The 205000-nt window shown below is 42.8% G+C and overlaps 9 protein-coding genes, 1 long non-coding RNA gene and 2 pseudogenes across 15 annotated transcripts in view; 9 read left to right on the forward strand and 3 right to left on the reverse strand.

Annotated features, from left to right (window-relative positions):
• Window positions 1–7084: 7084 nt before the first annotated feature.
• LOC306920233 (homeobox protein EMX1-like) lies at window positions 7085–17628 on the reverse strand (the record flags this gene model as incomplete). Its single annotated transcript, XM_079496920.1, has 3 exons — window positions 7085–7252; window positions 11104–11288; window positions 17205–17628. 3 exons carry the CDS (start codon window positions 17626–17628, stop codon window positions 7085–7087), a joined length of 777 nt encoding a protein of 258 aa, XP_079353046.1.
• Window positions 17629–22571: 4943 nt separating this feature from the next.
• Window positions 22572–24860, reverse strand: LOC306928964. The gene is made up of 2 exons (XR_013790731.1): window positions 24753–24860; window positions 22572–22953 (listed from the first exon to the last, which is right to left on the reverse strand). It is a non-coding gene; the product is annotated as an uncharacterized lncRNA (long non-coding RNA).
• Window positions 24861–25366: 506 nt separating this feature from the next.
• On the forward strand, window positions 25367–32069 carry LOC306928955 (annotated as a pseudogene). Its single transcript, XR_013792492.1, has 8 exons — window positions 25367–25477; window positions 25747–25794; window positions 25934–26044; window positions 27041–27170; window positions 27897–28009; window positions 29064–29150; window positions 29380–29426; window positions 30555–32069. The product of XR_013792492.1 is annotated as an uncharacterized misc_RNA (transcript).
• Window positions 32070–32444: 375 nt separating this feature from the next.
• On the forward strand, window positions 32445–57741 carry nsd1a (nuclear receptor binding SET domain protein 1a; the record flags this gene model as incomplete). The annotated part of the gene is made up of 26 exons (XM_079496933.1): window positions 32445–32528; window positions 33561–33740; window positions 34337–34592; window positions 34680–35247; window positions 37030–37171; window positions 39267–39439; window positions 39526–41758; window positions 41933–42054; window positions 44519–44783; window positions 45260–45357; window positions 45480–45542; window positions 46649–46855; window positions 47542–47631; window positions 48025–48148; window positions 48951–49151; window positions 50304–50483; window positions 51371–51527; window positions 51886–52091; window positions 53589–53701; window positions 53797–54069; window positions 54208–54324; window positions 54775–54916; window positions 55780–55886; window positions 56210–56408; window positions 56767–57376; window positions 57702–57741. Exons 3-26 carry the CDS (start codon window positions 34354–34356, stop codon window positions 57739–57741), a joined length of 6669 nt encoding a protein of 2222 aa, XP_079353059.1. The 5' UTR covers window positions 32445–32528; window positions 33561–33740; window positions 34337–34353.
• Window positions 57742–62021: 4280 nt separating this feature from the next.
• On the reverse strand, window positions 62022–63870 carry LOC306920250 (V-type proton ATPase subunit H-like; annotated as a pseudogene). The gene is made up of 2 exons: window positions 63495–63870; window positions 62022–63121 (listed from the first exon to the last, which is right to left on the reverse strand). The product of its transcript is annotated as a V-type proton ATPase subunit H-like (transcript).
• A 1379-nt stretch (window positions 63871–65249) lies between these two features.
• Window positions 65250–66245, forward strand: LOC306920257 (serine/threonine-protein kinase 35-like; the record flags this gene model as incomplete). The annotated part of the gene is made up of 1 exon (XM_079496956.1): window positions 65250–66245. The coding sequence occupies one exon, from the start codon at window positions 65250–65252 to the stop codon at window positions 66243–66245; it is 996 nt and encodes a 331-aa protein (XP_079353082.1).
• Window positions 66246–72868: 6623 nt separating this feature from the next.
• Window positions 72869–73897, forward strand: LOC306920936 (serine/threonine-protein kinase 35-like; the record flags this gene model as incomplete). Its single annotated transcript, XM_079497932.1, has 1 exon — window positions 72869–73897. The coding sequence occupies one exon, from the start codon at window positions 72869–72871 to the stop codon at window positions 73895–73897; it is 1029 nt and encodes a 342-aa protein (XP_079354058.1).
• A 1992-nt stretch (window positions 73898–75889) lies between these two features.
• LOC306922534 (E3 ubiquitin-protein ligase RNF4-like) lies at window positions 75890–83253 on the forward strand. Of its 2 annotated transcripts, XM_079500208.1 has the most exons (8): window positions 75914–76030; window positions 76756–76787; window positions 77127–77289; window positions 78853–78932; window positions 79727–79739; window positions 80054–80138; window positions 81075–81126; window positions 81870–83253. In XM_079500208.1, exons 2-8 carry the CDS (start codon window positions 76779–76781, stop codon window positions 82017–82019), a joined length of 552 nt encoding a protein of 183 aa, XP_079356334.1. In that variant the 5' UTR covers window positions 75914–76030; window positions 76756–76778; the 3' UTR covers window positions 82020–83253. The 2 variants fall into 2 exon arrangements, with proteins under 2 accessions (XP_079356335.1, XP_079356334.1); XM_079500209.1 differs by lacking the exon at window positions 76756–76787 and having other exon boundaries at window positions 75890–76030.
• A 1904-nt stretch (window positions 83254–85157) lies between these two features.
• On the forward strand, window positions 85158–100784 carry ccdc69 (coiled-coil domain containing 69). Of its 2 annotated transcripts, none has more exons than XM_079499984.1 (9): window positions 85158–85321; window positions 89802–89862; window positions 91995–92137; window positions 95308–95395; window positions 97198–97238; window positions 98012–98113; window positions 98282–98401; window positions 98938–99035; window positions 99379–100784. In XM_079499984.1, exons 1-9 carry the CDS (start codon window positions 85301–85303, stop codon window positions 99545–99547), a joined length of 843 nt encoding a protein of 280 aa, XP_079356110.1. In that variant the 5' UTR covers window positions 85158–85300; the 3' UTR covers window positions 99548–100784. The 2 variants fall into 2 exon arrangements, with proteins under 2 accessions (XP_079356110.1, XP_079356109.1); XM_079499983.1 differs by having other exon boundaries at window positions 85159–85321; window positions 89799–89862.
• A 2153-nt stretch (window positions 100785–102937) lies between these two features.
• xiap (X-linked inhibitor of apoptosis) lies at window positions 102938–112703 on the forward strand. 2 transcript variants are annotated; one of them, XR_013790052.1, is made up of 9 exons: window positions 102938–103183; window positions 107814–108102; window positions 108204–108762; window positions 108991–109090; window positions 109173–109251; window positions 109647–109686; window positions 109787–109960; window positions 111513–111904; window positions 112033–112703. XR_013790052.1 is itself a non-coding variant. In XM_079501428.1 (8 exons), exons 2-8 carry the CDS (start codon window positions 107860–107862, stop codon window positions 111704–111706), a joined length of 1389 nt encoding a protein of 462 aa, XP_079357554.1. In that variant the 5' UTR covers window positions 102938–103183; window positions 107814–107859; the 3' UTR covers window positions 111707–112703. The 2 variants fall into 2 exon arrangements, 1 of the variants encoding a protein (XP_079357554.1); XM_079501428.1 differs by having other exon boundaries at window positions 111513–112703.
• A 1208-nt stretch (window positions 112704–113911) lies between these two features.
• On the forward strand, window positions 113912–146934 carry stag2b (STAG2 cohesin complex component b). The gene is made up of 34 exons (XM_079508462.1): window positions 113912–114088; window positions 116708–116828; window positions 116920–117001; window positions 117276–117419; window positions 117530–117626; window positions 118373–118449; window positions 119007–119211; window positions 119495–119646; window positions 121833–121906; window positions 122276–122399; window positions 122686–122784; window positions 124247–124326; window positions 124894–125001; window positions 127678–127789; window positions 128037–128154; window positions 128684–128787; window positions 129327–129419; window positions 130248–130337; window positions 130996–131199; window positions 131683–131753; window positions 132028–132115; window positions 132522–132602; window positions 132703–132795; window positions 135194–135368; window positions 135819–135958; window positions 136430–136531; window positions 136621–136769; window positions 137152–137280; window positions 137795–138021; window positions 141287–141515; window positions 142307–142414; window positions 143254–143380; window positions 143689–143766; window positions 144903–146934. Exons 2-34 carry the CDS (start codon window positions 116785–116787, stop codon window positions 144924–144926), a joined length of 3828 nt encoding a protein of 1275 aa, XP_079364588.1. The 5' UTR covers window positions 113912–114088; window positions 116708–116784; the 3' UTR covers window positions 144927–146934.
• An 18742-nt stretch (window positions 146935–165676) lies between these two features.
• The window catches only part of efnb1 (ephrin-B1), a 79237-nt gene continuing 39913 nt past the window's right edge, over window positions 165677–205000 (forward strand). Inside the window, 2 exon segments of the mRNA XM_079502224.1 lie at window positions 165677–166791; window positions 200059–200336. Coding sequence (XP_079358350.1) covers window positions 166676–166791; window positions 200059–200336 — 394 coding nt within the window. The 5' untranslated portion in view covers window positions 165677–166675.

Genomic DNA, 205000 nt, shown 5'->3' on the forward strand with positions numbered 1-205000 from the left:
GAGCTCAACGGATCTGTGACCGGAGTTAACCACTGTTTTTAAACTTGGAGGTGTTTCTTATTGGAGTGAGTAATCTTCCTTACAATTACAATTTAAACATTTAGACACTCTTATCCAGAGCAAATTGCAATAAGCAAGGTAATCACATACATAGAATGTAAACAATATACTGTCAAAATGATATGTATTTTGAATTAAAATTTAATAAAAAAGTAAATGAAAAAAAAAAAAAAAAAAAAAAAAAGATTTTGCTTATAATTATAGTTTCTGTTGCACAGAGTTTGGGTAAAGAGGTTAACATTTCAAGAAAAGGATCCTGATTCCTCCTGAGTAAAACTGAATTATCACTGAAGATTTTACTGTGTTATTATGAAAGAGAATAAGCTACACAGAATACATTTCAGACATCTGTTATCTTGTTTGTAACTTACAACGTGAAACATTTCCATGGTAACAGTGAAGCAGGTAGAATGAGCATGAAGAGAAATTTAGGTTTTTCCAAATTTACAGTATAATAAATGTAAATGTAAACTAATTACATGCTTGTGTGATTGCTTACACACTTGTGGAAGTTGGCTCATTGTATAAAAAATACATTGGCAATTCTTGTAGATAAACATCTACTTTCCAAGTCAAAATGCAAACGTGGCATTATTTTAAAAAAAATGCATTTTTCTATTAAATAATCCATTTTAATTACTCTTTTTATGCAGCAACAATACACTGTTTTGCTTTATGCAGGGCAAAAACAATAACATTGTAAGCATTGTTTATGCTTAAGAAGGTCCTAACTGAGAGCTACTTTCAAAATGACAAGCTCAACAAGATCTACCCACCCAAAAAAAGAAAAGAAAATTCAATTGCTGAAAATAGTTAAACAATATACCTGAGGGGGCTTTGTAATAGTGGCGATGGCATTGCATAAGACAAACAATAAGACAAACGCACATGGAATTGGAAATACATGGGATAATTTGTTTTATTTGTAGGGTTTTCTTGTATATAGAGGGTATGTGCGTGACATCATCATCATACCCAGAAGTTATGCGGGAATGCCTGAGTGGCCAAAAACTACTTTCTGGCCTTGACAGTCCATACATCCAAACAGAAAAGTCCTATCTGATTGCATTAAACAACGTTAAACGACATTAAACTCACTTTGCCACCTGATTTGCCACTCACTTTATGCATGCGCATACGCTCTATAACTTTATAACGCGACTGACGTTTGTGATACAATACTTGAAAACAAAGTACTGCATTGTGGGTTTGAGCTGACAGGCCCTTTTTATGTCAATCAATCAATCAATCAATCAATCAATCAATCAATCATCTTAATACAGGGTTTTAAATTGATGATTGATGACATAGTCCACCACGGTGACCTATTAAGTGTCTAGTGCCTGTTGTTCTTGCCCTTATCCGCCTCTTGCTCTTGCTGCATCCATGTTTACAAAACCCTCACAAAAGATGATCTTACCTGAGGCCTATTTGTACTGCTATGTACTGTAGTACAAATCATCCTCCTTTGATGGATGCAAAGTGAGAAAGAAAGAAAGGTAGAATTTAAGGCATTTTTTGTTTTTTCTCGTTTCTGTAAAAGGTTAGCTGGACAGAGTTCTTTCAGACATACAGTATATAAGACCCCACCTTTTCCTTTCAGGAAACTGGGAGCAAGGGCAAGGACTGCCAGACACAGAGATCCGGTTGTCCAGAGCCACACATCCGACCGATATGCCATATGATCATATGCGGTGTGTGCGGTGCCCGTCATCAAGTACTTTGGACTATACAGGTACAGTTGTCCAGAACCACAGATCCAACACATTTGCCCATATATGGGCATATAATGATGACATCAAGTATCTTTGAACAGTACGCTATATTGTTAACAATATATTTACCCAGTTTAAATTTTTAAAAAGAGCATTCATTTTAATTGAAAAACATAAAATAGCAGATAGAAACAAGTTCTGGGTTTGTAGATTGACTATTTTTGCTATGAATACAGGTGTGTTTTGAGATTTTGACCTGACCATCTTGGCACAAAAAGTCACTGGCGAAACAAACAGGAAAATGGTACCCTCTGAATGAAGACTGCTAATGAAAACATCAGCAGCACCAATTACAGTAGCTCTCTCCATCTACTCCTCTTCACAGTTTGTGTGCGCATGAATGCGTGTGTGTGGATATTAATGAGGCATTCTATTGTAAAATGAAAAAAGGTGAGTAGGATCCAACACCTCGTAACAGCCCAGGGCCTAGGGTATTAACAGGTGTAAAATATCCAGGATGGTGACACCAATTAATTTACCCACTCTGACTGGATGGGCGAAAAGTGTTTTGATACAAATGACAAATACTGGGTCAAAAAAAACGTAACACAATACAAATACAAAATACTGGTCTGAGCAGATACAAGATACAAAGAAAATATATTTTATGAAAACTGCAAATTACTAATCAATTACGCTACACCTGGCCAATGGAGCCAGGTGTAGCGCTCCCGCATTCTACTATTGGTTGAGAACCCCTGCAGCTGAGGCTGCTCGAGTGCTTCCATCAACGTTGTCTGCGCTCTATCTTTGGCACTTGGCAGGACCACATTACCAACATGGAAGTCCTTGAGAGAGCTCAGTTACCATGCAGCATAGAATCCACACTGCTGGATGTGTCTCACGCATGGAGGACACCAGGCTGCCAAAAGCACTTACACTGAGCTGTGTCAGGGTAAGCGGGACAGAAGTGGACCTTGTAAATGCTTCAAAGACCAGCTCAAATACCAACGTACTGTAGCAGGCTTTCAGACTAAAACGTGGGAGTCCATTGCCGCTGATAAAAAAAACTCTTGGCACTCTGCAGTAAACGAAGCTGATGTGAAGCTCAGCATCAAGCAAACAGCTGCAATGAACAAACGTGCTTGTCGAAAGGGTGACAAACCCACCCAGACCTCTACCGCAGCCGCATCAGGACAGGAGTTCAAGTGAGTTGCCAGAAAATCTGTGGGCCAAGGATTGGTTTATATCAACGTACTTCGTACTTCACAAGCGAAGAACCAGCCATTGCACGCACAGCTGTGTAGTGTAAAAACAAATCTAAGAGAGCCAATCACAGTGCAAGGTCAGAACTATGTCAGTACTGTGACATCACTGTCAATATGAGAGAGGGTATGTTCAAGCAATCAGTGCAGTTTGCAGTGTTGGTTGCAGAGAACAAAGTAGTAAGGATCTAAGTTAACTGTATACAGATCACAACTCAAATTCCGCAAACATGCAGATTTTTGTGAAGACCCTCACTGGCAAGACCATCACCCTAGAAGTGGAGCCAAGTGACAACATTGAGAATGTGAAAGCCAAGATCCAAGACAAGGAAGGCATTCCCCCTGATCAGCAGAGGCTCATCTTTGCTGGCAAGCAACTGGAAGATGGACGCACCCTTTCGGACTACAACATCCAGAAGGAATCCACCCTCCATCTTGTCCTGCGTCTAAGGGGAGGGCAGTAAATTATTCCGTAATCTTAGGATTTTTATTTTACCTGGCTACATAGGTTACATATTATAAAATGAGGGTTTACGTAATGCACGTTATAGGGGCCCATAATGTCAGGACCAACCTGATAATCAATTTCACTAACTAAAGAAAATAAAAAAATATTGGCAAATTGGCAATATATTCAGAAAAGCACCTATTAAAAATAAAGCGTGGTGTCTCACCGAGTAAGAGTGCATATACCATGGATCAGTCCCAATGTGTCTACTCTTCTGAGGTTCTGGCACACAAATGCTTAACCTTTGAGTTTTCAAGCTAAGAGGCTGAACTGCATGGCCAATGCCATTGGCTACTGGTGTGAAGACAACACGTGCATATACTTTCCTCTCGGATGCACGGTTCAACTCGATAGTAAATATTACTCCTCGTATCAAAACCCCGGTTTTAGGAAAAGTCACCTATAATAAAGCCACAACTATTAAACACATTTTGTGCCCAAAACGTCTGTGGACGTCCTGGGTATTACCGCACGTGCATAGCCCAAGACGTCTGTGGACGTCTTCCAAAAAAAAATATATATATATATATTTCTTTTTTTTTCTTTTTCTTTTTCTTTTTTTATTAAAAAAAATCAGAAAAATCAAAACACTTTTTTTTTTTTTTTTTTACACGTGGTGCCAAAGTTTGTGTTTTCGCCATTGAGAATGCATTTGGCGTTTAAATTAAATAACTCAGAAACTATAAAACATTTCAAAGTAAAAAGTTCCATCATGTGTCTCCACAGTCAGCTGAATTATAAAAAATGTGAATGGATTTTCTAGGTGAAAGTGATTTTGGGCAGTTTTGCGTGGGCTCTCAATGTGTTAACTAATGTAGTTAGCCTATTTTATTTGCAGTCTCAGTCGGTATGTGTGCACACATGCACAAGCATTTGCTCAATGTGTGTATGTTATCGTGCAGGATTCAAAACACTTTACTATACTACTCCTACATATTTTGTCTAAAACTCACACAAATCGGTACGCAATATCTCTGGGGTCATTGACCAAGATGTATCCGGAGTTCACAATATGAAATCAGATGTATTTTATTATTATTTTTAAGTTAAAAATTAACACCAACATGAGGAAAAACTGTTTATTTTTCAAATAAAAACACAAATTAGGACATTTCCTTTTCAAGCGTAAAATGACACATAGTGCATTATAACCCGAATGTCTTTAAAAGCAATGAAAAAATAGATTTCACTAAGAAGTGCTACATGTACATACTGTATGGAGACGTTTTATCAGGAATGTATGCTGTAAATTATATTTGCATGAGGTAATTCTTATTTTTCTTGTAGAAACATTCCAGAAAGACAGACTATTAAAGGAATGAAAGACAGGTTGGGGTTGAGGAGGGTGGCACAAGAAACCAACACATTATATTCATCAGATGCATAGAATATTTTTGAAATCATTTACATAAATACCTACATTTAAGGGAAGAAAGATTTGAAAGTACTGTGTAGATGTAAGAGAGGCAAGTTTTAGGTTTTTAGATTTGCCCTAAAAACAAACAAGTGTCTCTTCAGTGTCCTACAAAGACAAACAGCAACGTCTGTCTTACAGAGACAAACCGTCAGTATCAACTGTCCCACTTAATGTTCAGTTAAAGCTGCAATCTAGAGGTTTAATGTCCTGCCCGAGTCTCGTATGGAAGACCAAACATAAACATGCACTGCCAAGACAGAATCTTCACTTGGCCAAAGGAGATATTGCGTTCATGATCTTCAGGAAGTACTACTTGTCAACCAGTAGGTGTGTCCTACGTAACATCAGGGTCTATTTCTCAATGGAAGAGTAGGGAGACCACCTCCAACCACTGCAGATGTACGTTATACTATATTAACATACTGTAACTGTACCATATACAGGTTTAAGTGTTTGCTGTGGTTTGTCTCTGTAAGATGACCAATGAATTCCAGCTCAAATCAAACCACGTTTATGTTTATTTCCATCTTCTTATAAACAAACCGTTTGTGATTTCACAAAACGCAGCAGGCACTCCATGAAAGTCCTTTTGTTCCGTTGAGCAACGGAAATGGTTGTTAGCTACCCGTGTCTCTAAGAAGACTTTCCAGTGTATCAACACATTCAACAGTGCGAGTTGTAGAACCGTTTCAACAACAGTCTCTGAAAGTCGGCCAATCAGTCAAAACATTTAGTGATAGCTGGCATAACTCTGTTCAGCCACCAGTCACTTCAACTCACAGACCATCGTTTCCTCCAAACGTGTCTTCAGTCTTTTCATTATTTCATGTGCTTTTATACATTTACTGATGTCCTACTGCTCCTTTGCTTTCCCTGATTAACGTCTGTTAAACCTGCATGTGTGTGTGTGCGTGTGTGCGTGCGTGCGTGCAAGAGCCCTAATTATTTGACTTTTTTGTCTTGGTGAAAATGTTCAATAGTTTTCAAAATAATAAAGAAATTGCCCATCTACAAGCCGACAACAAGTTGCAATGCAATATGTTTTGATCGGTAACAGGTACGGTCGCCCCTTTTCCATCTCGCCCCACTACTCTACCTAGCTGTAAATAACAAACATAATTCATGTTGGTGATTATATAAAAGGTATTATCATATTCATTTATCATTGTTAAGTTCACTCTGTATATCCACAGGCATAATAGCATGATGATGCCATTACAAAACATGGGCTACATGGAAGAAATGTGTTTGGTTTAACTGCTAGAAGGTCCTAAATTAACTTAATTAAGCAGTCAACGTCTCTGTGTCATGTTATTCTTTCTTAATTTTAGTATAGATATCGACTACTATACAATCAAATAAATCTCTATACAAGAAATTTTCCGATTTCAGAGAGGGAGGGAAATACTAAATTAACTGTTAACTACATTAAAACACTTTAATCGCTCAGGGTTATTTAATCCATTACATTATAGCGCCCAGTCGATGTATAAACACGGACCCCTTTTCCGGACGTTCCGGAAGTTGTTGATGTGTGTGTAGCAGCTAACAATAGCCACACCACTCTAGAGTCGATCGACAACAACGGAAGGTAAGAATAAATCTATCGCGACTAGCGACTGGACCGCGGAGCGCCGTCTAACACAGGATCTTTTTTCATAATTAGACGAGATGATTTAGATCGCGAGTTATGAACGTTTTAAGATTTTAGTTTTCATCAGCTAAACAGGGGAGGGAGTTTTTCGATGACGTCTCACTCTTGCGGGTCACCGAGGATTGCCCAACAGGTGCTCCCAGGCTGTGGAGCCATGCGATCCGTTCTCATATCAATAAACTTCGTCTTTTGGACAAGACTTCGCCCTGGGCGTCGGGCGTTACTAACAGAAAGGACAAAGAACTTCGTCCTGGGCGATGGGAGTGTTAACACATTTCGCGGGGGCGAGTTGGTAAAGGGGCGAGTCGTCTGGTATTCGTTATGATCTATTTATAAATAAATTCTAGTTACAAGTTCGCAAAATAGAAACTTAGCAAATATAAGTTTTACAATCTTTAGGACTCTCCAAACCGGGAGAGGCTTGGGCGTGCGTGTGTGTGGGTGCGTGCTTGCGTGCGTGCGCCTCTAGTCTTCGGACATAATGTCTATCTGCTCAGGGCTGTTGCTCTGTTGTGTAGCGACTCTCCAGCGATTCATGTGCTGACTTCCTTTTCTCTTGTTGTTTTCGGGGGTCTCCTCTTCCAACTTCTGACGTTTATGTTTAGTCCTGCGGTTCTGGAACCAGACCTTCACCTAAAGGCACAGGATGGAGGACATAAAGTTAATATAATAGAAACAACCACCTTTACTCATACAGCAGCTATGTGAAGGTTTATAGTACAGTATAAACAAGAACTACAGCAGTGGTTCCCAAAGTGGGGTTCGGGGACCCCCAGGGGTCCTTGATGGAGTTCCAGGGGGTCCCCAGCTAAATGATAGTTTGGAACCAAATGGACCCTTATGGGTCTGTAACTCTGAGAGTGTACAAATGGAACCACAAATGGTCCATTTGGTTCCATTTGTAAAATTAACATTGATTTTACAATATAAATTGTGGGTCCCAGAGATAGGAATGCCATTAAATGGGGGTCCATAGACTAATTCATGTCAAACTGGGGGTCCTTGAAATGAAATGGGTTGAGAATCACTGCTAGAGCCATAACAAAATCTTCTCTTATGGGGGTCCTTGGTATATCTTTTCAAATGGGGTCTGTGGGCTAATTAGTGTCAATTTGGGGGCCCTTGACATGAAAATGTTTGGGAACCACTGAACTACAGCACTGGTTCTCGACGTTGGGTCTGCGGACCACCAGGGCTCCAAAAGGACCGACCGTTATGGTACGTTCACACGAGCAGATGCAAAGATACACAGCATATTTGTAGCTTTGTATCTGTGTTGTTCAACACGATCGTTGACGTCATCAAGCTTGCGGACGTGTGTCAGAATCATGGTAAAGCACACCCTCGAGTGTAATATTGCGATTATACAACAGTTACCCTTAAAAAACCCACCTCAACTCAATTTCATTGTTCATTGTTAGATATTCGATAGAAATTTTAAAATTAAAATGTTTTAATGCCCGATTTAAGTACTACGACCACAAATGTCCCATGCAAACTGCTAGCCACGCTGCTGGCTCTGCTCTGCGAGTTGAATCACAAAAAAACGAATCAATTTGATCGTTTCTCGCTTCGCTTCATTGTGTCATTGCAGCTACAGTTGTATATTTGCATCTGGAAGTTGAACCCAGCTCAACTTCAATTTGTAGCTTGATATCTTTTGCAGCAGCTACACACATCGGATGCCGGATTTGCTTTGTTGCTTCACGTCGCTGGCTTCCATTTTGAAAATGAATGGTAGACTGTGCCTATGCATCTGCCTGTCTGAACGCCAGCTCTGTAACTCTGAGCAAATGGAAACAATGAACCGTAACGTTGAGGATTTCACCAAACAGATTAGGGTCACAGAGATGAAACAATGGAAATGGATGTTTTTTCAAAATTAAAATGGGTTGAGAATCACTACAGTATGCTACCTCTGAGACTATATGTCACTTTACTGGTCAATTTATTTTGTTCTTTCTACTAACATGCAGTACATGCTAAACTAACCAATAGAACATCACAATGATGAATCATAAATAAATACAAATACATGTCCTGAGCTGAGCGTGTGGCACGCATGCACGCACGCACGCACGCACGCACGCACGCACGCACGCACACACACACACACACACACACACACACACACACACACACACACACACACACACACACACACACACACACACACACACACCTACTGTAACACTAACCTTTTGCGATTTCAACATTTCACACATTTTTGCCACAAAATTATTGACGTCACTTTAAAACGGTTGAACATTGGAAACATTTTCCTTTAACCTTAAGTATACAGATACTTTACAGTCAAATCAAACTGGAAACACTAATGTTGTCCCCATTTGGTCGTGTCTCCCAATTGACTGGTTTGATGTCTGTCTGTCTGTCTGTCTGTCTGTCTGTCTGTCTGTCTGTCTGTCTGTCTGTCTGTCTGTCTGTTGTATCTATCTATCTATCTATCTAATCTATCTATCTATCTATCTATCTATCTATCTATCTATCTATCTATCTATCTATCTATCTATCTATCTATCTATCTATCTATCTATCTATCTATCTATCTATCTATCTATCTATCTATCTATCTATCTATCTAATCTATCTAATCTATCTATCTATCTACACATCGATACAGACAGGTTAGGGCAGGTCTCCACAGTAGTTGTACATGGAATGTTTCTTTAAGATTCAAGAGATTCTAGAGATTCATGTAATCACTTTTTGTCTGTTAATCATCTTGAAACCGTCTGAGATGACTGCGTTGCTCGAGGTAATGATTTACTGCGGCCTGCCTGACGTCTTCACTACAGATCACATTTCCTTTTCAGGTTGTTAAAAACCAGTGTAACTCTGACAGCCATTGTACCTCGACAGTGGCTGTCAAGCAGTGGTGGAAGAAGTAGGCTACGATTTCGGACTTAACCCGTGATGTGAAGCTTATCTGCATTTGAAATTGTACTTATTTACTTGAATAAATGTACTTAGTTACTTTACACCACTGGTCTCAAGTCGATCAGAAGAGCAGAGAATAGAAGAGAAGAGACTAGAACGTTCACTCAGAACAGAAAAGCATAAAAGAGAACATCTGAGTCATATTATCTTGAGTGTCTGATTCGTTGATTAATTGGTTGGTTAGTTGGTTCATTGATTGTGAAATTAGCTCATAAAAATAATCGTCACCAATTGCATCATTGCTTTACATTGGCATGTACGTTATTGTGACAACCAGATGATAAACAGCAGGTTTGACTCAGTCATCCATCTATCATCCATCTCTCTATAATAACATGATACAACATGCCACATAAGATTATTGCTCTTTCTTTCTTTCTTTCTTTCTGTCTTTCTTTCTTTCTTTCTTTCTTTCTTAGACAGCACTGCCTGTCTATGTATGTGTTTCATGTGTGTCTTACTTGTGTTTCAGTGAGACAGGTGTGTGTGTGTCTTATTTGTATTTCAGTGAGACAGGTGTGTGTGTGTGTCTTACTTGTGTTTCAGTGAGACAGGTGTGTGTGTGTCTTATTTGTATTTCAGTGAGACAGGTGTGTGTGTGTCTTATTTGTATTTCAGTGAGACAGGTGTGTGTGTGTGTCTTACTTGTATTTCAGTGAGACAGGTGTGTGTGTGTCATATTTGTATTTCAGTGAGACAGGTTTGTGTGTGTCTTATTTGTATTTCAGTGAGACAGGTGTGTGTGTGTGTGTGTCTTATTTGTATTTCAGTGAGACAGGTGTGTGTGTGTCTTATTTGTATTTCAGTGAGACAGGTGTGTGTGTGTGTGTGTCTTATTTGTATTTCAGTGAGACAGGTTTGTGTGTGTCTTATTTGTGTTTCAGTGAGACAGGTGTGTGTGTGTGTGTGTGTGTGTGTGTCTTATTTGTATTTCAGTGAGACAGGTGTGTGTGTGTCTTATTTGTATTTAGTGAGACAGGTGTGTGTGTGTCTTACTTGTGTTTCAGTGAGACAGGTGTGTGTGTGTGTGTCTTACTTGTGTTTCAGTGAGACAGGTGTGTGTGTGTCTTATTTGTATTTCAGTGAGACAGGTGTGTGTGTGTGTCTTACTTGTGTTTCAGTGAGACAGGTGTGTGTGTGTCTTATTTGTATTTCAGTGAGACAGGTGTGTGTGTGTGTCTTACTTGTGTTTCAGTGAGACAGGTGTGTGTGTGTGTCTTACTTGTATTTCAGTGAGACAGGTGTGTGTGTGTGTCTTACTTGTATTTCAGTGAGACAGGTGTGTGTGTGTGTCTTACTTGTATTTCAGTGAGACAGGTGTGTGTGTGTCTTACTTGTATTTCAGTGAGACAGGTGTGTGTGTGTGTGTGTGTGTGTGTGTGTGTGTGTGTGTGTGTGTGTGTGTGTGTGTGTCTTACTTGTGTTTCAGTGAGACAGGTGTGTGTGTGTCTTACTTGTGTTTCAGTGAGACAGGTGTGTGTGTGTCTTACTTGTATTTCAGTGAGACAGGTGTGTGTGTGTCTTACTTGTGTTTCCGTGAGACAGAGAGTGGAGGCCAGTTGTTTTCTTTCTGTTCCCACAACATAATGGTTTTTCTCAAAGGCTCGTTCCAGTCGGAGCAGCTGAGAAGGAGAGAACGCTGTTCTGATCCGCTTTGGTTTCCTGCAAAATGGACCATGAAGTAACAGGTTCTCTGGACTACTGTCATCTCCTGGAGGAGGGGGAGAGAGAGAGGGTAGGGGTCATGAAGTAACAGGTTCTCTAGTCTGGACTACTGTCATCTCCTGGAGGAGGGGGAGAGAGAGAGGGTAGGGGTGATAAATCCCGTATTTATTCCTGTTTTAGGTACGTCTTAAGTGAATTAAGTGAATGAAAACGTAACATACTGTCATTGGAAGCATGCTGTGTGTGTGTGTGTGTGTGTGTGTGTGTGTGTGTGTGTGTGTGTGTGTGTGTGTGTGTGTGTGTGTGTGTGTGTGTGTGTGTGTGTGTGTGTGTGTGTGTGTGTGTGTGTGTGTGTGTGTGTGTGTGTGTGTGTGTGTGTGTGTGCGCGTGCGTGTGTGTGTGTGTGCGCGCGTGCATGTGCGCGTGCATGTGCGGGCGGGCGTGCGTGTGCGTGTGAGAGAGATATGGAAGGAGAGAGAGAGAGAGAGAGAGAGAGAGGGAGGGAGAGGGAGAGGGAGTAGTAGTAGGCCTACATTTTATTTCTGTCCATTTAAAAGAGCAGATATCCACTAATGTTAGTAGGACCGAAAAGGTGTAGTCTGAACCTGAGGCTTATTTTGCCACACATTTTCAAACATTGGTTTTACGAAACTGAAAACATCAGACAAATTGAAAAGAAAAATCTAAGCAAAGGCTTATAGTTTGCCTATACACTAATACGTAGTAAGTAATTAAGTAAGTAAAATGTTTGTTTAAAATAACAAACTTTGGTTTAACAAAACTGATAACATTGGATGAATTAAAATTATCTAAGCAAGAGACTGTCCAAGAACAGAGAGCAGAAGAAAAAGAGAGAACATTCAAGCATATTATATTTGCAGACAGTATCATTAGCTGTGGGTCTTCAAACTCAGCCAAGTGACTTAATTTGCAAATGTATTGCTAAAAACAGCAATAATGGTAAACATTTGTATGCAGATTAATTTATCTCTGCACAGGACCTTGTCATGATGTAATCCTCACATCAGGATTACATCCCCTGATTAACAAACTACAACAATCTTAACCACTGCAGTTCAAACCTCTACTACAATACAACACTCAACTACAACATTGTTAACTAACGGCTCAAAGCACAGGCTCTGCTCTGCTTGAATTTTTGCAGATGATCTGGTTCTCCATTTTGAAAATGGATTTCAGGACAGCCAGAATGTAAATCCAGTCAGACAAGGGCGTTGGCAGTATACATTTGTAAAGAAACCATTCAACTTTGTAGATCATATAAATACTTGAGGGGGTTCCAGGGAGTCTCAAAACTGTTATTTTTCAGGATCTAAATCAGAGAATATATGCATAAGAACCTACAGACATCTATAGAATTTTGTATACTCAATCTAAGTATCGATTACGTTTTCCCCCTTTCTTTGCACTCAATAACACCGTAGAACTACATCAAACAGCATTTATTTCAAAAGTGCAAAAACAAACCATCTAATTGGACAATAATCTAAAGCCAAGTAGCCTGCCATTAGGAAGAGCATCAATGACAAGTCTTCTATGTTCCTCTCTAAGATGTTCCAAGGTCTGCTCACTATAACCACTGACCACCTAAAAGCATCACAGCACTACACAATGAATTAGGACTAAAACAAATGTATCATTCCCTTCCATGTGACATATAAGGAGCCTCATTTGGATATCAATTTGGAAATATACATTTAAATGTAAATACGAGTCCATCAGTTAACGACCATCACAGATAAATGCGTCACGCTTGACAAAATGCAAAGTCCATTTGTTTGTCAGGTGAATTGATGTGCAATTAAACAAATCCAATCTCATAGATGCCTCGGATTTTATTCAAACCCAGACAATAGTGCAACGAAGTTTACTCTCTGCTCTCATTGTGTTCGTGACCGTCTCAAAGCCACACGATGACAACATCTGGGACCCTGCCACCGCCTTTTTGACGGTTTATTAAAATTGCACGTAAAGTTACAAAAATATTTTACATAAGCAAATAGATCTAGGAATTATTTTGAACCGCCTTATGGAAAGTTGCGAGGCAGTTTTGAAAAGAGATGGAGAAAACGGCCCACCGCAGACACGCACACGCAAAGAAGCCTGGTTCAGCCCTGAACCGTGTGGTCTGGTCTGGTCTGGCTGTAGGACGCCTGACTGATGAACTGTTGTACAGGATCTGTATTCACATGCAAAAGGTTCAGTCGATACAGAACGGCTCCCATCTCGTTAGATTGACCTATTGGTCATGGGGTTCTCAAACATATTTGGCTCAGGTCACCCCTGTAAATAACTTTTTCATCCACCGATCCCTGAATTGCATTGTTACTTTACAGCATCAAATGTCATGTTATATAAATATAAATCTTTTGCTCTAAGATACAGTATGTCATGAGGAAAACTTGAGAGAATATCAGTTTCCATTATACCAGTTCAGAAACACTGGGGGGGATTATGAATTATTAATGCCTTCTATCTTCCCTTGTGGTGCCATTGAGTAAGGCATCAGTTGCCAACACTCACCTGCTTCATTAAAACTGCTCAATGAACAACAGTAGAATACTGTGGTTGTACTGCATGGTCAACTCTCAATGACCAAAACACTGTGGTTGTACTGGGCAGCGCAGCACCCAGATATATTGGGCTGCAGCTTGCATGTCTCAAATGTTCCTTAAAAATTAAGACTGAAAAATGAAAATACTGAAAGAAAGAAAGAAAGAAAGAAAGAAAGAATAATGAACAAAGATGAGAAATACTTTGTAATATGTCAAGTTGGCAATTATCCTAGTTTGTGACGTTGCAGACTGTCCTCAGCAGTGAAAAGCATAACAGAACACTGCAACTGTTCAAATGAAGTCAACATTGACTTTACATACAGGTGATAACAGAAACAGATAATGCTTAGTATACTACACATGTGTCTGTGTGTGGTCGTACTCTACAGCTCCCAGTGACCAACAACAGTATAGATGCTTAGCACAAATTATAGTAGGCCTGCAGACAGTATGCAAAAGTGTTAGCATCAGCATGGGCAGTGGCACTATGAAGGCCCATAGCATAGTTATTTTATTATCTCACCACCACAAATGATTGATTCATTTCCCATATGACTGCCGTTTTCTCACTTTGCTTGTGCAACAGAATGTAAACCAGCTGATGAATCAGTGTTACTCATAGGAAGGAAGCTGGTTGGCTGATGTGTCAGAACGCTGTGTGAAGTGAAGCAGTTTGTCATTTTCTTTTCCCCCATGAGGGATTCTGTATTATCCTTCCCTGTTTCAGTCTAATGTAAAAAGGAACAGGGTTCTCTATCCTTAATTCCCTGTGTAAAAATGAACTGTGTTCTCTTTTCCAAACAGTGGGTCATAGACCTATTAGGCTATTTTTATGGGTCACAACTCGAGTAAAAATCTTTTTTCCACTAGAAATTCCATAAATGAAAATAATAATAATTAGGTCGTGAAAATAGTGTATACAAGCTTGCAACGCGAGTATCCAATGCAATTTTCAATAGTTTGGGTCCCGTAATCCCGGGCAAATGTTAAATCTCTCTTTTGGGTCTCAACCTGAAAGGTTTGGGAACCACTGCTCTATCCAACCCATTCCAGATTAATGTAAAATGAACTGCGGGTTCTGAATCCACGATTCCAACCCCATTTCAGTCTAAAGTAAAAATGAGCTGGATTCTTATATCCTGTTTCAGTTGAATGTAAAAGTGAACTGTTCTGTATCTAACAATGTTTCGGTCTATCTAACAATAAACGAGGTATACATTCACAAGGATTTATAGCAGCCTATGTAGCAAAGGCTAAAGGCAAAACTTAACCTGGGCTGAACGTATAAACCTGACAATATCTTTATATCTATATGTCCTAATGTGCCTTGTCTCATGGACAGTTGATATGGAAGGGGAGGGAGAGGAGAGGAGATAAGGAGAGAGGAGAGGAGAGAGGAGAGACAAATACAGATACTGGGTCTAGACTAGAGATATAGATAAAACATGTTTTAACCATTTTTTTAAACATGTTAAAACTAATATTGCATTAGGCTATTAAATAACTCATTTATTTGGTTTTTATACAACTGTAAATATTAGTAATATTAAACATTGTTATATTCATCATATATAGCAATTATATATTGTAAAATTCTATTATTATTATAAATGAAATGCACCAAATATCAATATCATAAACTTTCTGTTTTTGACTATTATCATCAATTAGCACATTTTAATCTGGTCTTTTTGTCTAAAATAAAATAAAACATCTAAAACTTCAACGAAATCCAATATGACAAAAAGAGAACAGTCATCAATAATTTGATTATTACCAGGAGGTAAGCAATGAATGATAATTAAACAAAATACAGCAGCGGTGTAGGCTATAGTCAAAAACAACAAACTTGTTATCTTACTTAATACGTATGACAACTATTCCCTTGTTTCAAGTCCTTTAATGTCCGTGTTTTATTGGTTTAGGTCGGGTTTCGCAAACCGTAGTAGCAATAGGCTAGTAGTTGGCCTACAACTTGACTACGGAGAATAGGGCCTACGAAATGAATTGTTTCTTTGACGTCTCAGGGGGATTTATATATGTCCTCTGACTGTAGCCTATTTTTATTATGTTTTCTATTCTGTTTATTTCACTGTATTTCACTGACCCTTGTTTAATTGAATGTTTCTGAATCCCCGTGAACTGAAATGTCTTATTATGGAACGGTTGTTTCTCACAACTCACTTTGGGACAAATAACTTACTAAATTATATAATATCTATTTTTTTGTCTACTTTCTAATTTTCTATTTCACATGCGTGGTTGTTTGTTATAATATAGTTAATGACTATTATATCCATCTGATTCTTTTGTCTGTTTATCCATAGATATTTTCTATAATAAGCCTATCAAATTATATTTTCAGATAAAGGTAGGTCAACCAAACATATATAGGCTAAACTGTAACTTTACTTTTTTATATATCTTTTGCACAAAATAAAGCCGTTATTTCTTTGCAGTTAATCCGTGTTAAGAATATAGGCTATTCTGCAGTGAAACTCGCTTTTTGTGCGTTTGTTTCTTTCCCAAAAAAATAGAATTCATTACAAACGAGGAAATCTGAAATTGTCTTTGTTTTCATTATTCTATGATGAAATCATACAGTTTAAGTATGAATAATTTACGATTGTTTTTATGTTCATTTTACGGTGAATATGTATGGATTTGGTTAGGCCTATACATGTTTCATGATGGAATAAATGCTGCGTGCCAACGAATATACGTTTTACGATAATGTCCTTCAAAGTGTTTTTACAAGATTGAGAATCATAACCTAAATTCAATCAGAAAATATCAAAATCAACGTGGTTCAACACACCTATAGATAACCTATCGTAGGCATATTGTATATTATGCTATATTATAGGCCTACTATGCGCTGCTCGGACAGTTGCAGTATGCCTAAAATCTATAGATCAATGACATCAATCTCCTCTAAGTATAGCCTATATCCATGAAAATGTAATGTATAGTTGAGAGAGACTGTAACAAATGTAAACAAATCATGGACCCCTTGGTTTATTATAGCCTAGGCTACAAATCACATCTCGTTTAAGTTCAGATAACAGACTAAAAATATAAGATAAGGGGCCATGCAGCCTTTTCCATTTCAAGGACCCCCGGTTTCTTTTACACGAAAGCGCCCCTATTTTACACGTTTTTTTAATCCCAACATACACTGTAAAGTGTAAAATCCTCATTTAACTCAGAGAATGTAGCCTACAAATCTGCTACGAAAGGGTTCATTATTTGGTTCCTCGTTATAAAGGGTTCATTATTGGTTATAGGCCCACAAGGGTCCATTCGGACCCCCCTGGCTGCATGGTGGTCCCCGAACCCAACATTGAGAAACAACAACAATCAACGGATCGATAAGTGTCTCTCACCCTGGAAGCGGTGTCCGTGCAGGTATCGGTTCCGCAGCACCCAGGGGTAGAAACTAAACGCGTCTCTTTGGTTGGCGGCGGAGGTGAAGAAGGCGTGCGCCGGGATGTGGACCTGATGATGATGATGATGATGTGCGCCGGGCGGCTCTCGGTGGTAGGCTGCCGGGGTGATGATGTGCTCCAGCCCGGCTGCGGCCCCCGGCGGCCCGTACAGAGACCTGCCGGTGCCGCTGGTGGTCGTGGTGGTCCCGAAGCAAGAGCCCAGCTCCCCGAACCGCAGGGCAGTGGGTCTGATGGGGTCGTCTCCTCCTCCTCCGGCTGGGCCGGTGCAGCAGGCTGTGGCCGGGTTCGAAGACCCGATGCTGGGCTCTTTACCCACCAGAGACTCGATGGTGAAACACTTGTTGTTTCCCTGTCGGAACATTCTGATGATTGATGGTGATGGTGGTGGTGGTGGTGGTGGTGGTGATAATGGTGGTGATGAGGCTACTCAAATCCAGTCTGTCCGTCAAAAAAGTCTCTACAAGTACAATCTCTGATTCTTTAATAATTTCCCAGGTGAAAAATCCATATTAACTCCAAGTTCCACCTAGCCTAATTGTGCCGTAGTTATTATTACTCTAATAACTAATGTCAGTCTCGTAATAAATCAATGAATGTCGTAGCTAACCCTGGTTCTCACAATAGTAGCGGCCGGTTATTTTTGTAATTATTATTTTTGTATCATTACATTTCCTCAAGAACTCCGCAAAGCATGAACCTAATTAGAAGGCTCCTCTTCTATTTCATCAGCCTAGTTTCATCCTCCAGTTTTCATAAAAAGCTAATTAGTAGTTAATTAGTTTTGAAGTCACTAAATGCTCGCGACCAGCCAGTGCAGGCATTGATGTGAGGATCAGTAGCCTTCTCTGACAGCAGACAGCTCGAGCGACTCAACACCTGCCCCGAGCCCCGCCCACCCACAATAACAAAAGAGTGCTATAGTGAGCATGCGCAGACGCATTTTAAAGATTTTAATAACTTGTATAAAGAAAGAAAGAAAAAAAAACAGTTTAATTTCTCTCTCTCATTGAACCATACACACATGCGCGTTTGTGTGTGTGTGTGTGTGTGTGTGTGTGTGTGTGTGTGTGTGTGTGTGTGTGTGTGTGTGTGTGTGTGTGTGTGTGTGTGTGTGTGTGTGTGTGTGTGTGTGTGTGTGTGTGTGTGTGTGTGTGTGTGTGTGTTATTATATTCTTCTTTAGTTTATTGATGTTAGCATTGATGGGAAATGGGAATTGTTGGGAGGAAATGTTCATGTCACGGGAACGGTTCACACTTGACTTGTCCTCTTCTGTCCTCGTGTGGTCATTGTGGGGAATTACAACAGTCACGTACCTATACATAGAAATTAGCCCTAAACTTGAATGCAATCTGGGAACCCATTGGCCAAAAAAAGGAAAAACAACGCCCTTGTGAGCAGTCGAGAGACTACCACCATGGTGAGTGTGATGGTCTAGTTCAGAGGTCTGCAACGTTTTTTAAGCGAAGGAACCCAACTGTGTAAGAGACATGGGATGGGACTCCCACTACTTCTATTGTATTAGTATTATTATTAAACTTGTTTATAATTGTATTATTCCATGCTCATGAAGGTTTTCAAAGCTAACTCACCCTGTTGATGACAGAGATTTGAGACTATAGTTTGGAAGTAGTCCACTGGCTTTTCTTCTAATTAAATGACTATGGGTTGCCTACAAGTGAGGCAACCCTATAGTCTTTGATGGCTTCATAGATTTATTTGACAGCACTGTCATCATTGTTGTGTAAATTCTACTCTAGACCAGTGGTCCTCAAAGTGTGTGGGGTCTGGGGACCCCCAGGGGTTCCAGAGTGTCCATAGCAAAAATAGTTTAACATACCATAAACATCACATCCCTATACATCAATTACTTGAGCATATCTAAAAGCTCACAAAGTATGTTTTACAGTCTATGACAAAGTATCACAATGTGCATGCATGCCACCTTGTGAGCTTGTAGATTTAAAAAAAATGTCTTGTTTATTTTGATTTATAAAAAATGCACTACATCAATCTTGTATGGGTGCCTGGGTCCCTCACATTGTGAGCTTTCAGATTGGCTATTTTCACATAAAATAGGGGCACAAGGTTGATAATAAAAAAATCACCCCCTTGTGAAGTGAGGGGCCCTCTAATCATCGTACATCATCCAGAAGGGTGGTCCCTTATTGGCCAAGGGTTCCCACCGACATTCTCTGTTCATTGTCAATGGCATTTTTAATGTTTGTTCAGACAACACAAACATTAACGCTGTATATAGGAGGGATAGAACCCCTCAAAAATAGTTAAACGGAACAATAACTGTGTTTGACGTGTGAATCATTGACTTTATTTGGTTAATTAAAATACAATACACAGACATGCATAGTAGGCTACCTAAATATCTATCAGGATATGCAATATATGAAACATATTTCCATTGTGGTCCTGTAGTTGGCTGGAAGACAAGCATGATTATGGTGTAGTATGTAACTACTCATAGCACATTATAAAATCAACAAATATTCCACAGATTATACATTATGAAAGCAAATGTATGCATTCCTCTGATATTTTTCTGGCAGCCATGTAATCCACAAAGCATGATTAATTCCTTGATTATGTTTGTGTCACCAGTCAATGCTTGCTTTTTTAAATGGATTTTCTCAGCCCCACAAAAAACTTTGTAAAAGAAAACTATATACAAATGTTACATCATCAACTAATCTACAAAATGTAAAGAAAATAGTGTCTGGCTGTGTGTATCAACATGGAACATTGTGAATACTGCATATAGAACAGGAGGTATCAGGTACAGTCACCCCTAAACCATCTCGCCCCTCGATTTTTCCGCCGACCTCACGCCGACCGCTCTTTTCTTTATTTTGTTTTATTGAGAATAAGGTTAGAAATAAGTTTAGGGTTAGGCATAGTTTCACTGGGGTTATGTTTAGGTATAGGGTTAGGTTCAGGCATAGTTTTACTGAGGTTAAGGTTAGGCTTAACCGTTAGCATAATTTACTTAGGTTACTTTAGGAATATCAGGCCGGGCAGTTCCACCGGCTTTACACCCGGGGCGAGTTGGTAAAGGGGCGAGTTGTTTGGTATTCGAACAGGATAGTTATCCACTGTAAATAGAACATAGAGTATCAGTGGCACATACTATAGCCATCTACTGTACATAACAAAGCATAGCAGACAGTAGGTGTTATCTACTGTCTAAACATTACAAGTAATAGCACCAAATTCAATTATCAAATAAAGACTTGAAGTTATACAAAGGTATCCTCTACACAGAGCCACGTCATAAAACTTTTAAAGGTTAGGGGAAAGATGGAGTCCTGAATAACCCAGTTAAGGTTGGGAAAGGCCTAATATATTTTAGACTATAACGGACAGACGAGACTAGATAGAACATATTGGCCATGTCTCAAATCAATCAGATGGAAAATGCAAATACTCAAACTAAGGCAGGAAAGGGACAGGACATAATAATAATAGCTCAAATTTATATAGCGCTTTTCTAAATACCCAAAGCGCTTCACATAGGAACACTAGGAACAGACTTTATTAAGAAAAAACAAAGCAAAACATAACAGATACAACAACAGTACAGGGTTAAAAAGATAAAAGGATAAACGAGAGAAAGGGGGGAGGGGACATCCTAACCAAAACCTCAGCTGGGGAAAACTATCCTGAAGAGGTGGGTTTTGAGTGAGGTTTTGAATGAGAGGAGAGAGGGAGCAGCTCTGAGATGGTTGGGGAGTTCATTCCAGAGTCTGGGGGCCGAAACATAGAAGGCCCTGTCCCCCCAGGTGCGGTACTTGGCCTTGCGAACCTTCAGGAGGTTGGCTTCACTGGACCTGAGGGAGCGGAGGGGGACATATGGTTCGAGAAGATCGGAGAGGTAGGGGGGAGCCAGGTTATTGAGAGCTTTGTAGGTGGTGAGCAGGATTTTGCACGTGTTGTAGTTTGTTGAGGACTTTGGAGGTGGTGCCATTGAGTATACTGTTGCAGTAGTCAATCCGGGATGTGATGAATGCGTGGATGAGGGTTTCGGCAGCAGGGAAGGATAGAGAGGGCCGGAGGCGGGCGATATTCCTGAGGTGGAAGAAGGCGTTTTTTGTGATCTGGTTTATGTGGGGGAGAAATGAGAGGGTGGAGTCGAATGTGACACCAAGGTTACGGATGTGGGGGGAGGTTGTAACAGTGGAGCCATCGATGTTGATGGTGAAGTTCTGGGTGGAGCTGGTGAGAGAGTTATGGCCGATGACAAGGATTTCTGGTTTGTTGCAGTTGAGTTTTAAAAAGTTCTGTTGCATCCATATTTTAATATCAGTGAGGCAGGTGGTGAGGGTGGAGTGGGTGGCAACAGTGATGACATCCCTATCAGAGGAGCTTAAATGCTGCCTGGTGAGGTGCCTTCTTTTGGATGATTCATTTTTTTCGTTTTATCCCACGATTTTGTAACCCATTTTTCACCCGTGTCAATTATCTAATGTGATCCTGGGCTCTACACACCCTCCGCCAACCCGGGGAGAGCAACGGACTTGAATTGTGTGGCAGCGGTGGCCGAACGGATTGCGGAGCGGTCTTGATACCGGAAGGTCGCCAGTTCGAATCAGCGGTCCGACACGTTAAAATTACCACCGCTGAAGTGCCCTTGAACAAGGCATTGAACCACTACGATGAAATGTGTTCTATGAGCAGGGCCTGGCTGGAAACAAGTTCTTGAGCTTAGCCCAGATACCCTGGGTAAATATAGTAATCATTTCATTTCATTTCAACTCATGCTTCCTTCATGCATGAGTGTCCAAGTTGCTCCTTTTTTTTCCTGAAAGCAGCATTAAACCCTTACCACACCAAAGGGTCAAGACGGTTTTAGCGTTGTCCCTGCGGTGTGATGACTTGTTGCACGTTGACCCACGTTGACCCTAGTGATTCAACTCATGGAATTCAATGGCCCAAACCACACCAAAGGGTCGAGACGGTTTTAACGTTAACTCCTTTCAACCGTTTGGACCCAAGGAGTTGCATGGTGACCCTTTGGTGTGGTTAGGGCTTAAGAGTATCGTTCTCAGGACATCCAACAATTCTGTGGGGAGTAATAACATCACTTGCTGTAATATTTTAAAGATGGGAGTTGAAAAGCTCAGAAATTATTGGAGTGTATTTGACTTTAGTACTAGTCAGTGACAATATGTATTTAATGAAAACTAGCCAACAGTTCCTATTAGATCAAATATTACATTTGGACTTCAACCTTACGGTCTATGACTTCAACGTATAGGTTCCATCTTTGTCAAGACAATTTTGGGCACTTCCCCCCCCCAGTGTGCTCTGTCCTGTGCATTGTTTTGTGTTCCTTGCGCTTGGTCACATGTTTCTATGTATGGTTCTAGAGACTGCTCCATGGCTTGCGCCTCTAAATGTTGTTTCACGGCCTTCGCTCTGCGCTTCGCGACGTGTTGTCTCTGCAACTCTCGGCGTTGCTGCTTGTCCTCTTCCGTTTCTTGCGCTCTTCGCTGTGCCACGGCTTGTCTGTGTGCAGCTCGTCGATGGTTTGCAGCTTCTGTCGTTTCTTCCATGCGAGCTTGACGCTTTCTATCTCTTTCTTTTATTCTGCGCGTTTCAGGATTTGATTTGCGGCGAGGAGCCATAGTGACAGTAAAGGAAGTGCCTCTTCAGCTAAATTGTTGTTCCTGTGGTCTGGGTACAATGAGAGTAGATACAAGACATACATTAGGCAAAGTGGGTAATGGTATACAGGCCTATATAGTATAGGGGAAATTCAGGCAGTACAGGAACACAGGACAGATGCCGAAAAACATACATCTGATCTTAACCAATACAACTGCTGCTACTTCTATCAATAATAATAATAATAAGGCAAGGGGATCTGAAAAATATAATAAAGAGTACCAGAGGCCAGGAGATAGATGGCACAGGGTGATGCCATGGCAACTTGCCAAACATATTGTTTAATTTAAGTGTACGTGTTAAGCGTCAAATGGGGAAGGCTCTGAGAATGAAGACTAGTATAGCCCCTCTCGGAACCCCCGTAAAGGTTTCTGACATTTGGATGTTTATGTCTTTACGGAGGGTCCCTCTCCAGTTCGTAAGCCCACAATAGGACGCAGCTGTACATAACCTCCGTTGCGGCCGTGCTGCGCTTTTTTGATGGGGGTTAGATCATTAGATGTTTCAAAACAAGCATATAGGAGCTATAGGAGACAACGGAAACCGTTTTGGCAGCTCTGAAATTCTCTCTTCCTTCCTTCCTTGACTTCCTTATTGACATCCCATTGTACCGCCTCCAGCACCGACACTGGCTACCTGCAACAGAGCGACCAGAGGCAGGAACGTAGGGACGCGCAGGTAGCCAGTGTCGGTGCTGGAGGCGGTACAATGGGATGTCAATAGTCAAGGAAGGAAGGGAGAGAGAATTTCAGAGCTGCCAAAACGGTCAAACAAAGTATACTTAACAGCTTCTGCGCCAAAGGAAAATTCTCTGACGTTTCCGTTGTCTCCTATAGCTCCTATATGCTTCTTTTGAAACATCTAACCCCCATCAAAAAAGCGCAGCACGGCCATTTCCGAAGCTATGTACGTCTGTATTCCATTTAGCGTGGGAGAGATGGGGAGGGACCCTCCGTAAAGACATAAACATCCAAATGTCAGAAACCTTTACGGGGGTCCCGAGAGGGGCTAAGACTAGTAATACCTCAGACAAGTCACCAAATGATAATAAAGAGAAGAAAGTAACTGCATAATGAGTCTGACCAGCCTGTCACAACTTTTCCTATCTCTGGAGACTAAAACTAAGAACTTGGCACTGGCAGTCTGGCACTACACTGCTGAGAGTTTCTAGACTCAAATGTCAAGGATCCTCACATTGATATGATTATTTGAATGAACTTGAATAATGACATCCCCTAGCTCTGGTCCATAGCCTGCATTGCAGGGCAGAATCAAAGCAGTAAGGCTATGGACCAGAGCTAGACATCCCCCAACATTGATAAAGCCTAACTGTGATTTAGCCGTCTTATATGAATGATTGATCGATTGAAGTATTTATTAACAGTTTGCGGAATTACAGTACATTTCAATTTAACTGTGACTGAGTGGACGACACGACACCATAAATTGTGGCAGCGGTGGCCGAACGGATTGCGGAGCGGTCTTGATACCGGAAGGTCGCCAGTTCGAATCAGCGGTCCGACACGTTAAAATTACCACCGCTGAAGTGCCCTTGAACAAGGCATTGAACCACTACGATGAAATGTTCTATGAGCAGGGCCTGGCTGGAAACAAGTTCTTGAGCTTAGCCCAGATACCCTGGGTAAATATAGTAATCATTTCATTTAATTTCAAGCATTACACTTGTTTACAAGAGGGTCCAGCTTGTTCAATTAATTAACCATAATCCTGTCCGGGTGGTTTACCGGCTTTTATGATACAATTATGACGAATAGATGGCCTATTGGGTTCAAACTTGGTTGACTTACCACCGTTCGTGACTGAGTGCGTGCGATTGTTCAGTGTTACTGAAGCCCGGATAACTGAAACAATATCCTGACTGGGTTTATCTTGACAAATTTTGCTTCGTTGTCTACAGGCCTCAATCTGAACGACTAACGCATTTATGGGCAATTTTCTTTGTCAACATATTGATTTCAGTTGTGTTGTGATCATAGGTTGTGATCAATCAATTCACTATGCTGCAGCCGTCGCGCGCTTGGATGATGTCATCCAAAATAGCCACCCATGAAAAATGTATGGCTTCTAAGTTCTAATGCCCTCTTGTGGCCCATTAATGTAATTAACGTTGCTTACATCGTTGAAGTTTGACCTTTTTTGTACGTCCGTTGTCCATCCACCTTGTAGTCGGTGAAAAATGAAAACATTTAATCTCCATTGTTATTTATATCATATATGTGCTATTCTTTCAGGGGCAACACGTACTGGGTAGACATATGATTATAACGTAAAATTAGCGTAACGCCCTAGCTGCCCTACACAAGATGATCAGAATCTGGTCTAGATTTGACCTGCGGTGGAAACTGAAAGCCTGACGTTGACGTTGACCCGTAAAAAAAATAAAAAATACATTGCCCATAACAGGATACGCCTATTCTACTCGCCGGCGTGCCGCACATGCGCATTAAGTTCGTCAGTTCGACCCCGCAGACAGCTGTAGGAGAAAATGGCAGCACACATGCTAGGACAGCAGGTAAGATATTCAATGATTTTTGTCAATTATTTGTGTAAAATGACCCCTACTCATCAATGCCAACGGCAAATATTGCTTTTGTTGTAGAACGCACTTTGCATATCTGGATACGATGCTAAATATTAAGATCATGTCTACGGGGCCTTGCGCTTGAATGTCAGCTAATGTGCTTAGCTAACCAGCTAGCTGTTGCAGACTGGGTGTATGAATCTGCTCTAGTTCTAGGTCATATTTAAGCACTTGAATCACACACATATGTTGTCTTCCAGATCCGTCAGTTCAGCTCGTCTGCGATCAGACATGCCGCTCTGGTTAGAGTAAGTATTAAACCTAGTAAAAATATATATACTGCCAACTTCCAGGCCTAGACCAAAAATAATGTATTGTTTTTGTCAGTGTAAAATGGATGGGACAACTCTTTTCTCCATGCTTGACTTTACAAATGTCTCCCTTTAGCCTCCTATCCAGGTTTATGGAGTGGAGGGCCGCTATGCCACTGCTCTGTACTCTGCTGCCAGCAAGCAGAACAAACTGGATCAGGTGGAGCAAGAAATGGTCACAGTTTCTGTAAGTCATGGCTTAGGAGAAACAACTGTACAATATGTTAGAAAAATATCATCACATTACTTTAGATTTAAATCATGGGTTGCATAATATTGTATGAAAATGAATATAGATTCAGATTCTATGATTATTGTATATATTTGGTTAATTTTGTATAATTGCTACTTTCGTTGTATTGTTTTGTTACCTTTTTTTGTTTCTACAATGCTGAGCGTTGTACATACTACATGCTACCCCCCAATGTATGTTTTACCTGATAGACGACCATCAAATGGTAGTCTGTTTTTAGTTTTTTTTTGCACACACAATAGGTGCATGTTATACAGTAACTCAATGAAGTGCACTGTTCACAACAAAGCCAGGTGCAGAACACCCTAAAAATGAATTTAAAACTGCACCGCAGAAGTTTTACAAAGACAATAAGCTCATGTATGCATAGACATTAATTGCATAGTGGCATTGTTAAATAAAGCCATTTTGCCTGGAATTATTAACAGCCTTGCATTCCCGTGTGTGTTGCTATCATGAAATGTCTTATGGTACTGTAACTTTGCACATGCATTACAGCTAGATGTGTCAGCCTCTTCTGCATCGTCACATTTTGAAATAAATACTGGCTGTCACAGCCAGGGTGGTACGGAGTCACATTCAATTAACATCACAACGTTCTTGAACAGCACCCTCATTTGTGGATGCAATGCTGGCAGAAATCTGGTAACCTGATTGGCAAAGTTAAATGTGTTCATTTAAGTCCTATGTTGATCTGTTTATGGAGGTGAATCTCATTCAGTGGCAAAACAACTAGATTCACAGGGATAATTTTGTTTGGCAGTTGGTTATCTTGTCTGGAGTGTGTGTGGAAATTACTGGATACAGAAGGCGGACTCAACTGTTTAAAATGGATGTCTCCACTGTGCATCTCTTTGTTTCATTCTTTTGCGTTACATGGGCATCTAAAGTATTATTCAGACCTTGATTCCACTTGGCTTGTTCCCTCAGACCCTCATCAAGGACCCCAAGATTTCCAGCATTGTCATGGACCCCCTTGTGAAACGTAACGTCAAACGGCAGGCATTCGGTGATGCTCTTACCAAGGCTAAGGTCTCAACCATCACCGTCAACCTCATCGGTAAGTTAAATTAGTTGGCCTAGCCCTAGATGGGTGCAGTTTTGTGGCCTTTGCAAACTGAGGCACTTGACCTGCAACATTATCTTAACGCTTCTTAAATATGTCCCTGCCCTTTATCAAAATGTATTCAACCATTGTTCTCATTTAGTCCAGAACTTAACCACCACTTAAGCCAAAAATATCCAATATAGGCTACAGCTTGTAGATATTTTTGAAAATAATTAAACATTTCATCTATGACATTCCCAAAATGGGTATGGTAGGTTTAAAGTGGTTATTCCAGGTAACTAGGAAAATCATCAGATGACCAAACATTTCATTCAGATTTTGCATCTCTATTGAAATCTCCACCACCTGTTGGGTTGGGGATCATAATTGTTATTATATTGATGCTATTATTGATGATACTTAAGTCACCATTGATGCTTTTCTATTTGGTTTAAAGATGAGAACAATAAATGAACAGAGCTGTATTGCATTTAATTTCTAGTTGTCAAATGTTAAGCATATGTTGGCCTATCATAAACTACTAAAAATAAACTTTTGTTTGTCCCATGGAGGGAGTGCCCTTTTTATTGAAGAGCAAGTAAAGCATTCAGAATGTATAATGCATTCATACATTTGTTGCTAACCAAAAGGCTCAAAAGTGTATCAGAAATGTATTACTGACAATGCAATTCTGGAAAAAAAAATTCGAATTGATAAAGAAACTTGATTGTTGTCCAGGTGTTTTGGCTGACAATGGCAGACTGCCAATAACTGGGGCTGTGATCACTGCCTTTGGGAAGATGATGAGTGCTCACCGTGGAGAGGTCCTCTGTTCTGTCACCACCGCTCATGTAAGAACCACTCAACATGCATGTGCACGCACACACCCTCATTTTCATGCTGCTCAACTGATAGGCTATATCGTTGCTGTCAGACAGAAACCTTGTATCTTTTTTTTTTACTAAAGTTGTGGACCACCAAGTGTCACTGTTGCGCAGCCTTACACACACACACACACACACACTGTATATATGATGATTTCAGGTGTGACAGTACAGTAGAGGGACCCCATGGGGACCCCCACATGGTAACTCTGTCATTTCTCAACCATTTCGGACGTGGGGCGGCTCGCCGGAACCGGGCCGCCCCCCTGGGCGCGTTCCTGGGGGTCTGGATGTTCTGGGGACCCCCACACAGTAACTTAACAGTTTGGCACATACAAGATTTTATATAAATGTTTTTATTGAACATGTAAGCTGCTTTAACCCTATTTTTTTATGTTTTTTTTTTTTTTACCAGCCAAGGTGCCTGGACCACTGAGCCATGGCCCAGGCTGCTTTAACCCTTGTGTCCCTTATTGGACATATCATTATAGACGGAAATGGTCAAACTGTGAAAATAGCAGATCTACATTTGATGATTCCCACTTCAACGTATATATAATATTTTGCCATTTTTACAATTTGCAGCATTTAACTCCCATTTCATTTTATATGGTTATAATGTGGTTATATTCATGTAGAAAACAGAAAGAAGAAATGATTATAACTAAAGCTAGCAAAATAAACTAGAATAAACAGTACAGTAGTGCATCCCGTGGATGCAGAGGTCTTTGTTTTTATTGCGTCCCTTAACTATAAACTGTTTTCAAAATGCACCCTATTTTAATCTCTGAGTAAGTAGTATAGAAGCTGCTTTAGTTTAGTTATCCATCAACTGTTTCTCAATGTCATGTAATACTCACAAAGTTATAAAGCACTTTGTGTAATGTGTCTGCCTTTTCACATTTCACACACTCCTGTGGTCCTACCATGATGTTTAAAAAGGCGTTTGTTTGCACATCTGTTGCAATGTTATTCACCACCAGAAACGTTGACTTTAGTGAAACATTTGCTTCCATTTCAGCCTTTGGATGAAGCCAACCTTGCTGACCTGAAAGTTGCCCTCAAGGGTTTCATTAAGAAGAGTGAAACTATTACGCTGGAAACAAAGGTAGACATTTTGTCCAGAGAGATTTTCTTTAGAGAGTCTGACTTAATAATAGTAATTGGTCAAATTTGATTGTATGAATTGGCAGAAAATGTATGTTATTGTATGTGGACGTTTTTTGTTTTGTTCTCAATTATACAAAGCATTTTTTGCTACATTCTATGAAAGGTGCTGTAAATTGTAATGTACTTTATAATTATTATTATTGAATATTTATCTTCCCTCCTTACAGTCTGACCCCTCCATTCTTGGTGGAATGATCGTCAGTATTGGAGACAAGTATGTGGACATGTCCACCAAAACGAAGATTCATAAACTGACCAAGCTCATCAAGGAAACCTAAGTCCTGTGGACTGAACCGTGGACCGCCTGGAAAGCGAACATGGGGGAAATGCTTATAAATTGTACATTGCTACCTGTTCCAACACTGCTATTTCTACAAAGCCAGTGTCTATTGTCGAGTTCTTAATGTAATAAAAACTTCTAAAAGCGGTACACTGTTTTGTGTTTGACAGCAATTTCATTGACACAATATTTGTATTATAATATCAAGATTCAATTTACAATGTAGGCATTTATGATCCTATATTTACTCTTAGTGTCTACTAGGTTAAATATCTTGGGAGCCCAACATTTTTGACTGTTCTTTGTTATCACATTGATGTATTGCTTTGTTAGAACACAGAAAAGCTTAGTATTTGTCACCGTATTGACAGTAACACGTGGATTGAATGGAAACATTTTCCAGAGCAAGCAGAAGAGTTGTAGCACTTCTACAACGCCATGGGGCGCATGCGCGAGCTGTACATCTATTTTATTACTTTTTTTTTTTTCCTCAAACAAAATGGCTGCCTCTATCATCTCAACCTCTGCTCAAAAGAAATAAAAAAGCATGAAATAACCATCGCAAGTCACAATCCTGATGCAAGACGGCATTCATGGACACTGGGGCGTAGGTTTGCATGCATCCTTTTACAGATGTTATGGCTGTCAAACGCCAAAAATGTATCTGATCCGAATTTAACCCTTTCAATTCCATGTTCCGCCTACAAATGAGGTACGTGCTTATAATTTGCATTGTTTAAATATTTGAACATTGTGTATTTATAACAACCGAGAATATGTATATATTTCCAATAGTAATAATTCTGTGTACGGGTAACGAACGCGTCTCTGCATCCTTTTGTCTTGGCAATGCATTTTGTCTCTTCAGCGGAGATGCTCAGCTTTACCAAATCAAAAGTAGACTTAAAAAACTGAAGGTTTTATTCTGTTTGCGTCTCCATTTAAATATAGATAGTAGATCTACATGTAATGTTCACTATTGCTCCCCCCCCCCCCACACACACCACCACCACACCAACAACTATTTACGTTTGTATTTGTCTTTCTCCTTTGTACCAACAGAAAATGATGCACCAAGTGACCAGTGGCGGTAATGACTATTGCATGAGCGGACTGTCAGAAGATTGTCAGCACTCTGCCAGTCACTTTGACTTATGTACCACGCAGGGCAACAAATTCTACCCTTCACCAAGCCCTGCTTTACAGCTGTCCCTTTCAAACTTGCACCCTTTGCCACAGGGCTTACACAAACCCGTGGCATGTCAAATGCAGGACACCCCAAATGATTTCCAGCCCCAAACGGTGAGAAATAGAAGCACCGAGGCACCAGCTGGATCTGATGGCTCCAAGAAGAAGAAAGGTATTGTGAAATCAGGCAGACGAGGGAGACCAGCGGGGACCACAAAGTTAGCTGGGTACCGTACGAGTACTGGACGTCCATTGGGGACCACTAAGGCTGCAGGGTTCAAAACTAGTCCAGGAAGGCCGCTTGGCACCACCAAAGCAGCAGGGTATAAGGTCAGTCCCGGGAGGCCACCTGGCAGCATAAAAAGCCTTGCTCGGCTTAAGAAGCTGCAGCAGTATGGCAGCTGTGAGGGTACCAAGAAACTGGACTTCAGCAATCCAACTGTCTTGAATTGCAGTGGTTCCAAGAAACTGGACTACACTATCTGTGATGTTACACCACCCTTCCCTTACACCATGATGCAGAAAAGAGACCTATGTGAGCCCAGTAACAAAGTAGAAGGCAACAATGAGTAGCTTAGCAGCTTGCTCACTTTCCACTGCTTTAAACACATCTGTCAAGAGTTTGTTCAGTGGAACACTTCTCTCTGAAGGCGTGAGAGGAAAAACTTCATGACTTAAGTAGTCCGTGAATGACTTACCGTTGTACAGTGTGGACATTCTCCTCGTCTTATCGTTTTACAATAATCACTCCTCTGAAGTATGTTATCCTGTTTAACAGAGATGCATGCATAATAGCCTAGGCATACAATCAGATCAGTATAGGGATTAGTATGTATTCATCATAGTTTGTTGTCCAATACTCACTGGAGAAAGGATGCTTTTCTTAATATTTTTGTTTTGGGATTTGAGTCATTATATTTGTTATTGTGCTTTATTAATACTATACACTATACTCTGTTGTCTTGTTCTCATATTTTCTACTTTCATAAAGAAAACAAAACAAAAAAAAATACATTTTAGTAGGAACATTTGCAAAACTATTCAGCTATTTCTTCAAAGTATGTGGAGTTCTTGTTTGTGTTGTCTTGTGTGATATGTTTCCCTTTTCTTTCTACAATACAGTATCATAAAGGAATCGGATTTATTCACTTGAATTTAAAAACTCAACACATAATGGGTATCCATTTGAATTCTACACTTTGTGAATATGGTTTTGGACTGTATGTGGCCTCTTTGTTCCATCCAGCTATCACTTGATAATCAATGCAGATTAAAATGTATGTTGTTATGCTGTTAAGTAATAACAAGCCAACACAAATGCTTCGTTGGACTATGTATTAAAAGCTAATGTGATGTGTGTCAAACCAAAATAAAGGAAATAAATTGTGATGATTTACTATACTATAAGGAGTATAAGGACATATAGGCTAGTCCTTACTTCTGGTGGATTTGATTAATGTAGCCTACTGTAAGTACATGTCATTAGCACGAAGCATGCAATTCTTGAAGTAGACACAAGAGGTCTCATGTCCCCAGACAATAGTAATACCTTCATTTTTTTAATCGTATAAATGATGTATTGTGTGAGTGTACGTTACGTTTTGACATTATATAATGGACCTATATTGTGTTTTGAAAAAGTAGAGGAAAAAGGGTAAAGTGAACACACCAAGCAAATGATCCTTTATGTAGGCCTATGTATGGGGGGGGGGGGGGGGGTTAAGTATCTGTTCATGGTTACTCCGTCAGTCTCATGCGGTCAGCCTGCCAGAAAGCTTAGGAAAAATCTGTAGGCTAACCACCGTATCAAAAATGTACCCGAGCAGTTCAGTTCTGTAGCACAGAAAGGTAAGTATTCGATGGGATCAATGCCCCTGGCCGGGCTTTGTGTGATGATCCACCGGCCGGGGACTGGCCCACTGCAGGAGGCAGCGTGTCTTATTGTATGTCGTGGCGACATGCGCGTTTTGGGGATAAATCAGTTTTCAGTCATAATACCCATATTATACACTCATAGAACCCAGCACGAGAACATAATAGGCCCGGGTCATTATTTGAAAGTAGTAGAATTCGCAACACTGACACGTTTATTGCCGAGGTCTCTTTTTTCCTTTTCCTGTAGAGCACCTAGCGGCCTAGATTTCCTCATGTCAAGAATCTTCTCCAGACAGAGCAGAGGCAACAACATGGCGCACGAAGTTTCATTACACAGCACACAGGCCGTGTTTCCCCCTACGCGCCCAGGCCTCATGTAGCCTATATACTGCGCCGCGCGAAGGTGTCGCTCGCCGAAAGAAAAATAACAGATCATCAAAGTTAACATGTCGCATCCACGACGCGTTGTTAATCTTAATCTGTTCCTTTTCAGCAAGCGACACAATGAAACACACACCAGATCCCGAGCCAATTTCGAGAATCCGCGGCCTTTAATTATAAACTGACTGGCAGGCAGCACGAATGGTTTACAAACCAACAGAGCGATTATTATGCGCTATAGTTTATTCTTATTCCATGAGTTTACATATATAAAATAAACGTACATATCTAAATTAAAGCAGCGTGCGCGTGTGAATGTCAGTGTAACTGTGTGCGTGTATGTGTGACTGAGTGTGTGTGGTGCTACGGCCCTGTGCACAGTCAGACGGGGGGTTGGGTATCTGAGCCGATTGGTCGCTGCTCCGCTCACCAACACACAGCCAGTGAGTCTGGGCTTGTTTTAACACAACCAGGGGCACTTCTTCGACAGCATGTAGCAAATATATATAAGCTTATATTATTGTGATCGCTGCGGGACCAACCATGGCACACTGACATTCCGCTGCAGTTGTGTGTTACAGCGTCAATGGAAAGGTTATTTCATTGAGATTTTTGGTCTTTTAGGGTCTGATGAGGAGGAGATGAGGTGGAGAGAATGAGAGCTCTCTCCCCCTGCCTTTGGCCTGCTAGTGCTGCTGCAGCTGGGATTGAGCAGATCTGCTTTCACAAATCGAGAAAAACACTCGCTTTATGCCCATTTCTGAAACATCCGCTGTTGGTTTCACGGCAGCCGACCTCCAAATGGTAAGTTTGTCGCGTCTGATCCCACGTGTTTGTAGTTTTTTAACTTACTTCGTCCAGTCCCCTTTTGTAAGGTAAGCTTCCTATGTTATTTGTGTGGGGTTGCGTGTGTGTGACTGTGTGTTTATGTGTGAGTGTGTATGTGGGAGAGGGAGAGATGGCTAGTGTCACCACCTCTAGTCTGCGCTCCTTGGATTTGATACAATCAGCGATCATCAGTCAAAGCGATAGTATTTTACAGTAGTATACTTTGTGGATTCATTTATGGACGGAGCAACACTAGAGGTTGTATCCTGTTTTGTCTTATGCCGTCCGGCGGCCTTTAGAATGGAGGCCAGCAGCAATGTCGGCATATTAGTGTGTGCTGTGCAGGCTATGTGTGTGGCTGGCTGTGCCTGCTATCCTACTACTGTCGCACCGGGTGCCATTGTCGCTCTGTTTTCAGCGGTGTTTGGAGATTGCATTATGTTATCATCAGATCCTTTGTTACACTGCCCGGTGCATGAATGACAATGTTGATCACCCGACCAACTAATCAACATTTTTTGAAAAACCCTCATGCAGCACTGACCTAACAGGCACCATTTGGATTTTTACAGGAAAGAGCCATGAAAACATGAGTCAGTCATACAGACGGGCTGTTAGGGGAGGCTCAGTATTTGGCTCAGGCCAGCCAGAACTGAGGCCCCCCAATGGCCTGACCAACACTTCCTATGGAAACCAATGCAGCAGTGCTAAGCGTGTCTCAAAGAAAACGTCAGCCATGCAACTGCCATCTTCTACACTCAAACAGGCACCTGTCCAGGGCTACAGCCAGCCAGAGAGATCCCGCCGCTACAGCCCACAGAGGAAGTGGTAAGTATCCCATTGCATTGCTTGTGCTGCATGTAAAATACTGCACACTTTCACAAATAAACTATAAACCTGAACTCTGGTTGACAGGTCTGACCTAGGGAGCCGCCGTGCCAGAAACCACATCCACTCACCGTCCCCAAGCCCAATCAGCGATGAGGATGATGAGTTTGAGGCTCCGTTAGTCCGTCTGCCACCCTCTCCAGATGAGGATGAGATGGAGCCCTTCAAAAATGGATTTTCCCCTCACAGTTCTGACAGCTTGGAGCATTGTTCCCCCATTCCCAATGGTTACCTGCATTTTGAGTCCACGCTGTTTGACAGCGGAGAAGTTAAGGGGGAGGAGGTGGAGGAGAACAGTGATGGAGAGCTGACACCTTTTCCTCGCTCCCCAAAACGGAACCGGGGCAGAACTGTAACCGACCGTAAGACCACAACTTCCAGCTCAGGGGCAGACAATCATAGCTCATACAAACCTGCTGTCTTTAATCTTATGGCTAAGACTATATCTGAACTCAACCCCACACTAAGCCCCAGCGCGTTGCCTGACATCACCATGGGAGATGGGTGGAGCATGGGTGAAGACTCGGACAGCGACAATGAACTCGTCTCTACTCCTGACCGGGGTCTAATGTCACCGGCCAGCACCAACTCTAATGTGAGTCTGAAGTGCCTGCGATACTGCCTCAATCTTCTGTTTAGTTTGTTTAGTTTACTTATTTGACCAATTACATTTTCCACATTCAACTCATCTTAACTATTTGCAGCATGTCCCTAACATGCATGTGTTTTGCCAAAAGACATGCAAGGCTTTTGGTGTGAGATGAAACCCACATGGAACACAGCCCTCAATATATGCAAACTTCAGTAAGGCCCCATTGAGCCATAGTCGTATTCAAACCCAGGACCGTCCTTTTTGCTGTGAGGTAACCATGTTAACTACTGAGCCATGCCCACAGTGTACTTGTATTGAAACCGGATTACCCAATGCTGTTATATTGATTGTCATTTTATTGAGGAAGACTCCTGGTTTAACCAAGCATCGCTTGATTCGTTACTTTTTCATGTGCAAAGATGGCTGATCCATAAGCGTCGCATCGTGTTGTAAGCTTGTAGATCTGCTATTTTTTTTAAATTATTCGAAAGTGAAAGTGGTCCACCTTAAGTTCAATATTAAATTACCCACGTTTTTACCAATGAAAAGTATTAACAAGAGCTTGTGACTAAATAACTACACTGGATCTGAACACAAGTTGTTTTTTTTCCATTTCCTGAAAAGTAACAGTATTCTCTCTGTCTACCGAGCAATCTTCGTTCCTACTCTCACCTATGGCCATGAAGTGTGGGTCATGACCGAAAGAATAAGGTTGTGAATACAAGCGGCCGAAATTAGTTTTCTTCAACGGGAGATAGAGATAGTGTGAGAAGTTCAGTCACACGAGAGAGACTCGGAGTAGAGTCGCTGCTTCTTCGCCTGGAAAGGAGCCAACTTAGGTGGTTCGGGCATCTGGTTAGGATGCCTCTCAGGCGTCTCTGTAGGGAGGTCCTCGAGGCACATCACACTGGGAGGAGACCCCGGGGCAGACCAAGGCGCAGTTGAAGGAATCACATCGACTCACTGGCCTTGGAACGTCTCGGGATCCCCCAGGAGGAAGTCACTAATGTTGCTCTGGAGAGTGAAGTCTGGAACACTGGTGGAGCTGTTGCCCCCGCGACCCGACTACGGATAAGCGGTTGAAGATGCATGGATAACAGTATTAGACATAAAACGGCAGTAGGGATTTATTTTAACGGCCTGGATCTGTAATTATGTATTCTCATAGATCCGTGGTTTTCACCAAGTACCACCTCAGAAAATATTTTGCTCTCTGGGTACCACCATTATGACTTAAATTAAAATTCAGTAGTGTACACTTAACTATCCCATCATATTCACACAGGAGGGACATTTATTCTAATAAAATATAAGAAGAATATATTTTTACAACCGTGAGAGGGAGACTTTCACTCTCTCACACACATACACACAAGCACGCGTGCGTGCGTACACACACTAGTGAGACGTTTTACTTACGATTTAGAAAAATGCAATAGTGGTGTAGGTCCGTCTGACTTCGAGACGTCCACCACTGCAGTTTTTACGTGCAGCTGCTGCTGGTCAAAATATTCTCCTAGTCTTCCACACTTTTATAGTTCCATTTTAAGCTTCGTTTTGTTTGTTGTCATCTGTGAACGTATCAAAGCCAACAACAAACAAGACTAGTTTCTTATTCCTTGACTTAATTGAAATTCATAATTTAACTTATACATTTTATTTAGAACATCAGGTCTGTGGCAGAAAAGTATAATCTACCAGTAGCTGCATGTACGGCAACACAGTTGTGAATATTTTGCCTGTGTTCTGCATAATATACTAACAAGTTTACTTTGTCCTGTGTAGCCCAACAGCCCAAAGAAGAAGCCCCTCCCAACAGCACAGTACATGGACGGGGACCTGGTGTGGGCAAAGTTCAACAGAAGACCATGGTGGCCATGTCAGATCACCTCTGACCCCAAGGCGGGGAACCACACAAAGATGAAAGGTGAGACTGAAGTTGTGTGACTGATGGACATTGTCACTGAAGTGTCTCCAATGAGGAGTGCTTTGTGAAAACGACTACAATTTAACCTTCAGCACTTGAATTCGAACGTGCAAAGAAATATGGATCAAATACACAAAAGAGTCTGTATCAGATATTTCATTGATTACTAATATATTAACGTGATGGAAGTCTGCCTCTTCTTATGGAGGGACTCTTTTCACCTGTACATACTTCTACATGCATTGTTTGCAAAGTCATGTATTATTTATATTGATTATGTAACTAAAAACACAAACCGTTTAAAATGTTCCAAAATGGTAGATGTACAAGCTCGCAGCGAGCATATTCAAAAATAGCCAACACAAACGTCTAAAATGACACTGATGCTTTCCCAGTTTTGGGATAATGGAGCAGAGTGCTGAAACTGTCATGTTTGGGATGGGGTGTGACAGATTTATACATTTGTCAAAGAGAGAAGAATGTCAGACCCCGGAATCCCTTTTCATTTTTAAATTCAATTCACAGCAAATGCCGAGTTGAAATATTTGTTTTAAGCCATTACCCAAACCAGGAACGCATCTGTCATTTTAGATTGTTGCATTGGCTATTCAAAAATAGCAGATGCACAAGCTCACATTTAGAAAAATCTTGAAAGTGTGAGAACTACTTGAGATTTAGAAGGCATTTGTAGAATCGGCTTAATGGGTTAAAGGAGCATTCAGTGATTTGGGTGATTTGGAAAAAACCCCGGTCCGCCCGATAGCCAGACGTGCACATGCACACGCTCTACAGTGAGGGGAAGTGCAACAGGCCAACAGCACGCACACCAAGGCCGGCCTCTGCTCGATCATGATTGGCGGAAGGCCCCTCTCATCCTGATTGGATGAAGACTTGGCCACCTAGCCAAAAACTAAAGCTACGTTTTTTTTTTACCCCAGGGGCTCACTGGGGACAGGGAGGAACTCCTTATATGGCACACTCTATAGTAGGGAGGATTATCACAACAAAACAAAAACAATAAGTGATATTTGAATTAAGTGAAATCACTGAATATACCTTTTAAGCACATAAAAATTGACGACCACTGTAGTAAAGTTTTGCACAAGGTCACAAGAATTTGTACGAGCGTATCAATTTTCGAGTGATGGAGTATGATTAGGCCTATTTAATACTATATAACCCCTTTTGGACAGAATTCATTTCTAAAATCTTTGTGTTTCTGCCATCAATCAGATGCTATATTAAGATGAGATACTCAATTTGAATTTAGCACAAACGATAGATATAAGTGTAGCTATGTGCCAAATCTAGGGCAGTAGGCTATTACAGTTATTACACTAGTACACTTATTACACTATTGCAGTTATTACACTATTACTTAGCACTCAGACAATAAGTGAGGTCAAATGTTATCTACTTCAATATATTTCTTGTTGAGTCATCGAGTTAGCTGGTGTGTATTTTTATTTTAGCACAACTTATCTCAGAATTGGGCAGTAAGTCACACACTGGCAGCCTAGATCCATGTGCTGTCGTCTCCACTTCCTGCTTTTTCAAATTAATGTCATTTATTCTCCAAACCACTTGATGGCACCCAAGTGCTTCCAGTCCTATCTTGGCATGTGCCAAAACTGACCCAATAGGCCTTGACAGCCTTCCTTTTCCACCTCAATTCAATTCAATTAGCCTTTATTGTCTCCGAGGAGAAATTTGTCTTGGGCACCAAGAGACAGCGTTATACATTACATGCATGCATGCATGCATGCATACATGCATACATGCATACAGTACGTACGTACGTACATACATACATACATAGTACAAAAAATTATTATCCTACCCACACTGTGCAAATATATCAAGAGATTCAAGTATTACAGTATTGCACTCTCCCATCTCGCCTATATTTGGCCATTAACTGGTATGTGCCAAATTTGACCCGGTCCGAGTTAAGGGGTTACAAATAAAATAAAAAAATAGCCGAAAATAGCTTGTAGATTGGATATTTATATTTGATGACATACCCAAAATAGTGTTGCCAGGTTGAAACTAGTAAATTCTTGAATGCATCAATAAAGTTGTTTTGTCCTTGCAGTGCCCAGTCCACGTCCGTGCCGTTTGTATTTTCTGGCAACGATCGGGGAGGTCGTAGAGTCTTCCTGGGTTCAGGGGAAAGCCATTCTCCCATTTGAGGGTGGTCATCAATTTGACAATCTCCCAGTGCTTCGACGGCGAGGGAAGCAGAAGGAGATGAGCTACAAGTATACAGTAAGTTTACATGGAATGAATTTAGAAAATATTCAGAACCTTTGTTTGTAAATGTCAGTTCTTGAACATTACTCTGTCCTTCGCAGATACCCAAGAGTTTATTGACTGCATGGAAAGTCAGTGTGGCGGAAGCAGAGTATCTGCTCTCGGGTCGACAGCGTGGTGCAGAGAGCCCGTTGACCACGTCTGTCAATGGAGGCGAAAGGGTACCCACTCCACTTCCTCCTGAAAGTCCACAGGAGATCCCCTCTGTTTCAACAGACCCCGATATATCCCTCCCATCCGGCTCTTCGGCCAATGGAAATCTACACCCTCCTGTCACGAACTCTACCCCGAATCCAAATCCCCCAGGTACACTTAGGGCTTTTAAGAAGAAAAAGAAATGCCTGTCTGACATATTTGGACATATAATTGGGGGAGTGAAGGAGGAGCCGGCTGCTCTTGCAGCGATCAACCAGACTCGCAGTACAGTAGATCCAATTAAAGAAGAGCCCAAGGACTCACCGTACGCGGATCTGGATTCAGTACCTATGCTCCAGCGCCCGAAACGAACAGAAATACCTTTAACGCAGGACCCAGAGACACTGGTCAGTAAAGAACAGGGTCCTAAAAAGCCACAAGGCAAGTCCGATTTGAAAGAACAGAGTCCCAAAAAGGTCCAAGGCAAGTCTGATGAGAAAGAACACGCTCCTAAAAAGCCAGAATGCAAGTCTGCTGAGAAAGAAGAGGGTCCTAAAAAGGTACAAGGGCGGTCCAATGAGAGGGAACAGAGTCCTAAAAAGCTACAAGGCCGGTCCAATGAGAGAGAGCAGGGCCCTAAGAAACTACAAGGCAGGTCCAATGAGAAAGAGCAGGTTCCTAAGAAACCACAAGTCAAGTCCAATGAGAAAGAGCAGGGTCCTAAGAAACTACAAGGCAGGTCAGATAAGAAAGAGCAGGGTCCTAAGAAACTACAAGGCAAGTCCATTGAGAAAGAAATCACTCCTAAGAACGCTGAGTCTGGCGTTGTCCCTAGCGTTTCCCCCCCAAAACAGATTCCTGACGATACAGAAAAAAATGAAACAAAGTCTGAACAGGGTTTGGAGAGCTCTAAAGAATCGCTAGAGGGCTCTGTTAACGAGCACTCTACGCTTCTTCCTGCCAGCAGTCGTCTTATGACTCGGGCCTTGAAAGCAGAGGAAGAGACAGAAGTCAATGATACATCAACCTCTTGCCAACACTCAACAGATGATAGCATTGATGATGAGCATGATAAAGTTTTTATTGGTAATGATCAGATCAAGACTGACCTGTCCCCTAGCAGTGTATTGTCCCCTAAACGACGAGCCAGAAAACCTGATAAAAAGCTAATTCGTAACGGCTCATTGATAAAGACCAAGTCTCCATCTCTAGGCCCCGGGCAACCCGTTGTGCAGCCAGTCAAGATTAAAACAGAGAATATTGTCTCTGATATATCGTCCTGTTCCTCCCCTCCATCCTCTCTCTCACCCATGGACGCGTTCCAAGATGTCAAGGAACTAACATTTAAGTCCCTTGTCAAGGAGGAGTGTGATGATCCTGATTTATCTACGTTTCACCCTGATGCCAACTACAAATTCAGTACCTTCCTGATGTTGCTGAAGGACATGCATGATACCAGAGCAAAAGAGGGCCGACCTCTGACTGTCCCTCCAACACCAGTGGTGATCAAAGAGGAGCCTATGGTTATCCCGAGCTCCTCAGGGAATGACCCACTCTCGGGGGGTGGTGGAACCTGGAAATCAGCGATCAAAACGGAGAACAACCGGTTGAACCGGCCAATGAAACCATCAACATCCAAAAGCACAGCAGTCAAAGCCAAGAACAGGACTAAAGCTATCATGAAAAATGACACCTACAAATGTGAAGGGATGCCTCTTCTCACTCAGGGGCCGAGCTCGGACAAACAACGTAGAAAGCAGCGACTGCCCGCCAAACTAAAGGTCAGCATACCTGGCCTATCTCCTGAACTAGCTGACCTGGCTTATGGCAGAGAGTTTGTTAGCGGCCACGCTGACCTTGCAGAACCCGGATTTAGCTCTGCTGTCACAGCCACCGAACCCACAGTTAGCTACCTCGATAAGAACTCTGATCCCAAAGTGGCTCCAAAGAAGCGCTGGCAGATGGCTGGGGGGGTTCCTGAGAGGGCAGCCGAGGTGCGGGGCGTCGTTGGGGTGACCATGGAGGTGAACGGGGTTTCCGGAGGCGTGGCAACGGCAAAGCCACTCCTTGCCCTGTCTCCTGATGTGAACTTCGGTACTGAGAAGAACCTGCACATCCTGGAGAAGAGCGAAACGGCTGGTAAGTCCGAGATCACATCTATAAAGCCTAACCCCTTTATTGTTTGTTTATTCATTGTACGACCATGTCACTCACGGAAAACAGATGTGTAAAATGCTTTCATTTTAACCATCTTTGAGCCAACTGACGACGACCAAAAAGCTGATCGTATATGTTCCATGTTTCCTTCCACAGCGCAGTCAGAATCCAAGCGGCTCCGGAAACCAAGCAAAAGGCTGTTGGAGTCGACAGAAGAGTATGAACAAATATTTGCCCCAAAGAAGAAATTTAAGAAAAATACAGAGCTTTCCAAGACGGTAACATTTTATTCATCTTTATATGGCTTGGAAATTTCAGTGTAAAACAACTATTATGTAAGATTCATATAACAAAAACAAGGATCACTGGATTCACTTTTGGTTTGCTTTACTGAATTATAACTGTATAATGCACACAGTAAAATCTTCAGAAAGTATACATATTTACCTGTAAGTTGCTTTTCAGAGATAAATGAACACAGATGATGGCTGCAACAGTGAACCGTGTTTTGACGCTATGGTCTTCCTGTGTGTGTGTGTGTGTGTGTGTGTGTGTGTGTGTGTGTGTGTGTGTGTGTGTGTGTGTGTGTGTGTGTGTGTGTGTGTGTGTGTGTGTGTGTGTGTGTGTGTGTGTGTGTGTGTGTGTGTGTGTGTGTGTGTGTGTGTGTGTGTGTGTGTGTGTGTGTGTGTGTGTGTGTGTGTGTGTGTGTGTGTGTGTGTGTGTGTATATATATATATACTGTATGTGTACTGTGTATTATACAGGAGAGTGACACATTCAGCATAAAATGCTATGATGAAGCAGAAGTACTATCCGATCATGCTCGGTGGCAGTAAAAATGCTGAGCAGAATCAGCTGACCTTGATTTTGGATCAAGATTAACAAGAGAGACTATTAAAGAGGGTTTGTTATTGGAGTTCAGTCACAAACTAAACTGGCTAGTGTCAGAAATTATAATATGAAGCGCACACACACTCTGACCATCATGCTTGTACATGATTGTGATATGTAAGGAAAAACTAATTCTCAGGTGGCTGAGAATGTCACTTGAGACATTCTCCATCTATAGCGTGTGAAAACGTGTACGTCACCAAGAGGGGGCGGCGTCTGAAAAGCTAGGGACGGCCCTCTCATGGGCATTAAATTCTAGCCCACATCACTCAGAATAGAGTGACGGTGGTATGTTTTTGTAAATATTGAGCTTGTTCTTGGTGACAACATAGTGAACCAACACCAGGATGGATATAAGAACGTCGGGCCCAAATACATTACAAGGACAAGGAAAATGTTGTGAACAAACACGGCTGTGCTTAGATACTACGTTGAACGTTATGTCTCTGCGCCGTACAGCCGAGATCCAAGCCATTCTACGTCTTTTTGTAAACTCGTCAATCTGGGTTCCTTGATGCTGTCTCCATGCTGGAAATCTAATTCCTTTTTCTGGCTCATTCCCTCGACGTGACCTGCTGTGGCACTTATTTACTGAGCAAGTCTGCACCATTGTGAGGTCAGTTTAAAAAAAGAACGTATACAAGCACACGGATAGTCGCTCAATGTAAACAAACCAGACAAGCCAACAAGTATGGCGGCCGCTACCACGTGACACATATGTTGACGCCCCCTCCAGGAGATTTTGGTACACACTATAGACGGAGAGGCCGCCTGGGAAACAGAAGGTCTCAGGGTTGATTCCCGGCCCTACCAATGTGTTGGAATTGTCCCTGAGCAAGACATTTATCCCCTAACTGCACTTCCCTCTGCTCTCAAGTCTGACCTGAAAACTGTCAATTCAGGAGATCATTATACAGTGTCAGAGGGATGTTATATATAGTAGGGTTGTAGTGCATAAACACCTCATTACAAAGACTAAAGGCACATTTGCGAATACAGTGGTGCAAAAAACAGTCCATAGGCACTGTTCTACAGAGATGTAGAAACAAGCGATATGGTCCGATGAGTCATCCGTCTTCACAAGTGGGCGAGTGCATGTGTGGTGTACACCAAGAGCCTGAATGCTTGACCTGCCAATGATGAGGTCTGGTGGCTCTGTCATGCTGTGGGCGAGGCATTATCATGGCATGCTTTCAGTCCACTTAGGGAGGGGCCCTGCAAATGAATAAAAAAAAACAACAACATACAGAGTAACCACATAAATGCATTGCAGTGCACATGATATAAGACTACTTTATACTTTGATGTATTTTGTGTCGTGCCCCGAAGATAGCTCTTCTATAAACTCACAACGCAATGCATTGTGAGCTTGTAGATCTGACAGCATAAATAAAGCACAAGTATTTTCATATTCCCACTCACTTACTCGCCACGAATAAGCGACACCTTCATGAAATAACCCAACACTTTATATTGGTTTGTCACTTATCTGTATATACAGTATGTATATCGTCACTGTTGGGTGGAAGCTTTCTATCTCCATATTTCACATTTTTATGTTATGTAAATTAATGCCCTATGTTGTCATTTTTTTTAAATATTTTAAAGTCGATAAAGCTTAATAGCCTAGGCTGCAATGCCAACCTGACGGTGTGTCGTGGTTTCGAATCACAATCCAGACATCCTTTGCTGCGTATCATTTCCCACCCGAAAATTTACAATTTTGGACATGCAAGGTTTACGCCCGGCAGAGACAATATTCTGAAAAAATGTGTGCGTGTGAATTCAGACCATTGTATTACATTGATGTCCACATTATTCAGCGGAATTGTTTTTGTTTGCATCCCACAGGGTACTAGTCCAGTCGGTGATAAAGTTAGACAGCAGACAGCAGGGTTGCCGTCGCCCCTCCATCTCAGCTCCACACCAGGTGCTGTCACCTCCAGCTCCCCATCCCCCTCCCCCTCCCCCACCCCCTCTGCTGGGCTTTCTGTGCAGCCACTGGAAGATAGCCTATCCCAGGATGAGGCCCCTGCTGTGGCACACCCAGTGACCCCAACGCAGCCCTGTCTCTCCACAGAGGCAGCAGACAACACTCATCTACCTCTGGACGCTGGTAAATTGTGTGTGTGTGTGTGTGTGTGTGTGTGTGTGTGTGTGTGTGTGTGTGTGTGTGTGTGTGTGTGTGTGTGTGTGTGTGTGTGTGTGTGTGTGTGTTTTACATTTTGTTCACATTATCATCAACCCCTCTGTTCTGTAGTTTTTTTAATGTGCGGAATGACATCAGATATCGATATTTGGTTCATATTAATTCAATTAGCCAATGTAACTCTGTTTTGACAGAAACTTCCTAATAAATTCATATAGCTTAAGCTTACTCTATCGCAACTCTTGTTGGCAAACAACACGTCATATATTAGTATTACAAGTATGCGTTAGATTTGAAAAGGAAGCAATTATATTATTATATATTGGTATGATGTAGAATATACTGATGCTGTAGGCCAAGTTTAAAATGTCTTTTCTTGAGAAATCCTTCAAATGTAAGAACGGTTGTATAGGTAGTAAAAAATAAGTTTTTGTATCCCATAGCTCCTGTAAACCAAGAGAGGAAGAGGCCGAGGAAGTCTTCGCACAAGGTCCTGGAATGCACCATCGAAGAAGTTTCTGTTGATCCTTCAAAGGAGAAGGTATAGTATACCTTCAGTCCAAATAGACATTACCCAACAACTACAGTATGTCCTATGATCCATGGGTTGTTGTTGCAGTACTCTTGGGAACATATTGTTTTGGTTCTCTCCTTGTCATCCAGGAGGAGGCAAAGAGACACAGTGGAGTTACCTCAAAGAGCAAGCCAGAAGTCACAGCCACTCAGGTATCACCAGAACTCTTAACCGCTTCAACTCTAGTGGGTCTTAATGACATAATAGTCAAACATTCAGGGGGAAAAAAACAGATGTGCAAGCTCATATGTTTTTCTATGGTTTAATTGTTTAGTTTTAGTTTAGTTTAGTTTATTCGCACAATAAAAACAGTACAAAAAAGGGTAACATCAATAAAAGAGAAATATGTGCAGGTGAGAAAAGAAACCCATGGAGGGCTTATATGTGGTTCTCACCAAAGATAATATACAAATAGTAAGTAGACAAAGTAATCACACATAGGTATGAAAAATAACAAACAAATAACAACAAATACATTATTTACACTTGTGATGTGTGTGTGTGTTTATGTGATGAGTGCGTGTGCGCCCATGCACGCACGTGCAAGCCTGAATGTGCCTAAGTGAACATGCATGTCTGTCTGTGTCTGAGTATGCACAATAAAGCTAGAAGAATCACTGTCAGTCCATAGCACTGACGAGGGTCTTAGGACCGAAGCGTTTGCTTTTTAATTGCACTTTGAGCACGGAGCACATGCAAGTCAAAGATATTGGGCTGGTGGGTTGATAACTAATGGGAGCTAGTCAGTCACCTGTGCATGATTAAGCTAGCTGCATACTACACCTGAGAAACCAAAGTCAGTTTGGTTCGGGAGGGCTCCCAGATGAAAAAACATCTGACGGACAATTGTATTTCATATTGTCACCTGTGGCTTCCAGCGAGTCACAGCGAGTCGCTCAAGCAGTGTGTACACTAGACAGGAGCACTGGGACCGATGGTTAAATTAATTAATATTGCGGCCGCAAGGAGCTGTGGGGAATTTGTGACAAGTATGGAGGACAGGTTTTGCCCTTTCCTAGTGATGGGTTGTATTTATGAATGGTCGAGGTCGATGGAGAGAGATTTCAGAGGGATGTCTCTTCCAAACTACCAAATTTAGTTCTGGTCCCGCCCACCCGAACCTCTGAGTGACGTCATATTGTAGTATGTAGCGTTTGATGTACCCTATGTACCCGTTTTGTACTATATCATCTTGTATGTCTTGCTGCAAAACCAATTTCCCTCAGAGGACAAATAAAGTTGAAGGTGTTTTGCACAGGTTGAATCTGTGCAGAAGGAAGTGCCTGCACCCAGCACGTCGGCTGACACCATCACTGCTGTCCAACATGTCCTCGCCACCTCTATAGTCTCTGGGCCTCCAAGCCCACCGGGATTGAAAACGCCCAAACAGGAAATAGACATGGAGTGCTCCAGCCTTGGGGAGAGACAAGGCCCAGCCAATGGAGCGCTAACTCCCAAACCTGAGGTAACCTGTTATGTAACTCTCAAGTCAATTCAGTTTGTAAATTCTTGCATGGTCACGATGACCCCATCTGTAAGAGCTGAATACTTGGTCCTTGTGCCAGTAGAACAAAGGTGTGCCTGAGTAACTGTAACAGGCTCAATTGTAAGAGGAGGGACAACTGCAGGTTTTCCTTAAAAGTTGTCTTCATTTCTGTACGGCAACAGAAACTCATAGTCCGCTCCTTGCCTGTAGTTGTCACCACATTGGATTAAGGTCCAAACAATAGCAGATTAAACAACCTGTCATAACAGAATATAAACTCTTCTTGTCACAAGTGTAAAAAAGAAAAAAACGGTTAAATTCTTGAGAGCTAGAAAGAGATAGAGAAGGAAACATTTCAGATATTGTAAATATGGCAGTGTGAGATATATACTGTACACGAGGTGCATGGAAAATATCAATAAAATGTGGCAGTTAAGTAGCATGGTCATTGCAGATGTCTGCTGGAAAGGAATATGTAGCTTAAACTAAAACTAAACTTAGGTAGAGTACTTGCCACGATGTAACTCCAACTATTAGAGGTACAGTATCTTCAGTGGTTGCTCCGTAACTGCACAAACCAGATCTCTACCAAAGTGTCGAAGTTTGCTTTAATTCCGTTGTCACCCAAAGTTACATTATTCCTTATTATTTCTCTCTTTCGACAGGTGTCCTGTCCCAGCCTGAATGATAGCTTCTTCTCCCAGATGGAGTTGAAAGGGAAGACAGGAGCAACCTTGAAGGAGAATGTCTGTCAGGTAAGATGGTTGCCCAGACCTGATGTTTTTCTTTGTTTAATTTTTAATTTATTTATGTGTTTGTTTATTTGATAGGGATGTTGCTATTTAACATATTTACAGTTCAACAGTCAATACATGGAACTGATGTGATGTGAACTGATGAGCATATAGTGTAGCTACTGCTAATTTCCATCACTGTAAACCATAGCCTCTTGGGGTTTCTTGCTTTACAAAATAGATTTTTTTTCAACTTGTCGTGTCTCTGTAAGAGGCCTCCCGCTGTTTTTGTCGTGTATGAAGTTTTTCTGCAGGACTTAGTCTGACACACCCTTTGGCCTTATTGTGTTAAAAGTTGTAGCAACTTGTGGTCAAGTAGCCAGTTTCAGTGTGTGGTTTTGTGTCGTTCTGCAGGTGTGTGAGAGGACGGGGGAACTTCTGGTGTGTGAAGGCCAGTGCTTTGGAGCCTTTCACCCACAGTGTATTGGCCTTTCAGCGTCTCCTAGAGGGAAATTCCTCTGTCATGAATGCACTACTGGTGGGTGCATGTTATTCTTTTTTTTCACCCAGTGTCACTGTCAATTATCTAATCATGTAATCCTGGGCACTTCCTCTGCCAGGGGGGGGCAGTGGATTGACCTCATGCTTACTTCTATGCATGAGGAGTCCAAGCTGCTTCTTTTCAACTGACAGGGGGGAGTTTCCCCGGTTGGACGTAGCGCGTGGAAGGAACACGTTATTCCGACCAGTTCCTTTCCCCTCCATCCGGCGCCCCAGCTGGCCAGGGGGAGGTAGTTTAGAGACCAGGATTACTTCATGTTTTTGTGAGGGTACCTACCCTAGGGGACACGGGGAGACCATGCAAACTCCACACAGAAAGGCCCTTTCACCAACCCCGTCTCGGGTATGGGCACTGATGACGCGAAGGAGAGAACATGCCCCCACCACCCACAGCATCCCCAGCGGGAATCGAACCCAGGACCTTCTAGCTGTGAGCCGACAGCACTACTGACTGTGCCACGGTGCCCCCAGTCTTGTGTCGGTCTTGTGACCAGTCATGTGGTGTTCAAGAAAGTGTATTTTAAAATATCTTCAAAATATTCTTTCTTGCCAGATAGGATTTGACTAATTTGGTTTCCAGTAAGAGTTAATTTTGCGACAGCACAGGCTAAACAGAAGTTGGAGGAGATTCTGAAGAAATGGTACATACTATTAGACGGGAACATTTGAAAATTGTGGGAGACAACACGTCTAGAGACACGAGAGAGACTACCGATCTGGAAACAACCTTTGTTTTTTGTTGTGTTTTGTTTTTCATTAGTTTTGCTTCTTGTCCTCAGGTGTTCACACATGCTTTGTGTGTAAGAAGTCAGGTAATCGGGTGAAGCGCTGTATGATCCCTCTGTGTGGGAAGTTCTACCATGAAGACTGTATACTGCCTAACTCGGTCACACAACCACAGAATAAAGGCTTCCGCTGCCCGCTGCACGTCTGTCTGGCCTGCCACATCACAAACCCGCTTAACCTCTGCACCTCCAAAGGTAAGCTCTTAAGCCACAAAAGAAACACGATCTATCTATAAATTCCAAGAATCTGTTTCTTTTGCATATATCGAGAACCGTTCATCCGATCGACTTCACACTTGGTGGGGGTACTGCTAAGGAATGGAAGTACAGCGTTGAGTGTGAGTGAAGTCATTCAGATGAGTGGAGATCTTCATAACTGGCCTGCTCCAAACGGCAGACATGCCAAACCAAACGGGCATTGCACCAATAATACAAAATTATAGTAATGTTTTTATGACTTACCCTATATTTGACTTTAGATTTGAATGAAATGTTTATTTAATTTATACCCCGGAAGGAGGGCATCAAGATAACGTTTTGGAATTATGATAACTATGGTTCTCCAGTTGTGTGGTTTGCATTTACAAATTTACCAAAACATTAACCAACTAAGTGATGATTAGGTCAACAAACACAACTTGAACTAGAAAAGTGTGCTCCATGGAGCATGGTGATGACCCATGGGAACAAATATTTTGATTGTATGACCTACCATTCAAGAGTTATAGGCCAAAACGTGCCTGTTATAGCACCACCATGAGGCCGATTTGAAAAATGTAGGGTGGCTATTCTTCCTTGGCTTAGCCCTAGTGGGAATGTGCATGCAAAGTTTCACAGCGTTCATGATTTGAGGAATTTCATTCAAAAAGGGCCACTCCTGCAAACTTCATCAGGATAGAATTATGAAAAATTGGACAGATCCGTCTTGATCACATGACTATAGGAAAACGTGTACCGATGTTTGGGTTAGGGTTAGTAAAAATACAAAAAACTCAATTATCAATAAATAAATCGACCACCTGGTGGTGCTAGGCTGATATGAAAAAGTACGGTGAAAAAACAATGAAAATGTATCTAATGCTCATCAGCCTGAGTATTTTTTGTTTTGAGAAGAATCTTGTTTGAGGCGGTATTTTACAAATATCACAGTGGCTGTGTTACTTTGAGATGGCAACAGCGCCCACATGTGTTATTGGTTTTTGTACAACATCTTGAACATCTGGTCCAAGCAAGATATTTGAGTATATCTGCTAAATACACTATCAGCGAGACTTGCAGATCACAGATCCACCAGGGAACACTCGCATGTACTTGAATATCGAACCTCCTTTGTGTCCTATGGTGTAGGTCGACTGGCTCGCTGTGTACGCTGCCCTGTGGCCTACCATGCTAATGACAACTGCATGGCTGCAGGCAGCTTGGTGCTGGCTAACAACAGCTTCCTCTGTCCAAATCACTTCACCCCTCGCAAGGGCTGCAAGAACCACGAACACATAAATGTCAGCTGGTGCTTTGTCTGCTCTGAAGGTAAGACTTTTCTTCTGTAATTATATTACATTTATTTTTTTATTGGGGTGTCCGGGTGGTGCATGGGGTAAAGTTCATGCTCGCCACCATGGTAACTGGGGGTACAATTCCTATACCAGGGTTTCTGGCTTGGCCAGGCGCTCCAATGAACATACTTGGTCATTGCACTGGCCACTCCTGCAGGTTGGTCAGGGTGCCTGTTCAGCAGGGAGTGGACCTGCGAGGGATTAACTATGCATCATCATAATAATAAGGAATGGCATTTTTATAGCACTTTTCCAAATGCTCAAAGCGCTATATAATGGCTCATTCATTCATACATTGGAAGGTGAAGCGGCGAACAGTCGACACCAGCGTCCTCACTTCCCTTATTCACACACCAATGGTAGCAACCACTGGAGGCAATGTGGGATTCAGTGTCTTGCCCAAGGACACTTCGACATGTGGACAGGAGGAGCCGGGATTCGAACCGTCGACCCATGGATCATTGGACGACTTCTGAGCCTCAGCCGTCCTGCATGCCTTACACCTTCTTTGTGAAACTAGTGCTCACCATCAGGTGAAAAGATGTCTGGTGACATCACATGTATCAGAGACATTGATTCCTCCCCACACACATTTCTGTGAGGAGCCCCCACCAGGAGTCCTTCGTTCTACACCTCCTGCCCAACATTCCCTGCTGAAAGGTGCCCGTCAACAGCCCGACTTCCCCCCTCAGAACACAGGCCAATCGTGTTTGTGTAGAACCCACAACCTCTGCGGTGGTGGGAAGGCACTTTACCACTGTGCCACCCGAGCGCCTTGGTGTATGGTGCTGTAACCGTATACTGTGGTTTTACAAGGGGCATTGAGGTATGGTACTGTAACGTTGTACTGTGGTGTTACAGGGGGCAGTCTGCTGTGCTGCGAGTCCTGTCCTGCTGCTTTCCATCAGGAATGTCTGAGTATTGAGATGCCTCACGGCAGCTGGTTCTGTAACGACTGCAAAGCTGGGAAGAGGCCGCGCATCAAGGACATCCTGTGGGTCAAATGGGCTCGTTACAGGTGAGGACAGGGATCATGGATCTCTTCAGTATTGACAGATGAACCTGGTTATCTAGGCAACGTCATGTGTCCAAAACTTTTCAGGAAAGAACCGGTGGATCCAATGTAGTTATTCTTTTGTCACATGCTCTTGTTAATACTTTTAATTGGTTAAATATTTATCTCACTTTCACATACAAAATAGCAGATCTACAAGCTAAAGCATTGAATTGTGGCATGTTGTGATCTCTCAGCTTGCAGATTTATCTACTTTTGTGTGACACTGTAGACAAAGTAGGGCATTAGATGCCAAAAAAGTTCAAATATAGACATACAAGGTTTCTGCCCGACAGCAACATAACACCTGATCTGTGTTTAGGTGGTGGCCTGCTGAAGTTTGTCTCGCCAAAGATGTTCCAAACAACATCCTGAGGATGAAACACGAAGTGGGCGAGTTTCCGGTACAATTCTTTGGCTCCAAAGATTTTGTGTGGACATACCAGGCCCGGGTCTTCCCATACATGGAGGGTGACACACACAACATAGAGAAGATGGGAAAGGGCGCTGATGCCATCTACAAGACAGGTAAATTGTACTGGTTGCACAATGTAAATATGCTGACATATTACACTGGATTGGACACTAGGGGCTCCATTTTTGTCTCATCTTCCTAAAGCCACTATTTGGGGATTTAGGAGTGGGGAAAGGGTGTTCCCCCACTAAAGTTGGTATTTTGGTTACCTGTCTAAATCCCTTAAACACCTCCGTTAGCCGTTATATTATGCATAGGTGTGGTTTGGGCGTTACACAATTAGACCAATCACCAGTCCACGTCCCATTGCCTTTAATAGATCCCTTATGCGTTGCCCGTTAGTGCTATATTGCTTCATAGCCTCACCCCTTTGCTTTCTCACTTGTGCTGCACCCCCCGCCCCCCTTGTCGTTCTTTTTTTCCCCACACGCAAAGAGCCAAGAACACTCGTCTTTTCATTGAGTCACAACTTGCTCAAATTTCAAAGTTTCAAAATCAAATTTCAAAGTTCTATGTAAACTACGAAATTAGGGCTTTCATTTGTTATATAGATTGTGCATGTAGATCGTCTCTACGGAACGGTATGAAGTGAAAAGGAAAGTTCGGCAAGTCGGATAAAACCATTTTCTGCGCTGGTGATGAACTGAAGAATCGTGCATGCGGCACAAGCCGCACAGTGGCTGGCAGGCAGGCTGGCACAAATAACTTCTTTGACTATACAATTATATAAACACAATGGACACAAGGAAGTGGCAGGCACTCACTTCAGCTGATTATAGGAAAATAACAAACGCAACAAACAGATGCAATATGAATATTGGAGAGATGAGGCAGCCTGACTAGTCTGTGCCTGGACATCTCCATTGAAGCGCGCGGTGGCCGCTCTTTACCAAACTAATTTGGTACGGCTTACGGGTGCTTTTAAATGCCACTATCGCTTTCCCAAATGTATGTGACCAAAATAGCAATTTAGGGGAAAGCGTGCCAACACGCCCATGACCACACCTCTAGGCGCAAATACCGGTGTCGGACAAAAAGATAGCGGGTGATGCTGGACGAAAATACCATTAAGGGACAGAGAACGCTCCTATATTCGTAATTTTCGGGCAGCGGCTGAATTGCGGGCCGCACTGCGGGTAAAGTCAGAGACAAAATTGGAGCCCTAGGGGCCCTATGTTGCCTTACCGCTTATCCCTAAACTTTGTTGCCATTTCTTACTATTTTGAAAAACATTTTAAAATAGTTCAAATAGCCGATGTACAAGCTCACAACGTGTCGATGTAGATCGGCTAGTTGAATTATTATAAAATGTTTTTCAAAATAGTAAAATATGGCTAATAAGTTTAGGCATAAGGGCATAAAGGCATTGTTGCAATTACCTCTCCATCACGAGAGGGAGATGGCAAACTTACATTAACGCTTAGCTTTAAGCAATTTTAAGATGCACCTTAACAACTAGGCCAGCGGCGCCCAAGACAAATTCGTTATGAAAAATCGATATAATTAGTTGCAGCCCTAGTTGATGTCTCAATCATGTATTGTGTTCTTAGCACTGACTGAAGCAGCTGAAAGGTTCAGGGAACTACAGACAGAGAGGGAAATGAGGCAACTACAAGAGGACCGAAAGAACGACAAGAAACCTCCTCCATACAAACACATCAAGGTATCGTTTCGAAACCAACATACACATCTGTCTGTTACTCTGTTTTATCACCCACTCGAGGAGGTTCAACAAAACTGTGCTGTGCCTTTACTCAGGTGAACCGACCAATAGGAAAGGTGCAGATCATCACGGCTGACTTGTCGGACATCCCACGGTGCAACTGCAAGGCATCGGATGAACACCCGTGTGGCCCAGATTCCGAGTGCATCAATCGCATGCTGATGTACGAGTGCCACCCTCAGGTGTGTGCGGCTGGAGATCGCTGTGAGAACCAGACCTTCACCAAACGTCAATACACCGTCGTGGAGATCTTCAGGACGCTGTCCCGGGGCTGGGGGCTGCGCGCCACCGCCACCGACATCAAGAAGGTCCGTGGTTGAGGAGAAATCAGCGGGAGGGTTGTTTTTCTTAACCTTGTAAATGTAAATTAAAATGACATGTCATCTCATTCTTTTCTCCTCCTCTCTATTCTTTTTCTTGTCGTTATCACGTTCACTCGTGCACAGGGGGCGTTTGTGAATGAGTACGTGGGAGAGGTGATCGATGAGGAAGAATGTCGAGCCAGGATCAGACATGCTCAGGAGAACGACATCTGTAACTTCTACATGCTTACACTGGACAAGGTGAGGCGGTGCTAGGGATTGAAACTATGATTGATAATCTATGAATTGTAGTATTTCTATTTATGTGCCGTGTAATGCACTTAAACTAAAGTGTAATCATTTTTTAGAAAAGAAAAGTAAGTAAGACTTGCCAAGCCATATAGGGCAGGAGCCTATCTCCTGTTTCTGTGCAGTGAGGCAGCATAATGTGCAAGCACACCCCCTGGACATGATGCTAGAACGTTGCAGGGATTTGCCCCAATCCAACCCTTGATGCGGAGTGCCAAGCAGGGATGCATGGGGTCCCATTTTTAGTCCTTGGTGTGATCCGGCTGGACACTAATCGCAAGGCCACTGAGCGGTCTCTCTTTTTCTTTTTCTTTTTAGAAAGGTGCTACACCAATAAATATCTTGTTGCAATCAAAAGCTATCACTTATATTAACCCAGGATGTGTATTGTTGTGACACCAGGACCGGATCATTGATGCCGGGCCCAAGGGCAACCAGGCTCGCTTCATGAACCACTGCTGCCAGCCCAACTGTGAGACCCAGAAGTGGACAGTGAATGGAGACACCCGGGTGGGCCTATTTGCTCTACAGGACATCCCAAAAGGTCTGCAAATGTAATTTCTATTGAGTTTGCCTACACACTTGTTTTCTATTGAGTTGGCCTTGATTGTTGACGGTGTCCATGGCCCCTTCTGCACTGGCAGCCAAATCCAGCCTGAATCAGATCTGTGGCACATCCAGATTGGATTCAGATTTGTCAAAACACAAACAAGTCACATGGAATTCGCGACTTGAGACACATTAAGAGGTGGTTCCAAATCAGATTTCAGGAGATCCGTCTCAGTCTGAACGCAGACTGATCTAACCTGATCTAACCATCCACGTTGCACATCTCTGCTGTTGGGTAGAAACCACTTAATTCAGGAAAATAAAAATTTCAGGAAATAAAGAAAACCTTATATTTTGAAAACAAAGCAATACTGCCTCATCAAAGTTGGTTTTGTAACTTTATGTATTGTCAATTACTTCCATGAGAGGTGGTGGAGTTACCTGTTTTAGTTTGAGGGTCCAATGGAGTTAATAGGTTTTATCCCAAGCGCTTTTTGCTACTTTTCGTTGGTTCAATATGTTCTAAACAACACACAGACGTAAAGGGTGTTCAATAGAACTGATTCATGCAAAAAACCTAAAAAATGGAGTTAGGTGGTTTCCTCCCGACAGCAAACTGTCCAAAACGTCACTTGAAGCGTCAAGGCGCCTACGTCGTTACCATGGTAACCAAAGCAGAACACTCACAGATTTGTGACAGATCCGATCTGGTCACTTGCAAATGCAGTGTGAACAGTGAGTCGGGCCAAAAGATGGGATTTGAGAAATGGATTTGGCTGCAGTCTAAAGGATGCAGGTAATTTGTTGAAATCCATCATCTGTGGCTAAATGCCATGCTAATGCACTTCATCCAAACAGGTGTGGAGTTGACGTTCAACTACAACCTGGAGTGTTTAGGCAACGGGAAAACTGTCTGTAAATGCGGAGCTCCTAACTGCAGTGGATTCTTGGGTGTCCGGCCAAAGGTAAATACATCATCTTTATTTAGGTAAAAATACATTTTAATTTCATGATAAAATAAAATGCTTGGTACAGTAAATTCAAATCCAAATTAAATTATTATAAATACCAATGAGAACGATAATATTTTTTACGTCTCCTCGGGGTGGCTTGCCCATGTTTGAGGTCACCAGCCTAGTAGGTTCTGCTCAAGGTGTTACATTTGTCACATTGTCCATCAAAATAATATATATTTGAGAGATCTCTCTCAGCCCGATGTACCATGTCTGAGATTGGCAAAGTGCTGCAGAACAATCTTGTAGTAATCCAGTGTCTCAATGTCTCTCAGAACAAGCCGCCAGCAGAGACACCGAAAGAAGGGAAAAGGAAAGTTCCTGTGAAGAAGAAGAGCAAGCCGGAACTGACGAAGGAGCGTGAGGATGAGTGTTTTAGCTGTGGCGACGGAGGACAGATTGTGTCCTGTAAGAAACCTGGCTGCCCAAAGGTCTACCACGCCGACTGCCTCAACCTGTCAAAGAGACCTGCAGGCAAGTGATCTGAAAGCCATTTGCTTCCTGGTTTGAGACATTCTTTTTATTATTTAAATTTGAAGCCTTTATTCTGAAACATAACAATTACATCTGAAGGACACTTTAGAACAGTGTGACTGGAACGTAGAACAAATCATGAATTAATTAGTAAGAAATACACAAAACGGGAGTGTTTGAGTAGAATTCGAAATGACGAATATAAAAGAAAATATATGGTGCAAAATTCTTTAGAATTTCTAATTCATTAATTCCTCAATTCATCAGCAAATGTCATTGTTAAAATGTTCCAAAATAAAAGCACATCTAACATAGGAGACGTTTTAGACTGTACTGACTGTGATTGTGTGCCCCCTAGGGCGATGGGAGTGTCCATGGCACCAGTGTGACGTGTGTGGCAAGGAGGCGGCCTCCTACTGTGAGATGTGTCCCAACTCGTACTGCAAGGAACACCGCGAGGGCATGCTCTTCATCTCCAAGCTGGATGGGAAGCTCTCCTGCAGCGAACACGACCCCTGTGGCCCCGACCCGCTGGAACCGGGGGAGATCCGTGAATATGCGCCCAACGCCGCCCGCATGACACCCGGAGGGACCACCCCCTCGTCGTCGGGTCCTGGCTCCTTGGTCTCGGATCAGAGACCGCCGCCTCCTGCTGCCTCCCTCCCCTCGCCCCCCGCCGCTGCTATGTCCACGCCGGTCAAACCGGAACCTGCTCCTCGACTTTACATCAACGCCAGAACTGCTACCACCAGGTTCATCCCCCCCACCACCTCCTGCTTCGCAGACGGCGCATGCAGAAAAACGTTCCGTTCTCTCTTTCACCCAACTCCCGAATCCTACAAGGACGAGAAAGAGGAGGATGTGGTGGTGGTGAAGGAGGAGGAGGAGGAGGAGGAGGATGAGGATGAGGAGGAGGATGGCGAGGAGGTGGGAGAGGACGGAGGGCTGGAGGAAGGAGAGGTGGACGAGTTGGAGGTGGAAGGGGATGATGAAGATGAGGAGGAGGAGGAGGAGGAGGAGCAGGGGGACGACGACGAGGAGGAGGAGATGGAGATAGTGGAGGACGAGGGAGAGGAGGGTCAGTATGGAGAAGTAGAAGAGGAGGCGGAGGAGGGCGGGGACGTGTATGACACCTGGGGCGGGTATGTAGAGGAGGAGGAGGAGGAAGAGGAAGAGGTGGAGGACGATGATGATGAGGAGTGGTGGAGGGTGGAGGGCGATGAGAACAATGACAAGTGAGCTGTCTCTCTCTCTGGAGCGTGTCCATCCATTCCTAAACAAACGACTCTGCAGAGACGTTCTCATAGAGACATCGGAGGACTTCGAGGCCTGAGAGAGTTTAGTTCTGTCTGTGTGGTACCTGTTTGAACTAAAGTCCTGGTACTGAGTTGCCTTCCACATCTCCTGGCCCGGTTGGACAAACAGTGGGGAGGGGGATGCAAACTGGTGCTAAGGCTCAAGGACCGAGCCACTCCGTCTGTCATGTGTTCTGTTGATATTTCTTTTTTTATTATTTGTGTCTGGTGCTGATTATTATGTTCTTTCTTTTTTCTTCCATTTCCTCTCTTGACATTGTTTACATTTCCATCTCTCTTTTTATTTTATTTTTGGAATACAAAAGAAAAAAGGATGAGAACACACCCCCTCCACCCCCGACCACTGACTGCTGAGCATATGGGCGTGCTATCATGTTGACACCGTCATTGTAGTAACCATGTCTTATTGGTTTACGAGTGTGATCAAAATGTATGTTCTCACTGATCAATGTCATAAAAAATAGAAAACGATAAATGCCAAACTGGTTGATGCCTCTAGATGGCAGAAATAGACCTTTTTCAGTCATCCCAGATTCTCACAAAAGACAAGAAAAGTAGCACTACATTGGGTTTCCAATGTAATATAAAAAGAAACGGTGAAAACATTTACATATTTCCCCGAGTTTAAACGGAAGCCAAGTCTAAAAACTACAACTAGGTTTTTTTTTGTGAATTTATAACCTATCTCGTACTTCAAGGCCAGTCTTGAGCCATGTGGAACTCCATATTGGGACAAGACATCCCCTGCCAATGTCACATTCTCCCTCTTACACAGCCCTGGGTAGGTCACCCGGCCTGGTGGAGATAAGTCCTTCACTGAGCACCCTCTTACTAGTTTCTATATATTATTGAGACTGGGTGCCATTTTTATACCTGCCTTTTTTTTTATTTGCTTGGTGTTCACACACAAGAAATGGGGCAAACAACTGGATATTTCCCTAATAGTAGTCATTGATTTATCTAAAAAGTCTAAGTTTGTCCTTCTCTAAACAGAAATGTCAGAGCATAGATCAAGTTACAGAGCTGTTGCTCTGGGGCTGAGAGAGCCAATGTCTTTCTCAAGGATAGGATGGATATGTTGAATTAGGGCCGGGGGATTTTAACCTGAAACCTTGGGGTTATGAATTTGTTTGAACTAGCCAATTAGTATAAAATACATTCAAGGCCGTGATATATTGTGATTATACCACAGCTTCTGGCGTTTTAAACACCGTAGCCTTGGTATAGTCACATAGCCTTGTGTGTTATATTATTGCTTAATTTTAAACACAATAACATTCCATGACTTTAGTATGTGGCCCAGCATTTACTAACACACCGTCTCTGTGCCGCACCACATGCTGAATTAGAATAAAGACAAACTACTAAAGTACTTTGATGCAGCGTTTTGTTTTGTCATAGTTCACATCTCCCCGACAACACCCTTGCACCACCTGGTCAAATTTGAGTGATATCTTTATCGTTATGTTGAATGGTCACATTCGGTGTGTTTCAATGTACATATCTGGTAAATAATCAAGCAATACAGGTCACATTTTGACTTATGGCATAAGTCCTCTAGAGTTTTATGAAGTAGAGTTTTATACTTATGAATTTGAGTGTTGTGCTGTATTCCTTTAGACCCCAGACAGCTCTGTCTGAGATGACCATTTGCTCACATCTCTTATGTTTAATGTTAGTTACTGGAATGAACACAAGCCAAGTATTATACACAGTGAAGTCCTCGGAGTGAACCACATTCAACCTGGCGTCACTATTTGGGGCCTGTCATTAAAAGCGAAGGTATTCAAATATATTTTCCAAAAGGGATCTATCTGTCGACGTGTCATCTGAGTTTGTAGATCAGCTATTTTAGTCTTGTGACACTGGTGTGCAACAAAGTATAAATAGTTAAATTAACCGAGAGAGTGTAGATATATGTAACCAAATGGTTACATTTGTACACTCAAGATTTACAAATGGTTAAATGAACACTGAAGATTTTACTGTGTAATAATAATAATGTTGTTTGGTTAGGCAGCTTCTGGATCAGTGGCTGGTTCTCACACTCAGACTGTGAACATGCCAGGGTGTTTCAGAATTCAGTTACCTTCTGTTCTGTTGACATCATGACTCGTACTGAATATTTCTTTGTGGTTTGGGTTTTCTTTTTTCTTTTTCTTTTTTCTTTTCTTTTTTTTTTTTTACTTAAGTGGCATTTTTCTGGCATTTAAAATTTCACTGTGCTTTTGGCAAACGGTTTGACATTTTAAACTCGGATGGCAAAGCTGATGTTTTGTGGTGTCCTTTTTCATTAAAGTGTCTGGCGAGAAAGTCATTTAAAATTTGGAATTCAGCTGTAATCAGGACATTATTTTCCTACTCACTGTTCACACTATCTGTTTCTTTGTTTTTAATTGAAATGTACATGGTTTTATAGAAACAATGAAAGAATGTCATTTATCAAATGGTCAAATTGTTGATACTGTAGGTAATGTCCTTTAAAATTCAGACAGGTGAGACAGATTTGCTCAGTTGTTTCTGTAATTAGCCACAGTTTTGGGACGGAACATTTATTTTTATTTCTTGGCAAAATGAACAGTATCGTTAGTAAACAGACTGCCATGAGAAGAATGTACTGCCTTTTTGGATAGATTTGGGGAAAACGTCTTTTGTGTGTGCCCATTTTTATATATATTAGGTTATACAATTGCTGTGAAAAAGGCGTCTCGGTCCCTTATAGCAAACACTTTCAAGCACTACCATTTTACATTATATTATTGCTTGCTTGACATTGTTTTTGACATATGAGGAGATAGATGTAGCTTCTGTTGCATAGTTTTTGTATTAATCAATCATGTCTTTCATATTGCTATGTTTTGTGTTTGTGATGATAATGCCAATAGGTCTCATGACTTCTGACCCCCTGTCCTTAAGAGATGAAACAGATCTAATGATGCTCTTAAACTGAACAGAACTGTACTGTACTCCTTTATGTATTATAAGTAAAGTTTTACAATAGGCACGTCCTTTTCCTAGTCTATTGCCCATTTACTGACTTGTTACTTGTTGGAGGACTGCGGACGGCGAACCTCTGACCACGCTCATGTCACCATGACTCAATCATAACTATATAGAGGGTATTCCTGTCCACGCCCCCTATTTCCACTCTGAGGTATTTTCTCAGAGCGTCTGTCTGAGTGTTCCGGTTGTCATCTTTTTTTAGTGATTCTTGTTGTACTTGATCAGATGCATTTGTTTTACTGTGTCGTCAATCTCGTCATGGCATCAGCCACATACAAATAAGTCAGCTCCATATATGGGCACAAAAGGGGGCGTGCCCATATACTGATGACAACAGGGATCTCCTCCATATATGGGCATAAAAGGGACAAGGACTGACAGAGATCTCCATATGGGCATATCAGTCGGATCGGCGGTGTGAGGGCCGCCCCCACCTCTAGTGAAACCCTGGGCTACCAATTTTGGGCATGTGATCGTGATTACAGATTAACATAAAAACCATTAAATGTCTATTTTTAATAGCAAATCAAGCTCACAATGAGCACACGGTTGTGACCATAGGCTATTTTCAATATAATTTTGGAAGGTTTTGATTGTGATAGTGGTTTTCAGTGAAGCAATTATGCATGGTGTGTTCACATGCAGGTGGTATGAACAGCTCAATCAGTTAGACATAGGATCCCAAATGAAACTGGTACAAAAAAAGTGCAACAGTGACGAGTGAATAGTCTCAAGTCTCAACTCATTAGAAATTCATTTATTCAGTTATCCAAACCGCCAAACCACCTCAGACTTTCCCTTTCCCTTACAACGTTACCCTGGGATTGTCACCTGGGATCCCAAGGTAATCACAGGCCTGCCTGGAGATATACCGGTAATCCCACCGGCCTCTTCCCAGCTGGGCGTGCCTGGAAATCTCCCAAGGGAGGCATCTAGAAACCTGAAAACTGGCTCCTTATATTCAAACTGGGACATAGTCTGAATACTTCATGGATGTATTGAGCAGCGTCTTACCTCATCTATAAGGGAGATGCCAGCCCAGCCACACTGTGAGAAAGCCTGTTTCCTGCTTGTATTATCTGCGATCTTGTTCTTCTGTCATGTCACATTTCATGACTACTAGCCCAATGACTGTTGAGAATGATGCCTGTTGGACGCATGCCCCTCTGGTAAGCAATACCCATTGTATCCATCCCACTGTCAGAGAACTTAGCGCAGTAACCATAATCACACACACACACACACACACGTACAGTTTTATCATTAAAACAGCAATATGAATGATGCACATTGATTATCCACACATTGACACATCATACACAAGAGTTAAGTGTCTGGATACCACGGCCTGGGGTTGTTGCTGCTGATCAGTAGACCAGTTTTCCCAGATATTCCCAGTTGTGGAATCATGAGTTTCTGCACAGCCAGCAGGGCATTGTAGCGGACCAGCTGATCCTCATGGTACATGTGGTTCATCAGCAGTTGCTTTCCGCCCAGCTGCTCAATCATTCGTTTGCCACGTGGATAGTGTCGCACGTACTCTCCAATGTCGTGGGCTGCCACTGCGATGACCTGTGGGTCATCCGACACCTCTAACAACCTGGTTAAGACCTTGAGGAGCTCATAGTTGTTCTTGTTCAGACGGACGGCATTCTCACTCCAGAACTTCTCAGATTTGTGCACGGGGCTCCATTTCAGGCAGCTAGACTTGAGCTCAAAGCTGTACTCATCAAAGGAGGTGAGGTCTTGCATGCTCTGTTCAAGACGCTCCAGCAGGAACTTGATGTTGTCTCTGATGTCTTTGTCATCGTACTTCTGCTGGTTGATGATCTCCAACTGCTTCAGCACGTTGCGCTGGACCATGGCCAGGGCATACTCCTGGCACGTCTCCTTCTCTGCAGACATCTCCAGGAGGTTGCGGAAGGTGGCCAGAGTGATGCGAGTGACCTTCTCCTTAACAGGGTCCTGGAATATGCCGGACAAGGCAGGCACAACGTTGTAGAGTCGCAGCTGCTCACAGATTTGGGGGCTGAAGGCCAGGAGCCAAATGCAGAAGATCAGCTGGTACTGAAGCTGGAAGTCACACTTGTTGCTTAGAACAGTAGTAAGGCAGATTAAGCCATCAGCCTCCACCCAGACAAAGCGATACTCGTTAACCCTGAGCATCAGCTGGAGGCACCCGGCCACACAGTGGATATACTGAGAGCTTTCACTGGGGGAAACAGTCCCTGTTCCAGTGCTCATTTCTTGGCGTGTACCATGTAGGTTTTGTGAGCTGAGTTGAGTCTTGATCCAATTGAAGTAGTAGTTGAGGTCACTTCCTTCCATCAGGTTGCTTCCCCAGGTGGCCAGTTTGGCTGTGATCCTTGCGGCCATGTGACAAGTGAATAGGTCCTGGCTGTGATCCTTGCGGCCATGTGGACAGTGAATAGGTCCTGGCTGTGATCCTTGCGGCCATGTGGACAGTGAATAGGTCCTGGCTGTGATCCTTGCGGCCATGTGGACAGTGAATAGGTCCATGTGGACAGTGAATAGGTCCATGTGGACAGTGAATAGGTCCATGTGGACAGTGAATAGGTCCTGGCTGTGATCCTTGCGGCCATGTGGACAGTGAATAGGTCCATGTGGACAGTGAATAGGTCCATGTGGACAGTGAATAGGTCCATGTGGACAGTGAATAGGTCCTGGCTGTGATCCTTGCGGCCATGTGGACAGTGAATAGGTCCATGTGGACAGTGAATAGGTCCATGTGGACAGTGAATAGGTCCTGGCGACTCAGCATTGGAAGAAAGTAGGACCATGCAGTGTTCTTAGTCTTCTTGGCATAGTCAATAAAGATGTTCACCCTCAGTTTCTTCTCCTGCTGCAAAGTGTCATCAATCAGAGTCAGGATGTACTGGACCGTGTGCTCCTTGGAGATTTGAACCATCAGGTTCAGAAACGTCTTTGCATACTGATGTCCTTATTGGTCAGAATGGCCTGTTTCTCCTCAGAGTGAGCCCCCACAAACTTCTTAACAAACTCACAGTCCTCTGAACCTGGAGGTAGGATTGCCAGTTGACCTGATTGGCTTGAACCTCAGCTGTCTTAGCAGCAATGATGTTCGTGGGAACTGCAGCATTCACAGACCCACAGATATCCATCTTTGAATGTGTGAACTAACTGATAGGTCACACCACCCACCTCCCAGTCATTGGACCGGAACGTTCACAGTTACTTTTATTGTCCTTAGGGAAATGTATTGGTGTTCCACAGCTCCCTAATTGGGAAAGACTGCGCGTATCGTTCCTAGCATTGCCCAAGTTAATGTGCAGTAGGTTGAGGACAGTTGATGATGTCAGTCATCTATGATGCAGCTCTGTGATGTCATTACTGTGATGTCAGGCATGTCCATATATGGACATATGCTCAGTAGTTCAAGGCGAGTTTATGATGTCAGTCACCTGATGTCAGCACTGCGATGGCTGTACTGTGACTTCAGTACCACTAGAGCGGTGCCCGTGTTGTGATGTCAGAACAGGCCAGATCCATATATGGAGATATAGGGGTGATCAGGTCCAGAGCCCGGGCAGAGGGTTTTGTGCTGGTTCTGGACAACCGGAAATGCATGCCTCAACCAGTTATTATTAATGTGTCCCTTTTATGCCCATATATGGAGTTCTTTGTCAAGCATGCCAAATGAGGCGTTTGTGCTGGTTCTGGACAACCGGAAATGCAGAATACCTGTTCCACCCACCTTTTATGCCCATATATGGAGATTTCTGTATGTTTCTCTCCTACAGCTTTTCCCCACAAAATGTCCGCAACACAAACATTAAATGCCGAAAATTTACGTCATCTTGTCCCCACAAATGTCCGCCAAATATGACGTAGATTTGTGGCAACAGGCATTCTGATTGGCCGGTGTGAGATGATGATGTACGATGATAAGAGCGCCTCTCACTTCACCCGGGTATGATTTTTCCTATGGAGTTCTGTGTCAGGTATGTCCAAATATGGAGTGGTGTGATGTCAGAACAGGCCAGCTTATGGAGTTCTGTGTCAGGCATGCCCAAATATGGAGTGTTGTGATGTCAGAACAGGCCAGCTCCATACAGTATATGGACAACTATGGGCATAATAATTACCATGGCAACATTGCATGCACATCCACCTCACCAGGGTTGACACCTATTTGATGTCACTCTACATGATATAAAGCTGAATGACTTGTTATGTTAATATTCTGATCGTGTGGCAGGTTTGGTATTTTGGCACAATTCAAAAGATAGTCTAACATACAGAATATATTTTCAAGGTTGGCCAATTACCCTCACCTTATTTTTTTAAGAATTTTGAAATCACAGCGAGATACCTCACGTTCACTACAAACTAAACTTTGAAGTCAGCAAGTTCAAACAAACTAGTTTCAGTAATGGATATTTGCAATGGGAGGAGGCCGAGAAAGATGAGAAGCTTTCTCGGCCCCTATCCTATTCGATCCAAAAGGGACATAATTCGCCTCAGGAGGCGGGACGTGGACATGCCGCGTTTGCTGTGTGAAGTTGGCAGGGGAAACTATGGGGTTGTTTACGAAGCCATCACCCGAAGAACCAGGGTAGCAGTTAAAAAGGTCCAGTGCAACACCCCTGAAAATATCAAGATGGCCCTGGCCGAGTTCTGCGTCATGGCGAGCCTGGGAAAGAAACACAAAAATGTGGTCCAGCTTAAGGAATGTGTGTTACAAAAGAATGACATGGCCGAGAAGATGAGTCATGGGAATAAAACTACCAAGCTTTACCAAACTGTACTCAACAGTGAGACATGCCACCTATGGTTTGTCATGGAGTTCTGTGAGGGCGGGAACCTCAACCAGTATATCTTGTCACAGCGGCCAAATACCCGCACCAACAAAAGCTTAATGCGCCAACTGACGAGCGCTGTGGCTTTCCTACACAAGAACAACATTGTCCATCGTGACCTCAAGCCAGACAACATCCTAATTTCACAGAAGTCCGGCTCACCGATCCTCAAGGTAGCTGACTTTGGCCTCAGCAAAATCTGCACAGGTCTCAGTTCAGGCTGCAGAGACGGCAACAAGTGCACAGTGCCAGGTGGCAAAAGAGTTGCAGTCAACAACAAGAATGCTGTTGATGTCAACAACTACTGGCTGTCGTCTGTCTGTGGCTCAAACTTCTACATGGCACCCGAGGTGTGGAAGGGCCACTACACAGCAAAGGCCGACATCTTTTCCCTGGGCATCATCATCTGGGCTATGATTGACCGCACCACATTCATTGACCCAGAGTCCAACCGTGAACTCCTTGGCACCTACATACGGCAAGGCACTGAAATTGTGCCCGTCGGGAAGGCACTGTTTGAGAACCCCAATAGAGTTATTCATATCCCTCAGAAGACCAGGAGCATGTCACAGGGACTGCGGAAGCTTCTTCAGGACATGCTGGCTGTCAACCCCCAGGAAAGGCCTGATGCCTTCCAGCTGAAGGTGCGGATGGACGAGGTAACTTGTGAACTATAATGACCACCAAGCTCCACCCCTCCCCTCTTCCCGTCCAGTCAGGCCCGGATTAACAATGGAAACAATGGAAATAAAGGGCCACTTCACCCCTTTTGCAACCAGATCTTATTTTAAAACACTAGCTGGGGTTCCTGTGGTGTGTTACATTGAAATTGGTGACCTATGAATACGGTTTAGACGGAAGCAACAGCTGTATCATTTTAAATAGTCTCACACAGGGCCTTGCAAGATGCGGGCTGTGGCGCTTAAAGGGCCACTTCACCCCTTTTGCAACCAGATCTTATTTAAATGTTGTTTGGGAGACAAGAAACACTTTCCTGGGGTTTTTATGTGAGTAATATGTGTTTTTAGATATTTCAGAATTTCAAAGTGTCCATGGGCTCCATGATGTCATGGACACCGCTCACTTATTTCCTGGACTACATGTTGTCTCAGTAAGACAGCCCTCCCCCTACCACAAGGAGCAGTGGACCAAAGCATTATGGGAATTGTAGTCCAGGAAGGAAGTGAGCCCAGTGTCCATGACATCATGGAGCCCATGGACACTGAAATACTCAAATATCTAAAAACACATATTACCCACATAAAAACCCCAGGAAAGTGTTGCAAGATGGCTCTCAGAAGCCATTTTGTCTCCCAAACATCATTAAAATAACATCTGGTTGCAAAAGGGGTGAAGTGGCCCTTTAAGCGCCACAGCCTGCATCTTGCAAGGCCCTGTGTGAAACTATTTAAAATTATACAGCTGTTGCTTCCGTCTAAACCGTATTCATAGGTCACCAACTTCAATGTAACACACCACAGGAACCCCAGCTAGTGTTTTTGGTCGTCCAACAGTTTCTCAACCACTCGGTGGGAGCAGAGCCATCTAATAGAAGAGTTACGATATAGAGAGGGCAGAAACAGAGTGCTCGAGTGCTGTTCATGCAGCCTGAACTGAGCCAAGCTAGTTGGAAATACATTGTTTTCAACGAGGGCGGCGCAAACAAGAGCTATTTTAACCATGTGTGCAACATGACAACTGTTTTAAAGTATTGTACAGTAACAACTAAAGTCTCTTTAATGTTTATGTTGTACTATTACTACAAAACAATTTAAAATAAGGGATTTAAGATCATTAAAGCTGGGCTGTTGCCTGAGTCCAATGCATTTATGCCTACTTCCGGTCCAGGACTTGGCCCAGTTGGTTGTCCCCACGCTCAATGCGTAGTCTATGTAGGAGAGCCGCCATTGGACTGGCCCCATGAAGTGAACGCAGTTTGCGGAACTCTGTCTATATCTAAGGCTCTGGGTGGGAGGAGACTCAAACATAGCAGATCCAGTTGGGAGCAGCAGCGATTGTGCTGGTGGTGGCCTTGTACACGGCCGTGCGCTGAACGCACGTGCGTTCATTATAAAGTGTCGTTCTTGATTGTGTTACACAGGCGCGAATCACATGCATATACGTGGGCCCTTTTCATTTGGTGTAGTGCCACGGCCCTATAGGAGGGGTTGATCCGTCACTGCGTCCAGTACAGCATTTTGGTTTAGTTTACACTACAGTGACAGTGACTTTGAGGAGCTATGCCGAGCTTTCCTGGTTTGTGTGATTACAAACATTGGCTTGTGATTGGCTGATCACCCCATAGCGATTGGCTGAGCAGATTTACATATTGAAGATAAAAGTGAGGGTGGAGGAAAAGTGAAGACAGAAAAGGGAGGACACAAATTGTGATTGGCCGAATGACATTTGTGATGAATTGATTGTCTGAGCACGGAATGTGATGTATGATGATGATGTATGATATAGAAAAGAAAAAGAAATGTGCACTCCTCTGAATGCAGATCTCCACCAGGCTGGGTTGCCTACCCAGGGCCGCGTCAGATGCCTTCGTAACATATAGGCCCCGGACACAATTTTGTGAATCTAATTACAGGCAAACGATGGAGTATGAAAACCTTGTTTGACCGTCATTGTCACATGACATGACACACAAGAGCATTTGTGCCTGCATTTGGGAAACATCATGTGTGTGCAACAGTCATTTGTGGTGCCCTCTATCTCTATGTGTGTAAGTAGAATTGTGGTTGGCTCTGTGTTTAGATGCCCCAGCTCTGTGTTTAGATGCCCCAGCTCATTGGCTCTGTGTTTAGATGCCCCAGCTCAATCTGTGCAAAGGATTTGGGGCAGATCGCAAACTTTGGGAGTCAGTAGTCAAATCTGACTGATGGGCCTATGTTTTAATCATATGACTCCAGGGATAAGACAAAATCTTTAGGGCTAGTAAAATGTGTGTTTTGAAGAAAATGCAGTCAGGCACAAATGATATATGACATGTGGAGTTGCATCATGGTCCAAGGAATCCAGGGCAAAACGAAATGTATTACCTACACGGTTCAAGAGTTATAAGTGGGTTGTTATAGCTCCAACATGACTTTGACTTTTCTCAAAATTCATTGCACTCCCCCCCAAAATGTTTGTGGTTTGCCTTTTTCCCCCTAATGGTTGTTGTGCAACAGTTTGATTACTCTAGTCTTCATTTTGGTGTAATGACGTTGAAAATTAGATTTTTCCATCCAAACTCCCACCATGTTATTGAATTTGTAGTGGTGTGTTGTGTTTCATACAGTGGTTCACTTGAAGGAACCCCAAATAGCCATGACCTTTGGCTGCGAATAAAAACAAAATAGTGAAAATAGCCGATCAAGATCACAATTCACAACACATCACTATGGTGTGAGCCTGGAGATATACAAGATAAAAATCACACCTGTGTGAAGTGAGGGGCGCTCTTATCATCGTACATCATCATGTAAATTAGACACTTTGCCTATTTGCTCACACTATACGGTATGTAAAATTGTCCTTTCATTGTCAATGGGAATTGTGTATGACAGAAATAGCCGATTTGCTCAGACACATCTAATCTAACTATAATTCACTCAATGTCTGAATGAATGAATGTCTGAAACACTGTCGTAGCTCCTCACTGGTTGCACCAATTGCTCCGACTTTTCACACCATAATATTACGGAGGTCTTAACGAAGCCCTTGTTTCAATTTAACTAATTATTGATTAATAATTAATTTATTAGTGAATTAAAATTTCCCATCGACGATGGGAAAATGAGAAAACTCACATTAAGTCATTTTCTCTCAGAAGCCATCTGAGCTACAGTTACAACACTTGGAGGGGAGGTTAGAGTAATGTAATCAATTATTACATCAGTCGGCCTCATGGTGGCGCTATACATTTCTCCTTATAACTCGGTCTTAAAATAAAAAAATCTCTTTCCCTGGATTCCTTGGGTCATGACGCATCTCCCCATATAGGCCCCGCCTATAGAATAGATTTTCCGCCATTTTGACTTTTCTTCAAAACACGTTTTGCTCACACACCTACAGCTTTTGTGCAAATGTCACAAAGTAAATATGATCTCTCGACCTATCCGATTAAAACACCATAGGCAGGATTTTGATAGTCCATATCGTTCGGCCGTAATCGGCTTTCGAAGTTAGTGGGATGTTTTACAAAAAATGCCACAAATCACAAACAGAATGTAAGTAAAAAAAAACATGGTAATACATCAAAACATAAAAATAGTCATCGTGAATCCTACGTAAGCTTAACGGGTCTTGCAGGTCCATGTGTTTGGTTATACATACCAACAGTCCTACAGTCATGAGTCCAATACCCTATACCCGACTGTGGCTCAAGAGGGGCGACTGTGGCTCAAGAGGTAGAGCAGGTCGTCCAATGATCCATGGGTCGGCGGTTCGAATCCCGGCTCCTCCTGGCTACATGTCGAAGTGTCCTTGGGCAAGACACTGAACCCCAAATTGCTCCCGATGTGCTGGTTGGTACCTTGCATGGCTTCCGCCGCAATCAGTGTATGAATGTGTGTGTGAATGGGTGAATGTAATGCACAATCTATGTAAAGCGCCTTGGATAAAGGCGCTATATAAATGCACCATTTACCCAAAACCCTAACCTTAACCCTAACCACACGCTGACGGCAAAGTGATATTTAACCCGCCACGGGTTAGTTTTAACCCGCAGCACATGTCGGGAGCCACGGGTGATTTTAAACCCGCAGCATAGGTTAGTTTAACCCGCAACACATGTCGGGAGCCACGGGTGATTTTAAACCCGCAGCATAGGTTAGTTTTAACCCGCAACACATGTCGGGAGCCACGGGTGATTTTAAAACCCGCAGCACGGGTTACTTTGTAGGACTGTTGGTATGTCTAACCAACACCCCACGGGCAAGTGCCTCTGACAGCAGACTGATTACACCTCAAAATACATAGGCCTGCAGTATATCAATAATAGGATCTATTACATCGCTGTACCCACACTGTACACAATTTGGTGTTCATATATTTGAATGGGTAAGGACTACTGACATAAATTCTCCATTCATTGTCAATGGGAATTCAATCTTTGTGTATGCCAAAAATACCGATTTGCTCAGACATATATGACGTAAATTGTGTAAGACGAACATCTACACTAATAGCTGAATATAGGAGGGGCTAGCGCCCCTCAATAAATATAAGTTTAGTTTATCACGGTAAAACAGGCAGACATGTATACACATTTATTTTGCCATTGACTTCAATGCCACATGACGCCACAGGGTGGACACTGGACATACCTACACACAAAGCCACATGTTGGGCCGGTTAGCACTGCTCAAAAATAAGAAAATTATAGAAAGATGATAGATGATAGAAACAAAATGTAAGTACGGGTAGAACACTGTTCTACCTTTTGTTGTGGCAGTCCGATGTCATGAACCCTCACAGTAGTAGAGGAGTCACCACCCTTTCTAAAAACGTTTTAAGTTGACCTGATTAAACCAAATATCCAGTGCATGCAAACGTATTGGATCTATTATCTTCACTAGCTTAGAATGCAAAGAATCTCTGAATGATGTCATAGATTGGCCATAAAGTATAATGTACTAAGTAGTCTGACTAATTTGCACAATAGTTTTTCTTATAGCACTTAATTATTACTTAATTACATTACAATTTAGGCATTTGGCAGACGCTCTTAATCGAGAGCAATTGACAATAAGCAAGGTAAACATGAGGTAATGCATCAAATGCATATATAAGTTATAGAATCATAGGTAAACCAAGAAAAAAATCACACTCATGTGAAGTAAGGGGGGGCACTCTTATCATCATACATCATCACAATCTGTGCATGGTCAGCCAATCAAATCATCACACTCCGTGGTACAAATGCATAAAACTGTGCATAGGGGCCCCTCAAAAAAATAAATCACACCCAGTGTGAAGTCAGCGGTGCCTACCTAGGTGTTGAAGGCGGTGGTGCAGGACAGGTATGGCCTATATAGGAGCAGTTCTGAGAACAAATGTCATCTTGGATGTCATTATGGACCTATTTCGTACTGAAATAGACTAATAGACACAGACTCGTGCTGCTACACACACATGCATACTCAAGTGTTAGAGCAGCTTAGCCTCACATATCCAGCCTTCATCTGCGTTCGCAATGCATATTGCCCAAGGCAGATTAAGTCTGGCCACTATATCAATTGTGGGAGGACTTCACGGCCGAAGTGGTGACGAGCCAACCAGATTCGTCTGGAGCCAGGCTATAACCAACCAGGGCCCAGTATGTGAATATGGGGCGGGACATTGAGATTGAAAAAAATCTATTGCTGAGAGGGACGAGACTATATCCACGCAGTGATATTAGTATCGCTATGCGAGGCTAGGAGCAGCTAGCACTGCTCAAAAATCTATCTACCTCAATCTATCTAAATTAAATCTGAACTTTAAAGTTGCATAAGCCTGCAGCAACACAAACGTGATTCAAAGCTTGCATGGCCAATCCATGAAGCCGATGGGTAGGCCAATCAGGTAAGGTGATGACTACAGTACATCCCCTCCCCCCTACACACAGAGAGAGAGAGAGAGAGAGAGAGACCGACAGATACAGACATTCATGGATTGTTGGTTCTGCACACTGGTTGTCCGACAGAATTCTCACTCGGCACAACACATCCCAAGCGGTCATCGGTGACAAACATAACACACATGACATAGATCCCGTGACCTAATATATTTAAAGATGTATATTACCCCCATGACTAGCGTTGACATATTTGGGCGAGGCCGATGGCGTCACGCTACACCACAAATGATATAGGCTCACAAACCTCTCCATTTCTTATTGTGCGACAGGTACGACAGAATTGTATTCTGCAGGCTATGCAGTGAACATGCACTTTTTTCAAACATTTGACCAACACGGTGGAGAGATCTCATGTTCAGGAAGGGCAAACTAAACACCAGGAGTTCAAACTATTCCGTTAGAATGAAAGTAGTTAAAGCTAAGAAAAACACCTCAACACACAAAAATGACAAAAAAGACATGAACACTTGCAATCGGAGGAGACGAAAGATGGGAAGGGTGCTATTGAAAGTCAATGAAGTCTTATCCTATCCTATCCGATCGATTATTCATGCCAATAGGTTGAACAAGCTAAACTCGGAGGCCGAATTGAAGCAGGCGGTGGAAAACGGCAGTGCGGATGTCCCCATGAAAGAAGACCCTGTCACCATTACGTTCCTTAAAAACAAACTGTTGGAACACACCATTGTTATGGCGCCACGTTACAATTTGTTACGCGAATTTGGCAGGGGAAACTATGGGGTTGTTTACGAAGCTATCACCCGACAAACCGGGGCACGGGTAGCTGTTAAAAAGGTCCAGTGTGACACTCCCGAAAAGGTCGAGCTGGCCCTAGCTGAGTTCTGGGCGATGGCGAGTCTGCGCCAAAAACACGAAAATGTGGTCCAACTTGAGGAATGTGTGTTACAAAGGAATGACATGGCCGAGAAGATGAGTCATGGGAATAAAAATTCCAAACTGTACCGGCGGCTGGTGGAGACCTCACTCAAAGGTGAGCGCATCCTGGGTTACCTGGAGGAGCCATGCTACCTGTGGTTCGTCATGGAGTTCTGTGAGGGCGGGGACCTCAACCAGTATATCTTGTCACGGCAGCCCAGTCCCCACACCAACAAAAGCTTCATGCGTCAACTGGCGAGTGCCGTGGCTTTCTTACACAAGAACAACATAGTTCACCGTGACCTCAAACCAGACAACATCCTCATTTCACAGAGGTCTGGCTCACCGGTCCTCAAGCTAGCCGACTTTGGCCTCAGTAAGGTCTGCAAAAATAACATGTGTGCAGTGACAGGCGGAGGACAGGTTAGAGCCAATAACAGGAGGACTACTGTTGACGTCAGCAACTTTTGGCTGTCGTCGGCCTGTGGCTCAGACTCCTACATGGCACCCGAGGTGTGGGGGGGCCACTACACGGCAAAGGCCGACATCTTTGCCCTGGGCATCATCATCTGGGCTATGCTTGAGCGGATCACATTCATTGATCCAGACTCCAAGCGTGAACTTCTTGGCACGCACATACAGCAGGGTATGGAAATTGTGCCGGTTGGCAAGGCATTACTGGAGAACCCCAAGATGGTTCTCCGCATCCCTCAGAAGAGCGGGAGCTCCATGTCGGAGGGAGTGCGGAAGCTTCTCCAGGACATGCTGGCTGTCAACCCTGAGAAGCGTCCAGACGCCTTCCTGCTGGAGTTGCGGATAGACATAGTGACATGTGATGCATGATGACCATCTTCCCCTTTCAAACCACCCCATCAGAGAAGGGACTTTTGTGTTTGCAAAATAATCATCAATATGACGCCAGAAGCACACCGTTAGTAGACCCCTTGTTTGTGTTTGTTTATTGATTTGTTAAAACTTTGATTTGATTTAGTTCCTCTTGCTCAGTCTTTACATTAGACTCAGAGCGTTCCCATGTGCCTATATGCTGAATTCTAACAGGACAGGCAGGGGCTGTCAGAATTCAGCAAATAGTATTTTCGTTCTTTCTTGATCCAAAGAGTTGCAGCATATTCATGATGGCAGCAAAGAGCAGAGAGAACAAGGAAAGTTTCTTCTGAATTGGAAGTTGCAAATCTGTGGCCACAGGGATATGGTTTTGCAACTGTGATCAAAATGTAAGCCTACTTTATTTATTCTATATGTGTTTTTACGTTCATGTTTTGTGTGCTTTTTTTCTTTTTTTTGCCCAGCGAGGCATCTAGGGGGCTAACCATCTTGTATGTGTGTCTGTTCCGGCTAATCTCGCAGGCCAGTGAAGTCGAGAGTGGACTAATCATGATCAGCATCACGTATATAGAGGGTATGCGCATGCTTATAAAGTGAATGGCACATCGAGTGGCAAAGCAACAGGCAAAGTGAGTTTAATATTGTATGGGCTGTCAAGGCCAGAAAGTAGCTTTTTGCCACTCGGTAGGCGTTCCTGCATAACTTCCAGTTTTGATGATGATGTCACGCGCATACCCTCTATTGTGTCTGGTGCCAGACTGCCAGTTGCCAGTAGGCCAAGGAAGTAATCTCTAGATATTTTTCATATAATCTCAGATCCATGTGTGTAGGACTATGTGTGTAGCGTTAGTCCGCTATATTAGCCCCCTGTGACATCATGTGGGATCAGACATCATCATCAAATACTTAAAAAGGGAGTGCCACAATTTTTGTATTTTTCCAGTTTTTCATGTGTCTGTGGTATATTAACTTTGTATTTAGGGTTTCTTCCTGGAGGCTGAACCCTTGACAGTCAAACGGGCCAATGAAATAAACAGTAATATAGTGACACCACACTATCAGCCCCTCCCCTAACCCCTCACCCTTTATCATACATACAACTACAGCTGTGGGTGCGGCTTCAGTTCAGGTGGATCATCACCACCCACCAGGCAAACCAGGCATACTTAATGAACTGGTGGGCATGCCCACATAAAAACAACATTTTAACAAATACTGTAATACTGTTTTGAAAAAATTATACCTCCTTATATAACAATGAGACCTGATGATCATGTTTTAGGGTGGAAAAAAATCACGGCACTCCATCTTTAATAGTGAGGCACTGCTCATTTCACACTGGGGTAATTATTGAGCGGTGCTATAACTGCTCCAATGTGTGCCTTTGTGTGTAGGTCCCCTGTTACGTCATGTTTTTGACATCATTGGACATCATCATCATGATAAAAGGCACCACTCACTTCACACAAGTGTGATTTTTATTTTCATCTGAAATTTGCCTTTTTTTGAGGGGCGCTAGCCCCTCCTATAGCCTATTAATGTTTGTTTTTAGTTCAATGTTTGTTTTGTAAACGCCACCATTGACAATGAAGGGAAAATTTACGTCATAATGTGCCTCATTACGTCATATTGTCTCTTTATTGTTAATGGCGTGGTGTTAGTTCTATCAGAAGAAACCAAAGAAAAACACTTATCATTCCTGAAATGAAAATGCCCTTGAACAAGGCATCAACCACTACGACAGGGCCTGGCTGGAAACAAGTTCTTGAGCTTAGCCCAGATACCCTGGGTAAATATAGATTTAATTTCATTTCATTTCATTTCCGTTATAATATAATTCAAATCTCTTATCTCAGTCTCTATTGCATTATTTTGGGGCCCACTCGAGAACCACTGGTGTAAGACAGTCTGTCAAAAATGCTTGTTGTAAGTTCACATAACTCACATCCACAAGAGTTTAATTTTGATGTTTGTCCACCTGCTGCCTTGCCGGTTGCCGCAAAAAAAGAAAGAAGCTCGCGGGAAGAACAGCAGCCGGAAGTACACACGGACAGTCAGACACCATAGAAGAAGTGTGTGTGTGCGTGCGCTGCTTTAGTCTACCTCAAGCTCAAACACAATCTGACGGCGGTAGGTTATGTTTTCATTTGAATTTATTTGAAAAGGTTAATATCTATACGTTGTATAAATATGTATATTTGTTGTATTTCTTCTCGTGGAATGAACGCCAACTGGTGTTGATTCAATGTATTAATGTGGGAAACAGAACTACTTCTAATCCTGGCCAGAATGGCCACCGTTTAGCATGTTGTGTTATGTTAATATTTTAACTATCATTTGTTAGATATTTGTGTTGAGGGAGGAAACTCTGTGTTTAATTGTTAGCTGCTGCTCGGTGTGTTTAATTGTTACCTGCTGTTCATGTTTGTCAAAGGACCTAAACTAAGCTAAGCTAACGACCGGTGACCCGGTCATGCTTAGCAATAAGTGCTAGTTGGTTAGCATTAACTAAATATAACATTTTTTAGAATTTTGTCTAGAGTGACTTGGAACTGTGTGAGATCGGAATAAACAGAGTACGCATGAACTCTGGTAAACAAACTACAATAAGGTAACAGTCGCATGAGTAGAGTTGCGGAGAAAACAAGCTAGGATACCAGATAAAAAAATTAACGCCTCAATTCAACATGCTATCTAAAATACAATTTAAGTGATTCATGAGAAAAATAAAATGTTAGAACAATAATACACTGGCATGCTGCATATACACAACAAGGAAGTAATCCACAGTTTTACTAATATGAAATATCAGACTAGACTTTATTTTATTTTGTTTTCTCTCGTCTCTATCCAAGCTGTCGAGCAACAGGACGGAACCATGAGCAGTGTAAGTTAATTAGTTTGAATACTTTAATAACAGTTTGCAAAAAAGAACACGAGTACAGTTTAATACAAATGCAATGCTAAAAGGATTGAACCCAAGAAAGCACCTTATGGCATTGGGGTCCTGTTTATTCAATTCATTGAAACATTTAATGACAGACAAATATACAATTTATACAAATGCATAATATAGAGCAGTATCATTAGGCTATGCTAGATGTGCGTGTGTGTGTGTGTTTGCACATGTGATACCAATTTCAGCCTGTGTGTGTGCGCCGTGTGTGTGTGTGTGTGTGTGTGTGTGTGTGTGTGTGTGTTTTGTTTTGTTTTCTTTTTACTTCAGGGTCTGAGGAAGAGAAAGACCACGACTCAATCCAAGGGAAACAAGAAGACAAGCAGGATGGATGATGCTAGCTCTGCTAGTAGTGACGCTAGCCCCACTAACTCCAACACAGACGCATCAGAAGCCAACGATGCTGCAGACGTGTTGGACAGCAGCATGAACAGTAAGTGTTTGTTATAGGGCCATACAGTATTAAGTGAGTGACAATGCAGGGCGAGCTGTCCATAGCACATTAAGATTTTAAGACTTATTACCTGAGTACGATTCTAAAAACAATATTTTTAACGGTTTTCTGGAAAAAAACCTATTTCACAAAACCACAAACCCCCATCTGAACGGGTTTTGCTCCAGAGACCTCCATAAGCAAATATTTCATTAAAGGAACTACAACATGCATTTTTAAACTTTTTTTTTTTTTTTAACTTTGTTTTTATTTCAGTTTAGGCAACTTCACAGAATTAAAAGCATACATTTTTCTTACAACTGCTTTTTTTTCTTTTTTTACACAACCTCAGCTGTTTCATACCTTCACAAAATATATATATATATTATACACTCATACACACAAACAACTTCACATACATTTACAAGTATTCACCATAAAACAAGGAAATAAGTAGCGAGACAAAAACAACAGAGCGTCGACCACAATGGGAAGTGAACAAAACCGAGAACGGACATGACTGGAGACAGAGGAAAGAGTATGAGCACATCAGAAGGTCTGGGGAGAAGTGTATTCAGTGAGTCGTTACTCGGGATTCCGAAACCTGCTACCTCATTAGTAGAGGCAGTACAGGACTCCATCTTTTACTAAATATGTTTGGTTGAAGCCTCAGGGCATAAGTAATTTGTTCCATCTGGTAAATGTCCCATACTTTTTCCACCCACATACTGTATGTTGGTGGGGCTGGTTTTAGCCATTTAATTGTAATGCATTTGATGGCCGCTGTAAGCAGCACATGCAATAAATATATTTTGGCTCTACCCTCCAGACCTTCCGGCAACATTCCTAACAACATTACTATGGGATCCTCTGGAATGTTTTGACCGAAAACTTTTAATGCTTCAGATACCTCTCTCCAGAATGGTCTCAATTTGGGGCATGTCCAGAATATATGAGCATGATTCCCAATATGTGCTCCACAGTCCCTCCAGCATCTATTCGAGTGATTTGGACCCATTTTGGCCACTATTTGAGGCGTCCTGAAAAATCTAGATATTACTTTCCATTTAAATTCTCTCCATGTATTCGAGTTGGTTACCAGGTGTTTAAACTGTTTTTAATATTAAAAACAGTTTTATTGTTTATGTCCCTCAAACGTATTTCTAATGGTTTTCTAAAGGCTTAAATCACCACTCTAATAACCATTCCATGAGATTTCTCTCTGGCTTCTGAAGCCGTTTTAGATGCAGTACCACAATGTCCTGAAGTGGTGGGGTGGCATAGCTCTTCAAGGATTTACACAAAATATTCAAGATTTTTCAGAAATAGCAGATATTCAAGCTCTAGTGGGCTATGTATGAGCTTGTATATCTGCTATTTTCCAATAGCCAAAGAAAAAAAAATTACACAGATGCTTTCAATAATGGATGAGTTGGACATGACTCTACTGCTGTTCCTGCTGCTATTGGTATTACTAGTACTATTGGCATTACTACTACGGCTATTAGTATTACTACTACTGCCATCTGTATTACTACTAAAATGATCAATGCACGTGTGTAGGTGTCGGCGATGTAGTAGATTTGACCTGCGAGGGATCTGACCCAGCTGTTGTTGACCTGACCAACAATGACTCTATAGTGGTGAGATACACAACACACACACTCACTCTGTCTCTCTTGACGCACCATGGACATGCACAAAGTGCTGACCCACCCTATACGTGAACAACGCGGCCGCTTAGGGAGTTGCCAGGGCCCCCCGCAGACTGCCGTCCAAACTAATACATGTATCTGTTTACTGTTATTTTTACCAGCTGCTTCGTAGAAGTTGCAGGTTAGTGTTTACCTGGGAAACTTGCGACCGGTAGACGGACACCGCTAGTCTTTCTGCTGAGTGTTGCCAAGTCTGCTTATTTCCAGCCTAATGTGGATTAATTCACAGTTGTTTGCTTGGTTTGGTTTTTGGAGGCTGCTTAGCTTATTTCTGTCACGACAGTTGCCACCACTGGCAACAACCCATAACATCCCATCGTCTGCACGGCATGGCTAGTCGAGCAGTTCTGATTGGCTGCCACGTCTCCCGCCATGTTTCCTCAGAATTGTTTAGGGTCACTCATTTGAGCATAACAGCGGAGCGCAGCTAAAAAGTGGCATAACGTCAGCAGCAGACCCACAGATAATAATAATGCAGCTGGTAATTAATTGATTTAATCAATTTGGGCTTGTTTTCTACTGAATTGAACTGATAGGCGACAAGCGAGCACTATCATCAGTTGCTTTGGGAGCCAGTGAAGAATGTTGTCATTTGTTTGTGTCGGGGAAATTCTTATTAAAGAATTCAGTCTTAATTATATTTGAATGTTACAGGTTTTAAAAGTAACCTTTCTGGAAAACCGCTTTTCTGACTTGATGTCTTTCTCTCTCTGTCTGTCCAGGTGGTTGATGAACGTAAGTGTTATTTTTATTCAACTGCATTCTAGATTTCTACTAATTTCAGATCCTAGAATAGATCAACAATATTATAATCAACCAACCAGAGTTATGGAGTACAAGGACCAGGTCCTAGATCAGTGTTATTAATACAGCCTAGTAAATGAGTACAATGATCTCAGATTTCAGTTCATATTCTAAAAGCAACTCAGATGAGGTAGCATCTGAAGAATAGGAGGAGAAGAGGAATTTATATATTTTTATGGTCCTTTATTTTCTCTTCCATCTTACTTAACCTCTCTCTCTTCCTATCTCCTCATGTTCTCTGTCAGGTTCTCTCAACAAGAGTCCGGAGAGTTACGTGGTCAGCAGTGATGAAGATGACAGAACAAATGAAGAACAAAACAGTAGAACCAGGTATTGGACAGTCCTAAAGGTTGAACGGGCTACTGGAAGAGTGGGAACCTTAATATTAAATCGGCTACTTTTTCCAAAATATATAAAAATAGTAAAAAAAAGATAATAATAAAGGAATACCGGTTCGGGACTCAAACACGCATTGGAGCCTAGGTGCTCTGACCACTAGGGCCAGTGGTCCGGGCCACAATTATAGAGTGCCGAAGTCCTGATGTCACTCGCTAATCCTTTGGTTCCAAGGGGTTCGCAGACGTTTTTCTCTATGTACAATAACATGGGGTCATCTTAAAATCGTCTCATGTAAGCATTGTAGTACAAAAATAAACAAACCGTCTTGGCGATATTGTCAGGGACGTATGTGTATCATTTACGACAGTGAGTCATATTTGATAGTCTGTTTCTAGCGAAAATGGTACTGCTCCTGATTTAGTAACATTAGCGTTTTCATATCCATATGAGTGAAATGGACGGGATGATTTGTTTATTTTTCAAACGGTTATATGAACCGATCTAAAACCCCCTTATGGGGATTACAATGCAAATAAAAAAGTGCATGAACCCGTGGACTTTGCGCCCTCTACCGACTTCGGTGCTCTATTGGGGACCAATTGTACAAAAAAGTTATCAGGGATGTGCTGCTTTTAATAGACATACATTGTTCAGGTTAATTTGGCGGTATAATTAGTTAATAGACATGGCAAGTGTAAGCTATAATCAGAATTAATTTACTGGTTGATCTCTGTTAATGCAATTTAATTCAAAAGGTAACATCTGAAATGGAAAAGGACATTATGAATAGTAAGGATGACAGTGGACTGATCGTGGAGGGAGGAAGTGTTGCAGCCAATGAATTTCTGTCATTCAAACAGAGAAATTCATTGGCTAAACATTTCCTCCCTCCCTTACACATTCTTATGTTTTATGTTCTGTTTCCAGGGCGACGCCTGGAACCGTCAGCTGTCCTGTGTGTATGGATGCCTACGCAGAGGTAGAAACCAATTTTATAATTTTATTTAAATTGCTTGTCAATATTTAGATATTTTATATTCATGTGTGTCTCCTATATAAACCCTTGAACTTCCAACTCCATAATTGTACAATATTTATTTTACTGTTTATTTGTTGGACATGTTAGAGTTAGACAAACTTCACTGGCAGAATCTCCTTTTGCTTGAGTGTTAAAGTGATAAAAGTGTGACTTTGAGACATGTTTCACCATGCAAAACATGTATGTATAATATATGAAACAAGTGTGTCCTGTCAGACCACCACAATGTGGCCATATGTTGTGTTAACCAAATTATGCCAGACCCACGATTTCTCGGGATTCGTGCTTGCAACCTCCTTTGCCAAAGCGATCTGAAGCATTTTAGGGCTCAGAAAGGACCATGTTTAGAGCCTGATAATACATTCATTTGAGGTCATGCTATGCATAATAGTTAATCACTTCCGGGTTGGCCGGATGAGTGCTCTTCTTTGCTTATGTTGCGCATTTCTCTGGCACTAGCCTCACGTTACCGCCTATGGTAACGGGAGGGAATGTGTCAATATGAATATTTCTGTTTGATTGTAGATAGCGGTAGGTTAGTCGTGTCTACTTGCTGTCGTCTAATATTGTGTATTAATATGAATAATTCTATTTACCAGATTATAAAGGGTGGTAACTAAGCTAGTATTGTCTACTCGGTGTCATCCTATAGTCTGTATTAATATGAATTCTTTCATTTACAGATCGTAGACAGCGGTAGGCTAGTGGTTTCTACTCGCTGTGGTCATGTGTTCTGCAGTCAGTGTCTCAGGGATGCGCTGCATCACTCTCACAGCTGTCCTACCTGCCGCAAGAAACTCACACCTCGACAATACCACCCCATTTACATCTGAGCACTACACGGTGTGTGTGTGTGTGTGTGCACGCATGCATACGTGCCTGTTTGTGTTAGATTTTAAAGGACATTTGAGAGGGGCGTCTGTTGGCGCAGGGGTCGAGTTTCTGCCCACCACTGTGTAGATGGGGTTTGAATCCTCGACGATGAAGCTGGCTTGGCTTTCCAATGATTCATTTTCCCATAGATTTGTTTGATTGTCTCTGAACGAATTTGAACCGGAAATTCTCACGTTTCCGGTTCGAATCTGTTGCAGAGCCAATCAAACGAAGCTATGGGAAAATGTACCAGAACCGATAATGTCACCTTCTGGAACCCCGGGACAGCAGTTATGCACAGAGGATATTGGCTGTATTCATGGGTGGGTGGGGAGGGCAATCTCTATTGTTGCATTAGCGACTCCTACAGGTTGGTCACTGGATCACATCTTCAACAGGGACTGGAACTGGGAAGGATGGCGTGTTCGTCTGCATGCGTTACATCCTCCCGGTGAAATAACTGTCCTGTGAAAATAATTTTGGCTGCTGGTGTCACATGTATCAGCCAAGATGCATGTGGTCGATCACACCATCTGCAAGACCAAACTGTAGGGTTCGATGGAGACGGGGACTATATGGGGGAATAATGGCATGTTAAATGACCAAATTGGGAGAAAATAAAAAATGCTAAACTAACTTAGTCAATTTCATCTGTGGCTGGTAAATCTGTACTTGCCACTTTGGACTGCTGTTAGATTAGAGAATGTTATACATGACTGATATTGTATTTATATTTAATTTATTGTATCCGCAGCTATTTTATTTCCACTCTTTTTGTTTTGTTTTTCTAATTGGTTTTATTCTCCTACCAGTCTACTGGATGTCTTTTTTTTATTAACCACTTTAACCCTTAAGTAAACTGGACCGAGCTCTACGTTTTTCCCATTAACGCCAAATTTCTTCAGCAAAAATAGCCAATCTACAACCTCACAAGGTGTGGGCTTGTAGATCGGCTATTTTTGGCTAACGTCTCCCCCCCCCCCCCCCCCTCCTGAATTTGGATGCTTAGTGGAGATCCCCCCCCTCCCCCGAATATGGATGCTTGAGTTCAAGTGGTTAAAATAATTGTACTTGTTTTAGAGTAAATTTAATAAAGATTGTGTATCTTGAACTTTAGTCATTTACCTTGCGTTTTTAAGCTCACCAGATTGTTGGTTGAAACCTGAATAAACTGTTGACCATGGGAGCAAGTTATTTTACTCTTTGTGATTTTCTTTATAACATCCTTGATCTGTTAGATTGTTTGTTAGATATCGGTGTAAAGATTTGCCAAGTTCTGAAGCTGTCTTAAGTACTGTACTTAAAATGTACCTCAAAATTGTACTTTTTGCAAACTTCTGCTACATCTCAGAAGCAAATATTTTACTCCCATTCCAACATTTTCCATCAGTCACATCACGTGACATCATCAGGGATGGAGTGGAGATCCCTGATGTCATCAATATTAAGCCCATAATGGAGATCCCTGATGTCAATATTGGCCAGCAACTCTACATCTGACCTCAAACCCTTAGATCTCCATATATGGAGCTGACCTGTTCTGACATTCCATATGTTGATCTGACCTCATCAAACCCTGTACACTCAAGACACGCTCCATATATGGCCAGTACAGAATTCATTCCATTATGTTGATCTCCCCCCCCCCCCCCCCCCCCCCCCATGCCAAAGAGCCAGCGCTTGCCCAGCAGTCTGCTGCTACCCAGGCGGATGTGTGGTACTTTGTGTGTATTACTACACTGTGTAGTAATAATGTGTATGTCATGCTTGCAGACATGTGACACTGTTTTATTGGTGTTACTGAAGGTCTGCTGACTTGTGAACAGTATAGGCTTGCTAGCTGCTGTTTTTGAATGCAACCCCATTCCTCCTGTTCAATGTCTGGCGAGAACATTCCTTCCATTAATAACTGTTGCAGAGAGACGGGATGAGAAAGCATGAGAGGGAGATTACCAGGCAAGGTTAAATGCCTACATTCTGATAGAAACATGACAATATTGGCCAAGTATTATTCTCTACCCAAAAGCCCCTTTCTCCGACGGGTGGCTGGCATCTCCCTTAAAGAGAGGGTGAGAAGTTCAGTCACACGAGAGAGACTCAGAGTAGAGTCACTGCTGCTTCGCCTGGAAAGGAGCCAGCTTAGGTGGTTCGGGCATCTGGTTAGTATGCCTCTCGAGCATCTCCCTAGGGAGGTCCTCGATGCACGTCCCACTGGTAGGGTAGGAGACCCTAGGGCAGACCAAGGTGCAGATGGAGGGATTACATCGACTCACTGGCCTTGGAACGCCTCGGCCCGGATACCCCAGTAGGAAGTTACTAATGTTGTCTGGTGGAGCTGTTGCCCCTGTGCTCTAACTACGGATAAATAAGCGGTTGAAGATGGATGGATAGATGGAAAAAGCCCCATAAGAGAGAAACCCACTCAGATGTTTATCTTAATGTGCAACATTGTTTTCTCACTCAATATGTATCTGTGGAACAGAGTCAAACTAAATGTTATACCTCAGCTCCTACAATTCCTATTGCTTGTTATTTTTTTTATCTAGCTCTGATATAGCTTAAACATTATTCTACTACTGTTGGAAAAGTGAATGTTGAACTTGAATTACCAAAACTATATGTCAGTTTTTTAAATTTTGTCCCAAATGAATGATCCACAGAAAATGTGCTAGCAAACCAACATAATATGGTCTGAGAGATGTCAACATGTGTTTTTTTCTAAAAATTCAAGATTATTATTACTTATAGCTGATCTACAAGCTCACAACGGGTTGTGATTGTGAGCTTAGATCAGCTAAAGTGGTTAAACACCCAGACACCCAGAATGATACCTTTTCTTTAAAGGGCAGAAGAAGAATCCTAACGGATACAATAGAGTGGGACTGCATAATTGACTACTTGTAAAACAAATTAAACCAGTTATTTTTGTCCAAAGGTTTTCAGGTCAATTGCATAATAACTTCATTTTTGTCTGAACATTGCGGATCTTGTTGGAGTATTACGGTAACCGTTTTAAATCACACAAGCTACCAATGGGCACGCCGCTGCGCGGTGACGCAGATCTACGGGCATTCAACTTTCCCAAACTCAACGGTAAGCAGTCTGACGAATGGTTTGTAGATCTGCTCTCTGCTGCGCACACAGTTTGTTTCAGGGCGGAGAGGGGTCAGTTGTGTGTTTGGGAAAGTTTGATCATAACGGAGAGAGAAAGAAGAAGGTCAGAGAGTAAAGAAGAGGAGCGATGGGCTGCAACCATAGCACGGTATGTGCTTCAAAGTTGACAGTAGACATATTTAACAGATATATTGTAATTTGTATTTAGTTTTAGTGCCACATAGAGGAGGTTCAATAACAGACTGTCACCGCATGGCCCTGTATTTAGAGGAAACGTGCATAGAATGTTTGTTACAAAATTACCTTCGTCAAACATTACTTTTTTGTTTGTGGTTTAGTGTGTGTATGTGTGTTTGTGTGTGTCTAATTTGAGCACCACAACGACGGCATAATCGGTTATTTTATTTTATGTTAAAACGAAACAAGAAGAAACAAAAACAGACAATTGTCTGATGTTTAACAACTTAACTTGTTAAACATCTGTTTCCAATCTCACCCTCTTCATTTATTTTTCTACGCTGGTTTCAAACAAAAGTAGGCTATTGTTGTGAAATCTGACAACTCTACAAGTTATATCCTACAAAACAAACTACATTAACAAATAATAAAGGAATCTGCAACTGTTGGTTTGTTTGTCAGATTGAACCGGTTTATTTTATTGTAGGCTATTTGTATTGCTTTGAGCAGAGGACATGTACAGACGAGTGACATATCAATGATATGATATCATGAACACCACATAGTACTAGATATATTTAAATAACACAACAATGTACCTCCTCCACTGAGCTTATACGATTTCCAATCACATTTTCATTTAAACATTAGACTTTAAATGCAATTCTCTTATGATTACCTATAGTATACATAGGCTATCTCAATGAAATATTGAGTGTTTATTGGGGGGGGGAATATATTTTTATCAGAAACCTGGTTACTTTATGTTCGTTTTTTCTTTTATTTTAGATTTACTACAGTAAATCTGTATTCTACTAGTCTGGTCATGCAGCAGTCTACACTATAGTCAGTATTTAATACTGCAATTCATATCTCTTACTTACATATTTAATAGTACAATCAGTATTTAATTCAACAGTCCCATTAGACAGTTTGGCTAATGTCTTACGTTCTGTTTATGACTATCAGACTGCCGATTAAACTTCCCATTGACTGACAGCTGCTGTCTAGAACCTTTTTGTGTTGTAGCAGGACCTGTCATTCATTCATCCATACATAGTACATCCACACTCTTTACACAGGTCAGTTCCATTTTAGATTTAACAGCTGTGTGATATATTTGACACATTGAAGGAAAACGGACACAGTTTGCTGTCAGTTCACCTTACAATTCTTTCTTCGAAGTGTGTGTGTGTGGGTGGGTGGGGGGGCATGTGTGACTGAATGATTCACACTTGCTTTTGGCAAGGTAATGTATGTTTCCCACGACAATAAAGCCCCATTGAAGAAAGAGAGCGAGAGAAGAGAGAGACAGACAGACAGACAGATAGACACGAGAGAGAGAGAGAATAGTAAGTGGACAAGTCAGCTTGTTAACACTGGGGCCTCTTTAATGTACAGTACAGCTTTGGACATGGGAGTAAGTTGTACAGAGAGCATGGACAGGAACACACACGCACGCCCCATTGTATAAACACTAAAAACTGAATTCCTCCTTTCTTTAAACAGAGAGTAGTAAAGGCTAATGAAAGCAGCAGTCTGTGTATTTTACTTGTGTGGGCTGGGAGGCACAGAGCAGGACTTTACATACTTTTCCTCTTAAAACGTTTTTTTCTTATATTGAAGTAAAGTACATTTTCTAATGAATATTTGGGAATTGAATGAGTCAAATTGCGGTTGGAGATGTTTCTGGACACTATCTTATAGATGGGTAGTTTACTCATGATGATCTCAACTGTTTAACTGGTCCTTAAGATCCTCCTCTTGTACTGTACTGCTGCTGGTTTCTCTACTAGTACCAAGACACCAGTATAGGGCATAGCAGTGGACATGGTTTTCTGGTTCCACTGAAAAATCGTCCATTAATCTTTCCCATAGAGATTTACACAAATATTTATATCAATTATTTTAAGCCTAGCCATCCAGGATCCTGGTGGTTCATACTCATAAAACCTTTGATTCTGTAAAAAAAAAATATAATAATAATGTCTATTACATTTTATGATATACTACATTTCACTTATATCCTGATTCCTGGGACCATGCAGCGCTGCACCTCTGACAGTGACTTCAGTAGAATAGGTGGTCCTCAAACATCAGTGAAATACCTGGGTTGTATTTTGGAGGGTAACTTAGACGGCCGAAGTATGGCCAGCAAGGTGCTAAACAAGGTCTCCGGAACTGACTAAGTTTCTAGCTCGAACAGCAAGATACATGGATAGGGAGACAAAATGAGTGGTGGCCAACTCCCTTATCCTGTGCCACTTTTGCGTGTACATCGTGGTTCGAGGGCTTGATTAAGTCTTTTAAAACAAAGATACAGTCAGCTCAAAATAGACTGATCAGGGTTATACTAGGGATGGAACCCAGAACCCATATAGGAAGGAACCAGTTCAGAGAGCTGAACTGGCTCCCAGTCGAAGCCAAGGTTACAATGGCTAGACTAAACATGGTCCATAAAATTAAAAATGGAGAGGTCCCAACAGTTTTAAGAACATGTTTCAGGCAGGTAAACGAGGTACACGACCATTTCACCAGAGCCAGTATTGCAGATGTGGTGCTTTTAAAAGTAAAGTGGGGAAAGGCTCATTCATTTACATAGGAGCCACACAGTGGAACAGCCTGGAAACCAGTGTTAAACTGACCTCCAATTTGAGGACATTTAAATAGAAGACTAAACAATGGCTACTGGAAAAGGTTCCCCTATAAAGGGTCATCTTAGAGGGATGGATAGGGACGTACTTGTTGTGTTGTGTATGTAATGTATATGTACTGTTATGTATTTGTGTGATGTATTTTAAAGTATTTTTCCGTTCAGTGTGAGAGGACCTCAGTGGAAATACGTTTTTGGACTTTCCTGTGTAATCCTTGAATCGCTGATTATAATGTTGTATTATGATTGCTTTTCTAAATAACTCAAAAACAAAACAAAACAAAAAACCACATAACATATTGAGCATGGTTCACCAGGATCCTGGATGGCTTGATTTTAATGGATTGTGTGGCCTTGGTCTTGCCCTAATGGGACTGATCGAGGGTAGCTACTGGGACATCACCCCGGCTGCGTCACCTCCTGAGTGAGGGGTATGATGTTCGAGAGACCCGAAACCCAGATGAGCTTGAGGATGGATACATCCCAGGTGCATCCATGTGATGTTTTTTAGTTATACTGTAGTTCTTCTATTTATGGTGACTCATAGGAATAGACTGTGTACCTGGCAGAGTAGTTCTGGAGCAACGGTTTGTGTGGCCTTGGTCTTGCCCTAATGGGACTATGATGTTCGAGAGACCCGAAACCCCGATGACCTTGGGATACATCACTGAGGATACGGCCCAGGTGCATCCATGTGATTAAGGTCCACCGAATGAGAGGTCTGCTCTGCCGGAAATATTGCGAGGAAAAAAAAGTTATGGCCATTTTTGTATAACCCTCCATAGACAACCAATATAAGGCAAAATTCATCATACTTTAAGTAGCATGTGACATGTCAAACTAGGGGGTTTTCATGATTCTGAATCCATTCCAAGCATTAGTTTTGCACGAAAAACACTCCTTGGCCTAAAAGGTCAGCATTCTCATTCTGTGGACCTTAATGACCAAGTGAATAGAAAAAACACAAATAAAATGTATGTCATGACATCACAGGTTAATCCTTAACCGTTGAGCTTTTGGGCCTGTGGCTCCCCGGGCCCGGCTATTGTTTTTTAGTTATAGGCTTAAAATAATTTATGTAAATATTTTAGTAAATCTCTATGGGAAAAAATGAATGGCCGGTTTTCAGGGGAACCAGAAAACCACACCCACTGCTATTTGCTACTCTCTAATCAGAACCATTAGTACTGCCTGTTTTCTGTGCTACCAAGATCTTCAGTTGTGCTGTTGATTTCTATCCTACAAGCCTAATACCGCTGGTTTTCTGTCCTACCAAGACCTTCAAAAGTCTAGCTGTCTATTGAAGCTAGTATTCTACCAGGACCCCTAGTACAGCTGGTTTACTATTCTACCAAGACCTCAAGTAGGCACCAGGTGAAAAATGGGTTACAAAAGTCGAAAGTGGGATAAAAAGTCGATAACGCGGTATGCCTTACACAACTCTAGTATTGTGGTTATTGCGCCCAGCCCTAACCTCTAGTATAGAGAGCATGCGTGTGACATCATCATCAAACCGGGAAGTTATGCAGGAATGCCTACTGAGTGGCAAAAAACTACTTTCTGGCCTTGACAGCCCATGCATCCAAACAGAAAAGTCCTATCTGATTTCATTAAACAACATTAAACGATGTTAAACTCACTATGCCTGTTGCTTTGCCACTCGATGTGCCATTCACTTTAAGCATGCGCATACCCTCTATTGCTGGTTTTCTGTCCTACCAGTATTAAATACACTTGAGTCATTTAAAAAAATCTACAATGATTTAATGTTCTTCTTCCCTCTTCTCTTCATCAGAAGAAAAGCAAAGGGAAGAAGGGAGAGAAGACACAGAGAGGTGTCAAACATCAGGATGGTGGAGGTGAGGCATGTGTGTGCATGTGTGCGCTGGGAGGTATATTTTGTTTTAGTTATATAGGTTTGAAATTAATTCACTTAAAGGTCTCTAATGAATTGTTTTTTTAACCACCAAATTATAGAAATTTTATTTCTACCTGAATAATTGATTTATTAATTGTATGAAGTGAATTAAGTGTCTAGAATAAAAAAATATCGCAATACGATGGATATTATCATATCGTCACAAAATCGATGTCAAGTTATGTGGTATCACAAACATGTTTGATACATTTTGTCCATATCACCCAGTGCTAGTGAAGTCAGTGGTGAATCCACACTTTACAGGCTGGCTGGTCATGTGGACTTGTGTTGATGGACTACCCCAGGGGTCGCCATTTGATAATGTTCCCTCCCTAGCTGGTAGCCTGCAGACTTCAGTAGCCTACTATTCAGAAACAAAATGTAGTCAAGGCACTGACAACCGTAGTACTTTGTTTGGGATGTTCAGCAATAAATATTAAAGGCATTCTTTGCATGCATGTGATAGTGGGTGACATTGACTCTGAAATCCACCCACGGTTCAGCAGATCTTGAAGATAATCCTTCAGTTCTTGGTGCAGAGGTTTTGTCACTGAAATATTGGTAGTGTCATACAGTCTGACGTGCATATTTAAGGTGGGAATGCATCCGATGTCCTTGTCTGTCAAGGCACAACACTCCTATATTCTATAATGACAGTTTCATTGCATTAAACTTGGTCAGGTTGATATGAGCACTTACAGAAAATGAATTATGTGCATGGCCTGATTAATAACAAAAAAAAATGTGAATCACAAAACAATTCATTGTGTGAAACGATACAATTATGCACACAGTCTATAGGCCCCTCTATAGTTCACAGATTTTTACCAATGAATTTCCAAAACTTTTCTATAATATTTAACCCAATTTCCAGGCCTATATAACAATCATTCAGCACAATAATGAGTCTCTTACTCCTATGTGCAATGCCCAAAGACAGGCAGTGTAGCAACAATGAAGCATAGAATATAGAATGCTATAATTCTATTCAAAAATGTTTTCCAAATATTTTGCTACACCACCTATCCTAGGGTAGCCTGACACTCAGTCTGAATTGTGGCTAGCGATTCAGGGCTGGAGCCAGGCTAATCCTATGTGAGCTTGTAGATCTGTTATTTTTGTCACGTACTACTAACTGGACTGATACACATTAAGCTACAATCATGCTGCCCGTTTGGCAAATAACGACTTATGTTACATATTTTGTGTAATGTTATACTGTACACGTTTTGGAAAAGGTTTTTATTAACTAAATCAATAGACAATAACAATGCATAGCCAACTATATTTCCAGGACCCTTGATACATTCCAAACCTTTTCCAGGACTGGAAAAAGATTTTTCTCATTTCAAAATATTTCAAAAATGTGTGAGAAGCCTGTGTATAGCTGGTATATGTAGTGTTTTTAACACACACACACACACACACACACACACACACTGAGCGTGAGCACATAAACGTGCAAAGAAGCGACAGCTTAGAGCAGGCATCTCTTCCTGGTTTTTAAACAGCTGGTGGATGGAAATTACTCTCACACACAGCTTTTCATTTTTTTGCCGATGCCCGGAAGAGACACCTGGACGACGCGTTTTGTGCGGCGAAGGTGTAGTTGTGCCCACACACACAAAGAACCTGCATCACAACTTTGATAATTTAATATAAATGTGGCCGCATATAAATGAGGCCAACATGAAAAAATATAATCATTCTCCTTACAATTAGTTGATTATAATGTTTGATCTAGGATCTGGAAAACGGAGGTAATGGATCGCACACAGTGGATCTAGGATCTGAACAGGAGAAGAAAACAGAAATGACTGTAACGCCACCATGTGCCGTTAAACAAACTGGCTGGCTGAAAGTTGTTGCCACACATTTTTATGTGGTTTAGTGTTTAAATATGGTTTAATGTGTATTTTATACAGTATGTTTTAATGTTCTTATATGGTTTAATAATGTGGTTTTATATGGCTTTATTCATGTTAGAATCACGTGACCAAGGCAGCATGATATGAGGGAGCATTATAAAGATGGATTTATTGCCTACTGTATGTCTGCCCTTCTGTCCATTAGGTAACGTAGAAAAGCAGTATGATTGGCAGGTGAGGGTGCTGAAGGAAGTGTTGTTGGCCAACGGAACACAGGATAGGGCAGAGCTACTGAAGGGTCACGCCCACGGAGAGCTGTGCTCATTGGTCCAAAGTATTCTTGACAAGGTGAGGTCCCAGTACAACCAGTACTACGCCACTGTATGAGCTGCTCAGGCCCATACCACTGCAGAGCTTGTAGATTATCTATTTTAGTCTATTCATTGTTTTACGTTTAAAGAGTATTTGAAGTGGTCAAACTAGCAATAGAATACATGTTCAGAAGCATCTTCTATTAAACCCTAAAGGTTTGGAATATTGCAAATAATGCAAAGGTTAAAGCCTCAATCTGTCTGATTTCTTCAACTGGTTGGCTGTACAGTATGTAGAACAGCAAGAACATAGGTTTAGATTTAAAACAATGTTACTAAAACATCAGAAGTTTACATAAATTATTGTGCTAATAATCTATGTAAAAACATAAATAAATACCACATTTGATAGAAAAAAGATAGTGATTGAGACACCTATCGTGCAGCACTAGTTGGATTTCCTTTTTTTTTTTAATATATTTTCAAGGGAAAAAATGTAATCGTGCAAGAATTGTGATCTCAATTCTTGTGGAGGAAAATCGAGATTCACATTTGAGCAAGAATCGTGTAGCACTACTGGGCAAAAATCGAGATTCACATTTGAGCAAGAATCGTGTAGCACTACTGGGCATTTTACTAAAATCGTTAACGAAGCATCAACTGAAGGTGGAAAAAGTACAAATTAATAAAGAGTAAGAATGTAAAATCTCCGCCTACATATTAACTATACAATTCCCAGGCTTAGAAATTACCTAACGACTACATTGCACACGCAGCCACCACCCAGCGGCAACACGTTGTGTCCATTGCAACACATTGTGTTGCATTGGATTTATTTATTTTCTGTAGGAGAGTAGCCTGGTCAGTTTTTAAATTGTTTCATAAAACAAGCTAAATACTGATAAGGCATGTGATGGAATCTGAGGAATCTCTGCAATGTTTTTGACAGAGCGTGACATTCTCCAGGACACTGATTTCAACCCTGGTTACATTTTTACTTCTGTGTACCGCACCAGAATTAAAGGACAACTTTAGTTTTTTTTCAACCAAGGTTCATGTTTTAGGTTGTTATTAGAGAAAGTAAAATATTTTCATTTGCTGCTTTCTTTCGGTTTAGGGATTTTAGCTGTTTTTGACAGGGGGGGGCGGGGGAATTCGAGCATGGGCTAAACATGTATTTTTTATTTTTTTTACAATTTTGTTTTATAGCGATTTCTTTTTTTATTATTTACTATAGTCCTACTAGACCCCAAGAAATTACATCTGGCTACAAAAGATCACGGGATCCACTGAATGTGGCAAACTGACATATTGAGCTATGACACACAGTGTGGCTTCCCCCCAGTAGGCTACCTTCACATTCAGTAGATCCTGTGATCTTTTGTGGCCAGATGTAATTTCTTGGGGTCTAGTAGGACTATAGTAAATAATAAATCGCTATAAAATATACATATTTAGCCCCATGCTCGAATGCCCCGCCCCCTGTCAATTACTGTACTGATTAATGAACATCTGACTGTACATATTACTATACATAAATTATGTTTCTGAACAGATTTCTGAATATATGTAGGTTACTTTACAGTTTACTGGTTATATATATATATATATATATATATATATATATATATATATATAATGTGTAGGAGAGTATATATATATATATATATATATATATTACTGAGCATATGACTAACAAGGTTGATACAGACGGCACCTAGATCACGCCACATAGACAAAGTACAGTTCTGTAGTACTCAAGCTCACGAGTCGACATGTTATGATTAGGGTTGGATTTGTTAGGATTTTAACGGTTCCGGATCCTTACCGGATCCCTCTAACGGTTCCCTTAACGGTTCCTAATATTATTTTTCCCCCTTTTTTCTGACATATATTATGCTTATATTATTATGCTATAATACCTAACCAAGTACTTAATAAACACAAATTCAATTATTGTATTTGCACTTTACAATTATGAGGTGGCACTATTATTTAAACTTCACCACCACCAGCTAGCCACCACGACAATATCATTGTTGCAATTTGTACTGTTTATTAATGTTAAAGTACAATTTGCAATAATGATATTGTTGTGGTGACAAATGTTGTGTCTTTAATGTTCAGATTAATTTAATATGAAGGACCCCAGTTACCCTAATGGAAACAAGCCATAGTGCTTTCTTGGGTTATTAAATCCTCTTAGCAGACCTTGTATTGAACTGTAGGCTACGTCCCTGTGCTTTTCTCTGCAAACTGTTTATAAAGTAATCAATGTATGGAGGTATATATGCACCTAAAGGCTGGGCTCTCAACAGTTGCGCGATTAATTTAGAGCCAAATCAAAAGCAGTTGAGTTGCTTATAAATTGTAAAAATAAGTGCAGACAAATTGATTTTTATTTAATTCATGGCTCTATAGTTGATTGATTTTGAGATGTTTCCTCAATGTGGACGTGGTGCAACTGGTGCAAGTTGCAACAACCTTTGCAGGAAACTATGGCATCGTATTTATTGCACTTTGCGTGCTCAGCCTCAGAGTCATTTCCCGCTCTGTTAACCACACTCGCTCCGCGGCGGTGACCGCTCGCTGAATGCACAGAACAGTGGTATCCGCCCCACTCACTCACTCACTCATCGCAAAGTGCAATAAATGCGATGCCATAGTTTCCTGCAAAGGTTGTTGCACCAGTTGCACGTCCACATTGAGGAAACATCTCAAAATCAATACGCCTACACGAGTCACACGATTAATCTACTCATGTCAAGTAGTAGACGTCACCCCAGTAATTTGGCTCTGCATGCATGCACAGACACAGCGGAGCTAAATGACGACTGATGAGAACCGTTTGGGGAACCGTTAATAAAAAAACGATGGAACCGGCTCCGGATCCGCAATGTCGGAACCGGGTCTGAAATGGACCCGGTTCCGAATCCCAACCCTAGTTATGATCTGCTATTTTCAGTATTATTTATATTTTTGAACATTTCTGGAAAGGCATTAAAAATTGTGACAATGTCTACATACATTTCAATACAGCAGCCATTGATATTCAAATGAAAATGTAATTTGTATATTTGAATACTTTTTAACTTTTACTTAAGACATGTACATTGAGGAGGAGTATCTATACTTTGACTCTATTACTGAGGTTGAATACTTTGTCCACCACTGCTGATTGATCATATGAATGTAATCTCATCTCAGATAAAGACAGAGACAGCTGCTGAGCTCCATGTTGTGCAAGAGCAGAGGAACCAGAAAACGGCACAGGAGCACCACAGGAACATAGAAGGTAAACAACAAAACAACAAAGTTGCTATGACAACAGCCTTCAGAGTAAAATGAGGTCATGGAGGAGTTTCTGCTTTTTTTTCTCTATTCAGTTGAGGATTCTTTCTCCTCAAGGCCTTCAAAATGTAGGAAAACAAGCATGGATGGATGGATATCTAGAGAGTGAGACAGATAGATATTTGAGAAGAAATAACACTACTAGTCTCACACACATTCTAAACGGCATGTGTGTGTTAAGCCCAGTCCACACCAATGATTCGCAACGCAACTCGTTGCAACCAGCAACCAGTTGCAGAGGTCTGAATTGACCCATTGTAGGTCGCTGCAGAGCATGCAAGTCTCATCACTGTCAGTGCTTTGAGATCACTGCTGGTGATCAGAATCCCAACAAAAATACACACTTGTCAGTGTAAATTAAGGTCCAGTCCATGTACATTAATGCAACTGCTTGCAACTCCTTGCAACTGAAACTACTCTCAACCATTATGTCCAAATGGCAGTCCACACCGCTGGTCTCTACATTTTTGTTTTTGCAACGAGTTTCATTGTTGTGGACTGGCAAACTACAAAAAAGTAGAGTTGATAAATAAAAAATAAACTCATTTGGAAAAGGTCTTTCAATTTTAATTTGGTTGGCTAGATACTGAAATATATGTTTACTTATTCTCAATATTATAATTGAAGTGTTGTGTAAAGTTAGTCACCATCAGGCAAAAAAAAGAATAGTACAGCTGTGAGTAAGCCAGACTGCTAACATCACATTAACTTGATAACACGTTGGCACAATCTGTTGCAGACTCAGACTTTGATATCTGTTCCCGATAAGTCAGTTCATGACTCTCGGGGACTGTCCCTCTGTATAATCGGCTCTGTCACAGCCTTTTTGATGTGCACATTCAGACTTTAGGCAGTTGCCCACAATTCATGCCACTGTGATGCTAAAACCAGGGGTGATGACAGGCGAGGCCCAGAAGCATCCAAACATACATAAATATATAAATTATACATGGAAGTAGCTGACAGGAAAAGGTTCACATGCAAGTATGAACATGACTCACTGTTGATTCATCGTAGACACTAGTGTGTAGTTGTTTGTCCTATGATGGCAATCATGGCATGATGATTATATACAGGGAGCAAACCTCAAAAACGTAATCACAAATCACAGCCCCAGGGGGTCGTGGTTTTTCCATTACTTTTTTTCATTTATTTTTCATATATTTTAATGTTTATTTATTATTTATTTATTTTATTAAATATTCCTTTAAATTACGTATGGAATATGGGCCTTACAAACATTAAGAAGAAAGGGAGTTCTACCACGCCATAATAACCACTTAAACCCCGTATTGTGGGGAGGTTTTTCACAGAAAATGGCGGATCAACAAGCTCGCAACGCGTCGCAGCGTTGCGAGCTTGTCGATCGGCTATTTTCAGCAGAGGCTTTCCCCACAATAACAGAATAGAAAATATTATTATAGAGCCCTGAGGTACTCCAGTCAACCATATAGGTTTTAAGTGGTTAAGCCAGGTTCAGGACCAGCTTCATGACACTCTCTGACTCGCGTACATTTGACACGAGCATCTCCACATAAACCACGTACATGAACACTTGTTACCAAAAAGGCATACAGCCATACACGCTGACATCATCAAGCCTGACATCATTTCCGGGTGACCCGGAACTATGTAAGGCAGGGGTGTTCAGCTCCCTGAGGCTTTATACGAGCCCACAGGGTTAATATTAATGTTATATTATTTCTCCTGCTATTTATAATAATTAAAGTTGTTTGTTACCCGCAGAGCTCCAGAAACTACATGATGAGGAGAGTGGTGTCCTGAAGGTCTGTCTGTCTGTCTGCCTACCTGTCTGTCTACCTGTCTGTCTGTCTCTCTGCTATTTACACCAGAGGTAAAATATACACTATGTCTGATCAGGTTTTTTTCAGGATCCTTTTTTTTTAATGATAATTGATGAGGATTCAATTAAAGAAGTAAAGATTGTTAATTGTCTGACCTTGTATTGTCCAGACAATGGATATGCTAACCTCGGTTAGAGTTAGTGTGTGTTGTGTTGTGTACTGTATGCGTTGTTGTACAAGTTCATACTATTTCATTCCTCTTGTATTTTTAATGCCTTATAGAAATCACATGAGTTGCATTTGGGTATGAAACGTGCAATGCAAGTACATCTTCTGTTTGAGTGTCAACCGCCAGTGGATCATTTAATATTAAAGGGAAACGTTGCTGATTTTGAACCTAAATCCCATTGGTCTGATTTGAGGAGATGTACGTGTGGTGAAGATTCTGAAGAATGCCCTACTATAGGTATGTCTTCAGTGTATTTTGTTGTCTGTCATCTGTCTACACCCGATGACATGTCTGATGTCCACGTTTCATGACATTAACGGACACAGAAGCATAGGGTATTTTGTCACACTATATCTCCTTACAACCGAACAATGGGAATTAGATTTGAAATAAGGTAAGTTTCCCTTTAAGACACGTTTTATTCATATTTTCAATTATTGTAAGGTCAGGAGAGTTTTCTGTCAAATGAGTTTGTTGACCTTGTGTGTTTGTTGTGTGTGTGTATATGTCATGCGTGTGTGTTTAGGAGCAGGTAGATGTGTTGAGTTGTGAGTTGAAGGAGTTTCAACAGCTGAAGAAACGAGTTCAGCAATCATCTTTTACAAAAGACCTTCAAAGAAACATCCCGGTATGTGGGGTGGGTGTGTGTGTGTGTGTGTGTGTGTGTGTGTGACTGTGTGTGTGACTGTGTGTGTGTGTGTGTGTGTGTGTGTGTGTGTGTGTGTGTGACTGACTGTGTGTGTGTGTGTGTGTGTTCATTTAACCTTCTACTGTAAATGTTTACTCTATCTTTCAGGCACATGGCAACCGAGGTGAATTCTGGGAAAAGCAGTTTGAATCCTTGTTGTTTGTGATAGAGATGAAGTCTGAACTCGTGCGAGAGCAAGAAATCAAACTTCAACACATGGCAGCACTGGTGGGTGGCCCCAACAACTCTGTAACTAGCAGCCTGCATCTTAACTACCATAGACAGACAGGAGATATTCGGTAGGCCTATCAGAGGCAATGCAAACGTTTGTTTTCTCATGCCAATACATCTTCTTTTAATTGAATTGATAAGTCCCGGAGAAGACGCACTGTGACTGGCCACTATGAACAGCATTTGGTTTCCTCTATGGCAATGTTATACCGTACCTTGAAACCCAATCAAATGCTTTTGTGTATCAATGTCATAAAGCACTTGACTTTGTAGTTATGTTTACATTAATTACAGTAACAAACTGAAACTGCACTTTAACTATTAACTTATGGCTTAAATGACAAATTAGTGTTACACATTGAATAATTAACTACACCTTTACAAAAATACTTTTCTTTCATTTGTATCTGTATCTCAAATTGCTGTGCCTTCGCTGGTGATTGCCCCGCAGGATCAATATAGGTCTATCAGTAATAAAGGTCTCTCATTTAGTCTTTTCTTCTATTTTCATGTGTGTGTGTGTCGTTTTCCAGAAGGAGGACAATCAGGCTCTGCGGGATCAGATCGATAATGTTCTTAAGCAGAATGAAGATCTAACGGTTCAAAAAAACAAGAACCAAACTCTCATCAAGTATGTAAATAAATCTAGATTATAGCCATATCAAATATATAATTTACTGTAACAATAGGTTTACAATTTATATCATATTTATATTCTTATAAATAATTGTCACTGCAATTTCAATTAGAGCAGCAACTTATACAAAATTCTGAATCTCCAGTCCCTAGCTGTCCTGCACAGTTTTAACACATTATGCTGTTGGACAAGCTGTAGCCTACAATAGAATAAAGTACATCTCTGAGTACAATAGAATAAAGTACATATCTGTACAACAGAATAGAGTATAGTATATATCTCTCTAGAATTTTTGTCTGTGTAATATCTTAAAAGTCGTTTTTCTTCCGTTTCTCAGGCAGCAGATAACAGAGCAACAGGCCCTGCAGGTGGCGCTGGAAAGGCACACTGCTGTCAATCAGAACTTGTGTCAGGAGAAAGAGGAACTGCTGTTCAGACTGAGACACAAGGACCCCTGCCAGGACCTGCAGCGCCCTCTGGTGGTCACTGATGTTACATCACGGTGATGCTTTAGTGTTCTCCAAACCTGGACATTGCATACTGGAGCTAATGGTATACTGCTAGTTTTCTATTATACCATTGATACTGCTGGTTAGACACCCAGCAGTACTGGGGCACCCCCAGTGGCTCATCTGGTAGGAGCACATACCATACTGGTGGGGCTGTGGTGGCCCTTCGCGCCGCTGTCCCGTGTTCGAGTCCGACCCGAGGCTCTTTTTTGCATGTCGTCCTCTCCTGCCTTTCCTGACCCTCTCTCTCCCTGTCACTATCACATTTGTGTTGTTTGAGAAACAAAAACGGTTTTAAAAAAAGTCTAGAAAAACTAAAAACGGATTAAATAAAGAAAGGAAACCCAGTGCTACTAGGGGCCCAGGTACAAAAAGACCACTACTGTTCAGAAAAGTGGGTTTACATTGAAAATGTTCAGGTGTTTATGACTTCCAGCTTGATGTGCATACTGTACATGGGAGCTCAAGACACTTCAAACAGGGCAATGGAATCAAACCTGTGACCTTTTGGTTGCAGACGCTCTCTCGGAACCACTAGACCACTGAGACTGCTGCCTGGTTCTATGGCTGAACTGTCCACTGTCAGGATGTCCACTCCATACATGTATATAGATACTACTGCACTCGACTGAATGTCCCCCATGCCCCCCCCTTCTGTACTGTAGTATGGCTTGTTTATGTACGGAAAGACGGATTTATTTTTATTTTATGAAAATGTATGTTTGACAAAAACTGCCGTGCCTTTCATAGAACCACTCAAAGCACTGGAAACTGACCAGTAACCAACGTTTGTACTAATACTGTGAGTGATTGGTGATTTCATCTCTCAAGGGAAGGCAGGGGAATAGGTCAGGGTTCTTCTGAGAGCCAGTGTTCTTTGATGGGTAAAACATCCCTCAATATTTTTTTATATAGGTTAAATAAAGACGGTTTATTTTTTAAGAGGTTTCTCTGTTTTAAGAACCTTACCCAACCCAGCTAATGTGCTTGTGGTCAAATATTTTGCCATATGTTACCATTTTGGTAGTTAAAGTATTTTTTTGTTTTGTTTATTTGTTGCAGAACATTGGATTGTTTTTCAGTGTTTGGAGGTTTGTCTCTCCTGATGCACGAGCACTTTTGACTGTAGTTTACGTTTACCTGGCTGTAGGTTTACAGTACCTGCTCTGAGATTCTCCCTCCTGTCTTCATGCTTCATGTTTTGTTTTTTTGTGAATTAAAAATGTTGTGAAATCTACGGTAGTCTGTTTAATTTGACACCCATCGACTTTATTGTCACATTTATGTTTTTACAATTTGTGAGATTTTTATTTTCAAATACGTCACTGTAATAATATTGGAAACAAAAAGGCTGGTCAACGAAGCTTCTGCATTATTAAAGTCTAAACTTCATTCCGTTTCACCTACTGAGGCAATTATACATAATATAAATGTATTATAATACATAATACATTTAAATTGTTCAAAAGGAGACTGATATCGCTTTTACCGCTCACAGTTGTCACCGGAAGATCAAAACCTCCAAGATTAATTCCAAATGGGAAGATGATGATGGAATGAACTTGGATCTGTAAACAACTCCTATAAAATAGCCAATCTGAAGGCTCACAATGTGAGAGACCCATAGGGACCCATACAAGATTTAGGTTGTTAAAATTATTCAAAATAAGACATTTGTTAAATAGACTAGCATCAACAAGCTCACAAGGTGCCACAATGTGAAACTTTGTGAGCTTGTAGATATGCTGTTCAGTAATGTATGTATGTTGTACTATTACTACAAAACAATCTAAAATAAAGGGATTTCATGATGCATCGTCAAATGCCATTCGCCCATTTTTGGGTGTACGGTGATAAATGAGGGCCATGCCCATACCCCATAGTTACTTAAATTAAAAGAAAAGCTAGTGGAATACTTCCAGAGCTGTTTCAAATTTCTGTCATCACTCAACATGGTGAGTTAGCTTTGAAAAACCTTCATGAGCATGGAAAAGGTTTAATAATACGAATGTAATGTATGATTAGAAGTAGTGGAGTCCCATGCTTTGTCATACAGCTGGGGTCCTTGGCTTGAAAAACGTCGCAGACCCCTGAACTAGCTTTACTATCACAGTCACCATGGTTGGTTTCACAGCACGACAGGAAGTCCATAGGTCCAAAAATTAAATAAATGCCTAAACTTTAATAATAAATACCACAATGAAATAAACTAGAGCGATGCCCGTGGGGCCTCAATCTACAGCGGTGCCCGTTGGGCACTGGCCTACTTGGAATGATGCAAGTTGGAAATGCATGCCCCACCCAGATATTATGTCTGTGTCCCTTTTATGCCAATATATGGAGTTTTTCGGCAGGGGCCCTGTCCAGAGCCCAGCCATGATAGCCTGGCTTATAAGCCAGACTAATATATTAGTCTGGGCTGGCTCCACTTGGATTTCATTTCCCGGGGGGCGGGTTCAAACATTTTCTCTTCGACGCAATTGGTCAGAGCTACTGTCAGTCAAAGGTCTCAAGCATTGAACGTCACTGTACCAAAGCCTGCCCATATTGCATACCGTGTCCCGATTGGCCCGACCTGTTCTCGGTTGTAGGAAAGAGGCGTGCTACTGAGCCTCGCCAGACCTAGCCTCGGTCCCAGGCTCACTTATCTGCGAAAAGAAGAGCCTGGTCACAACGTAAGGCAAAGAAGCTATCGGCGGACGTATCCTCCGGAACATCCATCAGATGTATTTCCCCCGGATACGATATTTTCCCGACCAATCACAACACTTGTTTCATTCGCGGAGAATGTGAACTGATTTGTAAAGCATCAACGTCATTTCCTTGTTTCGGTGGGGACTAGTAAACACAGCCGCACCGCGTGACGTAGTTATCTTACACGCAACACTTCCGCCACTTCCGCTGATAGTCTTTTCAGCGTAGGTCTTGCCCAGGGTGCGCCAGACCCTAATCCGCTGGCAGGCAATTTTTTTTTTGCCAACGGCTGATTCGGTCTGGTTTATTAACCAGGCTACAGCCATGAGGCCTTGGGGCGGTTCTAGACAACCGTGGGTCCGACCGACTTGACACCGGGCACTGCACCCCCTGTGGTGGTGTGGCACCTTAGAGTATATTGTGGCACGCGTGTGTCGAATTTGAAGTCGGTGGGGCGAACAGTTCTCGAGTTACGTGGTGGATTACACACAGACAGAGCTAGACATGGTGCATTTATAGATAGATAAATAAAATGCAAATAAATAAACAATGCAATTAAATTAATACATGTATTTATTTACTTATATTATTATTTACTTTTATTATTTATTATTATTATTTTTTATTTTTTATTTACTCCCCGCTATTGGTAGACTTTCCCCATTTCATTCATGCGTGTGGTTGTGGCATGGGGGTTGTGCATACTCTATGGGGTTGTGGTCAGCTGGGATGCGCAAAAGCGCTGCGCACTTCTGCACTGTGCACACAACAACTGCGTCGCTGACTTCCTGGTAGCAGAGACGACGACGAGGTCACATAAAGCAGCTATCTGCTAAAATAAACTGCTTTAAACTGTGGTTTAAAAAGGACATACTTCTCAAACACGGTGACAAGGGACTACACACAGTGGCAGGGAGGCACGCTTTACAACTGGCCGCAGTGAGTTGTGTGGAAAAAAACCCAAAACATAGCGCTTTACCCATACCGTCATTATGTAGCTATTAACGCCAGGATGTGTCTATAACGTGTCTTTAACTTTAGTTAAACTGAAAGTGAAGTGCCATTGGTCCTTGTTTTAGTTCAGGTATAAAAAAATACTACTTCTGACGTATTTATATATGGTAGCGTTGACTGCCTGTATCCAACTATCCACGCCTTCTCTTCTCATCATTAATGCAGCTCAGCTGCACCGATCAAAGGACAAATTAAATACCGTCCGTGCCCAAGTTAACGTATATGCTAATAGTACACTAGTAAGTAGTAACTAGTACTAGTTGCTGTCTAGTTGGTTTATTTTTGTAACCACGGTTAGGTTACATGCCGATAAGTCGTCACTGGTCATGCATGCGTTGCGTTGCCACATTCCATTCCAGCTGTCAAACACAAACCAAAACAGAAGACCACCGTGTGGGTGGTTTGTTGTCTGGCTCATTGTGTTGGATCAAAGCCTTGTGATGTTTCCAGAGTGTACGTGTGGCCAGTCAATACAGTGTGACTTAAAATCACATGGCTATGAATGCATCCTCTCAACCATATCTTCTTCAACTTTGTGCACACATTTGACTGGGCTAGGTGGAATCGGATGCATTAACTCGTGTTAGATCAATAGTTCTGACTGTCTCTATGGGCTCAGGCATTTGTAAATATTTTATTTTATAAAGGTACAACACCCATATAGGTTCATACCTGCAATCAATCATAGTAGTGTGACACTTTCCTGGTGGTTTCTTAAAGAATACTTGTGCCTAATGATATCATTGACTGCTCAAAGTCCAAACTATATCCTGTGAAGATTGGACCTCAATTTTATCAAGAGACAATTGATGCTGATTGATCATGTGATTGCATCAAAGTCATCCATGACTCTTACTCATCTCCCCACTGACTCCCCTTCCTTAGTTAGGATATGGAAATGTTGCTTCATGCTTTGGGAATTGGGTAAGGACATTTTCTAATAAGCCTGGCTGGTCTCAAGTCTCAATTGTGAGAAGGTAATCTCTGTGTTCTTCATATACATAATATGTTGGATGGTTGAAGTCGGTGGACACTACAACCTCAACATTATCGACTCTTCATCACATGGATCTCTATATATGAGCGGACCAATACCGACATCATTGGCTGAATCTCCATAATAATAGAGCTGACTACACATTTGTCTGACATCACAATCATCAACTGGATGGAACTGATGACACATCACTCTGACAGCAGGATAACCTGAATAGTATAAAGGATGCCAACCAACGCACTCGGTATCTCCAAAAATCTTAAATCTACAGGACCCAGGACCCAGGCAATACACAGGACACAGACCTCTTCAAGACCTTTGACCATCAGAAGAGGATCAGGATCAAGAACACCTCAACTCATATGATCCAAAGTATCTGGCCTTACAACCCAGACACCTTCGTACCGACTACACTCAGAGGAAAAGCCTGAAACCAATTACCGGTAATTGTATTGGCATTTTGGTGGCAAACAGTCGAATAGCAGCTACTTATCATTAAATGACAACCATGGTCAGTGAGCTGTGGTGGTATTACAGTGCCGTACATGAGGATATTGTGAATTATTGTGTCATCCTATATCAGAAAGCTTGGGTACAGTCAAATCCCCATTAGAGATACCTCTAGTATTGATATAATAACAATGTTGTGGATATGAGACTTTATCGTCCTCATTTATTTACTTTGGATGGATATATCATGTCTTAAGTTGCTTTACATAAGTAAAGTGATACAACTTTATGAACTTATTAGACTTCTAGCTAATAGTAAGTAAGCTCTGAAATTACCTACAATAATCCTCAAAATATGATTTGTCACATTATTGATAGCGATGTAATTTTGGTTAAATACATATTGTGATATTTAATTTAGTAAATATCTGCCAGATCAATGATCAATCAACATTAATCAAATGTCAGACATGGTTGTTTCTCATCAGAACATGAAATACCCACAGAGAACACTTGTATTTCTCTCACTCTGACAAATTGCATTTGCCGCAGCGGCAGGATGTACTTGTAAGTAACTGTAAAATAGCTCGAACCAGTGCTGATTATTTCATTAGGACCCGCTACAGTGGTGTTCGATACGAACTTAACCGGGATGTGGAAACCTCTACTTCAATGCTCTACGAGTTGCTTAGCCATTAGCCAGTTATTCTGTCTCATCTAGAAGACCCAAGGTAATACAAGCCATTCAAGGTATATGGGTTGTAAAGCCAGATACCTTGATTCGTATATGTTGACCTGTTGGAGATACCGCGTACGTTGCCTGGAATCCGGTTTAGAAGCCATGGGAGCCGCCGTTTATGCTGGGCAAGTCTAGTGTTACGATGATGTCACCACTGTGTATATCCATCTTTGGAGTTTCTACATTAATCTGATGTCAGCGCTGGATATCGCTGTTGTCTCCATATATGGGACTATGGGTTATCCCATATATGGAACTCTAAGTGAAAGCCTTCGCAACAGTAACTGTCTACAGTGAGACATGGCCCTATAGGATGTTAACAAAGTCCCACATTAAGCTCTTTGTTCCCTTATGGGTCACAGCATATCCCAGAGCAGTGCCTATGAATGGGTCCAACTGTCTTGCATCTGGAAAAGTGAAATAACATAAAAATCACACCCGTGTGAACTGAGTGGTGCAAATCCCCCCCCCCCCCCCCCCCCCTCTCTCTCATTAGCAGGCAACAGTGCAGCACTATCTCTCTCTCTCTCTCTGTTTCTGGCACAACAGCGCTACTTTTGGTACTCATTGGTACTGGTGCTCATAGTCGCACAAACATGAACACACGGTTGAACACACGGTTGACACGGACATTGCTGTTCCTTGGAGTGGTTGCACCACTCAAAAGGTGTTACGTTTCGAATCACAAAAATATCACAAATACCAGTAAGACGCAAGGCGAGGTTGCGTGCATGGCTGCACGCATCCGTCTGGGGACGGCAGACTGCTGGGCGAGTGCTGGTGCTTTGGCATGGGGTAAGATCAACATATGGAATGAATGGCCATATATGGAGCATGTCTTGAGTGTACAGTGTTTGATGAAGTCAGATCATCATATGGAATGTCAGAACAGGAAGGACGGGTAGGGAAGGATCAACATATGGAATGTCGGAACAGGTCAGCTCCATATATGGAGATCTAAGGGTTTGAGGTCGGATGTAGAGTTGCTGGCCGGCTCCAGTATGCAGATCTAGGTGATGATCCAGTCTTCATGTATGGTTATCCAGGGTTAGATGAGGTCAGTGTTGTGATCTTCATATATGTAGATGGCCATATATGGTGCCGTGACGTGTCACAAGTCATGACCATATATGGAGGTGTGATGTCACAAGGTGTGACCATATATGGAGGTGTGATGTCACGAGGCGTGACCATATATAGAGGCGCAACTAACTGGTGGAAGATTCAGGTTTTCATAGAAAATGCGACCTATGGTTGCAATCATATGTTGTCTGGATATTTGGCATGTTTTCTATAGACTTCATATATACACCATGTATTTCCATATGTTTTATTCGCTGACATCAAACTTCTGAATAACACAGGTTAAAGAGGTAGCGCAATGAAGAGCTTCTTTTCCTTTACGATGTTGAAACACATATTTCGATATTGTACTTAACAGTACAACCACCTACAACTTAAGGTAACAAAAACTAAAAGAAAAAAGAGTAACAAAATAATTATTAATTTTGGCTAACAACCATCGTTCTACAGAAGTATAAATTAAGGTATAGAACTGCAAGTCATGAGTTGATATTATGCGGTAGTTGGCACTCTGTGTGCCGTGTGTTCCTGACTGTGCGGTGCGTGTGTAGGGGTGTGTGTACTAGTGCTGCACGGGGTGCAGTACTGAGAGCCAATCCAACTCCTCCTCCCTCACATGGAACAGCCAACGCCTTCATGTGACCACAGCCTGACTGCTGCTTTTAAAGGCACAGTGGCCAGCCAACAAATTCCTTTTCAGTGCACCCTTGTTTGACGAACTTTGACTTTGATTATTTCCCGCTGATTTCCCGCTGATAGTACACACACCCCTACACACGCACCGCACAGTCAGGAACACACGGCACACAGAGTGCCAACTACCACATAATATCAACTCATGACTTGCAGTTCTATACCTTAATTTATACTTCTGTAGAACGATGGTTGTTAGCCAAAATTAATAATTATTTTGTTTTTTCAGTGCACCCTTGTTTGACGAACTTTGACTTTGATTATTTCCCGCTGATTGTTAAAATGTTAGTGTGGCGTGTTCTGCAAGACGTCAATACAAACAAAATACGATTAATAGAGCTTATACTGGATTGTAATGAAACAAAAAAAGATTTAAAGATTAACGTATACAGGCAGGACATGCATTCTAACCTATAAAAGAAAGCGGCAATAATGGGAGATGTGCAAAAATGGCGTAATTTAAAATAATGTTGTAGAAAGTATGATAATGAACATCTATATAATGTATAGATATTCGTTTATACATTTGAGCTAAAAAAGAACCTGCCTAATATACCTACGTATAATATAATACTCTTGTCTTTTGTCTTCAGGTCTTCTGTCGTCTCTGTTCATCTCAGCGGAACCCTGGGCTCTAAAATGTCTTACGTCACACAAGACAGTGACTTGGAGGCAGATCATGCTGCTACTGACTGGTCTTTGATGAACAGTCGTCTAGCATCGTTCCGAGGTTCCAGCCTTGCCCAGCAGCTGTCAGCAGAGAGGCTGGCCCGTGCAGGCTTCTATTTCACTGGCCACGCTGACCGTGTTCGCTGCTTCAGCTGCCAGAAGACCGTGGAAAACTGGTGTGGGGAAGACATGCCTGTAGAACGACACAAAGAGGTGAAAATAAAATACAGTAAAACTAAAACTAATTTGAATTTTTATTTCTGGTTCCTACCAAATACTACAACCCCCTAACTCTTATTTTCATTGCACTCCAGGTTTCCCCATCATGCAAGTTTCTCAGGTGCACACACCGGTCCAATGCCAACCCAGATTCACTGACTAATGGTTCCGCCTACAATGAGGAAATGGAAGACATGGAGTTTCGTCTGAGGACGGGGGAGGTGGTCGATCAGACCCCCTACCCCAAAGCCCCCCACATGATCAGTGAGGACTCCCGGCTGGCGACCTTTACTTCGTGGCCTTCCACTGCCCCTGTGAGGCCCCGGGATCTGGCAGAAGCAGGTCTCTACTACCTGGGTGATGGGGACAAGGTCCAGTGTTTCTGTTGTGGAAACATGCTGGCAGGATGGGAAACAGGCGACACAGCCTGGGGAGAACATTCCAAACACTTCCCTCACTGCTTCTTCATCCTAGGGCACGACGTGGGCAACATCCCTTCCCTTAGAGGTATGGAGGTGGAGGAGGGAGGGATCAGCCAACGCACAAGCCCTGCTGTTCCTATGAGCAGCTATGAAGACAGGCTTATGAGTTTTGAAGGTGTCCAACACCTCATTCACCACGATAGACTGGCCGCGGCTGGCTTCTACAGCAGAGGTTCGTATAATATGTGATAGTTCTGGCCTTGGAGAAATCTCAAGCATTTTCTAGTGTTGATCTAAAAATGAAAATATTTTGAGGGTATGCAGAGGTTGCTGGTACCAAAATCAATAAATGCACTTATGTTATGTTGGCTATACAATTTGGGATGACATCTTAGCAAGCTAAATGGAACAGTTGGTAATTTCCAAGATTTACAGTAAACTTTGTATTTCTGTGTTGTAGGAGTACGGGACATGGTGGTGTGTTTCTGCTGTGGTGGAGGTCTGAAAGGCTGGCAACCTGAGGAAGACCCGTGGGAGGAACATGCCAAACACTATCCTGGGTAAGTCCTCTCCTCTCCTCTCCTCTCCTCTCCTCTCCTCTCCTCTCCCCACATTCTGACTCTTTTTGTTTTCTTTAACCAGGTGCAGTTTCCTGCTGACAGAAAAGGGACAGGAGTTTGTCAACAGTGTTCAGCTACAACATCCTCGACGAAACGGAGCTGTAAGCAAATTTATTTTTAATTTTTAATGGGTCCCGACCGAGTCAAGTGTTAGACTACCGGTCTAATGAGTGCCAGTAGCTCACAATACCAGCATTCCTTTACTTTACCTGCCACCTTGCAATGACTGCCGCTAGCTGTTGGTGTCAAAGTATTTTATTTTTCTCAGTTATATATTATACAAAAAAACATTGTATAAACACAATAATACACCCATCATTGTGCTATGCCATTCGATACCGATATGCACCACTCTGACCACATTAGTGTCAAAATATTGTGGTATAGCACTCCCTGCATTATTGCTTAATTACATTGACTGCTGGTGTTAGCGGAGGTCAAGCTTTGCTTTATTAATTCCGGTAATGATAATGAAATAAACATCTTTCCTCTACAGACACCAGGTCATCAGAATGGATTTTCAAGTCATCAAAATGGTAAACATTTAATTTTAGACTATTTTCTTTTTAATCATGTGTTTATTTACTTATTGATCCATGGTTATCTTGTAACAAATATCTCTGTGTTTTTGTCCAGATGTGCTGCAGTCAGAAATGGCTCAGAAGGCTCTTGAGATGGGCCTGGACCCCATTGTGATAGAGAGAACTATCCAGGAGAAGATGAGCCGAACTGGTTCAGGCTACCCCAACCTGGAGGCTTTTATCCATGACTGTCTCAACCCCAACCCAGAGAGTAATACCCAGTCACAAGGTACTTTCTCTTGCTTTTATTCTGTCTGTCTCCATCTGACTGCCTTTGTTTTATATCTGTTTGGGATGGCCTACCTTTTGTTTTTAAAGCTGCAATGCCTTCCCGCGGGATTCAAACACCATTTCTACCAATGAGCTAAGAAGGAATGCCTACTTGAGCAGGGGAAATGTTGTTTTGTGCTTCAGGCAATACCACTTATCACCCAGTAGGTGTCCTACCTGAACATATGCCTGTGTCTACATTTCTCTTATAATTATATTGTATTAACATGTTCTACCATACACTTTGGTCAAAATAACTTTATCTATGCACACAGACAAAAAAGTTCTGGATTGCAGCTTTAAATCAAACGTCACGGTCTTGACCAAACCTTTGTTGTTATTGATGATGATGATTATGTTGTTGGTATTTGCTACAGTGTGTAGACTACTTATATTTGCACACAATACAGTATTTTCTACACATATACAATTAAATTTGTCCTCTGTATTTTAGAAATAAAGGTAATAGTGTACACACACTGATGAAGGCTGGATAGCCCAATCGTCTGTCATTCCATCATGCAAGAATAATAACTGAAACGCAGTCTTGGTGTGTGTGACCCATTACCTTTATTTCTACAATATGATTTGAATGGGTAACGCACCATAAATCACAGCTCTGTATTTTATCCATCTGTTAGAGAGGGAAATGACTGTCATGATTGTTATTATTCCCGTTGGTATTATATCTATCCTCCAATAATAGTTAGGGCTAGTTTAGTCTTGCGTAGCCAGAAAACTAAACAAAAATCCATGCAAGGAAGCTGCCATTTCAGTTCACGAAAATATATTTTAAAATATCTTTACATTTCATTTTTCTATTTCCATTTCTGCTAAGCAGTAAGCTATATATATATGCTTAGATGATTTTGATTTATATTAGGATAAATTTGTGTGACTGTAAAGACAAAGCGAAAGTGGGGAGGAGGCTGCACTTACATTTTATCGCATGATCAGAGCTTCCGTACTGACGGAAGCATTTGAAATTGCGAGAGGCAACTGTCTGCAAGACTAGTCCTAGTTAAATTAACATTTGTCATGTGAAGTTTCAACTTCAGTTTTTATGTAGATTGATTTCTGCAGATTGTAGGCTTGTGATGTGACAATAAAGTAGTATGTATTGATTTAAAACAAAACAAAAAACTGGAGATTTGTATAGTACGTCACCCCAATTGACTTGTTACAGTTGCTTGAAGACGTAAATAAAATTAATACAAAAGGCTTTAAAGTGGAATAATAAATTGTCACAAAGTAAACCAGGAAACGAGTAGTAATAGGTGATTAGCACAGTCTTGTATCTCACATACTAACAGTAATGATTATAAAAACAAAAAAGGTTTTTGTCTCTGGTACAATGCATGGCCTGCTCTCACCAATATGGCGACAGCGCTGACATCCACATTCATTTGTATATTTCCTTTAAACATACATGCCATCTGCATATATTTCTCTACAGTATGGTTAATCACCTGAAAAATGTCCCTCAAAGTACTTATAATTCTGCCTTTCAGATGAGGATCCATTGGAGAAACTACGGGAGCTGCAGAGGGAAAAACAATGCAAAATATGTATGGACCGAGACATCTGTATTGTCTTCATCCCTTGCGGTCACTTGGTCACCTGCAAGGAGTGTGCCGAGACCCTCAACAAGTGTCCCATCTGCTGCGGTGCCATAACACAGAAGATCAAGACGTATATTGCTTAACCACATGAACCCTACAGTCCCTATTCTGGGCATTTCATAATAGGCGACCATTGGGTAAAAGTGGGTGAACATTAGATTCGTTGTGAGCTTATAGATCAGCTATTTTCAGCGAAGAGATTTGGCGTAGACTAGAGGGGGAAAAAATAGGTTACCAATGTTATAGACCCCTGGGGGACCCTGGTCAACAAAGTACTTTGGGTTGAAGTGGTTATGGCTAATTTATACTTCCTTGAAATATACTTTGTTGTAGGCTACTTGAAAAGTGATTCATGCCAAGAACATTTTTCATTTCAAAATACAATACGGTCATTCAAAGTATAAATAAGCCTTTAACCAGGGCCTGGAATGACAACTAATTTATGCTGCTTTGTCAACTGATTATTATTTTTATAACACACTCTCCTAAAATCTAATGTATATAGAGTTATTATAATAATGTATTATAATAATAAAATAAATAGCATTCTGTACACATGTATACAAATGTAAATACGATAAAGGGAAAAGGGCACAAGATGGCTACATTGTCACAATATGATAATAAACCTTTCTTGTTGGTATTGTGCATGACACAGATTCATAAAAGGTAGTTGGTGAGCATCTCACTGCATAAGTAGACACTAAAGGACACAGTGATTACCACTGACACATTTTGTTTTGCTTGCCAGAGGTGCCTTTTTTCCAAGTTAGTGCTCAACATGTGTAATTTTATTATTTAATTTTGACGTTTTATCCGGATTTGATGGTGGTCACATGTAAGGTCCTTTTATGTATATGTCACTCTTAATATTGTTTTTGCTGAGTATGCTTTCAGTTTTAGAATTTTAGGGTTTTCTTTTTCTCAGAGTTTCTTGCTGCTGTTGACATCTGTAGTAGACTTGAGTCCGTTTCTACTACTTTTTTGTCTGTCAGTCATCTGTCACTCTGGGTCACATCTGCCTTTCCATTCCGTCATGCAGCTTTGCATTTACGTGTGAAATAAATTTAAAGTACTTGACTTAAAATGTGTTCTTTGTTTATTGTGTGAACAATGTGTAACAGTGTAAGAACTTAAAAGTATTATGTCATTCATATATTGTCCTTTAAACATAGCATGTTGTACTTAATCAAATGGTTTACTGAGTTAAGTTAGGAAATATAAACTAGAGAGAAGGGAATATATAATCCATAATAAAGAGTGAATGCATGAAGGCTAACTCAGAAACCAATCAGCTGGAGGTTGTTCCAAAAAACTCCATGTGGTTTTCAATGTTTTCAGGCCGCGACCCCTCAAAATATTTGAACTGGGGACCCCCACCCTGACAATACAGGCATTACATTTTTGTTTGACTTGCTGCCACAAATATTGTGAAAATAGCCAATCTACAAGGGTGAGGCGTTGTGAGCTTGTAGATTTGATATTTTCAAAATGTTTGCCTCTTTCTTGACAATTTACAATTTAATACATTTAGGTATTAAAAAGGTCCTGAAAATTGTTACTTCAATCAATGTCATCTAGGGGACCCCCCAAAATCGTGTGGACCCCCCTGGGAGTCCCGAGTCCGACCCACAGGTTGAGAACTGATCTAGATTAGAACATCGTTAATGTGTCTGCATATGCCTCCCACATTTTGTCAATTAAATTGACATCAATATGAAATCAATTCATGGGTTCCACTGGTAGTTTCCGTGTCATGGGTATATACTCTAAGGTACTGACACGGAAACTACAGTGTTAGCTAATAGAGCTACTCTTTGTTTCTAAATACACCAATACATATAAAGTAAAGTATGAAAGGCAATCCATTTACCGATAACAAGCCTCTCAGTCTCCGACCTAATAATTAACCAGTAAATCCTGAAAATCCCATAAGTGTAACTAGCAAACTGTAATGTAACTCAAAAGTGTGTTACATAATATAAGGTAAAATATGAGGATGGTTAATACATTTTTCCAAGCCCCGAATTTGGCAGGATTTATCTATGATTATCAAGTTCGAGAAAACGACATTACATCTAATACCAGTCGAGACAATCTACACAAATTATAACCAGTGCCACTGAGAGTTTTGAAGGCTCTCATAATGTCAAGATACTGATATTATAGCTCGCCTTTCTCCATGATGACAGCTGTACTTCGAGTCATTCGCCACTAGATGTCAGCCGATTCACGGTTTATTGGGGACAGTACCGAATGTGACCGCTAGGTGGCAGCTGTGCTCCAGTTTCCCCCCCTTCCTCAGGTCGTCGAAACAACAAACTGAAGTACGGAGCAGCGTCCGAAAACCGCCTCTGACCGCCACTTTCAAACTCTTTTTACACATTTGTGTCGTAATGGAGACCACGTCCTCGTAAGCACAGCGAAAGTCGGGATTCTATCGGAAGTAAAGTCTTACACGCACGGTAAGTTAGCCGTAAAATGGCGGATAGGAGCAGAGGAGCAATCTGGAAGTTAAGTTGGTTTGTATTTTGCTAGCTAGCTTCGCACAGCTAGCCGCGGCTAGTGTTAGCCGCTGTTAGCAGCTACTTCGATTGTTTGCTAGGCTAACTAGCTACGTTCCTGCCCCCCCTCGCCTCGCAAAATGCTGTTCATTCTCAACTTAAAAGACACAATCGTGCGTTTAGAGTCGCTCGTCTGTTTTAATTGGCGTTTGATTCGTAAACAAAGTGTTTGTGTTGCAGCTTATGCAAGAACACACACACACAGCCTGGAAGTCCCGATGCAAGATGGAGGACGAGAGGACGGGATGTTTTTTTTTCTTTTTAAGTATTCGTTTATACTTAGTCGCGCGACCCCTCTCGCCTCGACCAAAATGAAATAGGAAATAAAAATGACGCATTTTCGACCGAAAAAAGTGCCGATGCGACGCGCGTCGACACTTTTTTCGGTCGAAAATGACGTCAATTTTATTGAGCGGAAGGAAAGAGAGGCTCGTGCGACGCGATGTGTGTTATAGCGGCGCTACTAGCAGCAAAACACCGCTAATGTTTAGAGGTCTAGCATGCATGTTTTCCTTGTTTTGGTTGTTTGTTTTCGCCTTGTTGGTATTTGTGATGTTTATCTGGTTCAAAATAAACACCAGGACTGTTGCTAACCAGCTAACTTTAGCCTCTGCTCGAAACGTTACAGTTGTTTTGTTATGAGCTCAATGTTACGTTTATTCATCTCAGATGGACGTCGGTGGGTCCTCATTGTTAGTAAATAACAAGACATCTCGTGGTTGTTGCCACACTTTTTGCTTCGTACGTGCGGTTTTTACATTGTATTCTTTGTTGATTTCTATTCGTTATCAAAATATTGACTGCGGGACGTAAAGAGACTCACTCGGCTAGTTAGCCTTCTAGCAACCCCCGTCCACCCGCACCGGTGTCAATTTTGACATGCGCCGTCGTAGAGCGCAACCTAGTCGGCCTGCTTGGTGGCAACAGATCGGTGAATTGTGGCGTCTTCGTCGCACACACAGCCTCGTTATGAAGCCGTTGTGTTTCATCTGTTTTGCAGTGTTGTCTGGGTTCGCTGATCCCGGGTTTATGACTTATAACTTAGCCGGGTTTGGCGCCACTTTTTCAGTCAACACCCCTTGAATCCCGCAGAACATAAATGCCGCTCTGGAAAGTAAACATGTTATTAACGGTAGTAACACGCGTTATTACGATGAATGATATATTAATACACCGCGGTCACACGTTGCAAGATTGCATGTGTAGTGACATGGTGGTGATGAGTTGCTTATGCTCATGTGCTGCCTTGATGAGACCTTTCATCTTAAGGCCATGTGGATCATCTTTTTTTCTGGGGGGAGGTGATGTTTTGATCACCACCATCAATTGCTTATAATTACTTAGAGATCAGGTCATGTATTGTATGCACAGAGCTACAGTGGGCATTTTTCTTTCTGAACTAGTTTTCCAGTGCTTGTGATGGAAATGTTACAGTTAATCTCTGAATGACACACTTTGCGTGTCACTCACTACTGTATGTTACTACAGGAAGACACACCCAGATCAAGGCCCTCGCTACAGTGGGGAGGAGTTATGTTTGCCATCTCTAGTGATTACATCTATGGAATACATTTTCATATTCTATTCACTTAATGTTTTGTTATTGTTATTTCATACCCATACATGTTCCGTTTATGATAGCACACAGTGATAATCTGTGTTTTATTGTCACATTCTGAGATTTGCTCTGGTAAATGTCACATCACAACACTGCAGTTGTTCATCTGGAGCCCACTGTGCGTCCTTGTTGATGTTGATGCTGTGTAGGGATTGGCTGAACAGTGCATGGGGCGGATAGGGCACTGCCATATTTGGCCATTGAGGAAGAGCCCGATGCCTGTGATATGGAGGGAGAGGAGAAAGAGAGGGAGCCAATGAGCATGCAGCTGTGCGTGACAAGAGGATCTGTAGCCTAGCCACCCCCTGTTACCATGTGAAGCAGTTTTTTTCTCTCTCTGTGAAACGGCATCAAAGAAACATTGGCTTTACTACGGAGCATGTGTTATCTGAGGAACTCGTTGGCTACATGCTCAGCTCTTGCTTTCAATGCTGTTTACAAAAATATTTTGTGCCGGAATGTGAAAGGTGTGAATGGTGTACATTTATTTTTAAAAGACAATATAGGACAATACCAGTCTAATTTGAATTTCTTGCCATTAGCAGACAGTGTCCCTGACTCCAAGTGATGTGTTCTACAAGTGTAGTGTATTTCTGAGAGCATTTTGGCTTACATTAAAGATAATAATTGGGACTTCCATGTTGTATGTCCTGAAAGGCTGTGTCTGGAAAATGGTTTGCTTAAGTGTTGCATTTCAAATTTCAGCTTAAGGAGGGCTTTTTATGATACAGTGAGTTTGAACTAACATTGACTAAAATGCCTGGTATGTTCTGTAACCTTTATTGAATATGGACAAATTTGTAGGAAATGGTAGAGGTTTATGTAGACAATGTGGCCAGTGTTGAAAATTGACAATGACAGTAGTAACACTGTCCTTTTAAAATTTCCCTTCTGTATTGCAGGTCACATGCGACCCCCTCCTGTCCTTTGGGATCTCAAGTCAATCATAAGTTGAGTTTGTCCGGAAGATGTTACAGAAATGATAGCGGCACCAGAAATACCGTCGGAGTTCCCCTTCCCTCAGTAAGTGTCTCAATGCTTCACCGGTGTATTCATTTGAATATGTGTTGGTGTGAACTGGTGTCCAACATCTGTTTTTCTGACCTCCCACCAGGGATACAGACACACGTTTCTCTTCAGACACAGACTTCTCTGAAGATCCAGATGGAAGAAGTACAGTATCAGCCAAAGGAAAGGTAGAACACATAGCTTTTTGTGCTATTATTTTTGCTGGACAAAAAAAACGACAAACATAAACAGGAAGATAGGGCTGAAACACAGAATTGAAACAGCCAAGCCTAGTTTCAACGTTTCAACTTTAACAATCATTGGATGTCTTCTAAGTTCATTCTACATTCTCCTAGCTAATTGATTGGTTTTAGCCAAGCTAATAAAACTGTGTGTACGTAACCTTTTTAAATGACACTTGAACGCTCACCTGTTCTCGTTTACCTGTTCTTATGTTTGTAGGGTGGAAAGAAGGGGAAGAAAGCAGTGGGGGAGAAGGGGAAAGGAGGCAAAGGAGCAGGCCGGTTAAATGGCCACCACCAGGAGAATGGCATGGAGAACATGATGCTGTTTGAGGTGGTTAGGCTGGGGAGAAGTGCAATGCAGGTACAGTATGACAGCTTTCCTTGTTCCCTGGAAATGAATCGCTGTGTTGCTTTTGTTTTAGCCCTTTACTTTTAGAGAATGAGAATATTTGTGTCTGTTCTGATTCTTAGTCTGTTGTTGATGACTGGATTGAATCCTACAAACATGACAGAGATGTTGCTCTCCTAGACCTAATCAATTTCTTCATCCAGTGCTCGGGATGTAAAGGTGTGTATCTCCATTGTTTTTATTTTTTAAGCTCAGTCTTTTTGTGTGTGTAAGATGTATAGCATTGAAGTAAATTGTATGGATAAAGCAACACTAGGTAAACTGTATGTGCTTCACAAAAAGAATGATGAAAAAAGTGTTTATACAGACAGCATACTATACTAACCACCCACACACAAAATAAAGCATTAAAAAAAACATCCACACATTTCCGTGATACAGCATTTGAGTGCTTCCTACACAGCTCACGCTTAACACCCCTGTGAGAAACTGCAATGACATACACACATACACAAACAGAATAGGTACTGTAGATCTTAAGTCTACTTTTAAAAGATGACACAGTTTTTACAGATCTCAGGTCATCGGGCAGTTTGTTCCTGAGAGTAGGACCATAGTGACTAAATGCACCATCACCAGATTTAGGTTTTTTCTAGTTTTATTACAAACGCATACATGCAGTCACACAGAGTCTTAAGGTGTGGTAAAGAATAGAATTCAGTGCCATTACCACTCACACTTAGCCTTACATTGGAGGGCCGTTGTGCCCTCCAATTCCATCTACGTCATTTAATACTGTGCTGCTTGGTTCTGTTGCCCTGAATGTCTGTCCAACAGACAGACATTCTGTCTGTTGGACAGAATGTCCAAGGCCTAAGCCTCTATTTGGCTTAGGCCTACATTGAATGTCATTTGTTGAGCTGGTCTTCTTTGACAATAAATAACCTCCCGTGTGTTTGTGTCAGGCGTGGTCACTGGAGAAATGTTCCGTAACATGCAGAACTCTGAAATCATCAGACGGATGACAGAGGAGTTTGATGAGGTAATTCATATTAGCAGTCCTTTTGACTCACACTAGAACCCATTCATTCCCAAGTCTGTGTAGGATTGTACAGCAAGTGAAACTCTGTATCTTAAACTTTTTTTCTCTAATTGCCAGACCTTAAATGCAGTTTAATTTAATGTTAAAGCTTGCCAATGTCTACTTTCTTAGTAACCGTTGCTAACGTGCCTATTGGACAAAGATGGGTTTGGGAGGGACTTGGCGAAGGGCTAATTGTATTCTCATTTTCAATGCATGTTATTTTTTTCTTTTCTTTTTCGTTGGTGAAATTTTTCTCATGTTTCATTCTAACCAGTATTAAAATGTTCTGGGACAGTCCTACAACAAACATAGAGCTATGTTACACTACATGGTAACTGTGTTACTAATAATAGCAATAATAATAATCATAATAATAAAACAATTTATATAACACTCAAGACAGTTATAAACTGCTTTTGGAAAGGGTAAAAAAAAAACAACAGGCAGATATAGTTGAAGAAAAGAAGAAGAAAAAAATAATTTAAATGTGATATTTTCATTTCTGTCCCCTACAGGACAGTGGAGACTACCCTCTAACTATAGCAGGGCCACAGTGGAAGAAATTCAAGTCGAGTTTCTGTGAGTTTATCGCAGTGCTGGTGCGCCAGTGCCAGTACAGCATCATCTACGACGAGTACATGATGGACACAGTCATATCACTCCTCACCGGCCTGTCGGACTCGCAGGTCCGAGCATTTAGACACACCTCAACACTGGCAGGTAAGGGTGTGTGAGAGAGAGAGTTTGTGTTCTTGTTTTGTTGTGTGACCTTGTGTGTCATTATCATCAACATGTAAAAGTTACATATTTTTCGAACCATGGGATTACATTGCTTTTTTCACAACCCTAATGAATTACATGGCAACACAGGACTGGAATTGAAACTGCAACGACTGGAAAATGCACTGACCATGTAACCATATTACGTGATCAGTGCATTTTCCAGTCAGCCACTGGCTGTTTGAGGATGTTCTGTTAAATTTTGTCTTTTTCTTTCTGGCAGCCATGAAGCTGATGACAGCCCTGGTGAATGTAGCTCTGAACCTGAGCATTAACATGGACAATACCCAGAGACAGTACGAAGCAGAGAGAAACAAGATTGTGGCGAAGCGGGCGAATGACAGACTTGAGCTACTATTGCAGAAACGTAAAGAGGTGAAGTTGGTCTCACTTGTGGAGACATGAACCATTAGCTTTCTGCTGTGTTTGATTCTTGTCTGTTTCATCTGACTTGAGTTTCCGTCAGCCTGGTGTCGGGTCAGACACCTATCGCTGCTTGTGTTTTAGTTTGGGATGGTACTTTCTATCCCTCAGTGGTGTATAGAAGGCAGTTTTAGACCTTGTACACTGAATGAAGTTGAAAGTTTTAACATTGACAAGCGGCCTCCATGCTGTTGCCTTTTAATTTAAATTTATTTTTTGCAGAATGAAAGTGTTCTGCAACAATTTACTGCACTGTAAAGGTTGAAATTGATATTTCTGCTTTCATTGATTGGATTGCATTATCATTATTAGATTAATGGATCGTTACGCACTGTTAGACCCTCTTTTGTACGGTATATAAATCTAGTAAACGTGTCAGCATTTCTTCTCGAGCTTAAATAAGAAATTAGTGCTTTAACTTTTTCTCTGCTATCTACGATTATAATCGTAGCCCTAGGCTGAGTTACTAAAGGTGCTAACTACGTACATGTTCGTAGACAACCGTATACTCATTGCTCCGGTTGCTATGGAGAGCCTCCGTCCTCACCAGCTATGGGATTTTTAAATCCAGCTCCATTGAGCCTCCATTATAACAGGATTTTCAAAGCCTTGTATCTCTAAAGCTTCGAGCGCTGTCCATGGTGAGTTTGTATCGCATCGCTGTGCACATGTAACGAGAGATAAGGGGTATGAGCTTACGGCTAACGATCAATGTCCTCACAACAACAGTCCCCACCTCACTGAATAACCCGGAAACTAAACGAGGATCGTAGAGTGAGAGCGGACGGGGGGCACAGGTTAGGTGTGCTTATGCTACCACCTAGTGGCAATAATGGAGTTAATATCAATTTGTAATTTCATAATTGTGCTACTTAATGACTTGGAACAGTGACTCACATTCTTATAGTCCGTATTGTCTGTTGTTGGCTACTGGAAATATGTGTGCTGGCATCATCCAGTTTAGACAGTGAACTAGTAGAAACATGGGCCATAACAAATAGTTTCTGTTTTGTTGCATTTCCTGTCTGCTGTCAGAACAAATCCACTCCGCTTATAGCACAGGCAACACCTCCATAGGTGTGTGCCCGGTGTGGAGCGCACTGCACTGCAGAGTGTAATTTGGCTACCATTGGCAGTTTATTATGTTGCGTATTAACAGCAGGTCCCACTGGGCGTCCATCTGCTGGTTCACCGTTGAGCAGACACACTGCATGGTGGTATAGATGGTCTTCACACACTGTCCGCTTACATTAACAAATAACAATGCCTGCTTGGCATTCCTTCGTTACCTTAAACTCAATTACTGCCAGAGTAAATACATAAATAAATAAAAACTACCTTTTTAACAAAGCATTTTCTTAATTTTTATTTTACCTAGTTTTAACTTGACCCTTTTGTTTAGCCTAGCTGGGTCCCATGACATTGTTTATTGCCTATGCTGTTTTTATGTCGTGCTTTTAAACCCTGTAGCACTTTTGAGATTCTAAAGAATGTAAAATTGTGCTTTATAAATAATAGCGATTATAGCGACAGCGATTTTCCTTTTTAAGCTTCCGCTTCATTTTGACCATCCGTTCCCCAGTTATCATCAGTTGAAATTTGAAAATAGCAAGTCTCGCCAAAAAGGCAGAGGAAAACAAAGGAGGCGAGATACAGGCGTTTCCGCAAGTAGAATAAACAGGAAGATAAACGGTGGATATCTTGCGGTCACATGTTCTCCTGGATCTCTGTGTAATGTAGAGTGAAATGGTTACTCATATGTTGGCGAAGAACGCCATCTAGCGTAGAACTAATAAGACACGTCAAAACACCTGATTGGCGGTGTGGGCTTTGGAGGAAAAAAAATATGCCTAAACGCATAGTTGGCAGTGAATGAGTTTGGCCGTATTTAAAGGAAGCTTCATGATTTTTTTTTTTTTAAGATTTGCGTGGGCTTTTTTACACCTTTATTTATAGGACAGTAGACTAGCAGGAAATGGGGAGTGACACGCAGCTACGGCCATCTGGATCGGGATTCGAACCATTTGCAGCCTAGATGCCTGGACAGCTAGCCGGCTACACCAGAGTCCTGGGCCAGAAGCTTCATGTTTTAACCAAACCAGTGTGTTCACATATGTTCTTGTGCTTTTTTTCTTTAGCTCCAAGAAAATCAGGACGAGATTGAAAACATGATGAATGCGATATTCAAAGGAGTGTTTGTTCACCGTTATCGGTAGGCCTGCACATCTGTCTGAAATCATTTAACACCTGACGATGCCATCCATTATTAAATGCTAATGTGTGCTATTTACATGTGCATGCTTGCTTGCTGTTCTAGTTTAGAAAATTAAAGTTATGTTTTAGTCGGCTGGGTATTGCGTAATATTAAGACATTTCAAGATGCACATGTTTGTGTTCAAATAATCTTACAAGCAATTACCATAATTTTGCGTTATGTTTCTGTCATTTTGTGGTCAAAATTTATAATCAGATTTTCGAATAATCTCCCCCAAAAATGTACGCATTAATCAATTAGAAAAAAGATCGTTATAACCCTAACAGACTGTATTAACGCTTTTGCCGTTATCTGTCATATTGTCAGTGATTCGATAGCAGAGATCAGAGCCATCTGTATAGAAGAGATTGGAGTGTGGATGAAACTCTACAGCGATGCCTTCCTCAATGACAGCTATTTGAAATATGTGGGATGGACCATGCACGATAAGGTGGGTCACACTTGGCTTTAGATTTGGTTTGGAGTTAGGGACCCGATGCCACTTATTAGCCGGTTACGGACCTCACATCTGAAAATATTTTGTACCCGGATTTGTTCTTAGTGTTTCACAAATCAATTTCAGTTTCTTTCAAGATTTTGTGGTTGTTGAAAATAGCAGACCTTTATTGTAGTCTCTCCTGTTGTTAACAACACTTTGCTAGTGATGCTGCTAAGCTACCATCTAGTTTGAGCCGTTCATAAATTATAACCTTTGTGTGTGTTTTTTTCTTTCCCAGCAAGGTGAGGTGCGCTTGAAATGTTTGACGGCTCTACAGGGTCTCTACTACAACAGGGAACTCAACACCAGACTAGAGCTCTTCACCAGTCGATTTAAGGTCAGTGCTACTTACACAAACACAATATCTCACCACTTCAACTTAAAGGGATAGTTCACAATTTTTTTACTTAAGTTGTATGAAATACTTGCCATTAATATAGTGGTTGCAACTGTATTATTTGATTGCCCGAGTCCTGTGGTGGGAGTTCTGCTCTGGTTTTGGTGAATATTAAGTAGTTCCGGTCATTTTGAGGGGGGCACTGGGGCCACGCATTAACTCATTTATTGCGTCTAACTGTTAGCATAAACCCCACTTCCAGGGGCCACCATACACGTTCACTTTAAAAGACGGAGTTTGCTTGCCCCCCACACACACGCTACACACACTCAAGTATTACAAGCACACACTGTTTACCTTTTTTTTATAGAAGCTTTTACATGGCGAGCGTCGCGGTACAAAGGCACAAATTAAAAAGGATAAGGCAAAAAGGGTGATGTGTCCCTTCAAACGCTGCTGTGGGACTCAACCATTATATAGATGGAGTATACGTTGGGGTACGTATATATACGGACCTGGGATATGACGCCCCCTAGCGTCGGGGTACGTATATATACACACATGGGAAAGAAAGAATTAAAAGTAAATTATTTCAAAAAAATTACGTAATTTGACCTATTTCTAAAATATTAGCGCAACCTTCGTTCAACTTTGACCCCTCTATCACATAGAACTATTTTTTGGGCGTAGTGATATGGAGACAAAAAACATAGTTCTGTGTGATAGAGGGGTAAAAAATGAACGAAAGTTGCACTATATGGTAGAAATACCGTAGGTCAACAATACAAATGACGCTAGTTTAGTGAAATAATGAACTTTTAATGCGTGGCCCCTGTGCCCCCCACAAAATGACCGGAACTACTTAATATTTCACCAAAACCAGAGCAGAACTCCCACTCAGGCAATCAATTAATACAGTTTGAACCACTATATTAATGGTATTTCATACAACTTAAGTAAAAAAAAATCTGAATTATCCCTTTAATGCTTGACATTTTGTTGTGGGCTCCGCTCAAGTTTTTATATATATATATATATATATATATATATATATATATATATATATATATATATATATAAACTTAAAGAAAGGGATATTTCACTTTCAAACATTTTTGGCTCATTTCAAGGTCTACTCTGGCTTTTGTGAACACCCCAAACAATTTGGGGTGTTCAAGTTGCTTGATTCAAATATTTAGAGTATTTCCAGTATTTCTGCCGTCATTAGTCAGTATGCCACACACGTTGCCAAGTCTGCTTATTTTTGGCCTTGTTTTCTTAGACCTGGTTGCTTGTTTCTCTCGGAACATCTGGCAACACTGCTCACCGTGTGAAGTGAAGACAGTTTGATACCGTAAACCTGGACCTCTAATAAAGAGATGGTGGTTGATTAAAGGAAATGAAAAGCCATATCAGTATGAAATGAGTCTTTATTTTATTTTTTTCCCTCTTCCGTTCACAGGATCGTATTGTTTCTATGACCCTAGACAAGGAATATGATGTTGCAGTACAAGCAATAAAACTGCTCACTCTAGTCTTGCAGTAAGTATCTGGTTTGTTTTATTTTTTATCTGATAACCAGCTGTTGTAATAAAACCAGCAGGCTTGTTTTCCTCCCACTTAAGTTCAATGGGATGTTGTTGTTGCAGCACACAGATTGTCAGGATGCTTGTACAGGCTGTATCAGAAGTGTCTCTCTCTCTCTCTCTACGGGCTTATTCTCCCCCCACTTAAATTCAATGGGTGGTTGTTGAAGCACACAGATTTTCAGGTTGCTTGTACAGGTGATATCAGATGTGCGTCTAATATCTCTGCAGCTACCTGCAGATAGTGTCTGCATGTCCTGCTTTTAATTCCTATGCTATGCATGCTTAGTGCCTTTGTAATGTTATGTTTGTTTCATTATTTATCTTTTTTTTTTCATGAAAGTTTTTCAAATGAAAACAAAAAATTGACAATGAACATAAAATCAAAGTGTACCTGCAGTGCAATGTAATGCTCATGCTCAATCGGGCAGACACCAGCATGTACTCTCTAACCTTGGTGACTGACCTCTCTCTCTCTCTCTCTCTCTCTCTCTGTCTGTCCTGTGCCCATGCAACTCCACAGTAGTACAGATGAGGTGCTGAGCCCCGAGGACTGTGAGAGCGTTTATCACCTGGTTTACTCCGCCCACCGGCCGGTCGCCGTAGCGGCCGGGGAATTCCTCTACAAGAAGTATGTCACAGTGATTCTTAATGTCCATGCACACAGATGGATAGTGTACCTAAACTACTGGGATTAAATGTATTTTACCGTGTACTTTGTAAGTCACTCTATAAGGGCGTCTGTCTAATTGTCTCCACCAGGCCGAAGCCATGGGGAGAGAGTATGTTTTGCACTCCGTCCGTGTGTCCGTCCATCTGTGAACAGCTAATCTCTGGCACCGTTAACCCGGTCGATGCCAAATTTTGCACACACACTCCCTGGATGCCAACGTTGAAACTCTGCCCCAAAATTTCCAGAATGGCCTGTTATAGCGCCACCAGGAGGCTGCTTTGTGGAAAAACAAGTTTTTGGACTAAACATTTTGCCAAAAATCTAGTTGGAGGTTAAAGCATCCATGTGTATACGTAGGTAGAATAATGGAAAGAAAATAAGACATCCACAGAGCTTTGGGATTCTTGGGTCGTTGACCGCCACTCTTTCCTACCCAGTGTCAGAGTCCAAATGCTCTGCAGTGTTGCTAACTCACGCTGCAGTGTGTCTACGTAGGTGGTGCACCTCTTTCCCCTCCTAGCTGTGCCTTGGGTTGAGTTGGGTTGACTACTTTTACCCTAAATATATTCTTATGAACTATATTGATCCACAGAAAGCACTTTTTGACTGGAGGAGCGGTTTGGATATCATGTCCAGAGCGTATTTTGACGCCAGCAATGTTCAAACCTGTCAACCGTTGCTGTGCTAAAACGTAATGTCATTATTAGCAGGATGTCAGACACAGCCAGGAGGATCAAACTGTTGTTTGTTGATCATCCACATTGTGGAAAGGAAGAGGCATTGGATGAGAGTTTTCATTTAGTCCTGCCTCTCCTCTGTTGTGATTTGGTCGGTCTTGAAAAGTGACATTGATGACTTATGAGTGGGTTGAACTATTTTCTACTTAAAGCGCCCAGGGTGCTCCACCCTAAAAAAAAAACGCTGGACTCGGCACGTGTTGAAATGCGATGCTCGGTACTGGCAGCTCAAAAGCACTTTCTGTGGACATGGCCCCTTATAGATGTGACTGGGGAACGGTGAACCATGTGCAACAGAGGTATTGTAAAAGTACGACATCTAGTGGCTGCATATTGTCTTATTGGCCCTTTAATGACAGTCAATGTTAACCCAGTTAAATTTGATCACTGACTGCTGGTATGGTCCTTTAAAATATTGCATATATTATGTTGCATGTCTTGAAGGCATACTGTGTAAATTTGCTTTTTAACTTTTTTGGGGAAAGCGTCAAAACTGTGATTGCCAGTGTTTGGGAGAGACTATTTTATTTAGAAAAGTGTTCACACAACACATTTGTGTAAGCTAGTGGAAAAAATATTTCCAATATAACTGTTTTGAAATGTAAAACGCTATGACCTGAACTTGCTTTACAACATACTGTCACCCTGCCTGATAACATCTGTTCTAGCTGTTGCACAGTGTGCATATTGAGGACCTGCTGTCACATGATGGTGTGATTTTTCTCTTGAACAGTAGAGGCAGGTTAGGAACGGAGGAGGGAGCACAGGGGAGAATGGGGAAAGAGCAGAGGGAACTAGAAAAAGTGCCCGCCCCCTCGGGGCACAGGTCTCCACCAGGTCGGTTCGGGTTGTGGCCTCCTGGTGGCGCTATAATAGGCCAATGTGAAAAGGGTGCCATTTGTTCTTATGCCTTTGATGGCAATTGGATGATTTTTGTTCCAAAAATGTGTATTGCAAAAATCCACCTGTTGGTGGCACTATAACAGGCCAATGTGAAAAGGGTGGGATATATTTCTCAGCCTAGTAGGAAAGTGCGTGAAGGATTTCTCGTAAATTGCACGCTGTGTTCATGATTTGAGGCTTTTTGTTCAAAACGGGCCAATCCTGCAAACTTTGAAAGCCAATGTTAGCCAATTAGGATGGAATTTAAAATATCGGACAGATCCGTCTTGAGCACATGACTATAGAGATACTGTGTAACGATTTGCGGGATCTTTGGATAAAATCTGGAGGAGTAATATCAAAAAATGTGTTTATAAAAGTTGGCCTCCTGGTGGCGCTATAACATGCCATTCTGGAATACGTGGGGCAGAGGTTCATTGTTGGCATCCAGGGAGTGTGTGTGCAAAGTTTAGCATTGACCAGGTTAACGGTGCCGGAGATTAGCTGGTAACGGACGGACGGACAGACACGCGGATGGACGGAGTGCAAAACATACTCTCTGTCTCTCTCGCCATGCCTTCGGTCTGGTGGAGACATAGTCTCCCCCCAAGCCTTTGGCCTGGTGGAGACAATAAGAAAAGTGGAGAGAGTGCAGGGAAGAGGCAAGGAGCAGAGATCAGGTGTAGTTTATATTAGAAATGTGTAGACTCCACTACTTACTACTTATGGGTAATAGAGGGGAAGTTGTGAAATTTTAAAACTGCTGACCTAGAAATGTGAAACATGGATTCTTAAGCCTTTATTTTGTATGTCAGCAGAAGTCCACAAAGTTAGTTTTTACATTCCATTATTGTCAATACAAAAAAAAGAAGTGTGAATGACTTTCTGCACTTGACTTGGCTTTCATTTAAATAGTCTGTTAGTGTTGACAGCCACAGTCTGTTATCTTTGAGGACTTCTTATGAGAGAGAGAGAGGGATACATTGCTTAACTGTGGAGCACATCTCCACCACAGGTTGTTCAGTCAGAGGGAACCAGAAGAGGAGGGCGCCCCCAAGAGGAGAGGGAGACATAGTGTCAATGCCAATCTCATCAAAACCACCGTGTTCTTCTTCCTGGAGAGTGAGGTACACGAAAGAACATGACCATGTTGTTTATTAACTCAAAGAGCGTACAAATGGAACCCAAATGCACCTTTGTGGTTAAATTAACAGTATGGGTTTTACTGTGCAAGCATTCATAATTGCATTTTATGGATCATTAAATCAGTTTGTGAAGGAATGTTGATTCTAGTTCTAGCTGTATATACACAACATGCAGCGGTATAAATGGATAGTGATTTATTTACTGGATAATCATGCATTGTCTTTTCAGCTCCATGAACATGCAGCCTACCTGGTAGACTCTCTATGGGACTGTGGTCCAGAGGTGTTGAAAGACTGGGATTGTATGAGCAGTTTACTGCTGGACGATCCACTGCCAGGAGAAGAAGGTAAAGAGCTCAACCGCCCTGCACAGACATTTAATTTGTATTTGGAAAATATGTGGAATTGTTTTCTTTCAAATATATTTTACTTGGCTAGACTGGACAGGACCATTTTCACGGTTGACACTCAAGTCTAGGTCAGACCTGGTGCATGCCACATAGTGGCAGTTTTGAGAATGCGAAAATACCTATGTAAAATCTGCTCCTTTTGTTCCAATGTAGTTAATGTATTGTTGACTGTTGTCCTGCAGCTCTGACAGACCGACAGGAGACGGCTCTGATAGAGAATGTAGTTAATGTATTGTTGACTGTTGTCCTGCAGCTCTGACAGACCGACAGGAGACTGCTCTGATAGAGAATGTAGTTAATGTATTGTTGACTGTTGTCCTGCAGCTCTGACAGACCGACAGGAGACGGCTCTGATAGAGAATGTAGTTAATGTATTGTTGACTGTTGTCCTGCAGCTCTGACAGACCGACAGGAGACGGCTCTGATAGAGAATGTAGTTAATGTATTGTTGCCTGTTGTCCTGCAGCTCTGACAGACCGACAGGAGACGGCTCTGATAGAGATCATGCTCTGTACGGTACGACAGGCCGCTGAATGTCATCCGCCTGTTGGAAGAGGAACAGGGAAAAGGGTGAGATTCATAACGTATTATTATTCCCTTTCTTGTGCCTGTGGTTCATGGTCGGAAGGGTTATTTTGAAATTAGGGATGCTCAACCGAACGTAATCAGAAATTGTAATTTTACGGTTCACAGTTGTGTAATTGTGGAAATTGGCAATTAATTCAAAGTTCTTATTTGGTCAGCTGTTGCACCATGACCTCCGTTAACTAAGTCCACAAGGGCCAAAACATTTCAACCCATCTCCACGTCCATCAAGCTCACAGCACAATAAGGCCACATAGGCCATTACATATTTTGCCCATAACATCATCCTTTCCCACCAAAAATAATTTAAATCAATGATTATGATTAATAATGATGATTACGGTATTCAGCAAATAAAATAATCAAGATTGTAATTTTAGTCATAATTGTGCTACCCTATCTAAACTCCTATCAACGCTTGCTGCTTTGCCTAATGATTTTAAATTATGTTCATAATTTAGCTCATAGAGAGAGACTTTTGGGGAGTTTTCTAGTTCAATATTAATTATGGCTTGCATGATCAGGTGATGACAGCCAAGGAGAAGAAGACACAGTTGGATGACAGAACCAGGATGACAGAGCTATTTGCTGTGACACTGCCCCCTCTGCTGGCCAAAGTATGACTCTCACACACACACACACACACACACACACACAGACGTCCTTACATGACCGCTGTTGCTCTCACTGTGAGAACCTGTAGTTCTCTATGAAAACATCTAGTTTGTGTATGCCTCAAGGGTTGGATCGTACTTATCTCTGGTCCATAGCTCTAATGCCGTTGCATTTAGAGCTATGTTAGAGGCTGGTCTGCATTTATGCGAGCCCCGGAAGTCATCGGTAGCATAGCTCTAATTGCAACGGCATTAGAGCTATGGACCAGAGCTAGATCGTAGTCATCATTCAGAATGTTTAAGGAAACTGTTTAAAGAAAGCATATTTGCATACTCTTATTTGCTTAAGATATTGTTTTCCAGAGCGCCACACATGCACCGAGCAAAAGACCTGCTCAATGATCGTGGGTGTCTATCCAGCCCTCCGCACAGGAAAGTGACATTGATGAGTGGTGCTCCTCTCCCCAAATTGTATCAATTTTGTGCTTGGCGTCCAGAGCGCTCTAGCTGAAATGTGATGCTCGGTGGTAGGATGAGGAGCGCTCCAAAAGATGCTTTCTGTGGACATGGGCCCCTAATTGCGTAGTGGTTGGTGAATATTGCAAGTCAGTTATCTAAATTGATCTCCCTGTGTGTGTGTGTGTGTGTGTGTGTGTGTGTGTGTGTGTGTGTGTGTGTGTGTGTGTGTGTGTGTGTGTGTGTGTGTGTGTGTGTGTGTGTGTGTGTGTGTGTGTGTGTGTGTGTGTGTGTGTGTGTGTGTGTGTGTGTGTGTGTGTGTGTGTGTGTGTGTGTGTGTGTGTGTGTGTGTGTGTGTGTGTGTGTGATATGCAGTATAATGTGGATGCAGAGAAGGTGACCAACCTGCTGCAGCTTCCCCAGTACTTTGACCTGGAGATCTATACCACAGGACGTCTGGAGAAGGTAACGCATAGTTTATTTTTTTTAGTACGAATTTGAAGGTTTTTAGGAAACTTTAGGTTAGGTTTTAGGAGGCGTTTTTAGAATCGGCCTCAGGTCTAAATGGGTTAAAGTGACCGCTGTGTCAATTTAACTTGCTGAAGTGTGTGTGTGTGGAGATAATCAAATGGTCTTGCTCATGGTATCACACATGGTATCACGCTTATCGTCTGGCTACGTGAGGCTAGTGAATGTTACTGTTGTAGCATGTTGATGCTACTGTTGTAGCATGTTGATGCTACTGTTGTAGGCATTAAACAATGTTACCGTGTTTAATAAGCACATGTTTACTCTGGAACAACATATTGTCAGATGGGGGTCGACGGCCAAATACATACATTTTTTGGGGTCCTTGACATGAAAATGTATGAGAACGACTGACATAGAAACATGGATTTTTAAAGAAAAGGATTTAGAAGACATTTGTAGAATCGTCGTCAGGTCAAAATGGGTTAAAGGAATGTTAGTTGTGCTGCCCTCAAATGCTGTGCAGCAACAAAATAAAAGGAAAAAAAATCGATTGACGCGTCAATTTGCGGCCTCGATTTATCGATTTGCCAAATGAATCGTTTCACATCCCTATATCACACATTGATACCTTCTCTCTCATCATCTTCCTCAGCACTTGGAGTCGTTACTCCGTCAGATCCGAGAGATCGTAGAGAAACACACAGACATTGAGGTTCTGGAGGCCTGCTCTAGAACCTACCATGCCCTCTGCAACGAGGAGTACACCATCTACAACAGGGTGGACATCGCCCGCTCGCAGCTACTAGACGAACTGGTGGACAAGTTCAACAGACTACTGGAGGACTTCCTGCAAGAGGTAACGATAATAGTAATAACAAAGACTATTTTGGGATTAAGTAAAATGTGGTTGCCGTTTAATACAGTGTTCCTGTTGGGACGGTACAGTCATAACAGAGTTCTGGCTCAATGCCCAAGCAAACTTTCTCACTGGCAGACTATGAACAATATCTCCAACCACAGCAAGTGTGCTTGTTTAAAATGTTTGTATTATACTCCCACCATATTGGCTAAAATAACACCGTGATCTTTTTCTCTGAATTGATTATGCCAAGTACATTAGTACTGTAGCCCTCGCTGCTGCCCTCTACTGGTTGGTTAATTTAATGAGGGCGTAGGTAGGTGAACATGTGCATCTTCTGATGCATGTGATTCTGGGATTGATCTGAGGTTGTGTAGCTGATACTGGGTAATTAATATGGTGCCAGTCGGGCACAAGTCTGACCTCGTTTCAGGCATATTGTATCTCTAAAGGTCGTTCTCTATCATTGTCTTTCTCCAGGGTGAAGAAGCAGATGAAGACGATGCTTACCAGGTTCTGTCCACACTGAAGAGGATTACAGCTTTCCACAAGTATGGGACATTACTTTATTTTACTACCATCGTGTGGTCTAAATGAAAATCCTTCAACCTGGCATCTCTATTTTGGGCATGTCATTTTAGCAGACGATTAATTTATGTTCCAGATCTATAAGCTCACAATGCATTGTGACCGTGTACAACTACTTATGAAATGAGACTATTGGCAAATGAATTGACAAATTATTGGCAAATGAATCCATTATTAAAATAATAAAAGAGTTAAGATTTCTCGTGTGTGAAACTGACACACTCCATCTCACTCCAGTGCTCATGATCTCTCGGGGTGGGACCTGTTCACCAGCAACTTCAAGCTGCTCAACACGGGCATCGAGAACGGAGACATGCCCGAGCAGGTTGGTATTCACCAGACTTATTCACCAGACTTAGTTTTTAAATATTATATTTGTATTTTTATTACATTTTTCAGTTTGCCGTTTGTTTTCAGTTTAGTCTTAATTTTACGAGTGCATACATTTTGGAATTAATTTCCTGTTTTAGTTTAGTTTTTATTTAATTATAGGTTTTTCAGGTATTATTACGAAAGCCTTGATTTATAGAGAAGTTGAATGAAAGAATGCGGATGTATTACATACAATTCTATTTAATTTTAGTTTGTTAGTTCTTATTTACTTAACTTTTTTTTTGTCTCACTTAACAAAATTATTTAAATCTGGGCTTTAGTTAAATTATAACAGCCCTGGTACACTGTTAAAGTAAGTGTGTGTGTGTGTGTGTGTGTGTGTGTGTGTGTGTGAGCAGATAGTGATCCACTCTCTGCAGTGTACCCACTATGTAATTCAGTGGCAACTGGCGAAGCTGTCTGAAGGAAGCTCCAGAAAGGTGAGTTGCATTCTGTTCTCCATGGATTGTAAAGCACTGAGCTGTGTGCGAGTGCTAATATGATATTAATGATGTTTGTTTTGCTTATCTTGTAAATCAGGACGATATGGTGACGTTGAGGAAACAGATGAGGGCGTTCTGTATGATGTGTCAACGCTACCTCACTAATGTCAACACAGCTGTCAAAGAACAGGTAACGTGCACTTGGCTTAAACCTATCCCATGTGTTTGGTTTTTGGGGTTTCGATGTGCACGCAAAGACGTGTGTGTGTGTGTGTGTGTGTGTGTGTGTGTGTGTGTGTGTGTGTGTGTGTGTGTGTGTGTGTGTGTGTGTGTGTGTGTGTGTGTGTGTGTGTGTGTGTGTGTGTGTGTGTGTGTGTGTGTGTGTGTGTGTGTGTGTGTGTGTGTGTGTGTGTGTGCAATGTGTGTAGTGTGTACACACAGGCCTTGTTAAGTAGTCCGGGGGAGTGGGGAATTTATTATATACTGTAGTTTTTTTTTATTGGCCTAAAATATTGTCTATATACCTACATTCATGAATACCACTTGCACAAAAACCCAACTCCCATTGAGGGCTTATTTTAGTGGAAATAGCCAATAATGCACTTTTTGTAAGTCCTCTTGTAGCTACTGTACATTTGCAGACTTTATATTTCAGTGTGGCTTAGAGGATAGTGCTCCTGCTTTGCAGTTGAGCAGAGCTAGATCAATGCTTAGTCATGAGCGCTGTAATTATTATTTATGGTTTTATTGCCAAAAATAAACGGAGCATTTCTAATCTGTTAATTTAACACAGAGACAGACTTCAGATATTTATAGGATAGGTTAGTTTGCCACACAGGAGTTTGAATGCAGGTCTCCTCCACATTGTGCTTTCCTATGTTGCGTTTGTGTACAATTGTATCAGTTGAGTCATGAAGTATTATTTTAATGACTGTATTGCACTGTCCGCAATACAATATCAAATCACAAGGCCATGAAACGTCATGTAACTCAATTCTCTCAATGATGTGAAGGACACTGCATTTTCACACATACTTTGCAGATGATTTGTTTCTAATGAACACAATGTTGTCTATTGCTGCTGTAGCCACCTGTGCGTGCACACCCAATTCATGTTACATTTGTCTTTCGAGTTAATGTCTTCTGGTGTTTTAGCCGAGCCTGTGGGCATCTTCGTTATTGTCATGTGGTGCAAACTACAGTAGCTCTGGCCTTTTTATGTAACAAAGTAATGCAAAATAATATACAAACATGAAATTAAGAATAACAGTTTAATGTGGTTCATCTTCCAAATAATCATAACTCGTCTAGCATCTCCCAAGAGGCAAGAAGCAATGTTTTGACAATTCATTTAATGAAAGTAAATATTGTTCTAATAAAACAAATGTGTGTCATGCAACATCATTAATTTAATTACTTTTGATTGCAGGGACACTAACTCAGTAGCTAACCAGCCTACATTAGTCTTATTCTCCAGACATTGTTCTAAATTCAAATATAGCCTCGCTCTCTGGTTTTATAAGCCCTTTTAGTCTGAATCTCACACCTGTGCGGTAGGCACAGGTGACACAATGGCACAATGATTACCATATGGTTGAAACTACAGTTTATTATGAAAGGTTAATAATATTCCTCCCTCTGTGTTCATAATAAGTTATTTTAAATATTTTGACATGGATAAAATTATTGCATATTATAACTATACAAACAGGTCAAGCTGCTTTTGCGATTGGTCTCCAGTCTTAAAACTGACATTGAGGAGTGGTGCTAATCTCTGTAAAAATTGAACATAATTTAACTTTGGACACCGTCCAAGACGGAGACCAACTGGCTGTATTCCATCAGAAAAAACACAAAAAGCGGCAGCATTGCTATACATTTCAAAAATAGAGATGCGACACAATGTTTGATATGCATCTGGTACATGTTTGTACGATTCAAAACTGCCAAGGATTTCTCACTGAGGTCAAACATGCAATAACGCATCTTCTATTCAATTCTACTGCCAAGTGCCAACTTCCAAGTTATACACCCATTTAATAGTTTTATTTCAATTAAAGCTTTTAAATGTTTTGAATACATTTTTTTTAATGGCCAATTATTTTATTTGTAAGGGACCATGAAGTGTTCAAAAATATATATTTTGATTGATGTGCCATAGTTGGCTTTTAAATATTTTTCATGTGGTAATCAAACTAACCTTACATTTAGTCTGGCATTTGTTTAAATTTTTTGCTAACACTGTTGCAAATATTTTGTGCTACTAACATTTCCGGGCTCTCTCTCTCTCGCTCTCTCTCTCTCTCTCTCTCTCTCTATATATATATATATATATATATATATATATATATATATATATCCCATTTGAAAACGAATGTACTTAGCTTTGACCACAAAATATTGCTTTGCTTTAAATGTGAAATCCAATGGCTTTAACCTGTGTGACATGTTATTTCTGTTGTTACCAGAGGGAACAATATCTATCATTTCACAAGTCTAGAGGTTTAAGTGGATAAATGTAAGATGCCGTCCTAATTTCTCTTTCTCTGTGTCTCTCTCCCCCACTCTCCTCCCTCTACCTCCTCCAGGCATTCACCATCCTGTGTGACGTTCTGTTAATCTTCAGCCATCAGATGGTTTCAGGAGGCAGAGATTATCTGGAACCTTTGGTTTACTCTCCAGACGATACTCTCCAGGCTGAACTCCTCTCCTTCATCCTCACCCACGTCTTCATTGACCAGGACGATGAGACGAACAGCACAGGTACAATAGTCCTGTCACAATTATTACATTATCATCTGATATTTGAGATAATGCCCATTATTGTTGCATAATCGTTTCTTTGTTGGAAAAAGTTTTCGAATATTACAATATATATATATATATATATATATATATATATATATATATATATATATATTGTACTGGTAATTTCTGTGTATATTATTAGTCATGTCGTGCCTTGTGCATTTTTTGTTCACAAAACCTAAAAACCACAAAGAAGGGTAATTCATTTCTCTTAAATGTTCCAAATTAATAAATATATACAATTAAATCATTTATCACAATTATTTGTATTACAATTGTAAAGTTTAGGGTTCAAGGTTTCTCCGCAATGGCGACGACATAAATTAGATTTTGCCGCGAAGTCCATGATAGATACCATTGTGTTTTTTGAGTGGCTGATATGGACTGTGTCCGTGTGTCCATCAGATGGACAGCAGGATGATGAGGCACAAAAGATTGAAGCTCTCCACAAGAGGAGGAATCTTCTGGCGGCGTACTGTAAACTGATCATCTACTGTGTGGTGGAGATGTCGACAGGAGCAGACATCTTCAAACAGTACATGAGGGTGAGACATGAGGGTTTATATCTCTAAACTGGGAATGTGAGACATCACTAGTGGGGGTGGGAGGTGAGATTGTTTTATATCACTATTCTGGGAGGGTGAGATGCGTTAACAAAAAAGTTTGCATGGCTTTTGCATTCTACTTTTGCACTAATGGAAGTCTGTATCTTTGTATTTTGGTCTGTAGTCTTAAGCCCTAACCACACCAAAGGGTCTCCATGCAACTCCTTGGGTCCAAACTGTTGCAAGGAGTTAACGCTAAAACCGTCTCGACCCTTTGGTGTGGTTTGGGCCATTGAATTCCATGCGTTGAATCACTAGGGTCAACATGGGTCAACGTGCAACAAGACATATCACACCGCTACAGCGCTAAAACCGTCTTGACCCTTTGGTGTGGTTAGGGCTTTAGTCTTACACCAAATGTTGTGTATTTTTACTTGACTCAAGAATTTCTTGCTGTGTCTTTATTGGTAGTATTACAACGACTATGGTGACATCATCAAGGAGACGATGAGTAAGACTCGGCAGATTGACAAGATTCAGTGTGCCAAGACCTTGATCCTCGGTCTGCAACAGGTACACACACACACACACACACACACACACACAGCCTTATACATGTGAGACTGTTTCTAACAGATCGTTGCAATTGTTGTCTTCTCTAGCTGTTTAATGAGATGTTGTCAGAATTGGGTCACACGTTCGACCGGTCCTCCTCTGCGTTCTGTGGGATCAAGGAGTTGGCTCGTCGCTTCTCTCTCACCTTCGGTCTGGACCAGGTCAAAACCAGAGATGCCATTGCCATGCTACACAAGTGAGTCTCTGCTCTGCACAGATTTATATTATACTGCTATATGGTTTTTGTGCTAAGCTACTTTGACAAGTTGTGTTGTAATGGAATGGGGGGATTTAAGACATAAATAACCGATGTATTATCAGACACAAATGCAGTGTTCTTCACTTATAAAGCACTGGTGGCAGCTATTGAGAAGCATGCAAAGCAAAATATGCGAACTATTCAGCGTGACATCCTGAGATTTTGAATTTTCATTCGGTTATCGCGAACATCCTGTTTGGTGTGGTTTGTCAATGCATGCTTTTTTATTACCTTGTCTTCCTCTCTTCTCTCCATCTATCTTTGACTATATATCCCTCTCTCTCAACACGCTCTCTCTCTACCTCTCTCTCTCTCTCAGGGATGGTATAGAGTTTGCGTTCAAAGAGCCCAGTCCCCAGGGAGAAGGGAACACTCCCCTCAACCTAGCGTTTCTCGACATCCTGAGCGAGTTCTCTTCCAAGCTGATGAGACAGGACAAGAGGACGGTGTAAGTCTGACTGACGACCGTGAGCCCCTGGTGTCTCTGTGCAACAGGTGTTCCTGACAACTGGCACTGCTGCAGTGTGATTGGTGTGGTGGGAGGCGGCTTCTCCCCTCCCACAGGAATGTGCACCTGGTTGTATGCTTCTAGTGTGTGTGCGTGTGTGCGGGCGGCATGAGTTTGTGCATCTTGTCTTAGCCATCTGACATTCAATGGTGGAAGAAGTAGTAAAGTAAAATAGTAGTAGTAAAGTAAAATTCCTGTATTCCACATTTGGCTTGAGTAAAAAGTAATAAAATATTGGCATCAAAATATACTTATGAATGAAGTTTGTAATTTCTTCGAAAATAGCTAATCTTAGATTGTCTAAGCTTAGTGTAAAAGTGGATAATGTATATCTTGTACTAGTAACTCAAATTGTCAAATAATTATTATGGAGTAAAAAGTACAATATTTGCCTCTGAGATGTTTTTGCTGCCGACATCTCACTCCTACTCTCTGTCTCTCTCTCTCTCTCCAGTCACATGTACCTGGAGCGCTTCATGACGTTTCAGATGGCGTTGCAGAGAGAGGACTGCTGGCTTCCTCTCATCTCCTACAGGAACTCCCTCCAGGCAGGGGGTGACGATGACACCATGTCTGTTATGAGCGGTTACTCCAGCCGGGGGTCCTCGGTCCGCTCCAAGAAAGCCAAGCCCCCTGTCGTATCGGCCGGCCCCTCGACGGCCAAGAGGAAGTTGCCAGAAGGTAGAGAAACACACGCAGTACCACACAACGCTTAATTAACTTTATGCTGTTGGTACGACGTTGCTTCAATCGATTATTAAAATAATAATCATCCATCCCTATCCCTAAAAATCGATAATAGTGACAATAGCCGATCTAAGAGCTTGCAACACTTCACGATACGACGTGTTATGAGCTAGATCAGCCATTTTTCACAAAATATAAAATATCACTTAAAAGTTTAATCGAGTTGTTAATAAATATAAAAAACAATATTAAAAAAAACTTTCTTCTCGATGACTTGATTAATCAAAAAAGTGCACTTTTTTATTTTATGTTCAGATTTACAGACGAGTAAGACATACTGTACAAATAATTTAAAAAAATCACTTTCTCTCAGAATATTGTGAACTCAGTTCATGGTTCATGGATTGAACTGAACATTAATCCTTAATTAAGATCCTTAATCGCCTAAGCATAGAAAAGGCACAAAATGTACACATGGTGCACTGGCACTGGTCCAGCTAGTGAGCTTGCGCTGAATTTGTGAGCACAAGCAGTTATTCACTGGCAGTATTTAGCTGTGTGGACATTCTGAAACAATTCCTGTAACATTAGTAGCAATGGCAGTTTATCTTGCATGTCACCAATGTCTGTATGACAACACAGAGACAGCTCTTGGTAAACAGGCCTCTCCTTTTCCTTTAGCGCTTGGCAAACAAAGAGATGCGGTACAGCTATGGGCCACCACACTGTCACCAATAGATCTCTTGTAGTAGTGACTACTTCCAGTTTATAATCCCACCCTCTCAATGGTGGACAATATATTGCCCCATTATATTTTAGCCATTTGTAAAAGGTATGAAAGACATTGCTGTCACACGTGGTTGCAAAATGTGTTGTGCGCAGACCGTGCACTTGTTCTGAAGAACCATGATGTCTTCTTTATACTTAACCTGTTTAGCAAGGAACTAGCCCCCTCTTTTGAGACATGATTCAACTCAGTTTTATATAGCCCCCCAAAAACTCCTTTCCAATTATTTTGTTTATTGAAAAGCGACAAAAAGAGCAACCAGGTGCTCGATGGAGATGCAAAAAATAAAAATGTAAAGTAGGGCTGGTGCTTCAAAGATCAGTGGGACTGGAATACTAAAGACAAGGCGGCGATCCGAGCACTCAAAAGGTTAAAAATGAGGAGAGGGTGGATAAAAGTCGATGTACTTTATTCCAACAGACTCCAACAGAGTCTTCATCACGTCAAGATGAAGCCCTGGCTTCTTTTAACCTTTATAAATAAAGTTCATCTATTTTTATCCACCCTCTCCTCATTTTTAACCTTTTGAGTGCTCGGATCACCGCCTTGGCTTTAGTATTTTGTTTATTGTTGGGAATCGGCTCGATACCCTTTTTACTTATAGTGGAGACCTGTCGAATGCCCACACATAGTGGACGTCTCCATCAGCCATGCATTATAGGCCAGGCATGATGTTGTGAAAGAGTTGGAGCCCAGATTAACCCAGATGCTGCTGGGAGAGCAGATTAAATAGCAGATGGGAGGAGGGAGCTCACTATAGATCTAGATCCGGGTCATATCGGTGGGTTGTCGGTTGATTTCCACGGTCCCATGGCTGGACAATATGACCTCAAATGAATGTATCATAATTATTTAAAACTATTGCCTTGTACGATTAATGAATTAATATTTGATATACTTTATTTTACACTCCCTCATAGTTCTCTAACAAGATCTGATCTGAAATAAATATTACAGCCTCGCTATTTTTGCACACCACCACAATCATCATATCATCATACTATAATTCACTCAATGTCTGAATGAATGAAACACTGCCGCTGCTCCTCACTGCCTGCACCAATCGCCCTCACTTTTCACACAGGCATTGACCATAATTTTATGGAGGACTTAACGAAGCCCTTTTCCCCATTTAACAACTTTTAAATTACTAATTACTTTATTAGTGAATTAAAAATTCCCCATCTACTTACATGGGAAAACGCACAACCTCACACCTCCGCCCCCTAGCGACACCTGCATCACAGGCCACTGTTCTCGGTGTTACCCCACTGTCGTGCCTCCTCTGCTACCGCCGCAACACGACAAACAGTGTCCTATACAATTTTGCGCCTGCCCTACCACTGAGACTGCCGACCTGCGCGCGCACACACACGCATTTCATCTCCACCACAGTGACCACGCTATGTTGCTGCATCATGCTGGATCCACTGCTGCTTTCACATGTTGACTTCCACCACTTCTGACATAAACAGCCGCTGCTCCTCACTGCCTGCACCAAACACAGGCATTGACCATCACGCGACAGGACTTCTTTTCTTCTTTTATAACCAACGCTGCCCTGTGCGAGACCACAGTGAAGCTTTGAACGCACCTTCACTCCCCAAGCATCTAGCCTGGCTTTAGCCACACTGATAAGTAACATGGATTCACTCTCTCTTCCTCCCCGATATCATAGCGACAACTTTGCCATGTTTGCACGTAACTCGATATCACTTCAAACGCGGGGAAACAGCACAGGCATTGTGGTGGGGGGTGCGTGGGTCCTGTGACTCCTGTAGTCAGTCGTGCGTCAAAGTCAAGGACAATGTTACAATAGCGGATTGCCCATGTCATAAAACACAATTCATAAAAAACAAAAACATCGCCTGGATTAACTGTCTCACGACGGGTCGCGTGCGCGTTATTCAAGTCCCTATAGGCCTGCGTAAACGCCCGCAAACGCCTGCCTGTGTTGTCTGTACTGTGCACACGCCGTCCAGGGCGCTGCTGCCATGTCAAAACCAATTTGCGTGTGCGTGCGTGTCTCAGCCACACAGATGTATTTATGTGAGTCCCAGGAATACACAGACGCCCCCCCATGGAATTCTCCGCACACTTCCCAAGCTCACCCATTAACAATTCCCCCCCAAACAATAATGTGATCTATACATCACATTACCCACACCGTACCTAATTTGGTGCTCATATATTAGAACGGGTAAGGACTAGTGAAGTATAATTCAGGCCTTATCTGACTTCTCTATTATTCGATTAACCGAGTCATAGTTTCTCATTTTTTATTTTGATATGTTTTCAGTTAATTGCCCAGCCCTACTAGTATAACTCGGACAAACAAAGGCCTCGTGATCAGGAGTCCTCAGAATAGGAGAAGTGAGCAAGATGAGTGCTGTGTAAATGTATACGACTGTTGGAGTTCTGTGACTTTGGATTTTAAATTAGTAATTGAAAGTGTATGTGTTTGTGTTCCAGAGGAGAGCAGTAGCAGCAGTGACGTTTGGCAGCAGGGCATAACGACCCCAGTCATGTTGCCGTCCCCCCACCTCACTTCCACGGCCATGAGGGACCCCAAGAGGGGCAGAGAGGACAGCTACATGGGTGCTGTGTACCCCCCCATCCCCCACGACCAGCCGCAAACACATCAACTCCCCCAACACCTACCGCACACGCCTCAGCACCACCAAACACCCATGGACTACAAGTATGCACTAAATCATCTTCTCATATGTGCTAGCTTTTAATTTATAAATGCTTTGATTCAGTCTGCTTCATGTCTTGAATACACACTTGCGTGTATGTGTGTTCAGTGTTTTATGTTTGAAAGAAAGCAAACAGATTAAATAATATAATTGTAAAGTACTTGGTGCTATTTTTTTTAAATTATTTTTATAACTCTGTTGTATCCCAGACAGGCTCCTCACTAACCTTTACAGTATACTTATAGACACCCATTCCCAACAAGACATTTAGTTTTGATTACATTTTTACATCTTTATCTTGTTAAACTTCACATCAGACTCATTAATTAGTGCCCAGGTGATTGGACCTGATCAGGAGCCAAAATGCATGAGGGCAGGATTGATTTTGAGTTCCTATTTGCACATAAATAAGTTTAGAAATCCTCGCACCTAAAGGCCTGCCAAGTTCTATATGAATAAGGTCAGTGGCTGACCAGTAAATTGACATGAATATTAAACTGGCCTCTGGCCAGCAGGACATATTTTAATGTTGCATGCTGCATCAGCGTGTTAATGGCATTTTAACCACCTGTGGGCAAAATATGGCTATTTTAATGCAGTGGTTCTCAAACATTTATGTATACGACTATTTTCAAGTAGCAGAAAAATAAAATGGATTGTACTTTTTTCCTCCCCTGGAGCACGCTCACGGACCCCAGATCGAGAACCAGTGTCTTAATGTCCGTGTCTTTGTGTGTGTGTGTGTGTGTGTGTGTGTGTGTGTGTGTGTGTGTGTGTGTGTGCGCGCGAGTAGTTCCCAGGTCACGTGGATGCTGGCACAGAGACAGCAGGAGGAAGCTCGCCAGCAACAGGAAAGAGCCATGAACTACGCCAAGCTCAGGACAAACCTGCAGCATGCTATGTAAGACACACACACACACACACACACACACACACACTAGGGGTGAAACTGTTCAGTTAGTCCTCAGTTTGGTTTGCATTTCGTTTTTGGGTTTTTTTATTTCATTGAGGGAGAGTTTGTGACAATACAATTCTGGTTGTTATTGGTTGGGTACAGGCTTTAGTTTAGACATAATATTGGTCCGACTGTCATTAGACCGACAACCTACCTCAAACCCTAACCTAACCATAACCGTAAGCACGGAGCAGCGCATGTCCAACCTACCTCAAACCCTAACCTAATACCTAACCGTAAGCACGGAGCAGAGCATGTCCAACCGTTGTTTCCACATGTCAGTCCGTTGGTGTGTCTAAACTGCGTGTGCATCCCATTGGTTGTTTTAATCTCTGTATAAGGATTTAAAAATGTGCTTAAAGTGTATTCCATCTCTGCTGTCATGAGTCCAGATGACTAGACATCAATGCAGTAGGCTAATCATTATGCTTTTTTGTTAATCTGACGGTGCTACTCGTCGAACATACAAACAAGCTCACAATGTGATGCAATGCTTGTAGATGAGCTACTATTGGGGATAAACACTGTTATGGATTCACTCGCAGGGTGGGGTTTTCGTCAGTGTCACAGACATTTTGGCAGTAATATACATGTGTAAAGTAGTCAAATTGAAAGTGAAGTTGCAAAAAAGTGTATATTGAACCATGGATTGTGCACCGTATCGTCCTATATTAAGCCTAGGACTGTTCTACCCTCAAACACTCACACACACACATGCACACACCCCCATCCCACACACACACAAGTCAATTGGTGTAAATGTGTTTTTGTTTGTATGTATGCAGTCGCCGTGGCACCGGACTTATGGAGGAAGACGAGGAGCCAATAGTGGAGGATGTGATGATGTCATCAGAGGGTCGCATGGACGATCTGAACGAAGGCATGGACTTTGACACCATGGACATCGACCTGGTGAGCCTCGACGAGACGTATCCTGTCTGTGCCGTCATTGGTTTATACTTATGCTGTAAACATACTGTCGTTCATTAAACAAGCAGAAGGACAGTTTAGGACAACTTTAATAATGATAGCTTCATTTTTCATTCACTTTTCAAAACGTACAATAACATGAAGGACTTGACCAGTGGTGGTAGAAAATAGTATCTCACTGAATCTTACAAGGTGAAATAAAACAAAACCACGAGTTGGTATTGATTGAACTGTTTTAAAACTGTTATTTTGGTGGGTTAATGTTTAACACCTGTGTCATTCTGTCCCAGCCTCCCTCAAAGAATCGACGTGAAAGGTCCGAGCTAAAGCCAGACTACTTCGACCCTGCTTCTATCATGGATGAATCGGTGAGACACATCGTCCTGAAATGCACAATTTGACTTGATGGTTTGGTATAGTCTGGAGGGTGGGTGTGGGAAATTTTGAATTGGTCCATTTGTTCACTTCACTCAGGGTTTCATTCTCAAGGGGGCATGTCTGGAAACATTCTAAATGTCTCCAGGCGTATTTATTGGATAACAGGTTTATTTGAAGAATTAAAAAAAAATAGGTGCCGGTCCGTGGGACATATACCTGCGCGAGAAGGAACCGTCACTGACTGTGGTTGATTAACAGCTTCGAGTCCTTGCTACTTCCGTGTTATATAACCAAGGACTGTCTAAAGAGGACGAGACGCGAAGACCGTACGGGCGACGCCATGTTGCTCCATGGTGCTCCATGGAAGGAAAGAAACATGCACAGTTGAGACCAGGAAGTTGTACATGTCCAAATTTGTGCATGTACAACTTCCTGGTCTCAACTGCGCATGTTTCTTTCCTTCCATGGAGCAACATGGCCTCGCCCGTACGGTCTTCACGTCTCGTCCTCTTTAGACAGTCCTTGGTTATATAGCATAACAGTGACATCACTGTCGAAACCTTGTTATCTTTACCATTCATTTCACATGTGTTGAGCTGAGAAGCAGCGTAACAACAACAGCTGTAGCCTATTTTGTCACGCTCACGCTAATGAGACACTAAACGGGATTATTATTTAATCTTTCATGTCAACATTCGAGTATAACTATCAGAAGATGTAACCCAGGTAAAGTAATGTCACTCTGCAAGTTTAACTAGTTCTCCACATGTCCAAAGTCATTTCTGAAAAAGACATAGGCCTAAGCTTTTTATTTAATCATACTATCCATGTTGATATAATGCCATTTAAGTCAATGATATAACATTATGTTGTGATATAATAATATAGTAGCAGGTAGCCTACTTGAATCATTCATTGCAGTCAACTGTCTTCCGTGTTTTGGTACGATGATGCACGACGCACCAGTGTTTTCAGAGGAGCTTAATGTAACATAAATTCTAAGTGAAATGCTTAGATACCGGAGTGTTTTGTTTATTTTTTGGTGATTTGTTAATCTACTGCTGTAGCAATGAGTTTCCTTGGTATTTGTTGATTTGTTAAGCAATGTTTTTTTTTGTGTGTCTAGGTCCTCGGGGTGTCCATGTTTTAAGCTAATATTTAGATGCTGGGAGAAGAGGAGAGAAGAGAAGAGGCGCTTTGTATTTAAAGAGAATTTTAGATGCGATAAACAGAAGTGTTTTCTTTTTATCTAAAGGACATTTCTGTCGTATACTCGACATACGTGGACCAACGACTCCCACACTCAGTGTTGCTTGCTCAGAGAGGACTTTGTTTCAGATATTTACTTTTTATAATCTTGGGTAAGCTCTTCCTGTTCAAAAACAGAGTGACAGGCCACTTCCGAACCGATTTAAAAATCAGACATCCGAAGAAAAGAAAAGCATCCATCATCTTTTTCTTCCTTTTTTTTCTTTCTTTTTTTTTTTCATTTGTTTCAAATGGGGACGAATTGGTGTTTAACTTAAGAGCCTTTTTTTATGTCTAACCCTTTTTATAATGGTAGTCAGTAACCAGGTGTGACGTAGTAATTTATAAACAGACTGTAGTAGCTTGTACTGTGTTCTAGCCACGTGGATGGACGGCTTTCTGGTTTTATTCATTTCTTTCTGTTATTTTAAAAATCCCCCCCACCCCTTCCTTTTCCCTTCGCTTCTTTTTTTTTGGACCGGGGTCGGGTCCTAATAACCACTGGTGGTTTATATGGTGAAGCCATTATCATCTAGAATGGGTCAAAAAAATCCCCTCAGTGCTGTGAATTTTGCCCAGAGACCAGTGGATCCACACGGCCTGAAGCTTTACCCCAAAGATTCAGACCTCTCTTCCCCCCCGCTCCCCCTCTCTCTCTTCCTTCCTTTCTCTCTCTCTCTCTCTCTCTCCCTCCTCCATTTACCCCTAGAATATATGTATGTCCTGGTTAGTGCCACTGTGTGGACTGTTGAGGAAAAGAGGAAAAAATGACAACAAAAAAGCAGCAGCACGTTTTGAAGAAAATCTAATTTCTTCCTTGGAATCCAGCATATTGATATGTGGAACTGGGTTAGCTCTCCATTTTAAATAACAATGATACGAAAAAGGTTATATATATATATATAAATATATGAATCGGTGCTGATTTTATAAATGTGCTTTTTGGTTTTCTTATTTTCTTATTTTCAACCTGCAGTCACAACGTTTGAGAAATGTGTAAGTAGACTTTAAAAAAAACACACAAAACAATTGAAAGCATGTAAAGCCATGCGTGAAAGGAAGATTTTTAAATTTGTATTTTTATGGTTTTTTCTTTGTCTTGATAATGTCCTGGGGTTTCTACCTTTTTTCCTACGTGTAAATTAGTTTGGTAAGACTAATGAAATGACTTGTGAAAATCAGCTTTAAAGCAAAACAAACAGTCCTGTCACTATAATAATGCTTAAAATCCACAATGTTTAAAAGAGGACAAGCTAGTTATTCAAACCCTACTGAAGGTGAGAAGGTATTCAGAAAGCTCTGGCAGCTAGATAAAAAGAAAAAAAAGAAAAAAAAAAAGCTTAGATTTTGACATGTCCTTGTCACATACACAAATATTTTAATGGTATCCTGATTTGTCTACTTTGGGGTATTTTTGCTTTGTGTTCATTCCATGCCCAAGCCTTAAACATGCTTGTGAAAGGTCATCTTCTCTTACAGTGAATCTTCCATGTCAGAGGATCAGTCATGTTTAATGGTTGGTTGATTGGCTTCTTAGGACATGAGACACGAGGTGGTCGGATGTAATGTGATAAAAGTAGATGAACAGCCTGTGTGTGTTTTTGCCTAATTATTTTATGTAAGTAAAACAAATTCTTTTACGGAGAAAGTACTGTTTATTGTTTGTTATTACTTTACTTACCACTACATTGGTATAAATTGGTATTAGATCATGTATATATATATACAAAACTTTGAGCTTTATTTTCTTTTTCCTTTTATTTTTTTCCTTCCCTTTTTTTTGGCCATGTCAGATATTTTTTTCTCCTCTGCACTCTACCCATTCTGAGTTGTCTTTCTCCATCTGTCACTCTTTCTGATTTGTACTTGTCTGGAGACAGTAACTTTTGAATAAAAATCAACACATTTCATCTGCGTAACTATTTCCTGGCGCTGATTAGAACAGGCTCAATATAGAGAATTTGTGACCTTTGCTAAAAGTTAGTTTGTTAAGTTTTGCTTAACTTCTTTTGGCCATATGATACTTGGATTAGGGTTAACCCTACCGAACAATGGAAAAACAAACATTCTAACAGTAACCGCTCAACGCTTCAAGATGCAATGAATTGTGAGCTTGTAGATTGTCTATATTTGTTCGCTATTTTAGAAGATTTTGAAAATGTTTTCATTTTGAGATACTTTTCTCTCCTTTTTAATCGTTTATGATGACATGCCCAAAATTGTGAGCCAGTTTGAAAGTTGAGGTCAAAGTGGCTAAATGGAGCAGCCAACACACTCTGAGAAGCTTGTGTTAACTCAAATCCAGTCCTTTAATTCTAAATGTAATTATTGTTAATGTGCTTATTTAAGTTATTTGAGGAGAAAACTCAGTGACCCATATAGCTACATTAGTTTTGTCTGGTTTGATTTAACTTTCTATTCCATTCTCTGTCAGTAGAGGGCATTCAAGTCTAAGACTGTCATGCATATTGCCAAGCTCAGAACTGCTGGATAAAACCAGTCACTTGAACTGATGGTAGTGATGTATGCATTTTCATTCTTCAGTCTGAAGAAAAAAAGCTAATCGAATATGTAACCTTAAGCAGCCAGTGTGTTAATAGCTTGTACCTAGCTGTGGGAAACGTATTTTAAATGAGACTTTACTGTCAAAGGGCTCCATTTCATAGAGTAATCCGTGTCCGCACAGACAAAGAGGGCCATGGTTTCTGTAATGATAAAAGTGAGGACATGTGGCCACAGATGAAAGGATGAAAGCAAAAGGGTCTTCTGTGTTAAGTGCAGCATTAATAAAGAGCAGCTCAGATCAATGCAGCCTCATTAGAATTGGACTTGGACGAGGTCCATTCACGTCCTCTGTGGGCGCGCGTGTGTGTGTGTGTGTGTGAGAGATACATGGAGTGGCCTATCCATCCATCACCACATCGATGCTCTCATCACCGCTCTGCTTTCAGAGTGGATGTGTAGTGTCCATGAAAAACACTGTTACCTTGGCAGCTTGGTTGATTGTGTTGAGTCTGTAGGTCACTCTCGTCAAAGCTTAGCTAAAGGACACGTGGATGCATGCAACAGGCAGGGACAGGCTGTACCCCTGTATTTATGAGGGGCCCACAATCCCACACCATATCCACACTGCAAATCAATATCAATGCTGATAGAGCTGCATAGGAAAGGGACTTGCCAGGTAGTAATGGTAGAGAGAACTGCATTGTCTGGATAGCTATTTATAAACACATGGAAGGGAAAATGTGGTTTACTGATTAATAACCAAATTACAAGATTTATTTTCCATTTGAGAATTCCAATAGGCCTAATTATATGGCGGGGGGAACATGTCCCTGTAATTTGAAGGACACTTCTGCTGGCAAAAGGAAAGCCTATGCTTCAGCAGAAAACTAAAGTGAAGTTGAGGCAAATCCCAGTGGAGGTTTACATTTTGTCACATTGTAAAAGTGTTCACAATCACATGGCAAACAACATGCTGATAATGGGTCACACCGCGATGGACATGATGGCTGATCTTGTAGATCAGCTAGTTTCAACTAGTTTTTCAAAACATGTCCAAAATAGGGGCACCGGGTTGAAAGTATAGTTAACTCAGACCCTCAGTCTTGAAGCAGCTCTTCCACAGCGATGACTTACTGTGCCACGGCTGTTCCCACAGTGGCGGTGGTGCTGCTGGCTGGGCTGTGCTGTGTGGGGTCAGGGCTGCTGAACTTCAATCACAGCCAGAGCCAAAGATAGGCTCCTCAGCATGTATTTACTTCTGATAACCCAGGGGCCCCCTAGGGCCATATCAGTTCAACTGGTGTTGGGACCTCAAGGAGGGTCAAGGAGACCTGGGAACCAGCATTCAAAAACACACTCACCATGGACCACTTTGCAGATCTGGCAACGATACGTTCACATAAATAATAGAACAAGGATAAAAATTGTATACGTTGGTTTTACACTTGATTCGGCTGTTCTCTCAGAAACGATTACACGCATCAATGAAGCTTTTGTACTCGCTGGAGGACCCAACATTCCAGTGTTCCACAAGGGGTTAAATCCACAGAATTTTAATTCCATGGTTAAATCATTAATGGACACATCAGTTGTAATCTGCTAGTCTGCTGAGGGCCGAGGAGAGCAGCTGACCCCGGAAAATCATTTACCAAGGCTGGCCACACATTAAGCAGAGACAGACAGACAGGCCATAGGGCAGGCAGACTGCTAGACAAACACTCTTGCAACTCTGGGCTTGCTCCTGATTATAGTCCACTAGTTCTAACTGTACTTTACAGTACCCTGCAGCAGCCTTGACATTTGTGATTCCAATCATTTCAAAACTGCTGCGTGCATCCAATAATGTATCAGGTATCCCTGACAAAGGCGGAGAATCTTTCCCGGATTAAGAGGTAGTGCTCTGTGGTCCGTAACGGAGCTATGGAGGTGAATGTGAAATGAGAGCGGATCAATGCTCTTCATTATGAAGAGCAGGTTTTATGAGTGCGACTCAGGCAGGCCAGAACAGGTCACAGATTCCAGCTCGGAAGCTATGAATAGAGCGCCGTGGGAACAAACCGACTGACTCCACCGCCAGTTTACAGAGTATTGACTGAGCGGGGCAGGGCGGCCGAGGTGTGCTGAACAAGTGAACGACAGACCACACTGTTGTTGCAGTCTAAGGGAGGAGAGAAACAGAGGGATTACTCTCTGGCTCTCTCATCCCTGCAGAGCGCTGAGGCCTGTCCTGTTGTGTTTGGTGGGGAATCTGTCGTCAGCTGGTCTGCAGGTGGTCCGGTGGGGTCTCGCCGGGGTCACACCGGAGCAGTTTGACCCCATGAAGTGAGACAACAAGACAGCTGTTCCCCTGGGAGTGTGCATGATGCTGACCCTGACAGGAGAAAATCAGGACGTCTTCCACCTCCTGTCCTCACCTTACCTCACCCACTCACGTCCCACAGGAAAATCTCTCACTCATCACAGCAGGGGGGCAAAACGCACTGGAACGAAGAGTCCTAATGGCATTTGCCAGTGGGAAGGAAAGGTTACAGCATTCACTGAACATTAGTGCTCTGTCATGTTATAACGTAATAAACAGAACTGTTTCCTGTGCCTTCCATTTACAGTTCAAGCTCGAGCCAAGGTGACCCACCATGACATGCTGAGGTCCGGTCCGGGCCGAGTGACACTGTTAAATCACGGCGTGTCGGTGGAGTTTGGATGACAGTGTTATAAGGGCGTGATGAGACAGGTCTCATAAAGATGACAGAGAGCTCTGTGTGTCAGCCGGCAGAGCCAGGAAAACCTCGTGATTAACGAGAGCCAGGACACCTTCTCTAATAAGACTCATCTCTTTAATTGGCTCCACGATATGACTGTTAAAATGTGTGTGTGTGTGTGTGTGTGTGTGTGTGTGTATGTGTGTGTGTGTGTGTGTGTGTGTGTGTGTGTGTGTGTGGTGTGTGGTGTGTGGTGTGTGTGTGTGTGTGTGGTGTGTGTGTGTGTGTGGTGTGTGGTGTGTGTGTGTGTGTGTCCGGATGCGTGCAAGGGTACTGTGTGCATGTGTCCATGACCTGTGTGTGTGTGTCCATGATTAGCGCCTTCACTTCCAGTGTGCGCCAGTACGACCCTGATTAGAAAGAGAGCACTTCTATTCCCGGGCCAAGATTTAACACCTCACGCAATAACAATTTATTCTATCTCTTCTTAAGTAGTGGCAGTGCTCGTAGTGACAGGTGGATTCTGTTATAGGCGGTGACGATGCACAGTTTAAATGTGATAGGAGCACAATTATACATCGGCGGTAGCAGCGGCAGATGGCAAGCTATTTGAGGGTCTGTCAGGTAGAAGCAGGGTGACCTTTTGTCTGCCATACAACCATCGTTTCCCTGCAGAAAGGAGAGAGAACGAAGGAGGAAAAATAAATGAGACAAGAAGAGAGAGCACAGACACAGTTCTGGAGAGAGCTGCTCCTCGTTAGCACTCCATTCATCAGCCGGTTGGGGTCAGAGCTCAGAGAGGCCTAAAGGGGTGGTGCGTGACCCCCTCACCTCTCACCCCTGACCTCGCCCGCCAGCACCTGGAGCTGAGGTATTTTCTTGTAGCCTTTTCGTGTAGTGTTTCATCTCTTTTTACGTGATTCATGAGCAGTGGGCCCACGGTATCCTCCGATAAGCTCATGTCATGAATTGTGCCTCATCTGAGGGCATAAGTTGCCGTAAATTAGCTCTTAGAATAGCATCTAAATCAGCCACTACGCCCCCCCTCATAAATATGTTCATATGCGTGTATTACCAGCTCTCCCTGACACGCTCAGCCCCCAACCCTCTCTCTCTCTCCCCAGACACACACTCCACCCCAACTCTCTTCTCTCTCTCCCTGACACACTCACTCTCTCAACCCCCAACTCTCTCTCTCTGTCACACTCACACACAGAAACAAACACAAGCTCTGTTTGGAGAGCACAGAGAGGAGAAGGAGTGGTTGACCCAGGGCATGTGGGAGTGGACGAGGCTGAGAGGAAGGAGAGAGCGAGAGATGGGGAGGAGGAGAGAGGGGGGGGGGGGTAGTGGAGGTAGTTGTTGCAGGAGTTAGGTCAGGGTCACAGCTGTGATAAAGAGGTCACAATGAGAGATGTTGGTTCGTTCCGACCGTGAAGAAAATAAACACCCCCCCTAAAAATAGTGCGGAGCCAATCTCATCCGTCATCCCCCACCCCACAAGCCCCAGCCAGGTGGGAGCAACTTTGCTCTGGATAGCGAGGTACCGTGCGGCGCGGATGCGGCAGAATGTGCTGACTCCCCTCAAAAGACCCGGTTGACTAATGTGTGTGTAGTGTGTCGAGGCGAGGGGGGCTACCTGATCCTCCTCAAAGTAACTTCTGTAAAGTTTACGAGCCCTCGTGGCAGACAGAGTCACTGATCACCTTAACCCCACCCAATAAATATGACACGGACGTCTTAAGACTTCATATCTGCCCCTGACCCCCAAATCCTCAACTTTGACCCCCGACCCCAGCCAGGGCCTGTTGCCCCCTTCCTGTTCTCCAATACGTCTTCATTTCCTGCAAGGAATTTGTCCGGCCACCGTCGGCTCCTTTCAGCCCGAGGGGGGAAATTCTGTTTTGAGTGAAGTTTCGCTTTTGTTTTTGATTGACAGATTACTGTGTGAATGAGCCCCCGAAGGCTCTGGGCAAATCAGACAATCAGGACCCCCCCACCCCCTCCAATCTGTCATTCTCTGTCCACCGAACCCCCCCATCCCCCTTTCGCATGCCCCTCCTACCTTTATTTATGCCTGCAGAGCCACTTTGTTGTGCTTTAAGTGGCCGGGTGTAGATGGAACAGATGCAGATTGCTGATATTCCCAGATCCCGCAGCGAGCGAGAGATAACAGCAGATTTATGCCAGAGTGAAGGAGCATGGGAGTTATTGGCGAGGCTTTGATGATGCGGCTGAGAGGCTCCGGTACCCTCAGCTGCTCGCTAACAAGGACGTCCACAGATTTAGAGTGTTTTTTCCATGTGCAATGTGTGTGTGTTTGTGTGTGTGTGTGTGTGTGTGTGTGTGTGTGTGTGTGTGTGTGTGTGTGTGTGTGTGTGTGTGTGTGCGTGCGTGTGCGCGTGTCTGTGTGTCTGCGTGTGTGTGTGTGTGTTTGTGCGTACGTGCGTGCGTGTTCATGTAGTGTGTGTGTGTCATGTTGTGGTGTTGTGGTGTGTGTGCGTGCGCATATTATGTGCATATATAGTTTCAACATGGGTGTCTTTGTCTTAAGCGTGTGTCATGCCGTGTGTGTGTGTGTGTGTGTGTGTGTGTGTGTGTGTGTGTGTGTGTGTGTGTGTGTGTGTGTGTGTGTGTGTGTGTGTGTGTGTGTGTGTGTGTGTGTGTGTGTGTGTGTGTGTCGAGGGGGGGGTAGAGCATTACAAACTACAGACTTCCTCCATGTTTTTTTATGACCTCCTTATTTATAGCCGTGTGTAGTCGCCGCTCGGCTGAAAATACATGACATAATCAGGATGACAGATAAGGTTGTCTCTCGATAAGGTTATCCGGATGTGATATTTGTATGGGTTTTAAATATAAGTTTGTTTCCCAGAAATAGAGCAGCCGCTAACGCCCAAGATTAGAAATAAAAGTTGCTTGCGGTGGAATTTTCTCGACCGGCCTGGAAATTAGGAGGCCTGGTTTAAAGTGGGACTCCTGTACTAACTTTGAATATAAATACATGATCAAAGCTCCAGTGCAGCATGTTGAATCAGCCATCGCAGCGCATTACGTTGCACCAGCCACAGAAAACGAAACGCCGAGGCGAGGCTGACGAGCTTGTTGATTTAACTTTATCCCTTTTTGATTAAGGCTCTGCTCTAATGGCTCTTGCTGGTTCGTTGAGGGCGGCTGGCCAGGACTGGAATGTACGCGTGTTGTTTGTCCCTGGGTGATGATGTCACCGAGGACATGTCAATGGCACCCAGGCAGCCGCAGTGACACGTTGATCCGGGGGTCTCAGGACCCCGACCTGACTCTTGACTGGACCAAGTGGCCTCAGACAGCACAGATACCTTAGTGAGGCTCGCACATATGTTAGGCACGCACACACGCACTCAGACACAGGCACATACCCACACACACACACACAGGCACATACCCACACACACACGCACATGCACACAAATCTTATCTTGCTGTCTGCCCTGACCGTCACCCCAGGTCTTCCTGTTTTTCTCTGAGGCCCCAACAGATTCCAACTGTCCAGGCAGTCAGAATGTCAGCCGTGTCCCCATGGGACGGCCCCTTTGTAGAACAGGCAATGGTGGAAAGTAACTAAGTGCATTTACTCAAGTACTGTACTGCACTGAAGTACAATTTTTTTTTTTTTTACTTTACTGGATTATGTCAGTACTTTTACTTCTATTCCACTACATCTCAGAGGCAAATATTGTACTTTTACTCCACCACAATTATTTGAAAACTGCAGTTACTATTTTTTTGTATTTATTTAGATTATCATTACAAAACATACCCCGGCACTTCAGCCCCATACATTTTGGCCATTTTAAAATTAGCCGATCTGCAAGCTCACAGTGCGTCGCATCGCTTTTACTCAAGTATACATTTTGAATTACTTACTTGTAACAAAGTAATTCCAAATAGCAGTATTGATACTTTTTCTTCCACCACTGAGAACAGAACTCATTGAGCAGAATGGGTCTCACTGTAGAGAGGTGATAAGTGGAGGCTCATCAGAAACCTGCCCGCTTCAAGTCAAATACACATTAGATCAGTGATACTCAACCCCCCAGTTTGATATGCATTAGGGCCACATACCCACATTTGATACAATGTTTATCTCTGGGATCCCAATTTACACTATGTCAGTGTCTTTTAACTCTGAGAAGAGTGTACAAATGAAACCTGCTATTTGGTCCATTTGGTTCCTCTAGAGTGGTGCCCGTTGGGCACTTGGAACGATGCAAGTTGGAAATGCATGCCCCACCCAGTTATTATGTATGTGTCCCTTTTATGCCTATATATGGAGTTCTTTATCAGATATGGAGTCTATGCCGATGTCAGAACACATTGTGATGTCAGAACAGGCCAGCTCCATATATGGAGATCTATGGGTGATCAGGTGTGATCAATTGGCTAACTTGGGCCCTGTCCAGGCCCTGTCCAGAGCCTCTACAGCGGTGCCCATTGGGCACTGGCCTACTTGGAATGATGCAAGTTGGAAATGCATGCCCCACCCACTATCCAGTTATTATGTCCCTGTTATGCCCATATATGGAGTTCGTTGTCAGGCATGCACAAATATGGAGTCTATGCAGATGTCAGATGTCAAAACAGGCCAGCTCCATATATGGAGATAAAGGGGTGATCAGGTCCAGAGCCTGGGCAGAGGCTTTTGTGCTGGTTCTGGACAACCGGCTATCCGACGGACTCGACACCGGGCACTGCAGTCCATGTGGGGGTGTGGAACGTGTGTGTCGAATTTGACGAACGGTTCTCAAATTACGTGGATTACAGACGTATACACATGTATGTACGGAGTGCATTCATACATAGATGTGTACACTCTCAGAGTTACAGAGATCCTCTACCCCTTTTTTTTCTATAAATATAATAATATACCTATTGTTGCTCTTTGTACTGTTGGTATTGTATTATGTATTGTATGATTTTTGTGTCATCCTTTTGGCATAGCTTGTTAAATGTTAACTTGCCATACTGTTTGCAACATGTTAATAAAGTATTCAGGCAGGCAATCAAACAAACGAACAGACCCATGAGGTTCTTAACTATCAATGTAGGGACCCCCTGGAACCCCATCAATTACCCCTGGGGGTCCCTGGGACCCCCTGGAACCCCATCAATTACCCCTGGGGGTCCCTGGACCCCCAGGAACCCCATCAATTACCCCTGGGGGTCCCTGGAACCCCTGGAACCCCATCAATTACACCTGGGGGTCCCTGGACCCCCTGGAACCCCATCAATTACCCCTGGGGGTCCCTGGACCCCCTGGAACCCCATCAATTACCCCTGGGGGTCCCTGGACCCCCATCAATTACCCCTGGGGGTCCCTGAACCCCACGTTGATCACCACTGCCTGGCCAGGACTCACAGAGCAGATTCTGTCTGGCTGTAGAGAGGTGATAAGTGAGAGGCTCATTAGAAACCACTCCCAGTTTAAGCCAAATACTATTCGATGATGACACATACCTCAAGAGCACAGCACGGTCCAAACTTGAGGAAGGAAGGACGCAGGGTTGAGTCCAGTGAGTGAGCTACTAAATCCCTCTTCATCGTTTGATGACAATGGCTTCTTGGAGGCGTCGGTTCTCGGCGGGCAGCTCGTGTGTCTCCACCGAGAGGGAAATAAAGCCAAAGTTCAACTTCTCAAAGTAGTTCAGTGAGAGACAGCCATGAGTCAGAAACTCTGGTCCAATTATATCTCCATCCTGCCAGTCAGTCTCCACTTAAACACACACACACACGCGTGCGCGCGCATGCGTGCACACACACAGCTTCACATAGAGGCAAAAAATACCAACGGAAGTACAGGCTTTGAAATCCACACCGCATTCATGGCCGCCAAGAAATGCATGCAGCATTCACACAATAACACAGAGGCACAAACATGATCACATGCCTCCCACCTCTTGCACATGCATAACTTCTCATGCATGCACGCGCACGCACGCACACTCACACACATACACACAGGCATGGGCCGATGCACAATTGCACATATACACACGCGTGCACTCTGTGCTTTTGCAGGGGATTGGTGACCGGCCGCCGCACGGTGGTGATGGGTGGGGGGTGTAGGGGGTCTTCACAGAGGTCGCTTTGAAGTTTCTATTCAAGTCTTTGTCTCATTCAGGACATCTCTACTAGAGCCTGGCTCCGCCCCCTGTCACACCCACACACACCCACACACACACACACACACACACACACACACACACATTTTATAAATGCCATTTGAAGCTTTTTTTTGTCATTTTTAAGCCTGACACTAAAGCCTCACATCTAAGTTGTACATACTGTAGTTTTATGCAGGTGAAGCATGCTGATAGCCAAGCTTGTAGATCTGCTAGTTTACTAACTTAAGTATTAGTCGGCAAACTCCAACCGCAACGCCTAAATGCCTAATCATACCCATAACTCTAACCTAATTTTTGTTCCTAATTTCCTAACTCTAAAACATACAACCATTTATTTTGAGGACCACAACAATATCACAATGTCTATTTCTCACATTGCAGTATATAATAATAGTACACACACACATACACAGATTACACATACTCTTGCATGCACGCACGCGCATGCACACACACACACACACACACACACACACACACACACACACACACACACACACACACACTAAAGGAGGCACGTCCACAGGTCCTGTCCATCACACAGATCTTAATTAGAGTGGATTAGAGCACACGCTTTGTCCCTTTTTCACTCTCGCCTTTCTTTCTTTCTTTCTTTACGTCTCTCTCTCTCTCTCTCCATCTCACCCATTCCATGCTTTCTCTCCAGCTCTGACCCTCTCTTTTCTCTCTCTCTCACTCTCTCTCTCTCTATCTCTCTATGCCCTCTTTCTCTTGCCAGTGGAATGAGGCCCCTCTCCAGTCGTTTTCTCTTCTTAAGCCCCGGGCTCTCTGTGTCCCTCTCCCCTCCTCCCCGTCTGGAAGCCGAGTGTGACCTAATGTTTGACAGACAAGTAGCCTAGGAGAAAGGACTCATCTATCAGAGGCTTGTAATTCTATTAGAATGGACAGAATCTCCCTGAGGGCGAGAGCTTGTCTTCTACTCTGCATCGCTTTAGCTCTTCCCTAAACCCTCTGGGCCACGAGGCCTACAAAATGCAGTTTATGCTAACAAAATAATCGTAGTGAGTTAATAATGTACCGTGTCTGTGTCTGTGTGTGTGTGTGTGTGTGTGTGTGTGTGTGTGTGTGTGTGTGTGTGTGTGTGTGTGTGTGTGTGTGTGTGTGTGTGTGTGTGTGTGTGTGTGTGTGTGTGTGTGTGTGTTTGTGTATGCACGCGCACGCCTGTTTTTTCACCCGTACATTTCTCCAGCAACCTTTTTTCATTATCTTGAAGTGCTGAGTGCGGAGTTCTTTAACACAAAAAACAGTTTCTCTTTTCCAATTTCATCCAAGAGAGAGGCTGAGAGAATAAGAGGAGATCCTGTCAAGATAGCAGCACAATCAGCTACTAATCAACGTTGTTATTTCAGATCAAAGCATATTTATGTGTAGACAAAGACATGGTTACCCTAAACAGCTATTATTGTTGCTCTCTTTGAGAAGAGGGGTTGTTATCGCAGACCTAATTACTGATATGACATAATATATATTTGCAGCGAGGAGAGGAAGAGAGGAGAGGAGGTGAGGAGGGGAGAGCCAAAAAGAGGAGTGTGGGGGGGGGGGGGGGGGGGGGACAGGAGAAGTCTTGTAGTTACATCTCCTCCTGGGACTGTAAATGAGGACAGACATGTTTGGCGCTGATGGTGATTTTGCTGTAATCAGGGTTTTCCTGTCAGTTGTTGGGGGAGACAAGAGAAGAGTGAAGGAGAACGACGAGAGGAGAGGAGGAGGAGAGGAAGGGAGGACAAGCAGAGCAAAGAGAAGAGGAGAGGAGGAAGACGTCTGGACGGCAATCAAGCCTCCACCACAAACAGGAAATGTAGTCTGCGGATGCTGCAGCTGTTGTGTTTGGCCTCACCGTCGCTCGCTCCGGTTAAATCAAAGCAGCATGAAGCGCTCATACGAGTGTCAGCCTCCGAAAATAGAGTCCGTTTACATTAGCCGTGTTTTCCCACTGTTTAAATGGCCTTGTGTTTGGACTGAGTGCATGTTGTTTGCATTCATGCCTGTGTGTTTCCTTCAGCAGAAATGGGAGTGGACACTTGAATGTGCGTGAGATGGATTGTAAGTGTGTGTGTGTGTGTGTGTGTGTGTGTGTGTGTGTGTGTGTGTGTGTGTGTGTGTGTGTGTGTGTGTGTGTGTGTGTGTGTGTGTGTGTGTGTGTGTGTGTGTGTGTGTGTGTCTGCTGTGTGTCTGCTGTGTGTCTGTGTGTGTGGTTGTGTGTTCTCAGTGGTTAATGGCTGTGTGGTATTGATTGCAGCTGGAACAGTGGAGTCACAAGTCACATGTTGCTTGTCCTCTCCAGATAACGGGGGTTAACCACTTGACCCTGTTGCATGCCGAGAGGATCCACTCATACCTGCGGATCTTTACATGCGGCCAGAAGAACCCAACGCCTCGCCACAGTTCAGATAACTGTGGGGGGTTTGTTGCTCAACTCTCTCCGGCTTGGCCTGCAGATCTTAGAGGCCAATGGCAAAAGCCACACCAGGGGAGATCTGCCAGACTTCATTAAGTATAGATTAAAAACAAGGCGAGGCTATGAATCCTGATTTATTTTCACTTGTGAGGTTGCTGGACTCGCCTAGTGGCTCCGTCACGGCATTATGATGTCATAGTTTCAGTGTTTGTTGAGTGTAAATATGGGACCAGGGAGGGAGAGATGGGGGCCTCAGTGGCAGCACAGTTCATCGCCAGCGTTGCCATGTCTGCTTATTATAAGTAACTTTGTGCTTGTTTTTCCTGTAAAGTCGCTTGTAAATATAGGTGTTGGCGGGTTGGCGCGTTTTTTTCTTTTTAGCTTGTTTTTAAGTGTAGTTGCTTATTTGGGCTTCATGCTGTTGTTTAAATCAGTGGTTCTCAAATATACATTATTTTTGCTTTTACTTTTTGATAATAGCAGATCTTGTTGTGAGCTATTTTCAAATAAATAGCCATTTGTCCATTGCTCAGGTGGCCTACGTGTCACTTCTTTTGGGCTTGTATTCATAGACCGGTTGCTAGTTTCTCTTGCCAAATCTGGCAACAGTGGCGATGAGGGCCTCAGTGGCAGTGTAATTCATCTCTGAGTTTCAGCGTACAGGAAACTAAATCCTCCATCGCACTGTCACCTCTTTATTATGACTCTCCCCGTCTGCATCATGAGTGTCGGAAGAGTGTCTGTATAAGAGAAGAGTTCAGCAAAGAACCTGGGTGTTCATTTAATTCTGATAATTAAATTAAAGCTGCAATCCGTAACTTTAAGGTCCTGGCTGGGATTCTGAAGCCTGGTCTCCCACCTGAGAGAGACCAAACGTCTGCCACTCTAACAAGAGGGAATTTCCGATTGGCCCGGGGGGAGTTATTATACGCTTATGAGCCTCAGGCAGCACTACATGTCAACAACAAACAAACAAATGTCTCAATGCAAGAGTAGAGAGACCACTTCCAACCACTGCATAGGCCTATGTACCAGTTGTATTGTATCAACATGCTCCACATACAAATTGGTTAAAATAAAGTTTTATTTATTAAAAGAAGTTCCGGATAGCAGCTTTAACACTCAGGGTTTTACGGTGCTGTTACTCCTGCTGGTAGGTAGGCCTATCTCACTACATTCAAGCTAATTTTAGCAGCTCTAATCAGTAGCACCTACCTACTGTATGCACATCATCACGATGACCTCATTCCCCGAATAAGCCACTTGTTTCATGGCTGACTGATGCAAATGTGATATGAAAGTGTCCTCCAACAAGATGTATAGCTGCAGGGCTGGTTCTAGGGGGGGTGGGGGTGACACAGTTGACACATTTCATGATTACATAATTGCAAAACCTGAAATCATATATTTGTATTTTGATAAATGATGCAGCCCTATCATAAAATAAGCAATATACATTTATTGCGACCGAAGGTCGCAGTTAACTATGAAACCGTTTTTTGTCACGTCATGTCACTCACAATCCCCACTCAATCTGTCACTCACAATCAATCTGTCACACACAATCAATCACTCACTACTAACATCACAATGACATCATCAGGGATGATAGTAAAATCCCCATACATGGGAAAAGCCTCCATATATTGTGCCCAGGTCTCGTGACATCACTATGACATCATCAGGGATGATAGTAAAATCCCCATACATGGGGAAAGCCCCCATATATTGTGCCCAGGTCTTGTGACATCTCTATGACATCATCAGGGATGATAGTAAATCAGGGACCATATAGTAAATGCGACCTGCTGTCGCAATTAATCCCATATATCCTCCCAGATCCAATATTAGTATATGGATCTGTCAGAACGTGTTCTGACAGATCCATATGTTGATCCTTCCCCATCCATTCTTCCTCTTCTTCCTTTTGACTGATACCTGTCCATTTAAACTCTAGACGGGCCTGCCCCAAAGTTATTTGTGCAACCGTGCCCGGCAGCCGTCGATAACTAGAGTTCTCAACAGGCCCGAACATTAAGGCCCGGCCCTACCTCTGCCCTCATCAAATCCTGTACACTCAAGACACTGCCACCGCTGCCACCCTTAGATCTCCATATATGGAGCTGACCTGTTCTGACATTCCATATGTTGATCTGACCTCATCAAACCCTGTACACTCAAGACACGCTCCATATATGCCCAGTGCATGCGACCTCATGTAAATTGGGCCACTAACAAAATATTTTATTTCAGACAAATTAAGTTTGCTTGCACGGACACTGATCGAGTGTTCTCCAATGGAAGTCTGGATTTGAGGCATTGCTCCTCCCACCATAAAAAATATAGACCAATCAAATCAATGGTTTTATCATGTCAAGTACAGCTGTGGCAAGACACGTGTTCAAAAAAATCAATTCAAAATGTAGGCTACTTTGATCAACAATCAGTTATTAGAGTAGGCCTAATATCACTGTCAACAAGGACGCAAGGAACTCCCCCGATGAACAAAATGGTTTCTACCTGGTGGGATTACCTGACAGTGGGGGGACTCGGGAGAATTGGCTCAGAACATGGAAAGTGTGTTTCTGCCTTCTGTTGGGGGCGCAGCCTTCCTGTGAACCATTGAAGGTCGATGGATAGCCCATATTGTGGCTCCTTTTTGCACCCAGATAAAGAAAAGTATAGCCTATACAACACTGAGTCACTATAGTGTATACTATAGGCTATTCATTTCTCATCTGAAAATTATAACAAACTATCCACAGCACAGCGACGACTGTGTAGTGTGTAGTAGCTTTAACAAGTTCATTTCACACCACATAGGCTATACATTTGTAAATTGTGGTGGTCGCTCGTTCAGTCAGCACAATTGGTTTTATAGCTGAGCTGACCAATAAGTGAGCATCTCACAATACTCCACCTACCAATTATGAAGCATTTTAGAGCAGTGGTGGACCAGTGGTTCTAAAAGATTTGTGGCTCAGCTCGACATTAACCTTTTAATCCACGGCACCCCTGAATTACATTGTTACTTTAGTCCTTTTATATGTCATATTACAGTAGGCCTACGTAAACATCCGTTTCCATTTTAGAATAGATGAAAAAATACTTGATATTTGTAGCACCCTTTACTAAGTATAGAGGGTCTATGCCTATTACAACTAAAGTGAAATTGATATTATCAAAGTATTCTGCAGCACAGTGGACTTGCATCACCGCACCCTAGGGTGCAACTGCACCCACTTTGAGAAACGGCTGAAACGCTGATTTAGACTTTTAGAGAGTCGCTTAGCACGTGAGTCTAATCAGCGGAAATTTACAGTAGGCCTATATCACCCTCTTCGCCCTTTAAGTAATTCCCTGCACCCATGGAAAATAACGGTTGGTTACTTATAATGATAAATATTAAATTAGTGATGAACATAAATTCGTAGTAGCCCACGTATAATGTACGTACGGCAGCGCCTAATAATAAGTGCCCCAAGAAAGTGGTAGAAAGTTCTCCTACCTATATAGATTAATAGACGGAGTCACAGAGGGAATATATTCCACCGCCGCAAAATTATTATTTTGCTAAATAACCAAACATCTTATTGGCCAGTGACCACAGCTGTACAGTCAGCAAGGCTGTACACAGGAGGGTCTCATTGGCTCACAGCGGATCAGGTATCTCAGTGTGATGCTCTGATAGGCTGTTGGGGTATCAGGTAACCCATACTGGACTCTCTGTGGCAAGTGGTCCATGTTTGTGGTTGCTACGACAACGCTCAGCCGTGGTGTCCAACTTCTGTTATCAGACAGCAAGTGTACAACGTGTACGCGCGCGCGCACGTGTGTGTATGTGCCAATAGACACATTAATGGACTGCATTTAATTAAGGGCGTGAAACTTATGTTGTGCCGTGGGCTTGTTGTGACATGAATCTATGGGCTCATTGGGCTGTCATCCATGGGATACAGGACAATAATTTACAAAACAGTGGGATGCTACTTTAATTGTCTGTTGTGTTTTTTCACCTTTTATGCGACGGAGTCCCTCCTGTGTGTGATCTATTAATCGATTTATGCACGGCCATTAGGGGGCGGCATTGATTGAATAAATTAGCAAAAAAAAGGAAAGAAACTCATCACACAAGTCATCATCACACAAGCCAGCACGCGCACGCACACACACACACACGCACACACACACACACACACACACACACACGCACACACACACACACACACACACACACACACACACACTCACAATGGGGGCACAGACATGGACATGATCAATTATGTGTCAAGCATTTCGTCCTCGGTGAGTGAAAGGGTTGGTGACTATAGACTACCGACCACCTATTGTCTACTGACACTGGAGCCGGAGTTCTCATGCAGTTCATTATCCCAGATGGGGTACTAGCAGAAAGAGATCCAAAGAGACAATTAATCATCATTCCTTTCAGATGAAACACACAGGCCATACAGAAGCGAGCTGGAGCCATGGCTTGGCTATTGGCTTGGCTTGGCTCTGCTCGGCTTGGCTTTGCCGTGGTGGCACCATTACTTCATAAACCGGGTTCAAAGTTTTTGCCTTCTATAAGCACTTTTTACACACGCCCCAGTCTCACTGCCGTTTTTCTGACCAACCCAAGCATGACGCATAAGCCCAAAGTCCATTTGAATTTGGGTCGACGGTGCGGAGGGGGTGGTTTGTGTCACAGTGTGTGTGTGTGTGTGTGTGTGTGTGTGTGCGTGTGCGTGTGCGTGTGTGTGTGTGTGTGTGCGCGCGTGCGTGTGCGTGCGCGCGTGCGTGTGTGAGAGAGAGAGAGAGAGAGAGAGAGAGAGAGAGAGAGAGAGAGAGAGAGAGAAGAGAAGAGAAGGGTGCGTGCGTGCGGTCACCGGTCCCCCGGTAAATAGTAAATATTTTTGCGTAGGGTGCATTTTCACCTGAGTAGTGATTTTCAGGCAGCACTGCTTCCTCCCATACATTGAACATTCATCTCAATTTCAGCAACAGTTTAATTTGATGCTTTTTTTTGTATTTGTGTGCTTTTGTCAACCTTGGTTGTTTTTAAACGTGCTCTCTATACATTTTTTTGACTTTACTTAATTTGATTGAGCAGCCATGTTGTATGTGCATAGCCATAGCAGATAGCTAGCTATATGTGAGAAACGTTACTTAATAGGTCACACAGTGAAAAATAAAAATACAATGTAAATACAATAAATAACTAGAACTGCACTCTGTCGAGTGCCTACTTGCTTGTTGCACACTAGTAGGCCATTTATGCGCAAGCAGAGCGTGCAAGTACCGTGCACCGCTACAATTACCTTACTGTAGACCGCTATGCATTACCTTTAGTCCACCCGACACTGAAACATGTCATCGTTACGTCACCATCGATAACCAATTATACCCTGGCATTGGTACATATATTCATCACGTCATATGCTCATATGTCTACTCTATATATGTGTATGTATGTATATGTAATTTCTGAGTGATTAGTGGTATAATGTGGTTACTCGGGTGGTTTGATGAGTACGGGTATGTCCCTTTTTTAATCCACCTGACACTGAAACATATCATCATTACGTCACCATCGTAAACCAATTATACCCTGGCATTGGTACATAATCTTCATGACGTCATGGGACATCCGCGGAAAACATACCTGCACGGTCTGCTTCCGTATGTCCGGGGCCAGCATATGACGCATATGGCGCATGATGCACGCTCTGCTTGCGCAAGTAATGAGATGTGATTGTTACAGGCATTGCATTGCATTGCTTGCCTATGTAAATGTATGGACCCGAAAGGAAACAACATCGCAGGGACTTTTTTGTTATTCGGTCAAGTGTTTGACTGTAGGCCTACTCTGTGGCTGTTTGCATTTCTGTCTAATAAAGTATTCAATCATTTATTTTTACTCCCTTATTTTATTATTTTGTTATTACTATATTAAAAAGTAATTTTAGTGTTGTTTTCTTCGGTGTCCTGAATATGTGTTTCCTATCAAGAAGATTATTATTACTTGCGCAAGCAGAGCGCGCAAGTACTGCAATTGGCTGGGTATGTATGTCGGTGTTGTCCACCGGCCAATAAGGGACCACCATTCTTGATGACGTAACTAAGGTATGTTTGGTGATCGGATCTATGTATGTATGTATGTATGTATGTATGTATGTATGTATGTATGTATGTATGTATGTATGTATGTATGTATGTATGTATGTATGTATGTATGTATGTATGTATGTCGGGGTAAGAATGGTGGTCCCTTATTTAATTTAATTGGCCAGTGGACGTAACTAAGGTACGTTTCAAGGTTGGTTTAAGGTCAATAACGGTTCTAAAGGATTTAGAACAGCAGTTGTAATAGACATTAGTTAGTAGCAGTACTTGCGGCGCTCTGCTTGCGCACAAGTAGGCCATGTATGGCTATACAGCCTACTTGTGTGCATTTCTAGTTGTTATTATTATTATTGCTTCCTTTTTTCTTTCTTTATTTTTTCTGTTTCTTTACTTGTGTTCTATGTAAAACACATTGAATTGCCTTGTTATTGAAATAGGCACCACAAATACTTGCCTTGCCTTACCTAAGCAGGCAGGCCATAATGGAAGCTGAGTGGAACAAGTTGTCAGGCACATTTCATCAGGCAACATGCCTGTGCCTAATCAGATGAAATGAGGGCAACAATTAATACCCTATGCTAAATGCCCCCGTTCGCTTTTCCAAAGTTCGGCCTCTTTGCCCACAGCGAACATTCTGATTGGACAGCGGCCGCTCGGTGGGCGGGTCCACTGTGCGCCTGCACGGGCATCAGATTACAGTCGAGCAGTTTAGTGCACGAGTCGCTGCTGCACCAACCCGGAGGACGTGTTGAGTTTAGTTTCCAAACGGTAAGAAAACTAACAATAACCGGGACCGAGGGACATGTTAACCGCGCCGCGAGGAGGAGAACCGGGTCCTTTTAGAGTCACACTATCATAGAGCTTCGGAAGAGCAGAGGCACCCCCCGAAAATAAGTCCCGAAGAACCCCCGAGCGACAACAACCGGGAGAAAAGGGACGCGTTTCGTTAACAGGACGCGCAACAACATGCCCGAGTTGGAATAACCCAGAGCCGGCAAGGGTCTGCCAGGCTGGAGTGGCGTGGGACCGCACTGGCACAGGACGGACAGCGGCGAGAGAGAGAGAGGCATATAGCTGGATATTATTTCTGCAATTCCTCTGCAAAAGAGACAGCCCTGGAATGAAGCGGAGCCCCGGCCGGGATGCCGTGCGTGCTGCCGAGCGCTGACTGACGGATGAGGAGGACCATTGTCATCTGTACATACACATTACATCTAGGCGACAGGTACACTGGAGGTATCCAGCCCAAGAGGGACATTATATTATTTTGTTGACAAAGACCTCATCAAATTCTGCTCGGCTTATAGACCTACTGGTCGGGTCGGTGTCATCTAATATATGAACACCGGATCGGCGTGGTGTCTTTGAAGGAAAGTCAAGGGAAAAGGCGATTTTGTTTTTCTCGCAGCCACAGGTCAACCAGGAGGACACCTTGAGGGGGATTCCTCACATTTTTTTGGCCGAGGAGATCGTATCTGAACCACGGGGCTGCTTCTGCGTCCTCCTCCTCCGATCTGCGGACGGTTCAGTCAAGGACGCAGGGGGTCCAAGAGCAGAAATCAAGAACTTAATGGACAGAAGGTCATGTATCTGATATCGACCTCACATGCTCCCGATTGATCCGACCTCACCTCCCATCCAACCGGACAAACCGCAGAGAATCACAAAGGCTGCCTCCTGACGCACCGTGCGACCCACTGAGTCTCCCCCGTCTCCAGTCTCCCTTCTCCTCTTTTTGAGAATGGCGGGGCTCGCTTGTTGGAAGTATTACCTATGGATCTTTATTATAATGTGCAGGTCGGCGTTACCTTCTGCAAAATCAATGGAGACTATTATTTGGAGCTCGCAAAATCTCAAGTAAGTGTCATGTTTCATTTGTACAAGCATGCCAAACTCGCTGTGTGCGTGCGTGCGTGCGCTCGCGTGCGCGCAATGGAAGGCTACAGCCGCTACAGTCCTAAAAAAGTTACCATTGTACAGTGTGCAATGTGTAATCTGTGGTAGATGATCTTTTTTATATAAATTGACGGTCTATAAATTGGAAAACAGTTATGACTGCGGGTTTAATTTGTGCACAATTTTCTTCACTTTTATATTCTCCAATGTGTTATAGACATATCTTAGGCTTTAGGCGTATGTATGTTGGGCCTGCCTGAAAGAAAATGAAAAAGACTATTTAAACATGGACATTTATTATGAAATAGCCTGCCATGGGGTTAGTAGGCCTATTTAAATTCAAAATGTAATTATAGTATTCATGGTCTATATAAGAAAGCGTATGTAAAATTACAAACAGTAGGCAAATAAAATGCATAACATGGCTTAAAACACACAACATCTTTCCACAAATAAACAAACACACGACCAATGGCCTACAAATAGACAGCTGTTCCTGTGTCTCTACATAGGTGAGTGGTAGTAATCCACATTTAGATGTATTTTCCTGTTTGACTTAGACAAAGTCTGCTTTGACAATTGTAAGATGACTATCATTACCATATTGAGTTTGTCCCCTTTTCCCCCAAAATCGCTCGGCATGCTGTAATGAACAGTACAGGGGAAAAAGAGACCGAAAATGGGAATAGTAACCCTTGCCAAGTGTGTCAAGGTGTAGCCTAGTTCACTGAATGAGTATATTTCTCCCTTTCACTCCCTCCCAGGAGTCTCTCAGCATACTGTACCTGGAGAAGAAAACCCTTACGCAGTCAAACCCTCAGTGTTATAATTTACCTCAGAGAGTCAGAGTTTACAAATGGAGCCAAATGGACCCGTAACCTTACGGTCCCATGGGAGCACTCTAAGAGTTACAAATGGATACATTAACACTGAGCATTCTTACTGGGTCTGGGGCTCGTTTCAAACTTTTCTAATTTATTCAAAGATCGAAGCAAAGACACAAAATTTAAAGAAAATAAATAAGGGTTGTTTTAACAGTTGTTTTCACATATCCAAAGATATCCAAATTAATCATGTTCTACTTAATTATACTGGCTGAGATCCAAGCTAATTTCTCAACATCAAGGGCATGTTTTTCACTGTGTGAGCTGTTTGGATCCAGACATTTTTATTCATTGTTTCCCATCAGAGTAAAGGAAACGGAGGCCAGGCTACTGATAATAAAAAAAGAGCTCTGGTAACAATTATCACTCACTCAGACTTGACTTTGCATGATGTCGGGGGAATCGTAGATAGAAAAACACACAAAAGAACAGGGGGGAAAAGTCCTATACACCGTATATGTTTACAGCTGACCTTCATTTGAGCTTTGCAGTACAGTATGGCAGTTATTCATTCAAGTGAATCTGCGATTCCCCCAAATGTAAAGCAACTCATTGCAGTCAGTCGGTATGAAGATTGCTGAGGTGTTCATTAGTGTGTGTGTGTGTGTGTGTGTGTGTGTGTGTGTGTGTGTGTGTGTGTGTGTGTGTGTGTGTGTGTGTGTGTGTGTGTGTGTGTGTGTGTGTGTGTGTGTGTGTGTGTGTGTGTGTGTGTGTGTGTGTGTGTGTGTGTGTGTGTGTGTGGCTGGCCTAATGGTACGATTACGGCCCATCAGCTTTTATTTGACTATGACTATATAGGTGATGGAACAAAGAGCGTAACCAGAGTAATATCACACACACACAAACACACACACGTTTTTACAAATCCATACACATGGACTCGCTGATGACTGATGCATTGCAAGCACACACACACACACACACATAAGCGTGCACTGTATTGGACACACGCGCAGTCGCGCACTGTGTCAGTCATGGGCAGGCAAGTGAAAAGAGAGATGAGACATTTATTGATTGATGATGTCACATAAATGGAATGTCTTGGGAGAAGGTTACCAGGATGGCAGAAGAACGACGGAGGATCTCTTCTCCATCTGTTTCTGTCTAACTCTCCACTCAGTAGAAATCCCCCACTCCGGCCCACTGTTTCATAAACTTCCACAATGGAACGATAATACATTCTGTGAAGCGTCGCCTGAAACCCAATTATCCTGCTACTCGCTGCTTTACAAAAACAATAGATAATTATCCTGCTGCACTCGGGCCCTGCAATAACAAAAGACGAACCGGTTTGTCTTGTGCAATGTATCATTCACCAGCAGTATTTGATAGGCAATAAAAACAAGAGGGATATTTGGATGTCAGTCAACATCTTTCTTCATAGCTTATTTTTTTAAGCTTCATCTGTCTGACATGGCCTATATGGCCTCATAGTGATAACACAGAGAAAGAGAGAGAGAGAGTTGAACGTAAAGTACGCTATCTGGTGACTTATCTAGATTTACGATGTCTTAGTTCCTGTTCCCACTTTGGGGACCACTGCTGTCTCAGCTAATAAATTAATCTGGCCCTCCGCTTGCACACTGTACCATATATATAAACATGCACGCACGCACACACGCACGCACGCACACACACACACACTCGCACAAAATATAACAATACAACAGTACCTCCCTACAGGCAATGAGTTATGAGACGAAGTAAAGGAACCCAGCAGGTTTGGACCGCTATGGTGTGTGTGTGTGTGTGTGTGTGTGTGTGAGTGTGCGCGCATTTCTTCCTCTGAGCATTCCCCGTTATGGATTTCAGTCAGAGGATGCTATCATTCCGCCTCCTGCGTTATCAATAACTGGGTTTGCTTAATTGATCTCCTCCTGCATGCGGGAACAGTTCACATACATCATCCCCACAGTCTGGAAAGAATGAGAGAAACTTACCAAGTTTAGTTTTGACACACACACACACTACAGCAGCACGCCACGAGCACATACCAACCTTTCTAATAAGGGATCATTCTGACTCACTCTTGTCGATACTGGTCTGTTATTGCTGAAACCAAGGAAGGGGACTGCATACTCCAGAACTTGACTGGATCAAACCTTATTGAGTAGCATCACATGTTTAGCCTTGTGCTTTGTCAGGTGCTATGATAGGTAGATAAAAAGTGTGTGTGTGTGTGTGTGTGTGTGTGTGTGTGTGTGTGTGTGTGTGTGTGTGTGTGTGTGTGTGTGTGTGTGTGTGTGTGTGTGTGTGTGTGTGTGTGTGTGTGTGTGTGTGTGTGTGTGTGTGTGTGTGTGTGTGTGTGTGTGTGTGTGTACTGTATATTATACACACACACACACACACACACATTGATTTTGGATAAAGAGGGCAAGAGAAAAAGTACTATGAAAGAGGGTTGATTATTGGAGCACGGATTGCAGGAGCTTCACTCACAAATACTGCTCAACAGACTAGCGTTTCAATATGAACAGAGACACATGCATTTCCATCTGTGGGAACGACATCAGTAAAATGGGTTTGGGAATTGTAGCTGAAAGCACATATTCGCTGACCGTGGCTCATGCATTAGTGTGATATGGAAAAACAAGAAGAGCAACTCCTCCTCAGGTGATTGAGAATGTCAATGCAGGACGTGATTAGCCTGTGTCAGCAAGAACAGTCCATCGACAATTACATGGAGAGGGTTATTATAGTGGAGCTGCAGTGCAATAAAGTCCTCATTATGAAGACGAATGCACATTTGAAAGTTCAGTGCTACAAAGAAACAACAACATAGGCAATGGACAGATGAGTCCAGAGAGACAGAATGTTAAGCTGCATTGAAACTGTTCTAGCAACTTGTGGTGTTTGACACCTTAGACTGAGACTATGTTGTTTTTTTCCCCTTATGTTGTAACACACACACACACACACACACACACACACACACACACACACACACACACACACACACACACACACACACACACACTGTGTGTAATACTGTAATGTATATGTATAGCCTGCCCTATATCTATATAAATTCCCAAGTTGACTATGGATTCCTGCTTTCCTTACTGCCCTGGAATCATGAACACTCCTGTGCACGGACGGACCAGTCCCCCATTACTATATTATAATTGGTTTTGTTTGTCGTGTCTCGTGAGTCTTGACTTATCTGAAACTGCTCTATTGTTGTGCAATTTGGAGGAGAAATATAGTCTTGAAGCTTGTAAATGTAAGCTGACATGAGAGGGCAACACACAAACTAGTTTGTCAACAGTATCCATGCGTGCCTTGGGCTTATTTTTCCTGCAGTCTGTTCCCTGTTTTGTAGACAAGTCCTGTCTACAAAACAGGGAAAAGACTGAAGGAAATTGATAGGCGTGTAGATTCCTGTGAACGTGTTGAAGGTGAACTCCAACTGATTTTCATCGGATAATTTAACCACATTAACTCTGGCATCCCTATACTATTTTGGGCCTGTCATTGTCGGCAAGTATTTTCCAAAACATTCCAAACTAAATAAAAATAGCAAAAATGTCTATAAGCTTGTAGATTTATTTTGAATGCACTACACCGTCAGTTTAAAATATTAAAGGGTTAGTTCAGATTTATGGACTTAAAGTTGTAGTAAATACTTGCCTTTAATATATTGGTTGCAGAGATATTAATTGAGTCCTGTGGTGGGAGTTCTGGTCTGATTTTTGGTGAATATTAAGTAGTTCCGGTAATTTGGTGGGGTGCCACTCATTAAAAATAAATGAATCCACAAAATTAGCATCATTTGTATTGTTGACCTATTTCTACCAACGTTAGACCTATTTCTACCAACGTGCAACGTTTGTTCAACTTTGACCCTATGTTTTTGTACTGCTGCTGGCGTAGTGATACTGGAGGGGTTGAACGAAAGTTGAACGAAATTTACGCTATATGTTAGAACATACAAACAATACAATATATACAACAATACAAATTATGCTAGTTTTGTGGATTAATTTATTTTTAATTAGTGGCCCCCAGACCCCCACCAAATGACGAGAACTACTTAAAATTCACCAAAACCAGACAAGAACTCCCACCACGGAACTCAGACAATCAATTAATACCTTTGCAACCACTATATTAATGGCAAGTATTTCCTGCACCTTAAGTCCAAAAATCCGAACTAACCCTTTAAGTATAAAATGGGGCTTAAGTGTAAAGCCTTTATTCAGAGAGTTTGCAAACAGTGTCAGTAATTTGAAGCTTTGCATATATGTGGAAAACAGAAGAAGCAAAAAATGCCTCTTTCAAGCAAAGCAAGCAATTTAAAATGTGTTTCCCAGTGACGTCTGACTGATCTCAGTAAAGCGGCACCCATTTCATTTGAGTCTGTGTGAGAACGGAAACATCTTGGTGCAGACAGAGGCTGCGTGTTTGTCCTCAGCTGGAGAAGAACACGTCTTAACATTTTGATCAGAGCAAATCGGATTACTTCTCATTTAGCTGAGTGGGATTATGCTACAAAATGTCACTTTGTTATGACGGATCACGTCCCGTCACTTTGGCTGAACCTACTTTATAACACAGACACACTCACACACACAAATACAATTATAGACACACACACACACACACACACACACACACACACACACACACACACACACACACACACACACACACGGGAAGCTGTGTTGAGGAATGCTGCAGTGATGCCAATTTAATGATAATCTGACAATCTAGTAGCTGTGAGAGGCTTCTGTGTCCTCTAACCCTCCTTAATAACATTTGCCTCATGACCTGTAGCTTCCACGGGCTGTTTTCTGCAGAATAACAGGATGGGTAGGAGTGAAATCAAATCACACCGCACACCTCTGAAAACAGCCAGCCCAGAAAACAGCCACTGGCACTGTAGAGTCTGAACTCTTTCTAACTTCTGTCAGGACTCGGTTTGCAAACATTTCTTTGGTTCCACTAGGCCCTGAAGCCGCAGCTGAACAAGAGAGCTAAACAGAGACAATAGTGTTGATGAATGCCAGCCGGGGCTCTGCGCACCGTGTATGATCTGTGTGTATCTGTGTTCAGCGTCTTTCTGTTGGTGAACGGAATACTGAAACTATGACTATTCCTGCTTATCTCACCTCTTTGACTAGTTATTAAAGACCGGCCACTATTGATTTATTCACATCATTAATTTGTTGGCCTGCAGCTTCAATGACTATCTGGGTTTTTGGAAGAGATAATTAAAAACAAACAATAATAATCCCACAACAAAAGGCAGACAAATATTTTTTCTAAAGAACCTAATTTTAGTTTGTTGCTGTTAGAGTAAAGTGACGGGAAGTTGCTCTTCAGACGAATCTAATTTGGTTTAGCTGTTTTTAGAAAAGAATGCACAGCATGGACTGAGTTTAATCAAAGTACAAGTTGTTCTGTAGTCAAATGTTGTTCCTACGATTTTTTTTTTTTTAAATAAACGTAGGGGAAAAAGTTTTTTGTTTTTGATCCACTATTTAGTTTTGCTTCAAACAAGTGCTTTAAAAACAAACTTTAAAAATGTTTTGTTGGCGAATGCTCCTGATCCCACCCGAGGGCTGTAAAGTGATACCCATGTGTTCTGTGCTAAATTGACATGCAAATATCAGAATAATTTTAGTAGCAGCCCCGTGGTACGAGACTAAATGAACTGCCACCGACACAACCTGTTGAACCGGAGCCGGCAGAGACGCTGGGACTAGACCACAAACAGGATTTGGTTCCACGTGAAACCAAATGAAAGCTGGTCGTCTCCCTCTCCGCTCACTAAAGAGCATGCAGGCCACTGCTGAGAGGGTCATGGGGCTGTTTTTGTTGCTTCTCTGCCCGCGCCCTGCTGCTTGCCCCCCACTACCCCTGCTATACACCCCCCACACCCTCTCTCTCGCTCAAGCCAAGCCTAGCCCTTCACTCCCCCCTTTAGGTACATCACATTTCCCTCTGATAGAGATCTCATTACACACACAGAGGACTTGCAGCCTGAGCCCAGCTCAGAAAGACAGAAAGAGAGAGAGAGAGAGAGAGAGAGAGAGAGAGAGAGAGAGAGAGAGAGAGAGAGAGAGAGAGAGAGAGAGAGAGAGAGAGAGAGAGAGAGAGAGAGAGAGAGAGAGAGAGAGAGAGAGAGAGAGAGATGGAATGATAGAGAGAGCAAAAGAGAGAGAGGCCCAACCAATAAGAACCACTTCTGCAGAGCAACTGGTCCGTAGTGCTGTAAAGGCAGCCTGTGTCTCACTACATGGACAGCTGGGCTTGCTTTTATGTGTCTGTGTCGACTGTGTGTGTGTGTGTATGTGTGTGTGTGTGTGTGTTCTGTGTGAGTGTGTAGAGTGTTTGTTATTTCAGCGGTGTGTAAGGACAGATTCTTAGCGGTCATCCCTGTGAAAGCACCTGGGCTCTGAAGGGGTCGCGGCGCTGTGGGACGTTTACAGTGAAATGTCGTATTTTCCATCCTGCTCTCTCTCCACATGCACTCACTTTATCCACACCACTGACTGAAAGCCCACCGGCTTCCATGCTCGTATGGCTTAAGTCTTTAAGATTTATATTGTACATGGCTGTGTGCGATGGTGCCGAAAATAGGCGATCTACAAGCTCACAACCGTCGCGCTGCTACGCACTGTGAGCTTGTAGATAGTTAGGGATAGGGATAGTTCACCTAAAAAAAAGTATAATAATATAGTAATAATTTGATGCCATATACTTGTCTTGAACGCTGCAGTCACACAAAAGTAGCAGATCGTGCCGTGTTTCGAGCTTGTACATCTGCTAACTTTTGGCTTTTTTTTTATTGGAATCCGGAGTCAGTCCTCAGTCAGTCAGTCAATCTAAATTACTACAGTACAGCATACCATAATTGCAGTGATGGAAATTAACTATACATTTACTCAAGTACTGTACTTAAGTAAAGAACAAATACCTCAAAATTGTACTTGAGTATTTCCAATTTCCAGTAGGTACTTTTACTTCTACTCCACTACATCTCGGATCCAAATATTGTACTTTTACTCCACTACATTTATTTGAAAAATGTAGTTACTACTTACTAGTTACTTTGTAGATTTTGAATATTATTACAAAACCTACATTAAGCACTTCAGCCCTATAATTCTTAATATAATTTGATGACCAGCAATGGTTCCCTATGGAGATAATAGCCTTTATGTCTCCATAGGGAACCACTGCTGGCCATCATAGCAAATGATTGGCTTACGAATGCAGCAAAAACAAATAAATATCCATGAATTCAAGTCTCCATGGTGTGAGTAATTGATAGTAGAATAAATTGGGGGTGAACTATCCCTTTAATGCATTCTTTTAGCTACAAGAATCCAAACCAGTTCCAGGTCGGATAGTAACATGCTCATCATTTTTTAACGTCGAGTTGTTTTCTTTTGTTTCTGTTCGATGCCACATGGGTGGGGATTGGCATCGCCTATTTTCAGTGTACGAAACTGGTGTGTGCAACTATGTTATAAATCAAGACTGTTGATACATTCTCTTATCTACATACTAAAACTAGTTCAAGGCCAGTTGGTCAATTCTACATCATTTTTAAATCTTGAGTTTTTGTGTTTTTATTTATTTTTTCTGCTTTGGGTCAAGTTGGCGTTGTGCTGCGATGAATTGTGAGCTTGTAGATCTGCTATTTTCAGTGTGCAATACCGGCGCACAGCCATGTATAAATCAACTCAAGCCTATTGATGCATTTTCTTTGCTACATACCAAAACGTATAAACGTTGAGATGTGTTGTTTTATGTTTTTGTTCGGTGCCAGATGGGTGGGGCTTGGCTCTTCAGGAAAATCCAGATAGTTTGAAGTTGTCTGTGACTGAAAACTAGACTGTGTTGACTGATTTATTTTATTTCATCGTTGTCTAAATGTTTTGACAATCATTGTTGTCACAAGCTCCACCCATCTGACACCAGCCAAGCGTTCAAACAAACATTGAATCTATTTGCAAAAGTGTACCTGTTGTGATTTCACATGCTCTGTGTGATTTTCTGTCTGCAACCGATACTTTTGCGATGAGAATATTGTTCATTTTATCTCCCCTTTTCTTCTTCTCTTACATATATAATTGCACAGCCCTGAGGCATGTTTGAAAGTGCATGAGCGTAAAAGTTATGTAAGTGCCTGAGAGAGAGTGCAGGGTGTGTGTGCGTGCGCCATTGTTCTTTGTGCACCCACAGCGGAGTAGTAAGGAAGTGCTAGGAGTGTGCCAGTATGCCCTAGTGAAAGTGTTGAGGGCCCAGCCATGGAAGTGCTGTGGAGTGCTTGAACAGTGGCTGGCTTACAGACGCTCAGCGACCCAGCTTCATTAGACGCAGGCCAGGCTGGCAGCAACCAGGAAGCTGCAGCCGACTCCGGCGTGGCGCTGCCAACCAGAGGCACCGGCACGGGGCTGGAACCCTTCCCTGAAGAGTTTTCTCTCTATCTCTCTCTCTCTTCTTCTCCTGGCTCTGTGCTGAATCCAGAGAAAATGTAGGAATGCAGAGTTACAGGAAGTAGGGCGACTGAATGGGGCAAAGTCTGGCTGTTGTTCGCCATCTTAGCTCTTTTTTTTCCTCTTTTCTTTTTTACATAAGCGCAAATGAGAATGAAGGGATTAAAAAGGGGGGGGTGAAGTAGGAGGAAGGCAGGCAGTGTAGCCTGTTGAAACCCAGCCCTGGGCTCAACCACACATCCTTTCAGTCCGGCGCTGAGCTCCCAGATTACTTCCATGTGTCAGCGCGAGGGAGGAAAGAGAAGGAGAAAAGAAGAAAGGGGTAACGGAGAGAGAGAGAGCGAGAAAGAGGGAGAAGTTGAGCGAGCGGAGAAAGGCGAGCGGAGGACTCGGGGACCGGTGGAGATCAGTGCTGGTGTTGGACAGTGGAACGGATCTCTGTGACAGCCATCTCTAAAACCATTACCCCTGCGGCTTGGAGTCGAGAACTCATAGCCTCCTCCTCCCGGGCTGACCTCGCAGACTTAACTCTTTCTCACAGAACCCCCTCTGTGCGTCGGAGGCAGACCTCATCAGGGTCTGGGGGCCCCAAAACGACGTGCTGGGGGCCCCCTGCCCCGACTCCAGCCGCATGCTGCTCTTCGAGTTCCCAAAGATGTCATTGGCTGTCACCGAGCAGACTGATCAGCAGGGAAACTTTGTGCACAAACCGAGGAAGCTCAGTATGACTTTTGGGGAAAGAATTTGGAATTTTAGTGAGACTTATTTCTGTGTAGGCCATTGGGCTGTCAAAGTCAAGTTAAGGGCGGGGTGGTGTATGATGGAAGTATGTTTTACAGTTTTCCTCAACTGTTTAAACACAATTGTTGAAACCACAAACACATTCTCCAAGCTGTAAGCACAAACGCCACAGCATAAACACTATATATTTTTGATTGCTTTAACACAACGCTAATTTAAAGCATATTTCTGCAAACTAGTAAACACAAATCTATGAATTGTCACCATAATCAAAATTGTTTATTATACAATTTCTCATTTGAATGCAATCACTCATCAAGTATTTACGGTAATCATATTATGTTCATTGTGCAAATTGTTACATGCAAAATGGTACAAATAATATTCTGGCACTCCGGTTTACATGAATGGCTTCCTTATAAAAATAACAATTTATTAAAAAAAAATGCAGACAATTTCTCACAAGGCAACGCAACTAATCATATATCACATATTTTATCAACAGGTGCAATCCAGCAAACAATTAGATATTTATTACTATAAGCTAGACTAGCTAGTAGTGCATTTGTTCTGGTTTTACTACAGTAAATATATTTGTGTCAAATTTGTGTGGCATAATCTTTTGACACTATTTAGTATTTGCCTAGTGACGGTAAAGGAACATGTATAGCGTTGACCGTGTCTTTCTGATGCCGATACTTAGTATATTTTGTGCCTGTTTATCCACTATAGATATAAGATATATTTTTAGTAGTGTAATTGTTGTACTCAAAGTTTAATTTGAAACATTAGTTAAACATTTTGAGTAAACAGTGTTGGGGTAAACAATTTTAATGCGTTGGGGTTTCAGCTTACAATTTTGAGAATGCAGTTTTTCTGGAATTGTGTTTTTAACAAATTGAGAAAACGAAATATGATATGCATGATGACGTAGACAGTGTAATAATAGTTTTGCCTCCCTATGTCAAATATGTATCTATTGATGCAGTTACTATGTACAGTACATGAACAGAGCTGCACAAATCACAATGCAGTGTTGAGTGGTACTGATACTGATACAGGTTAAATCACAATGCAGTGTTGAGTGGTACTGATACTGATACAGGTTAACCCATTTTGACCTGAGATCAGATTCTAAAAATGTCTTCTACATCCTGACAGTTTTCTGAAAAAGCTATGTTTCTATGTCAGTCGTTCTTCGATTTTCAAAAATAGCAGACCTACAAGCTCGTAGCGCGCCACTCGGTGGCGTGCTATGAGCTTGTAGATCTGCTATTTTTCAATAGCTAAAGCATAACATAATGCTAACACCAAAAGAGGTTCCCGCCCAAAATGGGTTAAATTACGATGGCATCATCCTCGCGTTGACTAACTGGCTACTTGTGGCCATGTCCATTAGTGTGGTGATGGTCTGCTTCTCCTTTGGATAACTGGACATAAGTAGAACCACGTTGTCGTAGAACGAATAGCGAAAATAGGCAGTTTATTGGCAGATTTGCATGTTGTGAGATTGTAGATCTGGTCAGATAACTCACGAATAGATTCAACCAATATTTATTATAGAATGAGAATACAAGTGTGCATATAATATTTTATCTTGGCGTTCGGGTCTGCTAAATTTTTCTCCCTGCTCGACACAATTAAACACCATCATTAAACATTAAGAGCAGGGAGATAGATATACAATAACAACCCCCCATGGGGAACAGAAATGACAGAGCCCACCGGTGGTGCTGGGGTGGTGGTGGGAGCAAACGGTGCATAACAACAACCACAAACCATATGCAGAAGGAAGGCAGGAAGAATGCATGCAGTCTAGGTGAGCTTAAGTACCCCGCCCAATTGGTCAGCTGACTGCCACATCAGCGTATGACGTGTGGGTCTTGCAAACACTGAATACACCCACATATAATAGTAATGCAGCATATTAACCCCTTGAGTATATGTATGCGCCCTTGAGCACAGCATGGACCCCTTGACTGAACTTTTGTTTTGTTTTTGTTTTTTTCTTCTTTGTTTGTCACCTAGTGACAGTACGGACACCAGGGTTAAAGTGCTTAAGCGAGGGAAGGAAAAATACATCTTTACATTCATATATTATCACTTATCAGCAACCCACTTTCAGTTTAACTTTTACATTTGCTGGTTGTAAAGTGTGTGAAGTTTCTATTTTGTGATGTCATGCACATACAGTAGGAGCATGATCTGTGATTGGTGTACTTTTGTGGAAACATAATGTACATACAGTAGAGACATCACAAATCCAATGTGCTAGTGCTACTAAATGTATTTTTGGTCCAGCAACAGGAGGCCACCGCCAAAGATACAGTACATTTCCCGGCAAGATAAATTACGGTTTCTTGCTACCTGGAAATTGCTGTACGCAGTTTTGCGATTTCTATCTAAGTATTTAATATATCTTTTATATCAATTAATCGCCTCTCTGTGACACCAGCCAGTGTTTCGCCCGGAGGGTTTTCTTTTGTCTCCGAGACTTTTAACGAGGAGAAGCCAAGATGAGGAACGACTGCCGGTGGTCCAGTTCTGAGCGATTCATTAATGACCATCATTGAGCTCTTTGTGCAGTGTTATGAGAGCGATGGCGTAATCGAATGGAGTGGAAGGATAATAGAATGATAGAATGATAAAGTAATGGAAGCTGCGCTGTTGCAGGCACCCCCTCCACACTTTTCCCAGGGGATACCCCCCTGTAAGTGTGTCAGCATGGCAGATGGGTGGGCTGTAGCGCCCCCACCCCCCTGTCCATGTTAATTATAAAGCATCATAATCCATCTGCAGTATACAGAGTCAGGACATTAAGCGAGCATGGAACCAGAATAATCCCCAAGATTTTACCACTGTGGGCAATGGAGCAAAAAGCCACTCATTTCTCCAGTAATCTGGTCGGAACAGTAACTGTCCTTAATTCTGTTTGGTGTGTGTGTGTGTGTGTGTGTGTGTGTGTGTGTGTGTGTGTGTGTGTGTGTGTGTGTGTGTGTGTGTGTGTGTGTGTGTGTGTGTGTGTGTGTGTGTGTGTGTGTGTGTGTGTGTGTGTGTGTGTGTGTGTGTGTGTGTGTGTGTGTGTGTGTGTGTGTGTGTGTGTGTGTGTGTGTGTGTGTGTTTCGCATGTTAAGACATTTTTGCTTAGTTCAGGATTTGTTTGTCTATTTAGTTCCCTGACATGCCCATAGGCATGCGCACGCACGTGCACACACACACACAGCCATGCCTAAGTTAACCCATTCTGCCAAGACTTGGCTCAGCCTTTTCTAAGCAAACTCCCAGCGTGAGTCTCTCTCCGTTGTGCTGGTGAGAGGAGAAGGAAACAAAAAGGCCTGGGAGACTCCTGCTGCTCTGAGCCCTGCAGCCCCGGGCCCCGGAGCCCCGTAAAGGGCTGGCCTGGGATCAGCTGCCGTGCCGGGGCCCCGTGTGGCAGCTGTGACTGACGCTTCAATCGCCTCTCCCCGGGACGCCCTCCCAGCACAACCCTGCATTCTCTTTTACACCTCGGAAACGGGAAAAACGACAATTACATACACATTCACCAAACCGTCTCTCCTCGCTCCCAGGGAGCAGAGATGGTTTGCAAATAAAGTCTCTTCCTCCTCCTGAAAGTAGTTAGTTAATTAGTTTGGTTGTTTGGAGAGTCCCTACTTAATGTTCTTTCTTTAACGTTATTGTTGTTGTTTTATTTTTACTTGGTATTGTCCACTCCAAGTAAACAAACTATAATTCAACTATTGCCTTTGCATTTCTCCAGATATGAAAAAACACAAGTAATAGAAAAAGAGTAGAGACTAAAAGTGGAGTTAATGCTATCATGTATGGATTGTAAGTAAATTGAGTTTGTCTCGGGGCTATTGGATCGGGGAATCGTAAGCCGGTGGGATTTAACTCTCTGTAATTGAATTATTTTGATTGCCGACTTGATTGATGGAGTCAGATGTGGAGCGTTTTCATGCGTTTTTTTGTCTGGGTCTAATTCCTTTTCCAATAGAGCCATACCAGACAGATACAATAGGAACCTGCAATCAATCACAGCTCTCACTGCAACCAGGCCACATTAGTTTAGAGAGAAGCGCTTCTGCCTGCCACCAGGTTGGGAGTTCCTTCTGCCTGCCACCAGGTTGGGAGTTCCGCACGACCGACCGAGGAGGCAAAAAACCAACGTCGACAACAAAAAGCAAAACAATCCAACAATGACATCAGATATTAGAGCACTCTAAAAGTCTAATCTCCCATAATGCCATGCTAAAGCTCCACGGTGGGGGAGCGGCTTTTTATGCCCTGCCACAATTCCACCCCCTCCCTCTCCTCCTCCTCCCATGGCCTGTGTGTGTGTGTGTGTGTGTGTGTGTGTGTGTGTGTGTGTGTGTGTGTGTGTGTGTGTGTGTGTGTGTGTGTGTGTGTGTGTGTGTGTGTGTGTGTGTGTGTGTGTGTGTGTGTGTGTGTGTGTGTGTGTGTGTGTGTGTGTGTGTGTGTGTGTGTGTGTGTGTGTGTGTGTGTGTGTGTGTGTGTGTGTGTGTGTGTGTGTGTGTGTGTGCGTGCGTGCGTGCGTGCGTGCGTGCGTGCGTCAGGAAGAGAAAAGAGAATTCCTGAGTGAATGGAGATGTCACTGTCAGTCTGGCCTGCACATGAAGGGGGCGATTCACTCCAACAACGGCCATATTGGCAGCGTGTGTGTGTCTGTGTGTGCGTGTGCGCACGGACCTGTTGATGGTCCGTCGTTTCCCCTCCACGCACCACGTCCTTACGTGCTGATTGGCGCACGGCGGGACGTAGGCCTATATTTCATCCTGTTTCATCTCCCACACACATGTTCTCCATTAGATCTTCTGTTTATTCTCCCCCGTGATGCGCGCCTCTCATCTCTCCCATATTGGAAGTAAGAGCGAAGGTCTAGCAAAGCAAACACAACCCCACCCCCCACCCCCCCACCCCAAAAAAACCCTCTCTGCTCGCTTCATGAACTATGAAACGAATGAGAGTGTGGAGGCGCGACGCTAACCAGACCGAACGAGTAAACCGCGTGGGTCTCCCTCTCGGCGTAACGCCATATTTCGGTGTAATGCCATATTTCTCGGAGTGAGATTAACCCGCTAATCTCGGCGTGTGGCACGCCTCTGTGTTCCGCTGTCTTGTCCCTTACACTTTTCCTGTTGACTGAAAAAGTTTGACTGCTTTATGCATCATTCTTCTCCTCATCCGTCTCCATGTCCCCCGCTGTGCAACATGACAGCTCGAACCTCCAGCGCAGCCCGTCCCTCTTCTCTCCTGGCTCCTAAGATGAAAGGCCTTTTCTCTGCAGACAAACCTCAGCGAGTCGTCCTCCTCTTTCTGCATATGGCCCAATCCTGCGTATGCCTGGCTTTTGTGCCTCTGTTTGCCGCATTTCCCTGATTTATTTATACATCTCTGATAGTACTGTCGCACCTCATGCATTCAGAGTGTGGGCCTTAGCATGTGCATTATGCTTGGGAGAGTCACATTTTCATTTGAAATATACATGAATGCATGAATATATTTATTGTCGAGGGGTGGCTGATGCATCTGGAGGGACCCGAGTCTCATTTCCTGTGGCGGCCCTGCTCTGGAATGGAGTGGCGTGATCCTTCAAAGCCCGCTCCACATGCAGCCACCAAACGGAGCCGGCTGGCCCAGCCGCCTCTACAACGCCGAGGAGAAGAGGGAGGGGGAAGAGATCTGGGAGAGCGGGAGGGGGGGGGGGAAATGATTTGCCTCCTGTCGGAATCGGCGGAGAAGTCTCTTCAAAGCGTCTTGCCGGCCCAGGCTTTAGCTGTCCATCTCTCTCCATTAGATGTGCGTTCTGTGACGAGCCTTTGAAGGGTGGCAGGGGCCGGTGTGGGGGGGGCTGTGGTTTTGCACGGCGGACGGTGTGTGTGTGTGTGTGTGTGTGTCTCGGGGGGTGTTCGGTGCGTGTTTGGATTCGACGCCTGGAGTGGGTTTTAAGCAGCAAAGCGATGTGAGCTCCCTCGGTGCTCGCTGGTCAAGTGGATCGGAATAATACGCGTCGACCCGAAAGTGCACAGCGTGACGAGGGAACAGCTGCCGTCTCATGTTTAGAGGCACGCACACACACACATGTGCACGTATATCACAGGGGGGCGAGGTAAGGGGGGAGGGGGGGGGATGAGCATGTGCTCTGTGGCTCAGGAGTCAGCTGTGGTTGGCTTGTGCAGATTAGAACTGGAGTGTGTTACAGATGGCGGTAATAATGAGCAGATAGCTCTTGTAATGGAGACGCCCCAGTTCCTAATGGCTTCCTAAAACAACACATGGAGCGTCTTTTATGAGGACCCAATCCATGGAGGGTTATCAGCACAGAACAAACAGTGTGAATGAGAATAGCATCATGTCAAACAACCTATTTATTAGCACGTACATCACACTCTATCTGTCACGCACGCAAGCACCCACGCACGCACACATGCACTCACGCACACACACGCACACTTCATTTTAATCCGGTCAGCCTGCGCTTGGCTCGTTACAGGCGAGCGTTATCAGAGGAGACACGGGTTCCCACAGCAGCGGTTGGGCGTCCCTCCCCTTTTTACAGTGGCTGTTAATGAGCCTAATGATGTGTGTCTCTGTGTGATTGCATCAGTCAATATGCTGTTCAATATGGGCCTTTAGAAACTCACTGACAACTTAAGCATGTCCGCCTGCCTGGATAAGATCTCCCTTGTAAAGAAAGGGACGAGAAAGAGCAACTAATTTGTCTTGGGATGGATGGGACATATGTAACTGTCTCTGGCAATCATGGGCCAAGATTGTAAACAGAGAATGGGCCTGTCGCTCACCCACCGCTGATAAGAATCCCTTTTGGAAAGGCAGAATTAAGGCATGCTCAGTCAGTATTGAACCAGTATCATCACTGTGCTGGGTGGAATCCTTTATAACTATGTCACAAAACGTTTACATTGAAAAAAATAACCTGTGTTCCAATGTAGATGTTATTTAGTCGCAGCTCTTGTTTAATACTTTTCATTGGTTAAATATTTATAAATCCACTGAGCCTCACCACTTTCAACCTCGTGTCCGCTCTATTTTGGGCATGTCATTATAAATTAACATTTTCCAAAACGTTCAAATATATATAAGAAATAGCAGATGTACTAGCTCACAACAATGAGGCTTTGAGAGTTTGTTGAATGGCTATTTTAGCTGAATGGCTATTTTAGCTACTTGCCATACAACGAATTATAAATTAGGGCTTTCGTTTATGAAAAAAAACTAAACAAACATAAAAAGATCAAATGGGGAGATACAAGGTTTCTGGCCGCCAGCGACAGCGCTGTACTGTACTGGGACTTTCTCATACAACCTGGTCTGTTCTTCGTTTTGGGTTTTTCCTCGGTTTGATTTTCCAGTTTGATTTCAGCAACCGTTTGGTTTCTGTTAACTTTGGTCAGAGTTAAGGTTCTTTTCAAGACAAGGTTTTGCTAGTTTCGGCCTAGCTTCTATTTTTCAGGAATGCCTTGGATATATATTTTTTTTGTACGTTTCTGTTTAGTATTTAAGCGATCGAGGCCAAGCAGAATGCATGCATTGTTGGAGAGTTGCCGGAGGACTTTCATAGCATGTCTCCATGTATTGATTGCAGATGTGGTTCCTTGTTCAGTTCTGAGAGCGTTCTCTCTTAGACTCTCATTTTGGCTTTGACCGTACAGCCTTCTGCCATGGGCACTGTGTTCATAAGGGCACCCAGCTGAGCCTGGGCACTTAAAAAACGATTCATGTTGAAACCAAACAAAATGAAAAAAGAATATGATTAAATGTTTTCAATTGACTTTAGAAGACGCTGATTCAGTAAGCATGGATCCGTGATTTCCAACAGGGGACCAGATATCAACCTCTGATTTTGTTGGAACACGTTTGGGTTGTGAGGGAAAGATGTTGATCTCAGCCATAAACCTCAACCCGTTCTTGATTAAAACAGCATACAGTAATTAAGTTCGACCTTTAACCAAATATTTACAAAGTGTTGATTTCTAATTTAAAAACAATCAATTTAGCATTTTTTGTTCTTTAAGTCTGTTGTAAGTTGTGGCCATAACTCTGTGTTCAGCCTCACAATGTAACTTCACCTCATTGTTTGTGCTTTGCCGCTTGTATTTGCTCTTCTCCGTGTGCAAGTAAACAAAGGGTAATTGTATCATATAATGATTCAGCCTACTGTAATGAACTGAGCATCTGTTCCCACAGTGACAGGGGAAGAGAGCAGGGGCCATGGGGCATTTTGACACTGATAAAAGCTGTTTCTCTCTTTTATAAGCCACAGCGTTTGATTGATCTGTCCTGCGGTCTTGATCCCTGGGCTCGGCTGATTAAACCTATCCATCAGCCCCTCTTATCAGGTCGACCGGCGGATCGACTGCGGGACACAGAACTGAGAACCTCCCGTATTGTTGTAACAGAACAGGAGTCAAAAGGCTAAGGACAACCGGGAGGGCAGCTCTCTGCTCGGCTGAGCCATGAGATCTGCTGAACAAAGCAACGGTGGCGTAAATAATATCCATCTTAAGACCTGTACAAAGAGGGTGGCTTTCCTTCTCCCGTGTTGCTGACACAAGTGTCAGACACTACTAGCACAAACGCAAACACACACAAACACAAACACACACACACACACACATTTCAGTCGCACACAAATAAGAGTGGCCTTGAGATGAGGTCGGGCGCTGACTATTGTAGACTGTGACACAATCGTTTCCTCTCCAGGGGGAGAGCCCACTAAATGATGTTTCCTGTCTGTCGTGCGTCGACACTCTGCCAGTAATATGAGCCCCACCATAGACCCCACCCCCCCTCCAGCCACCCCCTCCCTCGTCGTGATTCACAGACATTAACAGGATAAAGACATCTCTCTCACTGACAGGCTGTCATTCACACATGCACACAGTCAGACGCACGCACGCGCGCACACACACACACACACACACACACACACACACACACGCGCACACACAAGGCACACGTGTGTGTGCCTTGTGTTCTTGTTCAAATAAAAGGAGGGCAGACAAGCACTGTTATATGAATCATCAGAGCCATTTGCAAGTCAAATGGGCAGCTTCATTGGCTGCACCAGTTACTTTCCAGAATAAATCTGAATTCCTCATCTTCACGGTGGCTGTTAAAGCAAATACATCATCGCTACTAAAAAGTGGATGATTGCGTGTCAGTTTTGCGCTCATTTATCTGCATGCATCTATTATCATCATGTGATCATGTCAACAGAACAAGGCTGCAGGGACAGACAGATGGGCTCTTACAAATCTCTCCCTTTGGCTGCAATCTCGTTTAAGATGTAATGCTTTAAACTCATTATGTTGCATGCATCTGCAACCCTTTGTCATCCAGAGAAAAATGCCCCAAACCACTCATTACATGTACTCTATTTAGAACTATGTATAGCCCACTCTATGTATGCTTGTACACTATACAGTAGGCCCATAACAGTGAGTTTACACTGATTTGCTCGGTGGATAATGATTGTATCGTTGCTTGCGTATCAGTTCACGCCCACTTTAGAGTATCTTTTTTTCCCCTCAAATGGCGCTGGGAGTCTGCGGCTCGCTGATTTATCCAGAAATAATCTCTAGTTTAGTTTACACAGCAAGGATTGCCTGTTGGAGGGAGACGGTTTATTGAAGTCATGTAGAGACATGCCCTCCACAAGCAGGTGTGGACCTGCTAGCTCATCTACTTGCTGCTGTGGGTAGTTTTAGAGGAAGACGGGGAGGGGGGGGGGGGGGGTACTCCCCCAGCACTCGGCAGTGGAAGCTGCCTGCGTGGCACATTCATTAACCTGGTATCTGGATAATCTCCTGGCTAATTCATTTAGTCCGCAGAGCGCTCCCGTGTATTAATATCCTCCGCCTTTCAAACCAGCCAGGCCCCCTCCTCACCCCCCACCCCCCCACCTCCCCCTCCTCTCGGGATGCGGTGGCACAGCGTAGCCATGGCGATGCTTGTGTGTGTCATTATTTCGCCGTCGGATGAGTGACATCCCCGAGGGCCGGAGCTGGGTTTGTCCACTGCCAATTGAGAGGGGCTGATTAGAATTGCAAATGGCCGCTCAGTGTTGTGTTTATTGTGTGTCTCAATATTGGAGACAATCAGGCGAATCAAAGCTCTCCGCTGGAGAGATGGGGCCGAGGTGCAGTGGGCCTCCCTGCTTGGCACCGTGTCCTCGATACTCACACTGCTTCCTCCCTTGACGCTCACCACCACCCCCAGTCTCTCTCTCCCCCTCTCTCAGGCTGTGTTGCGTGTAGGTCCTGGAGTATGTGCCCACAGCTGGAGAGAGGGAGAGAGCGAACCACTAAATCTAGAGCACTCTCAATCATCTGTAGTGTCGCTGCCCTCTCACACAGCTGAGAAATATTAAACACGCTTTATGATAATGAAAGCACCAGCGACAGACATAAATATCAGAGGCAAAGTGCTGAAGGATTAAAATGTCTTGTACGTTTGCTCAGAGCAGAAATTTGTCATTGGAGGTTTCACGGCTTCTGGAATCATTCGAGGCAGAATTATCGGCTTTTTCATCAGCGGGGTCTTTCCCTTTTCTTTCTTTGAGACGTCTGTCCGATGAAGAAGCTGTGACCCATATCTTAGGGTTAGGAATATTCTGATGACTGTGTGTGTACCCGCTGTCAAGATGAGCCAAATGGGGCCGATTGACAGGGTGCCCTTATTACGGTTGCATGACGGAGAGTGGTGCAAAGTGGCTGCTACACACATTTTCTCTACAAATCACTTGTAAAATGTTGCCTTCGCCAACAATTGGCCATTACCCTGTCCTAGCCGTTGACTCCATGTTTGTACAAGGTTCTGTTAAAGCCATCTGAAAACCATCCAGCCCCATTGTACCAGACAGGAAGCTGGTGTTTTACCTCACCATGTAATTCAGTGTGTCAGTTGCTCTGAGAGGCCTATCTTCTCTTGTTTCGCTACTGTTGGCTTGCAAAGAATGCGTGTGTTTGTACGTGTGTGCATGCGTGTGTGTGTGTGTGTGTGTGTGTGTGTGCCCGCACGCGCTTCTGCCCACGCATGCGCGCGTCCCTTGCGCGAACACGTGCTAATCCCCCAGGGTCATGCATGTTCCCCAATATAGAACCGCATGGCCGGTCTGGACAGGCATATAACATAACGCGAGAGGCCAAGGTATGAACATGCCCACCGAGACAGGTATCGCTACAGGGAAGTGTAACAGCTAAATGCTGGTTTGCTACACCACACACACATGTTGCAGCTCACACCGCTGGAGGCTAAATGAAAAGCTTGGAGACAAGGAATGTGATTGCACTCTGTTTGAAATCCCTTAGACTATACCGTGGTATAGGGGCTTTAATGTGAATTGTGTGCATTGGGAGGGCGGTTGGGGGTTGGGGTTGGGGGCAGCTACTGCTGCAAGACCCTGACGTGACTGACATGATACGATTGAACGTTATTAAGGCTTCTCACAGTCGAACAGCCACAGTGAAAGCATGTGTGGAGAAGCCGCCGCCCGCGGCCTGTTTGGACAAACCCCGTGTGCTGTTGAGCCTGACAGACCGTTGATGAGGGTTCCTTTAGATTGTGTTCATGAGGGAGCGAATGAGGGAAAGCAAAGAATAGTGTGTGCGTGTGTGTGCGCGCGACACGGATCAGCCAACGTGGCTATTTGCGCACAAGTGTGCGTGGCTGGAGCAAGGAGAGTTCACGAGGTGACATCTCGTCAGCTGTTTGACTTTCCCAGTTTCCCAGGGAAGCAGTTTTCGTGAACAATACAGAAGAAAAAAAAAGAAAAGAAAAAACCACATAAGCCAGTGAAGCCACTGACTATTCAAAACGGTCTCAGTAACAACACAAAATATATATATATAAAAAAACAATTGTTTGTCTGTGAATTATTGCCGTCAGGGGAGATTGGAGACGAGGGAAGCGAGTGAGTGACTACACTGTGCTCGTAGAGGACAGATATCACCTAGTGGACTCCTTCAGTCATCCATCTTATGGCATTCGCCACAATAGCAGGAATACATTAAAACAAAAAAGAGCGAGTCAGGAAGAAAGGAGACACAAGATAAATATTGTGTTAGGAGTTTCCCTCCCTCTCTGCTGCAATTGTCTTTCACATTGACAGATGAACAATGAGAGTGTTTTGAACTTTGCTGCGTGCTATCTTTTACTAGTGGGTTCAGAACCGCCCTGTCAGAGTCCGCTGTATTCTGCCAGAGATTGATTGATTGCCTCTCGTGTGCCTGTATCTTCCCTTTTGTTCTTCCTGGCGGGGTTTGGTTGGTGTCCAGTAGCCTGACTTCACTGTTTCTGTGTTATATTAACACCTGTTAACAACACACACTCATACGCATTACGCGTGAGCGCGCACACACTCTCACACACACACACACACACACACACACACACACACACACACACACACACACACACACACACACACACACACGCGTGTGCATGCATGCGTGCACACACACTCATAAAATGCTCCACTCTGCTTGCTTTGATCGTGGAAAAGTTACTGTACATTTTCAGAACCGCCGGCAGATCGTTTGCTAATTCAGAGAGGTTTTTTTGTGTGCGTGTCCTTTTCTTGAGGCTTTGGGGAAATAAAGGCAAAGGAACTATTTTTACAGTGATTGTTGTTTTGGCACTACGGTTGGTTTCCGTGGGCTGCCTAGACTTTGAGAAAAACAATCTTCTTAACAAGTTCTGACTCATTGATTGCATCGCATCACACTTCCTTAAACAACGATCATAATCACAGTGATATTATCTTGTCGTGCTTTCATGTGTTGCGTTGGTGGAGATCTTTGGACAAATGTCTTTGAAACATGTTGAATTGCTTTAAAGACGAGCAAAATAATCTCTCCTCATTGACAAATTATTGTATGTGATATTTTCTCCAAATCTGTCTTCAGATCCATCCACACTATAATAAAATACTTAAGATATTAAGACACTTTTTATGCAGCGTAGCAGTTCATCAGCGGCTGTTTTAATCCTCTCTGAACAGGGCCAGAAACCCCCTGGGAGTCTGACAACCTCCCTCTTCCAAGGGTGGATATTGAAAATTAGCTAAAATTAGCAAAAAACCTTAGCCTGCCTCTCATCCGGAATTAGCTCTTCGTTTTGCTTCATTACTGAGTCTGAAGCTGCCACCCGTGGAGGAGTTTTAAATCTAGCTGAAATAGAGGGCTGTAGTTCAAATTGAATTGAACAGTGATTAGGACCAACTAAGCCAATCAGACGACCTTAACCGCAGAACACTCTGTTTTACCCACTCGTGTTTGACACTTTGTTCCTGAAACAACCATCGAGAAACCATCGAGAAATTTCATCACTACTCGGTCCTTCAGAAGAACTTAACTTTGTAGACATTTAGATCAAGTGAGCATTACCCTGACATGTCTGTACAACGTTTCAGTGAGCAGGAGTCAAGAGAGCTAAAACTATGTTCAGACAGGCGGCACAAATCCAATTTTTGGCCTATCCAGATTAGAATCTGATTGGTTTCATCAAGTCTGAACAGCAAAAACACATGGAAACGTATTTGGTTTGCGAGTCAGTCTTGAACAGCATTCCTGGTTGGTTTGACATGTGATAATAGTAATCTGATTTCTAAAGATGTGTCTCGGTCTGTAAACCCAGACACGGAAGCCTGATTTATACTTCGTCGTGTGACACACACAAATAGCCCAGGTACAACCTCACAACCCGCCGCATTGCAAGTGGACGTGGTTGTGGTCGTTAAGCATTACGCACCCATGCTGTTACGACATCACCGGACACACAGCAACCGATGCAGATAGGTCAACGTTGTCTGACAAATCCGATCTCACCGTTTGCAAATTACAGTCAGTCCTAAAGATCGTATTCCAGAAACAAATAGGATTTGTGCGCAGTCTGAACAAAGCCTAAATGCCATGCAACCAAAAAGCTGCCTGTAATTTCACCGGGGTTGTGCTTGTCCGTGGAAAAACAAATCCTTCATGTATAATGCATGACATACACTGTATGAGCACATAGATCTATATGCACACAGTACACACGGCGTCCAGGCCCGGGCGGCCTGTGCCAGCGGGCATGATGTACGGATTGATTAGCTGTATGAAATGGCCTGGTTTCACTCAGTAATGCGTTCCGAGAGGGCTTGGCTCTGCGCGAACTGGGCTGTGTGATGTCTGTGTTATCGATGGGGCCTGGAGATGCACAGAGCAGAAAATGGCCGCTGGTTCACAACCCGGGCAGCTGCGTGGGCTCGATAATGGTTATGATTCTCTCTCTCTCTCTAGCCTCTAGTTCCTTCTTCCTTCCCCTCCAGTGGGAGTGAAACACTATCCGGTGCGTATGAGAGATGCTATTGTTCGCCTGTAAGGTTGCTCATGTCTTCTCCCTGCTCTCTGCTCGGCGCTGATTAGAACCTTGCATCGTGCTCCAACTCCTCCTGACTCCCGGTTGCACAGGCAGGGCCCCCTCGCCCCGGCCACGGGACTCTGGCCTACGACTGTCCCCGTCCCTCCCAGCACTGTCGCACACGCACACACAAGCATATATGGATGCACATTATACGTGCACAGTGCACACTCACACAGCGAAACCCACACTCACACGTACAGTACAGAGAGTCGTGTCCAGGCTGGTTTGGCAGACACTGTAGACTGGGCCTGTGGAGAGATCTTTACGGAGCATGCAGAGCCCATCTGTGGCTGCTCCTCAGTGTTGGGAGGCATCTGGCTGTGTGTATGTGTGTGTGCACATGCGTGTGCGCGTACGCATGCACTGTGTGAGTGCATGTGTTGTGTTGTGTTGTGTTGTGTTGAACTTGTGTTGTGTTGTGTTGAACTTGTGTTGTGTTGTGGCGAGGGACGAAACTGGGAAAGACGAAAAAGGCTTGTGTGTGTTTGGGTCACAGAGCAACCCCAGGATGAGGGCTAAACTCAGGCTGAGACAAACCCAAACCTCCTCTCCTCTCCAGCTGTAAGAGCTCATTCCCTGGGCTCCAGGGTGAATAAGTGGAGTCTTAGAGAGCGGTGGCCTGGGCCTTCTCTCGCTGTCACTGATACCATGGATGACGTTCAATCACGACCGCATGCACCCCATCCTCTTAACCCCTCCTGGGCTCAGTCAGCGCTGATGGAAACCACAGAGGCCACGCTGCCTTCTCCTCCCTAATGACTTCTGACATTATTCTCACTTACGGCGCTCTCCGGTGTGTCCGTCGTGGAACAACGTCCACTTGCGTCCTCCCTCCCTGGCACAGCCATCTGGGCATCATCTTGTTAGCTCATTATGGCTGCTGTATGATGCAGCTCTTCATCTGACAGTGATTGAGGGCTCGCGTATTGAGCTGTCTTGTTTGGCTCAAGATGGAGGTGTCTAAAAGTGTGTGTCTTTTCTCTGTGTGTGTGTGTGTGTGTGTGCGCGCGTGCGTGCGTGCGGGGAGGGGGGGGTACATTTTATAGCTAGTCTGCGTGCGACTGTTGCTAAGAGTCACGCTGAATCTGATTTGCTGTGCATGCCAGTATGTTGACTGGGCTAACAGAAGCTTGTGTGTGTGTGTGTGCGTGTGAGCGCATTTGTCTGTGAGAGAGATAGAGTGTCTGTGTTCACACATACAAAAGCAGCACTCTGCGGGGCGGAATGCAGGATATTCCGTCTGTCTTTATGCCTGCTGTGACATCTTCATTTATACCCTCCTAATAGGGACAGCCCAGACAGGAAAGTACAAGCTTTCTGCTTTTCAACAAGTCTCTCTGTCGCCCAGGCTTATTGGAGTGTTCAAGCATTGAGAATTGAGTGTGTCAGCCTGTAGTTTCTGTTTTTAGGACAGCATTCTCTGCAACACCACAGGTAGGATCTCTAATACAGCTAGACTAGCCCAACAATTCTAATAAGATTGACCAGTTTCTATGAAAAGGGTAAAATCCTTCCTGCTTTGTTCTACATCGCCTGGGCCAGATGGGCCATGTTTTTGCCTAGTTCTGCAGAATGTGTGTAGGTGTGTGTGATTGTGTGTCCAGTCCACACACGCGCACATTTGGCAGAGTGCAGAGAGCGCTGTACGTGCATTTGGCCCCCGTGACGCACACCAGCGTTCAGTCAAGTTGTTTACTGTGTTTGACATGTGCGGAAATCAGTATGTGTATACTGCGGGGTGTGTGTTTATGTGTGTGTGTTTATAGCCAACCCTCCCTAAGAACATCTGACCCTGTGGATAGACTCAGACAAAACCCAGCTATGTATACAAGCACCCCAGCTGAGCCCATGGCTAAAGGCACAGACCCACGACCAGCTCAACTTATCGACCAGCCCGACTTTGGCATAACCAGAGGAGAATTCTCTCGCTGGTCTCAGATCAGCCTGTCGCTGTCTGAGGTTGATGATGCCGACGAGTTTTCTTCAGAGCCAGATAAAGATGCTGACTGTCAGATAATGTATGCCTTTCTCCCTTCCAAGAGCACAAAAAGATCACAAAGTGTCAACAGCGCCCGGAGAATCTTAACCACACATCGGAGCTCGGCCATTTCAGAAGTCACTGCCTTGAATGTTTCCATTGTGAGGGTGGAGAAATATGCACGTCTATCTTGGCGGAGCTGAGAAGCGTGGTCTTCAGGCGAAGCCCGCCTCCGCAGGCTGAGTGCTTAATATTGATTGACTTGAATGGAAACAGGACATGTTTGCACATGGTATGATTACATGAACAGTAGATTGCCCTAGGGTGGTTGAAGCCCTGTCTGTACTGTATGTTACTCAACATGCTCACACCACAACTCAGCTTTACTTCTTTAAAGACAACCCCCCCATCTTATTTTTGTCTTGTCTTTTTGAAGGAGAAAAACAGTGTTGCCATGTCTGCTTATTATAAGCAACTTTGGGCTTGTTTTTCGAGGGGCGCTAGCCTTCTGTAAAGTCGCTTGTAAGTATTAGTTGTGGGATGTTGTTTAAACCAGTGGTTCTCACATATTTTCGTGTCAAGGAACCGCATACGTATTTCTCTGCCGACCCCCATCTGAGAATGTTTGGTGCCAGGGACCCCGGCCTATATTCAGCTATTATATTAGTGTAGATTTTCGTCTTACACAAACATTAAATTCTCATTGACAATGAAAGGAGAATTTACGTCATATTTGTCTGAGCAAATCTCTATTTTTGTCGTACACATTCCAATCGACAGTGAATAGAGTGTGTCTGAACAAATAGACATGTTACTTCATGATGATGTACGATGATAAGAGCGCCCCTCACTTCACACTGGTGTGATTTTTCTCTTTCTTTGAAGATAGCAGGCAATTTTTGAGTGCTCACGTGGCCTAGTCACTTCTGTTCATAGACCCGGTTGCTTATTTCTCTCGCAGAAATCTGGCAATCTTGGCAGAAAAAAATTCGGCAGCAGTCTGAATTACCCTTTTAGCACCAGAGTGGAAATGTCATGTTGACAAGATGACTGAAATGTTGGAAGTGTTTGTGTGTGTAATCACACACAACGGATCCATCCTGGAGGTTATGGATATTGGATACACATGTAGTTACCGTGGTATGAAAACTCTGTCATCTGTTGTTAGTGGTGGGAGGCGGTGACGGGGGAGGTAATGTGTGAGACAGAGAAATGATAATTGATGAGGGAACGTGTTTTCCCGACGTGGTAATTACTTTTAGCCAGTATACCTGTTATCTTTTTGAGTGTGTTTTCCCACTGTCGCTGAGAGAGAGAAATGGAGTGCTGAATTGTAGTAGTGGAGTGAGTGTACTGGAAAGGGTCATAGCAGACAATACAAAGCTGTAGTGTTCACTGTTTAACTCCTTCCACTATCAAAGGGTCATAGCAGACAATACAAAGCTGTAGTGTTCACTGTTTAACTCCTTCCAGTATCAAAGGGTCATAGCAGACAATACAAAGCTGTAGTGTTCACTGTTTAACTCCTTCCAGTATCAAAGGGTCATAGCAGACAATACAAAGCTGTAGTGTTCACTGTTTAACTCCTTCCAGTATCAAAGGGTCATAGCAGACAATACAAAGCTGTAGTGTTCACTGTTTAACTCCTTCCAGTATCAAAGGGTCATAGCAGACAATACAAAGCTGTAGTGTTCACTGTTTAACTCCTTCCAGTATCAAAGGGTCATAGCAGACAATACAAAGCTGTAGTGTTCACTGTTTAACTCCTTCCAGTATCAAAGGGTCATAGCAGACAATACAAAGCTGTAGTGTTCACTGTTTAACTCCTTCCAGTATCAAAGGGTCATAGCAGACAATACAAAGCTGTAGTGTTCACTGTTTAACTCCTTCCAGTATCAAAGGGTCATAGCAGACAATACAAAGCTGTAGTGTTCACTGTTTAACTCCTTCCAGTATCAAAGGGTCATAGCAGACAATACAAAGCTGTAGTGTTCACTGTTTAACTCCTTCCAGTATACAAATAAAAACAATAGACCTGTGAGAGTCTGGAAGTTGGCACGTTCTCCTCCCCTGATAGAGACGGATCACTTCCATTGATTTTAATTGATATGTATGGCATGTCCATCCTGCCACTCTGGAGGAACTAATCAATTTGACACCATTCTCTTAATATCAGCTCTCTCTCTCTCTCTCTCTCTCTCTCTCTCTCTCTCTTTCTCTCTTTCCTCTCTCTATCTCTCTCTCTGTGTGTGTGTGTGTGTGTGTGTGTGTGTGTGTGTGTGTGTGTGTGTGTGTGTGTGTGTGTGTGTGTGTGTGTGTGTGTGTGTGTGTGTGTGTGTGTGTGTGTGTGTGTGTGTGTGTGTGTGTCTCACTCACACACACACACAATTCCCTCTCTCATGGGTCCGTCCATTCAGTGGCCACGGCTGGTTGCCAGCGAGCTCACCCAGCCAGGGGCAGTGCACAGGGTCCGGGGCCCAGGGCAGGCCGGCCCAGCGCGGCTGGATGACTGGCTGGGGGTGGAGAGATGGAGGGAGGGGGGTGATGGAGGCTGGAGAGCTGGATGTGGCGGCTCTGTGAGGGTCTTTGAGTGGGCCTCGGTGTAGGCGGCAATTCATATGGAAGTGGGCGAGGGGCACGGCGCTTGAATAGGGGAGGCTGGGAAGGTCCAGGATGCTCCCTGCCGTGCTTTTGTGTCCTCCCACATCCCCCCCCCCCCCCTGTGTGTGTGTGTGTGTGTGTGTGTGCGTGTGTGCGTGCGTGCGCGCGTGCATGCGTTGAATGGAGGGGAGGGGTGGCATATGTGAGATCATGTGTGCATATTCACCAGTGGAATGTAAAAGGGGGGGGGGGGGGGTTCTGCTCTCCTCAGCTCTGTAATGTTGTTTTCTGTTCTCCGTTGGCCGCGCTGTAGTGTAGGTCTGTTTTTCTAAGCTCTTTACAGCGCTGAACGCTCCACGGAGCCGTCCAGATGAAACAAAATGAAACTCATTTGGTTGTTTTGAAAATGATTCTCTTTATTTAGTTTGGTCCGGTCCTGTCCGACCCATTTGACAAAGGGTTGGGACGGGGTGTGTGTGTGCGTGTGTGGTAAGAGAGAGGGGTCGGGTCTCCTGTTAGGAGTCATTTCCAACTAAGAAGCATCCTGTGCGCCGACTGTGTCGCTTCCTCTGCTGTGCTCTCTCTCTCTCTCTCTCCCTGACTCTCTCTCTCTCCCTCACTTTTAATCAACAGGTCTCATGAGTGCCTGAGCAGGACTGAAAGATTCAATTCAAACCCCTCGCTCTCTCCTTCTCCACCACACCCTCGTCTTTTGAACCTCCTCAAAAAACATACAATAATCTCCCTCTCTCTCTCTCTCTCTCTCTTTCCTCTCTCTCTTTCTCCGCTCCTCCTACTGGCGGTATAACGCGGCGGGCCGGCATGTTAGCGGCGGCGAAGAGCTGATTAAGCCGACAGAGAGACAAACGGGGCGGGAGGGGGAGGGTGGGCAGACACGGTCCCAGCCCACCCGTTTAGACTTCACATCCTGGACCAGAGAGCTGCAGCCCTCGGCTTGCCAAGTGGAGGGCTTTTAAACTGGGCTAAACACTAATTGCTGCCCTATTTCTTTTATGTTGCTTCTTTTTCCCATCTGCGACGCCGCTTTCCAGACCTCTGCCACAGCCAGAGCCTCATTATAGCAGACAGTTAACAAAGGCTGAGAAACAGAAGCACAGAATTCACTTAGGATAGCTATCCAGCCGCCCCGACTAGGAGGCCTACTCGGGAAAATTGAATCAATGACTGGGGCCAGGGCTTGTGATTAAAATCCTTGAGGGACGTTGAGATATTAAGATATTTAGACCATCTTAATTATTCATCTGGAATGGGTGCATCTCACTGTGATGAGAGGAGGAATGGGATGGAATTCGGGGTGAGAAGAGAAATGCAGACTGATATGATTTGAAGGGGGGGGGGGGGGGGGGGATTATTTGTGTAGCTAAATACAGAATCTTTTTATTTAGAAAAAATAAGTTGTAGACTTGAAATGAAAGTTTGAACTCCTAATATGTCAAGTGAAATATATCGAGGGTTATGTGATGTTTGCTGGGGATGTTTTTGTCAGCTTGGGGATTTTCTTCTCAGTTGTTTTTCTGTAGGTGTTTCTTTTTGTGTGTGTGCGTGCGTGCGTGCGTGCGTGCGTGCGTGCGTGTGTGAGACAGAGAGAGGGGGGGGGGGGGTGGTGACTGAGAAAGGGGCGACGAGGAGAGTGTGAAAGAGTGGAATGAGGATGTTGAGGAGGTGAATAAGAGCGGAGGATAAAGCCTGGAGGAGGGAATGAGATGAGATTGGGGAACAGAAAATAAGGGGCTGAAATGGGGGGGTGATGGTGAAATAGAGAGAGAGAGAGAGAGAAAAGAGGGGTGGTCAGCTACAAAGCCTAATGTTGCCATGGGAACCTGTTTATGCCTCGCTGGTGCATCTTGTAGATCCAATTAGGGACTGATTGTGTCCTTGTCTTCATACACACGTGCACGTGTGCGTGCACTCTCTTGGTCTCTTTCTCTCTCTCTCTCTCTCTCTCTCTCTCTCTCTCTCTCTCTCTCTCTCGCTCTCACACTCACTCACTCACTCTCTCACACACACACACACACTTACACACACACACACGCATACATACATCGATGCTGCTGAAAACCCAGCAAATTGTCGGGAGTGGTTCAGACAAAGGATGCCCCATGTCTCTCTTATCGCCCGCTTGAATTAGACCCCCCCCCCCCCCCCCCCCCCCCCAGTACCCCCCTGCATCAGACAATAGCAGGGAAATACCGTCTCACCCACTTTGAAACCCGGGCGGCCGCTCTGCGCCTCCTATGAGAGGCCCCCCTTCTATCTGCATACTCTTTCATGACATCATAGTAGGGAGGGGAGGGGTTCCGACTATTTCTTTTCTTTCTTTTGTTTTTCAAAAAATTCATTTCGGATTTATGTCCCTTTGTGTACAAAGGAAGCTGTTTATTTATTCAATAACGCCTCTCTGTCCGGAACAGAGCGGCTAAAAAAAGAGAGCCGCTTTTATTTTTTTTCTTTCATCCAATCGTGTTCATTTTCATGGGGGGAATTACCTTGAAAAATTGGTCTTTTTAAAGCCATCGTTTTCATACAATGGCTGGCTGTTTGCCCGCGCTTAAACACCACAGGAGATGGAGGAGGTCCAACCATCATATGCTGCTTCTCTCTCTCACTCTCGCTCTCTCGTACTCATACCTCCCGACCGCCATCAGACTTCCATCATCCTCCCTCAGAAAGCCTTCCTCCTCTTCCTCTCCCGGGCCCTAACTGAAGAGTCAGTTATTTAGTGGTGAAATGATCGTGAAATGAGGGACTGAAGATAAGGTGAGATTACTGCTCTGACTGAGAGAGAGAGGGGGAGGGGGGGGGGGGGGGGGGGGGAGAGAGAGAGAGAGAGAGAGAGAGAGAGAGAGACAGAAAGAGAGAGACAGAAAGAGAGAGACAGAGAGAGAGACAGAGAGATGTCTTGTTAAAATGTGAGGATTCAGAAAGGACAACAACTGCATTGCTCTGGTCTAAAGCCTGCTTGAATCTGCTGCCATGGGCAGATCTAACAGATAGCTCCCACTGCTGTGACCACAACACACACATACACGCATGAACACACACACGCACACACACACACACACACACACACACACACACACACACACACACACACACACACACACAGGCAAGCCGTGGTCAGTCTGGCTGTCTGTGTTAATGCTTGGCTAACTGGGACAGCAGAGCTGAACCATGCTGACATGTTAAGCCCCAAACTGCCTCAGAACAATGATTCAGCCTGTCTGTCCCCTATCAGACCACAACCTCAGCTCAATTCACTGACCAACACACACACACACACACACACACACACACACACACACACACACACACACACGCGTGTGTACTCGATGATCCCTGCGGCAGCCATCTCCCTCCCTCTCGTCTCTCCCTCCGCACAAGCGCACACTCACACACACACTGGGTTTCCTCCTATTCTCTACCTTTTTAGTGAATAAAAGCGAACAGGAGCTGATCTGATTGAGTTGGCACCAGGGGTGCGGTGGGGAGGTACAGTAAGGCCACATGGATTATCTTAATCCCTCCGTAGGTGATCGAGGGCCAGGGTTTGGCGGGGAGGGGGTGGAAGGCAGTGAAGCCTTAACCCTTCCGGTGACCCCCCGCACTTTATTCTCATCTCCCAAGTTGACACGTAACTCTGGAGCAGGGATATTAACGCTGAAACCTTGAGTCTTAACATAACACTGCACTGCATTCCCCTGACAGAACGGTTCTCTTTGGTGGCAATTTTGTGGCAGCCATTTTGTTGGGGCCTGAGAAAAGGGGTTACAAAGACCATTGGAGTTTTTATTTTTTCCTTTTTTTTTTTACCTGTGTGAAAACTTCTTGGTAAACTTGGCAGTACCTGGTTATTGCTTTTTTGATACAAGCATGAAAAGAAACCTAATTCGCTTATCTGCTGCCGCCCCAACAATGTGCTACGTGTTGTCTGGGTCCTAAACTAAATGCACTTATTTCTGGACTGGACCTGCTCCAGACAATTCTAAACCAATTAACTCCTGCTCCCAGAAGTCCCGGGGATTGTACGAATTCAATTTGAAATGTGTTTCCCGTGTCTACAGCTCAGGGTTTTAATTTTCCCGTCATCTTCTCTCCTTCTCCACAGTTTCCTGGTAGGGAAGGGCCTGGTGATCTACCCTGAAATCGGGGACAAGCTAGACATCATCTGTCCCAAGGCGGACCCGGGCAGGGAGTACGAGTTTTACAAACTGTACCTGGTGAAGAGGGAGCAGGCGGAGAGCTGCAGCACGGTGCTGGACCCCAACGTTCTGGTCAACTGTAACAAGCCCGAAAAGGATATCAAGTTCACCATCAAGTTCCAGGAGTTCAGCCCCAACTACATGGGCCTGGAGTTTAAGAAGGAAGTCAACTACTACATCACCTGTAAGTTACTCCCATAATTAAACACTGCTTAGTTTAGTGTGAAAATGTACATCACCTGTATGTTACTCCCATAAACATCAGTTAGTTAAAGAGGAATGTCAACTACATCATCTGTAAGTTACTCAGTCACATAAACATCGGGTAGATTAAGAGGAACTTTCTAACTTCATCACCTGTAAGTTACTGAGTCACATAAACATCGGGTAGTTTAAGAGGAACTTTCTAACTTCATCACCTGTAAGTTACTGAGTCACATAAACATCGGGTAGTTTAAGAGGAACTTTCTAACTTCATCACCTGTAAGTTACTGAGTCACATAAACATTGGGTAGTTTAAGAGGAACTTTCTAACTTCATCACCTGTAAGTTACTGAGTCACATAAACATCGGGTAGTTTAAGAGGAACTTTCTAACTTCATCACCTGTAAGTTTCTCCCATAAACACCAGTCAGTGGTGTTTGATAGAGGCTGTTGATAGCAGGGGCGTGGCGCCCATTAACACTTTCCATTTGTACCCATTCACCGTTTGATAACTGACGGTTGTAAAAAAAAAAAAAAAAGTTTTAAAGTGCTTTTAACTTGTATTGTTTAGGATAATCGTTGTACAGTTACAGTAGGCCTACACGTTGAGTGGGCCTGTATTTTATTCTCAAATAATGCAGGTATTTATTTGGGCTTATAAAGCAGGTTCTTTTCACAAGTGGTTGTGCTATCTGTGATCTCTATTGAATTGCACTGTAAACAAGCTCCTGTGTGTTCTGTGTCCCTGGTTGATACTGTAACTAAGGCCATGCTGCCGATATGAAGAGCTTTGCTCCAAAGTGAGATGACCTCCATTTTGGAACAAGGAAAAAAGGAACATCTGTTTTTATGAAATGGTTGCTGGCAGGAAAATAAAGTGCATTATGAGATGCTATAAATTTTATTAGAATCATATGACAAACTACTAGTATGTTTCATAGAAGTAATACTTTTTGATGGAACCTTTTGTGGTTTTTAATATTATTTGATGCATGGAGGCTCCCCCAACTAAAATAAAAGAAACTAATTGATATATTGCTTTTATTAAAATACTCATATAAACCTAGATTTCCTCTTTTGTTAAATTTATGAAAAACATTAAATAAGTTTGAAAGTTCATTCTCTTTGAAGGGGAGAAACCACTAAATTACGTTATGCTTTGGATCTTCCCCTCCAATCGATACTCCCTACAAAGCCACATCACAGAGAGCTGAGGAGATTGTGATTTTATCAGCCAACACTTTGGCGTTGTGTATACAGACTCAAAGAACATACGTTTGCAGTCGCTTGTGCTCCTGCATCCAAAACGAGATTTACAAATAAGTAACCCTGCCCTGGGCGCGTCAAGGGAGGCGTCCGTTTCACGTTTTGTTTTCAGAGGGGCTGTGCGAATTGTCGCTTGATTAAACAACTTTGATTGGACCCTCACCACCAGCTCAGTGGTCTGGCGGTTAATGTGTACGCCCCGAGACGGGAGGTCGGGAGTTCAGTCCCTGGCTCTGTCGTACCAAAGACTATAAAAATGGTAGCCAATTCCTCCCTGCTTGGCTCTCGGAATCAAGGGGATTGTGGGATAAGTCCCTGCCACATACTAGCGTCATGTCCAGGGGGTGTACTTGTATATCAAGCTGCCTCATGCTTAGGAGACAGGAGATAGGATCCTTAACTATAGGCTACATCTCTCAGAAACTGCTAGTTAACCAAGGACTACTTAGAAAGCCACATCACAGAGATTCGAGAAGCTCATGATTTTATCAGCCCCACACTTTGAGCAGCTTCTCCACAGATGCTGTGTATACAAAGTAAACGCAAAAGAATTTACATTTGTTCTTGTTTGTGCTCCTGCATCCAAACAAGCTTTACAAACGACCCTGCCCAGGGTGTGTCAAGGGAGAGGCGCCTGGCGTCAAGGTGTCTCTTGATTAGGGCACGGACTTGATCTTTTCTCTGACTATCTCTATTAGATATTAACCACACTCCTCCTCCACCGTGAGCCTGCACGCGCGCGCACACACACACACACACACACACACACACACACACACACACACACACACACACACACACACACACACACACACACACACACACACACACACACACACACACACGCCATAGCGCACACCATCTGTCATTTAGATAATGACTGCTCATCATTGTCAACTTTTTTCATCCAACCAATCGAAATTGAGGACAGGCGTGACAGAGGAAGAAAGCCATTCTGTGTGGACACGGCGCCTACAGTATCTTCAAGCTCTGGGCTGTTTTCACTATAATAATGGCGTGCCCAAAATGTGGACATCAGCTTGAAAGTGGTTAACAATTGCACAGCTCATTGTGAGATCAAAGAAGCAACTCCTCCTCCACCGTGAACCTTTTTCGTTTTCATGCATTCCCACCTCTCTGCCCTGTAACGGCGTCTCGAAGCTGTGCGCGGCCGTGCCGTTTTGAATAGGGGGAAAAAAAATGCAATGCATTGATGTTGAGCCATAAATCCTTGGCGTGCGCGGGCTGAGGACGGGTCATTATTGGGCTCATAGAGTGCGTCACTTTGGTGACGGCAGTAATCGGACACAGTATTTGTCTTGGCTTTATGTTAATGTTGTTGTCCTTTTGCACGGGAAGAATGTGCTTTATATTGATACTGGAGGAGCCTGCACACACACACACACACACAAACCATAATACACATCATCTATCATTTAGATAATGGCTGCTGTGTGTGTGTGTGTGTGTGTGTGTGTGGGGGGTGAATGAAAGAGCCAGGGAGAATGAAGGAACACCTGCAAAAAATGTGCAAATCTAGGCTTTTCATGATTTTCCAGTAGACTATTTGTGTGTGTGTGTGTGTGTGTGTGTGTGTGTGTGTGTGTGTGTGTGTGTGTGTGTGTGTGTGTGTGTGTGTGTGTGTGTGTGTGTGTGTGTGTGTGTGTGTGTGTGTGTGTGTGTGTGTGTGTGTGTGTGTGTGTGTGTGTGTGTGTGTGTGTGTGTGTGTGTGTGTGTGTGTGTGCGTGCGTGCACACGCGGCATCCTAAGGCCAGCTTATCCTCTCATGCTGTAAGATGTGACCAGGTTATCCCCGCTGTCTCCGCTTGGAATGTGATCCAACCGGCCGGCCAGCAAAGCATTGTAAATCTGCCCCCCCCCCACACTAGCCCACCCCTCCCACCCATCCACTCCCATAAAGAGCAGGCTTATCTGGTCTGATTAACGGTCAAACATGACCCACACCGCTTGAGGCCATAAGAAGACGCATTGGGGAGTGGACATTCCACTGTATCTATTCTCTCTCTCTCTCTCTCTCTCTCTCTCTCTCTCTCTCTCTCTCTCTCTCTCTCTATTGTTCTCTCTCTCTTTCTCTATACTGTTCTGTAACTTTCTGTATCTCATTCTTTTCAACTTAAGTCTTATATACATTGTTGTAAGATAAACTGCAAAAATCACACCTGTGTGAAGTGAGGGGCGCTAATATTAAAAAATATAAAGTCTAACTCATGTTGCTATGATTAGGTGATGTAATGGTGATGTAAAACAAACGGTGACAAAACAAATGGCATTGTTAATGGCATTTAATGTTTGTGTTAGGGACAAGATGACATTCATTTTCCCTTCATTGTAAATAGCGTTTTAAAAAAAAACATTGAACTAAAACAAACATTAAACCTGTATATAGGAGGGGCTAGCGCCCCTCAAAAATAACTAAATATATATTTTTGGTTACCCCCCCCCCCCCCCCCCCCCCCCCCCACACACACACACACACACACACAGCTGACCCCCTCAAAAACCACTCTGTCTTCTGCTCTTGTCGTTTCCGTTTTATCTTTCTTTTCTTCAATCACCCCCCCCCTCTCTATTTAACTGGAGGGTAGAATAAATAGAAGATGCCGTGTGGTAGAGTAAGCAACAAATGGTGTGTGTGGGTATCATAGTCCTCTGGAAGTCCCATGCTCTGCTGTCACCCCAGGGGGTCCTGTCCTGTCCTGTCCAGCCTGTCCTGTCCGTCCACAAGCCGCCCCCTCACCCCATTCCCTTCCCAGCAGCCACGAGTCTCTCCTCCTCACTACCCCCTGTCAGGAGCCGCAGGGGTCAGGGGTCAAAACTCAGGGGGGGCGGTGTGGGGTCAGGGAGACACAGCGGGGGGTCAGTAATGATAACCCCAGACTGATCTAAACCCCAGGCCACTGACCAGCCCCTGTCGTCCATCAACAAGCCCATCACCAGCAGCCCCCCCCCCCCACCACCACCACCACCAAACAGACCCCCCCCCCCACCCCCCACCCCCCGCATGGGCGAGTAAACTGGCTGTATTTCACTGCTTTTGTCTAAACACAGGATGTGGAATGGACTGTTTTGTGAAGGAAAATGGCCACTCAGTGTTTCACGGGGCTGAAGAGTCAGGAGAGATGTGATTTGAGACAGAAGGACTTTACAGGGAGAGAAATATAACACACTATAACACACTGAATATGAGAGAGAGAGAGAGAGAGAAGACACTATTCCTAGTCTGCACCATACTGATCTCGGAACATAGACCTACTGTATTTAAGGTACAGTAAAAACAAATGCACCTTTAACCACTTAAGCCCTATATACTAACTTGTATAGTATACACATTGTGAAAATGGCCGATCCACAAGCTCG

Source organism: Electrona antarctica, assembly GCF_951216825.1.
Source record: "Electrona antarctica genome assembly, chromosome: 1".
Classification (NCBI taxonomy): domain Eukaryota; kingdom Metazoa; phylum Chordata; class Actinopteri; order Myctophiformes; family Myctophidae; genus Electrona; species Electrona antarctica.

Coding starts and splice junctions, on each gene's coding strand:
- LOC306922534 (XM_079500208.1), top strand. Junction 80,139..81,074: donor GAACAAAACAGTAGAACCAG/GTATTGGACAGT, acceptor TTCTGTTTCCAG/GGCGACGCCTGGAACCGTCA. Junction 81,127..81,869: donor GTATGGATGCCTACGCAGAG/GTAGAAACCAAT, acceptor TTTCATTTACAG/ATCGTAGACAGCGGTAGGCT.
- ccdc69 (XM_079499983.1), top strand. CDS start 85,301: ATGGGCTGCAACCATAGCACG. Junction 85,322..89,798: donor TGGGCTGCAACCATAGCACG/GTATGTGCTTCA, acceptor TCTCTTCATCAG/AAGAAAAGCAAAGGGAAGAA. Junction 95,396..97,197: donor GCACCACAGGAACATAGAAG/GTAAACAACAAA, acceptor TGTTACCCGCAG/AGCTCCAGAAACTACATGAT.
- xiap (XM_079501428.1), top strand. CDS start 107,860: ATGTCTTACGTCACACAAGACAGTGACTTGGAGGCAGATCATGCTGCT. Junction 108,103..108,203: donor CTGTAGAACGACACAAAGAG/GTGAAAATAAAA, acceptor ATTGCACTCCAG/GTTTCCCCATCATGCAAGTT. Junction 109,091..109,172: donor CATGCCAAACACTATCCTGG/GTAAGTCCTCTC, acceptor TTCTTTAACCAG/GTGCAGTTTCCTGCTGACAG.
- stag2b (XM_079508462.1), top strand. CDS start 116,785: ATGATAGCGGCACCAGAAATACCGTCGGAGTTCCCCTTCCCTCA. Junction 128,788..129,326: donor GAAGAGGAACAGGGAAAAGG/GTGAGATTCATA, acceptor TTGCATGATCAG/GTGATGACAGCCAAGGAGAA. Junction 132,603..132,702: donor CTGAAGGAAGCTCCAGAAAG/GTGAGTTGCATT, acceptor CTTGTAAATCAG/GACGATATGGTGACGTTGAG.